At 50.6% G+C, this 283,581-nt stretch overlaps 4 protein-coding genes, 1 long non-coding RNA gene and 1 other non-coding gene across 52 annotated transcripts; 3 read left to right on the top strand and 3 right to left on the bottom strand.

The window, feature by feature from the left end:
• Nucleotides 1-34,102: 34,102 nt before the first annotated feature.
• On the bottom strand, nucleotides 34,103-89,428 carry ADPRHL1 (ADP-ribosylhydrolase like 1). Of its 19 annotated transcripts, none has more exons than XM_055360247.2 (8): nucleotides 87,963-89,428; nucleotides 78,010-78,174; nucleotides 69,422-69,547; nucleotides 64,438-64,578; nucleotides 60,670-60,797; nucleotides 59,104-59,236; nucleotides 57,713-57,866; nucleotides 34,103-42,491 (listed from the first exon to the last, which is right to left on the bottom strand). In XM_055360247.2, the coding sequence occupies exons 1-8, from the start codon at nucleotides 88,174-88,176 to the stop codon at nucleotides 37,349-37,351; spliced, it is 6,204 nt and encodes a 2,067-aa protein (XP_055216222.2). In that variant the 5' UTR covers nucleotides 88,177-89,428; the 3' UTR covers nucleotides 34,103-37,348. The 19 variants fall into 19 exon arrangements, with proteins under 19 accessions (XP_055216222.2, XP_063553657.1, XP_063553663.1 ...); XM_063697587.1 differs by lacking the exon at nucleotides 87,963-89,428 and adding an exon at nucleotides 83,813-87,478; XM_063697593.1 differs by lacking the exon at nucleotides 87,963-89,428 and adding an exon at nucleotides 83,778-83,823.
• Nucleotides 89,429-90,547: 1,119 nt separating this feature from the next.
• On the bottom strand, nucleotides 90,548-128,487 carry DCUN1D2 (defective in cullin neddylation 1 domain containing 2). 6 transcript variants are annotated; one of them, XM_055360263.2, is made up of 7 exons: nucleotides 128,469-128,487; nucleotides 120,562-120,918; nucleotides 117,293-117,461; nucleotides 110,842-110,972; nucleotides 96,450-96,532; nucleotides 94,694-94,790; nucleotides 90,548-93,491 (listed from the first exon to the last, which is right to left on the bottom strand). In XM_055360263.2, the coding sequence occupies exons 2-7, from the start codon at nucleotides 120,734-120,736 to the stop codon at nucleotides 93,412-93,414; spliced, it is 735 nt and encodes a 244-aa protein (XP_055216238.1). In that variant the 5' UTR covers nucleotides 120,737-120,918; nucleotides 128,469-128,487; the 3' UTR covers nucleotides 90,548-93,411. The 6 variants fall into 6 exon arrangements, with proteins under 6 accessions (XP_055216238.1, XP_004054816.1, XP_018895210.1 ...); XM_004054768.5 differs by lacking the exon at nucleotides 128,469-128,487 and adding an exon at nucleotides 127,398-127,503 and having other exon boundaries at nucleotides 120,562-120,778; XM_019039665.4 differs by lacking the exon at nucleotides 128,469-128,487 and adding an exon at nucleotides 127,398-127,487.
• LOC115933389 (U1 spliceosomal RNA) lies at nucleotides 115,637-115,800 on the bottom strand. The gene has a single exon (XR_004069240.1). It is a non-coding gene; the product is annotated as a U1 spliceosomal RNA (small nuclear RNA).
• On the top strand, nucleotides 127,456-190,975 carry TMCO3 (transmembrane and coiled-coil domains 3). Of its 12 annotated transcripts, none has more exons than XR_010130637.1 (16): nucleotides 127,470-127,694; nucleotides 132,646-133,169; nucleotides 135,429-135,608; nucleotides 137,054-137,245; nucleotides 138,851-138,979; nucleotides 140,574-140,666; nucleotides 148,391-148,577; nucleotides 157,945-158,062; nucleotides 170,460-170,655; nucleotides 176,013-176,163; nucleotides 183,740-183,819; nucleotides 184,709-184,858; nucleotides 185,834-185,910; nucleotides 187,158-187,218; nucleotides 187,833-187,966; nucleotides 188,437-190,975. XR_010130637.1 is itself a non-coding variant. In XM_019039660.4 (15 exons), exons 1-14 carry the CDS (start codon nucleotides 127,541-127,543, stop codon nucleotides 187,213-187,215), a joined length of 2,289 nt encoding a protein of 762 aa, XP_018895205.2. In that variant the 5' UTR covers nucleotides 127,470-127,540; the 3' UTR covers nucleotides 187,216-187,218; nucleotides 187,833-190,975. The 12 variants fall into 12 exon arrangements, 9 of the variants coding, with proteins under 9 accessions (XP_055216227.1, XP_018895205.2, XP_055216228.1 ...); XR_002008486.4 differs by having other exon boundaries at nucleotides 189,289-190,975; XM_019039660.4 differs by having other exon boundaries at nucleotides 187,833-190,975.
• Nucleotides 190,976-203,141: 12,166 nt separating this feature from the next.
• Nucleotides 203,142-206,016, top strand: LOC129526342 (uncharacterized). The gene is made up of 2 exons (XR_008671012.1): nucleotides 203,142-203,576; nucleotides 203,670-206,016. It is a non-coding gene; the product is annotated as an uncharacterized lncRNA (long non-coding RNA).
• A 14,950-nt stretch (nucleotides 206,017-220,966) lies between these two features.
• TFDP1 (transcription factor Dp-1) lies at nucleotides 220,967-279,524 on the top strand. 13 transcript variants are annotated; one of them, XM_031007272.3, is made up of 12 exons: nucleotides 220,967-221,168; nucleotides 222,211-222,286; nucleotides 249,266-249,332; nucleotides 261,410-261,516; nucleotides 269,774-269,895; nucleotides 271,268-271,433; nucleotides 271,901-272,044; nucleotides 272,537-272,605; nucleotides 274,004-274,155; nucleotides 274,561-274,727; nucleotides 275,897-275,975; nucleotides 278,167-279,524. In XM_031007272.3, the coding sequence occupies exons 2-12, from the start codon at nucleotides 222,275-222,277 to the stop codon at nucleotides 278,312-278,314; spliced, it is 1,233 nt and encodes a 410-aa protein (XP_030863132.2). In that variant the 5' UTR covers nucleotides 220,967-221,168; nucleotides 222,211-222,274; the 3' UTR covers nucleotides 278,315-279,524. The 13 variants fall into 13 exon arrangements, with proteins under 13 accessions (XP_030863132.2, XP_055216245.1, XP_055216246.1 ...); XM_055360270.1 differs by having other exon boundaries at nucleotides 275,897-275,963; XM_031007271.3 differs by having other exon boundaries at nucleotides 221,142-221,326.
• Nucleotides 279,525-283,581: the final 4,057 nt, after the last annotated feature.

The following is a 283,581-nucleotide window of genomic DNA, read 5'->3' on the forward strand; positions in this document are numbered from 1 at the left end:
AAGGGGAGACCCCAGACGTGAGGTGCTGGGGCGACCTCGCCCTGGGTCCCCCGGGGGTCTGGAGCGGGGGCTCCTCCGACAGGCCTCTCCCCGCCTGTAATTGAGGCCCAGGGCGCCCTGGACAGACCCCAGGAGGAGGCCGTTCCCGGACTCCAGACGCGCTTTCCTGTGAGAAGCAGCCCGGCCTCGTCTGGGTGAGGCGAGGATCACAGGCTCAGCGTCCCCTGCGCGTCCGTCAGGGCCTTTCGGAACCAACTTGGGACCTTCCCATGGGTGTTTCCGGAATGTTCCATGCGAGCGCCACCCAGGAGCCTGGACAGCAGCGTGTGGAACGGACCGGTCCCTAAGTGCGGACTCCCGCCTCTGCCTTTCACCCTTCTCCAGCCCTTGCAAGACTGGGGGGCGGCGGGGGGGGTGGTCAGTGCTCAGCGGAGCAGAGCCCCCGACACGGTTCCTCCCGTTCCTAGTCTGCTGGTTCTGGGAACTCCCCAAGCTTTCAGCCCAGCTCCTCAGCACTGGCCTTTGGTAACACGCGGTGTCCCTCATTTGAGAGATCGCACAGCCCCTACTCTACGGTCTGACCTCCTTGGGATGTTTAGACCCAAACCAGGAGACAGGCCTCCTGCCCCTCGGCCTACGGGTGCCCCACAATCCAGGACTGACAGGTGGGCGTCCGTCCCCAGGGTCTTCGAACCCCGTCTGGGCTCCTCTCTGCCTAAGTCAGTGACTCCCTGAACCCCTCTCGGGCTCTAACTGACGCCCGAATTTCCTATATTGCATCCCTCGCGCTTTCTGGAGCAACAGACACAGTCCTGCTCCCCACTTCCCAGCACCCGGGCTCCTGCGCCCAAATCGCCCCACACCGCGCAGCTTCTGTTCCAACCCCAGGCCTGGAAGCCTCACGGCTCCCCTTTTCCCTAATTCCTGCCTTCTGGCCGTGGAGATGGGGTTCTAACCTCCCTTTCCCACCACTGCCGTGGAAAGCAGCGTGGCAGGCAGCACGGACCAGGGGCCGCCAGCTCCCGAGCCTGAGTGTGATGGCGGGACTGCCACCAAATGTATTTTTGGGCCAGATGTAGGGAGACTGTGGGGGAGCAGGTCAGATAAGAGCGGTGCCCTCCAGGAAGAGTGGAGAGGAGAGATACAGAGAGGCCAGAGCCCCAGGCTCTGTGCAGGGTGGGCAGCCAGACCGAGGCAGCTAGAAAGGTCTCCCACTCCAGCCCAGGCCTGGCCAAGCCCCAACCTGGGACCTGACTGGGAGACAGCAGCTCCTATCTGGAACAGCTCCCACCTGGGACTGTGTCCCTCAGGTGCCTCCATTCACCCCCTCCCCCCCGCCCCACCCCAGTGCCAAGCACCCAGCAGGCACCCAAGCATCCTCACACAAACTCCCTTTCTGTGAAGCCACCAGCACGGTCAGCCATGATGCAAAAGCCAGGTGCACACCCACCCCAGGAGTGACTGTGCTGGCCACAGCCGCTCCAGACAGCCCTTTCCGGGGGAGGCTTTGCAGTGCTGGAGCTCTGTGTCAGCTTGCCCTGCAGTTCAGGGACTCAGAATTCACCCTCCCCGGGGGGACCCAGCTCCCTTGCAGGAGGCCCTCTTCAGTCTGAGGGGCCTCGGGCCACGCCAGGGGGCCTCTGTGGAGTCACCACCCATGATGCCCCTCCTCCCTTCAGGAATTCAGCCGTCTTGTTGCTTTTTTTTTTTTTTTTTTTTTGAGTCGGAGTTTCACTCTTGTTGCCCAGGCTGGAGTGCAATAGCTCAATCTCGGCTCACTGCAACCTCCACCTCCTGGGTTCAAGCGATTCTCCTGCCTCAGCCTCCCAAGTAGCTGGGATTACAGGCATGCGCCACTATGCCCAACTAATTTTGTATTTTTAGTAGAGACGGGGGTTTCTCCATGTTGGCCAGGCTGTTTTCGAACTCCCGACCTCAGGTGATCCGCCCACCTTGGCCTCCCAAAATGCTGGGATTACAGGCGCGAGCCACTGTGCCTGGCCCTTGTTGCTTTTTTGTAGAAGCTGCTGCCCTTTGGAAGTTAGAAGGGCTTCAGGAGTACTTCAGTTCTGGGGTGCCCATCAAGATGGAAGGAACGTCTAGCATCCTCAAGGCTGGGAGGACCTGAGAAAATGGGATGTTAGTACAGAGGACAAAGATAACGGCAGCAGAACCCACTGAGCCATGATGAACCATGACGTGGGCATCTTCGTGGAACCACAGCATGTGCCAAACCCCACGGAGCTCCAGGCTGTCCTGGAGGCTGAAGCCAGTCAATTGACCACATGCTGCCTGGTTACAGGAGACGGGCAACTGGGAGTGGGGAGGGTCACCCAAATCTCACTGCAGGAAATTCCAGTGCAGTGCGACTCTAGCCCTGAGGGGAGGACAGGTCTTGCCAGAGACCTGCGGGTCCTGGTGCTGCAGAGCTGGCTGGGGACTGGGACGCTGCATTTCCAACCTGCTAGCAGGAGGCCCTGCTCTGGCCCATGGACCGCATTGTGCAGCCAGGCTGTGGAACCCGTGGCCTGATTTTCAGCAGAGGGCTGGAGACAGAAATCGGTGGCGAGGGGGCAATGTTATAGGTGGAAAGGGTGTGTTAATATTTCAGGGAGAGTCAAGCCCTAATCTGAGGTGTGTGTGTATATACATACATAATAATATATAACAGTAATGATTATTTTTAAGGAAAATTGACAGTGATAAGCTTTACCTGAGCCCTATGATCCTGGGAGGTTAGGAAGTCCCCCCTTTATGTTCTGGAAACAGCTCAGAACCCTGTCCCCAGGTGACAAAGATGAGATTCATGATGTCCCTTATTTACCTGTGACAAGGCTGGACACATCCTCCAAAGTCCTGTCTTTTGCCTCATAAATATGTAACTGAACTGTTGTTCTCATTGGAACCAAATACACTGGTGACAAGTTCTGGTTAAGTCTCCTCCAGGGCCCTGACCGTGGGCCCAGTGACCGGTTCTGGTTAAGTCTCCTCCAGGGCCCTGACCGTGGGCCCAGTGACCGGTTCTGGTTAAGTCTCCTCCAGGGCTCTGACCGTGGGCCCAGTGACCGGTTCTGGTTAAAACTCTCCTCCAGGGCCCTGACCGTGGGCCCAGTGACCAGTTCTGGTTAAGTCTCTTTCAGGGCCTTGACTGTGTGCCCAGCCTCAGCCTGGGCAGGGGTTCAGATGCAGCTTTCTCGCATTGCTGCCTGGTCAACAGGCCCCCCACCCCCCTCCCCACACCTGCTGCTCCACTGCACACAAGAAAACCACGTTTTGCCCAACTCTTGAGACCTCACAGGTCTGACACACTTGCAATCATCCTTTCAGAAACAGTACCAAATCTAGATTTTTTAAAACACTCTCAATTTATTTATTTATTGCTCCTGGCAACCACTCTTCTACTTTCTGCTTCTACGCATTGGAGATTTGCTTTTTTTTTTTTTTTTTCTGGTTTGTGACAGGGTCTTGTTCTGTCACCCAGGCTGGAGTGCTGTGGTGTGAACTTGGCTCACTGCAGCCTGGAACTTCCGGGCTCAAGTGATTCTTCTACCTCAGCCTCCTGAGTAGCTAGGACCACAGGCATGTGCCACCACACCTGGCTAATTTTTTAGTTTTTGTAGAGATGGGGGTCTTGCTATGTTGCCTAGGTGGTGTCAAATTCCTGGGCTCAAGCAATCCTCCCGCCCCGGCCTCCCGAAGCACTGGGGTTACCGGCATGAACCACTGTGCATGGCCCTGATTTGTTTTTTATTTGACAAAAGAGAAGAGTACTTATGGGTAAAATGATATGAAGTCTGGAGTTGGCTTTAAAAATACTCCAGCACGCCGGGCACAGTGGCTCACACCTGTAATCCCAGCACTTTGGGAAGCCGAGGTGGATGGATCACTTGAGGTCAGGAGTTTGAGGCCAGCCTGGCCAACATGGTGAAACCCCTTCTCTACTGTAAACACAAAAATTAGCCGGGCGTGCCGGTGGGTGCCTGTAATCCCAGCTACTCAAGAGGCTGAGGCAGGAGGATTGAAAGTTCAGGAGGTGGAGGTTGCAGTGAACCCAGATCACACCACTGCACTCCAGCCTGGGCAACAGAGTGAGACTCTGTCTCAAAAAAAAAACAACAAAAACCTCCAGCAAAGAAAAAAAAAAGCAGAGGGTAGATTAAAAATAAAAAAAGCAACATGATGGAACTCTTTGAAGATGACCGACTGAGGAGATTTTTGTGTCTGTTTGATAATTTGCTTTAAACGGTGAGGAGAGATGCCCCCTTCTTCTGGGGCCTGCCCTGCTGCCTTGACCATGACAGCGTCAACAAGCTCAGGCCATGGTGAGTCCTAGCTTCTGGGCCAGAGGCCACCCTCCTCTGGAGCTGGGGCTGCAGGACTTCGTGTGCGAAGCATCACCTGACTCCCCCGACCCACAGACCTCCTGCCTGAAAGCAAGCAGGGGCGCATGCGGGGAGGTGGGGAGACAAGCGCCTAGTCTGCAGATCCAGCGGCGCAGGCCGGCTCTGGGCCTGTCTTTGCGCCTCCCGCCTTCTCTTGGCCCTGTGTTGGAGGCCTGAGCCAGAGCATGCGGACCTCATCTTGCTGGGACAAGGGTGATGAGCGGCTGTCCAGGAGAAGCGGGCTGTGGCCACGCCGCATGGGGAAGGCCCAGACATCGAGTGGGCCTGGGCAGAGTCGGCCCTGAGCTCAGCCACACCGTCGCTAGGCGCCCCTCTGTCCGTGGGAGTGACGGAGGACACGTGACTCCTGGCTGTGCCCGCTAAGCCGTGCTCAGCAATCCTGGTGGTTTTTAATTTATTTTTATATTTTTTTTGAGACGGAGTCTCGCTCTGTCGCCCAGGCTGGAGTGCAGTGGCGCGATCGGGTTCCTGCCATTCTCCTGCCTCAGCCTCCCGAGTAGCTGGGACTACAGGCGCCCGCCACCACGCCCGGCTAATTTTTTTTTGTATTTTTAGTAGAGACGGGGTTTCACCGTGTTAGCCAGGATGGTCTCGATCTCCTGACCTCATGATCCTCCCACCTCAGCCTCCCAAAGTGCCGGGATTACATGCGTGAGCCACTGCGCCCGGCCTATAACCCTGGTGGTTTTATGGCCGTCAAAGGGCAGCAGGCTTGACCCAGCCCCTATTCAGGACCCTCCCAATCTCAGGGACCGCTGCTATCAGCCTCTGGGAGGTTGCCAGTGCGGGAGGCCTACCTTAAGGACGGTCACCTCAGGGCCTCTCTTGTAGGGGTTCTGTCCAAGAAGGCCTCTGAAGAAGGAAAGCACGTTGAGGGGGATGGGCAGGGCAAGGTGCAGGCTGGAGGCTCTCCTGGAGTGTGGCAGTTCCCGGCCACCCCGGGCTCCCTCAGGAAGCAAGAGGCTGACTCGGAGGCGGCTTTAAAGTCAGGCTCTTCCAGTTGCTTTGCCTCTTTCATTTTTTCAGATTTTTTTTTTTTTTTTTTTGAGACGCAGAGTCTCGCTGTCACCCAGGCTGGAGTGCAGTGGCGCGATCTCGGCTCACTGCAAGCTCCGCCTCCCGGGTTCAAGCAATTCTCCTGCCTCAGCCTCCCGAGCAGCTGGGACTACAGGCGCCCACCACCACGCCCGGCTCATTTTTGTGTTTTTAGTAGAGACGGGGTTTCACCGTGTTAGCCAGGATGGTCTGGATCTCCTGACCTCATGATCCGCCCGCCTCAGCCTCCCAAAGTGCTGGCATTACAGGTGGGAGCCACCGCGCCCGGCCCATTTTTTCAGATTTTTGAACATCGGGTATTTTGCTAGGCTCTGGGTATGTGGGGGCTTACAATTTGGTTTAGGAGAAAATTTTAAGAGTGCTACCCATAAGCAGGTGCTATTTTCATAGTAGATAACAGGAACATTTTTATGAAACGTTGCAATACAATACGGCATTGCATAAAAACCGCAATAAAGTTCTGTGAGAGTGAGGCCGCTGGTGGCTCACACCTGTAATCCCAGCACTTTGGGTGGCTGAGGTGGGTGGATCACATGAAGTCAGGAGTTCGAGACTAGCCTGGCCAACATGTTGAAACCCTGTCTCTACTAAAGATACAAAAATTAGCCAGGCATGGTGGCGGGAGCCTGTAACCCCAGCTACTCGGGAGGCTGAGGCAGGAGAATTGCTTGAACCTGGGAGGTGGAGGTTGCAGTGAGGCGAGATCAGCCTGGGAGACAGAGCCAGAGTCCATCTCCATCTCCAAAAAAAAAACCACAACAACAAAAAAAAACCGCTTTGTGAGAATGAGAGACGGAGCAAATCATTGTCTCTGGGCCATCCAGGAAGCCTTCAGGAAGCGATGTTTGTTTGGAGCGGGCAGTCCCACCTGAGCCTGCTCTAGCCTGACCACCAAGCCCTGGGGAAGGGCCCAGTATAGGGCCAGGGCAGGAAGCTTCGTGGGGGCTGTGGTTGCTCCCCACCCCCTTCCCCTCTTCTCCCTTCCCCAGTGGAGCCCGCACAGCGCAGCGCTGCACATGCCCCAGGGCTGCTGTGGCAAGGGGCTGCCGGCCGGGCTGGGCTGGACGGTGGGAATTCATTCTCTTCCCTTCTTCAGGCCCAGGGCTACCTCCTCCTGAGGCCCCTCCCTCCTCCTAAGGCCCCCTCCCTCCTCCTGAGGCCCCTCCCTCCTCCTGAGACCCCTCTCCCTCCTCCTGAGACCCCTCCCTCCTCCTGAGACCCCTCCCTCCTCCTGAGGCCCCTCCCTCCTCCTGAGGCCCCTCCCTCCTCCTGAGACCCCCCCCTCCCTCCTCCTGAGACCCCTCCCTCCTCCTGAGACCCCTCCCTCCTCCTGAGGCCCCTCCCTCCTCCTGAGGCCCCCTTCCTTGGCTGGCAGTGTCTTCTCCGCATGTCCTCACTGTCATGCCCTGGTGTGCCTGCTCCCTAATCTCCTCCTCTTATGAGGACACCAGACAGGTTGGCTCAGGGACCACGGGAATGACCTCACTGTACCTTAAGGACATCCTTATTTATTTTTATTTTTGTTTGTTTTATTTTTTATTTTTTTTGAGACAGAGTCTTGCTCTGTTGCCCAAGCTGTTGTGCAGTGGCGTGATCTCAGCTCACTGCAAATTCTGCCTACCGGGTTCAAGCAATTCTCCTGCCTCAGCCTCCTGAGTAGCTGGGATTACATGCGCCCGCCACCACGCCTGGCTCATTTTTGTATTTTTAGTAGAGATGGGGTGTCACCATGTTGGTCAGGCTGGTCTCGAACTCCTGAACTCGTGATCCAGCCTCGGCCTCCCAAAGTGCTGGGATTACAGGCATGAGCCACCACGCCCAGCCTTCTTTTTATTTTTAAATTAGAGACAGGGTAAACTTAAACCTAACCACATAATTCATTTCATTAATGATCTAAACACTCCAATTAAATAGCAAAGATTTTTAAACTGGATAGAAACTAAGACCAGCGTGTACACCACCATCTACCAGAAAGGCTTTTGCTGTTGTTGTTTCAGAGACAGGGTCTCGCTCTGTTGCCCAGGCTAGAGTGCAGTACCTGCTACATTTTCTGAGTATCACTGTTTCAGGGGTTCTGCAGAAATAGTGTTTATGAGCAGGGATTAAAGAAAGAGTGTGAAAACAGGTAGGAAGCCATCTCTCCCCACTGGAAATGCACACGGCACACATGCAGCTCTGAAATTGCCCACAGGGACAGCCAGGCGGGGTTATAGGAAAACAGTAAGAGTGATTTTGGAGCTGAGACAGTTCTCAGGGAGAAATGATCTGTGGACATACACTGCCTCCTAGGGTGCATGTCCAGTGACGGTGAGGAGGGCACCAGGCGCTGAGCTGGGCTGGAGCTCCCGGCAGGGCCAGGCTTCCAGCATCACTGAAGACTGTCACAGAAGGGATAAAACCGCTCACAAGCCACCCTGCAAGACAGCACTCCCTGGACAGCTTCCTCCCCAGAATTCTTGGAGATGGGGTTTCTTTACAAACCCAGAATGCTGCTCAGACCCCCTGACCCTGGGGTGGGTGCAGGAGGGCCCAGCGAGGCCTGCATCCTCCTGGCCCTCCCTGGCTCTTCTCCCTCTGAGATAGAGAGTGGGGGAGGGAGAAGAGACCCACAACCCGCTTGGCCGGGCGCGGTGGCTCATGCCTGAAATCCCAGCACTTTGGGAGGCCAAAGCAGGAGGATCACCTGAGGTCAGGAGTTCAAGACCAGCCTGACCAACGTGGAGCAACCCCGTCTCTACTAAAAATACGAAATTAGCCTGACGTGGTGGCACATGCCTGTAATCCCAGCTACTCAGGAGGCTGAGGCAGGAGAACTCAGGAGGCGGAGGTTGCGGTGAGCTGAGATCCCGCCATTGCGCTCCAGCCTGGGCAACAAGAGAAAAATTACATCTCAAAAAGAAGAAGAAAGAAGGAGAAGGAGAAGGAGAAGGAGAAGAAGAAAGAAGAAAGAAGAAAGAAGAAGAAGCCACACTTTGCTTTGGCCACATTCTTGGCTGGCCTCCACTCAGCCTTGGCAGCAAATGTTTGTCGCGGAGGAACCCTGGTGGGATTTGCTGTGGGACCCAGAAGATGAGATGTGGGTGCCCACCTGTGCTTCAGTCGCTCCTGTGTGAGGACAGGGCAGACCTGGAGCCGCATCCTCCAAGTTCATGTGCCACGTAAGAGAAGGTCGGGGTGGGTGGGCGGTGCTGGAAGCCCCTGGAGGGGACAGCACTGGAGTCCCAGGACGGCAGCTTCACACTCGTACAGGCGCCTTGTGGTCCCTTACCAGCTATTTTCTCTTTGGCGCCAGGACTGACCAATTTAATCACACCATGGCAGATTGATCCCCGGAGAGATGAGGCTGGGGACTCTTGCCTGATGGCTGACCTGAGGATCTGACTCCTGGGCACTCCATGGGCATCTCCAGCTTGAGACACACCCACCCGCAGGCACCCCAGAGCCACCACCAGCGTCCCAGAAGGTCCAGGGAGGGGTCTGCTACCCCTGCAGCCCTCGGGCCTGAGCACAAAGCATCTCTGGGGGCTGTCTGTCTTCCTGCTGCCTCTCTGGACTGAATGTGGACTCTGGCAACAGCTCCGTCTTCCTCATCTCTGAGTCCCCAGTTCCCAGGACAGTTCCAGTTATTCATTGTGTGACAAATCGCCCCCAAGTTGTGGTTGGAACAAGAACCCTCCTCTCTTTGTGCCCTTCCGGGGTTCCGGGTGGCCTGGGCACCTCCAGGTGGTCCTCAGGGTCTCGCCATCATGGTCACACCCCTGGGGCCAAGGGGTATCTGAGGGCTGGTCATGACCCAGCTGGGGTCAGCGGTGGCTGTCAGCTGTCACTCAGCTGTGCCATCCCTGGGTCACCCACCCACGCTTGTCTGCAACGCCTACACACTGCCTGGAGGCTGGGCTTGGAGAGCTGGTGTGCTAGATGGACAAGAGGAAACTGTGTCACCATGTTGCTTCTGCCAAGTCACAGCCGCCCAGAGTTAGGAGCAGAAACACAGACCCCTCTCCTCCATAGAGGAGCCAGTCACAGCCTAGGAGGAGTGGGGCTGCCATGAGCACTTCGGAAAATAGGACCTGCGACTCCTAAACACAGCAGGTGCTCACCCAGGGCCTGCTGGATTCACAGGCGAATGTGAGGAAAAGAAGAGCTGGGGTTTGTGTGATGTCATCCTCCATGACGTGCTCAGAAAGTTCTGATGCATCTGATGGGGACTGATGGGGACTCATGGGAACTGACAGAGACTGATGGGGATGATGGGGATGATGGAGTCTGATGGCGACTCATGGAGACTCATGGGGTCTGCTGGGGACTGATGGAGTCTGATGGGGACTAATGGGGTGTGATGGGGTCTGATGGGGTCTGTTGGGGTCTGATGGAGTCTGGTGGTGACTGATGGAGTCTGATGGGGACTGATGGGGTCTGATGGGGATGACGGGGTCTGGTGGTGACTGAAGGAGTCTGATGGGGACTCGTGGGGACTCATGGGGTCTGCTGGGGACTGATGGAGTCTGATGGGTCTGATGGGGTCTGATGAGGGTGATGGGGTCTGATGGGGACTGATTGGGACTAATGGGGTGTGATGGGATCTGGTGGGGACTGATGGGGTCTGTTGGGGTCTGATGGAGTCTGATGGGGATGAAGGGGTCCGATGGGGACTAATGGGGTGTGATGGGGATGATCGGCACTGGTGGGCTGGCCCATGGGCTGCGGCCCACATTTCCATGCTGAAGAGCCTGATGTGGTCTGATTTATTTTTTTAAAAAGTATTTCCCCAGTTATTCTGTAGCTTGCTGTCTGACAAGAGTGGAGGCAGGGGCCAGTGAGAAGGGTTAGAGAGGACAGTGGCCTGGAGGAGGAGCAGATGGAGAGGAGGGGTCGCCTCTGGATTCTTTGCTGAGGTGGGTGCAGCAGGAGCTGCTTCTGGGGTGGATTCGTCCAGATTTGTTAATTGCCTTCATTCTTCTCTAGTTCATCTGCCTCAAGAAAGAAGGGAGTACACATCTGGAAGGCTTAATTCAGACTATTTTTACTGTTGAAAAATAATGACATTGTCTAGGTTAGAATTTAGGAGCAGTAATATAAAGATTCGTGAGATGAAAGTTGTACGTCCAGAGAAACCTACTTACACCTGGAATAGGGTTCCTGGATTTAGCAAATAAAAATGCAAATACAGGACACCCAGAGTGAGACATACTTTTACTAATATAGAGGAAGAAGTCAAAGCAAAACAAAACACTTCCTCTAATCTATTGCTTGAGGGACCTGGGAATTCCTTGGACCTGGGAATCAACGTGATCAGGCAGATTAACATGAGAAAAAGACAATTTTAATTATGTAAGTATTCACAGTGGCTGGCCAAAAAAAAAAAAAGTGGCCGAAGCAGGTGGCCAGAATCTTTCCCCTGATCCAGGAGAGAATTCACTGGGTCTGGTGCCTTCTTAAGTCTGAAAAGAAAGATTTGCAATCTATTGTCTCTGAAGCCTGATACCTGGAGGCTTCATCTGCATAATAAGAACCTTGGTCTCCACAAGCTTTTTTTTTTTTTTTTTTTTGAGACGGAGTCTCGCTCTGTCGCCCAGGCTGGAGTGCAGTGGCTCAATCTCCGCTCACTGCAAGCTCCGCCTCCCGGGTTCACGCCATTCTCCTGCCTCAGCCTCCTCAGTAGCTAGGACTACAGGTGCCCACCACCACGCCCAGCTAATTTTTTGTATTTTTAGTAGAGACGGAGTTTCACTGTGTCAGCCAGGATGGTCTCCATCTCCTGACCTCGTGATCCGCCTGCCTCAGCCTCCCAAAGTGCTGGGATTACAGGCGTGAGCCACCGCGCCCGACCATGCTCTTATCTTAACCCAGACACACCCCTTTGTATTGATTCCAGGTCTTTTTTTTTTTTTTTTTCTGAGACGGAGTCTCACTCTGTCGCCAGGCCGGAATGCAGTGGCGTGATCTCGGCTCACTGCAACCTCTGCCTCCTGGGTTCAAGCGATTCTCCTGCCTCAGCCTCCCGAGTAGCTGGGATTACAGGCGTGCACCACCAGGCCCGGCTACTTTTTGTATTTTTAGTAGAGACAGGGTTTCACCATGTTGGCCAGGCTGGTCTGGATTTCCTGACCTCGTGATCTGCCCCCCTCGGCCTCCCAAAGTGCTGGGATTACAGGTGTGAGCCACTGCGCCCGGCCAGTTCCTGGCCTTTAGATAAACTCTTTCAAACGACTGACAATCTGAAAATCACCTAGGACCTGAAGCCCACCCCCGCGTCCTTCAAGTTGTCCCGCCTTTCCAGACCGCAGTGTTCACCTTACATGTATTGAATGATGTCTCCTGTCTCCCAAAAATGTAGAAAACCACGCTGTAGCCTGTGTCCTCAGGATCTCCTGAGGCTGCGTCAGGGTTCAGGCTAGACAACGGATAAGGGGGTTTGGGCTTTTGGAGGGCAGGTAAGAAATGGGAAGGTGACCAGGAAGTGTGTAGTGAACAAGGTTGTTTAGTAAATGTGTTACGTAGGCCAGGCACAGTAGCTCACACCTGTAATCTGTGAAAGGAAATTAAATCTTGAGACCCCAGACTCATTTAGCCAAAGGAAAAAGTCAAGTTGGGAACTGGATCATGCAAACTTGCCTCCCCTTTTGGTTTCTAAATAAGACGGCTGCAAGATGAGAAGCTCCATACCTCCCTAATATTTTGCCCACAAGGAAATTTTTACTGAGCTCCGAGATCTTTACTCTAAGGTGTTTCCATAAAGACTTCACTATGGCAATGTAAACTGATTCCTCATCTTTACAGGTGCAGTCACCCATGGCCCATCAGACACAAATGCATACCCGATTGTTTCCCTGCCCCATTTTGTCTGTGTGATCTTATGTAAAAATACAGATTCACTGAGCCAGACAGAGGCATGAATGACTCTTTTTTCCTACCCTCTTCTTTTTTTTTTGAGACAGAGTCTCGCTCTGTCGCCTAGGCTGGACAGCAGTGGCATGATCTCTGCTCACTGCAAGCTGTGCCTCCCGGGTTCACGCCATTCTACTGCCTCAGCCTCCCGAGTAGCTGGGACTACAGGTGCCCACCACCACACCTGGCTAATTTTTTGTATTTTTAGTAGAGACGGGGTTTTGCTGTGTTAGCCAGGATGGTCTCGATCTCCTGACCTTGTGATCTGCCCGCCTCGGCCTCCCAAAGCGCTGGGATTACAGGCATGAGAGCCACCGCATCCGGCAAACTTGTGCTATTTCATCAGGGACCACCCCAAACAGAATGATGGCGTTTTCCTCCTACCTGGGCGTGTTTGTGTGTGCCCAAGTCTGTGTTTGTGTCGGAAAGCTGATGTCAAGGTCAAACACATGATCAATGTTCCAAGCAGGGCACGGGCAGGGCCTGGCTGGTCAGCGCCATTTCTGTCAATCAATGTTCCAAGCAGGGCACGGGCAGGGCCTGGCTGGTCAGTGCCATTTCTGTCATCACAGTTTCCATCTTCCACTGGAGTTTTCATGTCAAGAGTTCCTCAGCGTTTCTCACTATGAAAATGTCCCAACCCTGCAATTCCATGGTGACGTGCAGGCCAGTGGACATCTCAGGGGACCCCACCTGCGCTTCCAGGAAGAAGTTGGAGCAGTTTTGGCTCTATCCTCCAGCAGCCGACTCTAGGCTTCTGAGAATTTCAGCTTCTTTGGCCGTCGGGGGCATTTTCTTTCTCTTCCATTTGGCTTTTTCTTAGGAAGCAAAACAGTTTTAGGCCAGGCACGGTGGCTCACGCCTGTAATCCCAGCACTTTGGGAGGCAGAGGCGGGCGGATCACCTGAGGTCAGGAGTTAAAGACCAGCCTGGCCAACATGGTGAAACCCCATCTCTACTAAAAATACAAAAATTAGCCAGGCGTGGTGGTGGGTGCCTATAATTCCAGCTACTCGGGAGGCTGAGGCCAGAGAATCGCTTGAACCTGGGAGGCAGAGGTTGCAGTGAGCCGAGATCGTGCCACTGCACTCCAGCCTGGGAGACAAGAGCGGAACTCCGTCTCAAAAAAAAAAAGGGACGCAAAATAGCTGCTTCTGTACAATCTCTGGGACAAATATGTCAAAAAAAAGTTCCACCAAACAAGGTGAGAAGCTTGATTGTTTGTTTCGGAATAATCTACAGGCATCCTGAGATTTTCTCCAGTCCCTCGGTGGCAGGGGATCAGCAAGAACTGAAGCTTGTGGTGCAAAAGTGTGTAAAGCTAGTTACACGCACATTCCCAGGTGCTTCAGGTAGGGCCAAAGCAAATTGTTCAAAATGACCCCAAGGAGCCAAATCAATTAAAAATATGCAATTATTATTTGTACATTAAAAATAAAATTTAATAAAATAATATAAGTATGAAAAACTATGCTCATAGCCACAGATTTGTTTGCGGGAGCCACTTAGGAAAGAATAATTAAACAAGCGGCCCAGAGAGGCGGAAGTCCAGGAGGAGGGTGTTTATTTTTAGAGGCCGTTGACATTTATCAACAACCAGCTCCCGGCAGGCAGGAGCCGCCCCTCACCGCCTGAAGCTGCGGCCTTCAGCTGTGGAGGGAGTGGATGCTGGCTGACCCCTCCCTGCCTCCTGAGGTGGTTCCCCTTCACTCAGCAGGCGTCTCCTCCCTGTCCATCAGAGATAGGCCCGCATGCTGTCCCCTTCCCCCTTTTAACGTTTGGCAATATCTATATAACATAAAATTGACCATCTTAACCATTTGAAGCTTGCAGTTCAGCGGCATGAAGTGCAGCCAACACCACCGTCCTCTCCAGAACTTTCCATCCTCCCGAAGTGAACTCTGGACCCACTGACGACACACTCCCCACTCCCTTCCCCAGCACCTGGCACGCACCTTCTCATTTGTGTCTCAGTGGATCTCACTCCTCTGAGGACCGTGCTAAGGAAAGAAAAGAACTTGCATCTGAGGAAGGCAAATCCTTTCCAATGATCAGGCCCAGAGAAACATTAAAATGGGACTGGGTTGGAGGCGTTTGAACCAGAGCAACACCATCCTGAATGGGAGTTGGGTAAAAGGCTGAGACCTTCTGGACTGCATTCCCAGGAGGTTAGACATTCCAAGTCACAGGATGACATAGGAGGTCAGCACAAGATACTGGTCATAAAGACAGGTTGCAGTAAAGAAGCCGGCTAAACCCTGGCCGGGCATGGTGGCTCACACCTGTAATCCCAGCACTTTGGGAGGCTGAGGCGGGCGGATCACGAGGTCAGGAGATCGAGACCATCCTGGCTAACACGGTGAAACCCTGTCTCTACTAAAAATACAAAAAAATTAGCCAGGTGTGGTGGCAGGCGCCTGTAGTCCCAGCTACTCGGGAGGCAGAGGCAGGAGAATTGCTTGAACCCAGGAGGCAGAACTTGCAGTGAGCCGAGATCGCACCACTGTGCCACTGCACTCCAGCCTGGGTGACAGAGCAAGACTCTGTCTCGGAAAAAAAAAAAAAAAAAAGAAGCTGGCCAAACCCACCAAAACCAAACTGGCGACAAGAGTGACCTCTGGTGACCACAAACCTGACCTCTGGTGACCACAAACCTGACCTCTGATGGTCCGCACTGCTACACTCCCACCAGTGCCTGACAGTTTACAGATGCCATGGCAACGTCAGGAAGTTGCCCTATATGGTCTAAAAGGGGAGCATGAATAATCCACCCCTTGTTTAGCATATCATCAAGACATCACCATAAAAATGGGCAACCAGCAGCCCTCAGCTGCTCTGCCTATGGAGCAGCCATTCTTTATTTCTTTACTTTCTTTTCTTTTTTTTTTTCTTTTGAGACAGAGTCTCACTCTGTCACCCAGACAAGAGTGCAGTGGCTCAATCTCAGCTCACTGCAACCTCCACCTCCCAGGTTGAAGCGATTCTCCTGCCTCAGCTTCCCAAGTAGCTGGGACTACCAGCACCCACGACCATGCCCGGCTAATTTTTGTATTTTTAGTACAGATGGGGTTTCACCATATTGGCCAGGCTGGTCTTAAACTCCTGACCTTGTGATCCGCCCACTTCAGCCTCCAAAGTGCTGGGATTACAGGCGTGAGCCACCACGCCCTCCCCTTTGTGTCATTCTTATTTATGCCTTTGCATCCTCATATTTTAGCTCCCACTTATGAGTGAGAACATATCATGTTTGGTTTTCCATTCCTGAGTTACTTCACTTAGAATAATAGTCTCCAATCTCATCCAGGTTGCTGTGAATGCCATTAATTCATTTCTTTCTTTCTTTCTTTTTTTTTGTTGAGATGGAGTCTCGCTCTGTCACCAGGCTGGAGTGCAATGGCTCAATCTCGGCTTGCTGCAAACTCCACCTCCCGGGTTCAAGCGATTCTCCTGCCTCAGCCTCCCGAGTAGCTGGGATTACGGGCACGCACCACCATTCCCAGCTAATTTTTGTATGTTTAGTAGTGACGGGTTTTTCCCATGTTGGCCGGGATGGTCTGGATCTCCTGACCTCGTGATCTGCCCGCCTTGGCCTCCCAAAGGGCTGGGATTACAGGCTTGAGCCACTGCGCCCAGCCAATTCATTTCTTTTTATAGCTGAGTAGTATTCCATCATATATATATATATATATATATATATATATATATATATATATATATATATCACAGTTTCTTTATCCACTCGTTGGTTGATGGGCACATTTGGGCTGGTTCCACATTTTTGCAATTGCAAATTGTGCTGCTCTAAACATGCATGTGCAAGTATCTTTTTTGTATAATGACTTCTTTTCCTCTGGGTAGATACCCAGAGTGGGATTGCTGGACCAAACAGCTGTTCTACTTTTAGTTCTTTAAGGCATCTCCACACTGTTTTCCATAGTGGTTGTGCTAGTTTAGATTCCCACCAGCAGTATAGAAGTGTTCCCTGTTCACCGCATCCATGCCAACGTCTATCACTTTTTGATGTTTTGATTATGGCCATTCTTGCAGGAGTAAGGTGGTATTGCATTGTGGTTTTGATTTGCAGTCCCCTGATCATTAGTGATGTTGAGCAGTTTTCCATATATTTGTTGGCCATTTGTATATCTTCTTTTGAGACTTGTCTATTCATGTCCTTAGCCCACTTTTTGATGGAATTGTTTGTTTTTTTTTCTTGCTAATTTGTTTGAGTTTGTTATAGATTCTGGATGTTAGGCAGTTGTATAGATTGTGAAGATTTTCTCCTACTCTGTCAGTTGTTTGTTTACTCTGCTGACTGTTCCTTTTTTTTTTTTTTTTTTGAGACGGAGTTTCGTTCTTGTCGCCCAGGCTGGAGTGCAATGGCACAATCTCAGCTCACCGCAACCTCCACCTCCTAGGTTCAAGCAATTATCCTGCCTCAGCCTTCCAAGTAGCTGGGATTACAGGCATGCACCACCACATCCAGCTCATTTTGTATTTTTTTTTAATGAGAGATGGGGTTTCTCCATGTTGGTCAGGCTGGTCTCAAACTCCCGACCTCAGGTGATCTGCCCGCCTCGGCCTCCCAAAGTGCTGCGATTACAGGCGTGAGCCACTGCGCCCAGCCCTCTGACTGTTCCTTTTGCTGTGCAAAAGCTCTTTGGTTAACTCCCAGCTATTCATCGTTGTTTTTATTGCATTTGCTTTTAGGTTCTTGGTCATGAAATCCTTGCCCAAGCCAATGTTTAGAAGGGGTTTTCCATTGTTATCTTTCTCACTTTTTATCGTTTCGGGTCTTAGATTTAAGTCCTTGATCCATCTGGAGTTGATTTGTGTATAAAATGAGAGATAAGCATCCAGTTTCATTCTCCTCCTTGTGGCTTGCCAATTATCCCAGCACCGTTTGTTGAATAGGGTGTCCTTTCCTCACTGTATGTTTTTGTTTGCTTTGTTGAAGATCAGTTGGCTGTAAGTATTCGGGTTTATTTCTGGGTTCTCTATTGCGTTCCATTGGTCTATGTGCCTATTTTTGTACCAGTACCGTGCTGTTTTGGTGACTACGGTCTCATATTATAGTTTGAAATCAGGTAATGTGATACTTCCAGATTTGTTCTTTTTGCTTAGTCTTGCTTTGGCTATGAGGGCCCTTTTTTGGTTCCACATGAATTTTAGGATTGTTTTTCTAATTCTTTGAAGAATGATGGTGCTATTTTGATGGGAATTGCGTTGAATTTGTAGACTGCTTTTGGCACTATGGTCATTTTAACAATATTGATTCTATCCAACGATGAGCATGGGATGTGTTTCCATTTGTTTGTGTTATCTATGATTTCTTTCAGTAGTGTTTTGTAGTTTTCCATGTAGAGGTCTTTCACCTTCTTGGTTAGGTATATTCCTAAGTTGTTTTTTTTGTTTTTTGTTTTTTGTTTTTTTTTTGCAGCTATTGTAAAAGAGGTTGAGTTCTTGATTTGATTCTCTGCTTGGTCACTGTTGGTGTATAGAAGAGCTACTGATTTGTGTACATTAATTTTGTATCTGGAAACTTTGCTGAATTCTTTTATCAGTTCTGGGAGCTCTCTAGAGGAGTCTTTAGGGTTTTCTAGGTAACAGTCATATCATCAGCAAACAGTGACAGTTTGATTTCCTCTTTACTTATTTGGATGCCCTTTCTTTCTTTCTCTTATCTGATTGCTCTGGCTAGGACTTCCAGTACTATGTTGAAGAGGAGTGGTGAGAGTGGACATCCTTGTCTTGTTTCAGTTCTCAGAGGGAATGCTTTCGACTTTTCCCCATTCAGTATTATGTTGGCTGTGGGTGTGTCATAGATGGCTTTTATTACATTGAGGTATGTCCCTTGTATGCTGATTTTGCTGAGAGTTTTCATCATAAAGGGATGCTGAATTTTGTTGAATGCTTTTTCTGCATCTATTGAGATGATCATGTGATTTTTGTTTTTAATTCTGTTTATGTGGTGTATCACATTTATTGACCTGCGTAGGTTTTTTGTTTGTTTGTTTTAGACGGAGTTTCACTCTTGTCGCCCAGGCTGGAGTGCAATGGCACGATCTTGGCTCACCATAACCTTCGCCTCCTGGGTTCAAGTGATTCTCCTGCCTCAGCCTCCCAAGTAGCTGGGACTACAGGCGTGCACCACCACGCCTAGCTAATTTTTGTATTTTTTTTTCGTAGAGATGGGGTTTCACCATCTTGGTCAGGCTGGTTTCGAATTCCTGACCTCATGATCCACCCGCCTCGGCCTCCCAAAGCACTGGTATTACAGGTGTGAGCCACCATGCCCAACGACCTGCGTATGTTAAACCATCCCTGCATCCCTGGTATGAAACCCATTTGATCATGATGGATTAACTTTTCGATATGTTGTTAGATTTGCTTAGCTAGTGTTTTGTTAAGGATTTTAGCATCTATGTTCATCAGGGATATTGGTCTGTAGTTTTCTTTTTTGGTTATGTCCTTTCCTGATTTTGGTATTAGGGTGATACCAGCTTCATAGAATGATTTAGGGAGGGTTCCCTCTTTCTCTATCTTGTGTAATAGTGTCAATAGGATTGGTACCAATTCTTCTTTGAATGGTAGAATTCTGCCGTGAATCCATCTGGTCCTGGACTTTTTTTTTGTTGGTAATTTTTAAATTACCATTTCAATCTCGCTGCTTGTTATTGGTCTGTTCGTGGTATCTAGTTCTTCCTGATTTAAGCTAGAAGAGTTGTATTTTTCCAGGAATTTATCCATATTCTCTAGGTTTTCTAGTTTATGTGCATAAAGGTGTTCATAGTAGCCTTGAATGATCTTTTGTATTTCTGTGGTGTCAGTTGTAATATCTCTCGTTTTGTTTCTAATTGATCTTATTTGGATTTTCTCTTTTCTTTTCTTGGTTAAGCTTGCTAATGGTCTATCAATTCTATCTTTTCAAAGAACCAGCTTTTTATTTATCTTTTCTATTTTTTTTTTTTTGTTTCAATTTCATTTAGTTCTGCTCTGATCTCAGTTATTTCCTTTCTTCTGCTGGGTTTGGGTTTGGTTTGTTCTTGTTTCTCTAGTTCCTTGAGGTGTGACCTTAGATTGTCGGTTTGTGCTCTTTCATACTTTTTGATGTAGGCGGTTAGGGCTGTTAACTTTCCTCTTAGCACCACCTTTGCTGTATCCCAGAGATTTTGATAGGTTGTGTCACTATTGTCGTTCAGTTCGGAGAATTTTTTTTTTTTCTTGAAACGGGGTCTCGCCCTGTCGCCCAGGCTGGCATGCAATGACGTGATCTCTGCAACCTCTGCCTCCTGGGTTCGAGCGATTCTCCTGCCTCAGCCTCCTGAGTAGCTGGGATTACAGGCACCCACCACCACACCCGGCTAATTTTTGTATTTTTAGTAGAGACAGGGTTTCACCATGTTGGTCAGGCTGGTCTCAAACTCCTGACTTCATGATCCACCCACCTCAGCCTCCCAAAGTGCTGGGATTACAGGCATGAGACACTGTGCCTGGCCAGAGAATGTTTTGATTTTCATCTTGATTTCATTTTTGACTCAATGATCATTCAGGAGCAGGTTATTTAATTTGCATGTATTTGCATGGTGTTGAAGGTTCCTTTTGGAATTGATTTCCAGTTTTATTCCACTGTGGTCTGAGAGAGTGCTTGATATAATTTCAATTTTCTTAAATTTATTGAGGCTCATTTTGTGGCCTATCATATGGTCTACCTCGAAGAAAGTTCCATGTACTGTTGAATAGAATGTATATTCTGTGGTTGGTGGGTAGAATGTTCTGTATATATCTGTTAAGTCCACTTGTTCCAGGGTATAGTTTAAATGTGTTAAATTGTTTCTTTGTTGACTTTCTGTCTTGATGACCTGTCTAGTGCTGTCAGTGCAGTATTGAGGTCCCCCACTATTATTGTGTTGCTGTGTAGCTCATTTCTTTGGTCTATTAGTCCTGGTTTTATGAACTTGAGAGCTCCAGTGTTAAGTGCATATATATTTAGGACTGTGATATTTTCCTGTTGGACGAGACCTTTTATCATTATATAATTTCCCCCTTTCTGTTTTTTAACTGCTGTTGCTTTAAAGTTTGTTTTGTCTGAGATAACAATAACTACTCCTGCTCCCTACTGGTGTCCATCTGCATGGAATGTCTTTTCCACCCCTTTACCTTAAGTTTATGTGAGTCCTTACATGTTAGGTGAGTCTCTTGAGGCAGCAGATAGTTGGTTGGTGAGTTCTTATCCATTCTGCAATTCTGTATCTTTTAAGTGGAGCATTTAGACCATTTACCTTTAATGTTAGTATTGAGATGTGAGGTACCATTCCATTCATCATGCTATTTGTTGCTTGTATAGCTTGGGGTTTTTTTTTTATGGTATTTCTGTTTTATAAGTGCTGTGAGATTTATGCTTTAAAGAGATTCTGTTTTGATGTGTTTCCAGGATCTGTCTCAAGACTTACAGCTCCTTTTAGTAGTTCTTATAGTGGTGGTGTGGTAATGACAAATTCTCTCAGCATTTGTTTGTCTGAAAAAGACCTTATCTTTCCTTTATTTAGGAAGCTTAGTTTCACTGGGTAAAAAATTCTTTTGCTGATAATTGTTTTGTTTGAGGATGCTGAAGATGGGCTCCCAATCCCTTCTTGCTTTTAGGGTTTCTGCTGAGAAATCTGCTGTTAGTCTCATAGGTTTTCCTTTATAGGTTACGTGGTGCTTTTTTCTCACAGCTCTTAAGATTCTTTTCTTCGTCTTAACTTTAGATAACCTGATAATGTGCCTAGGTGATGACCTATTTGCAATGAATTTCTCAGGTGTTCTTTGAGCTTCTTGTGTTTGGATGTCTAGGTGTCTAGCAAGGCTGGGGAGTTTTCCTCGATTATTCCACCAAATATATTTTCCAAACTTTTAGATTTCTCTTATTCCTCAGGAACACCAATTATTCTCAGGTTTGTTCAAGATGGCCCAGCAAACTGGTCAGTTATAAACTATGCTGTAGGTCCCTGAAAAAAACTGGATGAGATTTCCTTACTGTCTTGTATGTCCTTGGGAGCTGGATCTTGTAACCATGTGGTTGTGCTTTCTCTTTTCACAGTGGTGCCTTGGGTTCAGGGTCCAATTCCTGGCTTAGGGAATGAGTCCTTTATCTTCTGTCTGTATTTATATGTGTTATGAGTGTGATGTTTATATATGAAAGAGCTTTGATTAATTGGTTTAATAACAGTAAGAGCTTAAATCAGATATTTTATCAGAAAATTTAAAAGTATAATGCCTTTTAGTTCATGTGACTTAAGTAATTTTTGGGAAATAAAGGCAGTTTTAAAGATTATTGGTAAAATAAAAATATCTTCAAAAATGTAAACATTTGGTCTAAATCATGCAGGTCAGATTTTAAGCTTGCTAAATGCTTTAAGGTCATAAACTGCTTCTTTGACTTTTGAAAACCGTTCAGTTCACCTACTTTGGAGCATTAGATTGTAGATTAGGCTAGGGGCACTAATGCAACAATGACATTTGGCTTATGTGGTACAAGAATCTTTTTTTTTTTTTTTTGAGACAGAGTGTCACTCTGTCACCCAGGCTGGAATGCAGTGGCACAATCTTGGCTCACTGCAACCTCTGCCTTCCGGGTTCAAGCAATTCTCCTGCCTCAGTCTCCTGAGTAGCTGGGACTACAGGCTCATGCCACCATGCCCGGCTAATTTTGTATTTTTGGTAGAGACAGGGTTTCACCATGTTGGTCAGGCTGGTCTTGAACTCCTGACCTCAGGCAATCCACCCACCTCAGCCTCCCAAAGTGCTGGGATTACAGGCATGATCCACCACACCTGGCTTGGTACAAGAATCTTACAGGAAGCATTGTCAAATATAAAATGGTATTTGGTTTTCTTTGGGCTGTATTTGTATATATAAATGTGTTATTGGTATGTGTTCCAAAATTACTTTTAAAACTCCTATAATTCTCACATGACTTAATGTATGTTATTAATAGATATAATTGTTATGTAAAATTTTGTATGCCACAGAAGTAATCAAATTTCCTTATCAGTTGTGGCTTTAATGATGGCTGTCCAAAGATGTTTTGTCATCCACAAACAATGGTTGTCTTGTTTTGGTCCTCTTTAGAAGGTGGTTTATAATCAGCTACAGGACTTTGACAGATGTTCTTGAGTGCAGGTTTCTGATAACTGGTGATGGTGACATCAGAATAGAGGAAAAAACTTTTAGAATTCTTATGGAGAGCTGAAATGTCCATGAATATCCAACAGAAGTTAACTACATGGACTAAACTAACAGAAACCAGAAGTAATCTTTTTAACTTTTTGCTTAAAATATTGCTGATCCTTTGTTTTGTTTTTCAGAATCAAGGAAACTTTTGAGCGACTTACAGCTTTTAACAATTGAGTAAAGTATACTTGTATGAACAAAATTTGGAGCATATTTGTTTCTCTCTACCTAATTTCTCCAAAATTTGGGAACTAGTTGTGAGTATTCTTAATTTATGGCAATATAGCTATTTGCATAAGTGCAATAAGAATCTGTTTTCTTTTCTTTTTTTTTTCTTTGAGACAGAGTCTTGCTCTGTTGCCCAGGCTGGAGTGCAATGGTATGATCTCGGCTCACTGCAACCTCTGCCTCCCAGGTTCAAGCAATTCTCCTGTCTCTGCCTCCCAAGTAGCTGGGATTACAGGTGCCAGCCACCACACCTGGCTAATTTTTGTATTTGTAGTAGAGATGAGGTTTCACCATGTTGGCCAGGCTGGTCTTGAACTCTTGACCTCAGGTGGTCTGCCTGCCTTGGCCTCCCAAAGCGCTGGGATTACAGGCGTGAGCCACTGTGCCTGGCCAGGAATCTGTTTTCTTTTGCAACAGGACACAATTGGAGAAACTGCTTATTTTAGCAAGGCTTTGACTAGAATGATGTGTTTTCCTTTAAGAAATTAAACGTGACTTATAGAGCTGATAAAGCCCCTTGGGAAAACTGACCTGATACCTTCTCTCCACAGTCCTTATACAGGGTTCCTGACCCGTGGTAAGTAAAGAATGTCACTTTCTGCTGGGCGCGGTGGCTCACGCCTGTAATCCCAGCACTTTGAGAGGCCGAGGCGGGTGGATCATGAGGTCAGGGGATTGAGACCATCTTGGCTACGATGGTGAAACCCTGTCTCTACTAAAAATACAAAAAATTAGCCGGGCATGGTGGTGGGCACCTGTAGTCCCAGCTATTCAGGAGGCTGAGGCAGAAGAATGGCATGAACCCGGGGGGGGGGGGGGGGGGGGCGGAGCTTGCAGTGAGCAGAGATCATGCCACTGCACTCCAGCCTGGGCAACAGAGCGAGATTCGGTCTCACAAAAAAAAAAAAAAGTCACTTTCTCACAGGCCCAGGAGCCCCAAGTTATCTTGGAAACTCAAGAAGAGAGAAATTTACTCAACTTACAGGTATTTGAGGGTACAAACCCATGGCAGGGCTCAGTTCTAAAAGAGTCTTAGCTAAGATTCCTTCTATGGAACAGAGTTCCATCAAAGCCAATTTAAAAAGAGCCCATGTGAAAATATTCCTGCTGCCCTTTATACAAATAATCAGGCCAAGTATAATAGAGTAAATCAGTCTTACCATGATTTGCCTTCAGTAAAAATGGGAAACTGGAGAGAGAAACATTATGTTCAGGAACTATGGTACATTGTTTTTAAATTCTAGTTTCATCAGTTGTTTTTAGATTTGCTTCTGGAATTTAGGCTAACCTTGCTTATTCCTGTGAACCAACCAGTGAACTCTGACTGCTGCTCAGAAGAAATAAGAGGGATGGGTAATGTAAAAATCTGAATCAATATTCTAATTCTGGGCACACTGGAATTGGCTAGCAACCTCACATCATCTTGGTTCCAATAGTTGCCCAGTTCATGGAAAGCCTCTAATTTAGTTTACTTGGAATAATTTTACTTATTTTGCTTTACTATTGTGGAATATATTGCTGTTGTACTCTGTGTAGGTATGCAAAATAAACTTGCTCAATGTTTTCTTAAACTGAACACTTATTAATTGCCCAGATATCACCTTTTGTTGGAACTCAAAGAGTTACGAATAGCCCTCACTACACTGATGCCTTCTGACTGTGCTCCTCTCTACCCTGAACACAAGGGACCCTAATAGTTAGGCAGGAATGTCATCGCCCCTATTCAGCCTGAAGAAGTTACAGAAGATGGATCTTCATCCCCCTGCAACTCTTAGGATTAAGGGTTCTCTTATAAAAGGGAAGGAGGAAATGTCAGGCATGTTTGAACCAGAGCAACTCCATCTTGAGTAGGAGCTGGGTAAAATGAGGCTGAGACCTATTGGACGGCATTCCCAGGAGGTGAGACATTCTAAGTCACAGGATGAGATAGGAGATTGGCACAAGATATAGATCATAAAGACCTTGCTGATAAGACAGGTTGCAGGAAAGAAGCCGGCCAAACCCACCAAAACCAAAATAGCCACAGAAGTGACCTCTGGTCATCCTCACTGCTACACGCCCCCCAGCTCCGTGACAGTTTACAGATGCCATGGCAACGTCAGGAAGTTACCCTATATGGGCTAAAAAGGGGAGCATGAATAATCCACCCCTTGTTTAGCATATCATCAAGAAATCACCATAAAAATGGGCAACCAGCAGCCCTCAGCTGCTCGCCTATGGAGTAGCCATTCTTTATTTATTTATTTTCTTAATAAACTGGTTTCACTTGTCTCTATGGACTCGCTCTGAATTCTTTCTTGCGTGAGATCCAAGAACGCCCTCTGGGGGTCTGGATCGGGACCCCTGTCTGGTCCAACACGTTGAGCTGTGTGTTGATGTCTTGGAACTTGCTAGCTGTGAATTAACCTAACAATGCCATCCCCCACCCTGCAACCCACACCCTGCAGCTCAACGGTGCACAGCCCATCACTAATCAATGTCATTTCTGTCAACCAACAAGAATTCCTGAAAAACAACTGTGTATCAGCCACTCCCTGTTCCCCTTTTTGCCTTTAAAATCCTGATTGTAATAAAGGCCTAATGGGGCTCATTTCCAAGGCCACTCGGGCCTGAGTCTTCCAGGCAGCTGTCCTCACCTTGGCTCAAGTCAACTCTTTAAATCATAATTTGCATCTCAGCCTCTTCCTTCTTGTCACCCTTACGTAAGTGGGACCCACAGAATTTGTCCTTCTGTGTCTGGCTAATTTCACTCAGCATGGTGTCCTCCAGGTTCACCCAAGTTCCAGGGTAGGGAGGTTTTCATACAATTTTGTAGCCCGCGTAACCCCTCTACTGTGGGAGGTGCTCCGAAAGTGAACTTGGTTGACTCTCTTTTCTCCTTGAGCTTTCTTGGACACATTTCTGGCTTGGTGGGCCAAGGTCTGCTAAGAAGAAACTCATCTCTGTCCATCAAAGGGGGAAATGGTGAGGGCTGTATGCCCTGGGAGCAGCCACCCTCTCAGAGGACACAGAAACAGAGCACTTTAACCTCCTTCTATCAAAGTCCTAGAAGAAGAAGGTGTGCTTTAAAAACAGACTCTTCTCATTAATCCTGTTGAAGTCTCACTCACTCTGTTGCCTAGGCTGGTGTGCAGTGGCACGATCTCAGCTCACTGCCAGCTTTGCCTTCTGGGTTCAAGCAATTCTCCTGTCTCAGCCTCCCAAGTAGCTGGGACCACAAGTGCCTGCCACCATGCCCAGCTAATTTTTTGTAGAGATGGGGTTTTGCCACGTTGGCCAGGCTGGTTTTGAACTTTTGAGCTCAAGCGATCCACTCGCCTCAGCCTCCCAAAGTACTGGGATTACAGGTGTGAGCCACCGCGCCCGGCCTTTTTTTTTTTTCTTTCTTTTTTCTTTTATTAAGACAGGGTCTTGCTCTGTTGCCCAGACTGGAGTGCAGTGGTACAATCTTGGCTCACTGCAGCCTCAACCTCCTGGGCGCAACTCATCCTCCTGCCTTAGCCTCCCAAAGTGCTGGGATTACAGGCATGAGCCTCCGTGCCTGGCAGTGGGATCCTCTTTACCTGAACTGCCCAGGGACCTCCATAAGTATCCCTGGCTGGGGGCCGTGGGTCACGCCTGTAATCTCAGCACTTTGGGAGGCTAAGGTAGGAGGATTGCTTGAGCCCAGGAGTTCAAGACCAGCCTGGACAACATAGCAAGACCCTGTCTCTACAAAAAATACAAAAATTAGTGCATACCTGTGATCCCAGCTACTCAGGAGGCTGAGGCGGGAGAATTGCTTGAGCCCAGGAGGTTGAGGCTGCAGTGAGCCATGATTGCACCACTGCACTCCAGCCTGGGCGATAAAGTGAAACCCCGACTCTTAAAAAAAAAAAGGACTGGGCACGGTGGCTCACGCCTGCAATCCCAGAACTTTGGGAGGCTGAGGCCGGCGGATCACCTGAGGTCAGGAGTTCGAGACTAGCCTGACCAACATGGAGAAAACTCCATCTCTGCTGAAAAAAAAAAAAAAATTAGCCAGGTGTGGTGGCACATGCCTATAATCCCAGCTACTCGGGAGGCTGAGGCAGGAGAATCGCTTGAACCTGGGAGGTGGAGGTTGCGGTGAGCCGAGATTGTGCCATTGCGCTCCAGCCTGGGCAATAAGAGTGAAGCTTGGTCTCAAAAAAAAAAAAAAAAAAGTATCCCTGGCACCTTCTCACAGACAGAACAGGGAAAAGGGGGGGCGGTTTACATCCCTGTGGAGCACAGCAAACCCACACAATGAGCCTTTCAGCTGTGGGGGGCAGGAGCAGGGCGGGGGCTGTCTCCCAGGGACCATCAGTCGGTTGGCTCAGGGGCTCAGGAGCCCAGGCCCGACGCCAGGAAGCTTCTCACCCCTAAGGAGAGGACATGCAGTCAGTCCGACTGGCAAAGTGGCCGGATCAGCGCCTGGCTGTGCCACCCCACATGGAGTGCCACACGCAGTCACAACAGCCCCATGAGGTAGGTCCCAGTATTACTATTTTAGGGAAGACTGTGGTACACGCACCCGGACCCACAGTTGCACACATGGCCACACAGGCCTCCACCTCTACTACCCAGACAAGTGCCCCGGTGCACATCACACATGCACATGGGTGTGTACACAGCCTGCCCAGACACAGCCCTCCACAACACAGGGACCCACGCATGCACACACTCATGCATACTCGTGTGCACACAGCCTGCCCAGACACCGCCCTCCACAACACAGGGACCCACCCATGCACACACTCACTCATGCACACACACAGCACCCAGACACAGCCCTCCACAACACAGGGACCCACACATGCACACTCATGCACACACGCGTGTGCACACACACCAAGCAGACACGGCCCCTACACAACACAGGGACCCACACATGCACACACTAAGGAAATCTGGAAACACCACGTGACCTCCGGTGGCAAGGCCATGGCTGGAAGCCCTGCAGCCTCTCCGGCTTCCAGGTCCTGATGCCAAGGCTGCCCCTCCCAGAATCCACGAAGAGGTCACCGTCCCCGCTCCACACCAGGGAGGGGCTCCAGAAGCCCGGAGGCCAGCGCCGAGGTCCCCGCACGTACGCCTGTGTCCCCGGCTCTGGGGAAGGCAGCCGTCCCTTAGGGGGCCGGGAACCTGCGCGCCGCCCCGACTCCCGCCCACCCCGGTGGCTCCCGGCGGCTCCCGGCGGCGTCCGGATGTGGCCGCAGCTCGCGGGCCGGGGCTTCCTCTCGCAGCAGCCGCCGCCCGGGAGGCCGGCAACGCCCCCTGGCGGACTCAGGCAGGAGGCGCCCGGCGAGGCGGGCGCGGGGTAGGCGGGCGCGGGACGGTGCAGCCCGAGGCCTGTCCCTGCAGGTGCAGGAGGGACCCGTCGCTCCCCTGCGCACCGAGGGGGTGGCAACCCCTCCCAGAGACCTGCTGCCCGCGGAGCCTCCCCCAGTGACTCGTGCGGTCCCCAAAGGAGAGGCGGGAAGCCGAGTCCTGGAGAAGCCTGGAGACAATGGGCAACAGGGGCATTGGGCCTCCGTCCAGCCCCCGCCAGCGCCCCAGGGTCACACATAGGCCTTTATTTTCTGATACTGAAAGTGATGCAAATGCATTTAAATTAACGCAGAAAGCAGTGACAGATAACGATGGGAAAACACACCTACACATCGGGTGTGCGTGGATAATCACTGCTCACCTTTTTTCGCGTTTCTCTTTCTTTGCCCCCTTCACACGTATTTACATATTTGAATCTACTATTTTATATTGGATTTTTTTTTCTTTTTGAGGTGTAGCTTCACTCTTGTTGCCCAGGCTGGAGTGCAATGGCGCCATCTCGGCTCACCGTAACCTCTGCCTCCTGGGTTCAAGCGATTCTCCTGCCTCAGCCTCCTGAGTAGCTGGGATTACAGGCGCCCGCCGCCACCATGTCCAGCTAATTTCTGTATTTTTAGTAGAGATGGGGTTTCCCCATGTTGGCCGGGCTGATCTCGAACTCCTGACCTCAGGTGATCCGCCCTCCTTGGCCTCCCAAAGTGCTGGGATTACAGGCATGAGCCACTGCGCCCGGCCTTATATTGGATTTTAAACATTAAATGGTACAATATTTTCCATTTCACAAAGTTCTTCCTCAGCTAATTTTAAATGACTATTTCACTGAATAAGACACCACACTTTATTTAACTAATCTCTTTTTTTTTTTTTTTTTTTTGAGAGGGAGTCTTGCAATGTTGCCCGGGCTGGAGTGCAATGGTGTGATCTCGTCTCACCGCAACCTCCGCCTCCCGGGTTCAAGCGATTCTCCTGCCTCAGCCTCCCTAGTAGCTGGGATTACAGGTGCCCGCCACCACGCCCGGCTAATTTTTTGTATTTTTAGTAGACACGGGGTTTCACTGTGTTGGCCAGGCTGGTCTCGAACTCCTGACTTCGTGATCCGCCCGCCTCGGCCTCCCAAAGTGCTGGGATTACAGGCGTGAGCCACCGCTCCTGGCCAACTAATCTCTTAATTGGTGGACATTTGTGTCACTTATGGCTGTATCTTGAGTAGTACCACGCTGGACAGATTGCTTTTCCTAAATACAGTTTCTCAAAGCTGGAATTGCTGGGCTGAGGAGCCATGCCTTCTAAAGGTTCTTGACATTATTGCCAAATTGCTTTATAAAAAGGAAGGGCCAATGTTTGGTCCCATCAGGAATGACTGTCTCGGCACATCCTCAGAGGTAGTGAGTGTTACCGATTCCTTTTAAAAATTGGGGGTTTTGGTTGTCAACTTGATAGACCCATGAGAGTTCAATTTCATGTCTTTGACCACCACTCACGCAGTATGTGGTCCGATACGGCACGTCCACCGTGGATGTTGATGGGGACAGCCCCGTGTGCTCCAGTATGTGGTCCGATACGGCACGTCCACCGTGGATGTTGATGGGGACAGCCCCGTGTGCTCCAGTATGTGGTCCGATACAGCACGTCTGCTGTGGGTTTTGATGGGGGCGCCCCTGTGTGTTCTTTTTTTTTTTTTTTTGAGACGGAGTCTTGCTCTGTCGTCCAGGCTGGAGTGCAGTGGCGCGATCTCGGCTCACTGCAAGCTCTGCCTACCAGGTTCACGCCATTCTCCTGCCTCAGCCTCCAGAGTAGCTGGGACTACAGGCGCCTGCCACCACGCCCGGCTAATTTTTTTGTATTTTTAGTAGAGACGGGGTTTCACCGTGTTAGCCAGGATGGTCTCGATCTCCTGACTTCGTGATCCGCCTTTCTTGGCCTCCCAAAGTGCTGGGATAACAGGCGTGAGCCACCGCGCCCGGCCCCCTGTGTTTTCTTGAGTGCAGGGGGTAGAATCCATCCTGGGGAATTTGAGCAGAAAAGGACATGGTGAGCAGTGTGGACAGCTCCCAGCTCCTTGCAGGACTAGAGGAAAGGCCTCCAAGCCCAGCTCTGCACTGGCTAAATGAGCTTCCTTCTCTCAGCTTCCCTGGAAACATCTTTCTCTGCACACCCAGGAGACCCCATATCACCAGCTCGTCCTCACCGTGGGCCCAGAACCTGCTGTGCCCTGCCGGCCTGGGGAGGTTGCGTCTCCCTGGCAGAGCTGCATGCGTCCCAGCAGCAAGGAAGCCTGGGGGTGTGGGATGTGGGACTGCTGTGCAGAGAGAAGACAGGATTCATGTTGTGGGGAGCTGTCAAAACGTAGAAAAATAGCCCCACTTTTGGGGCTCCCATGAAAGACTGGGGTCTTATTCATATGTTTGAGCCCCTTTGGAATTTGAAATGAAGCCGAGTTCCCTTCCTAACGACACAGAGCTCGCAGAAGCCGCCTCTTCTCTTGGGTGTCCACCGTCAGCTCTTTCTGGACTTTGTTCTTCCTGTATGTGCGTGGCTTCCTGCTGTTATCAAAGTCCAAGAATTTCATCAGTTTCTTATTTTATTTTTTAACATTTTATTCATTTTTTTTTTAAGATACAAGATCTTGCTATGTTTCTAGGCTGGCCTCAAACTCCGAGGCTTACGTGATCCCCCCACCTCAGCCTCCTGAGTAGCTGGGACCACAGGTGCTGCCACTGCACCCGGCTTCTTGATTATTTTATCGTCATCATTATTGATCGAGCAATGGAAATCTGTAACTTATTTGGTGCTTTTTTTGGGTTCTTATTTCTTCAAGATTTGGAAAATTCTTCCCTACGTGCAGATTTGCTGGTGGGTTGAGCGCCTTCTTCCAGTTGGGGATTAAGACATGACTTCCAGTGGTACAGGCCGTAAGGAAACAGCCATCCAGAGAATTCAACAGCTCTTTCTCCGCTCTTCAATACAACATGACCTGTGGTCTTTTGTTCTTTTATTTTTTATTTTACTTTCATTTTTAAATAGAGACGGGGTCTCACTATGTTGCCCAGGCTGGCCTGGAACTCCTGGTCTCAAGTGGTGAGAAACAAACTCATCTGTCCAAACCCAGAGAAAGGACTCGGAGACCCGGAGGAGAGCGAAAGGGAGACTTTCTTTTTTTTTTTTTTTTTTTGAGACAGAGTCGCGCTCTGTCGCCCGGCTGGAGCGCAGTGGCGTAATCTCGGCTCATTGCAACCTCTGCCTCCCGGGTTCAAGCAGTTCTCCTGCCTCAGCCTCCTGAGTAGCTGGGATTACAGGCGCACACCACCACACTCAGTTAATTTTTTTATTTTTAGTAGAGACAGGGTTTCACCATGTTGGTCAGGCTGGTCTTGAACTCCTGACCTTGTGATCTGCCTGCCTCAGCCTTCCAAAGTGCTGGGATTACAGGTGTGAGCCACCGCGCCCGGCTGAAAGTGAGACTGTTAATGATGGTCGTGCAAGATCGGGTGTCTGATGGGCAGCCACAGCCAGCACAGTTTCAACAAATAATTTATCCCCTAGTGCACAGGTGCCTCCCCCGGTTCCTCACAGGCTGAGTACTCTGGGGTCACAGTCTTCTGGGATGTCACCTATTGGTTGTTGGGCAGGGGCTGTAGGTGTTTTTTTAGGGGTGTCCTGCTGCATTTTGTTGCAGCCCACAATGCATTGCAATCCCAGTCAGCCCAGGGGCTCTTCAAGTATCTGACTTATGACCTAAGTAGCTGGGCAGGCTGATAAGAACAGACAAAGCCAGCTATTTTGCAGGCTAGTAAACTTTTATCTTAGACTAAACTTCTTTAGTTCAGGTGAGAGCACCTAAGGGCCGGGGGGAAGGGAGGGAGAAGGGGAGGCCGACAAGCAGGCACTGGCGATCCAGGCAGGGGCCTAGGGCCTCCTGTTTCTTCTGTAGTTTGCTGACTTAAGCCGATTCAAGGCACTTTGTCTTGGAAACGGACCACTGTAGACACTGTTTCCTTCACTCCCCACTTGGCCTCCTTTGTTCTTCTAGGAGAAGATGCCTTGGCACTTTCACGAGTTTGGGGTGTGCACAGATGGGGCTTCTAATAGGCTCCTGTGACTTCCAGTGGCTTCCCAGACACCGCCTGGGGTTGTGGACCTGAGCCAGGCCAGTCCTCTCGCTGTCAGAGAAATGGCGTGCACTGCTCAGCTGCTCAGTCCTGGGTTTTGGGGGCTACGTGACATCCATTCCTGTCAAAAATCCATGGCGGCCATAAAGATTCAGCAAATGCACCGACGCTCAAACACACAAATGTACCGGCACTTCCTTTTGTGGTTGGGGCTTTTTCTCCTGTTCAGGGAAACCTTTGTCTACCCCAAGCTTATAACAATATCCCAAGAATGGGGTTGATCAGACTTCTATGTACACCAGTCTCACAGACGCCCTCAATAAGTGCTTTTAAAAGTTCTAGCCGGTCGCAGAGGCTCACGCCTGTAATCCCAGCACTTTGGGAGGCCGAGGCAGGCGGATCACGAGGTCAGGAGATCGAGACCATCCTGGATAACATGGTGAAACCCTGTCTCTACTAAAAATACAAAAAATTAGCCGGGCGTCTTGGCGGGCGCCTGTAGCCCCAGCTACTGAGGAGGCTGAGGCAGGAGAGTGGCGTGAACCCGGGAGGCAGAGCTTGCAGTGAGCCGAGATCACGCCACTGCACTCCAGCCTGGGTGACAGAGCGAGACTCCGTCTCAAAATAAATAAATAAATAAAATAAAATAAAAGTTCTAATGAAAGCCTGTGTCATAGCTTAATTGACAGGTGTTTTCTTTCAGGACAAGAGGTGCCTGCACCATCCCAAAGCCTCGGCTGCCGGGCCAGTGCTCTCAGACACGAGGCATCAGCTTATTTCGGTGGAACAAGCTTTCCTCCTCACAAGATGCCAAGAACCCGCGCCACCCACGGGCACAGCAGGGGTTTGGAATGCAGGCATTCCCAGCTAGGTCTGGCGTGAGCTTAAACCACCTGTTGTTAAATCCTCATGAAAAGTCACTTACAAAGTTCTCCTGCACACAGAGTAGTGGCGTTACTGGAGGGAAGAGGGTGTCTCACAGGCCTGCTGGGCCTGTTGCACCCATACTCCTTCCCTCCCTTCTGTCCAGTCTCCCTCTGTGTCCCAGAGGACACCCCAGTCCTTTGGCCCCCCGCGGCCCAGGTGCAGTGGCCAAAGTCCAGCTCCCTGGGTCTTGCTCTGAGGCCGGCACAGTCTTGACTGGACCAAGAGAGGGTCTGGGGAGTGCATGGCCTTGTTTCTCTAAGCACACCCTAAGGGGTTCTCCTCCCACTTGGGGCCTTGCCCCAGACCCTCCCTCCTGCCCAGGATCACTGCCCCAGGCTGGCCACATTCACCCAATGGGGGCTCTGCCCCTCACCCCAGGCCTGAGTCCTACCTCATTTATGCGGCTGCTTCAACAATGCAAGGAAGAGATTTGTAATGGGAAAGGTATTTTATTTCTTTTTGAAATTATTTCCAGCTGAATGATGTTAGTAAAAATACAGAGAGAATACAACAAATGACATTTAGTAATTTTTTCTGACTAACCCATTTTAGGGTTGTTTATATACAAAGAAGAATATGAGCAAGAAAAAATTTAATAAATAGCTGTAGCCTAGTACATAACCGAAAGACCGTAACTCCAACAGCAGAGATACCCTGAGAATAGAATAAGGAGGTGGTGCTGAGCGTGTAAAATCCCAGACAACGACCCTCCCTGAGCGAGTGTCCTGAACATGACCACATTCTCGTCGCCGTCTCGGGACCTTCCTGCCGCCTGAGTGCACCCACCTCCCGCCCGGCTGTTGTCACTTGCACCCACAGACCTGCGGCTCATAGCGGGCTTGTCGACAGCTGGAGGCACCGTAAAAACTGCAGGGAGGAGGCGGTCAACGAGTCGCTCAACTACACAAAATTAATGATGTTAACTATGAAGCTAAAATAAACATCCTGTTTTCTTTTCTTTTCTTTTTTTTTTGACAGAGTCTCGCTCTGTCACCCAGGCTGGAGTGCAGTGGCGCAATCTCGGCTCACTGCAAGCTCCACCTCCCGGGTTCACGCCATTCTCCTGTCTCAGGCTCCCGAGTAGCTGGGACTACAGGCGCCCGCCACCACGCCCGGCTAATTTTTGTATTTTTAGTAGAGATGGGGTTTCACTGTGTTAGCCAGGATGGTCTTGATCTCCTGACCTCGTGATCCGCCCGCCTCGGCCTCCCAAAGTGCTGGGATTACAGGCGTGAGCCACCGCGCCTGGCCACTTCCTTTCTTTCTTTCTTTCTTTCTTTTTTTTTTTTTAAAAAAAAACAACTTTGGGTTTTATTTAAAATGCCCGTGGGGGTGGTTAGCACACCATTCTTCTGCTATAGTTATTTCACCCCGGGAGGGTGTGGGCCTTAGCCATGTGGCAGTGATGGTTGTATCTGAAGTGTGAATACTTCCCCGCGCTATCTTCTAACCTGCGCTGTCTCAGCTTAGTGTGAACGTACGGACCGTTCTCAAATCCTCGTGAAGTCACTGGCAGTTTTTTCCTGCACACAGAGTAGCTGTGCTGTTTTTGAGCTGAGGGCAGTGTCATGCTGGGCTGCGTCTGGCACACGGAGAGGACGGGCCAGTCGAGCAGGTGGCCTCCTGGCCGCTCACAGACTCTGCGCCCGCCAGACTGTGAGGGGGCTCAGGCACGACACTTCCAGAGCTGTCATCTGGGGGAGATTCTCATCATTTTTTCCACCACTTAAAATAAAACCACTCAATGCCTTCTCCAGTGTACTCTCTGGTCTATTTAAAAATAGCAGCGCAAGTCCCACCACTTCTTATTTCTAAAGGGAACAGCCAGTGAACATATTTTTACCTCCCGTGTCTGTCATCATGTTCTTGCCACTCATTGCCTCAAATTCCAAATAGGTAAAGAGTGAGGGCCGTGCCGCTGTGCCTGGAGTGGCAGGGGCAGCCACACAGACCTGGGGGTCCCTGAGCTCCCCCAGCTCCAGGGAGGACGTCCCAGGCATGAGCAGGGGCCGCCAACAGGACTAAGAGGCCACTCTGTCAGCCTCTGCTGGACCCCTGAGCTCCTCTCTCATGGGCCTCTCCGTTTGGGTGGCTCCGAGAGGCCAACTCCAGCCCCAGCTGCAGGCTCCCAGGACTGCAGGGGCAGGGACTCTGGAGGTCCGCGTGCTTCGTGAGAGAGGGGACCCTGTCCTCCTAGCAGGGGTCCAGCGGCACCACAGCAAGGCTTCTGTGGCCAAGTACACGCCATGCTCAGCTCTGCCCTCACCCGCACCCCCGGACCATCCTGTGTGCAGCTGGGCTGCCCCGGGACCCACACGCGCGAGGGGCACCCAGTGCTCAGGAGCCTCCACACACAGCAGCTCGCACTTAGAACCCACACGCCAAGCAGAAACCCCTCGAAGTGGGCTGGGAGCACGGACCCCTGATTTATAGAGGAGGCCCCGGGGGCTCTGTGGGGGGAGCTGTGGGGACCGGCCCCCCAGAGCTCAGCACAACCCGGCCCTCCTTCCAGACACCAGCACTCGCATGTCCTAGCAGGTGAGGGTGGGTCAAACCTGCTGGATCTGAAGTTAATTGTTCGACTGGAAGGAAACCTGTACGCTCCCCGGAGCATGACGTCACGCCGCCTCCTTGGCGCTGCAGAGCCAAAGCCACTGGTGTCTGCCGGGACGGACCTTCCCTGGTAGGAGAGACCCCAGCCCCGCCGTGGGTAGGACGCGCCTGCTAAACGCCCTCTCAGAGCCGACACTGGAAAATACCTTCCTCTAAAGGAACATCCGAGTCAGAAAACAGAGGTGCTCGCAGCAGGCACCAAAGCGCCTTTGCGAACGCGTAGGGCTGTTTCAGGAAACTGCTCAGTAGCAAAGGCAGAAGATGCCAAGACACCTTCAAAAAGCAGGAATTAACTTTCCACAGGGAGGGCACCACCAAAAACAAGGGTGCGGGGCCGCAGGGCGACAGGCTGCATCGGTTCACGCTGAAAATCCAGCTGCTCCGGGGCCACTCAGGCAGCCGTGTGGCCTCACGGGTCAGGGTTTCAGAGGCCACCGAGTGGCCTGGGACGATGGATCGCGACACAGAGGTGCATGGCTCCATCATGGGGAAGAATGTGCTTTAAAATAGGTGCATGGAGGAAGAGCCTAAAAAATAGTCCAGAGTAGCAACAAAAACCATCTCGAGGCAATGTGACCACAGGTGGCTTTGATTTCCTTCTTGTGCCTCTAGACAGCATTCAAATATTCCAGCCTGAACATGCATTACCTCAGTACCTGAACAAGGCCGGAGTCGTGGGCCGTCTCGGGCCAGGGCAGGAAACACTTCCATGCTGTTCGAGAGGACGGAGGACAGACAGCGAGGCTCTCAGGTCACCGGCACCAGTGGCGCCACCCGCAGGGACTGCAGGAAAGGGCGGGCGGGCTCCCGTTCATTCTCCCAGCACCCAGTTTCCAGACGAAGCTTCCTTGGGATCCTGGCTTCCCACGGCTCTGCACTGTCCCTTTCTCAGAACTTAATGTGGGCATTTCCTGAGGCCTCTTCCTCCGGATGAGCTGGTTTCGGCCTGGGATCCCAGCGTTCCCACACCCTCTGGTGACCACCACATGGCCCAGCAGCCACACAGCACCCAGCACCCACCTGGGCGTCTGAGGCTGGAGGAAGCTCTGCCCTTTCTTTCGAGTCATGGGGGTGGGGCGGTGTGTGTCACTTTGGGCCCATGGATGGTGGGTGCCATGCGGCCACGTCAGAGCAGGGCATGGCGGGGTGTGGGCAGGGAGCAGTGGGAGGTGGCCCTGTGAGAGCTGGGGAGGCGTCCCAAAGTGCCAGCATCCTGCAGATCGAAGGAGACGCACACACCGTGCCACTGCAGGAGGTGTGAGCTCCACGCTGCAGGCTGTGTGAGAGAGGGGTGAGCCGGCGCCCCCGAGTGAAGACACAAAGAATCCTGAGGGCCTGGTGAGGCCACAGGCCCGCACCTCCCACCCCCACGGCCTTGTGGCTCTGTGGGGTGACAGGAACCCGACCCACATGTAGCTCAATCCTCCCAAGGTCAGCTTGTGAAGAAGGGAAAGAAAATTATGGAAACAGGAGTCTCTGTAGGGGATGCTCCAAGACGCATTTGGAGGCGGGAAAATGCCTGAAGTCCCTCAATGGGCGGATGTCACAGTGCTGGGCGAGCCATGGTGCGGACTCGGGGCCTCACTTTGGGAGCTCAGACGTGTCGCTGGCCCTGACGCTCATTGGTCTGAAGGACAAATCGAAGGCCCTCTGGTCACGGAAGCTCTGGGCTTTGTACTTGGCCAGGTACCTGGACCTCCCGTGATGCTCGGGCTCCGATGCCTCCATCCTGTCCTGCGGGGCCCTCTCAGCCCCAGGGTGGTCTGGGGGCCCCTCCTGGACCGGGGCCTGGGGAGTCCCGCAGCCCCCAGCCTCAGGCGTGGGCTCAGTTGGGCTCTTTCCCAGCCCCAGGGGAGAGGTGGCAATGCTCTTGCCCCTGAGGGGGCGGCTTCCTGGGGGTGGGTGCCCGGCCCTGGGCTCCCCCAGGCCACTGCCCCCCGACCGTCCACCATCCCTGGGGGCTGGGCTTCTGGACCCCCGACTCCTGTCAGCAGCATCCACTCCCTCAGCTATGCCACTAATGGGCTGCTCCCAGGCCCGAGGCACCATCCCACTTGTCAAGGCCTGTTCCCGACCCTGTTCCCAAGCCCGTTCCTGAGCCCCTTTCTGGGTCTGCCTCTGAGTCTCTATCTGGGTCTGCTCCCAGCCCTGATCCCGAGCCCGTTCCTGAGCCCCTTTCTGGGCCCGACCCTGAGCCTGTATGTGGGTCTGCTCCCGACCCTGTTCCCGAGCCCGTTCCTGAGCCCCTTTCTGGGCCTGTTCCCGAGCCCGTTCCTGAGCCCCTTTCTGGGTCTGCCTCTGAGCCTCTATCTGGGTCTGCTCCCAGCCCTGATCCCAGGCCCGTTCCTGAGCCCCTTTCTGGGCCTGTTCCCGAGCTCGTTCCTGAGCCCCTTTCTGGGCCTGACCCTGAGCCTCTATGTGGGTCTGCTCCCGACCCTGTTCCCGAGCCCGTTCCTGAGCCCCTTTCTGGGTCTGCCTCTGAGCCTCTATCTGGGTCTGCTTCCAATCCTGTTCCCGAGCCCATTCCTGAGCCCCTTTCTGGGCCTGTTCCCGAGCCCGTTCCTGAGCCCCTTTCTGGGTCTGCCTCTGAGCCTCTATCTGGGTCTGCTCCCAGCCCTGATCCCGGGCCCGTTCCTGAGCCCCTTTCTGGGCCTGTTCCCGAGCTCGTTCCTGAGCCCCTTTCTGGGCCTGACCCTGAGCCTCTATCTGGGTCCGCTCCCGACCCTGTTCCCGAGCCCGTTCCTGAGCCCCTTTCTGGGTCTGCCTCTGAGCCTCTATCTGGGTCTGCTTCCAATCCTGTTCCCGAGCCCATTCCTGAGCCCCTTTCTGGGCCTGTTCCCGAGCCCGTTCCTGAGCCCCTTTCTGGGCCTGTTCCCGAGCCCGTTCCTGAGCCCCTTTCTGGGCCTGTTCCCGAGCCCGTTCCTGAGCCCCTTTCTGGGCCTGTTCCCGAGCCTGTTCCTGAGCCCGTTCCTGAGCCCCCTTCTGGGCCTGACCCTGAGCCTCTATCTGGGTCTGCTCTTGAGCCTGTTCCTGGGCCCATTCCTGAGCCCCTTTCTGGGCCTGACCCTGAACCCGTTCCTGAGCCCCTTTCTGGGTCTGTTCCTGAGCCCATTTCTGGGTCTTTATCTGGGTCTGCCACTGGGCCTGTCCCTGAGCCTCTTCCTGGGCCCATTTCTGAACCTGTCCTTGAACCTGTTTCTGGGCCTGTCCCTGAATCTGCCCTTGAGCCCATTTCTGGGCCTGTCCCTGAACCTGTCCCTGGGTCCCACCCTGAGCCGGTTCCTGTGCCTGCCCCTGGGCCTCTATCTGGGTCTGCCACTGGGCCTGTTCTTGAGCGTGTCCCTGAACCTGTCCCCGGGCCCATTCCTGAACCTGTCCCTGGGCCTGTCCTTGGGCTGCCGGGCTTCCCGGCCCCTTGGGGTCCCCTGGAGGCACAGCTGGGTTCCTGGCAGCCCTGGTGCCCTCTCCCCACGCCGTGCTCCGCCCCCGCTCCTCCCAGGGTCCCTGCAGATGCTGCTGACCTTGGTCACTGCGCTGGCAGGCGCCCCCAACCCCAATGGCCGTCCCTTTGTCCCCAGCCAGATCCTGTGCCCACCATGTCTGAGGCTCTTTTGCTGGGTTCAGCACAACCTTCGGGCCCGACGGCGCCACCCTCTTCCCCACATCCCCGGGCTGGGGGGTCTCCTCCTGTGCCTGGTGACTCTGTTGCCTCCCCAGGTCCACCTGTGTCAGGGGACGCTCCTGGGATTCACCTGCCTGTGTCCTAGGCTCGGGGACACTGGCCCGGAGCTTTGCCTGTGTGTCACCAGCAGTAGAGGGCAGGTGTGCCTGTAGATGGGGAGGGCCCCGCTGGTGGGTGCCACCTACCCACCCCATGTCCACCTCCGCGGGAGGCACTGCAGGAAGCAGATGGTCAGGCTCCGCCCCACGGGGAAACCTGACGCCCTCCCTGCCCTTTGCCTGTGGGTTCTCAGGAGGCGACGGCGGGAGGCCAGGGCCATAGCTGGGGGACTCTGCCGCGCTCCTTGCCTGTGGCCTAGGATGATCAGAAGCAGGAATTCCAGACTCTGTGCTGAAACCCAAAAGATTTCCTTCCACAGCCACATCCTTTCTGCCTCCTACAGCTGCCGTATGTCTGCTGGCTGCCGATGTGTTTGAAATGTGTAATCGGGCCGCCTCTGGGTGCCGGGCGAGGGCCACGCCTCTCAGCAGGCTCCTCCCTGCTGCTCCACTCTTGGGCTCCAAGGATCCCCCAGGGGCCAGGAGGCCGTGGCTGTGAGGGTCTCGAGGGAGAGCCTCTCCTCTGGGGTGGCTTTCGGACAAGGCTCTGCTTCCCCGCTGGCCCAGCGTCTCTGGCTCTCCCGCTGTGCGGTCTCCAGGGCTCTGGGTGCTGCCTGGCGCTGGTGCAGGCGTGGCGCGGCTCGCAACGCTCCCTGCAGCTGCCATCGCCCCACAGGCTTTCATACCTGGTTTGGGTGGTTCATTTAATGAGGACAGTGGGTTCTCGCGAACATCACGGCTGGTGATTTCCTCGGCAGCCTTCAGGGGCTGAGAAGACTCTATTAGCGGCGGCCTTCTGCATTCCTCCAGCGCACCGGGCACAGTCGTGCCCATCGGGGTGACACCCTCAGGCCCCGTACGCCCCTTGGATGATGCCGCCAGTGACGTGGGGGCTCCTGTTGGGTTTCTCCCAGTCGGGGACGGCACTTGCTGGCTGCTGGAGGCATGGCTGGTGTTTCCCCTCAGAAGGTTTTGTGAGGCTGCAGGATCATTTGTTGCGGAGCCCTTGTTCTGCATTGATATTTCATTAGATTCCGGCAACGGATGCTTCACATCTCTGAGCTCAGAGGTCCTCTCTCCTGAAATATCGTCAGGATTCCTGGGACCATGTGAATTCTCAAAGCTGCCTTTGTTTTCCTTCCCGCCAGCAGGATCTGTCTGGAGTCTCTGTGTCAGAAGTGTCTCTGGGACACTGTGGTTGGCGCCCACAGCCCCTCTTGCTGCTGCCAGACGCGGAGCTGCCAGTGGCCCCTGCAGCGAAGAGGCGCCGAGTACCGCCTGCATCCCTGAAAGCTTGCTCAGTTCCACTGGGGCTCGGTGACCCCTTCTGTTCTCAGTCACGGTGGGAAATTCTGTGTGGGCATTTTCAACCACATTCTCTCCTCCAAAAATACAAGGTTTGTTTTCACCACTTGACGTATTTTGCAGCCTGGTGGGAGGGGCTGGCATTTCATGGACAACTGGAATTTGGACAGTTATCCGTGGAGGCTCCGTGGCAGGCTGTGTTCTCCGAGCAGCCTGGACCAATGGAGCGTTCAGGGGTGGGATGTGCTCCGGCACCTTCTGTTCTGGGAAATACTTCTGGGTGGCAAAGAGGGGGTCTCTCCCTGGGTCTGGGAAGCCTGCTCCTTCCCTTTCATCCTCTGAGCTGCAAACAGTCATGGTGATTTCAGGGCCCTCCCCTGCACTCTTGCCTAGGGGCCCAGAAGACCACGTGAGCCTGGCTCCCCTCACCTCCTGGACGCCTCCTGCGGTGCTCTCTGCGGTGGGGTCTGCCGTCCCATCACCTCCGGCTGATCCGGTGCCCCAAGGGCTGGCCGGTCCCAGTGGGGATGATGCAGGCACAAGGCCAGGAAGGACTCCACCTGTGCAGGGAGCACAAGAGGAGGCCAGCGAGGGGATAGCGTGGCCGTCCCTCCAAGCCATCACCTGGGGTGTCACGGGCTTCGAGGGCCTTGGCTGTCTTTGGGGCTCCTCCTCCAGGGGCCCCTTTCCCACTGCTTTGTTCCCACTGGGCCCCGTCTCCCTGGCACTAGGGGGCATGCTGGCTTCTCCTCTGGGTGGACGCCTTGCCTCCGAGTGGCTGATTTTGGTGCAGTGGGACAGCCAGCTCCTGGGGCCACAGACGACCGTGGCGATGCTGAGGGCCGGCAGGGGCTCAGCCGTGCAGGCCAGAAAGCGGGCAGGGGGCATCTTGACGCAGGTGCTGGCCATGGTGGCCGTGTGCAGCACGCGCACCTCCGGCCGGTGCATCCTCCTCCTCTGCAGGTTCCTCTTCTTCCGCTCCTGTGTGTGCAGCCTCAGCGCACTGGCCTCGGAGCACAGGCAGCTGTTCTGCTCGAACTTCTCCCGCAGCTTGGACAGCACCGAGCTCTTGCCCATGATCTTCGGCAAGAGGCCCCTGGCGGCTTTGGGCCGCTCCGCAGGGGGCTTCTCGCGTGCTTCTTTCTCCTTCGCCTCCTTCTCCTCGGCGGCCAAGAATATCTTCAGGATGTTTTTCACGGTGCTCTTCCCAGCCGGGTGGCCCCAGCGGGGCTTCTCGCTGAGGCAGGGCTTTGGGGCCGGCTCCTTGGTCTTCTCCAGGAGCTTGTTGATGGTGGCACCCACGAGGCCCCCACCCGGCCCCTGCTTGTCCTTAGAGATCAGCCGGCCCACCTCCCTGGTCCTCTTGAGGTAGCGCTCCCGGCCAGTGCCCAGGAACTTGGCCTGCAGGAGCTGGAAGCGCGTGGGCCGCTGGGTGGCCTCCTGGGTCTGGGGCTGGTGGCTGGGCCTGCTCCCCCCGGCCTCTGTCCCCGGGGGCCGGTCTGCGCGGCCCGTGACGTAGAGCAGCAGGCTGCTGAGGATGGAGTGGGCGGCCGGGTCACAGGCCAGCTTGCCCATCTTCTTCTTCAGGGTTTGGGCGTCCACAGACATGACGTCACTGCAGGTCTTGCTGCTCTTCCGGCTGCAGAGAAAAAGGAATCATCACCTACTTCATCATCATTTTTCTCCAAGATGACTCTATAGAACATTTATCATGGGGCAATCCCACCTTTTCAGGGGCCCCAAAAGTCTGGTAGGGAGAAAAAGAGATTAGGAGCCCGGAGCTGTGGCTTCTGGGCTGTCCCTGCTGTTAATTCGGGGTTGTCAGGGATGCCAAAGCTTTTCTGGGTCACTGTTTCCTGTTAAATGGCAGGAACTTCTGACACACGCTCCTCCTAAGGGCATTGAGGAGTTGACGTTGAACAGTTTTGTGAAAGCGTTTGGAAAACCACTTTGCATATGCAACATATTAAAAAAAATTTTTAATGAACATACTTTGCTTGTATGGTAGGTAAAAAAGCACATATAAAGAAGTGTCTATTCTCTGTGTGGACTGTGTATGTCTCTACCTTTAAGTATGAAAGATAAAATTAACAGCATAGTTAAATTCTGCCATGATCCCAGGGACCTGGGTCCCTACAGCAGAGACTGAAGATTCAGCAAACCGCTCAGGCTTGGGGTGGGCGGAGAAGGCAGAAAGAGTTTCCTCACAAGCTCCTGGGCAGGAACCAGCACTGCAGTGGGCAGTGCCCACCAGGAGCAGGGGAGGAGCGGGTTGCAGAGAGGAGGGTAGGAGGGGGTTGTAGAGAGGAGGGGAGGAGGGGGCTGCAGAGAGGAAGGGAGGAGAGAGCTGCAGAGAGGAAGGGAGGAGGGGGCTGCAGAGAGGAGGGAAAGATGGGGCTACTGAAAGGAGGGGAGGAGCGGGTTGCAGAGAGGAGGGGAGGTTGCAGAGAGGAAGGAAAGAGGGGGCTGCAGAGAGGAGGGAGGAGGGCTGGGATCACTTGGCTGGGTCTCCGGAACCCCTTTCAAAATGGCTTAGAGGAGCCACTGAGGCTGGGGGCTGCCGCCCTTTCCCAGTGAGATGTTTTTCTGCAGGTCCACCAGGGATTCCTTCCCACCAGCCCAGCTTTCAAAGAGACGGGACCAAATGGGTCTTGGCTGGAGAGACAGGGTCTTTGTGATTTGATGGTGTTTTCTGAGCCTGGGTCCGGGGTAAGTTCTGCTCCTGAGCAGCCGTGACCACAGGAGCAAAGCTGGAAGGTCTCCCCATCTGTGGCAGGGGGTGGAGCCGTCTCTGACCTCCCCAGATGGTGATTTTGGGTAGACGCACCCAGAATCTTAGCTGTCACACCTGTTAGTCATTCATTCTAAGGAGGTCATCAGGGATGAGGAACAGAGACTCGAGTATTACAGGAAAAGTCGCCTTCACGGTGCCGTTTATAATGTTGAAAAATCTAGAGCATCCTCGATGTCCAACTCCAGGGCGGCCGCACAATGGCACGTCCACGTTTGTGGGAGAAGAGTCGGCGGCCGGATGCGGCTGGTGACGTGGTGCCAAGTGAAAAGCTCACTCTAACCCGATTGTTTTTAAGAAGCTGAGGCTGGGCGCCGTGGCTCACGCCTGTAATCTCAGCGTGATTTGGGAGGCCGAGGCTGGCAGATCACGAGGTCAGGAGATCGAGACCATCCTGGATAACACGGTGAAACCCCGTCTCTACTAAAGATACAAAAAAAAATTAGCTGGGCACGGTGGCGGGCGCCTGTAGTCCCAGCTACTTGGGAGGCTGAGGCAGGAGAATGGCGTGAACCCAGGAGGCAGAGCTTGCAGTGAGCCGAGATCGCACCACTGCACTCCAGCCTGAGCGACAGAGCGAGACTCCGTCTCAAAAACAAAAAAAAAGGAAGAAGCTGAGCAGGCTGAAAACAGACCGGAAGGAAATGTGTGAACATACTTCTCTTTTTGTGTTTGTCTGCATTTTTCCAAAAGAGAGAGCTCTGTTTTGAAGCCATGGATGGATTTCCTTGTTAAAAGCTGTTGCCAAGCAGCCCTGATGGAGGAGGTGACAGCGGCTGACCACATGACCAAGTAGCCGTGTTGCCGTGGGCACGCGATGACACAGGGCCAGGACGGACCCCACACGGAGGAGTGGCAGGGCCGCAGATGGAACACAGGACTCCGCTTCCCCCACCTCCCCGAGACGCCTTCCTCGCCCGGTTCAGTGAGTTCACGTGGAGAGAGTGTGCTGTTCACCCCCAAACCCCGGTGGGCATCAGTGGATCAAGAGGCCTTGCTGAGACCTGGATTTTGGGGCCGCACTACCAACGCCTCTGATCCACGGTCTGGGGAGGGGCCTGGGAATCTGCATTTTAACGAGTCCCTGGTGATTCCGAGGCCGCTGGTCCGGGGACCCCACTCGGAACCACTGAGGCAGACGGTGCTCCTTCCAAACCTGCCGAGGATGAGACATTTACACGAAAACTAAACTCGGAACCTGCTGCAAGGCCACAGTGTGCTGCGAGCTGGGACGACTGTAAAAATAAACTAATCCAAGGAGCAGCTGTGCGTCCTGCTGCCAGGCACGCCCTCGTTCTGAGTCATTGGAGCCCACCCAGGAAGGAGCCGCTGTGTCCCTATGGCTGGTAAAGTGATCCCGGGCGGCCCCAGAACTGCCCCAGCCAGAGGCGGCCCCAGAACTGCCCCAGCCAGAGGCCGCCCACACCCCCCTGAACCCAGAGTCAACAGGCGCACCCTCAACTGTGCCATGGGGATGGGGAGGGCAGAGGAACAGGCCGACCTCGGGGCTGGGGGACCAGCCTGGGGGCATTGTGCTCCCTCTGAAGGCTGCACCCCCAGCGAAGGGTCAGCGGCCCTACCTGCCTTCCGCTGGGCGTCTCTGGGCACGTCCCCTCTGCTATGACTTGGCGGCCCGTGGAGGGCTGCGCTGCCTTCACCCGAGGAGGCTGAACTTCTCAGAGCCTGTCACACGTTTTGTCCCCGCTCTGGGCATTTCAGTTGTCTTAATGACTTTGCAGGTGAGTCATTCGGATGACTGAACCATGCTGACTGCTTGCGGTGGGGACATTCTGATCATCTGAATAAAGGCCACCAGGCTCAGCCCCGTGTGACGTCAATCCGCCCCTTCCCACATCCCTCGCTGATGGCTTCTGAGCCCCACCGTCCAAATAGAAAGATGAAAAACAGAGCTGGAATTAAACCAGCTCATCCTCCTGCCTTGTTAGGAGGCGAGTTTGGATGAAGAGAGTAATGGAGCTCCAGGCTGATTTCTAAATTCCCATTGCCCTGGCCTCAGGTGGTGGGCAGCTTGGTGACGGGACCATTCCCCACACTCGGAGCCCCTTGTCGAGGCTGAGCGTCTGTTCTGGGTGGTGGGGCCGTGTCAGTGGATCCTCATAGGTTGGACTTGCCGCATGTCCTCCTTATGAGTCATAGTGGCTCAAAATCCAGTTTCGCTCTTCCACCGCACATCTAAGTCTGTAACCACTTACGAGGTCAGGGTGTCATCAAGACCTGGCCAGCAACCAGCGGTGAGCGTGGAGGACGTACTTGGCCACCCGGTCCAGCCCTTCAGCTGTCACAGCCGGCTTTCACCCCGCAGCGTGACATCCCGCAGCGTGATCATCTGAGACACGTTTTCACTCACAGAGATCAGGATGCTCTTCTGGGTTTATTGGCTGAGGATTAGGGGATTCGGCCAGAGCTAGAAAGTCCTCTTTGGGGTGAGCCCCGCCTTGCTGAGGTGTCCTCAGCCATGGACCTGTGGCTGTTGGAGGCGTCCGCGGTTCAGGGTGACACCCTTGGGCGGGAGCGAGAGGGGTTTCCACAGCCCCCTTCACAGAGCCTTTGTGTTTTGCAATCATCATTAACCAAGTTCCTCCCTGGGTCTGGCCTGGCCACTCCCCTGCTCCCTGCTGTCCTGCCATTCCCCTGGGCTGCCCCTTCTCATCACAAAGTCCTGCGCCCACCGCCCACTGTTGCGCTCACCCTCTCTCGTCCCCGCCCCTCGTGATAGCCCCAGAGGTGCTGCTGTCTTTGGGTTCCTTGAACCTGCGGGTGGTTCCTTCTTCCGGGGTCTACTCCCGGCTCAGCATGTTCTGTGCTCTGGGCTTCACTGGTTGGGGGATTCTGGGAGCCCCCGGCTCAGCGTGTGCTGCTGCTGCTGGCACGTCCCGGGTGACTACTGTCACAGCACTATAATTTGCTTTTTTTTTGGGACGGAGTCTCGCTCTGTCGCCCAGGCTGGAGTGCAGTGGCGCGATCTCGACTCACTGCAAGCTCCGCCTCCCGGGTTCACGCCATTCTCCTGCCTCAGCCTCTGGAGTAGCTGGGACTACAGGCGCCCGCCACCACGCCCGGCTAATTTTTTGTATTTTTTAGTAGAGACGGGGTTTCAGGCGTTAGCCAGGATGGTCTCGATCTCCTGACCTTGTAATCCGCCTGCCTTGGCCTCCCAAAGTGCTGGGATTACAGGCGTGAGCCACCGCGCCCGGTCCACAGCACTATAATTTTCTAAGATCCGAGTGCACTTTTAAACAAGTCACCTCTGTTTTTGCCCAGCTCCCCACTAGAGCAGAGCCCCTCCATGGGCGGGACCCCTGTTGGTTCTGGTCTCTACTTTCCGGAGTCCAGAGCAGCGGTGGGCACAGCCGGGCGGGCTGGCAGCAGACCCGTGGGTGGCGAACAGCCCCCGTGGAGACTTGGTTCACCCACCGCCAACAGTGCCCTGCGGAGGCTCAGTTCACCCACCTCCAGCAGCGCCCCCTGGAGGCTCAGTTCACCCACCGCCAGTAGCGCCCCCTGGAGGCTCAGTTCACCCACCGCCAACAGCGCCCCCCGGAGGCTCAGTTCACCCACCGCCAGCAGCGCCCCCTGGAGGCTCAGTTCACCCACCGCCAGCAGCGCCCCACAGAGCTTGGTTCACCCACCGCCAGCAGCGCCCCGCGGAGGCTCAGTTCACCCACCGCCAGTAGCGCCCCCTGGAGGCTCAGTTCACCCACCGCCAACAGCGCCCCCCGGAGGCTCGGTTCACCCACCGCCAGCAGCGCCCCCTGGAGGCTCGGTTCACCCACTGCACAACCCCGTTTCTCTCCTCGCCACCCCCTTTTCTGCCAGCTCCAGCCTCCACCCTGTTTGTCCACTCCACGCCCAACCTCGCTGTGCCCTTCAGCCTGGAACAGCCTCGCTGCCTCCCTGACGAGCTCCTATTCATCCTTCACAACCCGGCTCAGATGCCCCCACCTCAGGGAGCCTTTCCCAGAGGCCCAGCTCTGTGAGCCCCACGGTGACCCACACAGACCTCTGTGTCCCCACAAAGGGGAACAGCATGGACGCCAGGAACGCCCCCAAGTCATGGACTGAGAGGGGGGCCCAGGACTTTCGGCGACTCCCGCGCGGGGCTCTGCGCGTCTCCCGAGGCGCCCTGTGATCGGGGGCTTCACTTGCTGTGAAGGTGGGCCTCCCGCCCTTTCCCACCCCTGCTGCACACCTTGCTGCTGAGTGAACGCGTCCTCATGCGCCGGAGCCAGTGCTGCCCCTTGGGCCGTCAGCCCTGCCCCTCAAAGCCTCCTGCAAAGGCCCCTGGTCAGAGCTGCGCTGGTGGAGTCTGGGCTGCCCTGTGTGACCGCTGCCCGCCCAGCAGTGCGGGGCGAGACCAGGCCTCCCTCAGCGTCCCCTCAGCACTTGGACAAGCTGCAGAACCCACAGGGAATGGAATGTCTTCCTCCCAGGGGCCAATATAAACAGCAGGGTGCCCGGCTTTCCTAATTTAGTTGTTGGCTCTGGCCAGCCAGAGAGGTCGTTTGAAAATACAGTGAGACTAGAGGCCATCACAGCGCAGGAGACACACCCAGGCCCACCTTGACATGGACAGCAGCCCCCATTGGCAGGTTCTTTGCTGGGGACCTTCTGGCCAGCAGGACCTGGAGGTCACTGTTCTGCCCAGTCAGTGGCTGTGCTGGGCTCACCCGAGCCTGGCCCTGCTCGGAGAGCCCTCAGGCAGGGAACACCCTCAGCTGCAGTTTCCTCCTCTGAGAGAAGGGCAGGGCCGGTTTCACGTGGCAGCTGGGCCTGCAACTGTCTCGCTGTTCCAGGAGCCTGCTCAGAACACAGACCAGCCTCAGCCATGTCACACACATCCCTGTGCCAGCCTCCACATGTTTCTGACAGGGACACTTGGATGCCCTCGGCCAACAGCGCTTAGAAAACATGTCCTGGGCCTCCATCAACACCAGAGGCCTGCCCTGCCATTTCCTGCCCCTCTGCGGATGAGCCTGGAGCCGCCCCCCCTTCCTCCCCTTGGCAGCTTGGCCTCCACCCTCCCTGCCCTCAGTCCCCAGCCTCCCTGCCCTCTGCAGCTCAGTCCCGGCCTCCCCGATATGCTCTCAGGGCACTACGGGCCTGTCTGGGGGCACACATCCTGGCTGTGGCTCCATCTGTGCCTGTGGAACTGCTCTTGTCGCTGTGGTGCCAATGCTCCTCTTCCAGGGGCAGGGCCACGTGCCTCTGCACATCTCCCTGAGAGCGCTGAGCGGGGGTCTTCTGTTTTGTTTTTTTTTTTTTTTTTTAGATGGAGTCTCTCTCTGTCACTCAGGCTGGAGTGCGATGGCGTGATCTCGGCTCACTGCAAGCTCCGCCTCCCGGGTTCAAGCCATTCTCCTGCCTCAGCCTCCCAAGTAGCTGGGATTACAGGGGCCTGCTACCACGCCCAGCTAATTTTTGTATATTTTTAGAGATGAGGTTTCACCATGTTGGCTAGGCTGGTTTCGAACTCCTGACCTCATGATCCATGCCCCTCAGCCTCCCAAAGTGCTGGGATTACAGGCATGAGCCACCATGCCCAGCTCAGCCTCTTCTGTTTTTATGGCTGCTTGTTCTGTGCCCATTTTCCCCTGAAGCCATGAAGATCAGGGAGGGCGACACCTCCCTAGGTAGCCAGCGCCCAGCAACCCCCTGGGGCAGGTGAGGAGAGGGGAGGGGCCGTTTAGCAGCTGCGGTGGCAGAGTCCCTTCCACAGCTCATGGACAGAGACACTGGGGCTGCACCTTTGGGCTCCTGGGGTTCTTGCTGGTCAGCCTAGAGGGATGAGAGCCCTTCTGGAGACGCGGACCTGCCAGTGTCTGGGCGGGGAAGGGTGAGAAACGCCTGCCTGTGATGTGGTCCCCAAGCAGAGTGTGGACCTGGAAAGGGTTTAACCAAAGGCATTGAATAAGTGGCCTCCATGGCCCAGCTGCTCTACTGATGACAGGAAACGTTCTGCCCAGAGGCCAGCCAGGCGTGGGCTCAGTGGCCGGCTCCAGGCGACCAGGCAGGGTCCACTGAATTAGTGTTATAAAAAGAGAAGGGCTGGGTGCGGTGGCTCATGCCTGTAATCCCAGCACTTTGGGAGGCTGAGGCAGGCGGATCACGAGGTCAGGAGTTCGAGGCCAGTCTGGCCAACACGGTGAAACCGCATCTCCACTAAAAACACAAAAATTAGCTGGGCACAGTGGTGTGCACCTGTAGTCCCAGCTACTCAGGAGGCTAAGGCAGGAGAATCACTTGAACCCGGGAAGCAGAGGTTGCAGTGAGCTGAGATCATGCCACTTCACTCCAGCCTGGGTGACAGAGTGAGACTCCATCTCAAAAAAAAGAGAGAGAGAAGCAAGCTCCTCTCCTTAGTAGTTTTTTTTAAATTGGTTTTAAATAACACAGATCCCTTTAAGTTGAGGCTCCTAATATTTTACAAATAAATCTATACTTGATCTTAGCCCAAAGGCTGAGGAGAGATTACTAAAGAATCTAATATTAGATTTATGAAAAAGAAAATCTAACCCCAAGGGATGAGTATTTTCTAAAAATCCTGGAAGGCCAGGGGCCCGGCTGGGATCCCGTGGGGTGGCCGAGAGTGGCCCTCAGGCGGCGGCGGAGCTGATCTGGCCAATCCCCTCCCCAGCAGCTTCTGAGCATCATTGCAACGGTCACCGTCCATCTAGTAAAGCCGAGAACAAGTGTTTGCTAACTGCTCCCTGTTGATTTTTTGTAACTAGGTGGGGAATAGTTCAGACTGCACTAATGAATCAGCTGGAGAACCTGAGTATCTGTATTTCCTGGAAATAAATCTGGCTAATGATCGATGTGGACTTTTGGGCTAGGATACCCCAAGACCTTGACCTGAACATCTTTTTGTGAACTACATAAGATCTTATATGTGACTGACTTAGCTGGGACCCACAAAGGGGCGTCTGGTAAACCGGCAGTGACCAGCGAAGGGATGTCTAGTCGGCCGGCTGTGACTGATAATGGGGTCACTGTCCATCCCAGGCTGACTGAGGCCATGAGCGCTGGATGCTCTTCCAGGCCTGAGACATGAGTAAGTCAGCAGAGGGTTCCAGGGACCTTGCCTGCCACCTAATTACAGCAACTGCCTGGGGCCCCTCAGTACCTGTGGGACATACAGGGTGTCGGGTTAGTGAGCTTCTGTCACCAATTTGTGCTACAAACATATAGATCATAAAGGAAACGGATGAAACAGTAGGCACAATTTCTAACACATAATAAAAACACAATATAGTATATTCTATTGCAACAGGATGCTGTTATGTTGGATAATAGCGTTACTGGAGGTTAAATTCCGATTTTGAATGAGCAAACAGTGGTTACAGAAGAGCCTGTCTTTTCTGAGGAATTTCATCTGAAATATTTATGGTGAGAGGATACAGGGTCGGCAGGTTATTCTCAAACGGTTCAGAAACAATTGTGTGTGCGTGCGCATATGTGCGAGTGTGTGCGTGCGAATGCACGCGTGTGTGCGGTGAGAGACGAGGGAAAATATTAATGGCTGCTGATGCTGGGCAAAGGGGCGTGGGAGTTGTCGGAGCTAGTTTTTTTGAAACAAACTTAAAAGTGAACCATTAAGATAGGAGAGGGAGACAGCAAAGCTGCGTCATGACAGGTGTCATTCAAGGACCGTGACAGCACAGACGGCTGCTGGGAGAGGCGATGCTTTGCGGAACCCCGGATGCACCAGCACCCCACTGGCAGGGCCCCGGGGACTCTGTGCCCTCTGGTTTCCTGGTGTGTGGGACAAGACAAGGCTGTCCCCCCAATCTGCAGGCTGGTCATGGTCCCTGCCGGCACCACCAGGGCCCCAGGTCGTGCAGCCTGTCTTGCCCGAGGGAGAGCCAGAGTGGGGGGTCCTGGGCGATCGCCCTTCTCAGGGTACAAGGAGGGTGGGGAAGGCAGGGAGATGCTGCCCACAGGGCCACATGATGGTTCAGACCCTGGGGACCGCCCCTGTGGCCATCAGACAGAACGTTCGCGATGTGTGTGGTGCCAGACACAGAGTGCCCCAGATCAGGCGCGGTCCCTGCCTTTGTCTGTCCCAGATCAGGCGCGGTCCCTGCCTTTGTCTGTCTGTCCCAGATCAGGTGTAGTCCCTGCCTTTGTCTGTCTCAGCCCTTGTTTGCTGACCAGCAGCCGCTGCTCGGGGTGTGGCACACGAATCCCGAGACGGTCTCAGGCTGTTCTTTGAGACTCATGTGAATGCTTTTCCCGCAACAGGCTAAGTGAACTGATAACTTATTTCTGTGTGTTAACTGGAAATGCATTTACACACCAGGGATTTTAACCAGGGAAGCTTCTGTGTGTTAACTGGAAATGCGTTTACACACCAGGGATTTTAACCAGGGGAGCTTCTGTGTGTTAACTGGAAATGCGTTTACACACCAGGGATTTTAACCAGGGGAGCTGCAGTGCCTGCACTGAGATTCCAGTTATTTCCAACCTAATGGGATCTTTGGAATGAATTTCAATGATGGAGTTTTTAAAGCACAGATGTTTGGATTGAACATCAGTTTGGGTATTACCAATTTTATCAGCTGATATTTTATTAATTTTTATACCCACAGCCAAAACAGGTGGCATTGGCTTCTGGCAGCTTGGGCCTGAGGTTATGCAATTGCCAGGGTTTGCTGAGGGCTGTGGTGGTGGTGAGGTCTCCCAGAATTAGGGGAAGGGGAGAAGGCTTGAGTGTGGTTTTCGGATGCGTTGGGTTTAAAAGCTACTCTGTGCTCATGAACTGCAGCTCTGGGAGAAATACTCAGACCCCCTGAATCTTAGTTTCCTTGTCTACAAAATGGGGGTAGTAAAAAGGGCCCCGCTTCTAGTGGAGCACGGAATAGATAGGGGAAATAACATTCAAATGCCACCTGCCGCAGGGCTGGCCATTAGGGAGCCTGCAGCAGCACGGTTCTCGGTCTGACGGGGACTGGGCTTCGCCACTTCCTCGGCTGGGCGCTCTGAGCGGCTGCCCTGCCCACTCAAGTCACGGAGCCTCCCTAGATCCGCTTCCTCCAACGTGGGAAAGGAAGGACAGCTCTGCCATGGCTTTCAGATATGAAAACACTGGACACAATAATTTTAAATATAAATGCAAAATCTCTAATCAAAGAGTTTGGGAAAACGGATTCATCTAAATCAGCCTGAAGTCTAAACATGTGTGTGTTACTGACATGCTCATATTCCCACATGGCACATGTTCCTAGCGTGTGACTTCTGTGTGGTGTGTTCGTGAGGACACACATGTCCTTTCTCAGCCACGATTGGAACTCTCCATCCCAAGTCCTGGCTTCAGACCTCACATCCGTGGGCCTGAGAGAAAGGTGTCTGCCAATAGCTTCAGGCTGAGGATGGGCATATGCTGGACCCCACCTTCCTCTGAAGCACCCTTGTCTGCCATCCAGGAGTGAGAGGCACTCATCCTCCCGCCTGCCCCTTCCTGGGAGTGAGAGGCACTCATCCTCCCGCCTGCCCCTTCCTGGGAGTGAGAGGCACTCATCCTCCTGCCTGCCCCTTCCTGGTGCCTGATGTCTTGCAAGAGATGTGGATCCACAGGGATGTGCAACGCTGATGCTCCCAGAGAAGAACCCCTGGGGAGCTACACCTTGCTGGGCCTAAGAGGTTGTAAAATGTGCCCTCTTTTCCTTCCCTCCCTCCCTCCCTTCCTTCCTCCCTTCCTTCCTTTCTTCCCCTTTCCCTCCCCTTCCCTTCCTTCTTTTCCTTCCTTCACTCCCTCCTTCCTTCCTTCTTCCCTCCCTCCCTTTCTTTTTTCTTTCCTTCTTTTTTTTTTTCAGGGTCTTACTGTGTTACCCAGTCTGGAGTACAGTGATGTGATCTCACCTCACGGCAACCTCAACCTCTCAGGCTCTGGCAATCCTCCCACCTCAGTCTCCCAAGGAGCTGGGACTACAGGCGTCAACACCATACCCAGCTAATTTTTTTTTTTTTTTTTTGTAGAGATGGGGTTTTGCCATGTTGCCCAGGCTGGTCTCAAACTCCTAAGCTCAAGCGATCCTCCCGCCTCAGCCTCCCAAAGTGCTGGGATTACAAGCCTGAGCCACTGCATCTGGCCACACCTTATTTCATAAGAATGTCTTGGAGAAAGAAAAATAAAAACTCCATCACTTAAACTATGGACACCATAAAATATAAGATGCACCACAATTTCAGAAAAATTAAATACAAAAATGAATCCTAGAATGAAATACAGCATCGCTGCGCTGTAGGGAGAGACTAAGTCCTTTTCAGAAGAGCTGGGGAGCAACACTGGAAGTCGCCATAAGAGCAGGTGTTTGCAAATGCCACTCACGCGATGGAAACCACTGAGAGCCACATCCATGGGGTATTTGAATTATGGCACAGGAGTACAATGGAATACTAGGCAGCAGTTAAAAATGCGGAGATTGGTCTATGTATGGTGATACAGAATAATATTTTAAAACCTAGTTTAATGAAAACAGCCAAAAGCAAACCATGACATATACCATGCTTCCTGTTTGGGGAAAGAAATAGTGTGTGTGGCATAGCACACACATGCAGGTGTGTCTCACATACAGTTGCACAGCCAGGGTGTGTGTGTGGAGGAGCCTCCTGGGAGGAGAGCGTGGCCTTGTTATCTCACATGCAGGTGTGTCTCACACAGGCACACAGCCCAGGGGGTGTGTGTGGAGAAGGCTCCTGGGAGGAGAGCGTGGCCTTGTTATCTCACATGCAGGTGTGTCTCACACAGGCGCACAGCCCGGGGGGTGTGTGTGGAGGAGGCTCCTGGGAGGAGAGCGTGGCCTTGTTATCTCACATGCAGGTGTGTCTCACACAGGCGCACAGCCCGGGGGGTGTGTGTGAGGAGGCTCCTGGGAGGAGAGCGTGGCCTTGTTATCTCACATGCAGGTGTGTCTCACACAGGCGCACAGCCCGGGGGGTGTGTGTGGAGGAGGCTCCTGGGAGGAGAGCGTGGCCTTGTTATCTCACATGCAGGTGTGTCTCACACAGGCGCACAGCCCGGGGGGTGTGTGTGAGGAGGCTCCTGGGAGGAGACCGTGGCCGTGTTATCTGGGTGGTTGGAAGCAGCTTTCCCCACACGCCGCCTTTAACAGCATTTGGATTCGCGAAGCTGTGCACACGTCATTTTTATAGCAAAAATGAAACCTGCCGGTGCTGTTTTAAACAGCAGAGTTGGCTCAGTGTCCCCTCAGTGCTTTCTATGGCTTTTTCTTTTCAACTTTTGGGTGTCTCTGTAACAGGAAAGTGAAGCAAGGCACTGCCAGCTTTTGTTTACGATGCTTGTGGATTTTGTGTTTGTGTGTTTTAATCTATAATCGGTTCGTAAATAGACTCATTTTCTGATTCTCACGGAGGGGTTTGATTTGCGGATGGAGACCGAGTCCACCCTGTTTGAATCCAGCCGCGCCCTGCTCATGCGAGCTGGCCTTCTCTTCCATACAGCAGGGTGGAGAGGGAAGGCCACTTCCCGGTAAGCGGGCAAAACGGGTACTACGACCGTGTTACTTATGCTAGCAACAGTTCCGACTTACCTTAATTGGGTTTCTTTTCCTGAAAGGTAATTCTCAGTTAATTTCCCCACACCCACGGGTGCTGGGACCACACTCCATGGACGTGTGTGACGTGAGGCCCTTCGCCCCCGTGTGCCTGTCTCTCTAGTTCTTCTGACTTAAAGCACCAGTAGCAGCACGGTTAGTCCAGTTATTCGGAAGCTCAGCACGGAGCCACATTGCTGCAGCATAGAAGGCCACGGATTCCTCCATCAGCATGGACTACACTTCCCACAAAACGAACGGGGCATCTCTACGGAAAAAGCAAAGCGTGTCCCTACCCCTGGGACACCCCTACCCCTGGGACACCCCTAGCCCCAGGACCCGCCCACCCCCGGGACCCGCCCACCCCGGGACACCACTACCCCCGGGACACGCCCACCCCTGGGACAACCCTACCCCCCCGGACACGCCCTGGGACACGCCCACCCCCAGGACCACCAACCCCTGGGACATGCCTACCCCTGGGACACCCCTACCCCCCGCCAACATGCCTACCCCGGGACATCCCTACCCCCAGGACATGCCTATCCCCAGGACAGACCCACCCCCGGGACACGCCCATCCCCAGGACAGACCCACCCCCCGGGACACGCCTACCCCTGGGACACCTCTACCCCCGGGACACGCCCACCCCCGGGACACCCCTACCCCCGGGACACGCCCACCCCCGGGACACGCCCACCCCCGGGACACGCCCACCCCGGGACACCTCTACCCCCGGGACACCCCTACCCCCGGGACACGCCCACCCCCGGGACACGCCCACTCCCGGGACACCTCTACCCCTGGGACACGCCCACTCCCGGGACACCTCTACCCCTGGGACACGCCCATCCCTGGGACACGCCCATCCCTGGGACACGCCCACCCCCGGGACACGCCCACTCCCGGGACACCTCTACCCCTGGGACACGCCCATCCCCGGGACACCTCTACCCCCCGGGACACGCCCACTCCCGGGACACCTCTACCCCTGGGACACGCCCATCCCTGGGACACGCCCATCCCCAGGACACCTCTACCCCCCGGGACACGCCCATCCCCGGGACTTGCCCACCCCCAGAACACCTCTACCCCTGGGGACACCCCAATCCCTGGGACACGCCCATCCCCGGGACATGCCTACCCCCGGGACACCTCCACCCCTGGGACACGCCTGCTCCTTGCACTGAATGAATGCAGGGGTCGTTTCCATCAAGGGGAGGCGGCCGGGGAGTGAGGCGCCTGGAAGTGGTTGGCAGGGCTGGTCCGGGAAGCCTGGACCCAACGCGCCTGGGAGCTGGGAGTCCGTGGCCCCCACCTGTGAAGTCCACCAGCCTCTCTTGCCAGTCCACTCACACAGGAATCCTAAGTGGGAGCATAAAGACATCACCACTTTCCCCTTTCAAACCATCCCATAGAAGAAGACGCCCGTGGGGGTAGGGCTTGTATTTTGGATGCCCACAGAGATTCCAACCAACCAGGCTTTCTGCCCCGCCGCCTCCTCTCCCTGAGGCTGGGGCTTCCTCTGGGATTCCAACTCTGCCCAGAGGCGAGCCCTTTAATGAAATCACAACAAAAAGAGAGGCCCTAGCCAAGCGGCCAAGCACAGCGGTAAACATCGGTCAACTGCTGTTTTATTCACACCAGATGCTGCGTGGAAAAATCACGTCCAAATTTATTTTAAACAAGAGCAAGTGATCTCTTTTCCAAGACTCTCTGAGAGAGAACCTCATCGCAGGGACAGCACTTCCTCGTCAGCGAGCCCGGTGGGGCAGGCGCGGAAGGGAAAGGCCTTCTCTGCATTTGGACCTGGCCCACTAAGGCAGACCACAGAGAGACGCTGGAGCTGGCAGGAGGCCATTTATGTTCAGGTTTTCTCCGTGAGTTGTTTCAAAAAGGGATTGATCTTAAAATCTAGTGTGATTAAAAAGGTGGGCGGGGTTAAGAGCAATGCTGCTATATGTGTCCCGCAGGCCCCAGTGTGGACTGTTTCTCTGTCCAGGAACACACGACCCACTGTGGACATGGGAGGGTGGGGGGTGGGGGGAGGCGGTGCATTGGCCCTCACAGGGAAACGCACGCCTGGAGGCAGAGGCAGGACAGAGGGTCTGCAGCGGGGGGCCTGCTGGAGGCCACCGCCGCAGTTAGTGTTGTTGAAGTGAGTGAGTAAACAGCATTAGCTCTGCGACAGAATAAAATACACCGCCTGTCCAGGAGACTGCGGGTGAGTGCCACGCATGGAGGTCCAAGTGCGGCAAATCTACGCAGTGTCAATGTTGATGGTGGAGGACGGAAAATATTCTCGCAGGACAAACAATGTATTTTATGCAACAGTTAGGATTCTGAAATTGGAAACAGAGAGTTAGATGTGGCCAGTCAGGCACAGACCGCAGTGGAGCCTCACAGAGACACCCTCACCCAGGGGCTGCGAGAGGACCCTATGGGCCCCGGGGTGGAATCGGCTCTCTAGGGGGAAAGTGGCAGAAATGGCTTTACTTCTCCTCTGTGGACAGGCGGTAGAGAGCCGCGCCCAGGTCCTCCAGCTTCTCCTTGTCCTCCAGGTCCTGGTACAAGCCTTTGGGAACGAGGTCCAGGCCGTACAGCAACCCGAACAGGCAGCCTGCAATGGTGCCCGTGGCTGCGCTCTCCCCTGAAACGCAAAGGCAGCAGTTGCAGTGGGCTCCACCTGACCAGGGCCTCTGCAAGACCCCTGGGGCTGGCCGCCCCTAAGGTGGGCCAAACCCCAATTCTGCTGGGGGCAGCTGATAAAAGGGACAGGCAGGCCAGCGCGGTGGCTCACGCCTGTCATCCCAGCTACACAGGCGGCTGAGATGGGAGAATCTCTTGAACCCGGGAGGCAGAGGTGGCAGCGAGCCGAGATTGCCTCTCTGCACTCCAGCCCGAGTGACAGAGTGAGATCCTGTCTCAAAAAAAAAAAAACAACAAACCCAAAAACAAACAGGAGAGGGACAGGCGCTTCCCTTCTCCCTCCCTGGGGCAGGCATCTGTGTGAAGCGGTGTTTCAGCACTAAGAGTCAGTGAGGCGCCAGGACGGTGTAGAAGGAAGGCAGAGGGAGGGGAGCCCGAGGCCGCATGGTCCCACCCTTGAGCTGGGGTCACGGAGGAAACCCCTCCAGGGGCTGAGCCGGCTCTGTGCAGAGGCTTCCTGACCAAATGGGGCCACATTTGTGTTTTCCCAGCTCATGTCTGTGGTCAAGCTCAGCTCCAAGCCTCACTGAAGGGAGGCAATTTCAGCCAGTCTCACAGAACCATAACAGCTGCTCCCACAAGGCACAGGGTTGACCTTACGGGTAGGAGCTGCCTGGAGCTGCCACAGCCACTCTGCTGGGCTTCCTCCTCTCCCTCCATGGCCAGAGACGGCCAGGGCGGCACAGAGCCAGCACGGATGGAGCAGGATGCGAGCCCAGGACCTAACTCCAGGCCACAGTCTGTGACTTTGCACAGAGGCTGCAGAGCAAAGGACAAGATGACGGTGACCTTGGAATGGAACCCTGTGAAGGTGGCCAGCCTGAGGCAGCAGTGGCAAGGGCAGGAGCCCCCACACCCCCACACCCCACCTATTCTAAGGCTGCACTGCCCTCCAGGCTCGTGGACCAGGTGAGAGACTCTTGGTCTGCTGGAGCTCACAGCAGGCACCTGCAGCCGCACCTGTATCCTGTAATGTCCTCACATGAGCACGCTTAGGTCAGCAGGTGTACCCTGGAGCCTGTGCCCTCCCAAAGTGGGTTCCAGAAAGGAAGAGACGGACGCACATGCTGGGGCTCAGGAGGTGGCCCCTGAATGCCTGCAGTCCTAGGACACTCCGAGGGGGTGCTTCAGAAGGGCGCTACCCTCCAGGAAGCCACGGCCATTAAGGAACATCTCACCTCCATGAAACATGGCCCGGTGACACAGCTCAGTCCAGCTGTTTCCTGCTGCAAGGAGGGCGTCATAGGCTATCATGGGGGCGTCGTGGCCTCGTCTTCCCCCTCGACCTTCCGAGCTCCACTTCCTGTAGGTCTGACAAGAGAGCCGTGGGTCAGAGGCGTGTGCCCAAGTGGAGCCACTTCTGGGTACATTACAGCACAAGCTTTCTGGGCCCCTCCTAGTGAACTGCCATTTCATCCATCCACGCTTTCTGGGCCCCTCCTAGTGAACTGCCATTCCCTCCATCCACGCTTTCTGGGCCCCTCCTAGTGAACTGCCATTTCATCCATCCACCCTTTTCTTTTTGAGATGAATCTGGCTCTGTCCCCCAGGCTGGAGTGCAATGATACAATCTCAGCTCACTGCAACCTCCACCTCCCGGGTTCAAGCGATTCTCCTGCCTCAGCCTCCCGAGTAGTTGGGATTACAGGCACACGCCAGCACACCTGGCTAATTTTTTGTATTTTTAGTAGAGATGGGGTTAGCCACCCACCCATCCATTCACCATCCACTCATCCATCCACCCATCCATTCACCCACCCATTTACCTACCCATCCATTCACCCACCCTTCCACCACCCACCCACCCACCCATCCATATACCCACCCACCCATCAATTCACCCATCCACTCATCCATCCACCCACCCATTCATCCATCCACCCATCCACCCACCCATTCACCCACCCATTCACCCACCCACCCAGCCATCTCACCCATTCACCCATCCACTCATCCATCCACCCACCCATTCATCCATCCACCCATCCACCCACCCATTCATCCATCCACCCATCCACCCACCCATTCACCCACCCACCCAGCCATCTCACCCATTCACCCATCCACTCATCCATCCACCCACCCATTCATCCATCCACCCATCCACCCACCCATTCACCCACCCACCCAGCCATCTCACCCATTCACCCATCCACTCATCCATCCACCCATTCATCCATCCACCCATCCATTTACCTACCCATTAATTCACCCACCCTTCCACCAGCCACCCACCCATCCATATACCCACCCACCCATTCACCCATCCACTCATCCATCCACCCACCCACCCACCCATTCACCCACCCACCCAGCCATCTCACCCATTCACCCATCCACTCATCCATTCGCCTATCCACCCACCCATCCACTCATCCATCCACCCATCCATTCATCCATTTACCCACACATTTACCTACACATCCATTCACCCACCCTTCTACCTACCTTCCCTTCCATCCACCTACCCAACCACCCATCCATATACCCACCCACCCACCCACGCACCCATCCATTCACCTGTCCACTCATCCATCCACCCATCTATTCATCCATTCACCCACCCATTTACCTACCCATCCATTCACACACCCTTCCACCCACACGTCATCCAAAATCCATCTATCCATCCATCTATCCATCCATCCATTCACCTACCCACCCACCCATCCATCCACTTGCTATGCACTTATTGAGCACCACTGGTGTGCCAGACATTGCCCCAGTGCCAGGACAAGGCTTACCTTTTCCCTCTCTTCTGCGTCATAATTGTCGGGGAAGATGGCTTTATTTTCTGAGTCTTTACTGATTTTCCTCTCCTCCAAATAAAATTGCCATTTAGCTTCAAAGTAAAACCAGTGCTCCTGGTATTCTAAACATAAAGAACAAGGGGAGCTGAACACAATGGCATCCATGGAGTGGGGCGGAGGGCCCTGGGGCGGGTGCAGGGAGTTGGGGGTGGGGAGGGTGGGGGCGTGTGTGTGGCGGGGAAGTGGCAATGTCCCCTCTACCCAGCTGCAGGCATGTGGAGAAGCCGAGCACCTGTCCTGGAGTAAACAACTGAGCGACTGTCCAGAATTACCAACATGCTGACATTTGTAGCTGCTTTTTTTCTTTCTTTCTTTCTTTTTTTCTTGAGACAAAGTCTCCCTCTCGTCCCCCAGGCTGGAGTGCAGTGGCGTGATCTCGGCTCACTGCAACCTCTGCCTCCCGGGTTCAAGCGATTCTCCTGCTTCAGCCTCCTGAGTAGCTGCGACTACAGGCACCCACCACCACGCCCGGCTAATTTTTGTATTTTCAGTAGAGATGGGGTTTCACCATATTGGCCGGGCTGGTCTCGAATTCCTGACCTCAAGCGATCCACCTGCCTCGGCTTCCCAAAGTGCTGGGATTACAGGCGTGAGCCACCGCGCCCGGCCTCTTTTTTCTTTCTTTCTTTTTTTTTTTTTTGAGACGGAGTCTCTCTCTGTTGCCCAGGCTGGAGTGCAGTGGCACCATCTTGGCTCACTGCAACCTCCGCTTCCTCGGTTCAAGCGATCCTCCTGCCTCAGCCTCCTGAGTAGCTGCGACTACAGGCACCCACCACCACGCCCGGCTAATTTTTGTATTTTTAGTAGAGATGGGGTTTCACCATATTGGCCGGGCTGGTCTCGAATTCCTGACCTCAAGTGATCCTCCCACCTCGGCTTCCCAAAGTGCTGGGATTACAGGCGTGAGCCACCATGCCCAGCCTTTAGCTGCTCTGAAAGGACAGCAAGCAAGATGGAGATGGGGCAAAAGCATTCTCGTTACATTGTTGCATTAGCCCTGTGCCTGCAGAGCAGGGCGTGGCATGTTTCATTACTCCTAACTGAAATCCAAGCCCCTGAATGCTCTAGGGACTTCTTGGAGGTCATCTGGCCAAGAGGACGCTGACTCAGAAGGGAGTCTGAACCTGCAGCTACACACCCTACAGACCACAGGGAATCGCCTTCCCCGCCGTGGAGCCAGGAGGCGTGCAGCTGCCCAGACCTGGGCCCACTGCCCTCCTGCCTGCCTTACGGTGAGCACCCCTGCCCGCCACACCCCACCTCCTGCTCCCTGGCACCGCGGGAGCCACAGAGGGTGGGAGCCGTGCAGGCTGCTGGTGGCTGTCAGGCCCAAGGGACACGTGTGCCAATCACATGAGGTGACAGGGCACAGATCCTGTCTGCCTGGCCGTGGCTGGAGAGCTCAGGGTGCTGGAGAGCAGAGCTGGAGAGCTGCAGCGGGGAGGCTACGCTCCTGCCACAGAGCTCCAGGCCACAGGGAGGCCAGGAGAGCCCTGGACCAAGACCTGGACGAGGCTCGCAGGCACCCGCGACTCAGGCCCTCCGAAACTCTGGGCCAACTTGGTTTCACACAAGGAAAAGTCCAGCCCCCTTAGGGTCTTGTTCAGCAACATGAAATTGGAAGTGAAAGACGCAAAAGTAAGAGGGCAGCGGCCACAGGTGCATCCCATGAACCCACAGGGCCTGAAACTCCGGGTGGAGCGTCAACATGGACCTGGGCGCAGAGTGAAAGCACTGCCTCTCACCCGAGTCAGCCGGGGTTGGCCAATTCGGAAACAGACGTCTAAATACAAAAGCAGTGAGCTAATTTGTGAACTGTCCTCACTGCAGAGGGCCATGTCAGGTGGGCCGGTCAGAAGCCCAGAGCAGTGTTTCCGGAGGGTGTCCTACGGGACTTAACGATCTCTGGATGATTTTAGATGCTCTGTTAAAAAGGTTTCTGTGTCAAGGGAATTCATGAAACTCTGGGTTAAACAAATTTGAAATAACAGATTTATTTGGAGGATTGTTTCTCAGAGCTTTAAACTGGTATCTGTGCATTTCAAATCCCTAAGAGAAAGAATAAAGCTTTCTGAAGAACAGTCGGAAACATTCCATGAACACAAAGGGGAGGAAGTTTTGCTGGTTAGATAATTCCAACTGTTCTCAGAAAATGCTTTGAGGAAAACCGTTTTGAATACCAAAGTTCTGGGAGAACATTCGTTAATATACTGTGAATTCAGTAATGGCGTGGCCCCATGCCTGACTGCTCACCTGTTTCTAAGGTGGGTCAGGGCGACTCTCCTGGGGTTAGGGAGATGACTTAGCCCCTGGCTGCAGACAACAACCTCAGCTGGAAAGAACCCGGCACCACCGGCTTAGCCATCTCCCACCGCTCCCACACCAAACGGTAAGAGAGATGAAACCACTGGAAACAAAGTGTGCTGTGGCCTGCCAGGTGTGCTCAGCAGTCACGCTTCCTGAGGACGGCCTGGTCATGGGGAGCACAGAGCAGTGACTCAAGGAGGTACTGACTGTGTGTGGACGCTGACTTTCTTGCTCCCATCAGCACAGGCCTGGTGGCTGAGCAGCCCCTGAGCCACGTCCAGGCAGGTATCCATGCCTGCACCCCCGTGGAAAGCTGTGCACCGGACCCCCATAAGGCATTTCAGAACACGTGCCTGTGCCTTGCAGGGGAAATAAAGGGATTCACTGGTTTTTCTGTTTCTAGAAGACTTCAGACCAGGCGAGGTGGCTGACGCCTGTAATCCCAGCACTTGGGAGGCCAAGGCGGGCGGATCACTTGAAGTCAGGGCGACCTGGTGAAACCCCGTCTCTACTAAAAATACAAAAAACTAGCTAGGCGTGGTGACGGGCGCCTGTAATCCCAGCTGCTTGGGAGGCTGAGGCAGGAGAATTGCTTGAACCTGGGAGGCAAAGGTTGCAGTGAGCTGAGACTGCATCATTGCACTCCAGCCTGGGTGACCAGCCAGATTACATCTCAAAAAAAAAAAAAAAAAAAAAAAAAAAATCAAGAAGACTTCAGCCTGAGGCTGTTTTGAAAAATAAGCAAACCTGATCCTACATTCAAATCCTCCCTCTCCTTCTCCAGGACACACACACTGGATACATTATTTCCAATTTCCTCAACCATGCAAGGACGCCAAAGGCTGCATGAAGCTGCCTGTGCTCCCCCTGCCGCCCCCTCCCCTCTTAGACGGCACCTCCCGTGGGGTGGAAGAATCTTCCGGAACCGTCACGGATTTCCTAGTCCCATACCTGCTGTCCCTGCCTCCGGCCAGCCTCATGGGGCTCCTGAGGGAAGGGCCCAGCCCTGAGCTCGCCCAAACCGGCAGAAGCAGAGTTTTTCCAGGGGGCACCACGGGTCCCACTCACATCCCAATGGCTGCCAGTCGCTTGGTGCCGCGGGCTGGGGTGGACGGGGACGGGTGGACCCGCTGGAGGCAAATGTCCCCGGCAGACTCAGGTCTCTCTGAGGCTCCGGGTGGGGAGGCAAAGCCTCCCAGGTCAGGGCAGAGGCAGACCGGTCAGGAGCAGCATGGGGCCTGCCTGGCGAGGCCAGCTCTGCTCACATGGCCCGGACAGGGCCCTCCCAGTTCCATCTAAGAGCAAAAGCGCCTTGAAGTATTTGGGGGCCCATGGAGGGGCTGGATCTGTCCAGATCTGCTCTGAGTGCGGACTGGGGCCGGGGGAGCGGCTCACCTGCCGTGTGCCGGATGGTCTTCCTGCAGTACTCCTCTGCCAGCGGCACCGCCCGCAGCATGTCTCTCCCCCACTGGACCAGCGGCTTTCCTTGTGCGGCGAACGACACGAACAGGGCCGTGCACAGGGAGCCCAGGAAGCCTGGAGGGCAGGGAAGAGAGAGGGGGCACCATCACCTGGGCCGCTTGGGAGGGCCTGCGGCCGCCCGCCACGCTGCGTGGGACCCCCGAGGAAGGGTTTGCTCGTTTTCCGTCTTTCCCATGTTCAGGTGCACAGTTCGGCGGCATTAACCACGTTCACACTGTGGACATTCTCCATCCTCCCTGGAACTCCCCATCTTCCCAAACTGTAGCTCTGTCCCCACTCCACTCACCCCACCGCCCTCCCCAGGCCCTGGCCGCCCCCAGTTGACTTTTCTGTCTCCGGATGTGACTGCGCTGGGTGCCTGCTCCTCGTGGGACCGCACGCGATTTGTCCCTTTGTGGCGGGCGTGTTCCACTCAGGACGCATCCTCAGGTTCACCCGCGTGGCTCGCCACAGCTTCCCTTCCTCTCCGCGGCTGAATCGCATTCCGTGCGTGGACGAACGCATTTTGATTGCCCGTCATCTGTGTGTGGATGCATGAGCTGCCTCCGCCTTTGTCTATTGGGAACAGCGCGTCACGTAGACCGTTAGCATCCGTGGCCGGGGATTATCAGTTAACGAGCCTGTGCAGGAAGAAGGCTGAGGTGGGGGCTCTCCTGACTTGAGAGCGACTCCGCAGAGCTCTGGGTCCGTTGTGCACACTCAGGCGTTTCCTGTGCGGGGCCGACTCACTCGCCCTGCTGGTGCTTGGGGCTTTTCTTGCCTAACTTCTGGGCGTGCATTAGCAGCCGGCAAGCTCATCAGCACAGACAAGCTCAGAGCTCATCTTATAGGCACCGTCTCCCTTATTTTCTTTGGTATGTCAAATTTTACAACTGTTTACTGAAAAAGAAATGCATGTGAGTATATATGTATTTAATAAAACACGGTTAAGGAAGAAGTCCGGGAGGCCTGTCCTGGTCCATCTTCCAGGGCAGTGGGGAAAGACGGAGCCAGCGGCTTCTGGGGTACTGAGCTCACCCCGCAGTCCACACAGCCAGCCCTGCACCTCACGGAGCAGGTGGCACAGGGTGCGCAGCTCTCAGGGAACATGGCCACGTCTGGCCCCACTAGGCTCCCATCCACCGTTGCACTGGCCTCATTCCGCTAGTGTGCAAGCCATCAGAGAGGAGCTCGGAAGAGACTGATCTGAATTACGATGATCCTGGCCATAATGAGGCTAACAATGCCCAGGGCTGGCAGGACAGTCCTGGAAATCCCGTGGTCACCGTCCGGGTGGAGACAGCCCTGGAGAGGCCGCCTCTTCCAAAGACATGAGCTGTCTCCTCTCACTGCTAGCCATCGTGGGGACTGCAGCTGCTGCGGGTCAGTAGTGGCAGGAGGCGAAGTGATGGCCACGGTACTCGTGATGTAGTTTCAGAGATGCAGTCGTGTGGGAGGACTAGTGACGGCCGTGGTACTCGTGATTTAGCACCAGAGATGCAGTCACACAGGAGGACCAGTGACAGCCGTGGTGACAGTACCAGTAGCAGCAGCAACAATGGTGGTGGTACTTGTGACGGTCGCAGTGGGAACGGTGTGGTGCCAGTGACTGCAGCAGTGGTTGTCGTACTAGTGACGGCATCATGTGGAGGAACTGGTGATATCAGTGGTGACAGGACCAGTAGCAGCAGCCATAGTGGTGATGGCTGTACTGGTGACAAAAGCAGAGCAGTGATAAAAGGCAGGGGTGGCACTAGTGGCGGGGTGGCAGTGGCACTAGTGGTGGGGGTGGCAGTGGCACTAGTGGCGGGGTGGCAGTAGCACTAGTGGTGGGGTGGCAGTGGCACTAGTGGGGGTGGCAGTGGCACCAGTGGTGGCGGTGGCAGTGGCACCAGTGGTGGGGGTGGCAGTGGCACCAGTGGCGGGGGTGGCAGTGGCACTAGTGGTGGCGGTGACAGTGTTGCTAGCGACAGCAGCAGTAGGGATGGTGTGGTGCTGCCGATGGGAGCAGCTGTGGCGGTGGCAGTAGTAACAGTGCGAGTGGCCATGCAGGGGAGCAGTGACCCCCGTTGCCAAGCCCTTGCCCCACTGGGCACTGCTCCCAGGGTGTCATCTGCCACTCAGTCCTCACGAGAGCCTGTGAAGGGCATGGTGATCACCCCTCTTGTGGATGGGGCATGTGGGGCTGAGAGGTTGTGTTGCTGTTTTGGAGCCATGTTAGCTTCAGAAGGGTCGGTTCTGCTGCGGACCCTGTGGGTGTGTCTGAGGCCCACACCCACCTAGGAAAGGGGTGAGCCTGCTGTCACGGCGCCATTGGCCAGAGGCAGGCTCTGGAGTGGGTGCTGCGTGCATTCTGACATCCCACTTCTCTGTACACCGGGGCTGTGACACTGCCCTGCCGGGGCTGTCGTGGGCAAAAGATGACCCTAAGCCCAGGCTGGGCCCACGGTGAACGGCCACTCAACACGGCCGCTACATGGAGCATGGTTGCCCATGACACGCCATGCGGAGACAGGCTGCAGAGACAGGATGTAGAGACACTTTCCAGCGGCTGTTGGGCCACTCTTGAAGGCACTCATCAGGGCCTCCCTTGGCCTGGCGGGAGGGCTGCAGCAGCAGCAGCAAGAGTCTATGAATGGTTCTCAAGCCCAGGGCTCTGGGCCGGTCCTGACCCCGCCTACGGCTCTGCCCCCGCGCAGGGTGGCTGCAGCTCTGGGCTCATGGGAGCACGCGACGCAGGCTGTAACACAAACTGTGGCTCTTGCTGCCAGAGGTGGTTTGAAAATGGAAAGGGAGTAGAGTTAAAAAGCACTTTGAAGTGTCAATTTCATAAAATCAAACCCTTAAAACATTTTTGGTCATTATCATAGAATATATAAATTATTCATCTATTAAACATGTGAAATAATTTTTTTTTTTTGAGATGGAGTCTGACTCTGTCGCCCAGGCTGGAGTGCAGTGGTGTGATCTCGGCTCACTGCAACCTCCGCCTCCCGGGTTCAAGTGATTCTCCTGCCTCAGTCTCCTGAGTAGCTAGGATTACAGGCATGCACCACCATGCCCAGCTAATTTTTGTATTTTTTAGTAGAGACGAGGCTTCACCATGGTGGCCAGGCTGGTCTTGAACTCCGGACCTCAGGTGATCCGCCTGCCTTGGCCTCCCAAAGTGCTGGGATTACAGGCGTGAGCCACCGCGCCTGGCCGTGAAATAATTTTTAAAATATGAGTAGGAAATATATTAGCAAATGTTTTAGAAATTTAAATTATTAACACAGATTCTTGTGCTCATTACATTGTTTTCAAATGTCCAACTTTTTTTTTGTTTTTGAGATAGGGCCTCGCCCTGTCACCCAGGCTGGAGTGCAATGGCGCAAACACAGCTCACTGCAGCCCCAACATTCTGGGCTCAGGCGATCCTCCTACATCAGTAGCTGGAAACACAGGTGCGTGCCGTCATGCCTGGCTAATTTTTACTTTTTTTGTAGAGATGGAGTCTCCCCGTGTTGCCTCGTACTCCTGGGCTCAAGCGATCCTCCTGCCTCTGCCTCCCAAAGTGCTGGGATCACAGGTGTGAGCCGCTGCACCTGCACCTGGCAAATGCCCAACATTTTTGGGTCTGAAGGTTTTAATTTTTAATTTGCGTCCAGTTGCAGCACTCAGCTAGCAGGAGTCCAGCACTGCTCCCTTCTTAGCATCGGACTCTGGCCCACCAGTTGGGTCACGTGCCTTCCCTCTTACATTTTAACGAGTTAGCCAAATTGCCTGTGAGTCCACTGCTTAGGCCATCTGTCCCCAGGGTAGTAAAGGCATGCGCCTGCTTTGCTGCAGACTCGGTGGGGGTGGGACGGCCAGGCTGGCAGAGCTGCGTGTTGATCGAAGGCCGGTTGCTCACCGCTGTTCTCACGGAGGGGTGGGCGGCTCTGCCCTCCTCGTTGGGATGCCAGTCACAGCAGATACCAAAAGGTAATCTTGAACGAGGCTAGCGTGGCTGTTGGATGTGCGTGGGACTGGGCGGTGCCAGGACTAAGGGCCAACTGCAGGTCAGGAGTTTTGAGTCCTTTTTGCATTTTTTAAATGGAAGCCAACCGAGCCGCCTCCTCATTACCTTTCAAAGTCAGGCCTAGAGTCAGGCGCTACCGCAGCCACCCCAGCCTGGCCTCTCAGATGCCTGCCCTCCACAGGACAGGCTGCGGACGGGGACAAATCCCAGTGAGCATCTGGCCAGCTGGCACAGACCACAAGGACGGAAGTGCCGTGTTAAGGGGGCGACATGATCCAACCCGTTTCACCCTCACACGGCCCGATTTGGGGGTGTGATTCACATGTGGCAGTCGCCCCGTTACAGGTGAGAAACCTGTGGCCCAGGGGGTGGAGCCGCTCCCGTGGTTCCCGTGGTCCCTTTGGCTCCCTTGGCCGGCAGGTGGTGGGGCCAACCCAGGGCACAGCAGGAAAATGCAGGAAATATTGTACAAACCCTTGTCCCCAGGGTCCCCCTGATCCCACCTGCACCTAAGCACTGGTGCGTTTCTTTGTCTTTTGTTCTGACACAAATGATACCAAAACCACTGAATTCTTCCCTTGCACAGTTTCTTCAACATCACCGTGCGTATCGCTAATCCTGCTTTTGGGCTGAAAACAGGCCTTAAGCAAAGCAGATTAAAAAATAAGCCAACTCCCCCAACAAATCAAAAAATCGATGTGAACCCACGAGATTTCCAGCCCAGTGTCCCGGGCAGGGCGCCCTCACAGCAGGCAGCTGGCAGGTGCAGGGTCAGCTTCTGTCTCTTTTAAGCAGACGTGCAGATGGCGGCAGCTCCAGGCCCCTGCGCCCCACCCCACACTTAACCTGTGGGATGGTTGTGGGTCATCCGGCCGCACTCCACGCTGACCTCCCTCCCACCCCCCGCCCCACACTTACCTGTGGGATGGTTGTGGGTCATCCGGCCGCACTCCACGCTGACCTCGATGAGGGTCTCCAGCCGCTCAGGCTTCCAGTACCGCAGGCCGATGCACATGGCCTTGGTGGCCGCTCCAAATCCTGAGCCTGTGTGGAGAAGGAAGAGCTGGTTTAGACTTCTGCTCCAATAATTCCACCCCTGACAATCTAGCTTTCATGAATAATTTTAAAAGTATACAAATTTATGTAATAACATGTTATCAGAGTGTGGTTTAAATGAGCGAGCCATGGGCAGGCCACTCAAGTGCCCGCAGCAGAAGGGAGATGGGGCAAATTCGGTTGCATCCAAGTGTCAGGTGTTAGTCACTAAAAACAGAACATTTGATGGCCTGGAGATATGCTCGTCATTTGCAGCATGCTTTCAACAAGATGTTTTCCCTGTAAAAACAGCTACATTGAGTTATAACTACATACAACAAACTAGGCACAATGAAACATGCACGACCCTAAGATTTTTATACTGGTGTACCCTGTGACCCAGCACCCAGGCGCAGGGTGAACATAGGTGTACCCCATGACCCAGCACCCAGGCACAGAGTGAACACAGGTGTACCCCGTGACCCAGCACCCAGGTGTAGAGTGAACACAGGTGTACCCTGTGACCCAGCACCCAGGCGCAGGGTGAACACAGGTGTACCCCGGGACCCAGCACCCAGGCGCAGGGTGAACACAGGTGTACCCCGGGACCCAGCACCCAGGTGTAGAGTGAACATAGGTGTACCCCATGACCCAGCATCCACACGTAGAGTGAACATAGGTGTACCCCGGGACCCAGCACCCAGGCGCAGGGTGAACACAGGTGTACCCCGGGACCCAGCACCCAGGCGCAGGGTGAACACAGGTGTACCCCGGGACCCGGCACCCAGGCTCAGGGTGAACACAGGTGTACCCCGGGACCCAGCACCCAGGCGCAGGGTGAACACAGGTGTACCCCGGGACCCGGCACCCAGGTGTAGAGTGAACATAGGTGTACCCCATGACCCAGCATCCACACGTAGAGTGAACATAGGTGTATCCCGGGACCCGGCACCCAGGCGCAGGGTGAACACAGGTGTACCCCAGGACCCGGCACCCAGGTGTAGAGTGAACATAGGTGTACCCCATGACCCAGCATCCACACGTAGAGTGAACATAGGTGTACCCCGGGACCCGGCACCCAGGTGCAGGGTGAACACAGGTGTACCCCGTGACCCAGCACCCAGGTGTAGAGTGAACACAGGTGTACCCTGTGACCCAGCACCCAGGCGCAGGGTGAACACAGGTGTACCCCGTGACCCAGCACCCAGGCGCAGGGTGAACACAGGTGTACCCCGGGACCCAGCACCCAGGTGCAGGGTGAACACAGGTGTACCCCGGGACCCAGCACCCAGGCGCAGGGTGAACACAGGTGTACCCCGGGACCCAGCACCCAGGTGCAGAGTGAATGCCTCTGTTGACCCTGAAGCCGCTGGTGCCCTCTGCAATCCGTCCTCCTGCCTCTCCCAAGCCCGACTGCTGTGACCGTGCGTGTTACTCGGCGTGTTCCAGGCCCTGTGTAAACGGAATCACGGAGAACGTGCCGTGCTTTCTGCCTGGCTTCTGTCACTCCTTGTAACTGCTCTGAGAAGCGCCCACGTTGTTGGGGATCAATAGTGATTCCTTTTTATGGCTGAATAGCTCCCTCTTGCATTGATCTGCCATGGCTGCTCTATCTGCAGACCTGCAGTTTGGGCTGTGTCCAGTCTGGGGCTCTGAGCATGAGGCACCAGATCCTGGTGTGGACAGAGGCTCTCTTCTCTTGGGTGAATGCTGGGGCAGAGCCTCCAGATCACGTGGTGATGAATGTTTAACTTTTTTGTTTGTTTGAGATGGAGTCTTGCTCTGTGGCCCAGGCTGGAGTGCGGCAGCCTAATCTTAGCTCAGTGCACCTCCGCCTGCCAGGTTCAAGCAGTTCTCCTGCCTCAGCCTCCTGAGTAGCTGGGATTACAGGCACACACCACCATGCCTGGCTAGTTTTTGTATTTTTAGCAGAGATGAGGTTTCACCTTGTTGGCCAGGCTGGTCTTGAACTCCTGACCTCAGGTGATCAGCCTGCCTTGGCCTCCCAAAGTGCTGGGATTACAGACATGAGCCACCACGCCTGGCAGAATGTTTAACTTTTAAAGAAACTGCCAAATGGGTTTCCAGAGTGAGAGTGGTAGAACCATTTGATGTCCCTCCAGTAGATCTTCCACAGCCCTGACAGCACTTGCTACATTTTTTAAAATTTTAGCCATTCTGTTAGTTATGTAGTGGTATCTCATTGTGGTTTTATTTGCATTTTTCTAACAATGGAAGATGGCAAGCATGATTTTGTGCTTATTGGCCACCCATATATCTTCTTTGGAGAAGTTTTGCCCATGTTTTATTCTTTTAAAAAAAATTTTATAGTTGGGCATGGTGGCTCATGTCTGTAATCCCAGCACTTTGGGAGGCCAAGGCAGGCAGATAACCTGAGGTCAGGAGTTCGAGACCAGCCTGGCCAACATAGTGAAACCCCTGTCTCTACTAAAAATACAAAAATTAAGTGGCATGGTGGCACGCACCTGTAGTCCCAGCTACTCTGGAGGCTGAGGCAGGAGAATCGCTTGAACTCAGGAGGTAGAGGTTGCAGTGAGCCGAGATTGTGCCACTGGGTGACAGAGCGAGACTCCATCTCAAAAAAAAAATTTCTTTTTTATAATAGAGATGGCATCTCAGTATGTTGCTCAGGCTGGGCTGGAACTCCTGGGTACAAGTGATCCTCCTGGCTCAGTCTTCCAAAGTGCTGGGATTATAGGTGTGAGCCACCACACCTGGCCCTCTTGCCCATTTTTGTACGGGGTTGCTTGCTTTCTTCTTATTAAGTTGGAAGAGTTCTTTATGCATTCTGGACTCAAGTCCTTATCAGATATCTGCTTTGCAAATATTTTCTCCCAGCTTTGACTAGCCTTTTCATTCATTAAATAGAGTTTCCTGGAGAGCAGAAAAATGAATTTGGGAAGTATTCCTCTTCTTCAATCTTTTGGAAGAGTTATGTGCAATTTATATTATTTATTCCTCAAATGTTTGGTAAATACCCTGTGAAGCCATCAGGGACTGAAATTCTCTTTCCTTTTTTTTTTTTTTTTTGAGACGGAGTCTCACTCTGACTCTGTTGCCCAGGCTGGAGTGCAATGGCACAATCTCAGCTCACTGCAACCTCCGCCTCCCGGGTTCAAGTGATTCTTGGGCCTCAGCCTCTTGAATAGCTGGGACTACAGGTGTGCACCACCACGCCCAGCTAATTTTTGTATTTTTAGTAGAGGAGAGGTCTCACCATTTTGGCCAGGCTGGTCTCGAACTCCTGACCTCAGGTGATCTGCCCGCCTTGGCCTCCCAAAGTACTGGGATCACGGACGTGAGCCACCGTGCCCAGCCTGGGCCTATAGTTTTCTTTGTAATTTTTTTTTTTTTTTTTTCCTGAGACGGAGTCTTGCTCTGTCTCCAGGCTGGAGTGCAGTGATGTGATCTCGGCTCACTGCAACATCCACCTCCTGGGTTCAAGCAATTCTCCTGCCTCGGCCTCCTGAGTAGCTTGGATTACAGGTGCCCACCACCATGTCTGGCTAATTTTTGTATTTTTAGTAGAGACAGGGTTTTGCCATGTTGGCCAGGCTGGTCTCGAACACCTGACCTCAGGTGATCTACCCGCCTTGGCCTCCTAAAGTGCTGGGATTACAGGTGTGAGCCACCGTGCCTGGCCTTGTAATTTCTTCCATAAGATGTAATACTATTTAGATGACCTTTCTCCTCTTGAGTGACCTTCGGTAGTTTATGTCTTTCAAAAACATTTGTCCTTTTAATCTAACTTGTTAAATGTATTGGCATAAAATTGTGAATAATATTCCCTTATTTTCCTCTTAATTTCCGTAGACTCTGGTGATTTTACTCCTCTCGTTCATACTGACGATTTGTCTTTCTCTTTTTTCCACATCAGTCTAGCTAGAGGATTATCAATTGTTTTGATCTCCTGAAAGAACCAGCTTTTGGTTTTATTAATTTGCTCTACTCTTTTTCTGTTTTCAATCATTGATTTTCATGCTGATCTTCACTATTTTCTTTCTTCTGCTTTCTTTTGGCTTAGTTTGCTATGAGTTTTCTGGTTTTAAAACGTGAAAATGAAAGCCAATGGTTGGAGACCTTCATGTTGAAATCACTGCCTATAACTGTGGGTTTCTCTAGTTCTCTTTGCAGCATTGTCAGTTTTTGCTTCATATATTCTGAAGATCTGTTATTAGGTACAGAGACATCTAGGTTTGTTATGTCCCCCTGATGAACTGATCCATTTACTAGGATGAAATTACCTTCCTTATTCTTGGGAATATTCTTTGCTCCAAAATTTTACTGTATGTGTTACTAATATAGTAACTCCAGCTTTCTTTTGATTAGTGTTAGTGTGGTATATTTTTCCATCTTTTTTTTTTTTTTTTTTTTGAGATGGAGTCTCACTCTGTGGCCTAGGCTGGAGTGCAGTGGCACGATCTCAGCTCACTGCAACCTCCGCCTCCTGGGTTCAAGCAATTCTCCTGCCTCAGCCTCCCAAGTAGCTGGGATTACAGGGGCATACCACCACACCCAGCAATTTTTGTATTTTTAGTAGAGACAGGGTTTCACTATGTTGGCCAGGCTGGTCTCGAACTCCTGGCCTCAGATGATCCACCCGCCTCGGCCTCCCAAAGTGCTGGGATCACAGGTGTGAGCCACTGCACCTGGTCTATTTTTCTTTTTTAGAAGCTTTAATCTATTTACGTCTTTATATGTAAAGTGTTACTGAAGTGCAACAGGAGATTTTTGGTTGTTTGTTTGTTTGCTTGTTTTTAGTGTATTCCTTGGCTAGGCACAGTGGCTTATGCCTGTAATCCCAGCATTTTGGGAGGCCAAGGTGGGCAGATCACTTGAGGCCAGGAGTTTGAGGCCAGCCTGGCCAACATGGCAAAACCTTGTCACTACGAAAAATTCAAAAGTTAGCCAGGTGTGGTGGTGGGTGCCTGTAGTCCCAGCTACTTGGGAGGTGGAGGCAGGAGAATCAGCTGAACCCGGGAGGTAGAGGTTGCAGTGAGCCAAAATTGCGCCACTGCACTCCAATCTGGGCGACAGAGCAAGACTCCATCTCAAAATTAAAAGGTTGTTTCTTATAAGCAGCACATAGTTGGGGGCTGGGACCTGCTTCTTTATCTAATGTGACAACTTCTGACTGTTATTGGAGGTCTTCACACCATTCGCATTTGACGTCATTATTATTATCTTGTTTGTTTTCTACTTGTACTGTCTAGTATTTGTCCCTCCTTCCCCCTTTTCTGCCTTTTTTGGGTTGAATGTTTCTCAAGGGATTCAATTTTATCTCTTTTGCTGGCTTACTATTGCTAACTCTTCTGTGATTTCAGCGGTGGCTTTTGGGTTCATGGTGTCCGTCTGCAGCTCGTTACAGCTGTGGGATGACACCGTGGCATACACGGTGTGGGAGCCTCACTGCCATCGGCTTCCATCTCTCCCCTGCTAGCCTTCATGCTGTTGTTGTTGTACATTCTACTTATATTTTATAAACCATACCGTTCATTATTATTTTTAAGTCAATTATCTTTTAAAGATATTTAAATAACATGTTTTAAAATCTTACACATTTCCCCATACAGTTACCATTTCTGTAACACTCTACCCGCTGCGTGGGTCCACGTCTCTATCATGCCGTGTCCCACCGCTTGGGTCCGTGTCTCTATCATGCTCTGCCCCGCCGTGTGGGTCTGTGTCTCTATCACGCTTTACTCCACTGCATGGGTCCATGTCTCTATCACGCTGTGTCCTGCCGCGTGGGTCCGTGTCTATCACGCTGTGTCCCACCACGCGGGTCCGTGTCTCTATCACACTCTGTCCCCACCCTGTGCGTGAGTCTGTGTCTCTATCACGCTTTATTCCACCGTGCTGGTCCGTGTCTGTGTCACGTTGTGTCCCGCCGCGCGCGGGTCCGTGTCTCTGTCACGGTGTGTCCCGCCACGCGGCGTCCGCGTCTCTATCACGCTGTGTCCTGCGGCGCGGGTCTCTGTTTGCATCCAGTGCGGTTTTCCTTCTGTCTGAGTGACTTCCATTAGCATTTCTTGTTACATGACTCTGTGGGTGATGAATTCTTTCAGCTTTTGTTTGTCTGAGAAAGGCTATTTTGCCTTCATTTCTGAAAGATATTTTTTTCAGGGTGTAGAATTCTAACAGGCCAGGCATGGTGGCTCACACCGTAATCTCAGCATTTTGGGAGGCTAAGGCAGAAGGGTTGTTGAGGCCCAGGAGTTCAAGACCAGTCAGGGCAACAAAGTGAGATCCTCTCTCTACAAAAAATAAGAAAAACAGGCAAGCGTATTGGCACGCATCTGTTGTCCCATCTATGTGGGAGGCTGAGGCAGGTGGATTGCTTGAGCCCAGGAGGCTGAGGCTGCAGTAAGTGGCACCCATGACTGTGCCACTGTGCTCCAGCCTGGGTGACAGAGCAAGGCTCTGCACTATCCCCAGAAAGAATGCTAGGTTGAAGTGTTGTATTTTTTTCAGTAGCTTAATGATGTGGCTCCACCATCTTCTCACTCACATCGCTCTGACAAGGCATCTGCTGTCATTGTTACCATTGCTTCTCTGTGTGTGATGTGTGTCTTTCTTCTCTGGCCTTCAAGATTTTTCTTGAGTATTACTTTAGAGCAATCTAACTACTGTGTGCCTTGGTGTCATTTTCTTCATGTTTCTTGTGCTTGGAATTGATTTTCTTGTATCTGTGAGTTTATAGTTTTCATCAAATTTGGAACAATTTTGACGATTATTTCTCCAAGTATTTATGTTGCTTTTGTTCTCCTCTGTGCTGAGGACGCAGACACATGCGTCAGGCTGCCTGAGGCCGCCCGCGGGTCGCTGGTGCTCCCTTCATCCTTGGATTCTTTCTCTTTGTGTGTCTCACTGTGGATAGTTTCTGCTGCTTGCCTGCAAGTTTGTTAACCTTTTCTTGGAAATGTCTAATCTGCTATTGGTCTCAGCCAATGTATTCTAAAACAAGACATTATAGTTTTTATTTCTAGAAATGTGATTTGGATCTTTTCAAAAATGCCTTTCATGTCTCTACTTAATTTTTTGAACACATGGAGTATCTGGCATTTTATGTCCTTGTCTGAGAATTCTGACACCTGTGTCGGGCCTTGTCAGTTTGGACTTATTGATTTTCCTTGTCAGGAACTGGATTCTCCTGATTCTTTGCATGCCTCATATGCTGTTGAGTCCTGGATATTTTTATATTCCTATAACTATTCTTGACCTTTGTCTTGGGATACAGTTAATTTACTTGAAAATAGTTTGATCTTTCTGGGTTTTGCTTTTAGGATTTAAGTCTTGGCTGGGTGTGGTGGCTCCTGCCTGTAATCTCAGCACTTGGAGACTGAGGTGGGCAGATCGCTTGAGCTCAGGAGTTCAAGACCAGCCTGGGCAACATGGTGAAACCCCTCCTCTACAAAAAAAAAAAACAACCAAAACATTAACTGGGTGTAGTGGAATGCACCTGTGATCCCAGCCACCCAGGAGGCTAAGGTGGGAGGATTGCTTGAGTCTGGGAGGTCAAGGCTGCAGTGAGCCATGACTGCACCACTGCACTCCAGCCTGGGTGATGGAGTGAGACCCTGTCTACAAAAAAAAAAATAATAATAAATGATTAAAAAAAATGTAAAGCTTCGCTGGGCATGGTGGCTCACGCCTGTAATCCCACCACTTTGGGAGGCCAAGGCAGGTAGATCACCTGAGGTGAGGAGTTCGAGACCAGCCTGAGCAACATGGTGAAACCCCATCCTTACTAAAACACAAAATTAGCAGGGCATGGTGGTGGGCATCTGTAGTCCCAGCTACTCGGGAGGCTGAGACCAGAGAATTTCCTGAACCCAGGAGGCAGAGGTTGCAGTGAGCCAAGATCGCGCCGCTGCACTCCAGCCTAGATGGCAGAGCAAGACTCCATCTCAAAAAAAAAAAAAAATTTAAAGCGTGCTTTTCAATAGATACCATTAAGAAAACAAAAAGGCAAGGCATACAATGGGAGAAAATATTTATAATATATAGAGCTGACAAAGGAGGGGCCCCGCCTGTGTTCCTTGAACAGACGCCCATGCTGGCTGGGCTGACCAGGAGGGGCCCCTGCCCGTATTCCTTAAACAGACGCCCGCACTGGCCAGGCTGACCAGAAGGGGCCCCTGCCCATAGTCCTTAAACAGATGCCCGCACTTGCCGGGCTGACCAGGAGGGGCCCCTACCCGTATTCTTTAAACAGATGCCCGTGCTGGCCGGGCTGACCGGGAGGGGCCCCTGCCCGTGTTCCTTAAACAGACGCCCGCACTGGCCGGGCTGACCAGGAGGGGCCCCCGCCCGACAAAGGGACTCTAGGCAGATCCGGCCTCACTGAAGCCACCTGGAGATGCTGGGGATTAGTGGAGGACAGATGGTTAGGACCGCAGGGTCCCCAGCAGGGTGGCTTTAGGGGGAGAGGAGAGGATTTCCCTGACCTTTTTCATTGAACGGCGTGTGCCAGGCGAGAAGGTAGTTATTGGGCTTTAGCTGAGCACAGCCTTCAATGGTAGCTGGGTCTGGCCGGCGTTCTGGAAGCTTCTCAACGATTTCCACATAGCACCTCACCATCTCCCGGTACAGATCATCCAGGCACCAGTAGTCTGCGGAAGAAAGGGAGGGCAGACATCAGAGCCAGCTGTGGTGTGAGCTGTGGCCTCCCTCCCGCAGGGTCAGGCACCATAGTCTGGGGAAGAAAGGGAGGGCAGACACTGCAAACTCTGCCTCCCGGGTTCACTCCATTCTCCTGCCTCAGCCTCCTGAGTAGCTGGGACTACAGGTGCCCACCACCACGCCCGGCTAATTTTTTTGTATTTTTAGTAGAGACGGGGTTTCACCATGTTAGCCAGGATGGTCTCGATCTCCTGACCTCGTGATCCGCCCGCCTCGGCCTCCCAAAGTGCTGGGATGACAGGCGTGAGCCACCGCCCCCAGCCCCACCGTGCTCCTGTTCTAATGGTTCTATCTATGTGGCCACAAACAGAACTGAAACCGGCCTACTCTAGGGGCTTGTGACGCCGACGGTGGAGGCCAATGTGCCCAGCTCCAGCTCCTTCTTCTCTTGCCAGAAACCCAGGTGCTGCAGGGACAGCTGCCACCAAGCAGCATCCCCAGCCCCACAAGCAGTGTTCCAGAAACAAGGGTGGGCTCGAGGCCCTGAAAGACCCTGGGGCACGAGGGCGAAGGAGCTGGACACCCGCCCTATGCCCAGCACGTGGGAGGCCCAGACGTCCTCCCACAGCAAGGGCTAGTTCTTATTTGCCATATTCCCTGATAAGGCTCAGTGAAGTTATGTGTCTTGCCCAAAGCCAGAGCTGACAAAGGTGTTTGCCTGCAAAGCCCAAGCATTTCTGTGATTAAGTAATCCGCAGTGTGTGGATGGAGTCCACACAGCCTCTAAAATCAGAGCCCAGGTGCCCGGCCATGCCAGGACAGGCTGTGGCAGGCGGATGCCCACCAGGTGGGGCCGGCGAGGGCGCCCCTCCCAACGGCCACTTTAACACCCAGCAACTTGTTTTCATTTTGTACTACAACTGCACTCTGGGCTTGCGGGTCAGCCCCGGGAGACGCCACTGCTCCCTTTTCCTTGGTGATGAATTCCCCACCTTTGGGGAGGGGAGGGGTGGGAATGAATGGGGAGAGGGAGGCGAAGATGGAGGCTTGGCCCACCCTCCATGGGGCAGAAATGGCACTTGGAAGCAAAAGACCTTCCTGCTGGTGGCTGGGGCCTTTTTCAGCCGCATCAGAGCCAGATGTCCTAGCATGGATGGGTTGGTGAGATTAGGAAGGGCACTTGGCAAAGTCACTCCCTCCTCCAGGACATGAAACCTCTGTAGCTGCAAACCCCTGGAGAGAGCATACAGGGCCCCCATGGCTGCAAACCCCTGGAGAGAGCACGCGCGTGTAGGGACCATGGCTGCAAACCCCTGGAGAGAGTGCACAGGATCCTGAGGCTGCACACCCCCCAGAGAGAGTGCTTGGGGCCCAGCGGCTGCAAACCCCACAGAGAGACCGTGCAGGGCCCCACAGCTGCAGACCCCCCTCCCCCCCTCCCCCCCAGAGAGCATGCAGGGCCCGCAGCTGCAAACCCTCCAGAGAAAACAAGCAGGGCCCCTTGGCTGTGAACCCCCCCAGAGAGCGCTCAGGGCCCTGCAGCTGCAAACCCCCCAGAGAGAGTGCACAGGGCCCAGTGGCTGTGAACCTCCCAGAGAGAGCGCTCAGGGCCCCGTGGCTGTGAACCCCCCCAGAGAGAGAGGGCTCCTGTGGCTGCAAACCCCCGGAGAAGTGCTCAGGACAAGGACTGCATGTTGTGTCCTCCTACCACCAGTTCCCTGACCCGGCCCAGCAGAGGCCTCTGAAGAGAGGGGCAGTCCTGGGAGGCGTGGCCGGCTGGCCTGTGCACAGTGTTGTCTACATGCATGGTGTTGTCATATGGGCACAGCGTTGTCTATACTCACAGCGTTGTCTACACTCACGGTGTTGTCTACATGCACAGTGTTGTCTTATGTGCACAGTGTTATCCACATGCACAGTGTTGCCAACACACCTGGTGTCTACATGCGCAGTGTTGTATGTGCATGGTGTTGTCTACACACATGGTATTGTCTGTCCTGCATCTATGATATTGTCACAAATGCATAGCATTGCACTGTGTAAACACAGGGTGTTTACATGCACCGTGTTGTCATACAGGCATGGCTTTGTCTATATGCACAGTATTGTCTACACGCACAGTGTTGTCTGCATGCACAGTGTTGTGTGTGGATGGTGTCTACATGCACGGTGTGTGTGCATGGTGTCTACGGTCACGGTGTTGTGTGTGCATGGTGTCTACATGCAAGTTGTATGTGCATGGCGTCCACACGCACGGTGTTGTGTGCGCGTGGCGTCCACACGCACGGTGTTGTGTGCGCGTGGCGTCCACACGCACGGTGTTGTGTGCGCGTGGCGTCCACACGCACGGTGTTGTGTGCGCGTGGCGTCCACACGCACGGTGTTGTGTGCGCGTGGCGTCCACACGCACGGTGTTGTGTGCGCGTGGCGTCCACACGCACGGTGTTGTGTGCGCGTGGCGTCCACACGCACGGTGTTGTGTGCGCGTGGCGTCCACACGCACGGTGTTGTGTGCGCGTGGCGTCCACACGCACGGTGTTGTGTGCGCGTGGCGTCCACACGCACGGTGTTGTGTGCGCGTGGCGTCCACACGCACGGTGTTGTGTGCGCGTGGCGTCCACACGCACGGTGTTGTGTGCGCGTGGCGTCCACACGCACGGTGTTGTGTGCGCGTGGCGTCCACACGCACGGTGTTGTGTGCGCGTGGCGTCCACACGCACGGTGTTGTGTGCGCGTGGCGTCCACACGCACGGTGTTGTGTGCGCGTGGCGTCCACACGCACGGTGTTGTGTGCGCGTGGCGTCCACACGCACGGTGTTGTGTGCGCGTGGCGTCCACACGCACGGTGTTGTGTGCGCGTGGCGTCCACACTCACGGTGTTGTGTGTGTGGCGTCTACACGCACGGTGTTGTGTGTGCGTGGCGTCTACACTCACGGTGTTGTGTGTGCTTGGCGTCTACACGCACGGTGTTGTGTGTGCGTGGTGTCTACACTCACGGTGTTTTGTGTGCATGGTGTCTACATGCACATTGTATGTGTATGGTGTCTACACACATGTTGTCTGCACACATGGTGTTGTGTGCATGCACAGTATTGTTTTACATGATGCCATGTTCATCACCCCAGTTCTGAGTCAGGGAGGAGAGAGAATGTGGCAAGACTGTCGTTTGGGAGACACGAGTCCTGCAGTCTCATAGGAGAGGTGTGAGGGCTGCATTCCTGCAGGAATTAAGGTCACCTTCGCCTGTACCCGAAACCCCTGGGTGGGGGTAGAGCTGCGTGGCTTTGTCCAGGCTGTGTCTAAACCCAGCGTGTGCCCCTCACAGTCACTGGCACAGTGGATCCACAAACAGCCTTTCTCAACTCAGTCCTGGGTTAACAAGCCTAGCCCTTCCTGAGTCCCCTAAAAGGATTCATTTTATTCTGGAATTAGACATGAAATGTCTGTATTTAACTGAAATTTAGCCTTTTCAAAGCAAACGGAAGCCATACAACAAAATGGCACAAACAGCATTGTCTTTTCAGGTTAGAATTTAAGCGAGAAACAGATTTTCAAAGCTGCTACCCTTGGGCTTCTCCCCGGGTCTCTTTCCTTTGGGACACTCCACTCCTGTTTCCTGTCTTCCCTGTCTGGTCTCCTGAAAGACAAATCAGTTTCTAAAGCTGCCTGAGGGGCCGAGCGCGGTGGCTCACACCTGTAATCCCAGCACTTTGGGAGGCTGGGACGGGCAGATCACAAGGTCAGGAGTTCGAGACCAGCCTGGCCAACATAGTGAAACCCCCGTCTCTACTAAAAATACAAAAAGTTAGCCCAGCCTCTCAGGAGGCTGAAGCAGGAGAATCGCTTGAACTCGGGAGGTGGAGGTTGCAGTGAGCCGAGATCGCGCGACTGTACTCCAGCCCGGGCAAAAGAGTGAGACTATGTCTCAAAAAAAAAAAAAAAAAAAATGGTGCCTGAGTCTCCCAACTCATGTCTCAATAAAGAAAAGGCAAAATACTAACATCCAGTGAGCTTGTAGCAAAATGTCAACTGTTTCCAAACGTTTTCTGCCATGAGCTGAAGTGCCACTCTCAGTTATCAGGGCCCCGGGAGAGGCTGAGAAGGTGCTGGCCCTGTGCCCTGGAGGCTGTGGCCAGGTGACACCTCCCGCCATCCTGCTGGGCCCTGAAGTTGGCTGAGTGTGCCTCAGGGCACAGACATGTCAGATGTGCCTTCGGCCACAGGGGCCTGCACCAACTTCCCACACTGGCCTAAGTGCTTCCTCACACTTTGCTGGTCGCTCCGTTTAATCCTTTGTGACCTTGTGAGGGAGGAAGGCCCAGGGAGGGAAGCCACTTCCCCAGTTTTCCCAGGGAGTGGGGGTGGGGAGCTGGGAATGGCCAGCTGCATACCCGGGCAATGGCCGAGCTCTCTGTGCGAGGCCGCCCCTCCCCAGGCCTGGCACACACACACACCTGCTAAACGCTTGCCAAGTGACTTGGTGATAATGCGCTGGCAACATGGGCTTGTTGCTTCAGGGCCATGGATGCCACCTCTCCTATGTGTCTTGTAGAGCGCTAGACACGGCTACTTCCTGGTTCAGAGTCTGCTCTCGTGCCCCGTTCAGAGAGGCTCACCCGGAAGGAGGGAGCCCCGTTCAGAGAGGCTCACCCGGAAGGAGGGAGCCCCGTTCAGAGAGGCTCACCCGGAAGGAGGGAGCCCCGTTCAGAGAGGCTCACCCGGAAGAGGGAGCCCCGTTCAGAGAGGCTCACCCGGAAGGAGGCAGCCCCGTTCAGAGAGACACACCCGGAAGGCGGGAGCCCCGTTCAGAGACACACCCGGAAAGAGGCAGCCCTGTTCAGAGAGGCTCACCCGGAAGGAGGCAGCCCCGTTCAGAGACACACCCGGAAGGAGGGAGCCCCGTTCAGAGACACACCCGGAAGGAGGGAGCCCCGTTCAGAGAGGCTCACCCGGAAGGAGGCAGCCCCGTTCAGAGAGGCTCACCCGGAAGGAGGCAGCCCCGTTCAGAGAGACACACTCGGAAGGAGGCAGCCCCGTTCAGAGAGGCACACCCGGAAGGAGGCAGCCCCGTTCAGAGAGGCTCACCCGGAAGGAGGGAGCCCCGTTCAGAGAGGCTCAAGCAGAAGGAGGCAGCCCCGTTCAGAGAGGCTCACCCGGAAGGAGGGAGCCCCGTTCAGAGAGGCTCACGCAGAAGGAGGCAGCCCCGTTCAGAGAGGCTCACCCGGAAGGAGGCAGCCCCGTTCAGAGAGGCTCACCCGGAAGGAGGCAGCCCCGTTCAGAGAGACACACCCGGAAGGAGGCAGCCCCGTTCAGAGAGGCTCACCCGGAAGGAGGGAGCCCCGTTCAGAGAGGCTCACCCGGAAGGAGGCAGCCCCGTTCAGAGAGGCTCACCCGGAAGGAGGCAGCCCCGTTCAGAGAGACACACCCGGAAGGAGGCAGCCCCGTTCAGAGAGACACACCCGGAAGGAGGGAGCCCCGTTCAGAGGCTCACCCGGAAGGAGGGAGCCCCGTTCAGAGAGACACAGCCGGAAAGAGGGACCCTGTTCAGAGAGGCTCACCGGGAAGGAGGCAGCCCCGTTCAGAGAGGCTCACCCGGAAGGAGGGAGCCCCCGTTCAGTGAGACACACCCGGAAGGAGGCAGCCCTGTTCAGAGAGACACACCCGGAAGGAGGCAGCCCTTTTCAGAGAGGCTCACCCGGAAGGAGGGAGCCACACAGGCTGCCCCGACCCTCAGATCTATGCTCACTCTAGCAGCAGAGCCAGGGTTTGCCAGACCACACAGCCCCGTGGCTCGCGGGGTGAAGGACTTTTCAGTGCAGCTTACTTAAAGCTGCCAAACGTAGTTCCATTTGTAAAAGTCTGCCTGTTTTTGGAAAGCATGCTAAAGAGCCCCTGCACACTGCAATTGTTATGATACTTGCAGGCCACGGTGATCTCAGCAGTCAGGGAGGATGCTTACGAGCACGGGGGCCAGATTGTGTGGTTCCCATCCAAGCTCTGCCACTCGCTGGGCTGTGTGGCACTGGGCAAGTGCCTGAACCTCTCTGTATGTCAATTTTTTCTCCTGTAAGATTGTGATAAAATCAGCCTTCACAGTGATGTGAGGAGCACGTGTGGAGGATAACACGCGTGAAGCAGCTGGAACAATGCCTGGTACAGAAGTGCTGTGGAGTCAGCACTCATCATTGTCGTTTTGTAGAGATGGAGTCTTGCTATGTTTCCTAGGCTGATCTAGAACTCCTGGGCTCAGGCAATCTGCCCACCGTGGCCTCCCACAATGCTGGGATTGCAGACGTGAGCCACTGTGCCCAGCCCTCACCATTGTTAACACAGCTTAAAGACCCCCTTCCATAGGCTACAATTTGTTATTTAAAGAACAAAGATAAACTTAAGTGAAATTTCGACTTTGATTTTTAGTGAGTTGAAAAAAATCTGCTTGCTTTGGTTTCTAGAGGGGTAAGCTATAGGGACCAGCCCACAGGGTCGGTGGGTCTCTCCCTGTGTGCAGTGACGAGAGAGTGTAGAAATAAAGACACAAGACAAGAGATAAGAGAAAAGGCAGCTGGGCCCGGGGGACCACTACCACCAATGCACGGAGACCGGTAGTGGCCCCAAATGTCTGGCTGCGCTGTTATTTATTGGATACAAGGCAGAAGGGGCAGGGTAAAGAATGTGAGTCACCTCCAATGATAGGTAAGGTCATGTGGGTCACGTGTCCACTGGACAGGGAGCCCTGCCCTGCCTGGCAGCCGAGGCAGAGAGGGAGAGGAGACAAAGAGAAAGACAGCTTACGCCATTATTTCTGCATATCAGGGACTATTAGTATTTTCACTAATTTACTACTGCTATCTAGAAGGCAGAGCCAGGTGTACAGAATGGAACATGAAGGCGGACTAGGAGTGTGACCGCTGAAGCACAGCATCACAGGGAGACGGTTAGGCCTCCGGATAACTGCAGGCAGGCCTGACTAATGTCAGGCCCTCCACAAGAGGTGGAGGAGCAGAGTCTTCTCTAAACTCCCCCGGGGAAAGGGAGACTCCCCCCTCTTTCCCGGTCTGTTAAGTAGCGGATGTTGTTCCTTGCCACCTTTTGCTACCGCTGGACCATGATCCGCCTGGTAACGGGCATCTTCCCAGACGCTGGCGTCACCGCTAGACCAAGGAGCCCTCTGGTGGCCCTGTCCGGGCATAACAGAAGGCTCGCACTCTTGTCTTCTGGTCACACCTCACTATGTCCCCTCAGCTCCTATCTCTGCATGGCCTGGTTTTTCCTAGGCTGTGATTATAGAGCGAGGATTATCATAATACTGGAATAAAAAGTAATTGCTACAAACTAATGATTAATGATATTCATATATAATCATATCTAAGATCTATATCTGGTATAACTATTCTTGTTTTATATTTTATTATACTGGAACAGCTCGTGTCCTCTGTCTCTTGCCTCGGTGCCTGGGTGGCTTGCCGCCCACAGTAAGCAATTCCAGGGGTGATCTTGGATGCGTATTTTCTCATGACCCATAAACTAGACACTGCAGCAGCACAGTGAACCCTCCCTTCCAGTCCACAGCTGAGGACCCTGAGAGCTTAGAGCAAACTTACTTCCTCCTTAAGAATAGCGCCCCGTGGTGGCTCACGCCTGTCATCCCAGCACTTTGGGAAGCTGAGGTGGGTGGATCACTTCAGGTCAGGAGTTCGAGACCAGCCTGGACAACATGGTGAAACCCCGTCTCTACTAAAAATACAAAAATCAGCCGGGCGTGGTGGCGGGCACCTGTAGCCCCAGCTACTCAGGAGGCTGAGGCAGGAGAATCGCTTGAACCTGGGAGGTGGAGGTTGCAGTGAGCTGAGATCACGCCGCTGCACTCCAGCCTGGGCGATGGAGAAATACTCCGTCTCAAAAAACAAACAAAAAACAGAGCCCTAAACGTCCGTAACCCTTTTAACTGTGAATTTCGTGTCCTGTTGGGCCGATCTCCGTCGGTGTATTTTTGGAGTGTCCTGTGCCGCTGCCCTCCCTGTGGGCCTGGCAGGACCAGACCCACAGCCATGGACGCTGCCATTCACAAAACGCCCACCAAGTGCTACCAGAAATGGGACATGCAGAGCTGGTGTGAGCGCACACACGGCATCAGACGCCCAGAGGAAGCCAAACTCAAGAGTGAGCTCCAGCCGTCTACGGTGAAAACAAGCCGGAGCCTTGTCCCACAGGTGTCTGTGTGTGGGGTGCACCTGTTCTGGGCTGCGGGGCACAAGCATGGGGCTGCTGGTCCTAAGGGCACACGAGAGGCCGCCTGGAAAACCAGAAGCAGGAGCTCCTGGACGCCAAGGCTGTGAACAGTCGGACGCCTCCCCGTCTCCAGCAAGTCGGGAGCCTTATCTTATCGCCGGCGCTTCAGCTCTCCCGTTATTTAGGGACCGGCCACAGGCTCGGTGGCATTCCTCCGCTGTGAGCACAGAACTAAACTGGGCGCGTCCATGGCAGATGAACAGAATGGTGGAGTGAACGCATAAGTGAGATTTCATTGACTTAGCCGCAGCCCTCAGATTTTAATTCTGCCGTGATAAACAGCACCCACGGGGTTTTGAAGAGCAAATGCCTCGTAGGAAAGCTGGACTGCATGTCTGTGCACCTGCCATTTCCCTGAAATTCATGCAAAAGCTTGATCCTAAAATCAATTTGCTACTTAAAGGTATTTTAAGAAGCTTTGTCTCCAATCTCGTCCAATCAAGTTTATGTCATTTTCTTGCAACACATTTGTGTATGGGCAACTCTCCAAGCTGAACCATTTTGGGAGATGATATTCTAACTTTAATTCATTGGAATTTAGAACTAATCCCCAAACAATATTAATGGGTTCACATTTCAAACTGGGTTATTTTACATCCCTTTGTAATGAATTCAGAACAAGAAGGCTTAATCTCTGCAGCGAGAAGTGAGCCCTCACCCTACTCCCACCAGCACGGCCGACAGAGGCTTCACTGGCTTTAACTCTATTAGAAACAGAAGGTGCTAGGCCTAGTTAACGCTTTGCAAATACAAGTGAAAAGTCACGTTTAAAAATTGAATCTTAATAACTGCAAAGTAAAGTAATACTGTCACCCTCAGAGAAACCACAGGAGAAACATGATCTGCCGCATATCAAATTTGAGGGACACTCAGATTAAATTGCCACTTTTAGCAGCGGTATCAGGTAACACCATCGGCTGAAGGACCGCACTGCCTTCAAAGCTCTCGGAGGCTTACTGGGAGAACTCGAGCAGCCAGTGTTCCCTCCAGCCCGCACACCGGAGCGCGGTGGGCCCGGCCCTACCTGTGACCAGTGTTCCTTCCAGCCTGCACACCGGAGCTCCCTCCTGCCCGCACACCGGAGCTCCCTCCAGCCCGCACACCGGAGCTCCCTCCAGCCCACACACCGCTCCCTCCTGCCCGCACACCGGAGATCCCTCCAGCCCGCACACCGGAGCTCCCTCCAGCCCGCACACCGGAGCTCCCTCCAGCCCACACACCGCTCCCTCCTGCCCGCACACCGGAGCTCCCTCCAGCCCGCGCACCGGAGCGCGGTGGGCCCGGCCCTACCTGTGGCCACAGTGCTCCCTCCAGCCCGCACACCGGAGCTCCTTCCAGCCCACACACCGCTCCCTCCAGCCCGCACACCGGAGCTCCCTCCAGCCCGCACACCGGAGCTCCCTCCAGCCCGCACACCGGAGCTCCCTCCTGCCCGCACACCGGAGATCCCTCCAGCCCGCACACAGGAGCGCGGTGGGCCCAGCCTACCTGTGGTGAGGGCCTCGGCGGTTGCGATGTGCATGATGGTGTTGTCACTCACGGGCCATTCTCCTGGCGAGAGTACGAGGTGGTCCAGGCCCCCGGAACGTTGCAGCTCCTCCTGGATCTTCATGCCTACAGTGCTGTTCTCCTTGCAGACATTTCTGTAGCCAAGAGCGTCGCCGACGCTCCCCAGCAACATCGCAGCCTTAAATTTCTCCATCCCAGGAGGCAGCTCCTCTTACCCCACAGCTGCGGAGCGTCCTGGCCTTTGTCTCCTCCTCAGCCCGCCTGACTTTTATAGTGGTCATTGTGTCACTGTCAGGAGCGTCCTCTGACGGCCAGGCGCTCCTTGTCTATCTCTGCAGGTGGCACCAATGAGAGGACCTTTCTGTCCCCCACGTGGGAGGTGTCAGTTTTCTTCCGCGTCTGGACAGGCACCAGCTCCTCAGCAGCGGAGCCTGCTAGCTTCTGCCGGCAGCCAGAGCACCTTCAGAGCGTTGACAGAGCAGGAGCTCCTCTCGCTGTCCCTGGAAGGAGTGTGCACACTTCCCCGTGTGTGGTGCGGGGTGATGCGGGAGCAAATGTGTGCAGGCGTGCGTGTCACTGCCGCCCGCTGCCGGGCGTGCCCTCACCCCTCGGGCAACAACCCATCTGCTGTCTCTACAGTTCTGCCTTTCCTGGACATTTCAAATACAATGTGTGGCCTTCGGTGTCTGGCTTCCTTCACTCAACTTACTGTTGAGATTAATCTGTGACATGCGGTTTTATCGTTTAGAAAACTTTTCGATTATGAAATGTGTTTTTGATAGAACACTTTTAAAAAATGCAGTGTAGAGGGAACAAAGTCTATCTAGCTCCTGTGTGAACAATGACGGTGTCTTCTCAGCATGCGGTGTTTAACGGCTCCCAAATAACTGGACTGCACTGAGGGGGAAAGTCGTCAGCAAACCGCAGGCTTCACTGGAACCTCCCATCCGGCCCTCCGTCAGCTCAACGTATTTACATCATCCCTGCTAGCTCATGAAAAGAATATTAAAAAATATGGAGACGGGGGGTGAGGCAGAATGCACACAGCCAGGGTTCCTGGTTTGAAATAAATTAGGAAAACAGTCCATCTCCCGACCCCACCCCAGGACAGTTCTCCGCAGAGGCCGGGCGCCCAGCAGGGCTGTGTCTCTCCCGTCTCCTTCCTCGGGGCCTGGTTTCCATCAGACCCAGGGGAAGCAAAGAGTTACGCCTGGACTGAAGAAATGCGTCTGATAAAAACTCTTGTAGTGTACAGCGAGACAGTAGGAAGCATTTAACCGCCTGGCGTTATACCAGCACTTGTTAAAACGGAGGATCTCAAGCAGTGAGCTCACCTCACCCTCCACTGTCTGCCGGTGGAGGCAGCCATCAGCAGTCATGCCAGCTAGCATGATCCTGAGATACAGAAACAAACTTCAAAACCAGCATGCAGGCCAGGCGCGGTGGCTCATGCCTGTAATCCCAGCACTTTGGGAGGCCGAGGCGGGCAGATTACCTGAGGTCAGGATTTTGAGGCCAGCCTGACCAATATGATGAAACCCCGTCTCTACTAAAAATACAAAAATTAGCCGGGCATGGTGGTGGGCACCTGTAATCCCAGCTACTTGGGAGGCTGAGATAGGAGGATCACTTGAACCTAGGAGGCAGAGGTTGCAGTGAGCTGAGATCACGCCATTGCACTCCAGCCTGGGCAACAAGAGCAAAACTGTCTCAGAAACAAACAAACAAACAAAACTCCAAAACAAAAAACAGCATGCACGCAGGGTCCCTATCCAAACAAGACAGACAGGAGGGGCGGCCCTTCGTTCAAACTCCCACCTGTTTTAGGCACAACTGCACTGTGGGGCCGAAGCGTGTGCTGCTGAGGGGATTAACACAGCCTGCTCGCTGAGCGCTTCAGTTCTCAGGCGGCGGAAACCTTTGCCAAGAGCACTACCTGGCTCCCTCAGCAAACAGGACGGGATAAGGTTAGCTCGTTTATCCAATAAATATTTGCAGAGCCCCTACTTTGTACCTGAAACTGTGGACACAGCAACAAGGATCAGAAGAAAATTTATTCTTGGCCCCATGACGCCTGAGGTCTAAAATGGATATAAACTTAAAGCTAAAATAACACAATGACATGTACAATGTCACTGAGAGGAGCTGGCGATGTTGATTTCGGAACGCTGGCAGGTGCACCGTGAATCGGCAGGTAGCACATGATCCTTAGACCCCCGTGCTTGGCCGTTTGCCTCCGATAAGGGACGGTTTCCAGCAGTGTGTGCTGGCACACATGACCTCCTGCCCCCACACACTCCCGTAAACCCTGCCTATTGTGAGATCTCTAATTCCTCACGAGCCACCCCATCAGGCGCACGATGCACCGCTGAGAGGGAACGCAATGACAGAAGGTGCCTGAGGACCTGGTTACCTGGCCAGGGCTGGCGGGCCACACACGGGGGCAGGGGCTTGCCTGCTGGTTGCTAGCTGGGGGCTGTTCTCTCATCCTGGGACAAGGATGCGGATGCTGACACCTATAGGCAGACATCCCTGCAGCTGAGGAGAATCGAAAGGAAACCACGCCCGAGAAAAACCAATTTAATGCTTCCGTTCTCAGCATTTCACAGCATGCAGGACTCAAATGGCTACAACAGAAGAAAAAACCCACAGTTTTTGGAAAAGCCTTTGTCCAATGATTAATATTTTGATATCTATTGACAATCCCTTAGAACCTTAAATCTCAAAAACAAAAAAGTACTGTGGATCTCCATAGTTTATACAGAATTATCTGAATTCTGTAACTTTTTCTGAACAAAACAATTACATGTCAAGAATCCATGAAGCCTGGAAGATGCACTCACGTTTTTGAGGTTTGTATTAACGCCAGTTTTTATTGTATTAGACAAATGCTCTCTGAGAATCGAAGACTTCTAAAGGTAGACAGGCCCAGTTTCCCATTAGAGTTGTGGAAGCAGAGCCTGGGGAAGGTCTGTCACTTGCCCATCACTGGACCAGCCAGAAGCCAGCGGGGGCCAGGCGGGGTCTGCAGGCTGCAGGTCCCTTCCAGTCCTGTCCCTGCTGCCCTCTGTGACCATCTCTGCTGAGAAGCATCGACAGTTCGTCCTGCAGCCTCCAAGCACACGAACCTCAGCCATCAGATGTTGCTGAAGCCCAGGGTGAGTCCTGTTCTCAGAAGCCAACCCAACCCAGCTGCTTGTCTGGGCCATGCTCTCTCACACCGCAGCTAGGTCGTCTGCGGCGACTCTCCTCTCTGCTGGGGAGCAGCTCCAGCTGGTCCACGTCCTGCACAGCGCTGCAGGCGGGCAGCAAGGCACGCCTGTGACATGAGAGTCTCGGCACGTAAGGTAGCGTCAACGGTGATGTCCACAACTCAATACCAGCCCTCCACACCTCGGCAGCACTCGTGGGTCCTCAACCAGGCGGACACGAGAAACAGATGATAACATGGTGCAAGGACAGACTTCAGCTCACCAATCAGATGAAGGTTTTGGGGTTGGGTTTTTTCAGACAACGATGTACATTTTAGCTTCCAAATGTGCACAGGGGCACAAAGGTCTATGCTGGGCACTATGGGCACAAGAGGATGGAAAGAACCAACTCATTCGATTTTATTGGATGTACGTATGTATTTATTTAGAGACAGAATCTCACTCTGTCATCCAGGCTGGAGTGCAGTGGCGCGATCTCAACTCACTGTAACCTCCGCCTCCTGAGTTCAAGCAAATCTCCTGCCTCAGCCTCCTGAGTAGCTGGGATTACAGGCATGTGCCACCACGCCCGGCTAATTTTTGTTTTTTTAGTGGAGACGGGGTTTCACCATGTTGGCCAGGCTGGTCTCAAACTCCTGACCTCAGGTGATCCACCTGCCTCGGCCTCCCAAAATGCTGGGATTACAGGTGTGAGCCACCACGCCCGGCCTTGATTTTAAAATCTATAATTCATCACTCATAAAATAAATGTTTTTCATGGAAAAATGTCTTTTTAAATGTAATTAAAATATATTTTAAAAAGCATACTTTATGAAGCTTCTCAGGCAGGTCAAATAACATTTAAGTAAGAGAGGCCCACTGATATATAAATGGTGTGAGATAAACTCTGCTGGAATTGTGCCATGTGTGCCATTGCTATGCAAAGCTACATGGGGAATGAGAACCATAAAATGATTTTCAGATGAATGTCTAGAGAACATGAAAACAAAAATAGAGCTGGTAAATCTAGATATTCGGTAATTCAAAAAATATAAATCGTGAATTCCTGGCACCAATTTTATTTTATTTATTTATTTATTTTTTGAGACAGAGTCTTGCTCTGTCGCCCAGGCTGGAGTGCAGTGGCGCGATCTCGACTCACTGCAAGCTCCGCCTCCCAGGTTCACACCATTCTCCTGCCTCAGCCTCCCGAGTAGCTAGGACTACAGACACCTGCCACCACGCCCAGCTAATTTTTTTGTATTATTTTTTAGTGGAGACGGGGTTTCACCATGTTTTGCCAGGATGGTCTCGATCTCCTGACCTCGTGATCCACCCGCCTCAGCCTCCCAAAGTGCTGGGATTACAGGGGTTAGCCACCATGCCTGGCCTTGATTTTAAAATCTATAATTTCATCACTCATAAAAGAAATGTTTTTCATGGAAAAATGTCTTTTTAAATGTAATTAAAATATATTTTAAAAAAACATACTTTATGAAGCTTCTCAGGCAGGTCAAATATTTAAGTAAGAGAGGCCCAGTGATATATAAATGGTGTGAGATAAACTCTGCTGGAATCGTGCCACGTGTGCCGTTGCTATGCAAAGCTACATGGGGATTGAGAACCATAAAATGATTTTCAGATGAATGTCTAGAGAAAATGAAAACAAAAATAGAGCTGGTAAATCTAGATATTCGATACTTCAAAAAATATAAATCGTGAATTGCTGGCACCAATTTTAAAAAACATTAGACTCTACGACAAGATCCTCTCCCTTAGGGCACATTCTTAACAGCTTTGACGTGTATAAAAACGCAGCGCCCTGCAGAGGACACATGCCGTGTTTCCAGTGCCACCGCAACGTCATTCGGCGGGACGCTGCCGGACGCTGGTTCGCCTGACGCGCGAGCTACGCAGCATGCTCTGCGGTCCCACAGGCGGCGCTATGGCTCTACCTTAGTGTTTTGTAAATATTAAAAAATCATGCAGAAATTTCCTAACGCAAAAGCTATGATGACAAATCTCCAAACATCCCAAAGCAGCCGTGTCCCGAGGAACTTCCTGCGGTGTCCACAAAGCAGCCGCTGCTGTCCTCCGGCAGAATGGGATGGCGCCTCTGGTTTCATGGCTGGTCAAGAATGACTTCTGGAATCAGCGACAATGCACCCAGGAACTGACTGAAATCTCTTTGCAGGATACAAATCATTTCATCATCTTACTCCTGCTTAACTTGCTGCCTAGAAAAGGCTGCGTTTTCCACCTGTGACTACTGGCCGTGCATATTCTACAAAATCATCTATAAGAACAGGCCAAGCTCCTAAAGGAAAGCAAGCAAACAGAAAACCTGTTAGAGCACCGTTTTTATCTCCAAAGCCCTGAGTCACATATCAATCCAACATTTACATTTCAAGAACCCAAATGATTTGAGGTCCACACCATTTGTGTTTCACAGAATGAACCAGCCCAAGTTACCCAGTTCTTTCGCCCTAGCACGGCCAGGTCGGGAGCCCTGGTGTGTGTGTGCTGGTATGTCTAGGGGGCTGTGGGCTCACAGTGGCCCCGGATGCTCGGTGAGTGCCCCAGGCAGTCACACCAGCTGCTCAGGAAGGGAGCTAAATGGACCCCCGCGAAGCAGGAGGCATGTTCCTCAGGTCATTGGTATTCTTGCCAGCAGGGGGTGCTCCCTCCTGCGGCTCTTCCCAAGTGGGACCACCCCATTGCTCCCTTCCCCACCCCGGCAGCCTTGAGTGCCCTCTGAGCTCCTGCACTGCTGCCTCGATCCTGGAAGCTGCGCTTCTGTCAATGAGATTCAGTGATCCCTTCTTTCATTTGACAAGCATTTACTGGGTGCCTCTGATTGAGGGACGGTGCAAATTGTGGAGGACACAAAGAGAAACAGAAGCTAAAACAGGCAGACAGACATGTAAACCACCCGTTAAAGGCACGGCGCCAGTGCCCAGAACAGATCACTGTCCGCCGAGGGGGCAGGGAGGAAGCAAAGTGGGTGGGAGCCTAGAGGGGAGGCCTTCCACCCAGAGACCATCCCTCTCTAAGGTGGCAGCGTGCCCAGCACACAGCAGGCTCCAAAGGCCCTCCAACGCAGCGTCCTAAACACGGGGGGAGACAAATATGTGGAGATATATTTATGCAAGAAGACAGGAGCTGGAATCTCCGAGTCAGCCTGAAGAGTGCAGTGTGGAACTGACCTAAGGCATCATGCGGGACTGAGAATCTGGGAGTGGTGGTTTCCCAATACCTAACTCCATGGCTCCACCATGGGGGTCTCTTACTCTGCACATCCAATTCTGAAATGCTTTGGCTTAGAGGACTGTCTTCTTGATTTACACCAAATATAAAACCCTATTTTTCTTTTGTATGATTTACAGAAAATAATAAGGAAGGGGGAGTATTATGACCACGCCCATCTCAGTGACGGGGTCACCACTCTAGAGGCAGGAGAAGTTAACGTTCTCAGGTGTAAGCATTTCGGTCAATCATCTGAAGCACAACTTCCGGTACCTTCTTCATCGTAGTTAGACATATCATCCGCAATCATGTTTCCAAAGTCCAGCAGGAGGTTCCAGGTGTCCCTTGGAATTGATCTTTTGTGATGTTCCTAATATATAAGAGAAAAAAAAAAACCCACCAGGTTTAAAATACAGAGCTTAACTCTCATATATTCTAGTGGCCTAGCGATCTTCAATTAATGTTCATTAATTTGATTAGGAACAAGTACAATAAAATTGTTAAAAGTAATAGTGTTCTGTATAAATGTTAAGTGCTACAACAACGCCAATGTCCAAATATAGAAAGCAGATTTATTTAAGAACAAAACATTTTAAATATTACAATTATAAACTCCTATTTTGTCACATAGAAGGGAAGCATTTTAATCTCGTTACCTGCCCATTAGCTGCATGTATATATATATTCACGAACAGCTCATAAGCTTGTCTTACATTTTAAAACATTAACTGCTATCAAATTACACACAGTTTTCTGCAACTTGTTTTTCTCCCACTCAGCATAATGTCTGAAACGTATGCGGGCTGACGTGTGTGAATGTGCGTTCGTTTGCGTGGCTCCAAAGCTGTGCTCCATCGCACCAATATTCTGATTTTTTAGTCCGTTCTCCTGTGGATGGTCACTGGCTTTTCCAGTATTCTGCCGTTACAATGACACTGTGAGCGCCTTCATCCCCTTCTCCACGCACAAGAGCGTGAGGTTCTCTGGGAAACATCTGTGACTTAGGTTTGACCCCAGGTAAGGCGTAAGGGGGCTGTGGGCACAGCATTACTGACCTCTGGATATTTCGAGAGAAGTAATACAGCACATGATGTAATGAAACACATAGCTGCAAAGACGTCTCTCCATGGCAAACCCACAGGACTGAGTGACGTCACCTTCCACAGACAGCTCCGCCCTCCACCTGCCACACTCTCTGGGTGCCATTCCCAGACGAGGAAGCAGAGGCATGTGGAAGTGACGTGCCCAAGGCCACAGGACTCTAAGTGGCAAAGTCTGTGTCACCCGGTGTCAGGTGAAGGGAGGCAGTGCGGGTCCTGGCCCGGCCGTGGGTTGGGCGGTGGAAGACCACTTCTTTCACTTTCGTGGACAGAACAGCAAGAGGTCTGGGCATCTCTGCCATCACCAGGCTTGTGGCCACTCACTTCCAACAACCCACAGCTGCACCTGCTGCCAGCAAGACGGGCTGGCATGACGCAGCCTTGCCCCACACCAGCAAAGTGTCTCTCCAGAGGGCCCACAAAGGCCTCTTTTCCTCCTGAGCATGGTGAGACACACTTAGAAATGGCTTCAGACCACAGACGCACACAGAGGCTGGGCACCGCCACATACAATCCGCAGTTCCGGAGCCCAGACCAGTCTACAGAAGTGTGGCGCTGGCACCATGTCGAGGATTCGGAGTTCTCAGTGGAAAGACAGAATTACCGTCTAGGTCCTCAGAGGAGACAACACGGCAGCGGCTGCTGGGGTTGCAGAGTCTCCAGGAACCCCAGCCTGAGAGGAGCTTCCCGTGACTGCCAAGGAGCCACGTTCTCAGGAGGCCCCGGAGTGGCCCCAGCTCAGCCCTGCAGTCTCCGGCAAGGTGACAGAGCCAAGCGGCAACCTGTCTGGACCTGCGGATCTTTGTGTGGGATGTTCATCTGCTGAAAACCTCCACGTGTGAGACCTGAGGTGGATGATTACATGCAGCCTCATACCTACCAACTTCCCTCCACAGTGGGCACACAGCGAGATGCAGGAGGACACTTACCAGTAAGAATGTGTTCCAGAGATCTAAAAATTTAAACCTTCCAGATAACACTAATTTCCAATACGCAACAGCCATTTCTAAGTCTGGTAAAAAGAAAGAAAGAGCAGTTAGTAAATCTCACTCTCTTTTTCTACTGCACAAAAAACGACCACTTCTTAGCACGTCAATATTTACTTAATAAAATGTGGCAATCTCACCCAAGAGTCACGAGGCTTAATCTCTACGGAAGTGCTCCTGAGAACTGTACGTAGTCTAATTTTATAAATCTGGGGAAACTCTTTTTAAAAGGATTTGTATATTAAGTTATTTGGATATGCACACAATTCCCCCCTAATTAATCAGTTTTGGAGACTTGCCTTTTCACACATATTGGGTGTTCTTTAAACCTGACCTGATCTGGATACTATTAATGCATATCATTTGTTTTTAAAAATAGGCCACTGGCCTGAGTGTCGAACTGCAAATCAAAGGACCAGTTTAGGAAGGAAGGGACACAATGTTCTCCAAATAGACCTGCCTTGTTGCTATATGAACTAAGACAGAATCTGTTTCACAAGTAATTACAGCGGCCTTATGAGGGCTCCAATTTGTCCCTAAAGTGTCAAGTCAAATCGGCAGCTAGCAGGGAAAGCGTTCTCACTGACGCATCTACACAGGACACTGCGTATCAATCAAAGCCAACGCCCTCTTTTCCCACACGGGAAGGTGGTGATTATTTCACGACTTCTATATAAATCTCTGCTACTGAAGATGTCTAATAGAATATGAATGCCGAGTTTCAGGGCTGTCTCCAATCCATAGTTTGTGAAACACTGATTTATTCTCTGCTCACCAGAAGCTTGATAACGATTTCTTTTTATATGCTTGACACAGCAAGTATATAAAGGGGTTCAGAATTCTATTTTTTTAAAGTGACTGGCCGGGCGTGGTGGCTCACGCCTGTAATCTCAGCACTTTGGGAGGCCGAGGCGGGTGGATCACCTGAGGTCAGGAGTTTGAGACCAGCCTGACCAACATGGAGAAACCCCATCTCTACTAAAAATACAAAATTAGCTGGGCGTGGTGGCTCATGCCTGTAGTCCCAGCTACTGGGGAGGCTGAGGCAGGAGAATCACTTGAACCTGGGAGGCGGAGGTTGTGGTGAGCCGAGATCGCGCCACCGCACTCCAGCCTGGGCAACAAGAGCGAAACTCCGTCTCAAAAAAAAAAAAAAAAATTAAATAAATAAATAAAATAAAAAATAAATACATAAAGTGACCTCCTTTAATCATGTTGAATAGTGTTCAGCACTTTTAGGCAATAAAAGAAGAGTTATATTTATGTAAGATTAATGTGAAAAGCAGATTAATAAATGTTAGGTAATATGTTAGTTTAAATGCAAAGTACATAACTAAACACTTTTCAAAAGTTTTTTTCTAAATCTGGTTTCATCCCACTTAAACAGAAGTTATTAAAGTTGGAGCTCTAGCAAGATTTCCAGGGTCGATCATTATTAAAATGGGATAAGAAAGAGGCGTATGAGTAGCAAATCCCACTTTAAATAAAACGCCTCTAAATTCCCCGTGTGCAAAGGCTTCATGACCAACTTTATCAGTTTTGAATACCCTGGAGTCTGAATCAGAAAGAAAGAGAGAGTCAGAAAGTGCCAAGTAACTGAGATATGGAACAGCTCTCTAGACCTTACCGATGGGACCCGCAGTAAAATGCTAAGAAGATGATTAGTCTTGTCCTGCTTATAAGTCTACATCCTTATCACTTAGGAAGAACATTAATTGAAATCTATATTCAACTCATCTTAATGATGTAAAGCTCTCACATTGAGAAATGGAGGTGAACCTGGGGAGGAAAAAAAAATAAAGTTTTATGGCACACATTTAATCTAGTTACTTTGGGTTAGTTTTGGTCCTAAAAACTTTTCTTACAAAGGACCTGATTTTTATGTTTGTCAATCACATTATCAAAAGTAAATATATGCTTTTTCAATATTTATTATTATTTACAAAAAAATGTTTAATATTGTCCTAATGGACTTAGCCATTTGCAAAACAGTAACAACAACAACAAAAACAACAACTCAGAATGGCAGGACTCGAGAGTGGAAACAAGACCAACAGCTACTCTGGTGGCTACATCTTTATAGCAGCTATTTTCTTTCCCAGAACCTCTAAAAAGTCTCATCTCCTAAGTGAAAACATGTTAGAAGAAGGCATTACTACTTAAAATTCATGCTTGTGATGCTCCACTTAGGATTAGATAATGAAGATGTGTCCTCTATCAAAAAAGTACCTTAGGGCAGACATAAAAATTAGCTCTCATGAAACTTCACTTCCTCAAACATCAAGATTCTCAAAGCTGGCCGGGCACAGTGGCTCACACCTGTAATCACAGCACTTTAGGAGGCCGAGGCAGGAGGATCACTTGAAGTCAAGAGTTTGAGACCAGCCTGGGCAACAGAGCAAGACCCTCACCTCTTTAAAAACAAAAACAAAAACAAAAACACAAAAGATTCCCAAAGCCAACTGATTCAAGACTCTAGCCAGTATGAAACTATGTTGTTTCTTACATTAAAACAGAGCCAAGTAACTTTATCCTCTCTATTAGGTTAACTATTAGTTAAGAGTAAAGCATCATCTTACATAAAAACAATACAGTACAATCTTCACACACACAAATACACATAGACACACACAGATACCCACACGGAGACACAGACACAGACACACACAGAGACACACGGACATATATAAACAGACACAAACACACACACAGACACACACACAAAGGAAATAAAGGGTAAATCTGTGTCTTTTGGCTCCACGTTCCCACGGCAGTCCATGCTTTTTCTAGGAACAGTTGGACACTTGTCTCGACCTGTTCAACTTATACTTAATTCCTCACAAGACAGACCACGTAATCTTTGGAAATGGTAAACTGACGGCTCTATTTCTGGGCTATAGTCATAAAATTACTCTTCTTGCTTTATTTCTGTTTTTAAAAAGCCCTCAAAAAACTTTTCTAAAAATAGTGTATAATCTATTTGAAGTGTTCACACAATCTAATCTTTTCCCGAGGAGGCTATTGTTTTCTTTAATAAAATTTCATATTCTCTCAGCTATTGTCATAAAGCAAAGAAACAAAATCAGTAATGCTTCCCATCCGATAGTGAATGATTCTGACAAACATTTCATTTAAGTATCTACAGGAGTAAACAAGTCCTTGTTCTCAGTGAGGAATTCAAGGATAAACTATAAATCTGTTGCAGCTTTCAATGGCCTGTTCTGCCACTGAAAGCTTTGATGCTTAAGGAAATTTATAAAACGCAGGCTGAACATGGTAGGTCCTGAATCTTAAAAATGTTTCCAAACACTCTCTACCCATATACTGACCTTCCTTGAAACATTCATGCACAAAGAAAATAAATTTTGCAACTCTGAACTGGGCAATTAATTTAGACTCTAATTTATAACCTCCCGGAAATTACCATGGAATGAAGTGGTGGCACCGAGTGGAAGGGACGCTGCGCGTTTCCAGGACGGGGCAGCTGGACGTTGCTGCGGGGGACACGGCAGCCTCTGCGGGCCGAGTGCTTCTGCCCGAGCCACCACGCTGCCAGGAGGCCCATGCGGGGCAGCTGGAGGCAGGTGGGAGGCCATGGCGGAGAGCAGCACGGATGGAAGAGAAAGGCCGCTCAGCGGAATCTGCCCAAGTTCCTGACCCAATGGATCATGAGCTACCAAAACGACTGTCATTTGAAGCCACTGCGTTTTGAGGTGTTTGCTGCGCAGTCATTACTAACCCAGGCAGCTGGCCTGGCTGAAGCCCCAGGGCCTGTGTTTCCAGCAAATTCTGCAGTGATGCTGATCTTGCTGGCTTTGCCAAGGGCCTAGAAAAGCTCCATAATACTTTTCTGTATGTGTCAAGTTAACATGGCATTATAAGATAAAAATTCTTAAATACCTACATATGACAGTCAGATAAAATGCTAATCTTTTAAACATTTTTCCATGTCAACATTTAAAGTATCCCCTGCATTGCAGAGTATCAATAAATATAAATGATTATCTTTAATAGAAGCTGAGTTATCCTAAGATTATGCTGAAGATATTAAAGTAACAGTTCAAAATAGTCAGAAAAAAAGTTTTATCATTCACTGAAATTTCAGTGTCCTTCCTGATAAACATTTAACAATAAAAAGTAAATGCTATTATTTTAAAATTTGGATCAGACTAATCCTCACTTTGGAAAGGAAGCTAGATAGACCTCTGAGAATTAAACTGCTCAAAAGTAAAGCATGACCCAGACTTTCCTTGAAAAATCATGATCATTACACTCAGACCTGAAATGGCCAAATTTTAGAAAAGTGTGAGAAGCAGCATTTCCTGTTTGGGTGACTACTGCCAGAGAAAATTGGGGTGAGGGGATCAGGAAACAGAGAGAAGTAAAAAAAACAAACAAACAAAAAAACAAAAACCCTGCATGAGATGGAAGAACAGCCACAGCAGAAACCAGCACCTGTCAGGAGCACAGGTGGCCCTGTCCTTACCAAGTGACAGAGCCCAAGAACACCGAAGGAGCTCACCTCAAGTCTTCCTCCACATCATTATTCTCTCGTCTATTTGCTTTTTTTTTTTTTTTTTAAATATGGTCTGGCTCTGTCGCCCAGGCTGGAGTGCAGTGGTGCAATCTCAGCTCACTGCAGCCTCCACCTCCCAGGCTCAAGTAATCCTCTTGCCTCAGCCTCCTGAGTAGCAGGGACTACAGGTGCACACCACCACACCCAGATAATTCTTGTATGTATGTATGTGTGTGTATCTATCTATCTATCTATCTATCTATCTATCTATCTATCTATCTATCTATCTATGCACACATATAGATAGATAGATAGATCATTTTTTTTTTGAGATGGAGTCTTGCTCTGTCACCCAGGTTGGAGTGCAGTGATGTGATATCAGCTGACTGCAACCTCCGCCTCCTGGGTTCAAGCGATTCTTGTGCCTCAGCCTCCTGAGTAGCTGGGACTACAGGTGTGTGCCACCAGACTCAGCTAATTTTTTGTATTTTTAGTAGAGATGGGGATTTGCCATGTTGCCCAAGCTGTTCTCGAACTCCTGACCTCAAGTGATCCACCCAGAAGTGCTGGGATTACAGGTGTGAGCCACCACATTCGGCCTGCTTGTTAGTTTCTAGAAAAGAGTGGTAATGGTTTCTTGAGAATACTGATGATAGTTACTGAGTAATCAGGGTCTAAACTAAAATGAGCTTTAACTTTAATGACTATTTTGCCTTAGCCTCTTAGAAATAGAGTGGAATAGCACAGATAAAAAATAAAGAGTTTTATTGTAGAAAACCAAATGTTTTCATTTGTTAAAAGTAGACAGAATCTGACATCTGGTATGTAGCTCGTAAATCAAGAGTTATTTTACAAACAGAGTCATTCTGTAGATGCAAAAATACTTTTCAGTGTAGACTTTCCCCTTCTTTTGATACGCTAAGTCATTTCTCCACTCAGAGGCAAAATAATAAATCTTCAGTGCCTTTAGAATAAACATTTACTGCCCCGAGTGTGGAAACTAACTTAAATTTCAGCGTAGGTTTTCAGGGGGCAGGGTGAAGTCTGCAGACCAAGAGCTCAGTCTCCGTGGCTGGTACAGTAAATCTCTGGCCACATTTCCTGGAGGCCATGTTTAGTGGTGAAACGGGCTTTTCTCTAGCTGGTTAAGGCTGGAAGCTGAATCCAGGTGGATGGGATGGCATACTGTTAAAGAATCCCCATTGCTGTCACTGTCCTTTGGATTTTTTTTTTTTTTTTTTTTTTTTTGAGAGAGTCCTGCTCTGTCGCCCAGGCTGGAGTGCAGTGGCACGATCTCGGCTCACTGCAAGCTCCGCCTCCTGGGTTCACGCCATTCTCCTGCCTCAGCCTCCTGAGTAGCTGGGACTACAGGTGCCCGCCACCACGCCCGGCTAATTTTTTATATTTTTTTAGTAAAGACGGGGTTTCACCATGTTGGCCAGGATGGTCTCGATCTCCTGACCTCGTGATCCACCTGCCTCGGCCTCCCAAAGTGCTGGGATTACAGGCGTGAGCCACCACGCCTGGCCTGTCCTTTGGATGTTAAACCTCGTTTTTTCCCCCCACACAATATAAAAAAACTTAAAGCACCAGAACCAGTGATGGAGACCAGCCAGTTTAGACCGCAAGTAATATTGCTGGTGGTACACAGCAGAGGAGCCCGTTTACTGTATCTCTAGGTAGAAATATCTAGAGGACGTGACAGCCTCTGAGAAACATGATGTTACTATGTGCATTTTAAAAAATATAATACTTGCATGTAATTGCTATAATGTGCATATTGGAGGCAATTTTGAAACTGATCTGTGATCACCGGTGTAGTCTGTTGTAAATTCAAAGACAGCTTGTTGAACTTTATTTTTATTTTTTTACCTATTGTTTTCAGAGTGCCTATTTTGAATAAAAATTTGTGACACCACTGCAAAAAAAAAAAAAAAAAAAAAGGAGATTTTTAGTCCCCAAAGTAAAATGTCAGCTTATAAAGAGCAGTCTTGGGTACATCCATCAGGATGGCCACTATTCAGAAAACAGCGATTGTTGTCAGGATGTGCAGAGGTTGGATGCTCAGCTTCGTTGCTGACAGGAATGTAAAAAAAAATATGGTGGTTCCTCGTTCCTCAAGAAATTAAACAGAATTACCATACATTCCAGTAATTCCATTTCTGGGTATATACCCAAAAGAATTAAAAGCGGGCCGGGCGCGGTGGCTCACGCCTGTAATCCCAGCACTTTGGGAGGCCGAGGTGGGTGGATCACCTGAGGTCAGGAGTTCGAGACCAGCCTGACCAACATGGAGAAACCCCATCTCTACTAATAATACAAAAATTAGCCGGGCGTGGTGGTGCATGCCTGTAATCCCAGCTACTCAGGAGGCTGAGGCAGGAGAATCGCTTGAACCTGGGAGGCAGAGGTTGCAGTGAGCCAAGATCACACCACTGCACTCCAGCCTGGGCGACAGAGCGAGGCTCCATCTTAAAAAAAAAAAAAAGAAAAAAGCATTAAAAGCAGGGTCTAAAACAGATGCGTGCACACCACGTTCATAGCAGCGTTATTCACAATAGCCAAACGGTAAAAGCAACCCAAGTGTCCACTGGGATAAACAAAATGTGGTCTATGCACACAGGGAATATTATTCAACCTTGAAAAAGGAAGGAAATTCTGACATATACTACAACAAAACATTATATCAAGCGGAATGAGCTGGTCACAAAAAGATACATACTGTGTGATTCCACTTACGTGAGGTCCCAAGAGGAGTCAACTCCAGAGACCAGAAGTAGAATGGGGGCTGCCAGTGGCTGGGGGAGGGGGAGTGGGGAGTCAGTGTTTGATGGGGACAGCATTTCAGTTTGGGAAGATGAGAAAGTTCTGGGAATAAATACTAGTGATGTTTACACAACACTGTGAATCTACTTAGTGCTATTGAACCGTACACTTAAAAATTGTTAAAATGGTTAAAAGAAAAGACAAAAGAACAGTCCTGGGGAAATAAACCCCCAAGGACTCCTGACTTGACGGGTTTAAACGCAAGACGTGCCACGCTCCATCACCCTCTCCTTCAGACAAGCGGCCTATGAGGACGCAGCACTAAAGGGGGCGGGGGAGGGCCCTGGACAGGCGGGGCGGAGGCAGCACAGTGTGTAACCTTCCCTGAATCTGCGCATAAAAGCAGATGCAGCAATTAGAAAGCAAAGCCAAACACCCAGAGGCAACATTTACCATAAATTTAGGTGAGAAAGTATCACCACAAACCCAAGTTGTAAGCTAGGGGACGAGCCACTGCCAGCAATAGGCCCCGTGTGTTGCCGTCGTGCCGGGGACGTGGGGGGCACAGGGCCTCTGACAGATGTGAGAACAGGAGGGCCTCGGAGGTGCCTACACGCCGAGACCAGGTAAGGACAAGCCTGAAGTAGGCTGTGGCTGAGGGCAGAGGCCACCAACAGGGAAGCGCCTGGGAGCAGAACAGGCTGGGCAGGAAAGGGACAATGGAGATGGAAAAGACAGGAAAGCTGAGGAGGGGGGAGGAGCAGTGCCAGACAATCTCAGACAGCAAAGCCGACATTTCTGTCTACTACACGCCTGCACACACACACACACACACACACACACAGCCAAGAGGGAGCACCATGAAGTCGAAAAGCTGCCCCAAACCATCCTCCTTCTGAAAGACTAGGAAAACTGATTTCACATAAAAATGAGCAACAGAACAGCCCTGAGATCAAATCCCACACAATGCTATCCTGAGAAAAAAGATACTACAAACAGAAGTCACCCCTAGAAAATGAATGCATGCTGGGAAACACACCAACAGAACAGATCAAAAGTGCGACCTTCAGCTGAAACCGTGGCTCACGCCTGTAATCCCAGCACTTTGGGAGCCTGAGGTGAGAGGACTGTGTGAGACCAGCAGTTTGAGACCAGCCCGGGCAACACAGTAAAACTCCGTCTCTCCAAAAAAAGTTTAAAAATTAACCAGGCACAGTCTGCGTGCCTACAGTCCCAGTTAGCTGGGAGGCTGAGGTGGGAGGATCACTGAAACCCAGGAGCCTGAGGCTGCAGTCATGCCCACACCTCTGCACTTAAACCTGGGCAACGGAGGGAGACCTCAACTCTAAAACAAAATGTTAAGCCAGGTGTGGTGGCTCATGTCTGTAATCCCAGCACTGTGGGAAGCCGAGGTGGGAGGATCACTTAAGCCCAAGAATTCGAGGCTGCAGTGAGCTATGATCGTGCCACTCCACTCCAGCCTGGGCAAGAGAGCAAGACCCTGTCTCAAAATAAATTAAAAACTTTTTTTTTTTAAGTGTGATCATTGACTTCAAAATAGGCTAAAGGACATTAAGAAATGGAACAAAACATGAACCACCACAAATGAGAATTAGGAAAACTTAGTAATGAGGAAATCACACTCAAGAATTAGAAACAAAGGAAAATCATTCTGGAAATGACTTTACTAGAAGGCACATGAGGGAGATAAAGGCAGCCACACACGGCATAACATCTCAGCCAATGATAGTCCGCATAAGTGACAGCAGTCCCACAGGATTGCAAAAGTGCATTTTCACTGCCCCTTTTCTATGCTTCAGCGTGTTTGGATACACAAATCCTCACCACCGTGTTACGGTTGCCTACCGTCTTCAGTACAGTCACATGCTGTTCAGGTTTGTATCCCCAGAGCCACGGGCTGAGCCATAACGCTAGGCGTGCAATAGGCTACGCCACCCAGGTTTGCAAACATGCGCCCTGTGATGTCGCACAAGGATGAGACTGCCTAACAATGCATTTCTCAGAACCTATCGCTGCCATTATGTGACACATGATGGGTAACAACTTCAGAGGAGGAAATGGTGAAAAAGGAAGATCATTTTTCAAATAAAAAAGAAATGAAGTACAGATAAAAAGGACTGAGAGAAAGCAACGCACACTGCCCAAGACTTAACTCCACAGAAGACTCTACAGAGGACCCAACTCCACAGGGGACCCAACACCACAGGGGACCCAGCTCCACAGGGGACCCAACTCCACAGAAGACACAACTCCACAGAGGATCCAACTCCACAGAAGACCCAACTCCACAGAAGACACAACTCCACAGAAGACACAACTCCACAGGTGACCCAACTCCACAGAAGACCCAACTCCACAAGGGACCCAACTCCACAGGGGACCCAACTCCACAGAAGACACAACTCCACAGGGGACCCAACTCCACAGAAGACACAACTCCACTGAGGACCCAGCTCCACAGAGGACCCAACTCCACAGAAGACACAACTCCACAGAGGACCCAAATCCACAGAAGACACAACTCCACAGGGGACCCAACTCCACAGAAGACCCAACTTCACAAGGGACCCAACTCCACAGGGGACCCAACTCCACAGAAGACACAACTCCACAGGGGACCCAACTCCACAGAAGACCCAACTCCACAGGGGACCCAACTCCACAGGGGACCCAACTCCACAGAAGACCTAACTCCACAGGGGACCCAACTCCACAAGGGACCCAACTCCACAGAAGACCCAACTCCACAGAAGACACAACTCCACAGGGGACCCAACTCCACAGAAGACACAACTCCACAGAAGACACAACTCCACAGGTGACCCAACTCCACAGAAGACCCAACTCCACAGGGGACACAACTCCACAGAAGACCCAACTTCACAAGGGACCCAACTCCACAGGGGACCCAACTCCACAGAAGACCCAACTTCACAAGGGACCCAACTCCACAGGGGACCCAACTCCACAGAACACACAACTCCACAGGGGACCCAACTCCACAGAAGACCCAACTCCACAGGGGACCCAACTCCACAGGGGACCCAACTCCACAGGGGACCCAACTCCACAGAAGACCCAACTTCACAAGGGACCCAACTCCACAGGGGACCCAACTCCACAGAAGACACAACTCCACAGGGGACACAACTCCACAGAAGACACAACTTCACAAGGGACCCAACTCCACAGGGGACCCAACTCCACAGAAGACCCAACTTCACAAGGGACCCAACTCCACAGGGGACCCAACTCCACAGAAGACACAACTCCACAGGGGACCCAACTCCACAGAAGACCCAACTCCACAGGGGACCCAACTCCACAGGGGACCCAACTCCACAGAAGACCTAACTCCACAGGGGACCCAACTCCACAAGGGACCCAACTCCACAGAAGACCTAACTCCACAGAAGACCTAACTCCACAGGGGACCCAACTCCACAGAAGACACAACTCCACAGGGGACCCAACTCCACAGAAGACACAACTCCACAGAAGACACAACTCCACAGGTGACCCAACTCCACAGAAGACCCAACTCCACAGGGGACACAACTCCACAGAAGACCCAACTTCACAGGGGACCCAACTCCACAGGGGACCCAACTCCACAGAAAACCCAACTTCACAGGGGACCCAACTCCACAGGGGACCCAACTCCACAGAAGACACAACTCCACAGGGGACCCAACTCCACAGAAGACCCAACTCCACAGGGGACCCAACTCCACAGGGGACCCAACTCCACAGGGGACCCAACTCCACAGAAGACCCAACTTCACAAGGGACCCAACTCCACAGGGGACCCAACTCCACAGAAGACACAACTCCACAGGGGACACAACTCCACAGAAGACCCAACTTCACAAGAGACCCAACTCCACAGGGGACCCAACTCCACAGAAGACACAACTCCACAGGGGACACAACTCCACAGAAGACACAACTTCACAAGGGACCCAACTCCACAGGGGACCCAACTCCACAGAAGACCCAACTTCACAAGGGACCCAACTCCACAGGGGACCCAACTCCACAGAAGACACAACTCCACAGGGGACCCAACTCCACAGAAGACCCAACTCCACAGGGGACCCAACTCCACAGGGGACCCAACTCCACAGGGGACCCAACTCCACAGAAGACACAACTCCACAGGGGACCCAACTCCACAAGGGACCCAACTCCACAGAAGACACAACTCCACAGGGGACCCAACTCCACAGGGGACCCAACTCCACAGAAGACACAACTCCACAGGGGACCCAACTCCACAGAGGACCTAACTCCAATTATATGGGTAATAGGAGTTTGCATAGAGACCAAAACCAAATACAAGGAACAGAACAAATGCTTACAACTATAATTCAAGAACATTTTCCCTGAAATTAAAAAAAGATTAGAAAGTACTTACTGAAAACACTCAGCAGCATATATGAGAACACTGACCATGGACGACCCACAACACCCAGACACATTTTAGTAAAATTACTGGGCTTCAAAGCAAAAGAAAAAATGGCCTTTGTTTGGGTATTTAGGCAAAACAGTAAGCAACTTATAAGGCCAAGAAGATTGGCTTATCATCATTCTGTTTGACAATAACGATCTACGCCAGAAGAAAGTGGAGCGACACACTTAAGACATTCAAAGGATCAAAAAGGATTTTTTATACCCAGCACGCAAGGACTCAGGGAATACTGTCCCCAAAAGCACTTCCTGGGGATCCATTGGAGAATGAATTTCAAAACCTGTGAGCAGAGAGACGTCAACAGAAGCCCTGGCGATGAGCAGGGGCTGCTGGGGAACACAGAGCAAAGACCACCCACGACGACAGGGGAGGCCTGGCTGTGTGCCTGGAAAACAAAGGTAAGGCCCAACTATTGTTTTAAGTGGGGGGAGAGTGTATTACCCCCCAACCCCGCCCTTTTCTTTTCCGCTACTCACAGTAATTCTACTGGTGGAGACAGCATTCGTTTCGTCACTCTGAGCCTGTGGTGTGTGCCGTGTGGGATTGGGCTAACACGTCACCATGGATATTCTAACGCTATCCTCACCTGTGCCCTTGAGAACCAGAGCAGGAGAAGGGAAACACAGCTGCAGTACAGACAAGCTCAAGTAGGAAAAATAATCTGTAGTCCTGACTGTGGTTTAGAAGCATCCAAATGAACAAAAATTAAAAAAATAAAAAAATAAAAAGCCTGGAAACGACGACTCTGAATGAACACCAGCCGCGACCCCACCACAGCCTGAAACCAGTTTCCGCTAAAAGAAATCAGGGCTTCTTGGAGAAAAAGCGACTACAGGTCTGGGGCAGAAGGTGACTGGACGAGCCCAGGGCAGCCTGCTGTGCAGACAGGAAAGGAGCAGTCACCAACACCAGAGCACACCAACAGCACTCCATGAGTTCACGGGGACATGAACAATAAACTGACCCTCGGTCGAAAGAAGTAGGGAACACACTCGCCCCCAAGGTCATCCGGCCTTTCTAAGCAGCCTGCACCTCTGGCACCCAACACCAGGAGACAGAAAGACTTCCTTCTGGGATCATCCCAGCTCACAAACAGAAAGGGCAGGACAGGCTCTCATCAATTGGCAGCCCTGAGCAAGGCTGGGGGTCTCGCCACTGCTGGTGTCCCTAGGTGCCGCATGCGGCAGGCTCCTGAGCCAAGACGCAGCAGACACCGCTACTGTCACCCAAGAGGCAAAGCGAGGGCCCAACAGGCCCCAGGGCCTTGCACAGCAGGTACTGTAATTCAGTAACCAGTGTGGGGCCGAGACGCGTCTCAGCGCCTGTTCTCTCTCACCAGCCCTCTGTGTCTCTCTCCCGTGTCCCCCTGCGCCTCTGCTCCCGTACCTCTGTCCTTCTGTCCCCCTGTGCCTCTGTCTCCTGTGCCTCTGTCCCTCTGTCCCCCATCTCTCTATCCCTCTGTCCCATGTCTCTGCCCGTGTCCGCCCGTGCCTGTCTCCTGTGCCTCTGTCCCCCGTCTCTCTAACCCTGTCTCCTGTGCCTCTGTCCCTCTGTCCCCCGTCTCTCTATCCCTCTGTCTCCTGTGCCTCTGTCCCTCTGTCCCCCGTCTCTCTATCCCTCTGTCCCGTGTCTCTGCCCCTCTGTGCCTGCATTCCTTGTCCTTCTGCCCCGTGCCTCTGACCCTGTGCCTGTTCCTCTGTGCAACTGCCCTCTCAGGTGATCACTGCACACCTACCAGAGCCCAACCCAGCTCCACCTCCACCTTCACTGCAGTCCCTGAATCCCTGCTGCAGGGTTAGGAGTGACAGTTAAAGCGAATGCAGACTCCCCAAGTAAAAAAAAATTTATTATTGTCCATGCAAATGGGCCACATTAATGGTCCATACAAATGGAGTACAGTATTTTAAAATAAAACGCAAAAGTGGGCTGAATTGTTGGTATGCGGGCTGGGTCTATGTGGCACAGAGAGAACAATTATGAACTGATACAGGACATTTACAAATTAGTTTACATTTTAAAACTTAAATATGTAAACCCAGAAGTTGAGAGACGCTATCAACTGAGATTTTCAGGTACGCGGTATTATAAACTCATCTACCTACATACAGAGCAAAGTGTGGAGAAGAAAAGAAACCAAGAGGGCGGTAACGTTACAGCTGGGCCGGCCGCAGTGGCTCATGCCTGTCATCCCAACACTCTGAAGTGGGAAGAATGCCTGAGCTCAGGAGTTCGAGACCAGCATAGGCAACAAGGCAAGACCTTGTCTTTACTAAAAATTAAAACAAAAATGAAAATAGCCAGATGCGGTGGTGGACGCCTGTAGTCCCAGCTACTTGGGAGGCTGAGGTGGGAGGATTGCTTGAGCCCAGGAGATTGAGGCTGCAGTGAGCTGTGATTGCACCACTGCACTCCAGCCTAGGTGACAGAGCAAGACCGTATCTCCAAAAAACCAAACCAAAACCCAAAAACATTACAGTTGGCTGCACAGAAATCATGTTGCTCACGTCCACTGAAAACCTCATTATGATCTGGCATTTTACGTATTTGGATTTCATACTCACCTAAACCTTTCTGCCCTGGGTTCTTAGCGAAGGTGAAGGTAAACTGATAAAAATCTTTAAACTTGGCTGTGTCCTTCAGCTCCTGCTCCAGTCTTGGCAGAAGAGCCTTTAGCTTCTCCATGCTGTCACACCTGCGATGACAGAGAGTGGTTTGTCTTGCGGCAGATGCGCCTCCGTAGTCGACTCCCCCTGTGCCCTGTGCAGGAACTGTGACCAGGCACGCGGCTCCAGCTGGAGACCGTATTTCCCAACTTCCTTTCCCAGGCGCGGCCTAAGGCTCTAAGTGATGATGTAAGAGAAGATGGGGGGGCCACATCTCCCTTGCTAAAAGGAATTCAAAATGCTCTGAGACAGATACTGGTGGCAGCCGCCCAGCTCTGGGAATATACTAAAACCACTGAGTTGTAGACTTTAAATGAAAGAAAATGTGGTATGTGAATTCGATCTCAGTAAAATTATTAAAAGAAAAACCCAAAACCAACATCTTTTGCCCTCTTCTTGAGAATTGGAACAAGGGCGTGGTCTAACTTGGTAGCTTTGACCACGGAGAGAGGCCCCTGCCCTGCGGTGACAGGGCATGAGGTGACAAGATGGCAGAGACGAGGTAATGGAAAGATGGAAAGACCGCATTTCTCAGTGACTTGCAGAATGGCAGTCGCCCTGCCAGCCTGGGCCACTGTTACCTCTGTCCCATCACACAAGCGAAAAACAAACTCATATAAACTTAAGCTACCTTATTTAGGGATCTCTTCATTACAGCAAGTTAGATTTAAAATATCCAGGTATTGTAAAACACAGCTCTATGTTGTTTTAAAATTGAATTTTTCCATCAAAAAGTCAATAACCTTTAAAAACAGTCAACAGCCTCTAAGGCAGAAATCGACAACAGTAAAACAAAGTCTATCTTTGTAATTTCGACTGCACAGCAAAGCACAGAATAAAAGCAACACTTACTCAAGTAGAGCAGACGTAAGGAAATAACATTGAAGAAAGCTTTAGAGCAGCTAGAAAAGTCCTCGAAGACATACACAGAAAAGCACAAATGTATGACTCAGTCCTGCGCGCAGTCACTGTCAACAGCAGAAGGTGTATGTCACAGTGGTCCCATAAAATCATAATGGCACCTAGATTCCTGCCACCTCGAGGCGTCAGAGCCACTGCAACGTCTAGCACAATGCATGACCATTTCCACCTTCAGGTGTGTTTAGATACACAGACTTACCATTGTGTTACAGCTGCCTACAGAACTGAGGACAGTCACCTGCTGAACAGGTTCACAGCCTAGGAGCAACAGGATGTACCACAGACTAGGTGTGTAGTGGGCTGTACCATCTCGGTTTGTGTAAGTACACTCTGTGATATCTGCACAGTGAAATTTCCTAACGATGCACTTCTCAGAACGTGTCCCTGTCTCTGAGTGACGCATGGCTGTACTGCAGGTGAGGGTGAGCGTTAAGCACCATCCACATCAAGGGTGGCGGCTGGGCCAGGTACAGTGGCTCATTCCTGTAATCCCAGTGCTTTGAGAGGTGGAGGAGAGAGGATCGCTTGAGGCCAGGAGTTTGAGACCAGTCTGGGCAACATAGAGAGACCCAGTCTCCACAAAAAATAAAAACTAGCCAGGTGTGGTGGCATGTGCCTGAAGTCCCAGCAATGCACTGTACCCCAGGTTGGCACGACAGAGTGTGACCTTCTTAAAAAGGAGAGTGGGTGGCAGCTGAGGGCTCTTTGCCATTTCAGCCTCCTCTTCCCTCTGGTGAGGCATGGACAATCACACTTCTGGGCCAGGCCCACTGTGCCCCACCGCCTACTGGAGCAGTCCTTCACCGTGCCTCTAGCTGGATGTAATCAGGAACTCAGCGTGCACCACCTCACGTCTGGCTGTTTCTGCCTTTGTGATGTCCGAGAGGTTCGCTTCGTTCCTGTGGGTATGCACAGCTCCAGCTGCTCATTTTCTTGGCCATACAGAATTCTTGTTATATACATATTTTATGATTCATAAACGCTACTGTTGGTGAACATTCTGGCTGTTTCTAGTTTCCTGGTTTGGAGTAATGGTGTCAACACTTCTGCACACAGATCACAACATACCTGTGAATGTACCACGTCAGGCACATTCCAGAGTGGATGGCTGGGTCATGGCGTCTGTGCACCTTCCATTTAGTAACTGACATCAAAACAGTTCACTGGAGTCCCCCTCCATGCATTTGCACTCACATTTGCTATCGTGTCTTATTTTAGCACCCAAGAGGGTGGTTTCTTATGGGGTTCTATTTCCCTGTGGTTTTCACCTGCATTTCCCCAGTGAATTAGATTAAGCATCTTATACTTTAACTGGCCCTTGTGCATCCTCTTTTGTGAAGTGCTTGTCAAATCTTTTGGTTGTTTTTCAATGTCTTTTTCTTATTGTTTTGTAGAAATTCTTTATATATTAAAGATACAAGACTTTGCCAGGAATTTTTAAAGAACTTTCACACAGAACATGGATTGCCTTCCTACTACCTTGATGTTTCTTAACCAGAAGTTCTTATTTTTACTATAATACACTCTATCGGTATTTTTCTTTATGGTGATTTATTGTTTTTGTTGATGTTTTAAAAATTATCCTATTTTATAGTCATAAAAGACATTTTCCTACATTATTTTCTACAGACTTTTTGCTTTTGCCTTTCAAACTGAGATCTACGATCTATCTGAAACTGATTTTTACATATGGTATGCGGTAGAGGTCAGGATTTATTTTTCCCCAAAATACTAGCTAATCCTCCCAGTATCATTTATTGAAAAAACGTCTTTCTCCACTGAAGTCTAGCTCTGTCATAAACCAGAAGTCCCCCCATACACGGACTTCTTTCTGAGCCCTCCATTCTGCTCCACTGGTCTCTGGTCTATTTATCTGATCTGGCGCTTGATGCCATGTAGTCTTAATTACTGTAGCTTTAAAAGTTCCAATTATCTGGTACAGCAAATCTTCCCATCTTGTTCTTTTTCTTCAAGAACTGCTTTTTGACTGTGCATTTTCATAGAAATTTCAAATCAGCTTGTCAAATTACACATATACAAACCCACTATCTATTGGGATTTTTAAATTGAGATCACATTCAATATAAAAAGCTAAGGATAAAATACTGTATTCCAACCTATGAATGAAGTATATTTCTCCATTTATTCAGGTCTTCTTTCCTGTCTCTTGATGAATTACTATTTTCTCTATGGGAGTATCACACATCTTTAATCCGATTTATTCTAGGTATTTTCTATTTTTGAAGATACTGAAAAATGACATAGATTTTAAATTTTACCGTTTTGCTGGTTGTTGCACTTGGTGTCCTGAAATAGAACAGGTTTTTATTTGCAGACCTTGGATCCTGTAGTTTGGCTAACGTCACTACTGATTTGAATATTTTACCCATAGGTTGGACTAGCTATGATCTCCAGTTTAATACTGAATAGAAACAGTCATTTGGGTTTTGTTCTGTCTCAAAGAGAAGGTGGCTTACAATTCCAGTAAGTATAATGTTTGCCATAGGAATTTTTTCCTTTTGGCCAGATTAAGAACTGCCCCTCTTATTCTTAGTTTTCTATGAGTTTTTTTTTTTTTTAAATGAAGAAACATTGAATTTGATCAAACCCATCTTATGCACTGGGATGATCCTTTTTTTCCTGTTGTTAACCATGGTAAATTAATTACACCGATTGACTTTGTAACATTAAACGGATCTTGCATTCCTGGATATAACCAACTGTGTCATGATGTATCATCCTGGGCTTATCGTCTTGGGTTTTTTGCTAATGACTGGTCAGTTTCCTGATACTGTGTGTAGGATTTTTGCATCTTATAATCATCTTATGCATCTTCTGAGTCTTACAGCTGAGAGTGGCCTATAATTTTCCATTCTCAAATGTTCTTCCTTGGTTTTGTCATGCAGCTTTCGCTGGCCTTAAAAACAAATTGTGAAATCTTTCTTCCTTTACTATTCTCTGGAAGAGGATGTTTAAAACTGGGGATTTTCCTTTTCATTAGGAGTTTGGTAGGATGTGCCAATTAAGTCATCCCAAACAGGAGTTGTCTCTTTGAGAAGATTTTAAACTACAGGCTCAAATTCTTAAGAGTTACAGAACTATTAAGATGTTCTATTTCTTCATGTGTCAGTTTTAGTAAGTTATATTTTTCACATACGTTGTCAAATTTACTGGCATAAAGCTCTTCATAAATGACTTTTTTTTTTTAATGCTTCTGGCACCTATTATCTCGTCCCCCTTTTCATCTACGTACATTACTTGTGATTTACCACATTTACAAGTCTTTTCAAATAACAAGCTTCTAGCTTTATTGATCCTTCCTAATGATAACTTCTTTTCTATTTAATTATTCTTGTAAATTAGTGCTTCTTTAAAAATATTAATTCCTTCCTTCTATATTCTTTTTCTATTTCTTGAGATGGAAGGCTTTGCTCACTGATTTTCAGCCTTTCCTTCTTTCTAAAATATGCATTTAATAAGCTGAATTCCACAAGCTTACATATATTGTATTTTCATTATTCAAGATATTTTCTAATTTCCATTGTAACTTCTTTCTCATCCCAAGGGTTACTTAGAGGTATGCAATATCCACACATATCCTAGTTATCTTTTTGTTATATTCCTAGTTTAACTGTACTGTGGTCAGAAAACATATTCTGTATCATTTCAAACCTCTGGAAATTGTTGCAATTTACTTAATAGCCCAGTTTATTGTTAATTTTTATTAATGTTCTGTGCCTTTAATAAAGTTTTTTTTTTAAATTTTAAACACCAGGAGAGAACACGAACATAGCCCCCCACTACCACAAATTATGCAGTCCAGTTTCCCACATTTGGGAAAATCACAGGCGTCAGCACATCTGGAATGCAATGGATAAGCCCAGCCCTGGGAAAATCACCTTCATGATCATGGTATCTCTCCTGCCAGGCTGTTCTGTGTTTTCTTTTGAAAAGAATATGTATTCTTAAGCATCGAAGGCAACATTCTAAATGTTCTCCTAGGCCATTTGTTGTGCTGTCCAAATCTTCTATTTCCTCACTAATTTTTCATTGATTCATTCCATCAGTTACTACGATGTGTGTGAAAATTCCTCACTTTGATCATGGATTGGTATCTTTCTCTTTGTAGTTGCTTATTTTTGCTTTAAATACATTGGGACTCTTCAACAAATACATAAAAACATAAGTGCGACTGCCTTCTTGGTGAGATAAGCCCTTTATCATTATGAAATGGTCCTCCTTATCTGTAGAGTTCCTGTATGCCTCAAAGCTGTTTTAGTTGTATCTATTTTAAACAATATGAACAGGTGATATTTAAAAATCCATCTGGGCCAGGCACGGTGGCTCCCGCCTGTAATCCCAGCACTTTGGGAGGCTGAGGCAAGGTGGGTCGCCTGAAGTCAGGAGTTCAAAACCAGCCTGGCCAATATGGTGAAATCCCGTCTCTACTAAAAATACAAAAATTAGCTGGGCATGAGGCAGGAGAATCGCTTGAACCCAGGAGACGGAGTTTGCTGTGAGCCAAGATCGTGCCACTGCACTCCAGCCTGGGTGACAGAGTAAGACTCCATCTCAAAAAACAAACAAACAAACAAACAAACAAGTAGGAGTACACTCGAAAATAATAAAAAGTTGAGTAAATAAACTGGTAACATAAGCCTTTATATTATCAAGTATTATATACTGCACATAACTGGAGGCGCTACGCTTTTTATGCGACTGGCAGTGCAGTAGGTTTGTCTGTGCCAGCATCACCACACACAGGCAATGTATTGTGCTGTGACACTATGATGGCTGGGATGCAGGAATTTTTTAGCCCCATTCTAACCTTACAGGGCCACTGTTGTATAAGCGGTCCACTGTTGACCGCAACGTCATTATGTAGTGCATGACTGTAGTTCAGTAAGCTTAATGATTAAGAGACAGTTACATTAGGCCCTTTCATTTACTTTTATAACTTATCTGATGAGCGAGAAACACCTTAAGTTATTAATGAAGCCTTTATCCCAATCCTGTAGGTAGAATAGAAAAATGTTACAAGCAAAAACCAAAATGACATCTTAGTTTTTAACAGAGCAGCATAATAAATTCTACATTTAATATACAGTATTATGAAATAACACGAATGAACTGAACCTGGCATTTACTGTCAATTCAAAATTGGAAAGAAAAAAACTCAAAAAGAAGAAAATGAGTTACAAAACGGATTAATATGAAAAAAATAAAAATGTGAAATGAAATAAAGTGTTAAACTGAAAATTAAAAGGAAACCAAAGGCTTGATAGTGCAGAGTACAGATGCATAAGAAATTTTTAAGATACACAAAGAAAATAAGCAGATATGAAATTAGTATGTACAGGTTGCTGAAAAATAATGTTAGAAGTATTTCCATTTCTGAAAACATTTAAGCTAAGAATAGTTGACTTACCCAAGTTCTGTCATGCCATCTAGAAATTCCTTTCTGCTAAATTCACACTGAGTTGCTGCCCTGAACTTCCACGCTATGACCAATACACTGATACTGGCAGGATCCAGGCTCAGATCATCACAAAACTGTTGAATCCCATCGATTCCAATTTTGTTTTCATCTTGTGGATCTGTAGTTAATATCAGGGGAAAAGGAAGTTATACTATTTTGAAAAGTAATTCTAAAATAAGAGGTTTGAATCCTAGCATTCGATTATACTACATAGTTCTAGCAAGCGTGTTTCCAATACATCAATCAATAGGCTGCAGTTTTCTACTACACATGAAAGAAACAGTGAGCAACTAATAATTTATCCAGAAAACGGTCCTATCTTTAAAATCTAGGTTTCTGGGTTTTAGGGAAAAAAAAAATCACTGAATTTTTTTTTGAGAAGATCTGTTCACTAAGAAAAACTTAATTTCCCTAAAGTGAAATAAAAATTTAAGTTTACAGAAATTTAGCTCACCCAAAGGCAAACTGCTATAAAAGATACTGTACTGATAAAGTATTTACAATATCTTGAGTTTTTATCACAACTCTGCCAAAGTAAATGAATGATTGATGTTTTTCTTAAGTGATTTCATTTGCTAATTCTAAAGTACTGGACAATAACTATTTTTCAGAATCATTTAGCTTATGTATCCACATTTAATAGCTTAGAAATTCAGGTTCCCGACCCCCTATTTCTAGTTTAGAAATAAAATTAAAGAACTTAGCATTTGTTTATCAGAAAATCAAACAGTAAAATATATTTAAGGCATCCCAGCAAGACTTCACTAAAGCTAGTAATTTCAGACAAGATTATATCACATTATCATAATGTGTAGGTAAATTGTTGGTTTAGAAGGTAAAAGTAGAAAACCTGTAGCTTCTCTGCTCAAAGAAAGATTAGGTATGATAAACTTTTCTTCCCCTTCACACAAAATTTAACTTTGGTCATTTAAGTAGTATACTACCACATATATATAGTTACCAAAGAAAAATTGGTGGCCGGGCACGGTGGCTCACGCCTATAATCCCAGCACTTTGGGAGGCCGAGGCGGGTGGATCACCTGAGCTCAGGAGTTCAAGACCAGCCTGGCCAACATGGCGAAACCCCGTCTCTACTAAAAATACAAAAATTAACCGGGCATGGTGGCACACGCCTATAGTCCCAGCTACTAGGGGGGCTGAGGCAGGAGGATTGCTTGAACCCAGGAGGCGGAGGTTGCAGTGAGCCAAGATCATGCCATTGCACTCCAGCCTGGGTGACAAAAAAAAAAAAAAAAAAAAAAAAAAATTGGTAACAAAATGAAGAAAGCCATAAACATCCTTCTAACTCTATTCTCTTATATCAGGGAGAAAACAACCTCAGCATAGTTTATGGGACAGAGGTTCTGTAAAAAAAATCCCCACTTATCACCTTATTCAATTCCATCTCCTAATTCTATACTTCATGAATAGAAATATTGATCTACAATGCCCTGAGCTAATAAACCATCTCAGTAAATTTCATTACAACCGTGTTCAACATTTCAAGTAATTTTGCAAGTCCTTGTTCATTTGTATATGTTAATGTCATAACCAATGTTATACTTGTCAACAGTCTTAGAACTACGTTTATTTTTAGAGCCTAAAGTGATTGTACCACGTTTCTACTTTAACTGAGTATAATTGCATGAATAAAGTTAAATAATAATGAAGGGATGAAGCTTCAATAACACCCAAAGACACAATTTTCCACTTATACACAAGTATTTTTTCAAAGGCTGCTGTATATATTTAAACAACTTTTAAAAATCTGCATAAAAATCAGCATATGACTTGCAAAATTAGCTCAACAATTAACTTAGCCAAAAATTTTTAAAGTAGACTAAAGCTTAACTAAGAACAATTTTCATTCTTTGGGAACTACAATAAGTACAAACCTGGTTTGTTTTACCACTGACTATGTTTCTGAGCCAAGATTTTTTAAAGCAATTTTCAACCCACTTTTCAGACCTAAAAAGAAAGACTAAAGCACACACACAGTATTTTAAAAAGTAAAAAATGAAAGTAATAAATAAACAAGAACTTGGCTGGGTGCGGTGCCTCATGCCTGTAATCCCAGCACTTTGGGAGGCCAAGGCGGGTGGATCATGAGGTCAAGAGATCGAGACCATCCTGGCCAACACGGTGAAACCCCATCTCTACTAAAAATACAAAAATTAGCTGGGCGTGGTGGCATGCACCTGTAGTCCCAGCTACTTTGGAGGCTGAGGCAGGAGAATCGCTTGAATGTGGGAGGCAGAGGATGCAGTGAGCCGAGATCATACCACTGCACTCCAGCCTGGTGACAGAGCAAGACTCCGTCACACAAACACACACACACACGGACAACAATAAACAAACAAACAAACAAGAACTTAAAGCCAAGGAAATTATTGTATATTTGGGCTAACACTTGTTTAAATGAGAGTCAGGGCTTGGTTTTGTTTTAAAGTTTTAGAAAACTTAGCCTTAAAAACTGCTAGAAAGAAAAAGCAAAATAAGTCAGCTCTTAGACTGCTGCCTGTCCCTCTGCATTGGACATGAAATTTAAAGCCTGCAGAGGGGCGTGGATCTGCGTATGCTCATCACGGCAGTCTTAGTTCAAGGCACATTTTGACAAGAAGCATTTTGACAAGAAGCTCCGATCCAAGCACTGATGTCAATAAAAATCACAATCTGCAACAAAAAGTTTCTTTGCTGCGAGCTTTTCCCAAAGCCTCTCTAACCACTGAAGCTATTTCAGGGCTGACACGCCACTACCCGGGCAAGGAAAACACTAAGGTTTACCCCTCACTTCAGATCATCTTTATGATTTGGTGTTGTTCTTAACCTTCTCATCATCAATATTTCAGCCTAAATAGAAGTGCTTGAAAAAAATACTGTATTAACAGACACAGTCACGCCAAGACACCAAGCCTCCCAGCAGCAGCTTTTCCCTGACAGGCTGTGCAGCGTCAGACTCACCGCACAGAACAAGCGGGCACGGGCCTGGCCCTGCCCCATCGCTGACTCCACTCCTCTCGCCCTCCCCACCCCCACCAATCACAGTCCCAGCCCCATTTAAACAGAAGCAAGTGGATTCTGCAGCTGAGCGCTGAGCGTGGGGAGGAGAAGCAACGGCAGCCCGGAGACCTGCCGCGGCACCAGAACCCTGGAAGTGCAGCGCGCAGGCCGCTCGCGGAGGCCGACATCCGTCCGGCTTTGCTGCAGTCTCCTCTTACCTTTGTACCTGCCGTACAGCCGCTCCAGCTTCTTCTTGTCCACAGCGTTCCGCATGGACTCCCTGTGGAGCGAGTCTGGGTTTTGGAAGAAGCTGTCCGTGGCCTCGTCTAGTCTCCACTCATTCTGCGTTAAGCAGTAGATAGCAGTTCTCTCGCCAGCCTGAGTGCACGCCATAAACTGGCGGACCTTGTCCTTCTGAGACGATTTAAGCTTATGCTTTGGGATGCAAAAGAAGTAGGAAAGCCAATGAAGCCGCTCCAGGTTTGTCCCAGCTTTAGCCTAACGCCTGCACTTTAACTGGGCAGAATTAGAGACAAAGCCTTGCTCTTCATCAGTTACAAAGACTGCACAGTCTTCTGAAAATGGAAACAACAGCATCTATACTGTAACAAACAGGCAGTCTAAGCTTCAAAAATTATGAGAATTAACATTTTATACAAAATACATTCTGATCTCTATCCAGTTCACTCTGCATGAAGTGTGACTATCATTTTTCTAAAATTCTCAGTAACTGTAATGCACATCTAGCCTCTGAGGACACAGGGCAAGGACCTCACGGCACCAGCGGGGGTCGCAGCTGCAGTCTTCTTTGGTTTCAATAAAGTTCAGGCTTTAATGAATGGGAAGAGGCTGTGCGGTTTGGAGATTTTTTTTCCCACTTTAAATCACAGAATCACATTGATGAAAATGTACACAAATAACTAAGAATAGTGTTAAAAGTAATTTATAAAAGTTTCACAAGCAGGCACAAAAAAGCCTGTTATGATTAAATGGAAACAATAATACTAATAACAAGAATGCCTCTGTATACCAGACAGAAATAAAATGAAAAAATAGGACAGAGGCTCTGGGCAGGCAATAAATAACAAAACTGCCAAGTAGCTGTACTATATATAGTATATAATGAAACAAAGTAACATCTTGACACTTCCAGATATAGGAGGGCTGAGTTTCCACTTATCTAAAGTAACTTGATGATGTAATCCCAGCACTTTGGGAGGCTGAGGCGGATCACTTGAGGTCAGGAGTTCAAGACCATCCTGGCCAACATGGAGAAACCCCATCTCTACTAAAAATACAAAAATTAGCTGGGTGTGGTGGCATGCGCCTATAGTCCCAGCTACTTGGGAGGCTGAGGCAGGAGAATCACTTGAACCTGGGAGGTGGAGATTGCAGCGAGCTGAGATCGTGCCACTGCACTCCAGCCTGGGCGACAGGGTGAGACTCTATCTCAATAAATAAATAAATAAATAAAGTAACCTGATAAAAGCAACACTGGAAAAGAAAGTGATACACTAACTTCTCTAAATCCAAACAGACCCTAGAATCCACTGGATGCTAACGTTTTACAAAAATGCTTTACACAATAACATAAGCAGGAAATTTTTTACTCAAAAGGATTTATACTCAATCTTGTTCAAATAAAGATGAGACAACTTATAAAAACACATGGAATGATTTATGACGTAACTTAACAAAAGTATATAGAAGGATAACAAGGTGTGGATAAGGAAGGGGTGCCATTAGTACAAGGACGTGCCTGTTACACGTAAGAGCTGGAAATCAGGCTCCAAGCTTCCCCAGTGCCACAGCAAAGAAAACACGATTAGTTAGGAAAATCTGTTTTCATAAGATCTAAAACCTTACCAGCAGCTCAGAAGTGGTACAGATACAGACCCTTCTGGCCTAAAACCTGAGGGAAATGTCTTCTGCGGCTCCTCACAAAGTTCAATGTCCCCTCACACATACCAATTCCTCACCAAAATGCCAACCACGTACAGCAGAGCCAGCTTCCAGAAGTTGTTTTTTTTTTGAGACAGGCAATCAAAAAGCATGCTGATGCCAAAATACCAGAGGACGATTCTGCAGAGGCATTAAGATAACGCTGTCCAGATACGTACTCTCCTGTGCGCATCTGGGATCCTGGGTCCTGAGGCCTTTCAGGAGTCCCACAGAACTACCTTCCCGAGCTTCCTAAGCCGCCACCAGCCTTGCTCACTCTCATTCTCACAAAATGCACAGCAGAGGCCTCCGTGGGCTGCAAGGCCTGTGATATCACAGGAATGAACACGAGATTCGAGAGCCTATCTTTTATCAAGCCAGACATTAAGATATTTGCAAAAATGTAATGGGTTTATTATTGCTAATTAACTATAGAAATATTTTAATACTATTTTAATTTCTAATACGGTCAATATTGATGACTATTACCCACATAAACAAGAACTCTCATTTAAGAATGACTGGGGTTCCAATCATTCTTAAAAACATATAGGAAATGTGCTACATATATACCATGGCATACTACATAGCCATAAAAAGGACCCAGATTGTGTCCTTTGCAGCAACATGGATGGAGCTGGAGGCCATTTTCCTAAGTGAACTGGCGCAGGAACAGAAAACCAAATGCCACATGTTCTCACTTGTAAGTGGGAGCTGAACACTGAGCAGGCGTGGACACAAAAAAGGAACAACAGACACTAGGGCCTGCTTGAGGGTGGCAGGAGGGAGAGAATCCCAAAACTACCCACCGGCTACTGTGCTTAGTACCTGGTTGACGACATAATCTGTACACCAACTCCCATGACACACAGTTGACCTTTATAACAAACCTGCACATGTACCCCTGAACCTAAAAGTTAGAAAACAAAAAAGAAACCCAAAAACCACATCGAACTCCTGAGACTAAACACTTAGAGAGCGGCTAATTCAGGTGAGGCTAGGCAATTAACATTTCGGCTACTCAGAACAATGAGTGTTGAGCATTTGGGAGTCTTGGATCCCTTTTGGAATCTGAGGAGTCACAGGTCCGCCCTCCAGGAAAACATATACGGACCTCACACGTGCAGGCAGCTTTGCATAAACTTTCAGGGGTTTCACAGATGGCTTAAGCCCATCTGCAAAGTCCTCACAAGGGGAAGGTAGAACTCAGATTAAGAACGGATGAAGAAGTCAGAAGGCTTCACTCAGCTAACTTTCTCTTAATGTTCCAGACAGCAGCCATCTCTGCCATCTCAGGCCTGTGGGTCTGTTGCAAAAGCAGACAGCCGTAGGCTGTGTTCCCATAAAACTCAATTTACAAAAACAGACAGCTAGCCTGTGGGCTGTAGTTTGCCGACCCCGATCTAGATTCTAGAGGAATAAATGGAATACATATTCACTACATTATTTCCTGAAACTGAGCTTTTGAAAAGAACTAAACAAAAAATTCAGGGCTGTATTCTCTGGTAAGATCAAATTTAGCTAAATTAAGGCAGATCCCATAGTCTCTGACAGTAAGCTGACAAAAGATACAGCTAGAGTCTTTTTATGAAGTTGACAGCCTTCCCAAGGGAGGGTGAGCAAAGCCAAGAATTACCTCAAAAACCTTAGGATAAAGACAGAAGTGCAGCCCCCAAAATGGTCCACCACCAGGAACAGCCATGACACCCTTATTATGGAAGTGGTCATCATTGCTAGATTTAAAAATTCTGCCATGGTTATACAACAACATTTACTATATCCATATAACGGAACATAATTCCGCCACAAAAAGGAATGAAGTATTGATACATGCCACATGGATGAACTTTTGACACTGAGTAAAAGAAACCAGGCACAAGAAGCCACACAGTGTATGATTCCATCCACACAGCGCACGACTCCAGCCGCACAGTGTACGACTCCAGCCACAGTGCACGAGTCCAGCCGCACAGCGTACGACTCCAGCCGCACAGTGCGCAAGTCCAGCCGCAGAGTGTACAACTCCAGCCACAGTGCACGAGTCCAGCTGCACAGTGTGCGATTCCAGCCACACAGTGTACGATTCCACTTATATGAAATATCCAGAAAGGGCACATCTATATAGAGAGAAAGGTGAGTGGTAGCCAGGGGCTGGGGCAAGGGAGGAGTTGGGAGTGACTGCTAATGGGTACAGTTATCGTTCGGGGTGACAAAAATGTTTTAGGACTAGATAGAGGTGGTGGTTCCACAAATTCGTGAACGTACTAAACACCACTGAATTGTACACTTTAAAATAGTTAATTTTATGTTATATGAAATTCACCTAAAAAAATTCAACATTGTACCCTCAGACCCTCCAAGACCAATCAGCAGACTAATATACTCTTCGGCGACTGAATTATTTAACCAGCATTACACAACTGATGACTCCACACCAGGAAATCTGGAATGTGCAAATCTGGAAGATATGATGGTGTCTGATCTTGAGCTCCTGCCGATAACCCCTTGAAGCCTCCCCTAATGTGTGACAACACCATTACACCAGCAGCCTAATTTCTTGGAACTCTAGAAGAACAGATGCAGGAGCACATGGATCCAGGCCATTCAAAGTGGCTTTGAATCACTACTGTTAGCTACAGAGTGGACAGAAGTCGGTATCCAGAAACATGAAGAGCCCCCTGCAATCTACTCAAATTGTCTGATGTCACAAGATACTCCAGTAAACCCTGAACCACACGGTGGTGCCAAGGTACTGGTTCTGAAGGAGCAAGAGAAGCTTTGGGGTCTAGGCTTAGTCCATTAACAGGCCTCTGGTCAGTCAACAAAGCTGCAATCATTTGATGTCACCCCTTACAGGTTTCTCCATAAAATAACAGTGATTAAAGCAATGATCGATAGCTAAGTCTAAAGACTAGGTGCTTCATGTCCAAAAGTGACTGAGAGACCCAAGTTACCTCTTGTGAAAAAGGGAACTGGCATAAAGCTTCTTAGGAAACAAAAAGGCTCGTCAACTAAAAAACTACAGGGGAGAGAAGGAAGCCGAGTCCCTCTAGACAGGACTAAACCCAGGTCAAATTAACAAAGGCCCAGACACTGGCAGGAAGCTTTGAGTGCACCCAGAGAGGACTGAACCCAGGTCAAATTAACAAAGGCCCAGACGTTGGCAAGAAACTTCGAGTGCACCCAGACAGGACTGAACCCAGGTCAATCTAATCAAGGTGGATACACTGGAACTAGGGCCGCCCTTCAAGCTCACAACCTTCACTGAGGCTTACCACATCATGCAAATTAAATTATTAAGGCCAGCTTTTAAAGTGTGTACATGGGGTGGGGGGAAAGCATTTTCTAGGTTTCATTATTTCTGTTAAAATGTACACAATTCTTGAAATAAAAATCTGGACAATCCAGTGGAAACAGCAAAAATCTCTAAACTATAAAAAAGTCTCAAACACTTTGTGACCTTGTGAAATATGACTCATATAATCTGGCACCAAGGATACCCATATGTAAAATGGAAAGAAATTACTCTTAAAATGTCCTTAGGGTCAACTTACCCGGGGCTGGCGGGCCAATCATGTTGATCGAATAAACTACGTAAGTTTATGGATCACTTTCACTGTTTCGGTATACAGCATGCTAGAGGGAGGGGGAGTTAAATTCATCCCTGCTCTTGGATCTCCAACCTCGGCAGCAGTGGAACGCTCCTCTCCAGCATCCTGAACATGTTCAAGTTTTCCCCAAACTAAGTTCCTGTCCACTCTGCCTCTGTCCTCCTAAAAGCTGGAGCAAGCTATCTCTACCTGCCCAGGTGTGCATCCTAACTCAGGCTACCTCGCTCCAGCCCGGCCTCCGCAGTGACCCCTAAAGGTCACAAAAGCTCGGCTGCTGCGGTCAGTGGGATCTTTTCAGCTGCTCTTTTGTTCAGCACTGCTGATGGCTCCCTCCTCCTTTAAACTCCATCCTCTTGGTTTCGACACATTCTAGTCCCCTGGTTTCTCCTACCAGCCCCTCTCAGTCTCCTTTGTGGCTCTTCTCCCATCCTGAAGCTTGTCCTCACCCTCCACTCCCCTCTACACGTTACCGTGTCCCTTCTCCGGTGGCTCTCTGTGCCTTAGCCAGGACAATCTTTCAGCTCCTATACGTCATCATCGCCTACCACTAAGCGTCTGTGCATTCTGTTTCTTCTGCCTGGAGCCGCACACGGCCGGCTGCCCCGGAACCTCACTTTTTCTCTGGCTAATTTCCAGAAAAAGTCTCCACAGTTCAACTCACACCCTCAGCATCTGACACCACTCCCACACCCGCATCCTGCAGGTTCCTGGAACCCGTGCCTTAGCCCTTGTCCCAACTGTGGTCAAACAATTGTGCATCTGGTGCCTGTCTCCCCTGCTGGGGCATCAACTCCCTCAACGCCAAGATCATGCCTGGCCCAGCACCAGTCACACCCAGCAGCACCTTGCTGGCCTCTGAACCGATGTGGACTGAACAAATCCCATCCATCACCATTTCCACCACATTTCAAAGTAACTGATGTGAACCTCCAGCAGCCTCCCTCCTGCGCTGCAGAACTCTACCAGCTCCACAGATGCACACCTAGAGCCACGCTACAGCTCCCGGCTAGAGCCCGCGCTAGGGCCCCGCTGTGCCTCTCCCTCCCCTCCCGGCAGCAGGGCCTCCCCCGCGAATCTGAGCTTCTCGCGGATTCCTTCCTTGCGCTGTTTTGGTCAACAGCCTCAGCATCTGCATAGACGCCCGCAGGAGCAGCCGAGCCCTCGCCTGCCTCGACTGCCCGTTTCGGAGCCGCCCTGGGAAGCCCCCGGCCTGGGTTCCCGCTCGGCCCCGGCCCCTGCCCCAAGGCCCCTACAGTTCCTCCCGGCCCCCGCCCTCCGCTCACTCCCTGTCGTCCCTCGCGGCTCCGGGTCAAACCCGCGGTCCCGCGCCTCCGACGCCACCGCTCCGGCTCGCGGGCCCGCGGCGCGCTCCTCCCTCGGATCCACGCGGAACGCCCCGCGCAGCTTGCTGGGCTCGGCCTCCCACATCCAGCGCGCCGCCTGCGCCGACCTTGGGGCCCGACCCCGACCCCGACGGGCAGAGGCGACGCCGGGCCACCTACCATCTCCCCCGCGCCGCCCGCGTCTAGCCGGCCCCGGCCTTCTGCGCAGGCGCGGCGGCCGCTCCGCCCTCGTCCTCGGACGGCCGCGGCCCTCAGCTCCGGGGCAGTGCCGGGAGCCGGCCGCGGGGACTCCCACTCCCGGCATGCTCAGCGCCGCCCGGGGCCCCACGGGAGCTCGCGCCCCACGGCCCCTGCGCGTCCCGCCCTCTGCGAGGGCCTTGGCTCGCCCCTGCGGGGTCCAACGCCAACCTGCGGCAGCCAGGCCCCACGCCGGCCAGGAAGTGCTCTTGGAAGGAGGTGGGCGGCGGGTCGGTGCACGGAACTCCACCTCCCGACGTGCCCTTCGCCGCCCGCGGCCGACGGGACCCGCCCACGCCCCGCCTCTTAAAGGGGGCCGTGACTGCGGCTGGGCGGGAGTGCGGGTCGGCTTCGCTAAGCGGGGGCGGTGCTGGGCAGGGCGGCGGCCGCTCCCTCCCGGCCTCCCGGCCTCCCTGGTCCCGCCTGGGAAGGGGATGCAGGGAAGCCCTCGGGCGCTGCGCTCCGAGGCGGGAGACGGCGTCCCCCTCCGCCCCTCGGGTCCTGGCGCCTCAGAGCCCGGCCCAGGCCGCGGAACGGTGATGCTCGGGCCGGACGGGCGGGCGCGGACCCCTGCGTCCCGGTGAGCGCCGGGCCCGTCCATCCGGGGCTCTTTCCCGGGGTCCCCTTCCTTCCCTCCCTCCCTCCCTCCCTGGGGCTCCCCTCCCCTCTCTCCCTCCCAGGGGCTCACCTTCCCTTCTTCCCTTCCCAAGGGTCCCCTTCCTTCCTTTCCTCCCTCCCTGGGGCTCCCCTCTCTCTCTCCCCGGGGCTCCCATTCCCTTCTTCCCTTCCCAGGGGTCCCCTTCCTTTCTTCCCTCCCTCCCTGGGGCTCCCCTCCTCTCTCTCCCTCCCTGGGGCTCACCTCCCCTCTCTCTCTCCCCGGGGCTCCCCTTCTCTTGCAGGTACTGTCTCCCGAGGTCGGGTGGTCTGTGTGGCCTGGGGTCCCGCTCCTCCAGGCCTTGCCTAGGCGCTCTTCGCTGAGGCCCACGTTCTAACCTGGAATGGAACCTGCGTTCCCACCCTGGCCGCCCGGGTGGACTCGGGGCCTCCAGGGACGGCCGCAGAGATGCAGCCCTGTCCCTGGCGCCCCTCTTGTGACTCCTAACGGCTCCTCACGGTGTCCATGACCCAGGGTGTGGACGCCTGCGCGGGGGAAGCAAGACCGCTGCGTATCGGGTCCCTATTCACTGCCTGTTTTTCTGATTATTCTGTCTTCCAAATTTATCTTATTTACCGGCTTTTTCAAAAGGAGTGTCTTAATGATTGGATTACTTGTGAAATATTTGTGGTTTTTTTCTCCTACAGGCTTGACTTAAATATTCTTTTTTTTTTTTTTTTTTTTTTTGAGACGGAGTCTCACTCTTTCGCCCAGGCTGGACTGCAGTGGCACTATCCCGGCTCACTGCAAGCTCCGCCTCCTGGGTTCACGCCATTCTCCTGCCTCAGCCTCCCGAGTAGCTGGGACCACAGGCGCCCGCCACCACGCCTGGCTAATTTTTTTTATTTTTAGTAGAGACGGGGTTTCACCGTGTTAGCCAGGATGATCTCGATCTCCTGACCTCGTGATCCGCCCGCCTCGGCCTCCCAAAGTGCTGGGATTACAGGCGTGAGCCACCGCGCCCGGCCTTGACTTAAATATTCTGAAGCTTTTTTGTGGTTGTTGAGACAGAGTTTTGCTGTCGCCCAGGCTGGAGTGCAGTGGCTGGTCAAGGCTCAAGCGATACTCCCGCCTCAGCCTCCCCAGGAGCTGGGGCCACAGGGGGCATCACGCCGGGCTAATTATTTCATTTTTAATAGAGACAGGGTCTTGCTGTGTTGCCCAGGATGATCTCCAACTCCTGACCTCAAGCAGTTCGCCCACCTCAGCCTCCCAGAGCGCTGGGAATACAGATAATTGTGTCGTAATACAGCAGTGGCGTTAACCACCGCACCTGGCCTTAGGTAGAATTTGAAAACCTTTTTATTTTGAGATGGTTGTAGATCACATGAAGTTGTAAGGAGTAATACAGAGAAATCCTACAGAGTGCCTTTGCCCTGTTTTCTCCAATGGTAGCACCTTGCAAAACCATAGTATATGTGGGAAATTTTCTTTGATCAAATCCCCTGACCTGTTGAGATTGCACCAACTATACGTGCACTAGTGAGTGTGAATCTACACCTGTGTGTCTTCTCAATAAAACTGAGATTTTTTTTCACTCAGCCTTGAGATACATCCGCATTGTTATGTGTATCAATAGCTCAAGATGCAGAAATTCTAAGAATTCATTATTTAAAAAGTAATCCCAGCACTTTGGGAGGCTGAGGTGGGTGGATCACCTGAGGTCAGGAGTTCGAGACCAGCCTGGCCAACTTGGCAAAATACTGTCTCTACCAAAAATACAAAAATTAGCTGGGTGTGGTGGCGAGTGCCTGTAATTCCAGCTACTTGGGAGGCTGAGGCAGGAGAATTGCTTGAACCCGGGAGGCAAAGGTTGCAGTGAGCTGAGATCACAACACTGCACTCCAGCCTGGGTGACAAGAGCAAAACTCCGTCTCAAACAGCAACAACAGCAAAAAAAACACATTACAGGAATCCAAAGTGTCTTTTTAGTAATTAGAACAGCTAAAGATGTTTACTAATTTGCTCAAAAAACATACTACAATTTAGTAGTCTGTAGGATTTTGGAGGCAAGTTTGAAGGTAAAATGAAATGAGTTTGAATAAAGGTGATTTGTATTTTAAGGGTCCATAAATAATTTCACTTTCATGTTATGAGTATGTTTCAGTGGGAAATTTTAGTATAACTACAACTAAAATCCTCAAAGGTTTCTCATAAAAATTATAGCTCCCTTAGAGGGACAACTAATTTTAGGAACCTGATTGAGGAAGGAACCAGAAATGAACATAGAGGTGTCATTCACACATGAGCTGTGTTGAAACTTATTTTTCTGAAGCATAAAATCCATCAAAGAATCACTTTTTGGGATCTTTTGGGGAAACTGGGAAGTGTAAGCAAAGCATCTCAGATTTCTGTCTTGGTTCTGGAAAATACTAAAAGTTCACTTGTGAAGTAGCTGTTGATTTATTTAGCTCCATTGGACCAACCGAGAGAAGCTTAGCAGTTGAGTGAGTCATTAAAATAACAGCTCGGCTATATGGCTAGGCATGACTAAATGATTGCCTCATTGTTTGTTTTTAAGGTGGTAAATGTGTACTTAAAGTTGTACACGTGTACTTAAAGTTGTATTGAAACTAACATAAAATTGAGTGATTGGAACAGCACATTATCATTTGTCCTATCTTGTTAGGAAGTTACCTGTTCTAGGTAAGTGAATTCTCCGTGGAGTGTGCTTCTCCTTTTGGGAGTCAGTCTCCAAGAATGTTCTGAAATTGAACACTTTCTAACCAGAATATAGTCTTTTCTTGGTGACTTTTGCGTGTGATTCTGATCAGTACTGCTGTCTAACACAGTACTGTCTTCAGGACCTGCTGGGGTGCAGACAGTCGCTGAGCCCTCACCGAGTCATCTGGCCTCCAGGCTTTTTGAGTTCTCCTGTTTGTTTTGCATAAGGTTTGTCTCTTTCTGTGGCTGCCATTTCATGGTTTGGGCAGAATGGTGCCTCCAGAAATGCTGCCCTTACTTTTGCTGCATCTAACCTACTTTGCCTGGGAAACTGGATTAAACCAATTAGAATTTGGGTTAGCAGTGAAATGAAAGTATGGATATATAGATACATCTTTTAGTAACCAGGTTTCCAGGTCGGGGAATCTTTGTAATATGTGACGGTTGAGTAGGAATTCCTGAGTAACAGTCCATTGGATGCTGCTATGAAGAATGGTTAGGTTAATATTTTGTTGTTGTTTCCTTTAAACCGTAAATCTGCGTGAGTGGTAGGTGTTGGTTTTGTTGCCTTTTTTGGGATAGCTACTTGTGACTGGTGATCTCCTAGTGGCCAAATTCCACTGACTCTACGTTTGTTACTCCTTCCTTCCACGGTCTCGGTTTCCTGCCTCTCAGCTCGTTCTGCCTTAGTGACCTTTGCTGGCCGCTGTCTCAACCTGCTTTCTAAACAGTGCTCCTGTCTGGGTGCCTTGCCCTACCGCTGCTCATCACCACCTGGACACCACGGCTACAGCCGCACTGAAACCGTCCTCATTCCCCCAGCAGTAATGTTCAGAAAGCAGGTTCCTGTCTGTGCGGTGCCTTGCCAGGATAAATTAATATATATTGTTTTAGGTATTCCTAAAGAAAGGAAGAGAAGGAGACTGAATCGGGATGATAACAAAAAGTTCTAGAGATCTAGGTATTGTGGCATATATATATATATATATATATTTTCAATTCTTGACATCTTGGTAGCGCTTGACTGTAGACTGACTTTGGAAATGTGGCAAAATTTCAAATGATTTTAAGAAGCCCGCAGAGCTAACAGTAGCTCAGAAGATTTCGTTTCTGGAGTGACATTGAGCATGGTGTCCCCAAGCAACCCACTGACCTGTGAGGGGAAGTTGATGGTATTTTCTGGGCTTCGATAACATGGACTTTCTGGGTTTTTTTTTTGTTTTTTTTTGTTTGTTTGTTTGTTTGTTTGTTTGAGACAGAGTTTTGCTGTTGTTGCCCAAGCTGGAGTACAATGGCGTGATCTGGGCTCCCTGCAACGTCCGCCTCCCGGGTTCTAGCGATTAGTAGCTGGGATTACAGGCGTGCGCCACCAGGCCCGTATTTTTAGTAGAAACAGGGTTTCACCATGTTAACCAGGCTGGTCTTGAACTCCTGACCTCAGGTGATCTGCCTGCCTTGGTCTCCCAAAGTGCTGGGATTACAGGCATAAGCCACCGTGCACAACCAACATGGACTCTCTTAAATAGACTTGGTCAATGTCTTTTGCACATGGTAGAGTTGGTAGAGATACGAGGCTGCGTCCCCCCCAAAAAAATGACCTTTAATCCTTTCTGTAAAGACGTAGCTGACCTTTAATCATCTCAACCCTTCACAAAGCACCGTACAAGGTACATCAACATTCAGTATTTGGTTTTAATCTCAGTGAAATAAATAGTTCAGATGTTGATATTTATCTAGGAAAAATGAGAATTTCTTCAGAAAGGTGTCAGTTTTCCAGAGCTGATTATTTAATACTCTGATCAATAGTAGTGAATCATTGTTTAACTATGTGTGACAATAACTCTTTTTCAGCTGAAAATGTGTGTCTGACATGCAAGCTCAGTGGGGCAGAGACCCGTGGATTGCTGTGCCCTGCCCTCCGGACCCGGATCATGAAGGTGTTGGGAAGAAGCTTCTTCTGGGTGCTGTTTCCCGTCCTTCCCTGGGCGGTGCAGGCTGTGGAGCACGAGGAGGTGGCGCAGCGTGTGATCAAACTGCACCGCGGGCGAGGGGTGGCCACCATGCAGAGCCGGCAGTGGGTCCGGGACAGCTGCAGGAAGCTCTCAGGGCTTCTCCGTCAGAAGAATGCAGTTCTGAACAAACTGAAAAATGCAATTGGAGCAGTGGAGAAAGACGTGGGCCTGTCGGATGAAGAGAAACTGTTTCAGGTGCACACGTTTGAAATTTTCCAGAAAGAGCTGAATGAAAGTGAAAATTCCGTTTTCCAAGCTGTCTACGGACTGCAGAGAGCCCTGCAGGGGGATTACAAAGATGTCGTGAACATGAAGGAGAGCAGCCGGCAGCGCCTGGAGGCCCTGAGAGAGGCTGCAATAAAGGTCAGTCCTAGAGAGGGAGAGAGAGAGAGAGGGAGAGGGAGAGAGAGGTGAAGAGAGAGGGAGAGTGCGTGCCCACATCCTCATCCTATAGAGAGCCCACACGGAGCTGGGGAGCAGACAGGAAGGGAAGGCGTGAATGCTGCTGATGTCGCTCAGGTGTTGTCTTTCACAGGAAATCGCATCTAGAAAAATCTCTCATGTGAGGGAGAATCTTTTCCTTTTGCATAATAGTGTAGCTCTTACTTCTAGAAGGAGCCAGTCTCATACTTTTCTCTATAGAGAAATCCCCTGGTAATTCAAAAAGTTATTCAAGTTGTACTAGTAAACTGATGCAAAGATAAATATGACTTAAATCAACATTTGCTGAGTTTCTGACAGGAGTTCCTTTTAGTGTGAAGTTTGACTTTTCTTCAGTGTCATATATCGAAAATAAAAATACTAAAATTAGTTTTAAACTAATATATACATTTGAATTAAGGACTTTGACCAAGTATGCTTTTAAAATGATGAGAAGTTTCTGAAATTACTGTATCAGATGTTGTATTAGCTGTTTACATTTTTTAAAGCCATCATTTCTTGAGTACCTCTGCTATACCAAGCATCATGCCAAGCCCTTTAAATATATAAAGTATCACGTCATCTTCATAGAAAAACCTGTGATATTATTACACAGCATAAACGTTAGAGAAAATACAGACATTAAACTTTCTTTACCAAAATATATTTTGGGGGAGAGAAATATGATTATCAGGCAAATGTATAAATCAAGGTTTTCAATAACACTGATTGATTTGTCTTGCCTGTGTGATATGCGCATGAGCTGCTGTGACCCTGTGTACAGTGGAGACGTGAAGATACATTGGTAAGGTCCAGATTTGTGGTGGTTTTATTATAGAGAAAAAATACGAGTTTGAGTAACATTGGCTCCCGGTATGCACACTTCATAACGTATCAACAGTATTTTAACATACGCTAGTTATTATCTCCTATGCTGAGATCCTCCAGGTGCCGGTGACCTGCAGCTATACTAGCCCTCCAGTTGCGTGCTTGACCTGCAGCTGTGTGTCAGACCTGCAGCTGTGTGATAGACCTGCAGCTGTGTGTCAAGTCTGCAGTTGTGTGTCAGTCAAACCTGCAGCTCTGTGATAGGCCCCAGCTGTGTGCTAACACCTGTAGCTGTGTGTCAGGTCTGCTTTGGTGTGCTAGACTTGCAGCTGTGCATGAGACCTGCAGCTATGTGAGACCAGCTGTGTGCAAGACCTGCAGCTGTGTGTGAGATCTGCAGCTGTGTGAGACCTGCAGCTGTGTGTGAGACCAGCTGTGTGTGAGACCTGCAGCTGTGTGAGACCTGCAGCTCTGTGTGAGACCGGCTGTGTGTGAGACCTGCAGCTGTATGAGACCTGCAGCTGTGTGAGACCTGCAGCTGTGTGAGACCTGCAGCTGTGTGTGAGACCTCCAGCTGTGCGAGACCTGTAGCTGTGTGAGACCTGCAGCTGTGTGAGACCTGCAGCTGTGTGAGACCTGCAGCTGTGTGAGACCTACAGCTGTGTGAGACCTGCAGCTGTGTGAGACCTGCAGCTGTGTGAGACCTGCAGCTCTTTGTCAGTGGCATCAGATGATGTCTCGTGACTACTTAGTAATTGAGGCGATGATGTTCTTCTAGGCTCTGGTCCTCTCTGCTCTGGCCTTGTCCCACCCCTTTAGCTAAGAATGAATGTTTAAAAGTAAGATTATTGATTAAATATAATTGTGTAAAATACATTACTAAATTATATTGCCAGCATCACCCATCAGTTCTTCAAATGATTAATGCTGTTGGTTTCTACATGTGTTTTGGAACAGCTTTCCCTTGTAACTTGAATTTGACTGTGCATTGAATTTAGATAGTAGCTCCACATTCAGGTCTCACATCTGGTTTTAAAGTACCGCTGCACTTACACACATGATAGACCTGGAGCACAGTCACTGTTGAGTAAATGAGTTTTGTGTGAATGGATGACCTACAGAGATTACATTTACTTTTGTGTAACAAATGTCTCTTACATGTGTTGATGTACGTACACAAAAACCTTTCCCTAAACATTTGGCTAAGCTCAGTTATGTTTGAATAACTAGGACACGTGACTTCCCTAGCTGACCAGAATTAAGTTATTGACATATGAACAGGGACATTTGACAAAGCAGGAGGATTGATTAAGAAAGTCATGTCCTAGCTTATTTCTTTTTATATCTCACTCTTCTTTTCTTACAAATGAATAGGAAGAAACAGAGTATATGGAACTTCTGGCAGCAGAAAAACATCAAGCTGAAGCCCTTAAAAATATGCAACATCAAAACCAAAGTTTATCCATGCTTGACGAGATTCTTGAAGACGTAAGAAAGGCAGCGGATCGTCTGGAGGAAGAGATAGAGGAACATGCTTTTGACGACAATAAATCAGTAAGCGTTCCAGAACAGCTGCTTCTTCACCTCCTGAGCCACTCACTAATCAGAAGACATGTTGTTGAAATTGTTCACGTGTATGTTTTTAGTGTAGATTGAAAATGAAGACAAACTAAAATGCTTCTCTGTCGTAGAGAAAATAATTTGGTCTTGTAGAAGTAAGCTAATTATCTTTTATTTTCCTTTTATATTTTTAACACCGACAGTCAGTTCCCCTCCTCAGCAGCTTGTCTGCATTTTCCAGAGGCCAGATGGATTGGGACACTGGGACTCTGGGACTCTAGTCTCAGGATGGCCTGGACAGTTGGGTTTAATGCTGATCTACTGGGGTGTTACCAGAAACAGGTCCCAATCCAGACCCCAAGAGAGAGTTCTTGGATCAGGGCGAGTCCATAGAGTAAAGTGAAAGCAAGTTTATTAAGAAAGTAAAGAAACAAAACAGTGGCAACTCCATAGGCAGAGCAGCCCTGTGGGTTATTTTTATGATTATTTCTTGATTACATGCTAAGCAAGGGGTGGGTTATTCATGAATTTTCTGGGAAAGGGGTGGCGGTTGACTAGAACAGAGGGTTCCTCCCATTTTAGACCACATAGGGTAACTTCCAGATGTTGCCATGGCATTTGTAAGTTGTCATGGCGCTGGTGGGAGTGTCATTCCACATGCTAATGGATTATAATTAGTATATAGTGAGCAGTGAGGACGATCAGAGGTCACTCTCATTGCCATCTTGGTTTTGGTGGGTTTTGGCTGGCTTCTTTACTGCATCTTGTTTTGTCAGCGGGGTCTTTGTGGCCTGTATCTTGTGATATCAGTCTTGGCGACCTCCTGTCTCATCCTGTGACTAAGAATGCCTGTCCCGGAAATGCAGCCCAGTAGGTTTCATCCTCATTTTACCCTGCTCATATTCAAGATGGAGTCGCTCTGGTTTGAGCACCTGTAACAGGGGAACATTGAACTTCTTACAGAAAATGATCTTCATCTCTGAAGCAGGAATTCAGGCTGCTCATTTGTTGTAGTGTGTTTAAGATTCTAAGAAAAAAAGTGGGACTGATGACGAAAATTGACTGTGGGTCTTGAGGACTCACAAAAAGGTTGGGTAATAAAAACAAATCAGAATAAGATTAGAGAAGAAAGCAGAGAGAATAAAAATAGAGCAGAAGAAACAAGTTGTTTTAAAATCTACTAGTTATGGAATTAGAGGAGAACTCGTATTTTAAGGGCTATGAATTTCTTGAAAGAATGGTGAAGTAGATCTTGGAAAGTAGCAGAAATCCTAAACCTATCCATTCTTAAATTACTTCTTTAACTGAAAAAGAAGTCCTAATTCACTGCTAATGAACACTGATTGATATATTTTTAACATTCTTCTGTTTAGCGTTCATTCTCCAAAAATTGAAAGCATTTAATGGATTTTAATTGCATAATGTTATTATTCTTGCAGGTCAAGGGGGTCAATTTTGAGGCAGTTCTGAGGGTGGAGGAAGAAGAGGCCAATTCTAAGCAAAATATAACAAAACGAGAAGTGGAGGACGACTTGGGTCTTAGCATGCTGATTGACTCCCAGAACAACCAGTATATTTTGACCAAGCCCAGAGATTCAACCATCCCACGTGCAGATCACCACTTTATAAAGGTAGTGAGTCATGGGATGGATGCCTGCCTTCCCCCTATTTCCTGGTTCATGGTGTCAGTATGACCGAGCTTTATCTTCTGAACAAGGCACAGCCTTCCTTCTAACAGAGATTTTACTAGAATTCCGTACATTATCTGTGATTTGAGGCATCTTCCCTTAATTTCTTAATCTTTTTTTCTAAAGGAATAAGATACTTTAATATTTAAAATGAAAGTTAATTTTGTTTTGGAGAATTTGGAAGACTTTGCAACTAGGAGTTACTGTAATGGGATTAAAGCTTTAGTCATCTAAAAACCGTTTTCGCTAAAATTAAAAATCCTTAAAAGGCAGAGAGGTCTTGGCTAAGGAGTCATATATGGCTTCATTTAGCCCTGGGGTGCAGAGCATGAGAACCCATCCAGCAGTGCCTGGCGTTCCAGATGGAACTGGATTCAGACCTGTTTCCTCCCAGGAACTTGGTCTAGACAAAGGCTATGCAGGGAGGTACTTGAAGCTGAGAGCATCATGGTTCGGGTGGTCACTCAGGAGGGAGTGGCACGGCCATGACAGGTGCAGCCCCTCAGGGAAGCTTGGCAAGATCTGATATACTGTCAGGTCTCCAGCAGAGACTGGAGGTTTGTACAGGAGCAGAAACCAAGCCAGAGAATCTAGGCTCAAAGATGGTGCTGTCTCAGGCGAGAGGAAGAGGACCAGCCAGAGAGAGATGTGGTCACGATGGAGTGGGTCCGAGGAGGGCTGGGGCTGCCGAGTGACTCTGTCAGTGCCCTCCAAGAAGGGGTGGAGGTCTCTGTAAAGCTATTCTTTCTCCCTTTGTAATGAATAATCAATTTCCAGGGAGAGATTTTGAGACTGTAAGTATCCTGCTCCTCACTGACCTTCAGGGCTGCAGGTGCAGCAGTGCCAGCACCCACTAAAGATTCCTGCCTGTACCCGTCATGGCAGAGCCACATGAATTACAGTTTGAACACCAGCACTGAGAGTTTCCCAGATTAGAAAACTCAGTGGAATTCTAGGACTCAGAATTCTTAGAACACTCTTATGGGGCTTAAGCAAAACAAAAATTTTGCTGTATAGTCAGCCCTCTGTGTCCACGTGCTCTGCATCCTCAGATTCAACCAACTGTGGATGAAAATATTCAGAAAAAAGACCCAAGAATAACAATACAATAAAAATACAAATAAAATATGACAACAATTTCCATTGTGTAGGTATCATAAGTACTCTAGAGGTGCTTTAAAGTATACAGGAAGATGTGCTAGTTACATGCACATACCATCCCGTTTTGTATCAGAGACTTGAGCATCCGAGGATTCTGGTCTGGGGGGCGGGGGAGGATCGTGGAACTACTGCCCCAAAGATACCGAGGGGTGACTGTAATCTTCAGGCCATGAAAAACTAACTCCATCTATTCCCAGAATACACTCTTCATGTTTTCAGCTTCTCTGGGATCCTCAGCATGAGGAAAATCGGTGGTTTTGTCTTCACCCTTCATATTCCCATCAGATGAAATCGGGGAACTATGTCCTGTTCTGTGCCTCAGCCAGCCAGCCCTCTTCTTACCACTGTTATCTTATACTTCTGTTTCTTATTTATTGTATTCTTCAGGACATTGTTACCATAGGAATGCTGTCCTTGCCTTGTGGCTGGCTATGTACAGCCATAGGATTGCCTACAATGTTTGGTTATATTATTTGTGGTGTACTTCTGGGACCTTCAGGACTAAATAGTATTAAGGTAAGAACAAAATTTGATTGTTTTGGTATCTGTTTAACAGAATATAAAAAGAGAATTCATGAAGACTAAAAAGTATTGAATGTGATTAATGCAGATACCAGCTTTGTAGAAACCATTTCAAAGGAGATGTCCTTTCAGGTGTCATGGGAAGTCTCTGAACCCTCAGGAAGTCGCTGTGCCTGTTAGTGAAGGGGCGGTGTTACTGGAGACAATGCCCCTGCTCGTTTCCATTAGTTTTAAGGACTCCATTTCCAGTAACATGCTGGACCAGGTTATTCAGACCACCTTTCACGTGCTGAATGTAACCAAAGTGTTGCATTAACCGTTTTTTGTTGTTGTTGTTGTTTTTGAGACAGAGTCTTGCACTGTCACCCGGGCTGGAGTGCAATGGTGCAATCTTGGCTCACTGCAACCTCCGCCTCCCGGGTTCACATGATTCTCCTGCTTCAGCCTCCTGAGTAGCTGGGATTACAGGTGCACACCACCACACCTGGCTAATTTTTTGTATTTTTAGTAGAGATGGGGTTTCACTATGTTAGTCAGACTGGTCTTGAACTCCTGACCTCATAATCCGCCCGCCTCGGCCTCCAAAAGTGCTGAGATTACAGGCATGAGCCACCCTGCCTGGCCCATTAACTGTTTTTCAGCATCCGATTCACAACACATGGAAAAGCTGATTAGCCCCAGTCGAGGCAGTGGGCAGTGGGGCTATTTGCTGGGCCCCGTCACACTGATGGCACTTCTGACAGGGAGGAAAGGTTCCCGAGCTTCCAGCTGTCTCCCCACAACACTCAGGGTGCGAGCAGCGTGGAGAGCAGGTGCCATGAGTCCCACTGGAGGGAGGCGTGCCAGGGGGTGGGACGGGGAGGAGTGCAGCCTGCTCCCTCCAAGCCTGTTTCCCTCTGCTGCTGGTTGAGCCTGGGACTAGGCCCAGGAGCCCCAGGGCTTTCTCCAGATCGCAGGGCAACAGGAGGGGTCTGAGGAGCTTGAGCCGCAGCTGGTGAAGAGGAGCGCGTCCAGCACCCTGGGCCTGGGGAGCAGCTGGCCGGCAGAGGAGCCGCAAGCCCACATGTGGGGGCTCCCAGGACAGGGCTCGCCTTGGCAGAATGGCCTGTGGGAAGAACGGCTGTTTCAGTGTAGTTTTTGGAGTAGGTCTTTTTCACGTGATTCAAGTATAAAACACCAGAGGTGAAAAATCACTTCCTGCCCTTTGCAAATAAAAGCAAATACAAATTTCCTTCCTTCTTTTTCTTAATAGCAAAGGTGCTCATAAACCAAGAAATAAGGTGAAGTGGCTGGGTAACATATACAACTGGATGCTGTAAAAATTATAATTCTTAACAAATCAGCTAAACCATGGAAAATAATGTAATTCTAAATAGACCAAGATAAAAATCAAAGCACATACTAGCCAAAAGTGAGAAGTGGTTAATCGAAGTATACTGTGTGATTACTCTGTGTGTGTGTATGTGTGTGTGTGTGTGTGTGTGTTTTGGATACTTCCACCGGGCATAGTAGGGCATGATTGTTGAGTTAAGTATACTTAATATGTTAAACATGTACAATTATATGGTTTTTCTTTTGTGTTTTTCAGTCTATTGTGCAAGTGGAGACATTAGGAGAATTCGGGGTGTTTTTTACTCTTTTTCTTGTTGGCTTAGAATTTTCTCCAGAAAAGCTAAGAAAGGTAAGGACCTCATCAACCTGTTACTGCAGCTAAGGAGCTTCACATCATGTGGTTTTGGTTCATACACTTTTAACACTTGTTGATGAATTCACTATCAAATGTTTTTAGAATAGAATATGATATTTCGGTTTGATGTTATTTTTGGGACAAATTCAGAAAGATAAAAAATATCAGGTTTGAAAGCGTAGAAATTCAGTGAAGAATTGGAATTTGCCTTCACATGGCTAACTTCAGGAAGGGTCTGGAAAGTAATGTGTGTGAACTTTAATAGATGGCTCCCTCTAAGGTGCGAAACTGTTAGAGGGTCAGATGTCATAGAGCTTGCATATTCAGTGTGTTACCCTAGAAAAAACTTTGTCAATTGGAAGTGAGTTAATTAAAAGACACTTTGTTTTTCCAGACACCGCACAAAAGAGGAAAGTAGCTGATTAAAAGCCAGGGTGGGGAGAGGTAAAATGAACACTGTTCGTAACAAAAACACCCTGTGAATTAAGATCAGATACCACTTTGCCTGCAGTGCTAGCTGGAAAACTAGTATCGACTTAGCAAAAGTTTTTAAGTGACTGTCAGATGTAACAGGCATTCTTGAACCAGATTCGTGAGAATGACAACTGTACACCCTTTTTATATTTTTGGGTTTTTTTTTCCATGAAAGACTTGGTCATTTTAAACAAAGAGACTTAATTTACAGTGTCTGGTTTGCCTAATCACTCAGCCCTCTCATGTAGTATTCCTTCTTTTTTTAATTTAAAATTTTTTTATTTCAATAGGTTTTTGGGAACAGGTGGTGTTTGGTTACAAGAGTAAGTTCTTTCGTGGTGATTTGTGAGATTTTGGTGCACCTGTCACCAGAGCAGTGTACACTGCACCCAATGTGTAGTCTTTTATCCCTCGCCACCCACCACCCTTTGCCCCAAGTCCGCAAAGTCCAGTGTGTCATTCTTACACGTTTGTGCCTCATAGCCTAGCTCCCGCTTAGGAGTGAGATCATACGATGTTGGATTTTCCATTCCTGAGTTACTGCACTTAGAATAATGGTCTCCAATTCCACCCAGGTTGCTACAAATACCCCTTTTTTGTTCCTTTTTATGGCTGAGTAGTATTCCATGGTATATAAATACCACATTTTCTATTGATGGGCATTTGGGCTGGTTCCATATTTTTGCAACTGCAAATCGTGCTGCTCTAGACATGTGCATGCAAGTCTCTTTTTCCTATAATGACTTATTTTCCCCTAGCAGTGGGATTGCTGGATCAAATGGTAGAGCTGCTTTTAGTTCTCTGAGCAACCTCCACACTGTTTTCCTTAGTGGTTGTGCTAGTTTACGCTCCCACCAGCAGTGCAGAAGTGTTCCCTGTTCCCCACATCCCTGCCAACATCTATTCTTTTCATTTTTTGGTTATGGCCATTCTTGGAGGAGTAAGGTGGTATTGCATTGTGGTTTTGATTTGCATTTTCCTGATCATTAGTGATGTTCAGCATTTTTTTACGTCTGTTGGCCATTTGTATATCTTCTTTAGAGAATTGTCTATTTATATCCTTAGCCCACTTTTGGATGGGATTGTTTGTTTTTTTCTTGCTGACTTTTTTGAGTTCTTTGTAGATTCTGGATATTAGTCCTTTGTCCGATGTACAGATTGTGGAGATTTTCTCCAGCTCTTTGGATTTGTACACTCTTTTTGGAGAGCTGTCTAGCAATTTGACCTAAAAGCCTTAAAATGTACATATGCCTTGACCTGGTAGTTCTTCTAGGTCTCTCTCCAAAGGAAAGAATCAAACATAAGTTTTTAAAAAATTTACCCACAAAAGGTTTCACCTCCTCATTGTAAATTTTTAAGAAACAGTGGAACCAGTCCTGAGCGTCTAACGGTCAGTTCAACTGCGGCGTGACTACGATGGAGTGTTAGGTAGCCACTGCAAAGTTACAAGAGCATCAGCAGCAAAGCAAAATATCGGTTGGAAAGCTAAACTTGGGGAAAAAAGGAGCATGGAACATGACCGCGGCAACGTAGAAGAAGCACCAATACATGGGGGAAAAATGGGAAAGAAACGTTCCGGGTAGCCATGATGACTTCTGGTTTCTTCTCCATATTTTCCAATTTTTCTATAGTAAGCAGTCAATACTTTGTTATTAGGAGGAAAAATAAACTTTTCTTTTAAAGGCTTGTGTTTACTTTCAGAAGTCAACTCTGATCTCACTGGCATGTTTTTCTTTATACTCTCTTCCCATTTGCTTCCTCAGTTCATCCTCTTACCTAGAACTTTTTGTTTTCTTTACCTTTCTGTTTTTCCACTAAAAGCTCCGTTTTTCCATCTTCTCATTACTCTCCCTTTCCTCTGTACACTCCTGAAGACAGGCATCCTCATAAGGTGTTCTGAATTAACTTTAGGGTGTTCTCCAGGTACTTTGCATCTTTTTATATTTCTTGTAAATTGTTAATTTCTAAGCTCCATGATTAAAGAGAATTCACCACTCTCCTGGGTCCTAAGGAAAAGCGGTGTCATCCTTGCCGTTAATCCTGTGGAGGAGACTGTTGTGGGTGGGGAGGGTAAGGGGGCGTGGGCCGCGTGGCTGCCTGGCCTGTGGAGGAAGGAGCCTGTTATGGGTGGGGAGGGTAAGGGGGCGTGGGCGGCGTGGCTGCCCGGCCTGTGGAGGAAGAGCCTGTTATGGGTGGGGAGGGTAAGGGGGCGTGGGCGGCGTGGCTGCCTGGCCTGTGGAGGAAGAGCCTGTTATGGGTGGGGAGGGTAAGGGGGCGTGGGCAAGGGGGCGTGGGCGGCGTGGCTGCCTGGCCTGTGGAGGAAGAGCCTGTTATGGGTGGGGAGGGTAAGGGGGCGTGGGCCGCGTGGCTGCCTGGCCTGTGGAGGAAGAGCCTGTTATGGGTGGGGAGGGTAAGGGGGAGTGGGCCGTGTGGCTGCCCGGCCTGTGGAGGAGCCTGTTACAGGGGGGTTGGGGGTGTGGCTGTCCAGTGCCCTGTCTCACCAGTGTCCCACGAGGCTCCGTAAAAACACGAGGCCTCCATTCCATGGTGCAGCATGGGCGCGCGTGTGTGTGTGTAATTTAGAGAAGTTTACAGCAAAGGGCAATTTAGGGCCAACCCCTAGGGGAGGTGGGAGGGGATGAAGTTCTGGCTGTGCAGCAGAGCTTCAGCAAGGCACTGATCTGCCTGAACCTGTGTTTCCTCTCCTGTACAGTGAGGAATCTAGAAGGCTCCAGTGTCTTCTGGCTCTGCATTTTCATAGTTTGTATTTTTCTCCACTATAGTATTCACAGTTAAATAAAAAATAATGTTGTATAACGTAAGGTTGAGGTAATTGTGAGCAGCGTGAGCACGTGCTTCATCAGGCCTGCTGTCGTCTAATGGTGCTTCCGAGGGTTTGCACCCGGTTCTGAAGTGCCTGCTTGGTGGTGTAGACTCAGGGGCTCGGCAGGAGGCTGGCGTTCTCTGTTAGTAAGTTGTGCTCAGCTGCCCTGCGTGGTGACAGAGTCAGATGCGTGGAAGGACACTGGATTGGGACTCAGGAGACGTCTGTGAAACTCCTTGCTGACACCTGATTGAGTGGGGCTGGGCAGGGTTCCTTCTGTGTCTGAGATGTGCGGGTGTCTTGGCGCTGACGAGGGTCTCCCGGTCCCAACTCCTCTCACCCGTTGCTGAGCCTGTGCTGCTGTCCCTGGAGGGAGCCGTCGGAGTCTGGCCCCACCCTGGTTCATGGAGACGGCATCCCGCTGTTTTTCTAAGTCTGTGGACTCGGATTGCAGATCTGTATCCACCCAGAAAACGACATTATTAAGCAATGTGTTTATTTTCCCCTTTTTATTACTCAGGTATAAATATCTGGCCAAGCCTTAGAATAGCCTGAGATACCCGGAGTGACTTTTCTGAACTGGTGAGCCTCCTGCCACATGGGTTAGCTTGCACACCACACTTGTGGGTGGGAAAATAACTTCCTTGGGTTTTTGAAATGTTAATACTTGCCAGAAGGCCCCTCTTAGGACTTCTAAAGATATGATTAGAAACTACTTGGAACACTGAAGCCCCGAAACTACACCGTGCGTAGTGCTGAGGAAAGCTGCCCGCTCTGTTCTCGCCCTTGTAGCTGCTCGCTCCTCTAGCCTGACTTCAACTGTTCCTTAAACTTGATCTCTTAAGAGTCTGTCAGTTTCTGCCTCTCTCCAGATCGTTTCTCAAGTCATTGCGGTTGGGAGTTTCGTTTGCTTCTGTCTTGTATCTTCTCTGTTCTAACTACAAATACCTGTTGAGCACCTGTGGTGTTCCAGGCCCTTCAGGGGCTGCTGGGTGAGGCAGGTATAACGTACATGTGCGCCTACCCTGCGGCTTGTATTTTGGGATTTCAGGAGAATGTGTCTTGGCGCCGGGGGTGCCAAGGGGCCCTCCCATCAGCGCCTCCTGACCTTCAGCCCACAGGCAGCCATCTGGGGGGTTTGCTAACCCACAGATTCTGACCTGGGCGCGCCTGCAGATGGGGTTTCTGATGCATGCACGGGTCCCATGTTGAACAGGAAGCTTCTTACTCTCACCTGTGCCCCTGTGGCCTTTCCTGGTGCCGTTTCCCACTGTGGTGTCTGGACACCTTGCTCCCAGGGCCCTGCTGGCTGGAATGTGGGGTAACACAAGATAATAAGGTCAGACAAGGTTCACCCTGGTAATGACCTCAGAGATAACAGAGTCTCGCCTGTTCTCTATAGAAACTAAAGCTAGAGAGATTGCTACACACCCAGGGCGCACAGTGAGTTAGCGGCAGATCAGGCCTCAACTCCATGTGTCCCTTGAGGGTTAGGAAGACCCAGAATTAGAGCTGGCTAACACTGCTCGCAGGAGTAACCCCCAAGCCCGTGGCCTCCTCAGGCTGCAGCCAGCGTGGACGGCACGGGTGCTTCCATTGCTCTTCGGCTGTGATATTCGGAAGAGGAAGGGTGTGAGACGTGCTCTGTGATAACCATCACGATTGCCAAGCATAGGAAGTAGAGAAAAGAAATTCAGAGGCAGCCTTTGTGGGACCGACCCTTCCCCTCCTTGTGGAAGGAGAGAGGGGGCCAAGCAGAGTAGAGACTTACCTGAGTCTCCGCAGCCCAGAGCTGTTTAGTGGCATCTGCCGGCCTCCTGTCACATGACATCTCAGTGTTCAGATGAAGTGAGCCCGGGCCTCGTGGGGTTGGAAGGCACTGTGCTTCCCCTTTGGGGTCTGGAAGCTCCATGGTGGACAAGCAGGCCAGCTGGTCACAACTGTGGGAAGCTGGGGCGTGTCTGCTCATTTCCCTGATTCTCAAAAAAAAAGTTGTAATTTTGCAAGAAGTGTTATTTTTCACTAAGAACTAGGTGGGGAGGGAAAAGCTCACATGCTCCAAAGCACCCGAGGTACATTGGGGCTGGCGGGCTTGGCGGGTGGGTCCCTCCTGGAGCTGCCTGAGTACGTTGGGACTGGCAGGCTTGGTGGGTGGGTCCCCCCTGGAGCTGCCTGTGTATGTTGGGGCTGGTGGGCTTGGCGGGTGGGTCCCCCCTGGAGATGCCTGAGTATGTTGGGGCTGGCGGGCTTGGCAGGTGGGTCCCCTGGCGCTGCCTGTGTATGTTGGGACTGGCGGGCTTGGCAGGTGGGTCCCCCCTGGAGCTGCCTGTGTATGTTGGGGCTGGTGGGCTTGGTGGGTGGGTCCCCCCTGGAGCTGCCTGAGTATGTTGGGGCTGGCGGGCTTGGCAGGTGGGTCCCCTGGCGCTGCCTGTGTATGTTGGGACTGGCGGGCTTGGCAGGTGGGTCCCCCCTGGAGCTGCCTGTGTGTGTTGGGGCTGGTGGGCTTGGTGGGTGGGTCCCCCCTGGAGCTGCCTGAGTATGTTGGGGCTGGCGGGCTTGGCAGGTGGGTCCCCTGGCGCTGCCTGTGTATGTTGGGACTGGCGGGCTTGGCAGGTGGGTCCCCCCTGGAGCTGCCTGTGTGTGTTGGGACTGGCGGGCTTGGTGGGTGGGTCCCCTGGCGCTGCCTGTGTATGTTGGGGCTGGCGGGCTTGGCGGGTGGGTCCCCCCTGGCGCTGCCTGTGTATGTTGGGACTGGCGGGCTTGGTGGGTGGGTCCCCCCGGCGCTGCCTGTGTATGTTGGGACTGGCGGGCTTGGCGGGTGGGTCCCCTGGCGCTGCCTGTGCATGTTGGGGCTGGCGGGCTTGGTGGGTGGGTCCCCCCTGGAGCTGCCTGAGTATGTTGGGGCTGGCGGGCTTGGCAGGTGGGTCCCCTGGCGCTGCCTGTGTATGTTGGGACTGGCAGGCTTGGTGGGTGGGTCCCCTGGAGCTGCCTATGTTGGGACTGGTGGGCTTGGTGGGTGGGTCCCCCTTGGAGCTGCCTATGTTGGGGCTGGCGGGCTTGGTGGGTGGGTCCCCTGGAGCTGCCTGTCTATGTTGGGACTGGTGGGCTTAGTGGGTGGGTCCGCCCTGGAGCTGCCTATGTTGGGACTGGCGGGCTTGGTGGGTGGGTCCCCTTGGAGCTGCCTGTGTATGTTGGGACTGGCGGACTTGGTGGGTGGGTCCCCTGGAGCTGCCTGTGTATGTTGGGACTGGTGGGCTTGGTGGGTGGGTCCCCCCTGGAGCTGCCTGTTTTGGGACTGGCGGGCTTGGTGGGTGGGTCCCCCTGGCGCTGCCTGTGTACAGTTGGGACTGGTGGGCTCGGTGGGTGGGTCTCCTGGAGCTGCCTGTCTATGTTGGGACTGGTGGGCTTGGTGGGTGGGTCCCCCCTGGAGCTGCCTATGTTGGGATGGCGGGCTTGGTGGGTGGGTCCCCCCTGGAGCTGCCTGTGTTGGGGCTGGCGGGCTTGGTGGGTGGGTCCCCTGGAGCTGCCTGTCTATGTTGGGACTGGTGCGCTTGGTGGGTGGGGGTCCCCCCTGGAGCTGCCTATGTTGGGACTGGCGGGCTTGGCGGGTGGGCCCCCCTGGAGCTGCCTGTGTATGTTGGGACTGGCAGGCTCCTTGGGTGGGCTCTCCCGGAGCCGCATGTGCCCAGCTGCTCCATGACGCCTATGTTTAGCCGCACAGCCCCTGCACCCCTTCCTTCTAGGGCCCCCACCCCAATTTTCACTTTCCGTAGAGGGCCTGGAATCAGGGAATTGATGCTTATATTGATTGGGACGATGCAGTGAGGAGAAAAAAATATGAATGAGCACTTCACATGGAATAGGAGGAGTTCCAGGTTAATTTCTTTGGTTGATGTATCGTATTTATGTTTATATGTCGGTAGTTTTTATTATTTTACGATTGAAGCGTGCTTTCTTCCACCTTCCCGTCTGGTTTAACACAGTGCTGAGTGCACCCTGAGGCACTATAGAGCCGCTTCGAATGCCGAGCCACACTGCCTGGGTGCACTTCCTGGCTCCAGCATTTACTGGCCACGTGACCTTGGGCGAGTCACTTAACCTGTGTGTGCCTCGGTGTTTTCATCTGAAAGTGGGGAAAATGGTCATCGTGAGCTCAGGGTTTTCTGAGGATTAGGTTCTATTCACACACATGGGGAGAGAGTGCGTGTGCATGTATTGTGTGTGTGCAGCCCTGTGACAGTGCCTGGCACAGAGGAAGCCTTGTGTGAGGTTTCACTGTGTTCAGATGGTGACCACAGCATTGCTTCACAAAAGCTCAGCTCTGCCTCCTTTCCTGGATGCAGAAATGCATGAAGTCTGTGTGGTGTGGTCATTGCCTGTTGTCACTAAAAAGCGTGTGACTCACTGTGTTCTCTTTAAGGTGTGGAAGATTTCCTTACAAGGGCCGTGTTACATGACACTGTTAATGATTGCATTTGGCTTGCTGTGGGGGCATCTCTTGCGGATCAAACCCACGCAGAGCGTCTTCATTTCCACGTGTCTGTCCTTGTCAAGCACACCCCTCGTGTCCAGGTTCCTCATGGGCAGTGCTCGGGGTGACAAAGAAGGTAGGTGACGGCATGTTCTGAGTGCGTGTCTAATTTCATGCTCATGTGTAGGTGACTTTTGGATTCACAGTTAAGGGCCTGTGAGGAAAAATTGCAGTCTTACTTCCCCTCTTAGGACTTTCCTAACCATGCTGGATACCAGGGCTTACATTCTGTAAGGAAATGGTGTCCCTGTGAACTCAGCTCCTCCAAACCTCCACTTCTCCACTTGATTAAGAAAAATGCCCGTGAGGATTGATTGAGGGCCAGAGAGAAATTGGACCAAGATTTTGAAAAACCAGTCAGCACTGGAAAATGACCTGTGGAACTGGTGGATTTTAGGAAGTTGCGTATGTTTTGCTGCTTTAATTCTAGCAGGCACTGGGAATTGATACACTTTTGATACTTTCTTCTTGTGAAATCAAGGTGCTTTGGTAACTGAAGGTGTTCCCGACTCTTTGGGTCTGGCCTTAGTTTCATCGTATGTATGAAACATTGCCGCTTCTAAGTCGTGACTGTTTAGTGGAAGCTGACTCGCTCGGAGCCTAGGCAGGACCGTGTCCCTGTGCAGAGAGGACAGTGGAAGCCGACTTGCTCGGAGCCTAGGCAGGACCGTGTCCCTTTGTGGGGAGGACAGTGGAAGCTGACTTGCTCGGAGCCTAGGCAGGACCGTGTCCCTGTGCGGGGAGGAGAGTGGAAGCCGACTCACTCGGAAACCTAGGCAGGACCGTGTCCCTGTGCGGGGAGGACAGTGGAAGCCAACTTGCTTGGAGCCTAGGCAGGACCGTGTCCCTGTGCGGGGAGGAGAGTGGAAGCCGACTCACTCGGAAACCTAGGCAGGACCGTGTCCCTGTGCGGGGAGGAGAGTGGAAGCTGACTTGCTCGGAGCCTAGGCAGGACCGTGTCCCTGTGTGGGGAGGACAGTGGAAGCCGACTCACTCGGAAACCTAGGCAGGACCGTGTCCCTGTGCGGGGAGGAGAGTGGAAGCTGACTTGCTCGGAGCCTAGGCAGGACCGTGTCCCTGTGTGGGGAGGACAGTGGAAGCCGACTCACTCGGAAACCTAGGCAGGACCGTGTCCCTGTGCGGGGAGGAGAGTGGAAGCCGACTTGCTCGGAGCCTAGGCAGGACCGTGTCCCTCTGCGGGGAGGCTTGGCAGGTGGCTGTTTCTGACAGCCTGCCTACCCACTGGGTAAGCTGTCACTGTTTTGCTCTTATTTTGTAAAAGTCAGTAAAATACGGGGTCGAAATGTCACAGTCACTTCACTCTGACGTTCACCCTGCACAGAACACACAGGCATAGAAGAGAAAATACAGAAAGAGAAAACCAAAGAGGTATGTCTGACCTCTCCCATAAACCGACAGGCTCTGTGCCGGCAATTGAGAGGCTGAGCAGAGCTGGCCATGGGCCGCCAAGCAGGGTGCTGGAGCATGTGGGACCCACACGTGCCCTCACTGTGTGACAGGCAGTTGGGAAGCATCTGTCTGTGAAAGGAGGCAGGGAAAACTTTTTAAAAATCTGCGGCTTTCTGCGGGGCCTGAGGCGCCAGTAGGACACGGATGCAGCCTCCCTGCTAGACGCTGGACGGGTGGCCCCGGCCATGGGCCTCCTCCGTGCTGGTCCCAGCATCCCTGTGGGCTGGTCCTAGGGTCAGCCCCATCGTGAGACCGGACAGGGATGGAGGGTCGGGGGCTGAGTGAAATGAAAAAAGACCAAGTGGGGACCAGGAACGATGCATGAAAACAGCTCCTGGTTTAGTGGCCCGCACACGGGACACCCACACCTGTGAAGAAATCTGTGGCTGGAAAAGAGCTGACGGACTCAGCAGTCACAGCGAGAACTGCCCTTATGGACAGAGAAGCTTCACAAAGACTTCAAAATCAGTGCACGGTGTATATACACTCGGAGGTGTGCAGTATATATACACTCAGAGTCATGGGGGCCGGGACTGGAGAGGGAGAGGGCCGGAGTGTAGATGGAGAGCGTCAGTATATATACACTCGGAGTCGCAGGGGCTGGGACTGGAGAGGGAGAGGGTCAGTATATATAGACTCGGAGCCCCAGGGGCCGAGACTGGAAAGAGGACCTGGTAGGTTTTCAGAACTTGAGACAGGAGCCCATCTCCAACACTGATGGGATAAGGGGAAATAAGTCCACCCAGGCATGTCATGTTCTGCAGCTGAGCGTGAAGTAGAAGGGAACGTCTGAACACTTGGCAGAAAAGACAGGTGGTTTAAAAAGGAACAGCAAATAGTTGGGCTGATAGGACACGTCTCCTCGGCAATGTCAGATGGTGGGAGATAGCGGATAGGTAACCCACACCCTGGGGAGACAAGTCATGTGTGCCCAGTGAAAGTACCATCCAAGAGTAGGGGGTAAAATGCAGGCATTTCTGATGTGCAAAGACCCCAGAGCACCGCCCACTCCGCAGTCCCCACAGGGCCCGGACCCAGGCCCTGCAGAGGCAGAGCTGGACGTGGAAGTGGCAGGGAGACAGAGGGGGCTAGAAGGTGATAAATTTAGTCAGTTATGACTGTTAGAAAAGGAGGTGTTTGAGTTTGTTTTCTTAAAGGCCAGGCTAAAACTCCAGATAGTAAGAAGATAGGAGGGTTGCATGTTTGGGAGGTAGTTAGAGTCAGGGACTTGGACACTGAAAGGAAATTTACACTTAGACGTGTTAAATGTGTAATATACCCGCAGCACAGTTAGAAATTGTAATCTGAAAAAAAAGCTTTGGGAATAAACTTATCAAAAGAGAGCTGTGACCTTTGAGGATAAAGTCACAAATGGAGTGAATTCATGCTCACGGAGTTCATAAAAAGACTCCATTCATAAAGATGTCATTTCTCCCCAAATTTATAAACTCATAGCTGTTCCAATAAAAAAAATCTGGCAGGATTTTTCATGAAACTGAAGAAACTGATCCTAAAATTCAGTGGGTACCAAAAGGCTAAGAATAGGCAACATTAATTTGAGGTGAGGAGTCCCCCGCCAGCTCTCAAGACTGAGGATGTCCCGGTGGATAGCAGCACCACAGGCTGAGATGGAGCGGGGGGGGGCGGGGCCCACAGCCCAGACGCTGCAGAGAAGCCAGGGAGATCGACTTACCAGGAGTGGGAATTAGCTATCCAACGTAAGAAAATGAAATTAGCTTGACTTTAGAACTACGAGAAGGAAATAGAAAATATCCTTATAACCTTAGGGTAGAATTCCTTAAAATATAAAATGCAGAATTCAAAAGAGAAAATACTGATACATATGACACATTTGACTTTGTAACTTTCTTTTTCATGCTAACCTCACTATGGGGACAACTGTAACTTTTATTGAAAGGCATTTTTTTTTTAATAAGCCACAGGCCAGAGGAACACATTTCCTATAGTTGTTTATTGTTTGTTTGTTTAGAGCAAAGGATTAATATTCAGAATGTATCAAGAACGTCTGTAAATCCAAACCAAAAAGTAACCTAATGGGAAAATAGGCAGAATATCTGAGCAAGTAACTTACGGGAGAAGAAACCTAAATGATGAACAAACAGGAAGACATGAGCCTCGCTAGTATTCGGGGTGCAGGCTGATGGGACTGAGATCGACGCCATCCACACAAGCCTGCTGCCAAGCTTTGTTTTAGACCGAGTCTTGCTGTCGCCCAGGCTGGAGTGCAGTGGCTTGATCTTGGCTCACTGCAGCCCCAACCTCCTGGGCTCAAGTGATCCTCCCATCTCAGCATCCTGAGTAGCTGGGATGACAGGCGTGTGCCACCATGCCTGGCTAAGTTTTTAGTCTTTTTGTAGAGATGGAGGTCTTGCTATGTTACCCAGGCTGGTTTTGAACCCTGGCCTCGAGCAGTCCTCCTGCCTCGGCCTCCCAAAGCGTTGGGATTGCAGGCATGAGCCACCGCACCTGGCCCTGGCAGACATTTTTAACCTGATCTACCATTGGCAAGAATGTGGAGTTGCAAGATCTAAGCATTCTCCATGGGAATGTAAATTGGTTCAGCCACTTTGGAGAACAATATTGCAATCAGAAAATTCCATTTCTGTATACATATCCTAGAAAATTCTTGCAAATTATTATAATTCAAAACAGCATTATTTTTAATAGCAAAAAATTAATCAACTGAATATTCAGTAACATGCTGGACAGTTAAGATGTATTCATACATTGGAATGCTGCAGAAGCAAATGTGAATTACTTCTGTAGCATGGAGGGAAAGATAGAAGATGTGGAATGCAACATGTTTATGTGTTTAAAGTCTGAACTTTACATACATGCAAACTTTTACACTAAAAGCAAGAAGAAGTGTTTGAGAATGACAGATGTGGCCGGGTGGCTGTGCCAGAGATGGGGAGGCATGCCATCAGAGAGAGACGCAGGGCAGTCGGCTGCTTGTGACATTTCTTCCAGAAGCTCAGTGATGGCTCTGGTTGTTCATGACATGCTTTGTACCTTTTTTCTTGATCCAAAGTATTTTATAATAATTGTTTTTAAAAACAAGGTAAGTGGCTGGGCGCGGTGGCTCACGCCGGTAATCCCAGCACTTTGGGAGGCCGAGGCGGGCGGATCACGAGGTCAGGAGATCGAGACCATCCTGGCTAACATGGTGAAACCCCGTCTCTACTAAAAATACAAAAAATTAGCCGGGCATGGTGGCGGGCGCCTGTAGTCCCAGCCACTCAAGAGGCTGAGGCAGAAGAATGGCGTGAACCCGGGAGACGGAGTTTGCAGTGAGCCGAGATCGTGCCACTGCACTCCAGCCTGGTTGACAGAGCGAGACTCCGTCCCAAAAAAAAAAAAAAAAAAAAAGAAATGCAGCCGACTTTTGTGTGTTTATTTTGTGCCCTGCAACTTTGTGAACTGGTTTATTCTAATAGATTTTTGTGTGTGAAATCTTTAGGATTTTCTACATATGAGATAATCTCATCTGCTTACAGGATCATTAAATTCATTCTTCCCAATTTGGACACCAGCCTTGTGTCTTAGAGATGCACATTGGAAGGTATGGTTAAGAGGATGACTGGGGTTTCCCTTAGGAGGGTAGAGTGGAAGTTAGTGTATGAAACAAGGTTAGTCTACCTGATCATGGAAACTGGATTATTTGTTCCTTGAGATGCACTGTATTTTTCTTTCTACTTTTGCATATGCTTGAAATTTTATTAGAAATTCCTATATATGTCCAGGCATGGTGGCTCATGCCTGTAATCCCAGCACTTTGGGAGGCCAAGGCAGGTGGATCACATCAGGTCAGGAGTTCAAGGCCATCCTGGCCAACATGGCGAAACCCCATCTCTACTGAAAATACAAAAATTAGCCGGGCGTGGTGGCACACGCCTGTAATCCCAGCTACTCGGGAGGCTGAGGCACAAGAATTGCTTGAACCCTGGAGGCGGAGCTTCCAGTGAGCCAAGTTCACACCACCGCACTCCAGCCTGGGCCACAGAGTGAGACTCCATCTCAAAAAAAAAAAAAAAAAAAGAAAAGAAAAGAAAAGAAAAGAAATTCGTATATAGCCCAAATTTAAGACTGTCTCACCAGAGCTTAAAGGTGTCAGCTCTGGCCACACCGGCGGCCTCAGTCACTCTTCTTACATGGATTTTGGTCCAAATTCTGCTCCTTTTCTATTTTTCAAGATTTCTAACCCCTTTGAGGGGCCCAACCCTCGAAGGAGTCCAGTAAATGTATAACTCCACTCTGCCTTGCCTGTGCTGAAAACGCATAGAAAGAGGAACAGAGGAGGCAGGCACCTGGAGGTCAGAATGGCAGCTGGATTGTGAAGAAGGTGTGGTTTCCGTGCCTGGCAGTGATGAGCTTCTTAGGCTTCATTCTTAACCTCGTAGCAAGACTCACCGTCCAGCCACATGCAGCGTTGGCCTCCAGAGGCCTCCGTGGGCAGGGCCTGCCCTGTGAAACTCAGGTCTGCAAGAGAACCTTGAGACCAGGTGCCGTGGGCTGGCTGGTTCACAAAGGAAGACGGGCTCTATCCATTCCCAGGAAGAGCGCCCTTGTCTCTCTGGGAGTAATGTAGGTGGGACCAGGCAAGAGGCCAGGAGTGGTGAGGAAACATTCCCTTCTTGTGAAAATGCAAGCGAGGGGAAAGGAGGTTTCCCCGACAATGTGCTAGAATATTCATGCAGCCTTTGTTGTTGTTGTTGTTGTTGAGACAGAGTCTGGCTCTGTCGCCCAGGCTGGAGTGCAACGGCGCAATTTCGGCTCACTGCAAGTTCCACCTCCCGGGTTCATGCCATTCTCCTGCCTCAGCCTCCCGAGTAGCTGGGACTACAGGCGCCCACCACCACACCCGGCTAATTCTATTTTTAGTAGAGACGGGGTTTCACTGTGTTAGCCAGGATGGTCTCGATCTCCTGACCTCGTGATCCGCCCGCCTTGGCCTCCCAAAGTGCTGGGATTTCATGCAGCCATTTTTGTATCAGTGAATAAATGGAATTCCTGAACGTCCACCAAGAGATGAATGGATAAACTGTGGTCTGTTCTACAACAGTTTTAAAAATGAATCAGAGCTTTGTGCATCAACATGGATAATTTTCAGATATAGTGGTGGTCAAAAACGGCAAGTCGCAGAAATGTTGATTCTGTGAAGTTTAATATTACGAAATAATAAACTCCTTGTTGCTTCCAAATCTATAGGGTTAACATTAAGTAGAAATGCATTCAAGGGGATGATGAACTTTCAGAATAAGGTCAAGTGGGGACTGTGGGTGGAGGGAAGAGGGGCCCCAAGCAAGGGGTTTACAGACCTCCTTGGCAGCACCCTTAGGACTTTATTTCTTTAAAAATCTGAAGCAAATATGTTACAGGTTTAAAATTTAGCAAATTCCTTAGTGGGTATGTGAGCATTTGATATACTCCTTGTTCTCTGTATATTTAAACTGTTTAATAAAAGGAATGGAAAACAGGAAGAAATCAAAATGCTTATAGTAGTGATAAGCACAAAAAGGTAGTGCAGATTTCAGAAAGATGACAATAGTGAAAGTGTTGAGAAATTAGAGAAATTGTAATATTTCAGTGTAGTAATATTTTCATCTTGTCTGGTTGCACTGCTGAAGTTTTGTGCCCCTCACTACTCCGAGCACTTGTCTTCCTCCTGCAGCCCCGTGAAGTCCCTCGTGAGCAGTGTTTCCTGCGCAGGCCCTGTGGGTGTGGACTCGGGGTCCTGCACCAGGGACCTTGGTGAAGACCTGGTCTCTGCTCTGTGGTGCCCATGGTCTAGCGGGCAACAGTTGAGTGTCTGTTGATTTCAGCCAGTTCACTATGATCGGCGCAAAGGAAGAGAACAAAATATTTAAAACATTTACAAAATGCTGGCAGTAATATCATCAAAGGCTATCTCTAAAAAGTGAGATGTAGTGAGAGATTTTGTTTCTTTTCAATAGAAGGGGCGCAGATGTGAGCGTGTTATCTGCGGAAGATGTGGGGTGGCTGCGGCTCCTTTGCATCCCACAGACTCATCTCACAGCCTCCCTCCTGTCTTGCGAAGGCTGCGAGATGAAGAGAGGTGCGGTGACCACAAGCCCATGGGAGCCTTAGGATGAAAATCGCTGATATGTGAAGCCTCCGCGTGGACAATATTAGTTGGAAGGCAATTTTTATCATCTCCTGAATCGTGTAACCTTAAAAGGCACAAAGCTGTAGCCACAACAGCTTAACGTCATCGTCTGTTCAGACTGTTTTAAAATTCTAAGCCAAGATATTTTGTTCACCAAAAATTTAATTTTGTACAATAAGTAAATCAAGCCTTCTAAAACGATTACCTGAATCTCTATCCAGAAAGAGATTTTTGCTGGCATCAAGGGGTTTTGTGTGGTTCTGCTGTTTTTTTAAAATAAGCCTTTTCTATCAGATTGGTCTTTTAAAATCTGTTGATAGCAGTAGCTTTTTTTTTTTTTTTTTTGAGACAGAGTCTCGCTCCAGCCCCCAGGCTGGAGTGCAGTGGCGTGATCTCAGCTCACTGTAACCTCCGCCTCCTGGGTTCAAGTGATTCTTCTGCCTCAGCCTCCCAAGTAGCTGGGACTGCAGGTGCCCGCCACCATGCCCAGCTAATTTTTTGTATTTTTAGAACAGATGGGGTTTCACCATGTTGGTGAGGCTGGTCTCGAACTCCTGACCTCAGGTGATCTACCCGCCTCAGCCTCCCAAAATGCTGGGATTACAGGCGTGAGCCACCGCGCCCAGCCGCTTTTTTTTTTTTTTGTAAGAAAAAATACCTTGTTGGGGGTGGGGTTGGGGGAATGACAATTTAATTTTTAGAAGCATATTTACAGAGTTCATAGCTGGAAGCGTACGTTGAAAATGGAGACCTTTGGAGGCTTGTGCAAGTTACTGAATTTGTGAAGAAGGTCTCATTTTCCTTTCTTCTTTCCAGAGTTGTTCCTTAGTCTCTTCAGCTAGTCATGGCTACTACTGTTCCGCCCTCGTGAGCCGGTGTTTGTCTACCGGGCCCGCCTTGGTCTCACAGCGAAGGCTCATTCTGTGCAGTGGCTTGGGTGCGTCTGCACCATTTGGACACCAAGTCTGTCTTGGTCGCACAGCGAAGGCTCATTCTGTGTGGTGGCTTGGGTGGGTCTGCACCATTTGGACACCAAGTCTGTGTTGGTCTCACAGCGAAGGCTCATTCTGTGCAGTGGCTTGGGTGGGTCTGCACACGTGGAACACACCACGTGACCAGAGGGGCCTGAGTCAGGCCTACCTGGAGTAGCTCAGGGAAGCTGTAAAGGTGAGAAGCGAAGGCTTCTCTGTGTGTTTCTGGGACACAGTGAAATTGGTGTGATTATCCAAGCCTGTCATCTTGTTTGCCATGTCACCTTTTTGTCATGAGATTTTTCAATGATTATATAAATAACAAGTAAGTCATGGAAGTTAAAGGTGTTCTGATGATTTGCTCTACGACATTTTTAATCTTAAAATGCTTCAGTATTCTCAAAGAGATTTTAAAGTCTATTCTTAAAAATGTAAAGTGCTGGCCGGGAGTAGTGGCCCATGCCTGTAATCCCAGCACTTTGGGAGGCCAAGGCAGGCGGATCACAAGGTCAGGAGTTTGAGACCAGCCTGACCAACATGGTGAAACCCCGTCTCTACTAAAGATATAAAAATTAGCCAGGCGTGATGGCAGGCGCCTATAATTCCAGCTACTCAGGAGGCTAAGGCAGGAGAATCACTTGAACCTGGGAGGTGGAGGTTGCAGTGAGCCAAGATCGTGCCACTGCGCTCCAGCCTGGGCGACAGAGCAAAACTCCATCTCAAAAAAAAAAAAAAAAAAAAGTAAAGTGCCAAAATAATTTGAGTTATTTTGGAAGTATGTACAATGGCAATATTTTGACTTTGGATACTTTTGAGTTGCCGTAGACCTGTCTTCAATGCCTTTCCCCCCACAGGCGACATTGACTACAGCACCGTGCTCCTCGGCATGCTGGTGACACAGGACGTGCAGCTCGGGCTCTTCATGGCCGTCATGCCGACTCTCATACAGGCGGGCGCCAGTGCATCTTCTAGGTAAACGCTTTGTGTATGCAATTTGTTTTTCTAGTTTAAAATCACTTGTGCATAAAAATACTACTTAATACCTTTTCCAAAGAGATGTTCTGAGCTCAGATGGCTCAGGATTCCATGCACAGTCCCTGGAGCAACACTGCCTTGCTCACGCCCTGGCTCTGTGCTTAGCAGCTCCTCACCATGGGCAGGTGACTTATCCTCACAGTTCCTCAGTCCTGTCTTCCATCAAGTAGGGGTGGTAGTAGTACCCACTGATGGAGTAGTCAGGAGGAATGAATGAGTTCCGATAGAAACATGCTTAGAACAATGCCCAGAACGTAATAAGTGATGTGGAGGGGGGGGTGTCTGTATGCATGTGTATGTGTGCATGGGGAGGGAGTATCTGTGTGTGTGTGTGTGTAGGTAGGGTATATCTGTGTGCTTACGTGGTATGTGTGTGCATGTATTCATGTGTATCTGCATGTATGTGTGGCACGCCTGTGGTGGGGGGGGCATGTGTCTGCATGTGTGGTGTGTGTGTTTGTTCTGTGGTATGTCTGGGGGGTATCCACGTGTGCATATGTGGGGTATATCTGTGTGTTTGCATGTGTCTGCATGCATGTGCGTCTGCATGTATATCTGCATGCATGTGTGGCGTGTGTGTGTGTATGAGAGCTATCATTGTGTGGTTGTATATCTGCATGCATGTGTGGTGTGTGTGTTTGTTCTGTGGTATGTCTGTAGGGGGGTATCCACGTGTGCGTATGTGGGGTATATCTGTGTGTTGCATGTGTCTGCGTGCATGTGTGTCTGCATGTACATCTGCATGTGTGTGTGGTGTGTGTGTAGGAGAGCTATCATTGTGTGGTTGTCATTGTCACTGTCATCATCATTACCACTTCCCCGATCCTTCTTTTCATTCTCCCAATATCGTATTGCCAAATATAAACTGCACCTGCTTGGGTTCGTATGGAGAGAGAAGCCAAATGGGAAGAATTAATTTATCCAGAAAGTTGTAGGTTGTGCCGCATATACAAATACATTCCAAGAATATCAGCCAGAAAATAAGGACAGTTGCAAAGTCTAGGGTGCCCTATGAAACTTAAAGTGGGATAGGACTGTAAGCTTGAGTTTGTTTTAAGCCAATATACTATACTTTATGTATGTAAATATTGTGCTTTAGATCTAATCTCCAGAGGCTACCTTTATTGCATTTCTTACAGCAATGAGTACAACTGATCAAAAATTAGGAGACCTTTTTGAAACTTCTTTTGGAACCAGATTGAGGTGCTAGGACCTGTCTCGTGTGCTTTATTTCTTCCTTTGGGTTTCTTCTTGCCTTATTGCACTGGCTGGAATGTCCAGTACTTTGTTGAAAAAGATTGTGTAAGAGGACATCTTTGCCTTGCTCTTGGGAAGCATTCAGTCTCTCACCATTAGGTATGATGTTAGCTGTAGGTTTATTGTAGACTCTCTTTGTCAAGCTGAGGAAATTCCCATCTATTCCTAGTTTGCTGAGAGTTTTTATGATGAATGTGTGGTGGATTCTGTCAATTGCTTTTTCTAAACCAATTGATATGATTATGTAATTTTTCGTTGTTGTTGTAGTTTGAGACGGAGTCTCGCTCTGTCGCCCAGCCTGGAGTGCAGTGGCACGATCTGGGCTCACTGCAAGCTCCGCCTCCCGGCTTCACGCCATTCTCCTGCCTCAGCCTCTGGAGTAGCTGGGACCACAGGCGCCTGCCACCAAGCCCGGCAAATTTTGTGTATTTTTAGTAGAGACGGGGTTCCACTGTGTTAGCCAGGATGGTCTCGATCTCCTGACCTCGTGATCCACCCACCTCGGCCTCCCAAAGTGCTGGGATTATAGGCGTGAGCAACCGCGCCCGGCCGTTGCTGTTATTGAGATGGAGTCTCACTCTGTTGCTCAGGCTGGATGCAGTGTCGTGATCTCGGCTCACTGAAACCTCCACCTCCTGGGTTCAAGCAGTTCTCCTGCCCAGCCTTCCGAGCAGCTGGGACTACAGGCATGCACCACCACGCCCAGCTAATTTTCATATTTTTAGTAGAGACAGGGTTTCACCTTATTGGCCAGGCTGGTCTTGAACTCCTGACATCGTGATCTGCCCGCCTCAGCATCCCAAAGTGCTGGGATTACAGGCATGAGCCACCGTGCCTGGTCTTCTTTTTTAGCTAGTTGACATGGTGGATAACATTGATTTTTGGAAGTTGAACCAGCCTTGCATACCTGGGATAATTCCCCGTTGGTTTAGGTATATAATTATTTTTATACATTGCTGCCTTCAATTTGCTAATTTATTGAGGATTTTGGGGTCTAACTTCATGAGAGATATCGGTGTGTAGTTCTCTCTCTCTCTTTTTTTTTTTTTGATACTCTTTGGGTTTTGGTAATAAAAGTCATACTACGTTCACAAAATGTTTTGGGAAGTGTTCCTTTCTTTTTATTTTCTGGAAAACATTGTATAAAATTGATGTCAGTTCTTCCTTAATATTTGGTAGAATTCTGCAGTAAAACCCTCTGGGTCATGAGATTTCCTTCTGGGGAGTTTTCTTACAAATCTAATTTGCTTAATAGTCACAGTAGATATTCAGAATATCTACTTCATATTGTTGAGTTGTGGTAGCTTAGCTTTTTGAGGAATTGTTCCATTCTGTCTCAGTTGTCAGATTTATATATACAGAGTTTTTGTGTTGTATTCGTTTATCATTCTTTTGATGTCCACAGGGTCTGTAGTGATATCCCCTGTTTCATTGCTTATATTGACAACTTGCATCGTCTTTGTCTAGGGATTTGGCAATTGTATTAATCTTTCCAAAGAATTCGTTCCTTGTTTTATTGATTTTCTTTATTTTGTTGTTGTTTTCAATTTCATTAGTTTCTACCCTCACCTTCCTTCTCGCTTTGGGTTTATTTTACTTTTCTTTTTCTAGGTTCTTATGGTTTAACTTAGATTATTGATTTTAAACTTCTCATCTTTTCTACTGTGAGCATTTACTGCTATAAATTTCCCTCTCAGCACTGTTTGAGCCGCATCTCATATGTTGTATTTTTATTTTCATTTTGTTCAATGAGTTTTAAAAATTTCCTTTGATACTTCTTTGACTCATGGATTATTTAGAAGTGTTGCTTAATTTCCAAACATCTGGAGATTTTCCTGATGTCTTTCTGTTACTGATTTGTAGTTTGAGTCCACTGTGGCGCGAGAACATTTTGTATGATTTCAGTTCTTTTACATTTGTCGAGGTTTGTTTTATGGCCAGTGATACTGTCTGTGGTAAATGCTCCAAAGTCACTTGGGAGGAAAAAAAAGTGTATTCTGTTATTGTTGAGTGGAGTTTTTTTTAATATATGTCAGTTAATTGCGCTATTTCATGTTCTTGCTGTAGTTGTACCAGTTGTTGAGGGAGATGGTATTCAAGTCCCCCGTTAGAATTGGATATTTGTCTGTTTCTCCTTTGAGTTCAATCAGCTTTTGCTGTATGTATTTTGGGGCTCTTTTGTTTGGTACATACACATTTAGGATCATTTTGTCTTCCTGGTGAATTGATCTTGTTATCATTATGTAATATTTCTTTTTTTGTTGTTTTTTGAGACATAGTCTTGCTCTGTTGCCCAGGCTGGAATGCAGTGACGTGATCTCGGCTCCTGCCTCCTGGGTTCTAGTGATTCTCGTGCCTCAGCCTCCTGAGTAGCTGGGATTACAGGCGTGTGCCACCACACCTGGCTAATTTTTGTATTTTTTAGTAGAGACAAGGTTTCGCCATGTTGGCCGGGCCAGTCTCAAACTCCTGGCCTCAAGTGATCTTCCAGCCTCGGCCTCCCAAAGTGCTGGGATTACAGGTGTGAGCCACTGTGCCTGGCCATATTTCTTTTGTTTCTAGTAATTTTCCTTGCCGTGTAATTCACTTTATCTGATATTAAAATAATATTAATATTTTTTTTTTGGTCAATGTCTGCAATGGTGTATCCTTTTCATACTTTTCCTTTCGACTTATGCCCTTGTATTTGAAGTGAGTTTCTTGTGGAGAACATATTGTTGGATGATTTTTTTGAATCCACTCAGCCAGTCTCTGTATTTTAATTGGTGTGTTTAGACCATTTACATATCAGGTAAATATTGATATGTTGCAACTTAAGTCTGCATTTTATTTGTTTTTTGTCTCGTTACTCTTTTTCTTTTACATCTCTGTGGGTTGACTGCGTGTTTTCAGGGATTCCGTTTAGGCTCATTTATAATGTTTTGAGTGTATTGCTCTGTGTGGTTTTCCTGGTTGCTCTGGGTATCACAGTGGACACATGTAACTTATCACTGTTTGCTGGAATCCACGTTTTACCACTTCATGTGAAATGTAGAAGCCTTATTTCCACTTAGCTCCCTCCCCCTGCCCACATGTTAAATAGTCACGCGCTGCATAATGACATTTTGGTCAGTGATGGCCACCTGTACAGCAGTGGTCGGGTGGGATTCTCTGGACCTGAACAATTCCTGTTGCCTAGTGAGGTTGCAGCCCTTGTAACGTCGCAGGGCAGTGTAATGCCCCCGTGCTTGTGGTGATGCTGGCACGAACAAACCTGCTGCACTGCCAATCATATAAAAGGCTCACACACCCAATTAGGCATGGTACGGAATACTTGATAACGACAATAAATCACTGTTACTGGTTTATGTATTTACTATACTTTTTATCGTTAGAGTGTACTCCTTCTACTTATAAAGAAAAGTAGAACTGTCAAAACAGCCTCAGGCAGGTTCTTCAGGAGCTATTCTAGAACAAGCCATCGTCATGATAGGAGACGACAGTTCTGTGCCTGTTATTCTAGAACAAGCCATCATCGTCGTCGGAGACGACAGTTCTGTGCCGGTTATTCTAGAACAAGCCATCGTCGTCGTAGGAGACGACAGCTCTGTGCCGGTTATTCTAGAACAAGCCATCGTCGTCGTAGGAGACGACAGCTCTGTGCCGGTTATTCTAGAACAAGCCATGGTCGTCGTAGGAGACGACAGCTCTGTGCCGGTTATTCCACCTGAAGACCTTGCAGTGGGACAGGATGTGGACGTGGAAGACAGCGACATTGATGGTCCTGACCCTGTGCAGGTTTAGGCTAATGTGTGTTTGTGTTTTAGTTTTTAACCAAAAAGTTTAAAAAGTTAAAAAAAATTAAAATAGAAAAAAACTTATACAATAAATAAAAAGAAAGAAAATATTTTTTGTACAGCCATACAGTTTCTGTTTTGTCATTACAAAAGAGTCAAAAAGTTTTTAAAAACCTTAAAGTTTATAAAGTTAAAAAGTTACAGTAAGTTAAGGTTAATACTGAAGAAAGAAAAATATTTTTAATAAACTCAGCACAGTTGGCCAGGTGTGGTGGCTCACACCTGTAATCCTAGCCTTTGGGAGGCCAAGGCGGGAGGATCGCTTGAGTTTAGGAGTTCAAGACCAGCCTGGGCAACATAGCAAGACCTCATCTCTACCAAAAAAAAAAAAAATTAGCCAGGCGTGGTGGCGCACACCCATATAGTCCCAGCTACTCTGGAGGCGAAGGCTGTAGGATTGCTTGAGCCTGGGAGATAAAGGCTGCAGTGAGCTGTGATCATACCGCTGCTCTCCAGCCTGGACAACACAGTAAGACACTGTCTCAGTTTAGTGTAGCCTGAGTGTACAGCGCCTGTGGTGTCTGCCGTGGTTTACAGTAGTGTCCGAGGCTCTCACATTCACTCACCCTCACTCCCTGACCCACTCAGAGCAACCTCCAGTCCTGCAAGCGCCCTGTACGGGTGTGCCATTTTTACCTTTGATGCTATACTTTCAGTGTGTATTTTCTGTGTTTAGATATGCAAATACTTATCATTGTGTTACAGTTGGCTGCAGTATTCAGTGCAGTCAAGTGCTGTGCAGGTGTGTGGTCCAGGAGCAGGAGGCTGTGCCAGGCGGCCTGGGTGGGTCTGGGTTTGTGTAAATGCACTCTGGAATGTCTGCACAATGATGAAATTGCCTCATGATGCTTCTCAGAATGTGTCCCCATTGTGAAGTGACACATGACTGTATAATTGTTGTCTTTTCTCTTCTGTTATTGAATACCACAGCAGATGGTGTTGTAATTTTTACTGCAGACATCAAATACGGTTTTGAAAACTCAGGAGGAAAAGGATAATCTGTTCTTCTCATACCTATTTTTACCCATTCTGATGTTCTTCTTTTCCTTCTGATGTTCCAGTCTATCTTCTGTAATCATTTCCTCTCTGTGTAGAGAACTTTCTTTGGTCATTCTTTCATGGTTAATCTGCTGGCCACAAATTCTCTAAGTTTTTCTTCGTCTGGGAATGGCCTTTGTCCCCGTGTCACTCCGAGGGTATCTCACGGGATGTGGATTTCCAGGTGGTGGCTCTCCTCATCCAGTGCCTGGGAAGCGCATGTCCCTGCCCCCGGCTTCTGTGTTCCAGCTATGAAACCTGCTGCTGTTTAGACTTGTGCTTCTCTCGAAGGAATGAGGGGTTTCTCTCTGGCAGCTTTCAAGGTTTTTTTCTCTGTCTTTAGTTTTCAGAAATTGTATTACCATACATCCTGGAGCAGACTTCTCTGGGTTTGTTCTGTTTGGATTCAGTTGGCTTCTCGCGTCTGTGGGTTTATGTCTCTTGGCTAACAGGAAGTTTTCAGCCATTATTTCCTCACATCCTTTTTCGGTCCACTTGCTCTCTCCTTCTGCGATTGCAGAAACTTAGAAATCTGCTCTTTCGTCAGGGTCCTGCGGGTCTCTGAGGCCTTGACCGTCCTCGTCCGTTTCTGTGTGTTCAGGCAGATGAATTCTGTCTGTCCTCGGGGTCACCGGTTCTGCCCTCTCTCGTCTCCACTCTGCCACTTAGCCCATCCCCAGAGATTTTTATTATGACTGTATTTTTTTAGTTGTATAATTTCCACTTACTTCTTTTATGTAGCCTTTATTTCTTGGCTGAGATTTTCTATTTTTTATTTGTTTACAGAGAGTGTTTGTGGCCTTTTGAAGCGTTTTAATCATGGCTGCTTTAACACCCTCATCAGATAACTCCAGTATCCATTCGTCTCGATGTGAAGTCTGGCGCTTGTCTTTTCTCCTTCAAGTTGTGATTTTCCCGATTCTTAATATGATGAGCGACTTTTTGTTGTATCCTGGGTGGTTCGTGTGTTTATTAGGAGGCTTTAAACCAGTGACTCCCCTGGGGAGGGTGGTGTGAGGCCTGGCCAGGGGGTTCTGCTTCCTGCCAGGCCCCCAGCCCCACCCCGGCCCGAACGGCTGACAAGCGCTTCCTCATGGCAGGCGGTGGGGTGGAAGAATTTTTTAGTATTTGCCTTTTGCCAGATCTTCTGTTACATCTTCCCTGCTGTCGGTAGCTCAGCCAGGCAGGCAGGAAAGTAGAAGGAATGAATGGCTGTTTACCTGGGTTTTCCAGAGGTTCAGCCCAGGCTAGAGCCCCAGCTTGGCCATGCTCTGGCCGTGCAAGCCCTGGCAGCTTTCTGTGAATTGGGGAAGACGTGGAATAGTGCCTACCTGGTGGACCGTGGAAAGACTGAAAGAGAAAACCAGGCAGGGCGCTTAGTGCAGCCGCTGGTGGAGGCAGTGGTTAGAGTTCATTCGCTAAGAGGGTCCTTATGGCCATTTTCCTTTGATCCAGATGTCTTTAAATATCAGAAAAATAATGCTTTTAGTCCCAACCGCCAAATCGGAATCAGTTCTTATTCCTTCTGGCTACAATGTCCAACATAAGTTGAACAACTTAGTTTGGACAACAGAAGGAAGGGTTGTCATGCTAGCCGGAGATGACTTCTAGTTAAGAGGTCTGAGCGTTTCCCACGCACAACCAGTTATTCTCAATGGAGGGCGGACTCTCCATACGAAACAAGCAGAGCCCTGGCAGAGACTGAAGGGCATTTGTAAAACTCAAACACCACGTTGATCTCACTGCCACGTTCTTTCCAGTTACACGCAGGTCTAACATGCTGGCATAAGACATTGTCTTAATCAGAACACTTTTAAAGCTTTTTTTTTCCTTTTTCCAATTCAAAAAATTAATGCAGTACAGGTATTGATCCCACCGAAATTGTTCTAATTCAGTCATGACACTTCATGTTTACAAAGAGTTGATGACTTGGAAAAATACTCTGTAATATGCTGTTAAACTTAAGAAACAGAATTAGGCCGGGTGCGGTGGCTCACGCTGTCATCCCAGCACTTTGGGAGGCTGAGGCAGGAAGATGGCTTGAGAGCCAGGCGCGGCGGCTCACGCCTGTAATCCCAGCACTTTGGGAGGCTGAGGGGGGCGGACCACGAAGTCAGGAGATCAAGATCATCCTGGCTAACACGGTGAAACCCCATCTCTACTAAAAATACAAAAAAATTAGCCAGGCATGGTGGCACGTGCCTGTAGTCCCAGCTACTCGGGAGGCTGAGGCAGGAGAATCACTTGAACCCAGGAGGCAGAGCTTACAGTGAGCTGAGATCACGACACTGCACTCCAGCTTGGGCGACAGAGCAAGACTCTATCTCAAAAAAAAAAAAAAGAAACAGAAACAGAGTCAGAATTGTAGACCACGTTCCTCCTGACGCTAACACAGAGCTCCCATTTGACCCAGCTGTTCACTCCTCGGTATTTACCCGCAAGAAACAAAAACACACATCTACATTCAGACTGATACACGGTGGTGATGGGGGTACAACAGTGTGAATCCACGTGATACCACAGAGTTACACACTCAGAAATGGTTAACATGGTACATTTTATGGTATGAGAGTTTCACCACAATGAAAAACTTGTACCTGAATGTTCAAGCAGCATTATTCGTATAGTTAAAAAGTATTAAGAACTCAAATGTCAATTAGATAACAGGTAGATATACAAAACATACTATATCCAAGCAAAGGAATATTATTCAGCCATAATATAGAATGAACATTGATTCATCCTATAGCAAAGATGAAGCACGATGCTTCTGAAAGAACCGGACAAAAAGTCCACACGCTGTGTGATTCCATTCATACCAACATCCAGACTAGGCCAGTCCATACAGACAGGATGAATTACTGGTTGCCGGAGGGTGGGGAGGTTAGGGGAGATGGGGAGGAAGTGCTGATGGGTACAGGGTTTCTTTTTGGGATGATGAAAGTATTCTAACATGGATTGTGGTAATAGTTGTGTAATTTTGTGAATATGCTGGAAACCATTGAATTGTATACTTTAAATGGGTAAGTTGTATGGTAAGTGAATTATATATCATGGCTGTTAAAATATATACAATATTTTAATTAGACATAGAAGAACATGAATAGAGACTAGAAATATATATATATGTATATATAACAAGATGTTAATGATTTTTTACTAGTAGACTGGTAGATTTGTAGTAAGTTTTTTCTACTATATATACTTTTCTGTAATTTAAGAAAATCTCCCTTTCAATTTTAATAACCAGGGAAAATTTATATTTAAAATATCAAAGAAATAAAATTAGTTGCAACATAATAGACTCTGCTTTCTTACTAAGCTTTATTCAGAATTAACCTTGATCATTCCTAGAGGAAAGAACTCTTTCCCTCAAAATATTTCACAGGTAAAGAACAGAACACAGAAGGCTGTAATAAAGCAAAACAGATGTTTATGCCCATATTAAAGACAGAGGCTTATGTTTCTTATTTTATAAAGGTCTCCTATACCTTAATAAGAAAAATATGAATAACTGAGTTTGAAAACAGGTCAGCAGCAAAGCAGCTATTAGACTTGAGTAAAGTAGGAAACACCCACCCTCACACCAAAGAAGGGTGATGGCACCGCCCGCCCATCAGACTGGGCACCATTAGAAGCTGGGTGGTGCCCAGGTTGGGAAGTGGGGTGCCTTGGGCATCATTGTTGGGATGGGAATTGGAGCAACCTCCTGGCGGCCCACCAGACAGCACCTGTCATAGTGGGAGGCGCCCGGCTCCCTTAGTGAGCACCCACTGCTGCCATCAGTGGACCCACAGGCTCCTTGGTCACCGCAGCGCCCAAGAACCAGGATGGCCGTGGAGTCAGTGTGAGAACCGGGACAGCCCTTGCATCTGGCTGAGCAAATGATGGTGCGTCCCGCCAGGGAGCCCTTCCTCACCTGTCCGCGGGCCAGATGTGCTGATGGGAAGCTTGTCCAAACACGCTGAGACAGTCAGAACAGCCGTGGACACGGCGCCCCGTACGTGCAGATCAAGAGCAGCACGCGTGTGGACCTGCAGGTGGCACGGCGCCCCGTACGTGCAGATCAAGAGCAGCACGCGTGTGGACCTGCAGGTGACACGGCGCCCCGTACGTGCAGATCAAGAGCAGCACACGCGTGGACCTGCAGGTGGCACGGCGCCCCGTACGTACAGATCAACAGCAGCACACGCGTGGACCTGCAGGTGGCACGGCGCCCCGTACGTGCAGATCAAGAGCAGCACGCGCGTGGACCTGCAGGTGGCACGGCCGCAAGCCGGAATCCTGAGAAACTTGTCACGGTGATTGTCTTTCGAAGAGGTCAGAGTTGAGCGCACTGTGGCTTCTGATTGGCATCTTTCTGAGCCCTCATCACTGTGCATTTACTGGACACTGTGGGAGTCTTCTGGGAATTAGACCTAAATCCAAACCCTGGGGATGGTGGCTGTGGAGAGCTTGTGTAGCTGTTAGGGGCTTGGTCCTGGAGCCAGATACCTGAGTCGTCCCCAGCTCTCTGCACTGGGCGTGTGGCCTGGAGCAGATCACCTGGTCTCTGCCCCTGTTCTCATCTGTGACGTAGCAGTGGGGATTGTACAGTTCTTACCAGGCTGCCGTAATAGGTGGCACACAGTGCTCTAGGGGCTCAGGATGCAAGGGTGAGCTCAGCAGAGGACGTTCCCCATGTGGGGAGCTGCTGTTGTGTTTTGGAGAGGCAATGAATGAATGATGAACAAATGAGTGGTAGACAAGACGTCCGCAGCAGGGAACCGCCCTGCAAATAATTCAAACGGAGAGGAGCTGGTGAGCAGCAGTGAGCCCCCAGACGCACAGGCTCTACCTTTGGAGATGTGGCTGGAATTTGAGGAACACAGCTAAGCCTGTTGGGAGAAGAGTCTAGGGTAGGGACCTCCCAGGCAAGGGGCTCTGTGGCCTGTGTGGGTGGGCTGGGGCAGTGGAAGGGCATGGCAGGGCAGAGAAGCCTGGGTTCCATCCCAGCGTCCGGGAGCTGATTGAGGGTCCTGATGAGCTGTCTGGGCCTCTGTGTGGAGAGCAGATGGATCAGGAGGAGGCCACTGGAGCTGTGGGGGAAGGGGTGGCAGCCCAGGCAGGGACCACGGTGCTGGGCCCAGGGCCAGACGTGGGCCTGGCAGTGTGGCAAAGCTGTCAGGAGTGCGGCAGGCCTGGTCTGCTTGGCCGTGAGTCTGTCTCCGTTCCTGCCAGGGCTGCAGAAAGGGGCCTCTCTCTGAGTCGCAGAGGTGGGCCCTGCAGCGAGCTCTGAAGGACGCTGCCTCCCTCCTTCTAAGTCGCAGACGTGGGGCCCTGCAGCGAGCTCTGAAGGACGCTGCCTCCCTCCTGAAGTTGCAGACATGGGCCCTGCAGTGAGCTCTGAATGATGCTCCTTCACAGTTGCTTCTGTGGCCGCTGTTGATCCCTTCATTCCATCCCTCTCTGCTTCAAGCCCAGCTCTGCTGTGGTTCCCCGAAGGAATCGTGGCAGTTTGAGATTTGCGTTTCCAGCACTTCTGCTTTAAGCCAGACTGCAGAGGCTGACGCCCTTGGGAATCATAGGTTTCTTCCACCGAGGAAACTTTCACCAGAATTGTGGCCTGAGTGGCAGAAGGCTAAGGTTAAATATAGGTATATTTGTAAAGACCGCAGATAGTGGATGTCCACTGGCTGAGATGGTGATCTATTCTGAGATCTGGGTAGTATATTCTAAACAGAACATAGCGAAGGATCACTTTCTCTGTGTCTGAATCACAGACACAGACTTCAGAGCTGGCTGCCTCGGGAGTGCCTTGCTGACGGTCGCTGGAGTTCGTCCATCAGGCGACTGCGGTGGGGCACGGAGAGCAGCCGCTGCCTGGCAGAGACTGATGTGCAGCTGAGGCCTGGCGAGGAATTTTATCGTCAGGCATCAGCTGAGATAGGAACGCTGTCAGTCAAGAATTTTCACATCCTAGAACACGCATTCACCCCAGAGTATTGACTGCAAACCAATGCAGCTTCTACCTTTGGCTCAACACAACTTAATTTCTGAGATGAGTATGATTCATAGGTGTTTTTATATTTGAAAATAAAGATGTGTATGATTCAGGTAATTTATTTCGTAGCATGTTAAAGAAAAAAACTGAAAGATTATTTTATTGAGTTTTAGAGAACTGTGTTTTGGAAGTGAAATCACGTCTCTTTTTTCTTTCCCAGCATTGTCGTGGAAGTTCTCCGAATCCTGGTTTTGATTGGTCAGATTCTTTTTTCACTCGCGGCGGTTTTTCTTTTATGTCTTGTTATAAAGAAGTATCTCATTGGACCCTATTATCGGAAGCTGCACATGGAAAGCAAGGGGAACAAAGAAATCCTGATCTTGGGAATATCTGCCTTTATCTTCTTAATGTTAACGGTAATTCTCAAACTATGTGTTATTTATGTAATCTGATATATAATCTCTTTCACTGAAATCTTGTGATCCATTCTTTACCTTTTCATTTTAATAATGGTTAAAATATTTGAAACATTTACTAATATTTTTTATTTTATACACACTTTCTTATACTACCCATCGAAATATAATACAGTGAGCTAAACCCGTTTAACTGGTTTGACTCATACTCTTAAGCACTTTGCTAAAATAGTGTTTGTGAGTATTTCATTAAAAACAAATCTGTGGGCCGGGTATAGTGGCTCACACCTGTAGTCCTAGCATGTGGGGAGGGTGAGGCAGGAGAATCACTTGAGCTCAGAAGTTTGAGAACAGCCAGGACAACAGAGTGAGAACCCCTCTGCTACAAAAAATAGAAAACCTAGCTGGGGCGTGGTCGCGCTCACGTATGGACCAGCTGCTGGAGAGGCTGAGCTGGGAGGATGGCTTGAGCCCAGGAGGTCAAGGCTGCAGGGAGCTGTGGTCGCACCACTGCACTCCAGCCTGGGTGACAGAGCAAGACCCCATATCAAAAAAAACGGCTGGGCGCGGTGGCTCATGCCTGTCATCCCAGCACTTTGGGAGGCTGAGGCTGGTGGATCACAAGGTCAGGAGATCGAGACCATCCTGGCTAACATGATGAAACCCCGTCTCTACTAAAAGTACAAAAAAAATTAGCCGGGCGTGGTGGCGGGCGCCTGTAGTCCCAGCTACTCAGGAGGCTGAGGCAGGAGAATGGCGTGAACTCGGGAGGTGGAGCTTGCAGTGAGCCAAGATCGTGCCACTGCGCTCCAGCCTGGATGACAAAGCAAGACCCCATATCAAAACAAACAAAACTGTGATGATAAAAAGCACCATAAACACTAATATCAAACCATGCTACTCTGTCTTAAATTTTCAAATAGCTTTGCACCTGAAATACAAAATTAAGTTTGGAAAAACAGTTTTTAACTGTGTTGCTCACAAGCTAATTAACTGTATAAGTTCTGCCATGTGAAAGGTTAAAAAAATAAAGTTCATTTTGGAAAGTGGGCTTCTGCTTACTGAGACGACAGTCTTTACATGAGAGTGGCGGGAGATGCTCCTGGACCCCCATAGAGTCTCAGTAGTCCTGACAGTGCACCTGGGCACCGTCACCATTGTCCCAACAGTACACCTGTGCACTGTCACTGTTCAGCCCGGCAGGTGCTCTTCCTGCTGTTTATCCCAGAGAAATGAAGCCATGTTCACACAGTAGCCTGTACACAGGTATTTATAGCAGCTTTATTCGTATTAGCCATAAACAGTCCAAAGGTACTTCAGTGGGTAAATAAATGTTCAACAAACTGAGCTATGTCCATACCACGGAACGCCACCCAGCAGTAAAATCACCGGCACACACCTCCGAGAACTGCGCAGAGTGGGCAGGCAGCCCCCAAAGGCTGCGTACTGTGTGGTTCTTTTTATGTCACATTTATGAGGTGAGAAGATTCTGAAGTTGAGGAAAGGCTCATGTTTCCCAGGAATTGAGGATCGGCAGTCTGGGGAGGGGCTGGGGATGGCACTTGCTGTCTTCGCTGTGTCTGTATCGGCACCTGAGTGGGGGTCTGGGGAGGGGCTGGGGATGGATGGCACTTGCTGTCTTTGCTGTGTCTGTATCGGCACCTGAGTGGGGGTCTGGGGAGGGGCTGGGGATGGCATTTGCTGTCTTTGCTGTGTCTATATCGGCACCTGAGTGGGGGTCTGGGGAGGGGCTGGGGATGGATGGCACTCGCTGTCTTCGCTGTGTCCGTATCAGCACCTGAGTGGGATCTTGTGCTGTAATTTGGCAAGATGTTACCATTGGGGAAACTAAAGGGTAATGAGGACTTTGTATTACTTCTTAAAACTGCAGGTTAATATATAATTATCTCAAAATAAAAAGTTTCCGGCCGGGCGCGGTGGCTCACGCCTGTAATTGCAGCACTTTGGGAGGCCGAGGTGGGTAGATCTTCTGAGGTCGGGAGTTCGAGACCAGCTTGGCCAACATGGTGAAACCCCGTCTCTACCGAAAATACAAAAATTACCTGGGCATGGTGGCGCCTGCCTGCAGTCCCAGACACTTGGGAGGCTGAGGCAAGAGAATCACTTGAACCAGGGAGGCAGAGGCAGAGGTGATAGAGCGAGACTCTGTCTCAAAAAAAAAAAAAAGTTTCCATTTAAAAAAAGTAAATTAACAAAAATTATTTCTTATATATAATTGCCTGCTAATGTTTTGTAAACTTGGGAGAAAATTATGATTTGCTTCTGGTTGTAGTGATTTTAACTATTTCAAGAGTGTGACTTATTTAAATCCTTACATTGTTTTATCCATTCCAGAGTATTTTTCTCTTTGAAAATAACTCCCAGCAGAATTGTCTTATCTGGACAACTTCCGTGTTGCCCTCCCAGTGGCTTCTTCCATTACAGTGACTCTGCCCGGCTCTCAGGTTTTCTCGCTCTCTGGGCAGCCCTCACCGTGCACCTGCAGCCAGCCGCTTGGGGTGCTGGGCCTTCTGCACATCTGCACTGGATGCCACAATGTATTCTTTCCACTGTTCAGTCTTAGGATTCGTTTCCATTTAGAGCTGCTGCCCATTCTCGTGTTTCTGGAAGGTGCTTTCACTGCTGATGAGCCTAGTACAGTACCTGTGGAGGTAGGGTTGCAGGGGTCACAGTAAACAGGAGCTCAGCCTTAGTCATGATGTGGGTTTCCCCAAAGTCGCCCTGCCAGCCCGTCCTGCTGCTGTGCCGTGAGCACGCCGTGCTCCACAGCCTCCTTGCACTTGCTCCAGGAGTGGAGCATCTCAGGGCTCTGACGGGGGCTCCAGCGTCCACTTCTGGATGGCTGGTCCCTTGAGCCCTTCCGGAGGCTCAGCCCGTCCTGCTGCTGTGCCGTGAGCGCGCCGTGCTCCACAGCCTCCTTGCACTTGCTCCAGGAATGGAGCATCTCAGGGCTCTGACGGGGGCTCCAGCGTCCACTTCCCGATGGCTGGTCCCTCGAGCCCTTTCAAAAGCTCAGTGGCACCTGGGTGTTGTCCTGGCGGTGTTCCTATTAAAGCCTCCAGGTCGTTATTCTGTAGGGTGAGGATTCTCGTCTCATTTGTAGGAATTATTTTTTATATGCCGGCAGATTTTTTTGTCCTTCTTAAAAATTTATTTACTGAGATGAAATTCACATAAAATTCGCCGTTTTAATCATTTGAAAGTCAGCCTTCAAAATGTTTTGCCACCATCACCACTATCCAATTATATCCACCTCCCCAAAGGAATCCCCATAGCACTCAGTTCTCCCCCCAGCTCCTCGAGGCCATGGAGCCACTTCCTGGCCCCATGGGCTGCTGCTTCTGGCCATGTCGCGTGGCGGCTTCCGTGTCTGGCTTCCACTTAGCGTCACGCCCTCCAGGCCTGGCCGCATCGCCATGCGCACCAGCACTTCACCCCTTTTTATGGCTGAAAAACATTCCATGCCAGCATGTCAGATATGTTTTTGCAAATGTCTTGCAGTTTGTGACTCGCCTTTTCACTCTCTTAACGGTGTCTTTTGATGAACAGAAGTTCTTAATTTCAGCATCATCGCTTATGAATTGTTTTCTTCGTGGCTATCTTCTGTGTTCTGTGTGAAAGATCTGCCTGCCCCTGGGTCGTGAAGATGCTCTTTACTGTTGTCAGTGAGCGTTCTGCTGTGCTTTTCTCATTAGATCTTCAGTCCACCCAGAGGTGAGCTTCTGTTGTGTTGGAAGTGAGGGAGTGGATGAGGATTCATTCATTCACGGGTGTTTCTGAATGCCATGCGTTGAAAAGACCTCCTTCCACCCTTCTATAGCGTCACCCTGTCAAAAACCAAGTAGCCATGTGTGTGTGCGTGCATGTGTATGTGTGTGTTCTTTGTGCATGGCATGTGTACCTGTGTGCATGCATGTGTGTGCTTTGTGGTGTGTACATGTATGCTTTGTGGTGTGTACATGTGTCTGTGCTTTGTGGCATGTGTACATGTGTGGGGTATGCTTTATGTGATGTGTGTACATGTGCATGCATTCGTGTGCCTTGTGTGTGGCATGTTACGTGTGCATGTATGCGTTTGTGTGTGCATGCATGTGTGTGGTTTGGTGTGGCATGTGTACATGCATGAATGTGTACTTTATGTGGTGTGTGGTTTGTGTACGTGTGTGTGGCATGTGTGCATGCATACGTATGTGCTTTGTGTGGTGTGCGTGTGGTGTATATGTGTGTGGTATGTGTTCGTGTGTGTCTGCTTTGTGTGTGGTGTGTGTACCTGTGGCACATGTGCGTGTGTGTGTGTGTGCACATGCCCCTCTGACTCTGCCCACCTGCCTTTGGCTGCACCGCAGCTTGATCTCCGTGTTTGGGCCCAGCTTTGTTCTGTGCTAGGGTCGTCTTGGCTCTATTCGTGCTCTTTCCAAATTCCACTCGAGTTTTTAGATTCAGCTGGTCAGTTTCACACACACGAGTCTCTTGGCGCTCCTGTGCGTCTGTTGGCCAGGGGAAGGAGCATCCGCCGCTCTGCCGTGCTGAGCCCTTGGCGCTGTCATCTCAGTCTTCCGTCTTTCGTGGGTCTCAGTGTCTTGCAGTGTCAGGTGCAGGCCTTCTTTTGGGTTGAATCCTCAGGATGTGATGTTTTTGTTGCCATTATAAATCGTAGTTCTTTACAAGTTTCTTTTCTTTTCGTCTGATGCTGCTATCGTCTACAGTTTTGTTTTCTCAAGATAAAAATCATCTTTCAGGTTGGCCGGTGTCAGCCGTGCCTCATCCGGAAGGCTGCCGTAAGCCTGCATTTCTCAGAGCTGCGCTGAGGCTCCCGTGTCACGGCCGTCCGGCCGGCGCGCTGATGTGGCTGCAAACCTAGGTATCAGATCAGCCGCCGTGGACATGCCGATGCTTCTCGCTGGCTTCGTGCCCTCCGAGGGCTGTTGCTTGTCGTCCTGTCACTTTCTCTCTGCTTTGAGGCTGGTAGTGGGAATGCGTTTCTAACACTCCCACCGGGCTATTCTGATTCAAGGTCAAGAAAATGTATCACAAATATTTAAAACAATTGGAAAATATTCTCGTTCAAAAATTTCAGCGCAATCTGTATGGATATTTGTTTCAAATATTTTTAAACAATTTTTTTCTCCCAGTAAGGTTAATTCAACTAATAGCAGCCTCCACATGTCACCTCTCAGACCCAGCAGACGCCCCAGGACCAGACACACACACGCTCCGTTTGCGCAGCTTCTGTGTTTTGTCGTGGTGGCTCTGCTGGGTCTCGGGGTGGCCTTGGGATGGGGGTGACCCTGGTGCACTGTGGGGTCTCATGTAAAGCTGCGTCCTGCCTCTCTCAGGTCACGGAGCTGCTGGACGTCTCCATGGAGCTGGGCTGTTTCCTGGCCGGAGCACTCGTCTCCTCTCAGGGCCCCGTGGTCACCGAGGAGATCGCCACCTCCATCGAACCCATCCGCGACTTCCTGGCCATCGTTTTCTTCGCCTCCATAGGTAATCTTCCTTCTTTACATTATGATTGTGTTGGTTAAACATATGCAGAGTGGTTCTGTAATATGTTTACGTGCATATATATTTATATAGCAAAAATGGTTATCTTAAAAATTAAGTGTATTCAGCATATTTCAGTTTGGATTGCTAGTAGCCAGAAACTGTTTTCTGCTTTATAGAGCGCAGAGAAATCTTATTTTATTATACTGTTTCTTCTGTCCAGCTTTTCCTTTAGGCTCAGGGTACGTGTGTGGGTCTGTGACACGGGTAGTGAGTGCCACAGGGCTTTGGTGCACAGATGATTTTGCCACCCAGGTAATAAGTGTAGGACCCTCGGCAGTGTTTTAATCCTCACCCTCCTCCTCCCAGCCTCCACCTTGCCCAGGCCCCCGTGTCTCTTGCTCCCGTCTTTGTGTCCACGTGTACTCGGTGTTGAGCTCCCACTTGTAAGTGAGAACATGTGGTATCTGGTGCTCTGTTCTGGTGTTAATTCCCTGAGGAGAACGGCCTCCAGCTGCATCCGTGTTGCTGCAAAGGACGTGATTTCATTCTGTTACGGTTGCGTAACATTCCCTGATGTATATGTACCACATTTTCTTTATCTGGTCCACGGTTGATGGACAGTGGGATCCTTGGAATTCACAGCCTGGGCCGATTCTGTGTCTTTGCTGCTGTGAATGGCGCAGTGATGAACGTGTGAGTGCATGTGTCTTTATGGCAGAAGGACGTATGTTCCTTTGGGCACAGACTCAGCAGTGGGATTGCTGGGTCAAATGGTAATTCTGTTTGCAGTTATTTGAGAAATCTCCAGACTTTCCATCGCGGCTAAACTAATTTACTGTCCTACCAATGGTGTCTAAGTGTTGCCGTTTCTCCACAACCTCGCCAGCGTCTGTTGCCTTTTGACTTTTTAGAATCGCCATTCTGACTGGTGTGAGATGGTATCTCATTGTGGTTTTGATTTGCGTTTCTCTAATGACCAGTGATGTTGAGCATTGTTTCCACATACGTGTTGTGTTGGCCGTGTGAATGTCTTTTGAGAAGGGTCTGTTCCTGTCCTTCCCTATTTCCTAATGGGGCTGCTTTTTGCTTGCAGATTTGTTTAAGTTCCTGATAGATTATAGATATAAGACCTTTGTCAGGTCCATAGTTTGCAAGTATTCTCTCCCATTTGTAGGCTGTCTGCCCTGCTGAGAGCTGCTTTGCTGGGCGGAAGCTCCTTGGTTTACTTGGTCTCACTTGTCAGTTTGTTATCGTTGTGATTGCATTTGCAGTCTTCTTCATGAAACCTTTGCCAAGGCCGACGTTCAGAGGTTTTCTTACAGGGATTTTACAGGGTTCAGCTTTACATTTAAGTTTTTATTACACCTTGACTTGATTTTTGTATGTGGTGTCAGGAGGGGGTCTGGTTTCAGTTTTCTGCATGTGGCTGGCCAGCGATCCCAGCACGGTTTGTTGAGTGGGGAGTCCTTTCCCTGGTGCTTGTTATCGTAGGCTTTGTGGAAGAGCCGATGGCTGTGGGTGTGCGGCCTGATTTCTGGGTCTTCTGCCTGTCCCGATGGCCTGTGTGTTTCTGTGCCAGTGCCATACTGTTCTGGTTGCTGTAGCCTGTGCTAGAGTTTGGAGTCAGGTGGCCTCCGGTGCCTCCAGCTTTGTTCCTTTTCTTGGAGTTGCTTTGGCTGTTGGGGCTCTTTATTCTGCAGGAGGAAGATTATGCCACGCACACGATCGCTGATCGCTGCCATGCTTTATTACCGCCGAGATGTGTGGATGATACGCACACGATCGCTGATCACTGCCATGCTTTAATACCGCCGAGATGTGTGGATGATACATATGCACACGATCGCTGATCACTGCCATGCTTTAATACCGCCGAGATGTGTGGATGATACGCACACGATCGCTGATCGCTGCCATGCTTTATTACCGCCGAGATGTGTGGATGATACGCACACGATCGCTGATCGCTGCCATGCTTTATTACCGCCGAGATGTGTGGATGATACGCACACGATCGCTGATCGCTGCCATGCTTTATTACCGCCGAGATGTGTGGATGATACGCACACGATCGCTGATCGCTGCCATGCTTTAATACCGCCGAGATGTGTGGATGATACGCACACGATCGCTGATCGCTGCCATGCTTTATTACCGCCGAGATGTGTGGATGATACGCACACGATCGCTGATCGCTGCCATGCTTTATTACCGCCGAGTTGTGTGGATGATACGCACACGATCGCTGATCGCTGCCATGCTTTATTACCGCCGAGTTGTGTGGATGATACGCACACGATCGCTGATCGCTGCCATGCTTTATTACCGCCGAGATGTGTGGATGATACGCACATGATCGCTGATCGCTGCCATGCTTTATTACCGCCGAGATGTGTGGATACGCACACGATCGCTGATCGCTGCCATGCTTTATTACCGCCGAGATGTGTGGATGATACGCACACGATCGCTGATCGCTGCCATGCTTTAATACCGCCGAGATGTGTGGATGATACGCACACGATCGCTGATCGCTGCCATGCTATATTACCGCCGAGATGTGTGGATGATACGCACACGATCGCTGATCGCTGCCATGCTTTATTACCGCCGAGATGTGTGGATGATACGCACACGATCGCTGATCGCTGCCATGCTTTATTACCGCCGAGATGTGTGGATGATACGCACACGATCGCTGATCGCTGCCATGCTTTATTACCGCCGAGATGTGTGGATGATACGCACACGATCGCTGATCGCTGCCATGCTTTATTACCGCCGAGATGTGTGGATGATACGCACACGATCGCTGATCGCTGCCATGCTTTATTACCGCCGAGATGTGTGGATGATACGCACACGATCGCTGATCGCTGCCATGCTTTATTACCGCTGAGATGTGTGCTCTTGGTGGGCATTGAAAGCGGCCAGATCACCTTCAGGGGAGAACGCGTGTTATTCTCATCACCTCCTCATCACGGGCACTGATGCCCACACAGGGCAAGTGGTGGGAGCTCAGGGTCAGCCACAGAAACTAACATGTCAGTGGCAAATTTGGAGGAAATACTAACTTTGACACAAAAAGTTTAAATTGAGCATAGTGAGATGGGCCGCTCTGGAAATCTCCCTTGTCAGGGTCTGTGGAGCAGCCTGGAGTAGTGATTTGAGAGGGTGGAATCACAAGGGATCTGGTGTCGGGCCACATCCCTGGCAGCTGTCCACTCAGCACGGGGTCTGAGATGCCCTGTGCTTTACAGGGGCCACAGACTCAGCACAACCTCAACAAAACAGAACATTCAAAAGCTGATTCTGAATTTTATGTGGAAATTCGAAGGCCATAAATAGCCGAGGCAGTCCTGAAAGCAGCACAGAGTTGGGAGGCTTGGGCCCCTTGTTGCAGGTGAAATAGGACCATTCAGCAGGGGCTCTGTGACCTCCTGACCCCAGTGCAGCCTCACGAGTCAGTGTATCCCGGGAGAGCCTCTTGGCTGCTGTTTGATCCCCTTGCTCTGCACCCCTGGCCCTCTGTGTGTGACCCCCACCTCCTCCCCCTGCCTCCCGCCCTCCCTCTGTCCGTGACCCCACGTGCTCCCCCTGCCCCCCGACCTCCCTCTGTCCGTGACCCCACCTCCTCCCCCTGCCCCCCGCCCTCCCTCTGTCTGTGACCCCCACCTCCTCCCCCTGCCCCCGCCCTCCCTCTGTGGGTGACTCCACTTCCTCCCCCTGCCCCCCGCCCTCCCGTCCATGACCCCCACCTCCTCCCCCTCCCCCCACCCTTCCTCTGTGTGTGACCCCCACTTCCTCCCCCCGTGCCCCCAACCTCGCTCCTGGTGACGCCTCCTCAGCAAGCTAAATAAACTGATTTCCTGATCTTCCTTTCACTTCTTTTAGACGAGGACTAATAAAATGGATCAGGCCTGACCTGATTTTTCCCACGTTGCTCCAGCCCCAGGCTGCCCTGGCCGTGGCGTGTGACCCGGTGTCTTGTCCGCCAGGACTTTGTTGCACGTGCATCTCTGAGAGCTCCTCTTGTTAAAAATCTAAAATTTCATAAATATGTTATTTACACAGACATGCTTGCCTTGTCTTCAAACTAGAGTTCTTTTGTGTTGAGAACCCTTTCTATTCACATCATTCTACATGTTTTTGCTCTAGTTTTTGGTACTGAGTATATCAGGGAATTCAAGTTAATTTTTCTGCCATCTGAGAACTTGTTTATAGCTCACGTTTTTCTCTAACTCGGCCAGGACCTTATTTTTGTTCTGGAGTCCAGGCAGCACGTAGACGGCATCTGCCCGCTTCAGATGGCACCTTTGCCTCTGTGCATGGGACCCGATGTCCACTTCAGGGCGGCAGAAACCCGGGTGGAGCTCCCAGTTCCAACAGATGTGTCCGGGCTGCCTGCCCAGTGCAGCCACAGAGACTCCGCTGCAGGTCAGCCACAGCCACAGCCACCTGCAGGCCGGCAGGCATCGCTCTCAGGTTCCAGCCCCGAGGCTCGTGCCCGCTGGGCGAGGCCCAGGCTGTGCTTCTGAGTCGAGGCTGCATCTGAAGGGTGTGAAAGGGGCAGGGCAATCTTTAGGCCCCGAGTGAGGAAGGGCTGCTGCGCCGAAGGATGGCCCAGAAGGCACCACGAAGCAAGGTCGGGGTCTCGTGGGCGGCGCGTGGCAGTGTGGCTCCGGCCCGGGTTTCGGAGCCGGTGCTCTTCCCACTAGACGAGGGTTCGCCAACTGCAGCCCAAGGCCTGCTCACCACCTGCCTTTATAAATGCAGCTCTATGGAAACAGCCACGCTTGCTCATTTACTCTTTATCAGCAGCCGCTGTTGGGCTACTTATTAGCTCGGGCCATCAACAAACTCCTCCAGACCGGGCACTCAAACAGTAGATGATGATCTCTCACCGCTGTGGGGGCTGGAAGTCCAAGATCCAGGTGTCTAGCGAGGGCCATGCCTGCTCCACAGATGGTGCCTCCTGGCTGTGTCATCCGTGGCTCAGCCGCCATGGCCTGCGCGGAGAGATTAGGTTCTCACGCATATGGCCTCATTTTGCCTTAAGTAGCTCCCGCAGACCCTGTCTCCAGATACAGCCACACTGGGGCTGGAGCCTGAACGTAGGAGTTTGCAGGACACAGCTCAGTCCACAGCAGGTGTTCGTCCATAAAGCACGAAGTGTTTTCCATCTTGGCCTTTGTGGAAGATGCCTGCCCAGCTCCCTAATTCCTAGTCACTCCGGCTTTATCGACAATGTCAGTCATTGGGTGTCTTGTGAAATTTACAGCAAGGATTTCATCCTCTTCTCATGTTCCCTGCATTCAGAAGCAGGCACCGCTGGCTCTGGGACAGCGCTGGGAGCTGCCTTGCTGTTGGGCGTCCCTCCCTGGTGGATGCAGGTGTGCGCCCCCGCCAGCCTGGCTCACCTTCACGCCATGGCCTGGTGCCTGTGCAGGCAGCGTCCTTAGCAGCCCTGAGCCAGGCACACACCTCACATGGCATATTTCATTTACTCAGCCTCCAAATCCACATTCACAGATGAGGAAACTGAGGCACACAGAGATTGAAACATCCAGCTGGGTCCACAGTTGGTGAATGTGGTGCTCCTGGGCGCTGTGGGGCCGGTGGGCCCCGGGAACCCAAGACTTGAGCTCAGAGCCCACACAGTTGCTCAATGCTACACCAAGTATAGGTTTGATGTTTGTTTTGAGAATAAATGAGCCTACATAGAAAAGTCAGCATAGCTCATTAAAGAAAGTGAAGGGAGATTTCCTGTCTCTCATTTTCATTGCTGTTTCCGGGACTGACTGGAATGCATGAGGCTCCATAATTATTGGCTCACTCCCCCCACCCCCACTCCGCCCCCAGGGCCAGGAGCTCTGAGCTCAGGCAGGGGTGGAGTGAGCCATGTCCCCAGGGCAGCCCTGCCTTGAAGGAGCTTGCACTGAGCTCAGGCAGGGGTGGAGTGAGCCATGTCCCCAGGGCAGCCCTGCCTTGAAGGAGCTTGCAGCCCAGGGTTGGGTGGGGGGCAGATGCAGGGACACAGCTGTCCAGCTCAGCTGAGAGCACAGGAGCCTCCAGGGCATCAGCGACTGGCCGGGGTGAGGGATGCCGCCAGGTGCAGAGGTGGAGGCTCAGGGCGTGCTGGGGAGGAAGAGAGGCTTGTGGAAAAGTCCAGAGGTAGGAGATGGGAAGGAAGCCTGGAATCTCTGGAACAGGACATTCCCAAGCAGGAAGGAAGCCAGTGGGGCTGGAGATGAAGGGGAGGCTTTCCACCAGGCAGCAGCGGGGAGAAAACGCAGCCCGGAACGCCCAAGGTCGGGAGCCCTGGGTACCTGTGTGGCCGCGATGTGAGGCCCCTTTGGGGAGAGGTGGGAGCGTCCCCTGTGCCATACACTGTTGTGAGCTTGTCTCAGTTGTGCCGGCGTGGACATAGGGCCGTGACGGTAGTGACTTCCTAGACACCAGTGTGGCCAAAGGCAGCCTGGACCGGGCATTGCAGCAGGGCAGAGGCACAGACATCCTGGGGGGAAGCAGGACTGGGGCCGGGGCTCGGCTGACAGCTGGGGAGAGAGGGAGGTGGACCCCAGGCCGCCGTGGGGCTGGGGCTGATGAGGGGGACACAGTGGGGCCAGGCTGGTGGCCGGGGTAGGAGGGGCCGTGGGGAGCACTGAGAGTGGGCATGGAGGGGGCAGCTCTGAGACCCAGACCCAGGAGGAGGGGCCGTGGCTAGAAGACTGGGTGGCCAGAGAAGGCAGCCCTCAAGCGCAAGAGAACCCCGGGTCGTGGCAAGAGAAAAAAGGCCAGTGTTTACATTTGTGTTTCTGGGTCAGGTAGAGACAGTGGTTTGTGAACGGCAGAAAGGTCATGGGCCTGTTCCGTGCACCTAACCCTGGGGTCTGGGTCCTTCCGATCGAGAGGAGGCCTCTGGGCTGCCGGGCTTCCTCCGAGGGCTGACATGCATCGCTGGGCAGCTCCAGGCTGTGGCTGGAGAGCTGAGCTCAAGCTCAGGTCCAGCCCCAGCACCGCCGGCCCCACTCGGCGGGACAGCAGGACTGAGCAGCCCAGTGGGCAGCCACGCATGGTTTCCGAGAGTCCTGAGAGCAGAGAGAAGAAATATGTAGAGACAACGTTTCCCATTGTTTTTAAAAATGTGTGAGCCAAATAAAGGAAGGAAAGGAACATTGACCACAGGCGTCCTGTGAGCGTGGCACTCCTGGGCACTGTGGGGCTGTGGGCTGTGGGATCATCTGCACCTCAGCTGGAATATTTCCTGAAGGAGTGCCAGACCGAGTGCCGCCTCTGTGTGTTTTGCTGTGTCCTCTGCAGTTGAGGCCTGTTGCAGGGAGTGGAGCTGGGATCCCACCACATCAGACAGGTCATCCCAGGGCAGCCTTTTCCCCGGTTCGCTCAGGAAAGGGGCGGCTTTTTAGCATTTGCTGTTGCTTTCACACGTGCACTTGGGAGGATTTAGGATTTTAATTCCTGTATTGAAGCAAGTGACACACTGAAGTTGTGAGAAATTGTGTGCACTGGGGGAGGCTGTCCTGTGGTCGTAACGTGTCTGTCCTGTTCCCAACAGGGCTCCACGTGTTCCCCACGTTTGTGGCGTATGAGCTCACGGTGCTGGTGTTCCTCACCTTGTCAGTGGTGGTGATGAAGGTATGGACGGGAAGGGTCCACGCCCCTCGCAGTTTGCAGGCTCAGCACAGCCCTCCCTGTGGCCCTGGTTTCCAGTGGGGCCCACATCGGGCCTGCAGAGCCGGCTCTGCCCCTCATCTCGGAGGAGGCCCACTGGGCCACTGGAACCCCGGGGAGGCAGATGTAGATTAGGCTGGGCGGTCTGGGTTTGTCCATGTGATCAATTGTTTCAGAATTGAGGGTGTTTAAAGGGGGAAACTACCTTTTGGGACCCTCAGGACGGGCCTTGGCCGCAGTCCAGCCCGTCCTCCTCTGACAGATGCAGACATGCTTTTTAAAGACTGGAAAATGGTGTAGGCACTTTCTGTCTGTCCCCCGTGACTGCCAGTGATCGAGCTGCCTGTGTTCACATTTAATTGAAGGTGTGATGACCTAGTCAGCAACCAGTGGCTTTCTGGCTCATAGACAGTGACTTAGGTCGTTTCCGTTTTAAGGAGCCAGAAGCTGTGATGATGGTTGGACCACTCCACCAGCTCTTAGCTGCTCGGCCCAGAGACACACATCTCTCTGTATTAAAAAGAAATTTCCACCTTGGGTACCCCATGCTTAATGCTATTAATCTAGTTTGGTGGGGGCGGGGGCGGCGGGGGCTTGGGCAAGGCTTATTCTTTTCTGCTAATGAACCTAAAGACTTAATTTTGCCTTATTGTTCAGTGCGGATTATTTAAGAGATTTTGCGTGTGTTTGGTGCCTTCGGGTGTTTGGAGTGCTTCTGTGCCTTTCCCTACTTGACGTGTTATTCAGGGACCATCGCAGCGTGCCTGTGGCTCGTCTGGGTTCTCTGTTTCGTGTGTGTTTAACTCTGTGCGGGTCCAGTCTTCAGCAGTGACGTAATGAACCGCTCTTGCAGTTTCTCCTGGCGGCGCTGGTCCTGTCTCTCATTCTGCCGAGGAGCAGCCAGTACATCAAGTGGATCGTCTCTGCGGGGCTTGCCCAGGTCAGCGAGTTTTCCTTTGTCCTGGGGAGCCGGGCGCGAAGAGCGGGCGTCATCTCTCGGGAGGTGAGTGGCTTCCCCCCGCGGAGCGCTTCTCGGGCGGCACGGGCTGCACTCTGGGTTTGAGTCGGGTGTGGCGAAGGCAGCTCGGCAGCACAGTGGGGCCTGGGGGCAGGGTCCTCCTCCAGGTGGGCACACAGAGGCCTGGCTGCTCTCTGCTCATCCAGCATGTGGCGTTTTCAGAGGAAAGTTGCAGTTAGTACTGCTTGAACTATTGCATTAACCTTTTACGACAAGTCTAATTAAATGTCAGATATTTCTTCTGAAAGAAAACTAACTTTTAAAAGCTGAACTGCCAGTGTGCACATAAGTAGCACCCCAGAAACGTGAAATACCTGTAATAGCAGTGTGCCCGGAGAGCTGGGTGGAGGTTCCTGTGGACACTGAGATGGCCCTGGGCATTCGGACTCACGGCCTTGTCTCCTTGCATTGTGTAAGTGTGAGGCGGGTAGAAGTCCAAGTGTTGAGTGTAGTGGAAGTAATTGCTGAAAGGTAGAATTGCTCACAGGAAGCTCCACCTGAGGCCTGACCCAAGGCCGCATCGCCAGGGTCAGGGAAGCTGTGGGGCAGGCTGGCTTGTTACTGTGGCCCGGGGTTGGCCTTCAGGCAAACACAGGCTAAAGCTGTTACCCTGTGGCCCATCAGGACTAACCACGCATCATTGATCTTGAAATCACAGTCTCTCCTACATCCCAATGTCCTCAGCTTCTGGCTGTACTTCCATGTGCTTTAAAGAGATAGTAGTGAATTTTTGATGTGCAGGCGTCCCTCCCAGCACTCGGCATGACCGCGCTTAGCTTCCATCCCCCACCCCCCCGTGCAGGCATCCCTCCCAGCACTCGGCGTGACTGCGCTCAGCCTCAGGACTCTAGCTTTGCAAGCGTCCCTCCCAGCTCAGTGAGACCAGCCCTGTGCTTTCCTGTTGCAGGTGCTGCTAGTCCTGACAGTCTCTGTGACCCGCTCTGCACTTTGCTGTTGCAGGTGTACCTCCTTATACTGAGTGTGACCACGCTCAGCCTCTTGCTCGCCCCGGTGCTGTGGAGAGCTGCAATCACGAGGTGTGTGCCCAGACCGGAGAGACGGTCCAGCCTCTGATGGCACAGAGGTGATGGACCGTGGAAGGGAAGCGTCTGTGGGGAGTGAGCGCTTAGATGGCAGCAGCTGCTCCTTCTGGGAAGCTCGCACCTTGGCAACAGAACAGCCCTCTAGCAGAGTGTCAGTGTAGTCGTGTTATCCCGGCTTTTACAGAATATTCTTGTCCTATTTTAGAATTTTCCAGAGTAGTTTATTTGCAGTCCGTTGATTATGTGCAGTAGACCCGGGACACTGCGTTTTACCAATCACCTTGAATGTGGTGCCTGGATGTGCCTTTTTATTTTTCCTTGAAATTATTAATTTTCTATTGTGAGTTCATCAGTTCATAGTTTTTTTAGTAAAGAAGCAAAATTAAAAGGCTTTTAAAAATGTACAACTTCAGAATTATAATCTGTTGGTCAAATATTTGTTATTAAACATTTCTGTAATATGAAGTTGTAATCCTGGCCGTGAGCTTGGAAGCTTACTTTTGATTCTTAAAGCCTATGTTTTCTAAAATGAGACAAATACGGATGTCTATTTGCCTTTTATTGTAACTTTTAAATGAAATAATTTCATGTCAATTTCTATTAGATATATCACTTAAAATATTTGGTTTTAAATCACAAGAATATGTATTCTTTAATAAAGATAATTTATGATCAGGGTATAATTAATTGAAATTTATTAAAATCTGTTTTTATTAATTTTTTTGTATTGAGTTTATCTTTACACAAAATTCCAGCCAATTTTTTTTTTACTAAGATGATTTCTATATTAACATGCTATTCTCCAAGACACCAAATTAATGCAGTGTTAATTGATAAGTTCTAACTTTTGATATTTAAATGTCTATTTTGGTGATTATGTGCCCCATTTTAGAAAACCACACAGGTGAGGATCTGAGCCTCATAAGGACTTCCCTAAGAGGCATTGTGCTCATCTGTTTTGTGCTGCTGTAATAGAATGCCTGAAACTGGGTCATTTACAAAGAACACAAACTTACCTCTCGAAATTCTGGAGGCTGGGGACAACAAGATGGAGGTGCTGGCAGGTCAGGCCTGCTCTCTGCTTCCAGGATGGCGCCTGGAACGCTGGGTCCTCCAGAGGGAGGAAGGCTGGGGGGTAACGTGGTGGAAGAGCAGCAGAGCCAGCCACTCCCCAGTCCCCTTTGTGTGGCAGCATTGATTCACGAGGGCAGATTCCTCCTGACCTAAACACCTCCCTGCAGGCCTCACCCCCCAACGCTTGCACTGCACATCGAGGGGACAGAAGCATTTGAACCGTAGCAGGTACCGTATTAGGCTTTTTCAACTGCATGAATTTTTTTAATTGACAGATAAAAGTCAACATATTTATTGTGTACAACATAGCAAGTACTTTAAGCCAGGGTTTTCCTATAACTGTCAGCTTTAAGAGCCTAACAATTTGACCAAAATACTTGAGATAGAGAAGGTAAACATGGCAGGTGTAATTATGTATTGCACACATAAATTATGGATTGCAGTAGTATAAATTAAAACATTTTGAAGTAAGTTGTATCTAGTCTGAAGCAGATTAATGGAGAAATGATACCAACATGTTTATGTTTAGAAAGTGTCTTTGGTTTTTCATTTCTAAATGAGCCCAAATGGTCTAGTGCTGTTTTCTCCTCCACTCGTGATGATATATGAGATGTTGCCAGGTGCATGTGAAGCGTTCTGGGTGTGGCCTGTCTGCCTGAGGCTGACTGGCCTATCACTATGTCCCTGTGCCGCTTTGCCACGCCTGTGACACTCCATCTTCCCTGTGCACGCGCCTTCTCCCCATCCAGGCATTCAGGATACAGTGGAGTCTCTGCAACAGGGTGACTTTTTTTTTTGTCTCCAACACCTGTGACCACCTTTTTAATTTTGTTAAACTGAAGGAAACCAACTTGATGAGAGTAACATCAAACTCCCCGCAAAACACGAAATTAGCCTCTCTCTGCAAGATGAAATAAGAAGTGCCCTGAATGACAAGAGAAAGCATGCTAGGGTCTCTGCCTAACTGAGCACTCAGGTAAGACCCTAACTGCCCAGGAACGGTGTCCTCAAAGCCCCAGCTGGGCCCACCTGCCCCACTCCAGCCACAGGACCTGGCTCTGTGAACCTGTCACTCCCGTTTTCACCCCCACCTCTCTGCTAGTGACTTCCTCATCTGTGACCTGCCCGTTTGTCCCATGCTGACCCAGCAGAACCCTTTCTTGACCTCATGACTCCTCTTTCATCCAGACCTTCCAGAAAGCTGCACCCTCCCCATCCCATCCCCATCATGTCTGCCCCTGTCATCCAGACGGGGGTCTCCGAGCCACACGAGCCCCTGGTAGCCACATTGCCCCCACCCTGCTCTCAGCATTTCCCCAGTGTGTAGCATGTCACTAGAAAGAAGTGGGAGGACGGACTCATGGTGAGTCTTGTGGGGACATGTTTGCTGGAGGCTAACCAGCCTGATCATGACATCTTCATCTTAAATTTGAAAATTGTCGTCAGGTTATGGTGAAATCCTACCGGATCAACATCTGAGACCAGGCTTATGGAACTGAGCTTCCAACCTGGATGCTTGAGGCTGCAGGGGGTATTGGCGGCCTCGATAACAACCTGAACAACAGCTGGCAGCAGGGAGTGCCTGGGCCATGTGTCCCCAGAGCACTGACCTGGGTGGTCCAGTCTCCTGTCTCGAGCTCCAGCCATGAGCTTACACAGCCTTCACACTCCCCCCAAAACCAGCCATTCTCAACCAGCGAGGCCTCTGTGTCTGCAAGGCCAGTTTTATTTCTTCTTTGATATTTCTGCTTCTGTGTCCTTTCCCCGCTGCCAAAAGCTGCCTCCCGTCTGCCCATGCAGAGCTGTATTACCCAACAACACCCAGCTCAACTCGGACAGGCCCTGGGAAAGTAAGAGCTTGGGGGGAGACCCACGGGCCCACATGGCAGCACTGTGAGGCTAGACCGTAAACATGGGTCAATTGAATATTTATAAACAGGATACTTAAAAGTTCTTGGGATATTGAACAATGAAAGAAATTGTACTATTTGAAAATTCTATTTCATATGAAAATATAAAATTTCAGCATATCAGAAAGCATCGTGAACAAATTTGAAAGCCAAGCAAAACTGGGGAAAATATTTGGATAAAAAATCCTAACACTGGCACATAATACATAATAGGCAGTTCATATGTATTTTTTGAATGAATGAAACTTACAATACTTTTATTAATGTCGGGGAACTTATAAAAACTGCATGGAGATATTTTAAAGAAAAAATTTTGAAATCCATTTTGGTTTTCTTTATAATTCCTTCAGTTCAGCCCATTCCTGTAACCACGTGCTCATCCCCACAGGACTAGGCAGTGCCCACCCTTGGTGCCCTGCAGTGCACCGCAAGGACGTGGCCATGGCCTGGAGCCGCGTCCCTGAGTTCCTGGTGGGCCGCGTGAGTCTCCCTGTTCCTCCCTGCTGCCTTCTCCTCTCCTGGCTTCCCCACCCCATACTTCCCTGATGATATGGTTTGGCTGTGTCCCCACCCAAATCTCATTTTGAATTGTAATCGTCATGGGTTGACCGAAGGAGGTGATTGGATCATGGGGGCAGATGTCCCCCAGGCTGTTCTCATGATAGTGAGTTCTCACAAGGTCTGACGGTTTTAAAAGTGGCAGTTGTTCTTGCGCTCTCACTTCTCCATCCTGCTGCCTTGTGAATAAGGATGTGTCTGCTTCCCCTTCTGCCATGATTGTAAGTTTCCTGAGGTCTCCCCAGCCATGGAGAACTGCAAGTCAATTAAACCTGTTTCCTTTATAAATTACCCAGTCTTGGGGAAGGCGTGAGAACAGACAAACATGCCTGAGTCCCCGAGTCTGTGATGCTCCTCATTCTTCAGCACGGCCTGTGCCCTGGACGGGGCGCTCCTCCAGTGCAGAGCTCACACCATGACTGTGGTGTCCTTCAAATAACACTGCTGCTGCCAGCTTCCCAGGGACTCTTCTCCTGTGTGATTCCAGTGCCTTGCCTATGTCCCTGCTAATCTTCTGGAGTTTAGGGGTCCGTGCGAAGCCCACCCCACCTGAGTCCTTTCATCCTGGGTGCCTTCACCTCCGTCCAGGACTCTGGGGTTGCAGCCACACATGCTCATGTCACCGTGAGGCCCAGCCCTCCAGGGCCTGAGATGTACAGATGCTATCCCCCTGAGCACCCAGTGTTTCCCCTTCCTCCCTGTCTGCCTTTTGCTCAATCTCTCAGCGCCCTCAGGAAGCCCTTTCACAGCTCAGCAGGGAAACCTCTGGGCTCCTCCCCGTCCAGCAAGTCACCTGGAAGCTCTCAGGCTGGCCATGGAAAGCTGAACCCACTGCCAGGGGACTGGACAGAGAGGCTGGTCTCATTTTCCAATCCCTTCCAGAAGGAAGGAGGATGCTTCTCCTGAGAGCAGCGACGGGTTTGTGTCCTGTGGCCTCTGCCTTCCCTCGCCCGGGGAAGGGTGATGGGGCGTCTTTTTGGCTTTGGTTTAAGTAGCAAAAGAGATGGAGTGTCCGAAGGATTGGGGGGTCGGCCGAGGGTGGGGCTCCTCAGTGAGGGGCGGGTCCTCTGGGCGGCATGAGGGCCTGGGGAGAGGACCCTGACCCACTGCCAGGGAGCTGTGCCAGAGGTTCCCATGGGACATGGAAGGGGAACCGACATCCGTTTCTGCACTGGGGTGTGGACACCTGGCCCCACACCACCTAGGTTCCCCCACAAGGGCCTGAAGACTGGAGGTTCTCTCCAGAATGTTCTGGTTTGATTCTGAGAGCAGGAGAGACACCCATAAAAGTGATTGAGGTTAAATTTCTGGCCAGGTAGATGGGAACTCACAGCCAAAATTTAATTAAGGAGAATAAACAACTGTGCCACGCCACGCATCCAAGTCCGGCAGGGCAAATCCACACCCGCTACTCACTGAGCTTCCCCTGGGCCGGAATGCTCCCCCTACATTTGCAAGAACAAAGCCTCCTTCCTGTAGAAAAGAAAACAAAAGTAAAATAAAAAAGAACAAAGCCATGGGCTTGGGTTTCCTCTTTCCAATCAATCGATCGGTCGTCGTCAACACTTTGGTTTTTTTGTTGTTGTTTGTTCGTTTTTTTGAGATGGAGTCTCGCTCAGTCACCCAGGCTGGAATGTGATGGTGCGATCTCGGCTCACTGCAACCTCCGCCTCCCGGGATCAAGCGATTCTCCTGCCTCAGCCTCCCAAGTAGCTGGGATTACAGGCGACCACCGTCATACCCGGCTACTTTTTGTATTTTTGTAGAGACGGGGTTTCACCATGTTGGCCAGGCAGGTCTTGAACTCCTGACCTCAGGTGATCTGCCCGCCTCGGCCTCCCAAAGTGCTGGGATTACAGGCATGAGCCACCGTGCCTGGCGTCGTCAACGCTTTGAAAAGGTATGATGAAATCGGGCCACCTGTGATTTTTACCAGTTGGGCATGAAGAAGTGAACCCCTGAGCATGAGCTGGGCAAAAGTGAGTGGTGAAAACATTGTGAAGAGCTAGGGCTTTTCAGGAAAGAAGAGGAGACTAATTGGGTTTCCTAAAATCATCAAGAATTTGGGCAGTGCATCAGATTATCAGAAGTTAAAATTTATTTTCACCTATAATCCAGGGGGTTGGGACGGAGAGGTGTGGCTTCCTCCCAGAACTGTGACTTTACTTCATGAACTTCCACAAGGCAAGGGGCTGCAGGACTGTCCTCTAGACGCTCCGGGTGAGCCAAGACAGGAGACCTGACATCAGCTCACCTTGGGGAATGACACCCCCAGAGACAACCCACCCTTTCACAGAACTTCCAGTGAGCATTTTAGCATCTTAACTCTTCCATGTGAATGAACAAGGCTTGCTGCTCCTCAGGCTCATGCCTGAAGTCCCAGTGCTTTTGGAGGCTCAGGCAGATGTATCGCTTGAGCCCAGGAGTTTGAGACCAGGCTGGGCAGCATGATGAGACCTTGTTTCTATGAAAAACACAAAAATTAGGTGGGTGTGGTGGTGCTCAGGTAGTCTCAGCTACTCAGGAGGTGGGAGGATGGCTTGAGCCCGGAAAATCGAGGCTACAGTGAGCCATCATCATGCCACTGCACTCCAACCTGAGCAACAGAGTGAGACCTGTCTCAAAAAAAAATGTATATATATATATGGATATGAGTGAACAACCTCCACCTAGGGGCTTTCCTAAAGGTAAGACCAAAGCAGAAGAATGAAAGAGAATTCAGGAAGCAGAAAAAAATGTCATGGAAAATGTTTTAAAAACCTATCATTAGGCCGGGGGCAGTGACTCACGCCTAGCACATTGGGAGGCTGAGGTGGGCGGATTGCCTGAGCTCAGGAGTTCAAGACCAGCCTGGGCCACATGGTGAAACCCTGTCTCTACTAAAACTACAAAAAAAAAAAAAAAAAAAAAAAAAAAGCCAGGTGTGTGGCCCGGCATAGTGGCACCCAACTGTAGTCCCAGCTACTCGGGAGGCTGAGGCATGAGAATCGCTTGAACCTGGGAGACAGAGGTTGCAGTGAGCGAGATCACGCCACTGCACTCCAGCCTGGGCGACAAAGCGAGAGTCTGTCTCCAAGAAAAAAGAACAATAAATAAATAAAATAAAAACTTACCATTAATACACTGTCAGGGAGAGTACATCCATAAAATAAGAACAGAATATCATGAAAAATAATCAAGAAAAAATCTCTTTGAAATGAAAAAAAGATTACCAAAATAAAAACACTCAGGAGAGATGGAAGAGACAGGGAACCTAGGAGCTTGGCGAATGCTCCTGAGACCTGGGTTCTTTCCCAGGTGGCTTCTGGCAGCTCTGTCCCTGGTGTCTTTGGTTCTCTTTTTCTGGACCCTCTTTTGGCTGGATGATGGACTGCCTGGTTTGATCCTCTAATTTGCTTACATTTTCCCTGCCATTTTCCATTTCTTTGTCTCAGTCATATAGGCACCACAGATACCCACACAGTAAATGAAAAAAGTCCCTTACAAATCACATCATCACAAAATTTCACAACACGGAATAAAGTTCTAAATAGCTTTCAGAAAGAAACTAAATCAGCTCTCAGGCAAAGGGACAGAGATAAAAAGCCCTTGGGCTTCTCAACAACACGAAAGCAGTAGAGTGAAGCTGTTGAGATTCCCAAGGAAAATGAATTCCACCTAGGATCCAATACCTGGAGAATGAGCCGTGAAGAGCATAATAAAGATGTCTTCAGAGTCATGAGCCCCTCCTCTGGAAGCTGCTGTAGAAAATGTTTCAAAACCAAGGAAGATGGCTTGGGGTCCAGCACACAGAGCACCACCCTGAGGGGATTCCAAGCAGAGTTCTGGGACAAGAGCGGCCCACCTGGGGAGAGAGCAGCTGGTCAGCTTGGAGGAAGGGAGCTCTCCAGGAAACAAACCACTGGTCCTCTACCTACACAGGTGTGTGTGTGTGTGCAGGTGTGTGCACACAGGTATGTGTAGGTGTGTAGGTGTTTGTACAGGTGTGTGTACAGGTGTGTGTGTACAGTTGTGTAGGTGTGTGCAGGTGTGCATGGGTGGACGTGCGTGCACAGGTGAGTATGTGCAGATGTGTGTAGGTGTGCGTGTACAGGTGGGCATGCTAGCACAGGTGTATGGGATGTGTGTGTGCAGATGTGTTTAGGGGTGTATGTGTAAGTGCACATGCATAGGTGTTTGCATGTGTGCGTGTGTGCAGGTGTGTGTACACAGGTGTGTCCAGGTATGTGTGTGTGCAAGTGTAATGTCCCTCATGTGGGTGGGGTTGTGTGTGTGCACAGGTGTGTGTGGATGTGGGGGGGTGTGTAGGTGTGTGTGCATGTATGTAGGTGTGTGTCCGGGGGTAATGTCCCCGTGTGTGGGTGTGGATGTGTAGATGTGTATGTAGGTGTGTGTGCAGTTGTGTGTAGGTGTGTGTGTGCACAAGCATGTACACATTTGCATTTACGTGGAGAGGGGCCACAGCTTTCATCAAGATTTACTCTACAGGACCAGAAAGCTCAAGAACAAGTCTCATGAAAGGTTCTCCAACAGCTTTTCGAGGCATTATTCCCAGCCCAGCCGTAACATTTGTGTAAGGGAATGACGGGGCCCAGGCTTCCGCCGGGGTATTAGAAGCAAAGCCCTAGTCAGGCATTTGCCTGTGAACTTAAAGTGACCACACCCTGTTCCCCTATATATTTATAGTACTAGTTGCCGTTCTCTTTCTCTCTCTCTCTCTCTCTCTCTCTCTCTCTCTCTCTCTCTCTCTCTCTCTCTCTGCCTGGTGGGACCCAGGGATGGAAGACAGCCCTCCTGACTCATGGGCCCTTCCCTACGCAGGATCTGTGAGTGAGTCTTTGTAGGTGTATGTGTTCAGATGCACACGTATAGGTGTGCGTGTGCAGGTGTGTGTGCAGCTGTGCGTGTGTGGGGGCTGGGTTGAATTTGCATCTTCCGCTAGAAGAACTAGGGGTTGCCCAGGCTGTTTCCCTGGTTCCCAGTGGGCGGGGGGAACATAAGAGTGGGCTCCAGCCCTAGGGCAATGGTCAGGCTGGCGAATCCTGGACATGGGTCAGACACGAGCCTCAGGGCATCTGCCACTGCAAGCAAGTTTCCCATGTGAGCGACCCCAGGCACACAATGGACAACCAGGCATTAGGCCATCCATCAGGTGAGAGAAGCATCCCATAGAAGGCGCATGGTAAACATCACATCTGGCCCCTGCATTTCCCCAGAGGGCAGGGTTGCCACCCACTCTGGTACTGGAACCCCAGTTTAGCAGGGGGTTCCCAAAACAACCTGGTACTGGAACCCCAGTTTAGCAGGGGGCTCCCAAAACAACCTGGCATAAAGAACAATCTGAAAGCACGCAGCCTCAGGGAGAGCAGGCCTGGCATAAAGAACAATCTGAAAGCACGCAGCCTCAGGGAGAGCAGGCCTGGCATAAAGAACAATCTGAAAGCACGCAGCCTCAGGGAGAGCAGGCCTGGCATAAAGAACAATCTGAAAGCACGCAGCCTCAGGGAGAGCAGGCCTGGCATAAAGAACAATCTGAAAGCACGCAGCCTCAGGGAGGGCAGGCCACCGCCCACTTCTTAGTCCTGCAGTGCGTGAAACAGTGACAGAGCATTCTGAAGAGACCCCTTAGGCCGCGTGTTGTTCCCATGGTGTCAACACGTTTAGGAGGACTTGGTGGTACGTGGCACAGCCTGCATCAGCTAGCAGAGAGGCTGTCAGATTGGAGAGGACAGAAGAATCATCACGAGAGGGCTTCTCAAAACCCAGTTGCTGGGCAAACCCAGAGGTCTGGGGTGGGCCTGAGAATGTGCATTTCCGACAAGTATTCAGGCATTGCTGTTGCTGCTGGCCCGGGACCCTGTCATGAGGAGCACGGATCTGCACAATCGTCCCTCATTACATGTTTGCTGATTGACTGAATGAGTGAATCCAGGCAGTGAGAATAATGGCACTCAGAGGAGGGGCCCAAGGAACAGAGTTGGGAGTGGTTGCTGTGCTGTGATCCCTTGAAGGTTGGTTTAGAGGCTTGTTTCTCAAACAGCACCCTCTCAGTGGAGAGCAAATTCAATTTGGAAGATGATGACTGCCATTAGAAAGGGAAGTGGAACAGAATAGAGGGTGAGGGTGCACCGTCTCATGAAGTTTGGTTCCATTTTACGCCTACTTCTCACTCGTGTGTGTTTGTGTGTGCTGATGAGGCAAAAAGTAGCTTCTCACTGAGGCAGTCAAGAAAGTCTGAAGCCACCAGGTGTAATGTCACTGAGGAAAGAAGGCCCAAATGGCAGGGGCAGGAAACAGGCCGCCCGGCGTCAGTGACCAGAGGGCTGCGAAATGAAGTCCTGAGAACCCAGGGCTGGGGTGCTCTCAAGGTTGGGGATGGGGCTGTGGCTCTCTTTCCGTGGGTGTGTAACTGGAATCTTTCCTTTCACAATCTAACTAGATTATTCCATGATCTATGAATAAGATGAAGTGTGGCCCAGAGAAACAGACCCAAGAACTAGAGGCAAGGGGAGTACGAGGGGCTGTGAGGAAATAATTGAAAAGGGATACATGTAGCTGTTGTCTATGTGAAGGATTACAAAAAGAGGGTGTCACTGGCAGGCGCGGTGGCTCACGCCTGTCATCCCAGCACTTTGGGAGGCCGAGGCGGGCAGATCACGAGGTCAGGAGATCGAGACCATCCTGGCTAACATGGTGAAAACCCATCTCTACTAAAAATACAAAAAATTAGCCAGGCGTGGTGGCACCGCCTGTAGTCACAGCTACTCGGGAGCCTGAGGCAGGAGAATCGCTTGAACTTGGGAGGCAGAGGTTGCGGTGAGTCGAGACTGCGGCAGTGCACTCCAGCCTGGGAGACAGAGCGAGACTCCGTCTCAAAAAGAAAAAAAAAAAGGTGGGGTGAAGGGGGGCATCACTATTTCAAATTTAAAGGTTGATAAAGGGGGTGATTTATCACTGAAGTGTCACCGCTGCTTCAGTGGTCTGGGGTGAGACGTGCCTACGAGCCAATGTGTCCATAAGCCGATGTGTCCCAGCAGGTGTCACCTGCACCCCGTGGGAAAAGAGCACATTTCTGGGGGGCTTTCTCTCTAAGCCCATGCTCGCTTCGGGTGTCAGTGTCGGCTTGCGCCCCCTGAGCACACGCAGGTCTGGACGGGGTTGCAGGTCTGGATGGGGTCACGGGTCTGGACGGGATCGCAGGTCTGGACGGGGTCGCGGGTCTGGACGGGGTCGCAGGTCTGGACGGGGTCGCGGGTCTGGACGGGGTTGCGGGTCTGGACGGGGTCGCAGGTCTGGACGGGGTTGCGCAGGTCTGGACGGGGTTGCGCAGGTCTGGACGGGGTTGCGCAGGTCTGGATGGGGTCGCACAGCTTTGGACCGGGTCGCGGGTCTGGACGGGGTCGCGGGTCTGGATGGGGTCGCAGGTCTGGACGGGGTTGCACAGGTCTGGACGGGGTCGCACAGGTCTGGACGGGGTTGCGAAGGTCTGGACGGGGTCGCGGGTCTGGATGGGGTTGCGCAGGTTTTGAGATGGGCATTTCCTCCCCCAGCATCTCAGGGTGTTCTTGGCAGCCCCAATCCCAGGACAAACCTAGTTTCCTGTGTTCCTGGTGTTTGTTTTACAAAAGCCTAAGCAGCAGGAACATTTGCAGACTCTGCTGAGAGGGTGAAAGGGGAGGCAGGCATGCAATGTAGGCAGAAGCTGGGAGGGGCTAGACAAAGCTTCTCAGACTTCAGAGTTGGGACCGGAGGGCAAGAGAAGGGCCCAGCAGCCAGGACGTGGTAGCTTCACAGAGGGCAGGGCCTCAGGACACTGGCCACTGCTGCCACATCCCGGGCACAGGGAGACAGCCCAAGGACAGACAGATGGGTCCCACGGGCCTGTGGGTGGGTGGCATACAGAAAGTGAGCCAGCTGCGGAAGCCAGAGAGCACTTCCTACCCAGCCGAACGGCGGCCAAGACCCCGCTGCTCACCAAGACGTGGCCTTGTGAGTCGGTCCTGGACGCCGGGGCTGACTAGCATGACGGTTTGCAAGGGAGGAAATGGTGGCCCTGGAGGTCCAGTTGTTCACTCAAGGCTGCTCAACGGGACAGTGACATTCACAGAGGGAGCCCTGTAATAGGGCAGCCCACCTTTCACACACTGAAAGCTGACTTCAGAGGCTGTTTTCTTAACTGTATTGATGGACAGCTTTGAGTTGGTGTTGGTTACGGCCATCTTCCCTCAACACTTTAATTGAAATGTGAAGTTACAGAATAAGAGGTCAAAGGCACCCTGGGGACTGCATGGGCACCTCATCCGTGGGTAAGGCTCTGGGCCGGGGTTCACATCCTGAAAACCTGCATTCAGGAGTCTGTTTCTCACTCGAGGGGACTTTGGTGTCTCCAAAGATGTTCACTGCGCTTTGTTCTCAGAAGGGCTGCTCTGAATCTCACGAAGGGAGTGAAGGGTCAAGGCGTGTGAATGGCAGTGAGAGCCCCCTACGTGGACAGGGCCTTCTGTCCACAGAGTGGCAGAGAAGAGTTTGTTCCTGGAAGGGCTCCACCCCTGGAGCTGCAAGGCTGGGGCCCAGGCGCGCTACAGCAACAAGCTTCATCACAGCTCCCTCTGCTTAGGCTGTCACTGGCTCACGGTCACACAACCAGGAAGGAGTGTCAAGCAGCCACCACGTAGCGCCCACTCCACATCCCTCCTATCCTGCCCTCGGTTTCAGAGGCCTAGTTGCAGACCACAGAATCCCCACCAGCAGGTGGAAGCAGATCGAGTTTTACTCAGAGATAAAGACCGATGGTCTCCCCATCTGGGCTGAGAGCCGGTGGACGTCACTGCCAGGGATGATGCGGCAGGAGAGGTGCCCAAGCACGAGCAACACTGGCACTGGGCCCCAGGAGCTTCTCTACAGTCCACACAATGTCTAAAGGCTTTCCCGAAGGCCCAGGCCACTCCCGTGTGGCTGCACCTCTCGTTGGCCAATTCTGCCCCCCAGCTTCATGCAGGTAAAGCAGTGTGTGGAACCCAGGTCGCAGGTGAAGGCCCAGCTGTGAGGGCCTCTGGCAAATGGTGATCATACTGCCTGGGCTTTGTGGTGCAGAGGGGATCTGAGGACAGGCAGACTGGGTTTGGATTGATTCGATATGCCAGCCTGCCTGGAACTGTTAGAAGAAAAACTTTGGACTTTGTTCTACATTCAAAACAAGGTGGATGAGGGGGAAACATCCAGGGCCCCAGTGTGGTGTTATGCAGAGTCCATGTGGTGCGGTTCTACTCTGTTTGTGGTGAGAGCATGTGTGTGTTTGCAGAGGCTCGTAGGGCTGCTTTGCCTCCCTGCCCGAGCTGACCCCAGGACAAGTAATCTGGGGAGTGGTCCCAGAGACACCGCCAGTGAGGCTGGAGAGGGCCCCGGTGTGGCATAGGTTCCCCGGGTGTGGGAGCTGAGCCTCTTCCCCTCCCGGCAGTCCTGGTGCCAGGCTCCACAAGGCAAAGATGCTCCACGTGCCTGTGGGTGGCCCCGCAATGAGCTCTGTGGCTGCCAGATGCACCTCCCCTCCAAGGCCTCTGCTGCCTCCCAGTGGCTCACTTTGTTTCTGGCACTGCAAACCGAATCCTGTTAAAAAGCATAGTTAGAAGGCAGCACCATGCTCCTCACTCTTGAAAGCCAGCGGGTGGACCAAGTCTCCACCTTGAAATCCCAGTCACCGTGCTCAAAATTAACAAGTTGTCCAGTGACCTGCTTCTGGGATTGCCACGCTGAGAGGTCGCGTTGTCTTCAAGCAAATACAAGAAAGCAAGTCTCAAGGAAAGCAGGTTTTGTTTCTAGAACATCAGAGGGACCCAAGCATGTACCACATTAGGCTTTTTAAACCCACATTCTACCCAGGGCTAGGTCAGCGAAGAAGGGCTTTCAGTACTGAGGAAGCTCTCGGCTCCTCATTAGTCACTGAGATGACACTGTAACCATGGGAAGTCTGGGCCTTACCTCACTGCGTCCATCCCTGCCCAGTTACACCCCACTCCCACACTGCAAGCGAGGGCTTTAAACTGTAAATCTCTCAGTGTCATTCCCTGAGATGACATAGCGGCCAACCTTGGGTGGTGTGAGCAACAAATGCACAATGGACGTGCTGATTGCAAACTGTAGAATAAAATAAATGCATGCAAGTTCACACTGCTGTCGTCACTGACCATGTCAACCCGCAAACGGGGAAGAGGGACCAACTGCTCTTCCCTGCAGGAGAACCTCAATGGATAAATGCCAGAGGAAAGGGGGAACCAGAAAATCACCACGAGGCAAAGTCCACGGAACTGATTGCCGCCGCCAAGACCCCCATGGATGCCAAAATCAGAGAAGTTCCAGGAGAATCAGGATTTGGTCTCCCAGTGTCTCCAGGATGATTATCCACTACAGAGGAAGGACGGCGATTTGACCAGGAGACTCAGCAGACACCACCTGGACCTGTAGTTGGACACATCAGCTCAGGAGCCACTGAGAGACAGCCTTACCTCCACAGGATGCTTGCCAAATGGGCTTGACTTCATACAGTCCTGAGAACATGAGACAGCAAAATCCATGCCCAGGCCCCAGGACAAGGATGGTTAGGGCTGACATAGGGTCTGGCTCTGTCACCCAGGCTGGAGTGCAGTGGTACAATCATGACTCACTGCAGCCTCCAGCTCCTGGGCTTAAGCGATCCTCCCCACTCAAGTAGCTGGGACCACAGGCGCACACCACCACACCCGGGTAATTTGATTTTATTTTTTGTAGAGATGAGACCTCATTGTGTTGCCCAAGCTGGTCTTGAACTCCTGGGCTCAAGTGATCCTCCTGCCTTGCTCTCCCAAAATTGTGGGATTACAGGCATGGGCCACGGTGTCACACTGGGTGCTGGGTTTAATATCTGTGTCGTGGCCGTGCCGGACATGGATATGAGGGAAGCCGGGGAGGATTATGTGGGAACTCTGGGTACTATTTCTGCAACTTTTTAGTAAGTCTCAAATTCATTCAAAACAAAAAGTTAAAAACAACAACAACAAAGAGCCATCCACTTGCCCCAAACTCTTCCTCAGCTCCCACTCACTCTGAAGATAAATTTCAGAGTCTTCCATCAGACTTAAAGAACCTCTCGCCAGTTCCCTCCGGTCCACACGACCCCAGCTGTCTCTCTCCACTCATCCCTGAGATCTTAAATCCACAGCACTTTCTTGGATCAACTTTCCTGACAACAACATTGCGAGGTCTCTCTCTGTGGCATTTTTGTAGCTCCTAACGCCTCCTCCGCAGCACTTACCATGTCTGCAGTTAACTCAGAGCCTGAGAGACCCACCCCTCAGATCATCCACAAAGACCCACAAGTGCTTCCCTCAGCCCCCACAGACCCTTTCCACAGACCCCACCACAACATATCCACAGACCCGAAGCAGTCCCCTCAGCCCCACAGACCCTTCCCACAGACTCATAGACCTTCCCCTCAGACCCATAACCTCCCCATCCCACAGACCTTTCCCACAGACCCACAGACTGTCCCCTGCCTTCAGACCCTCCCCTCAGACCCGCAGACCCTCCCCGACCCACAGACACTTCCCGTAGATCCACAGACCCTCCCCTCCCTTCAAACCCTCCTCTTCCTTCAGATGCTCCCCTCAAACTATCCTCAGGCCCTCCCTTCATACCCACAGACCTTTCTATCAGACCCTCCTCTCAGACCCACGGACCCTCCCGTCAGACCTGCAGACGCTCCCCTCAGAGCCTCAGACCATCCCCTCAGATGAAGGGACCCTCCCAACAGACCCATAGACCCTTCCCTCAGACCCTCCTGCAGAGCCACAGACCCACAGACCCTCCCAACAGACCCACAGATACACCCCTCAGACCCTCCCCTCAGACCCTCTTCTCAGACCCTCCGACCCTTCTCTCAGACGCACAGACCCTCCCAAGACACTGAAACAGCCTCCCAAGAGACCCACAGACCCTCAGATGTTCTTCTCGGACCCACAGACCCTCCTTTCAGACCCACAGTCCCTCATCTCAGACCGACAGACCCTCCTCTCATACCCTCAGACCCTTCCTTCAGACCCACAAACCCTCCTGTCAAACCGAGAGACCCTACCCTCAGACCCACAGACAATCCCCTAAGACCCTCAGACCCTCCTCTCAGACCCAGAGACCCTGCTGTGAGATCCACAGACCATCCTCTCAGACCCTCACCTCGGACCCACGGACCCTCTTCTCATACCCTCAGACCCTCCTCTCAGACCCTCAAAACCTCCCCTCACACCCTCAGATCCTCCCGAGACCCATGGACCCTCGCCTCAGACTCTCACCTGAGATGCACAGACCCTCCCTTCAGACGCTCAGACCCTCCTCTCAGACACTCAGAACCTCTTCTCATACCATTAGACCCTCCCCTCAGACCCTCAGACTCTCTCCTCAGACCCTCAGACCCACAGAACCTGCCCTCAGATTCTTAGACCCTCCCCTCAGATGCTCCCCTCAGACCCTTGGACGCTCCTCTCAGACCCACAGAGCCTCCCCTCAGACACACAGACCCTCCCCTCGGACCCGCAGAGCCTCCCCTCGGACCCGCAGAGCCTCCCCTCGGACACGCAGAGCCTCCCCTCGGACCCGCAGAGCCTCCCCTCGGACACGCAGAGCCTCCCCTCGGACACGCAGAGCCTCCCCTCGGACACGCAGAGCCTCCCCTCAGACGCAGAGACCCTCCCCTCAGACACGCAGATCCTCCCCTCAGACACACAGACCCTCCCCTCAGACACGCAGACCCTCCCCTCAGACACGCAGACCCTCCCCTCAGACACGCAGATCCTCCCCTCAGACACACAGACCCTCCCCTCAGACACGCAGACCCTCCCCTCAGACACGCAGACCCTCCCCTCGGACCCGCAGAGCCTCCCCTCGGACACGCAGAGCCTCCCCTCAGACGCGCAGACCCTCCCCTCGGACACGCAGACCCTCCCCTCGGACCCGCAGAGCCTCCCCTCGGACCCGCAGAGCCTCCCCTCGGACACGCAGAGCCTCCCCTCAGACGCGCAGACCCTCCCCTCAGACACGCAGACCCTCCCCTCGGACCCGCAGAGCCTCCCCTCGGACACGCAGAGCCTCCCCTCGGACGCACAGAGCCTCCCCTCGGACCCGCAGAGCCTCCCCTCGGACCCGCAGAGCCTCCCCTCGGACCCGCAGAGCCTCCCCTCGGACCCGCAGACCCTCCCCTCGGACACACAGACCCTCCCCTCGGACCCGCAGAGCCTCCCCTCGGACCCGCAGAGCCTCCCCTCGGACCCGCAGAGCCTCCTCTCGGACCCTCCAACCCTTCCCTCAGATCCTCAGACCCTCTTCTCAGACCCTCAGTCTGTCCTCTCAGACCCTCCTCTCAGACGCACAGACCCTCTGACCCTCCCCTCAGACCCTCAGACCGTCCCCTCATACTTCCCCCCCAGACCCTCATACTCAGGTGGGCAGAGCTTCTGCCAGTGTAGATCATGGTGCCGTCTTCCCGCGCGGCACTGCTGTCGTCCTGGTCTTCCGAGGGCGTCTTTCTGTCCGTGGGTTTCCGGCAGGGCCCTCGCTTCTTCCGGTGCGCACTGCTCAGCCCTTCGCGGCTCGGGCCTGACTGAAAGCACCCATGGCCCTGAGCCTCGTGTGCGCTTGTCAGCAGAGCCTGTTTTGTCCTCAGTCTGTCTGGTCTGAGCTGGCGTGGACATTTGCTCTCTGGGTGCATCGCAGAGACCTGCAGGGCCCTGGCGCTCAGAAGCCAGCGTGAGGTTCTAGGTCTGGGGCCGGGGCGGGCGACAGCGGGGCTCGGAGCCACAGCCACAGCCCTGCCTGACGTAGGTAATTCACCCCTTTAATAATCAGAAGACGGAAAGAAGGAAAAGGTGCAGGCCAGAGGGAACCCGAATTCCCTGTTGAGTGCGACTTTCTTTTTGAGGTCTGGTTTCTGGTCAGTGTCCCGAGGACATTATGCCATGCAGGGCGGTTCTGAATTGCCTGGGCCCAGCCTGGTGTTGCCACGGTCCCCACCCCACTCTGCAGCCCTGTCTGATCCTGACCCAGTTTTCTTGCCCACCCCTGAGGCTCAAACACTGTGATTTGAGCTCAGACAAGGTGAGTCCCAGGTTTTGAGTGAGAATGTTTCTTTTAAACGTTGGTTTGATAATTTTCTATAAAAGGCTGAACCCTGAATTGTTTCTTTTTCAGCCTGTACCAAAATGTCAAGTGGTCTCCTCCAGCGGTGCCTATCACCACCAGCCTGTGTCTCCCTGTGAAATATGGCCTGGTTCCATCATGGATTTATTTTCCTGCCTCCCAGTAGGACAGATCTCAGCTCTTTAGGCCGACAACCCCTGACAGCAACTCAGCCACCTCCTGCCCTCACCCTTGGAGCCCTGTCTACTGATGGCTCACTTGGAGCCTGGCTTGGGGTGACCTCTGTGCCAGGGTGTGCGGTCATTTCCCTGGATTCTTGTTAGAGTCCTCATCTGCCCAAGGAGATGATGACCCTGAGCTACTAAGAACAGGCTTCCTTCATGTCAGGACACAGAGACAAACATGTGCACCATGTAAGGGAAGGGAAGATGGTAAAGAGAAATTGGTGAACAAATGCCGCGGCCAGGCAGGTGGCACGAATGAGCTGAGTGTGGCATCAGAGGGGTGGGAACTTGGTGCCGCTCAGCCTTGGCAGGCAGCTGCTAAGTAGGAATGCACAAACACTGGCCAGATCATCTGATTTTTAAAAAGCCAGAAATATGGACTTCTGTATAAAATTTTGTGATTTTTAAATGTTGGCAATGTTCTTGCTTTTTTTCTTTTTAATCCTGGATAGGGTAAACCACCAGTTTCCAACTTCTGTACTAAAACATGTTCTCTAGATTTTTTTTTTTTTTTTTTTGAGACGGAGTCTCGCTCTGTCGCCCAGGCTGGAGTGCAGTGGTGCGATCGCGGCTCACTGCAAGCTCCGCCTCCTGGGTTGACGCCATTCTCCTGCCTCAGCCTCTGGAGTAGCTGGGACTACAGGCGCCCGCCACCACACCCAGCTAATTTTTTGTATTTTTAGTAGTGACGGGGTTTCACCGTGTTAGCCAGGATGGTCTCGATCTCCTGACCTCGTGATCCGCCTGCCTCAGCCTCCCAAAGTGCTGGGATTACAGGTGTGAGCCACTGTGCCTGGCCCCATGTTCTCTAGATTTTTAAAACTAAGATTTTGTTTTATATATTTATATGGAAATACAGAAAAATGCCCAGAAAAAGTGCCTATAATTTTCACTGTTAACAAAATTATATAAAGTAAGAAGTAAAAGTAGCTCTAAGATCCCCTTCACTTCTCCGGTTTGCTGATGTGTGGTAGAGGAGGGGCCATAGAGACGAAGGTCTGTATGCGGAGGTCAGGTGAGCCCTGGAAGTGGGCAGGATTTGGAAGGACTGACAATGAGGAGACCTTGCCCTCAGGTAGGAAGACAGGGTTGATCCTTATCTTTGTTTCAATGGCAGCTGCACTCTTGCATGCATGGTCCAGTTCTATCTCCCGTTTTATATGTCCATTGAACATAACAAATCCTAGTGTAACCACAGCCCTACCCAAGAACATGATGAGACACAACTCCCTAAGTTTTCCCCCCGAAAGTAACCAAAGAACTACTCTGACTTTGACACTTGTTATCCTTTCTAGCTTGTCTCTTTTCTTATATACATACATATATACACAAATATATATATATATATATATAAAATGCATACACGAGTTTTGTCTTTTTGTTTTTAAACTTTATAAGAAGGATATGATATATGTGGGTGTTAGGGACATTTTACTTCATTCATTCTCACTTGTTATCCTATTGTGGGAATACTCCTCACTTTGCTTATCTGGTGTCCTATAGTTGAACATTTGAGCTGCCTTCTACTTTTTTGTTAGCGTAAACATTGATGCTGAGCGTGATCCCTGGGACAGGTCCTGAATGTGGAATTGTTGGGTAGCAGGGTGTGCAAATATTCAACCTAATAGGATTGTGCCAAATTATTTCCAAAAGTGGCTGTATCAACTCACACTCCTACTGGCCATGTGTAAGAGATGTAATTGGCCCACAGCCTTCCCAGTATTTGCTATTGTCAGACTTCTTAAAGTTTGCCTGTCATATGGGCATAAAATGATTTCTGATTGTGGTCTTGATCTGTAGCTCCCTGATAATTAATGAGACCAAGAATCTTTTCATGTGTATACATATTGGCCCATCGACAACACTGACTCTTCTGAGCCGTGAACAGCATATACCTTTATGTATTTAGTTCTTCTGTCTTTCAGTTGTATTTTATAGTATTGTGTTGTATGCATTTTTCATTAGAGTTGCTCCTTGTATTTCATATTTTGTTCTATTGTTAAATCGGATATTGGTTTGATTTCTTTTGGATTGGTTTCTTACTGTTTATTGCTGTATTGTATATGTATAGAAAGGTGCAAATATCACAAGTTTACAGCTTGATGAATTTTCATTGGACTTACCTGTTTAACCTAGACCCAGATGAATAAAACACAGCTTCCCCAGCACCCTAAGACCCCCTGTGTTCTCTTCCATTTATTTCCACTCCTACTCCCACCTTCCAACCAGCAGCCTCTGTCCCAACTAGATTCATTTTGCTTGTTTGGTACTTTATAATCATGGATCCACACAAAATGTAGTCTTTTGTGTCTTGCTACTCTTGCTCAAAACAGTATTTATGAGGAACTTTACCCCATTACTGCCTGTAGTTGTGGACAGTTCATTCCATTGTGTGATTCTATCGGAATTTGTCCTGTTGTCAGGGAGCACTGTGACAGGTCCCAGTTTGGAACAATTACACACAGTGCTGCCTATAGACACTCTAGAAGATGTCTTTTGATAGACAAATGCATTGATTTCTCTTGGATATATTCCTGGGAGTGGAATTGCTGGACCATGGAGTAGTTGTATGTTTGACTTCATTAGGGAATGTAAGTCCGTTTTTCAAAAGAATTTTAACATTTAACACTCCCACCACCAATATATGACAGTTCCACTTGTGTCACGTTCTTTGCCAACACTTGATGTTGTCAATCCCTTACCTTTTAGCCATTCAGATAGGTATGAAATGGTATTTGCCTATGTTTTTAATTTGCATTTTCTGATTACTAAAGAGGCTGAGAACATTTTCACATGTTTCTTGGCCATTTGGATTTCTTCTTTACTATAGCTCAAGTCTTTTTGACAATCTTATAACTGAGTTATTTTTATTTATTAACTTGTAGTTGTTCTTAATTGTTCTGGATATTTCTTTGTTAGATATTTGTGTTGTAAATATTTCCCTAGTCTATTAATATTTTTTAAACTTGCTTTTGATGAGCAAGAGTTTTAAATCTTGAAAAAGTCCAAGTTATACATTTTTTATTTTATACTTGGTGCTATTTTTGCTCTGTTTAAAAAATTCTTGCATATCCTAAGGTCCCGTTTTCTTCAAAATATCTAATTTTTGCTTTCATAAAGCTAAAATTAATGTAATGTCATACAGGTTAATTTGGGGGGTTTGGTGTGAGGTAGAGATCAAAGTTCATTTTTTTTCCATATGAGATCCAGCTGATCCAGCACCATTTATTGAAAAGACTTTTCTTTTCCCATGAATGGTATTGATGCCTTTGTTGAAAATGAAGTAAATATAATATGTGAGTCTATTTTGGGATTTTCTATTCTGTGTCATTGGTCTCTTTAGCTATATTTATTTATCTGTATGCCATCACTACACTGTCTTAATGTGGCATTGAAATCTGGTAGTATAAATCCTTCAACATTATTGTTCTTCAAGATTGTCTTGGAATTACTAGGTCTGTTGATATTCTACATAAAATTTCAAGTTGGGTTGTCACTGGAAGATCCCACACTACTTGTTGATTAAACAACACACTTGTAGATAAGACATGGGCCTGAGTAGAATTTCAAGAGAAATTTAAAAATCTTTCATTGACCTAAATGAAAATGAAAATACAACTTATCAAAATTTGTGGGGTGCAGCAAAAGCCCTGCTTAAAGGAGAACTTATGGCATTGACTGCATATATTAGAAAAGGATATCTAAAATCAATGGTCTAAGCCTCCACTTTAGTGAACTAGAAAAATATGAGCAAATTAAATTCAAAGTAAGCAGAAGAAAAGAAATAATAAGAATTAGAGCAGAAACCAATGAAATGAAAACAGGAAGACAATAGCAAAAAGCAATAAAACCGAAAGATGGTTTTTTGAAAAGATTAATAAAATCCATAAACTTCTAGCCAGGCTAAGGAAAAAACAGAGAAGACAGAAATTGCCAATATCCAAAATGAAAGAGGGGCCATTAGACGTCATATAGAACTCACGGACATTAAAGGGGTAATAAAGGCATATGACGAACAACTCTGTGCCTGCAAATTTGGTATCCTAGATGAAATGAACCAATTCCTTGGAAGACACAATCTGCCAAAACTCACACACAAATAGACAATTTAAATAGACCTAAATCTATTAAAGAAATTGAATCAATAATGAATAACAGAAAGCACCAGGCTCAGATAGGTTCAGTGGTAAATTTTACTAAACATTTAAGGAATAAATTATACCACTTCTCTACAATCTTTTCCAGAAGACAAAAGCAGAGGAATATGTTTTAATTTATTCTGTGAGGCCAGCATTAACATAATACCAAAACTAGACAAAGACATTACAAGAAAAGAAAACTACAGACTCGTCTCTCTTATGAACATAGATGCAACAGTCTTCAATAAAATACTAGCAAATCAGACTGGGTGTGGTGGCTTGTGCCTGTAATCCCAGCATTTTGGGAGGCCGAGACAGGTGGATCACTTGAGGTCAGGTGTTTGAGACCGGCCTGGCCAATGTGGTGAAACCCTATTTCTACTAAAAATACAAAAATTAGCCAGGCGTGGTGGTGGGCACCTGTAATCCCAGCTACTTGGGAGAGTGAGGCAGGAGAATCACTTGAACCCAGGAGGCAGATATTGCAGTGAGCCAAGATTGCACCATTGCACTCTAGCCTGGGAGACAAGAGTGAAACACTGTCTCAAAAACAAAACAAAACAAAACAAACAAACAAAAATACAAAAAAAAAAACTAGCAAATCAAATCCAGCAATGTATAAAAATAATTATATACCATGAACAAGTGGAATTTATAACCATGACCAAGTGGTATCTATCCAGGTCTGCAAGATTGGTTCAACATTTAAAAATCAATTCGCACAATCACATTACATTAGGAGAAAAATCACACGATCATATCAATAGATGTAGAAAAAGCATCTGACAAAATCCAACAGTTGTTTATGATTTAGAAAAAAAAAACTCAGTAAACTAAGAATAGAGGGGGAACTTCTTCACTTGGTAAAGATATCTACAGAAAACCTACAGCTAACATCACACATAATATTTAGAAACTAGATCTTTCCTGCTAAGATCAGGATCAAGGCAAGGATGTTCCTTCTCACCAATCCTTTTCAACATTGTACTAGAAGTTCTAGCAAGTCCAAGAAGACAATAAAAGGAAATAAAATGTATACAGATTGGGAAGGAGAAAACAAAGCTTTCTTAGTTACCAGACTGCCTGATTGTATATGTAGAAAATCCAAAAGAATTGTCAAAAACTCCTGAAACTAATAAGCAATTATAGCAAGATTGTAGGATATAACAAAAATAAATTGCTTTTCTATATGCCAGTAAAAAACAAGTGGAACTTCAAATTTAAAACACACTACTATCTACAGTAACACTAAAAAAGAATGAAGTACTTAGGTTTAAATCTAACAAAATACATACAAGATCTTTATGAGGAAAACCACAAAACTCTGGTGAAAGAACTCAAAGAAAAGCTACATAAATGAGAGACATCCCATGTTCATGGATAGAAAGACTTAATATTTTCCGAATGTCAGTTCTTCCCAACTTCATCTCTAGTATAGATTGAATGCAATCAATCTGTAAACTCAACAGTAAGAAAATGAACAATTTGATTAAGAAATGGGCAACTGGGCCCGGTGGCTCACGCCTATAATCCCAGCACTTTGGGAGGCTGAGGTGGGCGGATCACAAGGTCAAGAGATCAAGACCATCCTGGCCAACATGGTGAAACCCCATCTCTACGAAAAATACAAAAATTAGCTGGGCATGGTGGTGCACGCCTGTAGTCCCAGCTACTTGGGAGGCTGAGACAGGAGAATCACTTGAACCTGAGAGGTGGAGATTGCAGTGAGCCAAGATCCTGATCTTGCCACTGCATTCCAGCCTGGTGACACAGTGAGACTCCATCTCAAAAAAAAAAAAGAAAAAAGAAAAAAAAAAAGAGAAAGAAATGGGCAAACCAGCATGGTGGCTCATGCCTGTAACCTCAGCACTTTGGGAGGCCGAGGCAGGCAGATCACCTGAGGTTGGGAGTTTGAGACCAGCCTGTCCTGGTAAAACTCCATCTCTACTGAAAATTCAAAAATTAGCTGGGTGTGGTGGCATGCACCTATACTCGGGAGTCTGAGGCAGGAGAATCACTTGAATCTAGGAGGCAGAGGTTGCAGTGAGCTGAGATTGTGCCACTGCATTCCAGCCTGGGCAACAGAGCAAGACTCCATCTTAAAAAAAAAATGAAAGAAATGGGCAAAATACCTGAACAGACACCTCACCAAAGAAGCTATACAGATGGCAAAGAAGATGAGCATATGACAAGATGCTTCATATCATATGTCATCAGGGAAGTACTAATTAAAACAGCAATGAGATACCACCACACGCCTATTAGACTGGCAAACAACCAAGTTGCTGACACCACCAAACGCTGGTAATGATGTGAATCAGCAGGAACTGTCATTCATTGCTGGTGAGAATATAAAATAGCATAACCACTTTGGAAGACAGTTTGGAGTTTCTGACAAAACTAACAGCTGGGCACGGTGGCTCATGCCTGTAATCCCAGCACTTTGGGAGGCCGAGGCAGGTGGATTACCTGAGGTCAGGAGTTCAAGACCAGCCTGATCTACATGGAGAAACCCTGTCTCTACTAAAATACAAAAAAATTAGCCAGGCGTGGTGGCGCATGCCTATAATCCCAGCTACTTGAGAGGCTGAGGCAGGAGAATCACTTGAACCCGGGAGGCGGAGGTTGCGATGAGCCGAGATTGCGCCATTGCACTCCGGCCTGGGCAACAAGAGTGAAACTCCGTCCCAAAAAATAAAAAATAAAAAAATAAACAAAACTAAACATACACTTACCATGTGATCCAGCAATTGTGCTCCTTGGTATTTACCAAAATGAGTCAAAAACTTATGTCCGCACAAAATTCTACACATGGATGTTTATAGCAGCTTTATTTATAATCGCCAAAAGTTGGAAGCAACCAAGATGTCCTTCAATAAGTGAGTGGATAAACAAACTGTGATACATCCAGATAACCGAATATTATTCGGTACTAAAAAGAAATGAGCTATCAGGCTATGGAAACACATGGAGAAACTTTAAGTGCATATTACTAAGTAAAAGAAGCCAATCTGCTGGGGGCAGTGGCTCATACCTGTAATCCTAGCACTTTGGGAGGCCAAGGCAGGTGGATCACCTGAGGTCAGGAGTTTGAGACCAGCCTGGCCAACATGGTGAAACCCCGTCTCTACTAAAAATACAAAAATTAGCCAACGTGGTGGCACGCACCTGAAATCCCAGCTATTCAGGAGGCTGAGACAGGAGGCTAACTTGAACCCAGGAGATGGAGGTTGCAGTGAGCTGAGATTGCGCCACTGCACCCCAGCCTGGGTGACAGAGTGAGACTCTGTCTTAAAAAAAAAAAAAAAAAAAAAAAAAAGAAGAAGATAATCTAAAAAGGTTACAACTATATGATTCCAACTCTATGACATTCTAGAAAAGGCAAAACAATGGAGACAGTTAAAAGATCAGTGGTTGCCAGGAATTAGAAGGGAGGGAGGGATAAAATGACAGAGCACAGAAGATTTTTAGGGCAGTGCAACTATTTTCCATGATACTATAATTGTGGATACATGTCATTATACATTCGTCTAAACCATAGAATGTACAACACCAAGAATGAACTCTAATGTAAACTATGAACTATGGATGATGATGATGTGTCAGTGTAGGTTAATTGATTGTAACAAATGCACCACTCTGGAAGGATGTTGAGGAGTCTGTGGGTAGGGGGAGAGAAAGAAGAAGGTATGTAAGGACTCTCTGTACTTTCTGCTCAGTTTTGCTGTGAACTTAATAATGCTCTTAATAAAGTCCGTTTTTTGAAAAATTAGTTGTCAACTTCTACTGAAAAAAAATTTAAAAAGCTGAGATTCTGATTGGGATTGCATTGGATCCATAGGTTAGTTTGGGGAGAAGGGCTATCTTAACACTATTGCGTCTTCTAATCCACAAATATGTTGTATCTCCAATATTTTTGGTCTACTTTAGATTTGTAAAGCAATATTTTGTATTTTTTCAAAATAACGTTTACACATCTAAATTAATTCCTAATTAGTTGCTATTTTTCATGCCATCATAAATATTCTTAAATGACATGAAAATATTTTTAAAATATATTGTCCAATAGTTTGCTGGTATATAGAAATGTAAGTGATGTTATTTTGCATTGAACTTGTATTTAGAGAGTCTTGTAACTTTACTGATTAACTTTAATTGAGTCCTTGGTGCTCCAGATCTGCAATCATCATCTGAGAATAAAAAGAATTTTACCTCTTCCTATTCAATATTTGTGCCTTTTTATTTCTTTTTCTTGTCTTGTTGCACTGGTTAGGACTTTCTGTTTCATTTGAATAGAAATGGGATTTTTCTCTTAATTATATTGCGAATTTCAAAACACAGAGAGATTGAACAAATAGTAAAATACACAATCATACATTAAGCAGTTTTTAAAAATCATTTTGCCATATTCGTTCTCTCTCCTCCCCTTTTGTCTCTCTCTCCCATATGAAAGTACATACACAAAAATACACACTTTTGTCTGAACCACTTACAAATAAATAGTCAAAATAATGACACTTAGTATCTAAATTCATCACTGTGCGCCTTTTCTAAGAATAAAAATAATCTCCCAAACTACCAAAATGCCATTATCACATTTAGCAAAATAATAATTTTTTCCTTCTTTTACCTAATATTTGGACTATGTAAGGTCTTTCCCCATTGTCCTCAAAATATCCTTTATAGCTTTTTTAGAAATAGTTTTATTGAGATAAAATTTACATACCATGCAATTCACCCACTTACAGTACATGATGGTATCTTTGTATATTATTAATTTTTTTAAATTAAATTAATAATTTAAAAATTCAGAACCAGTTCACTGTTCTGAACTGGGGTATATTAATAATTTTTTAAAACTATGGTATATATATATATGTGTGTGTGTGTATGTATATCTTGCCATTTTAATCATTTCAAGTGTAAAATTCAGTGGTATTAATTACATTCACAGTGTTACTAATTACTTCCAACATTTTTCATCACCCCTAACAGTGCTTTGTAATCATTGAGGAGTAACCACCTACCCACAGTCACTGGTAACTGCTAATTTACTTTTTGTCTCTATGAATTTACCTATTCTGGATATTTCGTATAAGTGGAATCACACCATATTTGTCCTTTTGTGTCTGGCTTACTTTACTTAGCATGATGTTTTAATGGTTCACCCATGTTACAGCATATATCAGAATTTCATTCCCTTATATGGCTGAATAATAATCCATTACTTGTACATGCTATGTTTTGTTTATCCATTTGTCTGTTGATGGGCACTTAGGGTCTTTCCATCTTTTGACTATTGTGATTAATGCTGCAGTGAACATTGGCATACCATGTCAAACATACATGCTTGTGTGTGTATATGTGTATATATAGTTGTTCCTTAGTATCCATGAGGGATTGGTTCCAGGATCCTCTGTGATACCAAAATCCATGGATGCTAAAGTCCCTTTTTTAAAATGGCATAGTATTTGCATATAACCCAAACACACCCTCCTGTGTATTTTAAATCATCTGTAGATTACTTATAATACATAATGTAATGTAAATGCTATAAAAATAGTTATTAGACTGTATTTAGGGAATAATGACAAGAAGAAAAAGTCTGTACATGTTCAGTACAGATGCAACCTTTGTAGGTCTAAATAAATTTTTAATACAAGGTTGGTTGAATCCATGGATGTGGAATCCACAGATACAAAGGGCCGACTGCATATTGTTCTATTAATGTGATGTGTTACATTGATTATCTTATGTTGAACCATCTTTGCATTCGTGGAATAAATCTCACTTGGTCATTGTGTGTAACAAGATGAAAGATACAAGTCTACAAATCCAAGAAGTTCATGAACTTCAGGTAGGATAAACTCAAAGAAACCCACACCAAGATACATAATCAAACTCAAAAGACAAAGAGAATTTTGAAAACAGCAGGCGAAGTGATTTGTCACTTATAATGGATTTTTAGTAAGATTAATAGCCAATTTCTCATTAGAAATCATGGAAGCCCACTGCCTAGTGGAATGATACATTTAAAGTGAAGGGGAAAAAAAAACCAAACACTGCAAAAAAAGCCAAACCCTGCCAATCTGTAAATTCTATAGCTGGAAAAACTACCCTTCAAAAACGAGGGAAATATTAAGACATCCCCCAGAAAAACAAAAGCTGAGGAGTTCATTACCACTAGACCTGCCCTGCAGGAAATGCTAAAGGACAGATCCTTCAAGGTTGAAATGGAAGGACACCAGATAGTAACTATATGAAGAAATAAATATCTTTGGTAAATACATGGTAAGTACATGGGCAAGTAGAAAAGCCACTATTATTATATTTTTGGTTTATAACTCCACTCTTTTATTTCCTACATGATTTAAAAGACAAATACATAAAAATAATTTTAAATCTATGTTACTGGGCAGAAAATGTATAAAGATGTAAATGGATTAAACTCCTCAGTCAAAAGTTATAGACTGGCAAAATGAATTAAAAAACACATTTTATATGCTGTCCACAAAAGACTCACTTTAGATCTAAGGACACTCATAGGTTGAAAGTGAAAGGATAAAACAAGATATTCATGCAAATAGTAATCAAAAGAGAGGAAGAGTGGCTATATTAATATCAGCATATATTTTGAGTCAAAAACTCATGAGTAACAAAGAAGGATATATATAAAAGAGACAACTTTTGAAAAGGTCAATTCACCAAGAAGATACAACAATCATAAATATATATGTACTAAATATCAGGGCTTCTAAATATACAAAGCAAACATTGACAGAATTTAAGGGAGAAACAGACAACTCTATAATAATAGTAGGAGACTTCAGTGCCCAACTATAGATGTTGGATAGAACAACCAGACAGGAGATCAATAAAAAAAAAAGGACTTAAACAACACTATAGAGCACCTGGACCTAACAGGCATACATAGAACATGCCACTAACAAACGGAAGGATACAATTTTTTCTCAAGTGCACCTGGAACATTCTCCAGGGTATGGTCCCTGGAGACATTTCCTATACCTTGTGAGATAGCAGTGCATTAAAGAATAAGTCTTACTTGGAGTTTATTTATTGCCATGCTTCCTAGTTACTCATCAACCCAGTAAGCAGGTCAATCCATTGAAGAATTTTTTAAGCAAGAAGCAGCATGACCTAATTTATTTATTTCTCTCTCTCCCTCCTTTCTTTCCTCCCTTCCTTCCTTCCCTCCTTCCTTCCTTCCTTCCCTCCCTCCCTCCTTCCTTCCTTCTTTCCTTCCTTTCTCTCTCTCTTTCTCTTTCTTTCCTCTCTCCCTCCCTTTCTTCCTTCCAAGTCCCACTGTGTCACTCAGGCTAGAGTGCAGTGGTGTGATCACTGGTCTCAAACAATCCTCCTGCCTCAGTCTTCCAAGTACCTGGGACTACAAGTATGTGCCACCACACTTGGCTAATTTTTTTTTTTTTTGAGATGGGGTCTCGTTCTGTTGCCCAGGCTGGAGTGCAGTGGTATGATCTCGGCTCACTGCAAGCTCTGCCTCCTGGGTTCATGCCATTCTCCTGCTTCAGCCTCCCCAGTAGCTGGGACTACCCAGAGTTGTGTCTGGCACTTAGCCCACCACCATGCCTGGCTAATTTTTTTTGTATTTTTAGTAGAGATGGGGTTTCACCATGTTAGCCAAGATGGTCTAGATCTCCTGACCTCGTGATCCGCCTGCCTTGGCCTCCCAAAGTGCTGGGATTACAGGCATGAGCCACCGCGCCTGGCCCACGCTTAGCTAATTTTTAAAAATTTTTTTGTAGAGACAAAGTCTTGCTACATTACCCAGCCTGGTCTCAGACTCTTGGCCTCAAGCAATCTTCTCGCCTTGGCCTTCCAAAGTCCTGGGATTACAGGCATGAGCCACCATGCCCGGCCTAATCTCCAATTTTAAAATATCACTCTGCTGAATAGATAACAGATTAGATTATACAAGATTGGATGAAGGGAGTGATTTTTATAGTCCTCAATGGAGAGGATGCTATCTTGGCCAGGGTTGTAGCAGAGGAGGTGGAAAAACAGAGGAATTAAAGACATGTCAAGTTGGTAAGTGGTTGGAGTGAGGGCAAATGAAGTATTTGGCTTCTAGGTTTCTGTATGAATGACTGGGTGGATGTCTTAGTCTGTTTGGGCTGCTTATAAACCACTGAAATTTATGTCTGATGAGGGTCTTGCTTGCTGGTTCATGGACAGCCATCTTTCTGCAGCATTCTCACATACTGGAAGGGGCACAATGGTTCTTCTTGAGCCTCTTTTATCAGGCTTGCGCATTGCAGGCTGTTGCCCTCCAGGCAGCTCCTCGTGTTTAGAAAATGCACCTAAACACGGTGGGAGGCAGGTGCCCCCTGCCCCCTCCCACCGTTGAAGATGCACTATTACTTTGCTGCCATCCAGAGTGGGAAAGCTAGGGGCTGGAGGACGCACAGCCCTTGGAAAGCTCCCAGGCAGGACGTGAGTCTGGAGCACAGGGCTCTGATGAGATCTGGCGCAGAGTCATTCTAGCATCTGTTCAGTGTCCTGGTTCTGTCTGGACTGGCTGCTTGGTTCTTGCTTGCATTGCTTTTTTTTTTTTTTTAATCCTTTTGAGAGGGAGTCTTGCTCTGTCACCCAGGCTAGAGTGCAGTGGCACGATCTCGGCTCACTGCAACCTCCACCTCCCAGGTTCAAACAATTCTCTTGCCTTAATCTCCCGAATAGCTGGGATTACAGGTGCCTACCACCAGGCCCAGCTAATTTTTTTTGTATTTTTAGTAGAGACAGGGTTTCACCATGTTGGCCAGCTGGTCTCGAAAAGAGACCTTGTCTCTCAAAGTGCTGAGATTACAGGTGTGTGCCACTGCACCCGGCCTGCTGCGTTGTTTCTGAGCTAGCACCTTGATTAGTACTGATCCTGCAGTGGCCTGCTTTTAGCTCATGCTGGCCATGGTTTGTTTGCACCAGGACCCTTGGTTCTTCATCTTCTGACTGATGTCCTATCTCAGATGTCTTTCTCCAACCGATCCTCCTCACCTCTCTGAAACATGAGTCTCTCTTCGTCAATTGGAAGAAACTGCCAATTGTCTCCCAATATCTGTTCTCCACATTATTCTTTTGTAGATCTTTAAATGCTTAGGCAGTCATATGGCCCAGGGTAATGACTCTATTTCCTGCATCTTCTAGGTCAGTGTGGCCACGAACCAAGTTCTGGATAATGGGACAAACTGCTAAGAGCATTTTCCAAAACTGATCTGTTTCTGTTTGTGCACACACACACACACTCTCAGACACACCTGTGTACTCAGCTGGTCATAGTCTCTCAATTGTCACCTTCTCCATGAAGTGTTGCCAACTGTGTGCAGGGAGAAATCATTGTTCTGTGCTTCCATACCCCCCTTCCCAATCGTGAATATGAGCTTGTCCCACCAGGTCACATCCATTATAATTGCAGGTGCATCTGTCTCTCCAGTTTGACTCTGGGCAGTCTCTTATTAATCTGCGTAATATCAGCACCCAGAGTTGTGTCTGGCACTTAGTAGGAGCTCAGAAATGCTTGTGGAGGGAGGAATGCAGGGAAAGCAAGGGTTTCGAAACTGTGGTTTCGTCTTCTTATTAACAAACTATATTTTTATCCACGTATTTCTCAGTTAAAGGAACTTGCCCATCACGGAGGCTAAGATCACTTATCCACAGTGATGTGGTGCCCCATCATCTCAGCATTGGTGTCCAGTGGATGCTAAGATCCTTCTGTGAATCCGTAAGAGGAGTGGGCAGGCAGCACAAAAATGCCCAAAGGCACTCAATTGCATGTGAGGCCACATTTCTCAAACAAAATTACTCTGTAGGCTCCTGGTGCTGCCTTCACCTTGGGCTGATGACAAATGGGTGCTATGGGGAAAGGAGATGACGCCAGGAGAACATAGATCTTTCAACCTGAAATCATGGGACTCCACAGAACATCACCTGACATCATCTTAGCCAGAGTGAAGCAAGCCGCAGGGCAGGCACACTTCAGGAGAATCTCGGAGTCAATGGCCAAGGTACCAAGGGGTCTCTCATCACAAAAGCCAGAAAAGAATCCAGATCAAAGCAAGGGAACATGTCTAAGGAGTAGGCAAAATTGGTCGATTCGGGTAAATTCAACTTTTATAAATCTGGTGATATGATCCTCTAGAATTTGTCAGATCCAAGGGGTGATTTTGAAAGAACTGTGGTTTCAGACTATAAATGAATGTGACAGTCTTTAAGACAGAAATAATATTATAGCATGCTAATGTGGCAGGATCACAACTGACCTTCCTTCCAAGAGGGAGAACTTGGGATTTGACCGGGAATTTTAAAAAGGAGCAATAACGCAGTAAGAGAGAGACAAAAATGTCTTTGTGTCTGGGGGTGGTGGGGGGACTTAGGAGTGTTGATCTGTGAGAGCAAAGGAGAGCCTCACGAGACAGACCTGGAGGTTGGGAAAGCGCACAGATTTTCCTGTGTTTTATGATACACTCAAATACACAGAGCAAAGTTTTCTAGAGATGCCTTTATTGACATTTTACTAAAGATCAAGAAAATGCCATTTACGCATATCCAGGAATATTATTTTTTAACTTTCCCCATAAATTCCATGAGTCCCTGCCTCCTGCTTGTCCTCCCACTGAAGGACTCTTGCCATAGTGATGGAAGAAGGCAGAAAATAGGAGATGGTTGGAGAAAAGACCAATGTCATCGAGGAGGGAAACAAAAGACAATCTGGATATGTAATCAGCAGATTTAGAATTAAAACAGGGTTAGAAAATTCTCTCTCTCTGAAAGAGAGGACAGTTTAATGGGGGTGTGGAATTGGTGGGGAGAGTTTGCACCATGCCTGGAGACTCTGGAGCAGACACACACACAGCTTTTGCAAGATGAAGACTTTTCCTGGGAAGGACACGTTCACTTCTAGTAAAACACAGCACAGGCCGTTTCCATGTAATATTTGGGACGGTAGCTGAATCTGGTGCCCACATGCACAAAACAAGACAGTATCTGGCCCCAACCATAGGGCTGAACCCAGCCTCTGGCATGTGGTGCAAGTCAACACCTGAACGAGTGCATCATTCAAAGAACCCTATCTCCTAAACAGCCCAGGCTCCAGAGATACAGGGAGGCCAAAGGCTTAGATAAATTCCGAGGGTTATGGGCTTATTTAGGAAGTTTGCATTTCAGCAACCCAATCGAGAGACTGCAAGGCAAGGCAGTGGCTAAAAATATTTGGATCATCAACCAAAATTTTAGAGGGAATTCTGTTAACTTTTGTTAAGAGAAACGAGGGCTTTCTGTGGAACATGTGGCTATGGAGAGGAAAAAGGGAGTAACTTTTTGCCCTTTTCCTAAGCCACACAGAGCCCCGTGAGCATTCATTGCTGCAGTGCCTCGTGCGCGTTCGGAGTATCTCAGTACAGTGATTTTTGTGCAGAAACTTCTTTGAATAATATTAGTTATCAACCATATAAACATTGTTGAATTATCAGAATCCTGAATTTGTGGGGAAGATGTTTAAGACCCCAATTTTGGACCCTACGTGTGTATCCTCCTAACTGGAGCCCCCAGGTCTCAGGGAGAAGTCCCCAGAGGCCGGGAGGGTGTCACTGTTGCCATCAGGGCTCAAATACTGAAATTTAGGAACACATAAAGAATCCCTGTGAAACAGAAGGAACGGACCTAGGAAGATAGGGCCATTTGAGGAACATCAGTGTTCTCTAAGTATCTATTTGTGTGAACCAGCTCGCAGAAAGTGAGCATTTCTGGTAGTCTTCAAAGAAGAAACAGGTGCTAACTTGTAAGCAGTTTAAGCCAAGTGACCAGAGCTTTAGGGGGTGCGGCCTTGCCTGAGGGGCAGGAGTGGCCAAAATCAGCATAAAACGTGCAAAGTGGGCTGTCATGTAATAATACACCGCACAGGCAGAGAGGCCTTTGGTCAGCTCCTCAAGTCCTCTGTAGATGTTCCTTACCCTCGGCGCGCACCAGCCTCTGCCGCCTGCTGTGGCCCTGAACTTCGGACTCTTCTCTGGCCTAGCCCGCCCTTGGCTGGGGTGCTCGGGCCTGGCCCTAGCGGCGGGGCCCTCCAGGGTGGATTAAGTCTCCAAGACTCCGGGACCACCAGGCTCACCATGCAATGAAACTGTTTCTGGAGTTTTCCTATCCCTGCTTTCCCTCCCGAGTCCCGGGCCAGGCTGCGTCCGGCGGGCACCGAGGACGCCCACAATTGCTGGGAATCTGGGCGGAGGCCCGTCGTGGGCTTGGAGGCCACCGGGTCCAGCAGAGGCAGAGGCCTCTGTGCCACGCACGCACACACACCTGCTCTCCTCCGTGTGTCCACATACACACGTCTATGCACACACCTGCTCTCCATACATGCACAGCCCCACACACAGTCGGCCCTTTATGTGCACACACACTCGTGCACACAAGCGGCCCCCTCTCCTCCGTGCATACAGGCGCGCACACAGCTGGCTCTCCTCTGTGAGCACACACACTCAAGCACACACCCGGCCCCGCTCTTCCAAGTGCACACACACTCCTGCACACACTAGTCCCTGCTCCCCCCCCCCCACTCGTGCACACAGCCGGCACTCTCTGCTCCCTGCACACACTCACACATCCTGACATACCCGGCCCCCTACCTGCTGCCCCATGTGCACACACACTAGTGCACACACTAGTCCCTGCTCCCCCACGTGCACACACACTCTTGCACACAGCCGGCCCCGCTCCCCCACGTGCACACACCAGCTCCCGCTCCCCCACATGCACACACACTCGTGCACCTAGCCGGCCCCGTTCCCCCATGTGCACACACACTCTTGCACACAGCCGGCCACCTCTCTCTCCGGACACACACAGTGACAGGCGCGCACAAACGCAGCCCCTTGGCCTGCAAGCGCACGCCGCGCGCGCGCACTGCCCGTCCCGGCGCAGGCCCCGGCTACATCTCCGCACGCGCACGCGCACACACGGACACGCGCGCACAGCCCCTCCCCGCTCTCCCAGGGCGCGCAGCACTGGCGGGAGGAGCGGGAGACCGAGGAGCAGCAGAAGAGGAGGAGGAGGGCGCCGAAGGCGCGAAAAGGCGCGCAGGCGCGCTGCGCGGAGCGGGCCCGCCGCCGCCCACGTCACCGCGCCGCGCGCACGTCACGCCGGCCCGACGCTCGGCCAGGGTGAGCCCCGCGTCCCGGCGCCGCTCGGCCCAGGGCAGGGACCCCGCCACGGCCGGGACCGCCCGGCCCGGCCCCCGCCCGCGCCTCTCCGCGCCGCCCCGCGCTCCGCACCGCGCCCTCTCTGCGTCCCCGCCCGCGCGGCCGGACCGGGCAGCCAGGTGCGGGTGGGCAGGGGATGCCGCGGGAGCCGCGGGCGGGAGCCGGGGGTGCGGGCGGGACCCCCGGCCACCCCATCCCTTGCCCCGGCCGCGTGTAGGCGCCGCGCGGCCCCGACCCGCGCCCTCCCGCGCCCTGCGCGCTCCTGCGCCTCGGGGACCCCGCGCGCTCGGCGCTGGTGGGGGCTCCCCAGGTGACCGCGGGGCGGGGGTCCCGGGCCCGGCCCTCCCGGCCGACAGCAGCGTCCGCGCCCCACGCTGCAGGTGGGGCCGGGGCCGGGGCCGGGGCTGGGGCCAGGGTCGGCCGGAGCGCGCAGGGCGGGGGAGGGGAGGCCGCCCCACGGCGGCCCGCGGGGACCCGGTTCCGGCGCGCGCGGGAGGCGCCTCGTGCGGAGGCGGCCCGAGGCCTAGTGACAGGCGCGCGGCGCGGACCCCGGAAGCCCACCTGTCAGAGTTACCGGTCAGCCGGGCGGGCGCCGCCGGGGTCTGGGGTGGACGCCGCGAGTCTGCACGTTGCGCCGGGACCCCGGGGCTGTGCCCAGGTGGGTGGTGGGGCACCCCCTTGCAGCGGCGGGATGGAGGCGCTGCGCCCTGGCTGCCGGGGCTCGGCCCCACCCTCGGCCGCTGGGCGGGCCGTCGGGGACCTGGGGGTCGTGGTGGTGACCCTGCGGGCCCGCGGGCCACTTTTCCGCAGGGGGCATTTCCGTCTGGCGAGGCGACTTAAAATCCTGAGTGTGGGAGTCGGTTTGGCCAGCTCCGCTCTCAGGATGGAGGGTGCCTTTGGGAAGGAAGGTCCGCGTTTCCTTTGAGATGTGTTATTTTTTAAACTTCGTTTTTCATTCTTATTTCTTGTTTTTCCTTACTTTTTTTTTTTTTTTTTTTACCAGAAAAATCATTTTTCTTCTCTGGGAAGGTGAACATTTGTAGCATTGATTTCCCGGATCTGGTAACATGGCAAAAGATGTAAGTATGTTTGCTTCATGCTGCACACGAATGTTTGCCTCGCACTAAATTCTTTGTAGTTCTTTGCCTTTATTTCAGAATGACAACACATAAGCTACAGTAGTGTTTATTTTCAGACTTTTAAAGCGTCTGAAGCGGGATGAAGGTGAAAGATGGAAGGATCTGATCTCTGAAGCTGCGGTCACCACCCACAAGTTGTGGCCTTGGATACCACACTGTGTAGTTGGGTGGTGATGGGGTGGTGCCTTCTGACTTTTTCCTTATCTTTACCGACTGTGTTAATTGATAATTTTAAATAAACGCCTTAATTAAATTGAGGTGGAGGGTGTTGCAGCACCGCAGCGAATCCTGCATTTCTTGGGGGGCTTCCACATGAGACGCTGGACGGGGGCCAGGCTCAGGGCTCAGGCTGTAGCCACCTGCTGGCACCTTTCTTCCTACAGAGGAAGTTAATTCCATTTGGGTGGACCAAGAGCTAAGCACTTGTTTTGGCCACTTTTTTTCTCAGAAGGATGAGATTTCCTGATTTATGAAATCTGGTAAAAAATGCTACTTAGCCTGCTTTGCAGTTGTCATGAAACTATAGAATATTTTGAAAATTTTTTAAAGCAAGAAATTTAGTCTATTTTATTGGTGTGCGGTTCTTTACCGTGCTTGGTTATGTCAGTCACTGAAACACCGGCTGGATTCTTTAGTGTTTCCCACCGCGCGTCGCTCTGTAACTGAGTGAAAGGGGCTTTTGATGTGTTTACCTACTTACCGCACAGAGTTGGAAAGAGTCCGCACATGCTGCCTCTGCCTGAGATACATCTGTAGCGAAAATGCGTCCAGAGTGTGGAGCCCTCTCCATTGGCGCAGAGGTTTCAGTGGTCCCTGCGAGGCCTTTTGGGGTGTCTGCCCTCCCTGACCTGCGACCAGGCATGTCACACGGCGTCCCTGACTTCAAGCACTGAGGTCTGCTTTAGAGAGGGTGTGTGAGCACCCAGGTGGACCCAGTGTGGGTTTTTGAAGTCATATCTGGGTGTGCTGCGAGACTACTTTTATCCTCTCCACTGTGCTTGTCCGTACCATGCCTTGACCTCGTGCGGGCATGCACTCAGAATGCCAAATGTGGGCATGTGCTCAGCGCGCAAGCCATGTTCATTACGTCTCCTCACGGTGAGGAGCTGAACCCAGGGCCTCGGTTAGAGCACGCTTCTGGTGTTGTGTGGTTTCCTCAGATGGGGTTCTCAAACACGCTTTGATACATGATGGATGGTGTCTTCGGGGCCCTCTTTCATTCCCCCTTGATTTCACTGGCACTGTCTGTGAGCAGCATGTAGTGTGAGGCTGGGGGTGGGGGGCGTGTGGAAAGGTGGTCCGGCTCTGCAGGACCCTGAATGCTCCATCCAGCGTGGGCACCTGAGACGCAGCATTTGTCAGGGACTGCATAGGCACAGGGGCTGGGGGCTCACCTTGCACTCGGGTTGTGATCTGAGTTGGGGGTTGGCGCTGGGAGGAGAGTAGGATTCTACAGCTGGTGAGGCCTTCGCTGCTCAAAGCCTGGGAGTGGTCAGGAGTGCTGGGTCTGGATGGAAAGTGAGGTTGTGAACAAGCCAAGGAATTTGATGTTTTCGCTAGCTCTTTTTTTTTTTTTGAGACAGAGTCTCACTGTCTCCCAAGCTGGAGTGCAGTGGCGCGATCTTGGCTCACTGCAACCTCTGTCTCCTGGGTTTAAGCAATCCTCCTGCCTCAGCCTCCTGAGAAGCTAGGATTACAGGCATGTGCCACCATGCCTGGCAAATTTTTTTGTATTTTTAGTAGAGATGGGGTTTCACCATGTTGCCCAGGCTGGGCTCGAGCTCCTGACCTCAACAATCCACCCGCCTTACAGGCGTGAGCCACCGCGCCCAGCCTACCTAACTAAGTAGAGGTGTGACATTTGAATTTTGAAAAGATGATGTTGGCAGCTTTTGCAGAAGGGAACATCGATAACCAGTTAGGTGTTTTGTTTTTTTTTGAGACGGCGTTTTGCTTGTTGCCCAGGCTAGAGTGCAATGGCGCGACCTCAGCTTACTGTGACCTTGGCCTCCTGGGTTCAAGCAATTCTCCTCCTCAGCCTCCCAAATAGCTGGGATTACAGGCGTGCCACCACACCCAGCTAATTTTTTGTTAGTAGACACGGGGTTTCACCATGTTGGCCAGGCTTGTCTTGAACTCCTGATCTCAGGGGATCCACCCACCTCGGCCTCCCGAAGTGCTGGGATTACAGGCGTGAGCCGCTGTGCCCAGCCCACCAGTTAGGTTTTTAAAAGCACTGGTACTGCAGTAAAACCACAGGTGTATGTCAAAAGCCTTTATGCTGGGGGAAAGCTGTGCCACTTGGGTTGAAGGAGGCAGGCCTCCAGCTTCTAAGTGCCCTGGGGCCTCTGTAGAGGGCCATGAGGGGCCACAGGATGCAGGGAGCTGGAGCTAGGCCCTGGTAGTCACCATGGAGGAGGAGAAACAAGGACACCCAAGACCTGAGGCTGGAAGGTTCTGGAGAGAACACAAGAGAAAAACAACTCCGGAGCTTCCAACCTCAAGTAGGGCACAGGGAGACAAGCAGGTGGGAAAAGGCCACAGATGGCTCCATGTGAGTGAGGGGCAGAAAGAAGAGGATGAGGGCAGTCCTCTGGGGGTGTCATCTTTGAACAGCAGTTGGCGGGCAGTGGGTGTGAAGGTCTATATGGCAAGGAGCTACACACGAGGGAGGAGAGAGGTACTCTGAAAAGTTTGCAGAGTGGGTAGGCAATGAATGTGGAGCAGTGAGGAGAGTGATCAGCGATGGTGCAGTAGTTAGAGAGAGAGTGGTGGTGGACTTGATGGAGAGTGAGTGGTGATGGTGGTGTGGGTGGAGAGGGAGTGGTGATGGTGGAGTTGGTAGAGGGTGAGTGTGGTGATGGTGGTGTGGGTGGAGAGGGAGTGGTGATGGTGGTAGACTGGAGGAGAGTGAGTGTGGTGATGGTGGAGTTGGTAGAGGGTGAGTGTGGTGATGGTGGTGTGGGTGGAGAGGGAGTGGTGATGGTGGAGTTGGTAGAGGGTGAGTGTGGTGATGGTGGTGTGGGTGGAGAGGGAGTGGCGGTGCTGGAGTGGGTGATGTAGGGTCACAGGAGGAGGAAACAGCCTAGAAGGTGGCTGCCTTTGATGGTCCTTGAGTGGGCCCAGCTGGAGAAATGGTGAGAAGGATTAGGTTTCTGTTGTCTTGCTCAGGGACTTTTTATTTTATTGCACTTATTTGAATTAAAATGGTAAATTCAAATGGAATATTTCTGTTTATACTCTGTTAAGTGGGAGAATGTGGAGAACAGGAGTCAGCTGCCATACGGCCACCTGGCTGGCTCCGGGAACCTGAGGCCTGGTCTTGCCCGGCAGGAGCGCTGGCATAGCGTGGATCACTTACGGAAATTTATGATCAAGATTATGGGCTGCTCTTGGCAATTTGGGGAGGATTTCCTTGCTGTGGGGACTGTCTGTTTCCATGCCTGGCCCACCCGGTCTGTGATAGCCTCAGGTGCAGTCCTGTCTTAAGTTTGGAGACACCCTGGGAGGTCCGTACGGACTCTTTGAGTTTCTGAACTGTCCTCGAAACATCTCAGGCCTTCCGCCTCAGGGCTTAGGGAGGCTGTCCTCTGGTTCCTGAACAGGGTGGCTCTGACCCGCGGATCTGTGGGCTCCCGTTGCAGGTACCGGTGGTGCTCGGAACCGTCCTCAGATTCAGTCTTGGAAGGTGCTTTGGCACCTCCTTAGAGTCGGACAGACCCTTGTCACGAGTCAGTCCAGCTGCAGGGGCTCAAGTTGTTCTAGAGCTGGGCTGGCAGGGCCCTTGGGTGAGGGAGTGTGGCTTGGCACTGGCATCTCGGCCTGCGGCCAAGTTTCCTGCCTGCCCAGGCAGCATGACCCTTGGTGGGATCAGGCAGAGCTCTGCCTCTCCCCTCCCTACCTCGGAAGATCCTGTCGTCACACACGATTGTCCAGTGTCATGAAGGTTTGTAAGTGGGAAGGCGGGCAGGTGATGAATTCATCAAACATTACAGGGATGCTTTTGCTGAAGACTTCGGGATGTAGCCCGTGTGGGGCTGTTTCTGGGGTCCCGTTCGCCTCTCCAAGCTCCTCCTGCCATTGGTAAAGATGCAGGGACTCTGAACTCGCTCTTGGGCTGTGCGGGGACTTGGACCCGGTCAGCTCCCTGTGCAGAGAGAACGTGGCTGTGGACGTCACTGCCCGGCATTCACGTGCCTTGGTTGTGAAAGCCGTTCTGTGGTGCCTGTTTGTGTCCTGTGAGTTTATGGGGAAATCCTGAAATTGAGAGCTGGGGACCAAGAGAACTGTGTGCGTCCCACCATGGAGGCATTTGAGTGATGCTGTCACGAGGCTCTGCTAATGCCAAGAGGGGACCAATGAGCTCCTCTAAGGGTCTACCACCAGGTGTCCTTTTACAGACCTGGATGGTGAAGTTCAGGCCTGAAGAGGTGAACCTGATGCAGCAACAAACTGCTGTTTCCTTCAGTGCTTGAAGGAGTGAGTTCTGGGAACAGGATTCAGCGACTCAGGCCTTCTTTTGTCCTCATAAAGAAACAACTTTACATTTGAGGTTAAGAAGGTTGTCAGTTTAGCCCCCTCAGGTTTAAGTGTTGAAGAAATCTTTGATGACGTGCTTGTTTTTACAACAGTCTTTTCATATTTCAGGATTTTTTTTTCTACATAGGATGAGGTTAGAGAAACTCTGAAGGGATATTAAAAATTAGAAAATTATAGGTTGGGCCGGGCGCAGTGGCTCACGCCTGTAATCCCAGCACTTTGGGAGGCCGAGGCGGGTGGATCACAAGGTCAGGAGATTGAGACCATCCTGGCTAACAGGGTGAAACCCCTTCTCCACTAAAAATACAAAAAATTAGCCAGGCATGGTGGTGGGCGCCTGTAGTCCCAGCTACTGGGGAGGCTGAGGCAGGAGAATGGCGTGAACTCGGGAGGCGGAGCTTGCAGGGAGCGGAGATTGCACCACTGCACTCCAGCCTGGGCGACAGAGCGAGACTCTGTCTCAAAAAAAAAAAAAAAAGAAAATTATAGGTTAATTAAAAGTTTTGCCCCTGCTGGGCGCGGTGGCTCATGCCTGTAATCCCGGAGGCCAAGGCGGGTGGATCACCTGAGGTCAGGAGTTCGAGACCAGTCTGGCCAACATGGCAAAACCCTGTCTCTACTAAACATACAGAAATTAGCTGGGCGTGGTGGCGGGCGCCTGTAATCCCAGCTACTCTCAAGGCTGAGAAGGAGAATCGCTTGAATCCGGGAGGCGGAGGTTGCAGTGAGCCGAGATCACGCCATTGCACTCCAGCCTGGGTGACAAGAGCAAGACTTCATCTCAAAAAAAAAAAAAAAAAAAAAGAAAAAAGTTTTGCCGCTAAAACATGCTTTAAAAGAGGTATTATAGGAACATCTGGTATAAAATTCAAAGAATAAAAAAGGACATCTTTTTTCTTACATAATCAGCTCTTTGTTAGCTCTTTACTTTTGGTATTTGGAAGAAATCTCTGGAGTTCGTTGTGTAAGAATTAGAAACCTCATCTTTGGTGCACAGCTTGATTTGCAGTAAACTATTAGGTGCTCTTTAGGGGATGTTAAAAACTTTTCACTCTTGGTATTTACATTAAAAAATACTTTGTTGTAGAACAATTAGAAAATCCAGATTTGCAGTTGATATTTAGCTTGACTTACAGTGTGGCTTTCTGCTGTTTGTCATAAGAGACTAGATTTATCAAGTTTTGCTTAGAGAGGAGGCCTGGCAGCAGCGGGTGGCTTAGACTACGTGTGGGGATGGATCTGCGAGGGGAAGGGCAGATGTCAGCGTTGGCTGAATTAGAGGCTGAATTAGGTGACCCCTCATCCCCCAGGTGTCTTACTCAGATGATTCTGGTTGTTCGGGTACTGGCCATGCACTGCTGTCTGTATCTTTGTGTGTAGCCCAAGCCTGGAAAAGCATCCGCCCTTTGTACCTTTTTCCCGACTGGCTGAGATTCCCGCAGCATCCCGACTCCGCTTCAGGGCTCCTGTGAGGACAGGGACTATGGCTTTTAAGTTGTCGCACAGGTCATGGGCGCTATTCACACGTGCTGCAGGTAATTTTGAGACTCAAGGATGAAGAGTTGTATCTGCCTCTTCCCGTTAGTCTTTTATGTGAATCCTGTTTGTTTGTTTGTTTCGAGACAGAGTTTCGTTCTTGTTGCCCAGGCTGGAGTGCAATGGCACGATCTTGGCTCACCACAACCTCTGTCTCCCGGGTTCAAGCGATTCTCTGACCTCAGCCTCCCAAGTAGCTGGGATTACAGGCATGCGCCACCATACCCTGCTAATTTTTTGTATTTTTAGTAGAGACGGGGTTTCTTCATGTTGCTCAGGCTGGTCTCGAACTCCCGACCTCAGGTGATCCACCCGCCTTGGCCTCCCAGAGTGCTGGGATTCCAGGCGTGAGCCACCGTGCCCGGCCATGAATCCTGTTTTTATATGGTCCAGTTTCTAAGGGATTCTGGTCTGATGAATGAAAACCTTGTGTGTCCCCTGTGGCTTTGAGATACAGTATCTTTTAACACAGGTGCTTGCCCTGTGCACCCTGGTCTTCTGTTCATTAACATCGCGTCACTGGGGTCTGAGGAAAAGAGACAGTGTGATCCGCTCCAGTGGATGGGGAAGCAGGAGAGGGTCAGAAACCTGAATGGGTCAGCCCAGAATCCAGCATTGCCAACACGTCCCTGGCCCTCCCCTCCTGCCCAGGTGACAGGTGTGGCGTATGCTGGTCCTCAGCCCTGCCCAGGAGACAGTTGTGGTGTCTGTGGGTCTTCAGCCCTGCCCAGGTGACAGGTGTGCTGTGTGCTGGTCCTCAGCCCTGCCCAGGTGACAGGTGTGCTGTATGCTGGTCCTCACCCTGCCCAGGTGACAGGTGTGGTGTGTGCGGGTCCTCAGCCCTGCCCAGGTGACAGGTGTGCTGTGTGCTGGTCCTCAGCCCTGCCCAGGTGACAGGTGTGCTGTGTGCTGGTCCTCAGCCCTGCCCAGGTGACAGATGTCCTGTGCGCACATCCTCATTCCTGCCCAGGTGACAGGTGTGCTGTGTGCTGGTCCTCAGCCCTGCCCAGGTGACAGGTGTGCTGTGTGCTGGTCCTCAGCCCTGCCCAGGTGACAGGTGTGCTGTGTGCTGGTCCTCAGCCCTGCCCAGGTGACAGATGTCCTGTGCGCACATCCTCATTCCTGCCCAGGTGACAGGTGTGCTGTGTGCTGGTCCTCAGCCCTGCCCAGGTGACAGGTGTGCTGTGTGCTGGTCCTCAGCCCTGCCCAGGTGACAGGTGTGCTGTGTGCTGGTCCTCAGCCCTGCCCAGGTGACAGATGTCCTGTGCGCACATCCTCATTCCTGCCCAGGTGACAGGTGTGCTGTGTGCTGGTCCTCAGCCCTGCCCAGGTGACAGGTGTGCTGTGTGCTGGTCCTCAGCCCTGCCCAGGTGACAGGTGTGCTGTGTGCTGGTCCTCAGCCCTGCCCAGGTGACAGATGTCCTGTGCGCACATCCTCATTCCTGCCCAGGTGACAGGTGTGCTGTGTGCTGGTCCTCAGCCCTGCCCAGGTGACAGGTGTGCTGTGTGCTGGTCCTCAGCCCTGCCCAGGTGACAGATGTGGTGTGCGCGGGTCCTCAGCCCTGCCCAGGTGACAGGTGTGCTGTGTGCTGGTCCTCAGCCCTGCCCAGGTGACAGGTGTGCTGTGTGCTGGTCCTCAGCCCTGCCCAGGTGACAGGTGTGCTGTGTGCTGGTCCTCAGCCCTGCCCAGGTGACAGGTGTGCTGTGTGCTGGTCCTCAGCCCTGCCCAGGTGACAGGTGTGCTGTGCATGGGTGTTCAGCTATACCCAGGTGTCAGGTGTGGTGTGTGCGGGTCCTCAGCCCTGTCCAGGTGACAGATGTCCTGTGCACAAATCCTCAGCCATGCCCAGGTGACAGGTGTGCTGTGCATGAGTCCTCAGCCCTGCCCAGGTGACAGGTGTGCTGTGTGCTGATCCTCAGCCCTGCCCAGGTGACAGGTGTGCTGTGTGCTGGTCCTCAGCCCTGCCCAAGTGACAGGTGTGGTGTGCACGGGTCCTCAGCCCTGCCCAGGTGACAGGTGTGCTGTGCATGGGTGTTCAGCTATACCCAGGTGTCAGGTGTGGTGTGTGCGGGTCCTCAACCCTGTCCAGGTGACAGATGTCCTGTGCACAAATCCTCAGCCATGCCCAGGTGACAGGTGTGCTGTGCATGAGTCCTCAGCCCTGCCCAGGTGACAGGTGTGCTGTGTGCTGTTCCTCAGCCCTGTCCAGGTGACAGGTGTGGTGTGCGCGGGTCCTCAGCCCTGCCCAGGTGACAGGTGTGCTGTGCACAAATCCTCAGCCCTGCCTAGGTGACAGATGTCCTGTGCGCACATCCTCATTCCTGCCCAGGTGACAGGTGTGCTGTGTGTGGGTCCTCGGCCCTCCCCAGGTGACAGGTGTGCTGTATGCTGGTCCTCACCCTGCCCAGGTGACAGGTGTGGTGTGTGCGGGTCCTCAGCCCTGCCCAGGTGACAGGTGTGGTGTGTGCTGGTCCTCACCCTGCCCAGGTGACAGGTGTGCTGTGTGCTGGTCCTCACCCTGCCCAGGTGACAGGTGTGGTGTACGTGGGTCCTCAGCCCTGCCCAGGTGACAGGTGGTGTGCGTGGGTCCTCAGCCGTGCACAGGTGACAGGTGTGCTGTGTGCGGGTCCTCAGCCCTGCACAGGTGACAGGTGTGCTGTGTGCGGGTCCTCAGCCCTGCCCAGGTGACAGGTGTGGTGTGTGCGGGTCCTCAGCCGTGCCCAGGTGACAGGTGTGCTGTGTGCTGGTCCTCACCCTGCCCAGGTGACAGGTGTGGTGTGCGCGGATCCTCAGCCCTGCCCAGGTGACAGATGTCCTGTGCACAAATCCTCAGCCATGCCCAGGTGACAGGTGTGCTGTGCATGAGTCCTCAGCCCTGCCCAGGTGACAGGTGTGCTGTGTGCTGATCCTCAGCCCTGTCCAGGTGACAGGTGTGCTGTGTGCTGGTCTTCAGCTGTGCCCAAGAGACAGTTGTGGTGTGCACGGGTCCTCAGCCCTGCCCAGGTGACAGGTGTGGTGTGCGCGGATCCTCAGCCCTGCCCAGGTGACAGATGTCCTGTGCACAAATCCTCAGCCATGCCCAGGTGACAGGTGTGCTGTGCATGAGTCCTCAGCCCTGCCCAGGTGACAGGTGTGCTGTGTGCTGTTCCTCAGCCCTGTCCAGGTGACAGGTGTGGTGTGCGCGGGTCCTCAGCCCTGCCCAGGTGACAGGTGTGCTGTGCACAAATCCTCAGCCCTGCCTAGGTGACAGATGTCCTGTGCGCACATCCTCATTCCTGCCCAGGTGACAGGTGTGCTGTGTGTGGGTCCTCAGCCCTGCCCAGGTGACAGGTGTGCTGTGTGCTGGTCCTCACCCTGCCCAGGTGACAGGTGTGGTGTACGTGGGTCCTCAGCCCTGCCCAGGTGACAGGTGGTGTGCGCGGGTCCTCAGCCGTGCCCAGGTGACAGGTGTGTGTGTGGGTCCTCAGCCGTGCCCAGGTGAGAAGTGTGGTGTGCGCGGGTCCTCAGCCCTGCACAGGTGACAGGTGTGGTGTGTGTGGGTCTTCAGCCGTGCCCAGGTGACAGGTGTGGTGTGCGTGGGTCCTCAGCCCTGCACAGGTGACAGGTGTGCTGTGTGCGGGTCCTCAGCCGTGCCCAGGTGACAGGTGTGGTGTACGTGGGTCCTCAGCCGTGCCCAGGTGACAGGTGGTGTGCGTGGGTCCTCAGCCGTGCCCAGGTGACAAGTGTGCTGTGTGCAGGTCCTCACCCTGCCCAGGTGACAGGTGTGCTGTGTGCTGGTCCTCAGCCCTGCACAGGTGACAGGTGTGGTGTGTGCGGGTCCTCAGCCCTGCACAGGTGACAGGTGTGCTGTATGCGGGTCCTCAGCCGTGCCCAGGTGACAGGTGTGGTGTACGTGGGTCCTCAGCCATGCCCAGGTGACAGGTGTGCTGTGTGCAGGTCCTCACCCTGCCCAGGTGACAGGTGTGGTGTACACGGGTCCTCAGCCGTGCCCAGGTGACAGCTGTGTGCGCAGGTCCTCACCCTGTCCAGGTGGCAGGTGTCCTGTGTGCAGGTCCTCAGCCGTGCCCAGGTGACAGATGTGCTGTGTGTGGGTCCTCACCCTGCCCAGGTGATAGGTGTGGTGTGCATGAGTCCTCAGCCCTGCCCAGGTGACAGGTGTCCTGTGTGCTGGTCCTCAGCTGTGCCCAGGCTTGGGCTGTGGGTGCCGCCTGTTCCCAGTGGACGTGGAATCCTTGTGTTACTGGGTGACCTGCGTGTGCTGGTTGCTGCACCAGCAGGCTTTTCTGTCGCAGTTGCTTTTTAATTGTATCCATTAAGTAGACTTTCCACAAGAAAATAATATGACTTACTAAAAAAAGTTCAAGTAATATTTCTTCTGACTATAAGAGTCATCTTAGTTGCAGAAAATTTGGAAAAATTCTAGGAAAGCAAAAAGAAGAAAATGAAGTCACGTTCGTATGTGAGCTGAATTGTTAGGGTTTCATAGCATATGCCTGTTGGATTTCTATTTAGCCGTGTGTAATAAAGGCAGCTTTTCCAAGATGGGAATGTACTGTACCTTCTGTTTCTAATCTTTTCACCTCAGTATATTGTCAGTGTTTTCTCTGGTCAGTTATTTTTTTCTACCATGTTTTTAGCAGCTGTATGTTTTTGGTACGTTGGGGAGTCGTGATGGTCAGTTACTGAAAAAGTGGGTTAACGTGGGAGATAATTAAAAAAAAGACGCTGTACCTAAACACTTCATTTTACATTCAAACAAATGTGCATCTGGTCCCCAAATCTCTTGGCTCTGGACTGAACGCCCCTTCTCGGAGAGTGGGCCACCCCTTCAAGCCACGCCCACCATACTGGGTTTTGATTTCTGTAGACTGAATGGAGAACATAAAAGACATCTCAGGACACGGAGTGCAGCCTCCTGGGTTGTTTGCAGTTTTCCCAGGATGCTGCTAACAGTGCCACTGGTATAGAGGGGTGTCTGGAATGAGCAAGGCTGAGTCTGAGACACATGTGGAGCTGTCCGAGAGAGTCCTGTCAGCCTGGTGCTTTACGGGAAAGGCGGTGGAGTTAGGAGCGCTCTTCCTGCTGCATGGATGTGTCTCAGTAATTACCCACTCCCCTGTGGTTGGGGATTCTAGTGGTTTCCAGTTAAATCTTCTCAAATTTGCACAAATCCAGGATGAGTCTTAGGATGAATTCCTGGAGGTGAAATTGCCTGTGCGCGTGCATGTCTGTGAGTGCAGACGCTGGTCTTTTCAGGTCGCTTTCAGCACAGTGTGAGGTGTAGCTGTCAGGCTTTTTAGCTGCTGTGTAGTCATTTACTTCCTCTCCTTGAAAGTATTAATGGCGGCCGGGCGCGGTGGCTCACGCCTGTAATCCCAGCACTTTGGGAGGCCGAGGCGGGCGGATCACGAGGTCAGGATATCGAGACCATCCTAGCTAACATGGTGAAACCCCGTCTCTACTAAAAATACAAAAAGTTAGCTGGGCGTGGTGGCGGGCACCTGTAGTCCCAGCTACTCGGGAGGCTGAGGCAGGAGAATGGTGTGAACCCAGGAGGCGGAGCTTGCAGTGAGCTGAGGTTGCGTCTCTGCACTCCAGCCTGGGCAACAGAGTGAGACTCCGTCTCAAAAAAAAAAAAAAAGAAAGTCTTAATGGCTCGGAGTAACTTGTATGGGACTTATTTTAGACTCTACTATTTCTTTTGCCTTTAAGAAAAATCAGGGCTTGGATGAAAATATCTCATGTCACCACTATTGATAGAACCCGAATTATATTTTGCAGGGAAGCAGGATGAAGAGGGAGATGACTGTGGTGGGAGTTCAGCCTCTGACTTTGTTTTCATGCCTGAGTTTGAGGTCATAAGTCTTACCCAGTTATTGACTCTTGGAGGCCATTCCTGCTTTAGGGCATCCTTTGACTCTGGGAGTCGTTTTTAAGCTGAGAGGCCTTATCTGGAACGATGCAGCATGGAGGACAGATGTCTGCCTCGGTGTCATCCCGGTAGCCCGAGTTGAGCTGGCTGTGGATGAGGGGTTCCTCTTGCTTCAGGAGACCCTGGGTGTCCCCTCCCCCGGCACGGCCAGGTTGGGGAGGAGGAGTCACACATTTGACAGCTCACGGGGTGTGCAGCCACAGAACTGGAAGCCTGGTCTGTAGGCTGCGTGTCTGGGAGCTCTTCAGGCCAGCGGTGGAGTCGGCTAGCCACGATGACTTTTGCCTGGACTTAACTTCTTTTTTCTCTAACAAGTGGAAAAGCAGTTCCCATTGGAGTGGCCAGACCAAATCCTATTCTGGGGTGGAAGGGGATGAAGGTGGTCAGCATCGAGGTTGATCTTGATGCCAGTTCGTGTCCTCAGCATCTGTCCCCCATCCCAGGCTGTGGTTCCAGTGGCATTTATCACACGTGGATGCTGATCCTGGAAGCCCTGCTTCCTGTTTTTGGGCATTTGTTCCCTGGAGCCCTGTTTTTGCTCACTGTTGAGACAGAAAGGCTGCGCGTCCCCTCGCCCCAGCCTGTCCTGAGCTTGCCTCACTGTGCATCCTTGTGGGTGGGCGTCAAACCCCACACCTGAGTCTGCTGCGGCTCTGGTGCCTGCCCGGCGCCATTGTCAGGGTGGGTGTCCTGGGCCCTCTGGACACCCCCTGTCTGGCCGGGGTTGCTACTCCGTTATGACCCCAGGCCACCCTGGAGGAGGGTTTCTGAGAGTGCCGGTGGCTCACTCTGTCCTTGGATGACTTGATTTTTGTTAAAATGGAAATGGAAATTCTTTCTAAAAGGGAAAAGAGTATAATGTAAAAACTTTTCCAGAAGAGAAATTAGATTAACATATTGTTATTTTTAAAGTTAGCTGCTATGATAAATAAATAGATGAATGGAGATGGTCTCCACCTCCCACAGGCTGGCGGTATACTCGGGCGAGGGCTATGGGGCGGCTCTTCCCTGAGGCCCCAGGCCTGGACCCCGTCGTGCTGTCTGGCAGCGTGTGCTGCATTTCCCTCGGGAGGATTTTCCCACCGGAACCTGTGTGATGTGTTGTGGAGGAAGCTGTGTGAGGCAGGGGTCCCGGGGCCTGAACGGCTGGACCTTGCTAGCCCTGCGACCTCAGGTGGGGACTCCTGGCCCCTGTGTGCTCGCCTGTCCCACGTGGGCGGCCAGCTGCCCTCCCTACAGGGCAGTGAGGGAGAAAGGAGGGCGTCAGCTGCTTGCCATGTCCTGGCTGAACTTGGATGGATTCAAAAGAGTGAACATAAGGCTTTGACGAAATTAGGAGCACCTCATAGGCCTGGGCGCTGTGTAAGACCTCCTCCCAGCCACGAGGGGCTGATCTGATCAGAGCTGGAGGGACGGCCATTGCCGTGTGCCCAGTGTGAGGGCTCTGAGCTCAGGAGCCGGCATCCAGACACGCTGGGGACTCTGCGGCCCCTGTCTTTGCCCCAGTGTTGCACAGAGGGGCCCTGGCTTTCCCTGGGCACTGTTTAGAATGATTGAGGGGGTGGCAGGTGGCCAGAAACGGGAGAGGTGGAGTCTCCGAGGCAGCAGGCCTCCCCTGCAGGCTGCTGCTTCCAGGAGGGCTGCGGGCACGAGGTGTTCAAACACAGCAGTGACTTCATAAGAAAAGGGAGTGGAGCCGCCGACATTTCAGGTGAGTTGTCATCAAGAGTGCAGAATCCAACTGTGTTGGGAGCCACTTGCTGGTGCCTGGCCAAGTTCCCGTCTGGTCCCTCTACTCCCCACCACCCCAGCCCTGGAAAACCGTGCCTGCCAGGTTCATACCGCACAACCTGGTGCAGCCCACCCCAAAGACAGCGGGAGGCAGGATGCAAGCACCTTTTTAACGGCTGTGGAACTGATGTATGGGTTTTCCAGGCAGTTTTGCATTTGTGCCTGTTGTAGACTAGAGCATCATTTGGTGTTTTTCTGCTGGAAAAGCAGGCTTTAGAGTGGTGGCTGAAAGTCTCATTATAGATTATATAGATTAGAGCAGCCTCTCCTGGGAGAGGGATGCTGGGTGCCTGCCTTCCAGGTGTCTGCTCATGAGTGGATGGGCCCCACCCTCTGTGCCTGCTGGGGCTTCAGAATCCACTGGTTTCCTGAAGGTTCTGGTGCCCCTGAAGGTTCTGGTGCCCCCGAAGCACAGCCCCACCTCCCTAACCTGCCCTCCTGTGACTTGCATTGTGTGTGAACTTACCTCCTCGCTCTTCAGCTTCCCCTGCCTGATGGCTCCAGGCTGTCCCCTGAGGACCTGGGGTTCGTGTTGCCCTCCTGGGTGGAGTCTGCGTCCCCCTTTCCTGGTCATTTAAGTTGCGTGGGGCCGGGAGGAGGCGTTCTCTGCCCCTACGTGGCTCGCACTGTGGTTGTGTGGCCGCCGTCCCTCTGTCCGCTCGGGGTCGCCAGCTTCCTCTGACTCTTTCTTAGGGTGATGTTGGGCACCACCCTCGCCTGCAGCTCATCACCTCTGGATGGATCTTGTTAGGTGTGTGGCTTTTCCCTTAGTTTAGAAAATGAAATCGCCTTATTGCTTTGTTCGGTTATGAAAATGGAAAGTTTATTTAAAAACGCAGGGTGCAGAAAGGTGTCAGAAAGTAAGCAGTCATCTGAAATGACAGTCAACGGGGCTCTGCTGTTAAGGCTTTTTGGTGATTGTTTCTGGGGATGACCTAGATGTGTGTGTTTAAATACACATGTACAGTACGGAATTTCAAATAAATGAACTCACATGTTTTGTTCACTGCTATGTTTTACTCAACAGTTTGTCCTAGGTTTTTTTTTTTCCACATCAATAAATATAAGCAGAGATAATTCTAAAAAATTTGTGGAACATTTCAGACACACACAAAGGAGAGAGATTGTGCTGGTGCCTCATCCCTGTCACGGACCTGGGTGACTCCCTGCCGGGCCAGGGTGATCATTAAGTAGTTATTAAATATTCTGATATGTGTCTCTCAGAGATAGTCATTCACTCTTATTGTCACATAGGCAGCATTTAGATTTCTCAAGTTGTCTCAAATTTGGAAAGTTTGTTTGCATTGGAGCCTCGCCCCCTCCAGGCTGCTGGAGTCTGGTCTCGCTGATGCGTCCTCACTTACTCCACCCTGTTGATGGGCTGCCCTGGCTGAATGTTCATCCTTCGAAACCCTCAAAGGTGTTGGGTGTTGGGGCCTTTGGGAGTGACTAGAATTGAGTCAGGGCACGCGGGTGTAGTCCCCCCTGCCCTGTTGGATCAGTGTCCTGATAGCCAGTCCCCACGGTGAGCCTGCCCTTTTCCCACCTTGCGAGGCCCAAGGAGGAGGTAGTAGGTGCAGCCTGGAAGCTGGCTCTGTCCTGACCTCCCGCTTCCACATCCAGGACCGTGAGAGAGAATCCTTGCACTTAGGGCTCCAGGACCACGAGAGAGAACCCAGAACCGTGAGAGAGAACCCAGGACCATGAGAGAGAACCCAGGACCGTGAAAGAGAACCCTTGTGCTTAGGGCTTCAGGACTGCCAGAGAGAATCCTTGTATGTAGGGCTCCAGAACCGTGAGAGAGAACCCAGGACTGTGATGAAGAATCCTTGCACGTAGGGCTCCAGGACCATGAGAGAGAACCCAGGACCGTGAGAGAGAATCCTTGTATGTAGGGCTCCAGAACTGTGAGAGAGAACCCAGGACCGTGAGAGAGAATCCTTGTGCTTAGGGCTCCAGGACCATAAGAGAGAACCCTCACACATAGGGCTCCAGGACTGCAATAGAGAACTCAGGACCGTGAGAGAGAACCCTTGCACGTAGGGCTCCAGGACCATGAGAGAGAACCCTCACACATAGGGCTCCAGGACCGTGATAGAGAACCCAGGACCATGAGCGAGAATCCTTGCACTTACGGCTCCAGGACTGTGAGAGAGAACCCTTGCACGTAGGGCTCCAGGACTGCAAGAGAGAACCCAGAACCATGAGAGAGAATCCTTGTACGTAGGGCTCCAGGACCATGAGACAGAACCCTCACGTAGGGCTCCAGGACCACGATAGAGAACTCAGGACTGCAAGAGAGAACCCAGGACCCAGGACCGTGAGAGAGAATCCTCGCACGTGGGGCTCCAGGACCATGAGAGAGAACGCTCACACGTAGAGCTCCAGGACCGTGATAGAGAACTCAGGACAATGAGAGAGAATCCTTGCACGTAGGGCTCCAGGACCATGAGAGAGAACCCTCACGTAGGGCTCCAGGACCGCGATAGAGAACCCAGGACCGTGAGAGAGAATCCTTGCACGTAGGGCTACAGGACCGTGAGAGACAACCCTCACATGTAGAACTCCAGGACCGTGATAGAGAACTCAGGACTGCAAGAGAGAACCCAGGACCCAGAACTGTGAGAGAGAATCCTCGCACGTGGGGCTCCAGGACCATGAGAGAAGGAACCCAGGACCGTGAGACAGAACCCTTGCACGTAGGGCTCCAGGACCACGAGAGAGAACCCTCCTGCTCTTCCCACTTGATGCTTTTGCTCACTCGGAGCGTGTTTGTGAGATGAGCCTTCACGCTGTCCTGGATCTTCTCCAGATATGAGGTTCTTTTCTGCTGCATCCCTCCTCTGTGGTGGCACCATCTCCTCTTCCCTGAGGTGGGGAGGTGTTGGCCTCCGTAGCTGAGAAGGGCTGGGCCTGGCGTTCACCCAGCGTCTCCTGCCTGGACTTAGCAACTTGAACCAGCAGCGTCTGTCACCTCCTAGTGCCTGTTAGGAGCCCAGGTCCCCGTCCAGCCTGTCCCGGGCGGCCCTGGCCTGTGGTGCCCTGAGTTGGTCTGGGCAGGACCACTTTCAAATTAACTCACCCGGCTGCTGGTGGGATCCCGCTCCTTGTGGGCTGCTGGTGGAATCCCGCTCCTTGTGGGCTGCTGGTGGGATCCCGCTCCTTGTGGGCTGCTGGTGGGATCCCGCTCCTTGTGGGCTGCTGGTGGGATCCCGCTCCTTGTGGGCTGCTGGTGGGATCCCGCTCCTTGTGGGCTGCTGGTGGGGGTGTGTTCTTGCACTTTGCCGTGTGGGCCCCTGCATAGGGCAGCTCGCTGGTGGCTTCCTCAGGGTGAGCCAGCAAGGTCAGAGTCGGTCTCTTGAGGCCACCCTCCCCTCACCAGGCTCTGGTACTTGGTGGGAGCAGGGCAGGGCAGCCCACTTGGGGGCCCCTGCAGGGCCAGGGCACTGGAAGGGATGGCTAGGGCCACCGGAGGTCGTCCCTGAGCTCTGGGGTTGTGTTTGTTCCCAGGCGTGCTCTCCAGGGTCCAGGAGGACTCGTGGGAGCTCGAGGCTGGGGTCTCAGGCCCAGCCCCAGAGGAAGGGCCTGTGGCCAGGTGGGCGGAAGGTGCCGGCTATTTGTGGTGGGCAACCCAACAGCCAAAAGGGAGGAGCAGAGAGAGTTCTCCGCAGGAGTTGAGGGAGGAGCAGACGGAGTTACCCGCAGGAGTCAAGGGGGGAGCGGACAGAGTTACCCGCAGGAGTCGAGGGAGGAGCGGATGGAGTTACCTGCAGGAGTCGAGGGAGGAGTGGACGGAGTTACCCGCAGGAGTCGAGGGAGGAGCGGACAGAGTTACCCACAGGAGTTGAGGGAGGAGTGGACGGAGTTACCCGCAGCAGTCGAGGGAGAAGCGGATGGAGTTACCTGCAGGAGTCGAGGGAGGAGTGGACGGAGTTCTCTGCAGGAGTCGAGGGAGGAGCGGACGGAATTACCCGCAGGAGTTGAGGGAGGAGTGGACGGAGTTACCCGCAGGAGTCGAGGGAGGAGTGGACGGAGTTACCCGCAGGAGTCGAGGGAGGAGTGGACGGAGTTACCCGCAGGAGTCGAGGGAGGAGTGGACGGAATTACCTGCAGGAGTCGAGGGAGGAGTGGACAGAGTTCTTCGCAGGAGTTGAGGGAGGAGTGGATGGAGTTACCTGAAGGAATCAAGAGGGGAGCGGATGGAGTTCTCTGCACGAGTCAAAGGAGGAGTGGAGAGAGTTCTGTGCAGGAGTCCCGTGCTGGGGCCAGGAGGGTCCTGGTAGCAGGCGGGGCCCATCCCGGCTGCTGTTTATAGAGTGGCCTCTTCCCCAGGTCTCTTCATTCATTATGCAGTTTAATGTGCAGTGCAAGTGTTTTCTGCCCTGGGGTCTGGCGCAGGCCACTCCAGTCCTCAGGGGGATCCCTCAGTGCAGCTGGGTCACTTTCTTCTCAGCTCTGCTTACTTTTGAAATTAAGATTGTTCCTTGACACTTTTATGGCTGTTGCGTAGGCAGAGTTGAGTGGCTGTGACAGAGACTGGGTGACCCTCAAGGCTGAATCATTTGCAGGGTCCCCCCTGAGAAGTGTGCGGCCCTGGCATCCCTCTCTCCAGCCCTCCCCTGGGCCTGGCTTGTGAACCTGTGATGTCGGGACTGCAGGGCCCCTGCTGGGCCGTTTTCTTACCAGGCAAAATTCGTGCTTCACAGAGTTGATGCCAGGGGTGTCAAATCTTTTGTTTTCCCTGGGCCACATTGGAAGAAGAATTGTCTTGGGCCACATAAAATAGAATAACACTAACAATAGTTGAGCTGAAAAAACAAAACAAAACATAAAATTTACAAATTTGTGTTGGGCTGCATGCAGAGGTGTCCTGGACCACATGCAGCCTGTAGGACATGGGTCGGATAAGCCTGGTTTACACTCTAGTGGGGAGCTGTTAGCAATGGAAATGGTCAATTGTTCAGTAGATTAGAAAGTGCAGAGAAGAGCAGGGCAGAGAAGGGTGAGACAGCGTGGGGTCCAGGTGTATGCCCCACCTGGCTGCTGTGTGTTGCTTGCTGACCCCCTCATGGGCCTTCGAGTGTAAGGGAGAGTCCTCTTCATGCCCTCGCACCCTCCTGGGTCTCTAGGGCTTGTGTGTCCCCAGGGGAGGAGCCCCCTGGACACACCCTGGCGGGTGCTGGCTGGCAAAGAGGGAGGCGTTGAGGGCCCGGGCAGCGCCTCCATCCGGGCCAGGCAAGTGCAGCTCCAGGTTGTGAGAACCGTGGTCACCTGTTTGTTTTAAAGATGGTGGCAGTGATAGGTCCCCTTTTGGGCCTGGCATGGAAATTAGTCACATTCGTAGACCCTGTCACAGAGTGGGCACTGGTGATGTCATCTTTTATAGTTCTTATTTTCAATTGATTCAGCTTTTTCTAGCAGCATGGCGTGTTTTAGGAACGTGTGTTTTGCTGTTATTGCTGCTACTCATAGTACGGTTTTGTCTAATGTAAGACAGAAGAGAATAATCAACTGTTATCTCCATGAAGTACAAACACAAATACAGTTGAATATAGTTTTTCTAATAGAAATTAAGGTTAGTTTTAGCCAAGGAGCACCTTTGCTGTTGGCTTATATGTTAATGTGTTTAGCACCTTGAGGTGTCCTTACTGGGAGGTAGGGTTGCATCTTGAGTGTAAAGATTTAACAGGAAAATAAGTCCAGTGCACATGTCTTAAAATTAATAGCAATTTCAGCAATATGTTAAAAACACGAAGCTGGGCCAGGCGTGGTAGCTTACACCTGCTTGAGCCCAGGAGTTCGAGACCAGCCTGGGCAGCGTAATGAGACCTCGTCTCTACTACAAATAAAAAAAAATTAGCCAGGCATGGGGTGCATGCCTGTCCCAGCTACTTTGGAGGCTGAGGTGAACGGATGGCTTGAACCGGGAAGGTCAAGGCTGCAGTGAGCTGAGATCTTACCACTGCACCCTAGCATGGGTGACAGAGTAAGAGCCTGTCTCAAAAAAAAAAAAAAAGGCAAATTAAACTATTTGTGTTTTGGTGGTGCTTGTTACTGAGTTCCTGTGGGTCACAGCCCACAAGAAATGCAAGGAGGACCCACATGAGGGTCTTTCCTACCACTCCTTACATGCTCAAGCTGGTAATTGTGGTCTAGTAGTAGCTACTGAATATCAACCCATAAGAATGACTTCATATTAAAAAACCACAGAGGCTATAATTGGGTCTGTCTTAGTAAGTTCTAAAGTGTCGGTAGAGACCCAGACTCACACCCACACTCCTAAGGGCAGGACATAGGGGAGGCTGTGGCCTTGGATCCTGTGTGGCTCAAATGGGGTTGCCTATTCAGGTGCTGAGTTTGAGATGGGAGCTGGCCCCTGGCCTGGAGAGTGGGGACTTGTGCCGAGGCCACTTTGCTGTTGCCCAGCAGGCCAGCGTGCACCCCTTTCGCATCCTGTTGACACGAGCACTGAGCGGACAGACCTCGGCTGGTGTTCCTGTTAACAGGTCCCACTTAGCAGCCCCTGTTTACAGCCAGCCTGGGACCTGCCTGGCAGGACCCCTGGTAGTTCTGTGTCCTAGGAGCCCCTCTTTGTTCCAGGCCAACCAGGACGGTCACCCCACATACAGGGTTCTAAATGTTCTGACGTTAACAGCGGGGGTCTGGTGCTATTGTCTCAGGCAGGAATGGAGGCTGAGGGTCTGCACGTTTACTGCTGTGCGCAGGCCCCGTCCCAGGAGCGAGGTGGAGCCCATGTGAGGAGGTTGTGGTCTTTGTAAAGGTGGGCAGCAGCGAGTCATGAACTGCAAGCTCTTGGTAGGTTTTGGACGGGACGTGGCTGGCTCAGCTTCCTCGTGGCTGTGTGGAGCCTCAGCGGGGCGTTGTGTTTGACGGCAAATGGGGATTAAATCACAGCATCGTCACTGTCTTTTTTAGGGACGATGCTGCACTTAGTTCTTGCGACTCTTCCTGTTGTCAGTCGGCAGGGGGGAGCATCATAACATTCTTTCCTGTCCTTGGGGGTCACCTTCCAGGAAAGAGGTGGGTGTCAGAGAGTGAGTGCGGCTTTGAAAGGCTGATGTTGAGTGGGATCCCGTTTTTCAGGTGATGGTGCCAATGAGCTTTCCGTGCGGAACTAAGTTTATGCAGGGTTCAAGATCCATTCAAAGATAAATTCAGTGACGACCTCGTTGATGAAAAGAATCACTTTTTTTTAATGTTCTAGAGAAAACTCTTTAACTGCTGTATTAGTTATCTATTGCTGTGAAACAGACAAATGTAGTGGCTTCAAACAACAATAAGCTGTCTTCTCCCACACAGCGGCTGTGGGTCAGGAGTTTGGGAGTGGCTCGATTGGGTGCTGCTGTTCTGGAGTCTCATGCAGTTGCAGTTGAGATGTTGCCCAGCTCTGCAGGCCTCAAGGCCAGGGTCTGGGAGTCTGCTTCCAAGATGTCTCACCCTCGCAGCAGTAGCAGGAGGAGCCCTCAGCACCAGGACCACCTCAGGGCCGCTTGAGTATCCTCACACCATGGCACCAGCTTTCGCCAGAGGGCAGGGAGTGACCTAGCTTCAGAAGTTGCCCCTTATTTCCATCCTCCTGGGGGTCACAGAAGTCAGTTCAGGGAGGAGAAGGTGGCACGGTGGTGCGGTGATGAGTGTCCACAGGGGATCCTGTGGGAAGGCGGCGCGGTGGTGAGTGTCCGCAGGGGATCCTGTGGGAAGGCGGTGCGGTGGTGAGTGTCCGCAGGGGATCCTGTGGGAAGGCGGTGCGGTGGTGAGTGTCCGCAGGGGATCCTGTGGGAAGGCGACGCGGTGGTGAGTGTCCGCAGGGGAGCCTGTTGGAAGGCGGCGCGGTGGTGAGTGTCTGCAGGGGAGCCTGTTCTGGTTGCTTGGGCTGCTGTCACAAGAATGCCATGACCATGAACTGGGCAGCTTGTAAACAACAGGAATCCACCGCTCACAGCTCGGGAGCCTGGGAGTCCACCATCAAGGCCCTGGTAGGTTTGGTGTCCAGTGAGAACCGCTGCTTGGCTGGTAAATAGCGTCTTCTTGCCGTGCCCTCGCCTGGTGGAAGGGCCAGGGAGCCCCTTTATCAGGGCACATACTCCATCCAGGAGGCTGTGCCTTCATGGCCCAGTCACTTCCAAATACCGTCCCAAGCAGGATTAGGAGGACCACATGTGAAGACGCCGCACAGCCTTCCTGGAGGCTGTGTGCCCCAGCCCTGCCATCAGCTGCCTGCTCCCGCTCATGTCTCCCCAGTTCACCTGCCTCCAGTGCTGGTTTGTAGAACATTTGTGTGACTTCTTCAGATGATCTGTAAACAGAGGCAGTCTAGGTGGTGTTTTGTTTTCTAATTTCCTTTATGGAAAGGAGAGTTTGCATTTCCCTTGTGATTTTGACACACATTGTATTATGAAATATTTTCAGTGTTTGTCAAATTCGGTGTGGGGTAAGCGCATCCCACCAAGATAGGCGCTTACAGGCAGCCACAGGAACCCACCGTGTGGTTTCCTTTTAGGTTGGATTTCCTGTCTTACAGCCTCATGTTCCTAGTTGGAAATTAAGGTTGAGACTGTAGCCAGGTGTGCATTTATTCATCCGCCAGCTCTGGAGAGGTCTGCTTTAGAGGCCCTGCGGCCCCAGAAGTCATGCCTCTGAGTCCGTGATTCTTAGCTGAGGGTGGCTTTGCAGTGTCCGGAGATGATTCTGGTTGTCCCACCCAGGGTGAAGGCTGAAGATGCCGCCAAACACCCTGCAGAGAGGCTGGCCCCTGACAGAGCCGTGCAGGCGGCAGCGGCAGCACTGTTGCTGTGGCTGAGACAGCGCAGGGCGTCATTCATCCCCCTGCCTCCTGTGCCCAGAGCTTCTCCAGGAGAAAGCTGAGGAAAGGGGCCAGCCGTGAGCTGCGGGTGCTTGCCAGGGATCTGGTGACACCTGGGCACGTGGCTGGTGGAACCAGCAGGCCAAGGCTGTGGATTTTGAAGTGCTATCTGCCATTTCCACTTTCAGAAGCATGAGTTGCATAAGGAAGGGGAATGAAAGGGCTTTTCCTGGAGCAAAATGATGCTTGTGGCAGACACAGTTGGAACCACAGACGATGCCACGCTTGTGTCAGCAGTGCGACACTGGCCCATGTGTCGTCCTTGTTCTCTCCTCATTGGCTGCCGTCACTGTGTGCTGTGCATGCCGTGCAGTTACCCCAGAGCTTTATGTCACAACATTGAGGCTGGCGGAGAAAGACCGGCCCCTTCACCCCATCTTAGACTTCCTGGAAGGGCCGCCCGGATCCACAACCTGGCCCGTTAACTCCCTGGGCAGCTGCTGGGGAGGAAGAAGCACTGCCCGCAAGGAGGGGCTGTGCCGGTGGGTGGCGGTGCCGGGGGCCAGTGGTTTCCTGGACCTGGGTTTCCTGGGTGTGGGCTACTCAGGGATTGCTGAGTTCCCATCCCAGCCGGAGCTGACCACCAAGTCGATGGGGCAGAGAGAGAAACATCCAGGCCACCTGTGCCGCAGCCCCCATGGCTGCCGAGGTCTCCCCTGGGCAGGGGCAGTTGGTGTTCTCGCAGGGCCTGTGTTGGTGCACATGAGGAGTGTTTTCTGTGAGCAGCGGTGGAACATTTACAGACACGAGTGTCGCAGTGGCTGGGCAAGGCCTGTGGCTGAGTGCACGGTGGCCCTGGGCGGGGCTCCTCTGTTGGGGTCTGACTTGCTGGCATTTCATGGAGGCCGCAGGCAGCTGCTCTTCCTGGGGGGGGGGTCTTCCACATGCCCTGCAGGCATGGGGAGGAGCAGTCCCCACTCTGTCTCTGCCCATCAGGCTGCCCCCGCCGACAGAGAAAAGGCACTGTGCCACCCGGGGCAGTGCGTGCCCAGCAGCAGTCCCTGGCCCTGTACTTTTTAGCAGGTGCTCGTGCTCATCCCGGTGAGGGAGGGCGACAGACAGGGACAGCGGTGCAAAACGGCTTCAGAGCCTGAACCACGGTTGCCACAGGCTGGGGCTGGAGTGCAGACGCCATACAGGGGAACTGGGCAGAGCCCTGGCTGTGCAGGCGGGAGGGCAGTCATCCTCCATAGCTGGGACTTGCTCCGTCAGACCCCCAGCAGGGCTTCCTCCAGCTGCACGCACACGGGGCTGGAGCATGCTGCACTCCCACACAGATGCTCGGGCTGGGCCCAAGCCTGACCAGCCCTGGCCGAGGCCCTTGCCTCCTGGCCTCACCCAGCAGGCCTTAACCTCCTGGCTGTAACTGCGTGGCCTTACCCTTCTGGCCTTGCGCACCTGGCTGTTCTCTCCTGGCTGGCCCACCTTGTGCTTAACTTCTCGGTCTCACCCAGTGTGCTTGCTTTCACCTCCTTGGTCATAGTCACCTGACTTAACCTACTTCGCTGTAGTGGCTTGGCCTTCATCTCCTGTGGGTTCTAGCCCACCATAGCCACTTGGCCGTGTGTACCTGGATCAGCCACCTGTCCAGACCCACTCGCCTTTTTCTAACTGGCCGTACCCTCCTGCCCTTTCTCTCCCAGGCTTAACGTCTCGGCCTTACCAACCTGGCCTGGATGGTAGTGCCCTCATGGTGACCAGGACATCTGGCGTCTCACACCTGTAACACACTAATGGGTGCCAGCACAGGGCCACGCATGCCGGCCTTCAGGCACCATCGTTGACCGCGCGTCGTGCTTTTCCTGGTGTCGTATGTTTGTGCCAGCGTAGCCCTCTGCGGGGCCTGTGCCGGTGCTGTGTCAGGTGTGGTGGCCTCAGAGCGCCTCCTGGGTGTGGTCAGGTTCTTGCTCCGCGGCTCTTTTCCTTGATATTGTGTCACACGCCGTCTGTGGGCCCCTGGGCGTGGTGGAGCCTTGATCCCAGCCCCTTGGTGTGGCCAGTGTGATGCAGCCCCCCTGCACATCCTACCTCACCTGGCTCTGTGTGCAGGTGGTCAATGGTACGTCCACCCATCTCCCAGCAAGTCCCACAGCCAGGGCTGGGACGGTGCCTGCTGCACAGCCAGACTCAGAAAGCGCGGTTGGACCCGGTTGGAACGGCAGTCGTGACTGTCTTTTTTTTTTTAGCGTCCTAGGATGTGAACTTGCCGTGGTCCTCGGGCTTACGGGCAGCCCTGGCTTTCCTCATCTTCTGTGGGGAGGTGGAGTTGTGAAGATGCCCAGGAGATTGACCAGTGGTCTTGCAGTGGTCGTCTTGCTGGGCTTTGAGTCTTGGCTGCCTCCCCTGTGTCCCCCGACTGTTACCTGGGTGGCACCAGGGGGTTTTGGCGTCTCCTTGTTCCCATGGTGTGTCCCCTGACTGTTACCTGGGTGGCACCGGGGGTCTTGGCGTCTCCTTGTTCCCATGGTGTGTCCCCTGACTGTTACCTGGGTGGCCCCAGGGGGTCTTGGCGTCTCCTTGTTCCCATGGTGTGTCCCCTGCCTGTTACCTGGGTGGCCCCAGGGGGTTGTGGCGTCTCCTTGTTCCCATGGTGTTGTCTACGGAAGGGTGCATTCAGGTGCCTTTACCCTCAGCGAAGGCAGCAACCCTCATCGCCGCCCCCCAGCCCCACTGCCTGAGGTGCGTGGCCTCCCCGGACCCTGGGTACTCAAGCATGCTGCCGTGTGTGTGCTCACACTCAGGCTGCCACGCCTGTGCTGCCAGCACGCCACTCCCAGAGGCCGCCCCTCAAGGCCTCCTCTTGGGATGGCTTTTCCTTCGCAGAGCCCGGCCCCTGGGGACTGACATTTTGTTGGGACTAGGAAGAGAATAAAAGATTTCCATGGCTTTCTGGAGAAGCAGGATGAGGTTGACAATTCTGATAGGAATCCCCCTTAATGTGTCTTGCCGTGTGGCTGTACCATTACGTGTGTGTTCCTGCCGTGTAGCTGTACCATTATGCGTGTGCTCTTGCCGTGTGGCTGTACCATTAGGCGTGTGCCCCTGCTGTATGGCTGTACCGTCATGCGTGTGCCCGTGCTGTGGCTGTACTATCACGTGTGTGCCCCTGCTGTGTGGCTGTGCAGTCACATGTGTGCCCCTGCTGTGTGGCTGTACCGTTATGTGTGTGTGTCCTGTGTGGCTGTAGCATCACTCATGTGCCTCTGCCATGTGGCTGTACCATCACGTTTGTGTGTTCTTGCTGTGTGGCTGTACTGTCACGTGTGTGCCCCTGACGTGTGACTGTACTGTCATGCGTGTGCCCCCACCGTGTGCTGTACCATCACACGTGTGTCCCCACTGTGTGGCTGTGCCATCACACGTGCCCCCGCTGTGTGGCTGTACCATCACACGTGTGCCCCCGCTGTGTGGCTGTGCCATCATACGTGCCCCCGCTGTGTGGCTGTACCATCACACGTGTGCCCCTGCTGTGTGGCTGTGCCATCATACGTGCCCCCGCTTTGTGGCTGTACCATCACATGTGTGCCCCCGCTGTGTGGCTGTGCCATCATACGTGCCCCCACTTTGTGGCTGTGCCATCACGTGCCCCCGCTGTGTGGCTGTGCCATCACACGTGCCCCCGCTGTGTGGCTGTGCCATCATACGTGCCCCCACTTTGTGGCTGTGCCATCACATGTGCCCCCGCTGTGTGGCTGTACCATCACACGTGTGCCCCTGCTGTGTGGTTGTGCCATCATACGTGCCCCTGCTTTGTGGCTGTGCCATCCACACGTGTGCCTCCGCTGTGTGGCTGTGCCATCATGTGTGTGCCCCCACTTTGTGGCTGTGCCGTCACGTGGTACCCCTGCTTTGTGGCTGTGCCGTCACGCGTGTGTCCTTGCTGTGTGGCTGTACTCTTACCTGTGCCACACTTAAATAGAATGTGTTTAACATTCTATTGTGAACATTTTCCTCATCATTACAATCTTGATTTTTCAAGACTGTGTGGATTCTGTAAGTCATGGCTAATTCCTGGTGGATGGTGCTGTTTTGGCCCTGTAGGTGCCATGGTGATAGCGACATTCCTTCTCCGGACCTGGCGTTCTCCTGGTTGTTCCTGGAGTTGCTTGCTTAACTGTGGTCCTTCTGCCTTTTTACGACGTTATTTGATAGAACCCTTGAGGGTGGTTTTAAACACCCCTAGTTTCGTAGCCCTTTTAGCTGTCATATTTATTATTGTTTTGTTGCTTTCCGCAGGTCGGTCTAATTGAAGCCAACGGAGAACTCAAGGTCTTCATAGACCAGAACCTTAGTCCCGGGAAAGGTAAGGGCACCTGTTCTGGACACACTCTTGTGTTGATGAACGCATGAAGCTTCACATGTTTATGAAGCTGTTGACGCTGAAGCCTCTTGCTAATGATGGCATCTCCTGCATGGGCACCTTTGTGCTCCGGGAACCCAGGAGGGTGGGCGTAGGAGCCTTCTAGCATTTAGAACACAGCCTGCACACACACCAGTAGCTTTGTGGATTTTGAATTCTAAGGTATGTATACTATTTGCAAAAGTTTAGAAAACGTAGAATAATGTAAAGAAGAAATAAAGATAATTTGTTTTCTCTCCACCCAAAGATAATGACGTTTCAGCTGTGGTGTGGGCTCTTCCAGAGGCCGGCCTCACCTGTGCTGTTTGAGGAAAGATGGGCCTACCATGGTGCACGCCTTCTGCGAAGCAGGCACTTGCCACCTTTAGCGCTTCGCGTGTGTATTTCCCTAGCTCTTGAGGAAGAGCCGTTTTTCTTGTCTTGGGGAATCCAGGGGAGGAAGTCAGCTAGAGAGGTTGAAGCCACCTCTTCCAGGGTCCCACAGTTGGCAGTTTCCATTTTACACCTCGGAGTGGCGCTGTGGTTTACGTTCGTGAAGGTGTGTGTGCTCACCTGGTTACTTCCCGGGTAAACTCCTTACCTGTGCTGGGTCAGGGCACGCCATTTAGAAGCTTTGATGTGCGATGCTTGGCCCCTCGTGAGAGGCTGTGCTGTGTGGATCTGGGATTGCGTGCAGGGCAGTTCATTGTGGTTTGTTGTGATATTCCTGGGAGACAAGCTTGTGGAAGAGCTTGCTTTGTCCCAAGACCTGTCTGCCTGCAGAGCCTAGTGGGTCCACTGAGTGCCCGGGTCGCAACATCCACGTGGTCGCATCAGCCCAGGGAGGAGCCCAGAGGCATGGATGTGTTTCCGTTTTGGGTTCCTAAAAGGAACCTTAAGATTTTTCTAATTATTCCCATATATAAAATTAGCTTTTTTTACTCTTAACATTGTGACCCTTGTAAGTGACCTCTCAGTGCTTGCCGTGGCTCTGGGGCGTGGGAGTGTGGTGACCAGGCCCCCACCTCTCTGCTGAGGCTCGGCCTTGCCACCCGTCCCTTTCTGTCCAGTGCTGGTGCGGGTGCCCATGGTACCATCTGCCTCCAACCCCTACATGCTGTGGATCCAGGTATCTCTTTGGGGCCTGTCCCTAGGTCCTGCTCTGGTCTCTTCCTTGAGAGAACTTGGCTTTGTGACCTGAGCCAGCCTGCAGCCTCCCCAGCCTCCTGCTGTCCCCGGGCCCTGTCAGAGGGAGCTGGTGGGACTGGCCCTGCTCTTCTGCTGAAGCAGGTCCTTCCCTGCCGCTTTTCTAGGAATAGGGACCAAATCTACGCAGCCCTTTTAGGATTATTTATGAGCTTTTTGTCTTGATCATTTGAGGATTCACAGATTGCTTGAGAGAGATATCGTTTTAGTGTAACTAATTGAACACTTAAAAGTGCACAAGTTGCAGGCGTGACATTTTCTGTTCAAGTGGTGAAGCAGAAATAACAATAAAAAAGTTCACCATTTTATTTGCTTGGAAATGATGAAGTCTGTTACTATGGTGTTGAATTTGAATTTCTCTTGTTAGGTTACATGCAGTAGGCTTTCTTACCACATGTGGGCTGTCTCCTTTTCCATTCTTACTCACAAATCTGTGCTTGAATCTGTAACAAGTTTAATTGAGCTGAAGAGTTGAATTGCAGGGATTAGGAAGGAACATATTCTGCAGTCATGACATAGCTGAAAATGTTCTGGTTTTGACCCGGCCAGGAGGGCCGTGCATTTCCCCTCAGCTCGCCCTGCGTGCCCCAGCCCCCAGATCCCTCCCACATGAGCCTTGGGACGGTCAGTTCTTTCCCCGGATCGCCGGCAGCAGCTCCTGGACCTCCCCTGCCCTCACCTGGTGTTGATTCCACCACACAGATGGTGGTTTTTGTTGTTGTTGTTGTTTTTGAGATGGAGTCTCACTCTGTTGCCCAGGCTGGAGTGCAGTGGCCCCATCTCGGCTCACTGCAACCTCTGCCTCCCGGATTCAAGCGATTCTCCTGCCTCAGCCTCCTGAGTAGCTGGGATTAGAGGTGCCCACCACCATATCCAGCTAATTTTGTATTTTTAGTTGAGATGGGGTTTCACCATGTTGGTCAGACTGGTTTCGAACTCCTGACATCATGATCCGCCCGCCTTGGCCTCCCAAAGTGCTGGGATTACAGGTGGGAGCCACTGCACCCGGCCACACGTGGTTATTTTAAATTTGCTTTTGAATCAGTGAGACGTTCATGTTTTTAAATTTTGAAGTATGAAAAGGTGCAGAGAGGTTTCCTTTTTTCCTCTTCTGTCCATGCAGGTGAGCACCAGTGTTCACTTCCGGTGTTTGTTCCAGAGAATTCTGTTTAACAAATAGAATGGTTTGTTGGTGTTTGCTTGTGTCTGTGTCAATATGTGTGCATGAGTGTGAGGAATGTGTGTGTCACTGTGCATATGAGGAGTGTGTGTGCATGAGTTTGTGTGTGTATGCGTGAATGCGTGGGTATGTGAGGAGTGCTTAGTGCATTGTGCGTGTGGAGTGTGCGCGTCTGAGTGTTCATGGGTTGCATATGTGTTGAGTGTGCATGTGTGTTGAGTGTGCATGAGTTGTGTGAGTGGATGTGAGCGGATGTGAGCGTACCTGTGAGTTTGCATGTGTGTGCATGCGTGTGAGTTGTGTGCGTGTGTGTGCATGTGAGTCATGTGTGAATTGTGTGAGGAGTGCGTGTGTTGTGAGTGTGCATGAGCACGTGAGTTGTGTCAGTTGTGTGCGTGCGTTTGAGTTGTGTGTGAGATGTGTGTTGTGTGCATGAGTTGTGTGCATGTGAGATGTGAGTTGTGTGTGCAAGTTGTGTGTGAGTTGTGCATGAGTTGCATGTGAGTTGTGTGCATATGCACATGTGAGTTGAGTTGTGTGCATGGAGTGTTGTGTGTTATGTACGTGTGCATGTGTGTGTGTTGTGTGCATGAGTTGAATGAGTTGTATGTGTGTGTTGTGTGCGAGTTGAGTATGTTGTGTGTGCGTGCGTGAGTTGAGTGTGAGTTCTTATTGTGCGTGTGTGTGTGAGTTGTGTGCGTGTGTGTGTAAACTTGCAGTCCTCACCTTCCCAACAGACACCTGTCTTCACTAGTGGGCCCCCCTTGCCTCTAGTTGGGAGTGGGGCGGTCCAGGCAGGGTCCTCGGCGCCCTTAGATGGAGCCGTTGCAGGTGCTTTTTGAGTTGCCCTCGGTGGTGCAAGTGAGCAAGGATCCGCCTTCCTCCGTTTGTGCTCTGGGAGCCCAGGGCATGGTTGGTAGCACTTTGAGGGCTGTAGAGGCCTCCCTTGAGTCAGACCTTGAGGAAGGACAGGAGCTGTCCAGGTGAGAGTGGATCAGGGGAAGGTAGAGGGCAGCAGCCCGGCCGAGGCTCCTCATGGGTCCCTGGCCCTGGTCCTGGTCCTCCCAGCTCCACTCCACGTCACAGCCTCCCGGGGCCACTGTGTCTCTTCCTGCTGCTGCTGTGGGGGGCCTGTGTCCAGTTCCCCACTGTGTTTGTCAGCGTTCTCTAGAGTAGCAGCCAGTGAGGGACGGGAACCTGGGTGGGGACTCACTATAGGACCCACCTAGCCATAGTGGGGCCGTCAGGGCGGAACCTGCAGGGCGGTTGGTGGTGAATTCCTTTTCTGGGAAAATGCAGGTGTTGCTCTAAAAGCCTCCAGTGGGTTAGACGAGGCCCACCTGCATCGAGCACAGTCTCCTTTGCTTAACAGCTCCTCTTTGAGGAGCTCTGCGGCAAGTTCTCGGCTGGCCTTTGGCTGAATAATGGGATAGAGCACCGTCAGGTTGACACGTAAAACTGACTGTCACACCCTTCGAGGCTCAGAAAGCTGCTTTCCACCCAGAGAAACGCACCAAACTTGAGACATTTTGCATCCACAGGCTCCCCAAGGATGGGAGTCCCAATGTGGAGGTTTGGCAATACATCTTATGTGGGCCATTTTAGTTGTGGCTGTTTGGGTTGCCTCTGATTGTTTCCTGAGAGCAAAATGCTGGTGTGAACATTTGCGCACACACTTTGTGTGTCTGGCAGTTCCACGTCCTTGCCAGCATTTGGTAGTGGTGGGTTTTTAGGCTTTCTGTGTCACAGGTGGGCTCTTACTCATATCATGCCTACGGCCCCGCAGTGCTGATAGGAGCTTTCCCTCTCGCTTTGCCTGGTCCACCCTGCCCCCGTCTGAGGGTGACCTGGCCCCACGGCTCCCTGCACCCTCCTCCCTGATGTGTGCAATCCTGCCCGGCCTGCGCCTCGTCCTCAGGAAGGCCATCCGGGAGGCCACAGCTGGCCTGGAAGTGTGCTTGTCTGTCTCTACCTCAGGGCTGCTTGTGCACCTCCTGTACCTAGGGGTGATCCAGGCTCACTGAGAATCCGCCCACACTGTTCCACACGTTTAGGCCAGGTGCAGGGGCTCACGCCAGAAATCCCGGTGCTTTGGGAGACTGCAGTGGGAGGATTGCTTGAGGCCAGGAGTTCAAGACCAGTCTGGGCAACAATGTGAGACCCCATCTCTATAAAAAATTAAAAAAAAAAGTAGCCAAGCATGGTGGTGCATGTCTATAGATAGTCCCAGCTACTTGGGAGGCTGAGGCAGGAGGATCGCTTGAGCCTGGGAGGTCGAGGCTGCAGTGAGTTGTGATTGTGCCACTGCACTCCAGCCTGAGTGACAGAGCCAGACCCTGTCTCAAAATGAGTAGGCTGGGCATGGTGGCTTAAGCCTGTATCCCAGCACCTTGGGAGGCCGAGGCAGGTGGATCACCTGAGGTCAGGAGCTCAAGACCAGCCTAGCCAACATGATGAAACCGCCTCTCCACTAAAAATATAAAAATTAGTGGGGCGCTGTGGTACACGCCTGTAATCCCAGCTACTCAGGAGGCTGAGGCCAGAGAATCACTTGAACCCTGTAGGCGGAGGTTGCAGTGAGCTGAGATTGCTCCACTGCACTCTAGCCTGGGTGACAGAGTGAGACTCTGTCTCCAAAAAAAAAAAAAGAGTAAGTGTGTAAGTGTACATTTGAGCGTGCACTTTCGCAGCTGGTGCGTGGAGTGTCTGTCCTCTTCCAGTCATGGTTTCGGTGGCTGCATTTTGCTACCTTTTGTTATTTGCTGCCGTTTTCTCGTAGAGTGCTCATGATTTTTAACATAGTGAATCCATGGAGAGCGCTCAGATACAGATCATGGCTGTGTGCAGTGCAGGCTCACCCTGTCTGCGGCGCCAGGCCGGGTCCCTCAGTTGCTGCTCATCTGGGAGTGCCCAGCACATGTGGCCATTGATTATACGTATCCTCTTAGCCCAGAATGACTGCTTACTAAAGAGCATCTCCCTTTGTTGTGTCTTTACTTTCCTCCTGCTTCAATCGGCTTCTGCTTCTGTCGGCTTTAGGGTTCTAAGTGGAGGAGGAAATTTAGCAATGATGTGTGGTCAGAAGCTTAGTGTTGCTTACGTAATTCCTAACTCGTGGTGACTGTCGCCTGTGAACTGTGCCCCTTCCCCCCCGACACACGCACTGGTCTTTGTAGAGCTGTTAGGAAGGGGGTTATAGGAAGGGAGGGTATAAGTTTTGGTTGGCCTCTTCAAACTGCCAGCCTCCTACAAAACTGTCAGGAGAGGCCATCAGCTTTTTCTCTCTTTGTATTTCTCTATTTTTAACCCGAAGGACATGAAAAGCCCAGCCTCTGTTTTTAGCCCAGTAATGACATTTCTGTGGCCGTAACCCTTGTTCCAGGTGTGAGATGGTGACTCTTGGATGCAGGGTAGCCTCCCAGAGCTTTGTGTGTTTGTATAGAGAGGTTTGTGGGAGTGACTTGAGCCATGCTGTGAACTTGGACTAGCACCCGTGTGTTCTCAGGAGCGGGTCCTGCTGGAGGCCCAGCCACGTCAGGCACAGTAGGTGTGTGATTTGTGCAACGGAGGCCTCTGATAACTGCCAGAGGATAGCTTTTGTGTGGGAGCTGCCTCAGCCTGCATTCCAGGAGCTCAGGTCTCCTGAGTCTGAATGGAGTCTGGAGAGAGCAATGTCTCCATGGAGCGGGTGCCTGGCTGTGGTCGCTTAGGCAGGAGCTTCCTCCTCAGTGCTGACAACAGAGAAGAACATTCTGTTATGGCCAGTCAAGTGTGCACAAATGCTGCCTGCGAGCCAGTCACGGAGGCACTCACCTGCAGAGCCGCTCACCTGCGGAGCCGCTCACCTGCAGAGCTGCTCAACTGCAGAGCCGCTCACCTGCAGAACCCTTCACCTGCAGAACCCTTCACCTGCAGAGCCGCTCACCTGCAGAGCCCTTCACCTGCAGAACCCTTCACCTGCAGAGCCGCTCACCTGCAGAGCCGCTCACCTGCAGAGCCGCTCACCTGCAGAGGGGCTGTGCTTGGCCAGATAAGCAAACAAAACATCTCCAGCATGGTGGGCAAAATAGTAACTCTTAGACATCTGGCTCTGACAATGTAAAGATGTTAAAATTGTTTTTCAGAAAATACAAAACTTTATGGTTTCATAATTTATCTTAAGCTCTATAGATATTAATAGAATAGGATTAGTAATGATAAAAATGTGAATACTATATTTAGACTCCTTTTTCTGTTAATGGATTATAGCAACTGAGACCATATATATTCTTAACTAGTTTTCTTCCCAAGAAAGGAATTCTCCATTTAAAATGCTGTATATAAAATGTTTTTAATTAGTTCATTTGAAAAACGCTGTGTAGTGCCTTTTACAGTTGAAACAATATTATTTCTATTGAGTCGGCTTGTGGGCCATGCCTTTATGTGACTCAGCTTGTCCCTGAAATGTTAGTCCTCCTCCCTCCCATGCATAGATTGTGTGTGGCAGTCTTATCAAGAAAATGTGTGGAACACTTTACTTATATTGCCAGATTAAAACTAAATGATTGGCTGGGCGTGGTGGCTCACACCTGTAGTCCCAGCACTTTGAGAGGCCAAGGCGGGTGGATCACTTGAACTCAGGAGTTCAAGACCAGTCTGGGTGATGTGGCGAAACCCTGTCTCTACAAAAAATACAAAAATTAGCTGGGTGTGGTTGTGCGAGCCTGTAGTACCAGCTACTTGGGAGGCTGAGGTAGGAGGATCCCTTGAACCGGGAGGTGGAGGTTGCAGTGAGCTGAGATTCTACAACTGCACTCCAGCCTGGGTGACAGAGTGAGACCCTGTCTCAAAAACAACAACTACTACTACTGATTGAAATAACATTCTATCCTGAGGTGGACAAAAAAGTGGCGGGGAGCGGCAGCCTGGCTGCCACTGGTGCGTTTGGCCTGGAATTACCACTTGGGGAGCTGAGTGGACTCTGGGACAGCGGCCGCTGGGACCAGGGCTTCCCTGGCGGCAGGTGTGCCGAGAAAAACACACAGCATGCGGTTCAGTAATAACAAACAGCATTTTCATATGACATCTGTGTTCATATGACCACTTTATTATAATGGCATAGCATAACAGCATTTAAGGAAATCAGCCTGACGGCTCTGTGTATGGGTAAATCTGAAACACAATGTTGGCAGAATTGCAGAATGCAAGCCATATAATATTTGTCTGTGTTTCAGAGGCACACAAAAACAATCATTTATAGCCTTAGGTTCAGCACACCCTGGAAAAGTATGAAAAATGAAGTGAGTACGTCCCTGCAGGCCCTGGGAGTTGCACGCAGGGCAGACTCGGGGGGAGGCTGAGGATCCTGGGGACTGTAATTTTATTTCTGCTCTTTATGTCTCTATGAAACTTGAAGCAAGTATGATGATAACAGTGAATTTTAAGTGTACTGGAATAAAATTGTCATGTTATTGTTTGTATTTGAAAAGTTTCTCAGTGAATAGAAACAAGAAGCCCGGCTGGGCGTAGTGGTTCACACCTGTAATCCCAGCACTTTGGGAGGCCGAGGCGGGCGGATCACCAGAGGTCAGGCGTTCAAGACCAGCCTGGCCAACATGGTGAAACCCCTTCTCTACTAAAAATACAAAAATTAGCCAGTGTGGTGGCAGGTGCCTGTAGTCCCAGCTACTCAGGAGGCTGAGGCAGGGGAATCGCTGAAACGCGGGAGGCGGAGCTTGCAGTGAGCGGAGATCATGTCACTGCCCTCCAGCCTGGGCGACACAGCGAGACTCCATCTCAAAAAAAACAAACAAAAAAAAGAAGAAGCCCACCCACCCAGGTCTGGCCCCAGAAGCCACTGCCACTGCCCTTTCCAGCCTGTACTTCTGGGTGTGGGTCTGAGATGTATTCAGGGAGGGGCCTTGCTGCTCGCTGTGGTTGGGTGGGTGTGCAAGCTCAGCCCCTATCTCAAGGCCCTTCTGAAGTGCTGCTCGGGGCCAGGCAGGAGGTATTCACCCTCAACCTCAGGATTTCTTTCTTCTCCCTGTTACTGATGCACGTACCCTGCCCTCTGTCCCGTAGAGACTCAGCTGGTGACCCAGGGGTGCTGCTGGGTTGGTGTGGTGTGCCACTCAGAGGTCCTCTGTTGGTTTGTGTCTAGGCTGGGAGGGGCCCTCTGTGCTTGGCAAGGCCTTGGGCTCCGAAACCCTTTACCTGCAGCTGGTGTGGGGGCTCAGACTCCAGGTGGACAGCAGGAGTGAGTGGGGAAGCTCAGGGGCCCTGGATGTCTGCCTGCATTCGCTCATCCTGCCCTGGGTACCAGAGGAGGGACCCTCTTCCCTCCGTGTGTTTGTCTCCCCCTTCCTAATTGTGAAAACCCTTAGCAACCCACCCCAGCCTCATGGTGCTGGCCTCTGGCCCAGAGGGAGAGACCTGGTTGGAAGGACAGATGGTGTAGGCAGGCCAGCCGGCCGGCCTGTGGGTGGAGCAGATGGAGGGCAGGCCGGATGCCCCGAGGGTCTCAGCTACACTGCTGTCCCACAGCCCCACCACCACCCGAATCCCTGAGTCCTACCCACACTCCCTGATGGGGCAGGAAAGGGGAGCCCCAGACTGGGGTGCCTGAGTGTATGCTAGCTGTGGTGCTGGTGGACGGGCGCTGTGGCCAGGCCGTTCAGGACGGAAAGAGCCGCCTGGGCTGCTGATGGAGAGTGACAGTGCCACTGGCTTTTGTGAACTCAGAGGTCTGTTTCTTTCTTCACATTTATTGAAATTAGAGACTCGTTTGCAAATTTTAAAAGATGTTATCTTTGTAATGAATTACATATTCTTGAAAACTTAGTGTTTACTCATCTGTATGTGAATCTGAAAAGTGTTTAATTGCGTACTTTAAATCATGCCCTGCATAGTAGAATATTATTTTTGCTTTTAAAATGCCTTTCCCTGGTAAGTATTACACCGTGTATATGTGCATCCAATCATCACTGGTACATTTCGAATATGTACAATCTTTACTTTTCAATTGAATATTCTAAAAATACCTTTCACATATATAAAACAATAAAAAAGTAAATATTTGCTTTTCTTAGGATGCACACCTTTATTTTTGGAAGAAAATTTCCCAAAGCAGATCATCTTATTTTAGTTCCAGAAGAGGATTTTAAATATGTGTTGACATTGGTTGGTAAAAATACTAATATTTAACCCAGTTGAATCAAAAGGCAAATGTCTTTTTAATCACTTCCTAATGATCTGTCTTGGCCAACTTAGGTTATTAAGAGAAATTATTAAGTGTCCTTATGTAGCAGCAAAATTCATTGTTTAATATATTTTAAAGAAATGCATAAAAAGCAGTAGATGTTTTAAAAATGCATGGGTTGTAAAGGGCCCCAAAATGAAACTTCAGATCACAAAGGCAATGTATTCGAAAGTCTCACCGATGATTCGTGAGTCATTTTGGTGCTAACTGGTGGGAATGAAGGGAGATGCCTGTGGGGAGTTCCAGGGTCCTGCAGCTCTGCGGATGGGCGGCCGTCCGGGGAGGCCCGAGGTCGGATGGGCGGCCGTCCGGGGAGGCCCGAGGTCGGATGGGCGGCCGTCCGGGGAGGCTCGAGGTCGGATGGGCGGCCGTCCGGGGAGGCCCGAGGTCGGATGGGCGGCCGTCCGGGGAGGCCCGAGGTCGGATGGGCGGCCGTCTGGGGAGGCCCGAGGTGTGGCGAGATCGGGGAGTTCTTCTTTCCTGATGTTGTTGTGACCCGAAAGTCTGTGTTTTCTTCACCTGAGGGTATCATGTATTTTCAAATGGGGGGCCATCCGCTCAGCTCCCCCAGCCGTGGGGTGGGGTGTGGGCGGCAAGCCACCCATGCGCCGAGGCAAGAGACCGAGGACACGAGCTGTTCCAGTATAATAAAATATAAAACAAGAATGGTTATTCCAGATGTAGATCTTAGATATGATTATCTATGAATATCATTAATCATTAGTTTGTAGCAATTACTCTTTATTCCAATATTATAATAATCCTCGCTCTACAATCATAACCCAGGAAAAACCAGGCCATACAGAGATAGGAGCTGAGGGGACATAGTGAGGAGTGATCAGAAGACGAGTGCGAGCCTTCTGTTATGCCCGGACAGGGCCACCAGAGGGCTCCTTGGTCTAGCGGTAACGCCAGCATCTGGGAAGATATCCGTTGCCAGGTGGACTGTGGTCTAGCAGTAGCCTCAGTGTCACGGAAGAACAGCGGCTACTTAGCAGACCGGGAAAGGGAGTCTCCCTTTCCCCGGGGGGAGTTTAGAGAAGACTCTGCTCCTCCACCTCTTGTGGAGGGCCTGACATTAGTCAGGCTTGCCTGCAGTTATCCGGAGGCCTAACCGTCTCCCTGTGATGCTGTGCTTCAGCGGTCACGCTCCTAGTCCGCCTTCATGTTCCATCCTGTACACCTGGCTCTGCCTTCTAGATAGCAGTAGCAAATTAGTGAAAGTACTAAAAGTCTCTGATATGCAGAAATAATGGCGTAAGCTGTCTTTCTCTTTGTCTCCTCTCTCTCTCTGCCTCTGCTGCCAGGCAGGGAAGGGCGCCCTGTCCAGTGGACGGGTGACCCACGTGGCCTTACCTATGATTGGAGATGGCTCACTCTCCTTATCTTTCCCTTTTGTCTTGTATCCAATAAATATCAGTGCAGCCTGGCATTCGGGGCCACTACCGGTCTCTGCGACTTGGTGGTAGTGGTCCCCCAGGCCCAGATGCCTTTTCTTTTATCTCTTTGTCTTGTGTCTTTACTTCTACACTCTCTCGTCTCTGCACACGGGGAGAAACCCACCGACCCTGTGGGGCTGGTCCCTACAGCGGGGCACTGCGAGCCCCTTGCTGCCTCTGTGTGGCCGCCCACCCTTCCAGTGTTGCCCTGACGCCCCTCCCGGGCTGTGCTGACCACCCAGGCCTCCCACCTTGTTTCCCAGGGTGCTTGCTACCACCTGGTTTACGGTTTCTCTGTTTAGTTCTCTCTGCCCGCTGATGCCAGTTTTTGAACTTTATCATTACTACTTCTGTTTATGTGTAAATGTTCCAGGACTTTTATCCACCGCCCTGTCCCTAGGACCTTTTGCATACCACTGTTGGAAGACAGAGGCTTCACATCTCCTACAGAGGGGTCTCCCACTTGCTTCACCAGTGTTCTGAGGGCACCTGCATGTTTAGAGCCGCGGCCTCTGTGGAAGGCACACTCCTTCCTAGGAACAAATGTGGTTCTCCTTCCTAAGGAAAAGTGGATTATCAGATTTCCAAACTAGTTTTGCAGCCTTATAGAGAAATGTTGGGATAAAAATTCTAGTTTTAAAATTCTGTTCCATAATTGTCGTAGAATCACAGACTTTTCCAGGCCATGGTCCCTACCAGCACGTTCCATAGCAGACATCGCCGAGGGGCTGGAGCAGTGGATGATCTGCCTGGGTCACCTGGGTGGCGTCAGCGCGGCCCTGCGGCCCTCCCCTTATGGGTTTACATTGGGAATCAAGCTTCATGGAGGTGTTGCTCTTGAGCCCTGGATTTGAGACAGTACAAGTGGGGAAAGCTAAGCATCTCTAATTGCAAGCACCGTCTTGCATTTAGAATGCTCCCTTGTAGCCTTAACTTAGAAAAGGAGTCTCGCCCTTGACCTGGTGTCCTTGTGTTGCAGGCGTGGTGTCCCTCGTGGCCGTTCACCCCTCCACCGTCAACCCGCTTGGGAAGCAGCTCTTGCCAAAAACCTTTGGACAGTCCAATGTCAACATTGCCCAGCAAGTGGTAAGCCTCCCGCAGGAGCGGACAGTCGGGATCTCGGTGTGAGGTCGGGATCGGATGAGCCGTGTGGTTGGGGATGTTCCCAGGCATGCCTGGATTTGGGCTCCGGTTGCAGCATGGGGCCTTTCCCTCATCAGGGAGCCCGTGGCCAGTGCTAGATTTTCCACAGCCCTCTGCAGCTGCCCACGTGTTGTTGTGGGAGAGGTGATGGCGCCCACAGCACTCCTGTGTGCCCCAGCCCATGCCCTCCTTCCAGTAAGTGGAGGGTGGTGGGTGGGGCCGCGGCCCCAACCAGAGGCAGCTTCCTCTTAGTGTCAGAGCTCAAAGCTCTTCATCTAACAAGGGCTTCTTACGTGATGTGGCCGAGCGTTGGCTGTGGCCCTCCTGGAGACATCAGGCTGGGAAGCCAGGGAGGGATAGGGCCCTGGCCGTGGCTGCGCGTTGGCCCTGGGGCAGTGACAGGGCAGATGCTGCTCCCTTGGCCACGCACAGGAGAGGGGCACGTGGGCATTGGGAAGTGGCGCATCCGCCCTCCCCAGGCTGATGCTGGCCAACTGATGCTGCTTCTCATAATGCTGTTTCCTGTCTCGTGTCCGCCCTCTGCGTCCTTGCCGGTGGCAGCCTACTGGAGACAGGGAGCCCACACAGAATCCTGACCTCACCAGAAATGGGGCCCCAGGCACTTGGTGGGCAGGTTTGGCTATGACTGGAGCTGGTGGTGAGGGACACAGCCATCCCAAGGCTAGGCCGGGCTTCCAGTCCTTCCCCGGGGACTTGTTTATGGTGCCTGAAGGCTCCTTCCTGGTCCTGAGATGATGCTGTGGCCCCACCTGGGCAGCTGCCCCAGCCCTGTTCCTGCCAACCCTGGGCTTTGGTGATGCAGCACCTCTCGTACCCCGGCCTCCTGGCCCACTCCACCCCCTCACCCTGCTCCATCTGTGCTGTGGCCCAGTCCTCTTACAAGGATTGAACACCTCCGGGTGGGATGAGAACCTGTCCGTTCACTGTCACCAGATGTCTCTCAGGCATACCCAGGTGTCCTCACATGTCTCTCAGGTGTCGTCACGTGTCTCTCGGGTGTCCTCACGTGTCTCTCACATGTCCTCAGGTGTCTCCCAGGCATCCTCACGTGTCCCCAGGTGTCCCCAAGTATCTCTCAGGCATCCCCAGGTGTCCTCACGTGTCTCTCAGATGTCCTCAGGTATCTCTCACATGTCCCCAGGTGTCTCTCATATGTCCTCAGATGTTTCTCAGGGTGTCCTCAGGTGTCCTCAGGTGTCTCTCAGGGTGTCTCTCACATGTCCTCAGGTGTCTCTCAGGGTGTCTCTCACCTGTCCTCAGGTGTCTCTCAGGGTGTCTCTCACATGTCCTCAGGTGTCTCTCAGGGTGTCTCTCACCTGTCCTCAGGTGTCTCTCAGGGTGTCTCTCACATGTCCTCAGGTGTCTCTCAGGTGTCTCTTAGGGTATCTCTCACATGTCCTCAGGTGTCTCTCAGGTGTCTCTCAGAGTATCTCTCACATGTCCTCAGGTGTGTCTCAGGGTGTCTCTCACCTGTCCTCAGGTGTCTCTCAGAGTGTCTCTCACCTGTCCTCAGGTGTCTCTCAGGGTGTCTCTCACATGTCCTCAGGTGTCTCTCAGGTGTCTCTTAGGGTATCTCTCACATGTCCTCAGGTGTGTCTCAGGGTGTCTCTCACCTGTCCTCAGGTGTCTCTCAGAGTGTCTCTCACATGTCCTCAGGTGTCTCTCAGGGTGTCTCTCACATGTCCTCACGTGTCTCTCAGGGTGTCTCTCACATGTCCTCAGGTGTCTCTCACGTGTCCTCAGGTGTTTCTCAGGTGTCTCTCATGTGTCCTCAGGTGTTTCTCAGGTGTCTCTCACATGTCCTCAGGTGTCTCTCAGGTGTCTCTCACGTGTCCTCATGTGTCTCTCACATGTTCTCAGGTGTCTCTCAGGTGTCTCTCACATGTCCTCAGGTGTCTCTCATATGTCCTCAGATGTTTCTCAGGTGTCTCTCACATGTCCTCAGGTGTCTCTCATATGTCCTCAGATGTTTCTCAGGTGTCTCTCACGTGTCCTCAGGTGTCTCTCAGGTGTCTCTCACGTGTCCTCAGGTGTCTCTCACATGTCCTCAGGTGTCTCTCATATGTCCTCAGATGTTTCTCAGGTGTCTCTCACATGTCCTCAGGTGTCTCTCATATGTCCTCAGATGTTTCTCAGGTGTCTCTCACGTGTCCTCAGGTGTCTCTCACGTGTCCTCAGGTGTCTCTCACGTGTCCTCAGGTGTTTCTCAGGTGTCTCTCACATGTCCTCAGGTGTCTCTCAGGTGTCCTCAGGTGTCTCTCACGTGTCCTCAGGTGTCTCTCACATGTCCTCAGGTGTTCTCAGGTGTGTCTCACATGTCCTCAGGTGTCTCTCAGGTGTCTCTCACGTGTCCTCAGGTGTCTCTCACGTGTCCTCATGTGTCTCTCACATGTTCTCAGGTGTCTCTCAGGTGTCTCTCACATGTCCTCAGGTGTCTCTCATATGTCCTCAGATGTTTCTCAGGTGTCTCTCACATGTCCTCAGGTGTCTCTCATATGTCCTCAGATGTTTCTCAGGTGTCTCTCACGTGTCCTCAGGTGTCTCTCACATGTCCTCAGGTGTTCTCAGGTGTCTCTCACGTGTCCTCAGGTGTCTCTCAGGTGTCCCCAGGTGTCTCTCATGGATCCCCAGGCATCCTCAGGTGTCCCTGGCCCTGTGGAGAGCTCTCTGTACTGAGCTGTTTTTTGTTGTCTAGGGCATCTCCCTTTGGTCTAATCATGTGTTCTTCAGAGAACATGACCACATACCAGGGATATTTTGGTCATTTTTGCACTTTAGTCTTTATTTTATATGCATTCCTGCTATTTCCCTTTATTTAAATACGCTTGAAATTCTCTGGATTCTTTAACAGATGTTAGGATATGAGTTTTAAGAGAGAGTGGCTTGTGGGTCACAGCCTTGAGGATCTGAGCAGGATTGCCTTCCCTGCGCTCCCTTCCCCGCATCCCACTTCCCCGCACCCCCCCTCCCCGTGTGTGCTCCCACACAGCTGTCCTGAGTGAGCGGTTCCGGATCCCAGGCAGCTTTTGTGGCCCCCTTTCCTGCCAGTGGAAGGTGACAAAAAACTTGCTCTGCAGAAGTTTTGTGGCCATTGAAAGTAGCGGTTTGTGGAAGCCCTACCACGTCATACGGCTTTTCAACCACGTTGCACAGCAGATCACGGCTTTTCAGTAAATGCCATTTTGATAAAAGCTAAAAATTCAGTTTTTGTTTTGCTTGATAATTAGATTATAGGTTTGGTTGTAAGTTGACTGGGAATTCTAAGTTTGATTTTATAGGTGCTGTGTGTCATAGCAGAGTTTGTCTGGGTGAATAATTGTAGCACCACTTCCGTCTTTACTGCTGGTGTGAATACACTGGGGGAAAACGAATGAGAAGATTATCTTATTGATGTGCTTTAAACTTCGTCACTGAAAGTCAAGTTCCTGATTTAAATTCAGCTGTTCGGGTGGAGCTTGTCATTGCTGTTTTGTGCTTTGCAAAATCCCAGTGATAGGAATTAAAGCTGACAAAGGGCAAATGTTTCTTAAACCTTTTTATATACCAGAGGTTTACAAAAAACTGGACTGGCTCATTCTGACGCGAGGGGTGGGGCTCAGTCCGGGCACGTGAGTGAAAGCGGTGGGGAGGTCCTTAGGTCTCTGACCTTCAGCAGTCAGCAGGCGCAGGGCTTGTCAAGGTCAGGGTCTTTTGAGGTGCGGATGCTTGTGAAGCCTGTGGTGCCGCAGAGCTCAGCACACGCACAGGAACGTGTGCGGGACAGAGGACAGATGTGCTCAGCCGGCAGGAGCAGCGGCCTGTGTGAGCCCCTGGGGAGAAGCAGCCCCCACCCAGGCCTGCGTCCCAGAAGTCGGCATCTGTGGTCGCAGTGGCCTTTCCTTTGCAGCTGCGCCACTGGCCCTGTCTCTCTGGACACTGCGGTTAACCTTGGTCGGTCTCTAGGATTGTGTGTCTGAGTGGGGTCACACTACACGGAGACATCGTAATCTCAGTTTTTAGAGTGTGTGAAATTAAGGTGCAAAAACTGTGCACTTAGGGCAGAAGGGATGCCTTAAATCAGGAGTCCCCAACCCCTGGGCCTGTTAGGAAGCCGGCCGCACAGCAGGAGGTGACCGCCTGAGCCCTGCCTCCTGTCAGATCCCAGCATTAGGTTCTCAGGAGCGCAAACCCCACTGTGAACGGCACATGCAGGATCTAGGCGGCACTCCGTATGAGAATGGAGTGCCTGATGATCTGAGGTGGGACAGTTTCTTCCCGAAACTACCCCCGACCCCGGTCTGTTGAAAAACTGTCTTCCACAAAACTGGTCCCTGATACCAAAAAGGTGGGGGATCGCTGCTTTAAACACCAAGGCTCACTGTGCAGCCAGTGAGGAGGGGAGCTTCTGGGGGAGGAGGGTTGGTCTCGGGCAAGGTGGACCTCCGGCAGGTCCTCTACTGTGGGATGCTTCCACCTGGAGCTCTGTTTTCTAACGACTGCTGGCGTGGAAGCTGCAAAAGCTTTAGAGTCGAAAGACTGTGTCTGGAGCCGTGTAGACTGTGTCCGGAGCCGTGTAAAGACTGTGTCCGGAGCCGTGTAAAGACTGTCTGAAGCCGTGTAAAGACTGTGTCTGGAGCCGTGTAAAGACTGTGTCTGAAGCCGTGTAAAGACTGTGTCCGGAGCCGTGTAAAGACTGTGTCTGAAGCCGTGTAAAGACTGTGTCTGGAGCCGTGTAGACTGTGTCCGGAGCCGTGTAAAGACTGTGTCCGGAGCCGTGTAAAGACTGTGTCTGAAGCCGTGTAAAGACTGTGTCTGGAGCCGTGTAGACTGTGTGTCTGGAGCCGTGTAAAGACTGTGTCTGGAGCCGTGTAAAGACTGTCTGGAGCCGTGTAAAGACTGTGTCCGAAGCCATGTCATTTACTTTCTCTGAAGCGCAGCTTGGATTCCAGCCATGAGCACAGTAGGAAGAGAGACCCCTTATGACCTGTGGAGCCCGGGTCACCTCCCCTGCTCCCCAGCGAGAGGCGGGTGAGGGAGTCGTGAGGGCGGAGCCCATCCTCCAGAGAAGCCGCTGTTAAATCCGAGGGGTGGGTGTCCCTGGTGCCTTTCAGCCCCTGCCTGCCTCCTGCTCCCAGAGGCTCCTGGATCTCCTGGAAAGCCCTGGTTGGAGTGGGACCCACAGCCTCCCAGCTTTGGGCAGTACCCCTAATTGTGCTGTGACCACTTCTCCCTTCCAGGGTCTCTGCCCACCACTCCAGCTGGCGTGGCCACTGCTTCCGATACCCCCTTTTTTTCCCTAAGGGCCCAGCTCTGAACTGTCCTTCCCGGCACTGTCCCATCCACCCTCTGGCACCTCCTTGGTTCCTGTTTTCCCTGCGCTTCTGCCCACACGCGCCCTCCAGGGCTTCAGCGTGTTGCCGTGGCTCCTCTGGCTGTTGAGTGTGGCTCCTGGTGTAGGGAAGTGAGGCTGGGGGCCTGCTCCATGTCTGTTGAATGGGAGACTGGAAGGCGTCCTGTGGCACAGGCGGCCGGCCCGAGTTCATCGGCTTCCTGTGCACCAGGAAGGAAACGCACACACCTGTGCCAGGTCCGGGAGCAAAGCCTCTGTCTCATTCCTGGGAGGGCTGGTTCCAGGCTGCCCCCGTGATGCTGACTCAGCTCACAGGGCTGGTGAGCAGCAGGTGATGGGTGAGGAGCAGGGACAGTGCTGCGGAGACACAGTGAGGGGAGCTGCCACGCAGGGCACGCAGAGGAAGGTGCAGGCACCCTTGCCCAGCACTGCATGGGCCTGATGCGGCGGGGCCTTCCGCAGGGAGCAGTTAAAGCAGGAGAGTAAGGAGAGCTTCCTGTAAGACCTGGCCTCCGTAACAACGCATTCCCAGTGCACTGGTGGCTCGTTCTCAGGGTGCCCCTGGGTGCTGAGTCCGGTCTTCCAGGAAAGGTTGTTGGTGAGCACCATTGAGCACCTGGTGTGTACCTGCCTCTGGCTTTCTCTTCTTCCCAACTTACAGTGGGTTTGACCTGTGATTTTGACTTTAAGATGGTCCAAAAGCAACATGCATTCAGTGGAAACTGCTTCCACTGCCCATAGACCATCCTGTTTTTCATTTTGAGTGCGGTATTCAGTGGGTCTCCTGGGATACCCACACTTGACTAGAATGGGCTTTGTGTGAGATGCTTCTGCCCGACTGGGCTAACATGCGTGCGTGATCTGAGCACGTGTAAGGTAGGCTGGCTAAGCTGTGATGCGTGGTAGGAGAGGTGGATGACGTGCATTTCGACGTAGGGTATTTTCAGCTCATGCGGGTTTATCGGGATGTTCCTTGTAAGTTCCTCGTTGTAAGTCAGTTCCTCGTTGTAAGTCCACTCTTTGTGAGTCGGTTTGCTCCTGACTGGAGGACAAGCGGCACGGTGACGGCATCTGTCTTGGGGCCAAGATCCAGTGCCTTGCATGGTCCTGGGATTCCCGGGGAAGGGAGTGGACCCATGAGGTGGGTTAGAATCGTGTGTGGGATTCTCCAGCCCCCTGTACCTGTGCGTGTGGTATGCGCGGAGCCAGCCAGCACGGCCTGGCGTGGAGCTGGCGGGTTCTCAGTCTGACATCAACTCCCGGAGAATGGCATCCGCTGAACTCAACGCAGGAAGCCGTGCGGGGCCAGCGCGCTCTCAGGCAACCCGGGTCGCAGGGTCCTTTTGTCAGCTGTTTCGATCTCCCACGTGGCCCAGTGCCCCAGCAGCACACACACACACACACGTATTGAACAAAACAAGTTTCACAGGACATTTATCCACGCCCAGGAGATTTATCTTTTGTATGGTTTCATTTTGCAGAAAATTCACTTGTTTGATTTCATGGCCTGCTAACGGGGTGATCCACAGAAGGCCGCACTCTGATGAGTCTCTAATCATCGGAGAGATGAGTGTCAATGAAAAGATCAGTCGTTGAAATGTTTTTCTTCTCAGGAGCTGACAGGTGATCTGGCCTAGGGATAATTGGAAAGTGTCCCCGTCAGCTGCTCCCAGGGCCACCGCAGGTGATGCATTTATCCCCGTAAGAAGGGGAGCTGGGGGGGCCCAGCTTAGAGTAGCTCAGGGCATCGGCCACATGAAGCCCCCCCGCCAGCATACAGGTGTCCAGCTCCAATCCCTTTAACGGAAACTGCATGTCCACACAAGCAGTTTAATCGCTGAGGCACTTTGATTTGTGGCAAATTGAATGATTTAACATTTACTGAGAAATAGTGTTTCCAGTTTTAGATAGAGTTGTGCCACAAGATCTTTGAAAAGTCAGAGTTGTATTTGCCTGTATGAGGGTGTCCAGGTATTCACACTTGAACATTCATTGTTGGAACTAAAGTGGTAAGACCTTGTCAAGAGTCAGACCAGCCAGCATGTCCCTGAAGGAAGAGACAGTTGTTGACACCTCAGGTGTGCTGTGGGGTGGGGCGGGTGGGTCAGTGTCCACACTGGCGTTGCCTCTGGTGGTTCCCCCCAGAGGGTCCCAGGTGTGTGAGCCCCGGGGGCGTGTGGAGCCCCTACCTTCCACCCCCAGTGCTGGTCGCTCTCCCTCCTTGCCTGATGCCGTTGTGGGTGCAGGGGTCCCCCCAGACAGGGCCCCAGGGCACAGGGTTGCCAGGTGATGGCTGTCACCCTGCTGGGCTGGAGGAGCAGCTGCTGTCACCCTGCCTGTGCTTTTGTCTTTTGAGAGCTGTTTTTGGTTTGTTTCAGGCCTCTTTTTAGTACCACGGAAGGATACAATTTCATCCTCATCCATATCACTAAAAGGAAGTAAAAGGGTGAAGGGAAAAATGGAAGCGTGCTCAAGTGCCCTGTGTGGAATTCTGTGCCGCCCCCTTCATTAAACTTGACCGTTAGCGCCTTGTGTGCGGTTTGGGGGTCACGCTCTGCCCTGTCCTGTTCTTGCTTGCTTGGGTCGTCCGAAGTTTCTTGTTGCTTTTGTCTAATTGGAGAAGATGCCTGTGACTGACAAGAGGAAGATGAGCCACATTCAGAACCGGTGTGGTGGTGCCGTCACCGTGACAAAAGCATCCACCGCTGGACGTTTTTCCTGCTCCATCGTGGCTGCTCACTGTGGTTAACGAAATTCAGCAGTGGCTGCGGAGAGCGAACAGATGGTGGGCATGGCACCCTCGCCGTGTGGGAGGGGACTGACTGTCTGAATTGTCTTTTTTGACTGTAGGTAATTGGTACGCCTCAGAGACCGGCAGCGTCAAACACCCTGGTGGTAGGAAGCCCACACACCCCCAGCACTCACTTTGCCTCTCAGAACCAGCCTTCCGACTCCTCACCTTGGTCTGCCGGGTGAGCACTTCCCTCTGGACCCTTAGAGTTGTAGGATTGCTTGCGGTTCGCACCTCCACGTTCTCCTGGGCCACGTGTGTCACACAGTCGTGCGATGGGGCTCCCACGCGCGTTGTCAGCCTCCGAATCACACTCACCCATCATCGTGGCCTGCACAGGTGTGCAGCCGAGGCGCACTGCCTCGGTCATGGAGAAGTCGGGCTGGGCACTGCCCACCCCGCTTTGTGTCTGGTGTAGTGGGTGCTCTTTGAAGGGCTGGCAGCTCTTGGCCAAGACGGGGAGAAGCTGGCCTTGTACTTGCCACAGGACCTTGGAGACTTTTCCTCGTCTGTGCTGGGAGCATGTGGGATGGATTTCACCCACTGCCCCTGAATTCAGCCTCTACTGCCCCTGGGGTTATGGCCCCCACGGGTGGTCCCACCAGAGCTGCTCCTTCCACTAAAGCAAGATCTGATGAGCTGTGTCTTTCCTTAAAAACACACACACGCAAAGCTGCAAAAGCCTACCTGTGTTGGTGCCCAAAGCTTCACCAGCTAGGAACCTCAGGTGGCCTTTCCCGCCATGTGGGGACTGACCAGAGTGTACAGAGTTGGGCTTTCCCTCGACCTGAAGCACACTTAGTGTTTGCACCTGCTGTCAAGCGGCTGTCACAGCCCAAGCTGTATGAAATTACAGTCTGCTGAAATATGTCCTAAGAATTCCCACATTTACACTGAAACGCCCCATAGTTCCTGATTCTGGTTGCCCTCTTTAGAAAAGTGGTGCTTGGGGCTCACGCCTGTAATCCTAGAGGCCGAGGCCAGCAGATCACGAGGTCAAGAGATTGAGACCATCCTGGCCAACATGGTGCAACCCCGTCTCTACTAAAAATACAGAAAAATTAGCCGGGTGTGGTGGCACGTGCCTGTAATCCCAGCTACTCGGGAGGCTGAGGCAGGAGAATCGCTTGAACCCAGGAGGTGGAGGTTGCAGTGAGCCGAGATGGCGCCACCGCACTCCAGCCCACGACAGAGCGAGACTCCGTCTCAAAAAAGAAAAAACAACAACAAAAAGAAAAGTGGTGCTTGGTGTACCGGCACGCCTCCCATATGCTGATTTGGGTCCTGGGGATGCCTCCCGTTTTCCCTGACACTTGGAAGGATAGAGGTGCAGCCTGCTGGGGAGACACTCGCTTTCTGACCTGCAGGACCACTGGGCCTGGGGGCTGGGGCTAGGGGGTCCTGGCCTGCTCATGTGTTGGATCTGCTGCGCCCGTGGGACGTGGCCCCTTTTTTGTGCAGCTCATTAGAGCTCTCAGGTAAAAGCATTCCTCGATTCAGGCTGATCCTCAGGAGGGCTGACAGTCGCTTCTTTTTTCCTTTGTATTTTGAAGGAAACGCAACAGGAAAGGAGAGAAGAATGGCAAGGGCCTGCGGCATTTCTCCATGAAGGTCTGCGAGAAGGTGCAGAGGAAAGGGACCACTTCCTACAACGAAGTGGCGGACGAGCTGGTTGCGGAGTTCAGTGCTGCTGACAACCACATCTTACCGAACGAGTCAGTAAGTGTGTGCCGGGGCCGAGAGGCTGGGGTGGCGGAGCCAGCGGTGTGGTACGTTTCGCTCTTTTAATATTGGGAACAGTTAAAACCATACAGAAAATGCCAAGTACAGCATAAAAGAATTTTTCCCGATCCATTTGCTGGCATGATGCTTTGTCAACTCCAGTGAGTGAGCACGTGGGCTGGCTCTGCACATCTAGCGGCCCAGAAATGCAGAAATGCCCACCTCACCAGCTGGGCTCGACACCCGAGAGCCCCCAGCTCCCCTTCTGGAACACATTCAGGCTTCGCACAGCCCCGTCTTGCCCTGCGTCATCTGTAGGGTGGGAGCGCTCCCTGAGGACGTGTTGGGGTGACAGCTCCGTGAGCGGGGTGCCCCTTTGAGCCGGTGCCCGTGGCCTACAGTTTAAGATGGGATCCGCAGGCCTTTTTGGATCATTTGGAAACTCCACTCCCTGTCATCCCCAGGCTTATGACCAGAAAAACATAAGACGGCGCGTCTACGATGCCTTAAACGTGCTAATGGCCATGAACATCATCTCCAAGGAGAAGAAGGAGATCAAGTGGATTGGTCTGCCCACCAACTCGGCTCAGGAATGTCAGAACTTAGAGGTGTCTCTTCAGCCTTCCTTCAACCTGGATTTCCCTTCAAGTCCGTGTAGATGTTTTAGTCGTCGGTCACTCAGAAGGGTCTGGGCTCCATGCCCTTATGCTCTCTGTGTCTGGCTGGCAGACGGTCATGCAGACGTCTCCCTGCGTTCCTCAGTCTTGGCTGTCGGGGGAGGGAGCATGGTTGGCCCAGACCCACTAGAGTCTGTTAAACTGTAGTGTAGGTTCATTCTGAATCCTAGTTTGTGGGATTTTTGTTTTCTTTTTAGATCCCATAGTTAAATCCAAGAAATGAGAGGAGAGGGGAGAAGGTATAGTTTAGAAATGGAAGAAAAACTCACCTGTATCTTGTAGCACCTGCTATGTCTAGATTTGTCCATATCCCTTCGATTACATTCTGGGTAAACATAGGTAACACTGTGAGGATGTGGGTTTTAAAAAACGCTCTGTGGAACAATTGTGATGATTCTTCACATGGGTGGTTTGTTTTTGAAGGTGGAAAGACAGAGGAGACTTGAAAGAATAAAACAGAAACAGTCTCAACTTCAAGAACTTATTCTACAGGTAAGATAATACATATCTGTGGAGGCAGGGTAATTTTTATTTTACTAATTTAGTTTTATAACGGCAACATACTGCCTTGGGTTACACTCCTGCATGGCAAATCAAATGACTGCTTTAAGATTCTGAGTGTGAGTTCATCTCATAGGTGTTGAACGTGGGCCTTATTCCCAGAGCGAGGTTGTGTGTGCATGCATGTGTGTGTGCGTGCATGTGCCTGTGTGCGTGTGTGTGTGCATGTGTGCATACATGTGTATGTGTGTATCTCTCGTCACAGCATCTAAACAGGCAAAAGACAGATGGAGGGATGACTTCATGCAAAAGCAACATTTGAAAAATCCCCTCAGAGGTGCTTAACCCAAGGCCCAGGTGCCAGGCAGGGCCTGTAAAACTGTGGTGGACGCAGTGCACCTGGGTCTTGACAGTGCTGATCAGGGCCCTGGAGCTGGCCTTCCCCACCTCCCATTGAGTGCTGAGGGTGGGCGGCACCGCTGGGGGCCCCGTGTCTGGTGTGGAGGGGTTGTGTGCAAGGTGCTCACTGCAGAGCTGGCTGCTGCCCTGACCCAGGTGTGCTCGAGCCCTCCCAGAGGGGACGGTGTGGCAGCCGTGGTGATGGAGGCTCGTGGGCAGGAGCTCCTCAGGACCTACAGAGTCTGTCAGGAGGGACAGTCCTGGTTGCCAGTGCCTTAGTACCTGCCAGGTGGGGATAGACCCAGGGTGGCCGGGAGAGGAAGGGAATCTCCTGGCTCTACATTAATAGCAAAGAAGTTCTCTCCAAGTGGAACACTTGGTTTGGGGCCCTGAGGCCCTGGCCCTGGATTCAGCCTTGCAGGGCCCATTCCCCCAGAGGAGCACCCCTGCAGCACATGGGCCCTTCCGCGTTCCACTTTCCAGGGTGGGCAAAGTCCACGGCACAGCACCCCCTCCAAGGCCATCACCCTGTAGGTGCCATGGTTGGTAGGTGGTCTTAGAGGGGTGAAGGACAGCAAGGAATCGACTTCCAAAATTGGTGTTTTGTTGAGTGCCGTTGCCGTGGCGGACGTTTTTATCATGGGCACGGATGGCTGTGTGGTGTGAGTGCCCTTGCCGTGGCAGACGTTTTTATCACGGGCACGGATGGCTGTGCGGTGTGAGCGCCGTTGCCGTGGAGGACACTTTTATCAGGGCACGGATGGCTGTGCGCCCGCTTTCCCTTAGTTCTCCCCTCAGGATCCCGTTTCCTGAGCGCTTTTCTCCCTGGGCTGCAGAGGTCAGCACCCAGCGGCGGGCGCTGGCCTTTCAGATGTCCAGGCCCACTCCTCGCTGTCACGTGGACGCAGGGAGGGCTGTGAGGACCCCTCGAGCGCAGGGGCTGCGTTCTTGTGCCGCCACAGGCCACCTGGCTCCTCTTATTTTTTTTAGCAAATTGCCTTCAAGAACCTGGTGCAGAGAAACCGGCATGCGGAGCAGCAGGCCAGCCGGCCACCGCCACCCAACTCAGTCATCCACCTGCCCTTCATCATCGTCAACACCAGCAAGAAGACGGTCATCGACTGCAGCATCTCCAATGACAAGTAGGTTGTGGGCGGGGAGCTGTTCCCTGGTCACGCATCTCTTTTTTAGGAAGGCGACCCTGTTGGTATTGTCACTAGGACAAGTTTTAAATGTTGTACAAATAGCAAATGTTGCACAAATTGCTGTCCATTGTGGGGTGGTGGGAGGCTGCCGCCATGTGGCAGATGGAAGGTCTCTGTTCCGGGAGCGTGTGCCTTAGGGCATGTCCTCCTGGGGAGAATAGGCCTCGATTTGCCTCTCATCTCATTTACTTTGGAGTTTATAAATTCTGTGAGGAGACACTGATGGCTGGGAACCGGGAGGCTGTGTGTGGCGGTCAGCGGGTCAGCCGTCCTGGTTCCACCCCAGTGTGTACCGTCTCCGCTGGGAGACCCTGTCTTTCTGACTGTGCCTTTCCCCTTCAGATTTGAGTATCTGTTTAATTTTGACAACACATTTGAAATCCACGATGACATAGAAGTGCTGAAGCGGATGGGCATGGCTTGCGGGCTGGAGTCGGGGAGCTGCTCTGCCGAAGACCTTAAAATGGCCAGAAGTCTGGTCCCCAAGGCTCTGGAGCCGTACGTGACAGGTCAGCAATGCCCAGACAACCTGGCGTGGCTGTGTGAGGAATGGCCCCCAGCCTCGGACGGTGCCCTCCCCTCCCGGCTCGGCTGTGTGAGGAGTGGCCCCCAGCCTCGGACGGCACCCTCCCCTCCCGGCTCGGGATGTGTCTTGCTGAGATCAGGCCCACGTGTGTAGGGCCAGGAGCAAAGACAAAGGGGCTGTGAGGGGGATGAGGGCAGGGGTGTGGCTGGGGCGGGGTCCAGCCAGTGCCATGACCCACTGGATATGGGGGCCTTGAGTCCACAGGTGGCTCGTGTGGATTTCCTATGTGGTTTGTGTGAGGAGGTGCTAAGTCAGGATTTTACCCTCCAAGTAGGCCCAGAAGTAGAAGTTGAGATTCTTTGAGAAGTGCAGTTGGATTGCTGATCCCACCCACTGATGGTAGCTGATTGGTCACTAGGGCAAAGTCACCAAGAAAAAGCATTTCAGAGTCATTGGCGTCCTGCTCCGGAGGGCCGGGAGCACAGGAGCTTTTGTTGAAGGAGTTTTTTTCTGTTCTGGTGAATTCTTTCCTTGGGGGCCGTAGGGTCCCAGCCACTGACAGCAGGATGGCTTTAAGGTGAGAAATTGTGAAGGTGTCATATCTGCTGATCCTTCTCTTGTTAGCCTAAACTTGGGGTGTAGATTTATTCCCTGAGAGGGTCAGAGATTCCTCCCTGAGCTCTTAGACTGCCCCAGATCTTGTGAAAATCTGGCTGGTCCATGTTGTCAGGTGACAGTGGGCTCTGGCTGCCCACGTGGGCTGGGCCCTGACCCCGGCCTCTGTCCCGTGCTTCATGGAGCCACCAGGATGGGCTGTGGGAAGAGGGTTTCAGCTCGACACTTTGATTCCGTTCCGTTTCACGACGGGTATGATACTGAGGCAGCAGCACACGTGTGCCGTTTGTAAGTCAGTGTGTGCAGGTATTTATTGCAAGGCTGTTCTTGCCTTTTTAGAGAAGACAGGCTTATGTGACTGCACAGCGGGATGTCCTGCTCCGTGGCGCAGTGTGGAAAATACTGGACAAGCGAAGGATATCCGGAAGCTTCTCCAGCCGTCTGTCCTGTGGAACTGCGCGTCATTTTGTTGGTTGCCTGTGCGTCTTGTGTTGTTTCTGTTTCATGACCATTCGCTTATTTTCTTTCCCTTTTCAGAAATGGCTCAGGGAACTGTTGGAGGCGTGTTCATCACGACGGCAGGTTCCACGTCTAACGGCACAAGGTTCTCTGCCAGGTGACAGTCGTTGAGGGTGTGGGAGAGGCGTCATCTGGGCCTCCCCCGGGGTCCAGGGGCCAAGGCAGGGCAGCCGTCTCAGGTGTGGCCATCAGGTCTGTGGCTGCTCTGACGTGGCTTGTCTGTCCAGGCAGTGGGGCCCCACTGGCTTTCCCTGTGTGGAGAGCTGCTTTTCTTAGTTGGTTTCTGCTCACTAAAAACTGAAAGTAATACATGGTGGTTTTTTTTCAAAGTATCACCTAATAAGTAAAGTAGGAATGAAAACCACCCAAATCCTCCTGTCCCCGGCAGCCCAAGTAACAGCAAGTATTTCCAGGTTTTTTCTCCCATTTTTCAGAACGCGTCTGCGGTCTGGGCGCACGTAGTTTTCAGAACGTGTCTGCGGTCTGGGCGCACGTAGTTTTCAGAACGTGTCTGCGATCACAGCACACATTTTTCAGAACGCGTCTGCGATTATGGTGCATGTGTTTTTCAGAATGCGTCTATGGTCATAGCGCATGTATTTCTCAGAACGCGTCTGTGATCACGGCGCACGTGTTTTTCAGAACGCGTCTGCGGTCTCGGCGCACGTGCTGCGATCACAGTGCATGTATTTTTGCGAACGCGTCTGTGATTATGGTACACGTATTTTTCAGAACGCGTCTGCAGTCACAGCACACATATTTTGTTCCGTGCATTTTTCAGCTTACATTTTATTGTATGAATATATATTGTTTCTATGCTACTAAAGGGCCTTTATTTAAATAAATTTGTATTTAATCTTTGACCTGCAATCCCACAGAGTAGAATAATGGTGTCCCTAGGTATTGATCTTAGTGCTTCAAAGATAAATATAACTTTTATGGTAAATATTAACAAAACAATGATTTTATTAACTTTTATATTGCATTGTGATACAATATATAGTATTACTTTATATTAATCTTAAGTGTTAATAAAATCTTTAATTAGAAATACAAGAACTTAGTAACCTATGGGTCCAGGTAACAGGGCTCGACATAGTGAGTTTCAGTGTGCTTGAGCCTGCGTTGGGATGTGCTGTGGCCATGAGATGTAACAGGTGTGTCGGGCACGTGTAGCTTCCTGGCCAGCTCTGGAAGTGCAAAGCCAGCCTTGGCCTCCTCACCTGTAAGGTGAGACTGGCGATTGATGAGTTACTGATCTGTGGCAAGGATCAGTGAGGTGGTGATGGAAGAAAGGACTTTGGTGACAAGCTTTTGACAGAGGCCGGTTCTCTCTCTCTTGTAGCTATGTGTGAACGTGTGGCGGTCAGTCTGTAAACATGTTTAATGCTGCTTCTTCCATGAGGTGGGATGTGGGTATTTTGAGGACTTTTATCATCACATAATCCTTTTTATGGATGTGATTCTTCAGACTTGTCAGTTTTTCATAACAATGGAAACAAAGCTGTTACCATTTCTTACGAAATACCGATTTTCATAGTGGCATGATGAGACATTTTATACAAGTACCTCATGAAAGGACATCTAGGTAGTTCCCAGTTAGAAGAAAAACTGCAGTGAGCAGCTTTACGGCTGAATTTCTCACCATTTCTGACTTGTTTCCAAGATACAGAATTACTTCATCAAAAGGCACATTGACACATTTTTATTGTAGTGTTAATAAGTACCATTAAAATGTATTAAAATATGTACATATGGTTTTATGTTAATTGAAAACATTTTTAAATGTTAGGAACATAGTGAGCTCTGGTTGGTGGTAGGTTTTTGTGGTGCTGCCAGCCCTCTGGGTTCTCAGTCCCCGCTGCCAGATTCGACCCACGCTCTGGACTCCATCCTGTCCTGCCCCAGGCTCTCTTTTTTCCTGTTGCTGGTTATGAGTGAAAGTCCCGGAGGGAGGGATCTAATGGTATTACAGTTTGTTCCCTCTGGGGCACTGCTCCTGGTGGAATGATGAGTGAGGGAGAGGCAGCATGTGGCTCTGCTCAGCCTCCTGTTTCTGTCGTTATGGGTTCCAGGAGACAGGGCCAGAAGAGAACCAGACAGAGATGGAGTAAGTGCCAGAGCGCTGGCGTGCTGTAGTGCAGACACTCAACCTCCCCGTTCTGTTTGTGTGACTGACAAAACCCACACCTGTGGGGCACAGCCTGTCATCTGGCCACAAGCCCTGAGGCGGGGGAGGCTGAGTGGGCCGCCTGCACTGACCGCGTCATCCGCCTCCTGCCTTGCAGTGACCTGACCAACGGTGCAGATGGGATGCTGGCCACAAGCTCCAATGGGTCTCAGTACAGCGGCTCCAGGGTGGAGACCCCGGTGTCCTACGTCGGGGAGGACGACGAGGAGGACGACGACTTCAACGAGAATGACGAGGACGACTGACGTCCTCCCCACTTCAGATGCGGCTTCCGGAAAACGTTTAGGGAAAAGAAACTTTTTTTTTTAATGTGGGTTTTCTGTTTCCTTTTGGCCTACTCCCAAGAAGATATTGGTAAGCTATTGAATTTAGATATGCACCTCTGATAAGCAAGGATTGTTTCCCGTAGGATTAGGACGTGCTGTGGATGTGTGTTTTGATACCAGTGTGCTGATGCAGAGCGTTTATTTACTTGTTAGGATTTTGTGTTTTCATTTGCTATTTTTCTTTAAGTGCAGAGTTCATTTTTGACCCTGAAAAGTTTTTGCTGAGTTTGCTGAAGAAATTGTATTTCAACCACATCCATGAAAATAAAACACCTCCTGTTGTGGATGGTGAGCCCCTGATGCCGCTTATTTGCCGTGAGTTTGGACGGCGCCCCCTGATGCCGCTTATTTGCCGTGAGTTTGGACGGCACCCCTGCTGGCGGATAGCGAGACTCTGTGGAGTTTGTTCAGTGGTACGGTGTCCAAGCAAACAACAGAATTCGACCTTTTAAACAATAAACACCATCAACCTTATTGACTTTATTGTCCCTTAAATTATATTGACTGTTGTGATTCCATCAAGTTTGTACACTCTTTTCTCTCCCTGTTTTGCAGCAACAAATTGCGAAGTGCTTTTGTTTGTTTGTTTTCGTTTGGTTAAAGCTTATTGCCACGCTGGTGCGGCTATGGAGACTGTCTGAAAGGCTTGGAATGGTTTATTGCTTATGGTAAAATTTGCCTGATTTCTTACAGGCAGCGTTTGGAAACCTTTTATTATATAGTTGTTTACATACTTATAAGTCTATCATTTAAAGACATGTACTGAAACAAATGTATTTGTTTCATAAGCATCTTCCTGTAATCTATTATAAAATTGAAATTAAATATAGAGAATGTTTTAACAATTTTTTAACTCAAAATTTGTCAATCATTTTTAATAGTTCTTTTTTTATAAAAAGAAAAAGGAATTTAAGGACAGGCAGTAGTCTCTTTTAAAATTTATTCACAAAACCCATTAACTGCACAGTTGCTATTAGCTGCCTGTTCTAAAACGATAGTCTTTTTATTGAAACACAAATAAACTTTTCTGTAATATTTTATGGTATATAAAGAGACTTTAATTGTTTGACTTGTTTAACTTGGCACTGTTAGTTTTTATTAATAAAACGCGCATGGGCATTTTAAACAAGCTGTGTTTCTCTAATTCAGGATTATTATCTAGAAATTTGTCTGGTCTTGTTGGTTTTACTTTATACTTGAGTGAGAAAGTAGGTTGTTAGGCCCAGACGCGGTGGGCCCGGGTGGTCCCTGTGGGCGCAAACCCCACCACCACATGTTGTCTGAGGCACATCCTCCGGGAGCCCACCCTGAAAAGGTGGAAGGTGGCCAAGGGTGGAGGTCTTGGTGGACACAGGGCAAAGAGGCGCCTTCCTTTTTGGTGCCTGTGGTGCAGAGAAAGATAAGCCAAGTTCCTTGGCCTTTTTTCACAATGAAAATTGAGACAAAATTTAAAAGTTTGACTTTGAGAACAAGAATAAGATTGAGAAGATTCTGGGAAGATGGTGGAATAGGAAGCACCAGGAATCTGGCTGCCCAGGTAGATGTCTACCTCGCGGGCAGGATCTGCCTGATGCAGCTGTTCTGTAACTATGGAATCTACTGAAGGCTTAAAACTTTCAAGGGAGGCTTGGTCAGCACATTGCAGTTAATTTTGGTCCATTTCAGCTTTCTACCCCGACCCCTGTTCCTTCATTTTTCTCTTTCCCCTTTTGGGAGCCAGACATTGAAGACTAGGACGTATAAAAACAACTGTGTTGTGTATATGGGGCTGCCCAGGGAGAGGCTCAGAAAAGACCCAAGAAGACCTTACGTTTACACCTCAGGCTGAACCATGGCACAGGTACAGCCTAGAGCTGTCAAAAAAACAATAAACACAGCAATAACAAAAATGGCAAATCCGGGGGAACAGGAGACTTCTTTTCAGAGTTGTATCACAGTAATAGATTCAGATGTCCAGTTTTCAACAAACAGTGACAAGGCATACCAAGAAATAGCAAAGTATGGCCCATTTAAAGGGAAAAAAATAAAAACAAACTGTCCTTGAAAAGGATCTGTTGGTAGGTACACTAGACAAGTACTTTTAAATAACTGTTAAAGATGCTCACGGAAGCCAAAGAACATGTGCAGAAAGTCAAGAGAATGAAAATAGAACCAAATGCAAGGATTGTAATGAGGCAGACAACCTGAAAAACCAACAAGAAATTCTGTAGCTGAAAAGTACAGTAACTGAAATGAAAAATTCATCAGAGTGATTCAAAGGCAGAAATACCAAATTTGAAGACAGGACAGTGGAAATAACTGAGTCTGAGGAGCAAAAAGAGAAAAGATTGAAGTGAACAGAGCCTGTGGGGCCTGCAGGACACCATCAGGCTGACCAGTGCACATGTTGTGGGGTCTATGAAGGAGAAGAGAAAGAAAGGGGCAGAGAGAATATTTGAAGATAATAATGGCTGAAAACGCACCAAGTTTAATAAAAGACATGAATATAAACATCCAAGATGCACCATGAACTCCAAGGAAGATAAACTCAGAGATCCACACCGAGACACATTATAATTAAGCTTTCAAAAGACAGAGAAGACCTTGAAAGCAGCAGAGTAGGAGCAATTCATCACATACAAGGGGCCCCCAATAAAATTATCCACAGAGTTTTCCTCAGAAACTGGAGGCCACAAAGTAGTGGGCCAGTATATTCAAACTGCTAAAAGAAAAACAATAAACTACCAAGAATTCTACAACTGACAAAACTGTCCTTCAAAAGTGAGGGCGAAATTAAGACATTCCCAGATAAACAAAAGCTGAGGAAGTGTGCTGCCACTAGACCTGCCCTGCAAGATGTGATCTTATATGCAGGAAATCTGAAAGAATCCACTTAGTTTCAGGCACTAGAAAAAAATCTAAACCCATAGCAAGTAGAGGGAAGACAATTTAATAAAAATTAGAGCAGAGCTAAAATTAGAGAACAAAAACAATGGAGAAAATCAAGAAACCGAAAAGTGTGTTTAGATCAATAAAACCGACAAACCTTTAGTTAGGTATACTAAGAAAGATTGACATTACTAAAATCAGAAATGAAAATGGGGACATTTCTACTGGCTCTACAGAAATAAAAAGGATTATGAGAGAATAATAGGAACAATTGTGTGTCAACATATTAAAAAACCTAGATGAAATGGACAAATTCCTAGAGACAAAACCTACCCAGATTTAATAAAAATAAGTAAAAATCTGAATAGACCTTTGACTAGTAAGGAGATTGAATCAGTCCCTTAAAATCTCACTTTGGACCTAGTGGCTTCCCTGGTGAATTCTGCGAAACATTTGAAGAATAACTGCCAGTCCTCAAGCTTTTCCAAAAAATGGAAGAGGTGGGAATACATCTCTGATTCTGTGAAGCCACCATTACTACCCTGATATCAAAGCCAAAGACACCACAAGCACAAAATACCAACATGCCTGAGGAGCACTGATGCAGAAATCCTCAACAAAATACTGGCAACGTATTTAAAAGATTATGCAACGTAAATGCTAGCAGCGTATTCAGAAGATTACACACCATGACCTAGTGGGATTTATTTTTAGAATGCAAAGATATTTTGACATAAGAAAATTGATCATTGTAATGCACACATAAACGGAATGAAAGAAAAAATCATGATCATCTCAATGTTTTATTAACAGCGTTTTTTTTTTTTTTTTTTTTAAATTAGGGATGGAGTCTTGCTCTGTCACCCAGGGTGGAGTGCAGTGGCGTGATCATAGCTCACTGCAGTCTGAAACTCCTGGGCTCAAGCTCCCACCTTATGCTCCCAAGCAGCTAGAACTACAGGTGTGTGCCACAATGCCAGGCTAATTTTTTGATTATCTTTTTGCACAGATAAGGTCTCTGTGTTGCCCAGGCTGGTTTTGAACTCCTGGCTCAAGTGATCGTCCCACCTTGGCCCCCCAAAGTGCTTGGATTACAGGTGTGAGCCACTGCGTTCAGCTGTAGTCATTGCAAGTGATGTACAAAAAGTATTTTATAAAATTCAACATCTTGTTATGGCAAAAAGAACAAACTAGGAATAGAAGGAAACTACTTCAGTATAGTTAATGCCATATATGGAAAAACTCAAAGAGAACAAACATCAAGCTGAAAGACTGAAAGTTTTTCCTCTAAGATAAGGAACAAGGCAGAGATGGCCACCCAGGCCTTTTCTGTTCAACATAGTACTGGAAGTTCTAGTGAAGCAGTTATGTGAGAAAAATAAATACAAGGCATTCGTATTTGAAAGGAAGAAGTAAAGCTATCTCCATTTGTTGATGTGATCTTATATGCAGGAAATCTGAAAGAATCCACTAAAAAACAGAACTGATAAGGTTACAGGTTGTAAAGTAAACAGGAAAATCACTTGTGTTTCTGTACACTAACAAGATATGAAAAGGGAATTAAGAAAATAATTCCATTTACAATAGCATCAAAATAATGAAATACTTAGGAATTAACTTGGAGGAGGTGAAAGACTTAATACGATGAAAATGACAAGACATTGCTAAGAGGAATTAACAAATGGAAACGCACCCCATGGCTATATATTGGAACACAGTATTGTTAAGATGTCAACACTACCCAACTTAATCTGTAGATTACATGCAATCCCTGTCAAAGTCCCAATGATTTGTTTTTCAGAAATAAAAAGTCTCATCGTAAAATTCATACAGAATCTCAGGTGACCTCAAATAGCCCCAACAATCTTGAAGAGCAAAGCTGGAGGACTCATACTTTTGGTTTCAAAACTACAAATCTGTAATAATCAAAACAGAGCAGTATTGGCGTAATGAAAGACCTACGGACTAAAGGAATAGCAAGCCCAGCCAAACACCCTCGCATATTTGGTCAAGTGACTTTTTTGACAAGGGAGCCAGGACCGTGCAATGGGGAGAGGGTGGTCTTTTCACTAATGGTGTTGGGAGAACTGATTATCCACGTGCAAACAAATGAAGTGGGACCCTTAACACTGTTTAAGTGCAAAGCTTAATTCAAGATGAACCTAAGATCTGGATGTAAGGCTTAAGACTGTCAAGCTCTTAGAAGAAAACAGAGTGGCCGAGTGTGGTGGCTCACTCCCGTAATCCCAGCACTTTGCAGGACTGAGGCGGGTGGATCACTTGAGGTCAGGAGTTTGAGCCCAGCCTGGCCAACGTGC

Source organism: Gorilla gorilla, chromosome 14 (assembly GCF_029281585.2).
Source record: "Gorilla gorilla gorilla isolate KB3781 chromosome 14, NHGRI_mGorGor1-v2.1_pri, whole genome shotgun sequence".
In the NCBI taxonomy this organism is placed as follows: domain Eukaryota; kingdom Metazoa; phylum Chordata; class Mammalia; order Primates; family Hominidae; genus Gorilla; species Gorilla gorilla.

Excerpts from the sequence above, each read along its gene's own strand:
- TFDP1 (XM_031007272.3), top strand. Across the intron at positions 261,517-269,773 it reads TCAACATTGCCCAGCAAGTG|GTAATTGGTACGCCTCAGAG; the intron begins GTAAGCCTCCCG and ends TTTTGACTGTAG. Across the intron at positions 275,976-278,166 it reads GGCACAAGGTTCTCTGCCAG|TGACCTGACCAACGGTGCAG; the intron begins GTGACAGTCGTT and ends CCTGCCTTGCAG.
- ADPRHL1 (XM_055360247.2), bottom strand. The coding sequence starts at position 88,176 with ATGGAGAAATTTAAGGCTGCGATGTTGCTGGGGAGCGTCGGCGACGCT. Across the intron at positions 78,175-87,962 it reads CGCCGAGGCCCTCACCACAG|ACTACTGGTGCCTGGATGAT; the intron begins GTAGGCTGGGCC and ends TTTCTTCCGCAG. Across the intron at positions 57,867-59,103 it reads CCGGGCCATGTTTCATGGAG|GGGAGAGCGCAGCCACGGGC; the intron begins GTGAGATGTTCC and ends TTTGCGTTTCAG.
- TMCO3 (XM_019039660.4), top strand. The coding sequence starts at position 127,541 with ATGCTCAGCGCCGCCCGGGGCCCCACGGGAGCTCGCGCCCCACGGCCC. Across the intron at positions 140,667-148,390 it reads CTCCAGAAAAGCTAAGAAAG|GTGTGGAAGATTTCCTTACA; the intron begins GTAAGGACCTCA and ends GTTCTCTTTAAG. Across the intron at positions 148,578-157,944 it reads TGCTCGGGGTGACAAAGAAG|GCGACATTGACTACAGCACC; the intron begins GTAGGTGACGGC and ends TTCCCCCCACAG.
- DCUN1D2 (XM_004054768.5), bottom strand. Across the intron at positions 94,791-96,449 it reads TCTGGAACACATTCTTACTG|GAACATCACAAAAGATCAAT; the intron begins GTAAGTGTCCTC and ends CTTATATATTAG. Across the intron at positions 93,492-94,693 it reads GTCTAACTACGATGAAGAAG|GAGCTTGGCCTGTTCTTATA; the intron begins GTACCGGAAGTT and ends GCTTTCCTTTAG.